The 234,836-nt window shown below is 42.7% G+C and overlaps 4 protein-coding genes, 1 long non-coding RNA gene and 1 other non-coding gene across 8 annotated transcripts in view; 3 read left to right on the top strand and 3 right to left on the bottom strand.

Annotated features, from left to right (window-relative positions):
* Positions 1-44,578, top strand: part of Nfkb1 (nuclear factor kappa B subunit 1) — an 89,864-nt gene extending 45,286 nt beyond the window's left edge. The window contains exons 7-24 of the mRNA XM_051165985.1: positions 6,254-6,417; positions 9,892-10,050; positions 11,239-11,343; positions 14,361-14,452; positions 16,054-16,192; positions 22,310-22,453; positions 24,049-24,138; positions 25,473-25,664; positions 26,634-26,775; positions 28,933-29,047; positions 34,315-34,516; positions 34,934-35,103; positions 35,376-35,478; positions 37,666-37,790; positions 38,508-38,574; positions 38,870-39,042; positions 39,791-39,968; positions 43,740-44,578. Coding sequence (XP_051021942.1) covers positions 6,254-6,417; positions 9,892-10,050; positions 11,239-11,343; positions 14,361-14,452; positions 16,054-16,192; positions 22,310-22,453; positions 24,049-24,138; positions 25,473-25,664; positions 26,634-26,775; positions 28,933-29,047; positions 34,315-34,516; positions 34,934-35,103; positions 35,376-35,478; positions 37,666-37,790; positions 38,508-38,574; positions 38,870-39,042; positions 39,791-39,968; positions 43,740-43,900 — 2,521 coding nt within the window. The 3' untranslated portion in view covers positions 43,901-44,578. The remainder of the gene's footprint in view (positions 1-6,253; positions 6,418-9,891; positions 10,051-11,238; positions 11,344-14,360; positions 14,453-16,053; positions 16,193-22,309; positions 22,454-24,048; positions 24,139-25,472; positions 25,665-26,633; positions 26,776-28,932; positions 29,048-34,314; positions 34,517-34,933; positions 35,104-35,375; positions 35,479-37,665; positions 37,791-38,507; positions 38,575-38,869; positions 39,043-39,790; positions 39,969-43,739) is intronic.
* Positions 44,579-59,720: 15,142 nt separating this feature from the next.
* On the bottom strand, positions 59,721-145,800 carry Manba (mannosidase beta). Its single transcript, XM_051165484.1, has 17 exons — positions 145,553-145,800; positions 126,703-126,797; positions 123,058-123,163; positions 122,143-122,313; positions 114,698-114,821; positions 109,458-109,633; positions 107,643-107,753; positions 93,679-93,830; positions 92,789-92,906; positions 90,860-90,946; positions 89,775-89,942; positions 87,498-87,716; positions 84,618-84,782; positions 67,353-67,497; positions 64,330-64,472; positions 62,676-62,933; positions 59,721-60,011 (listed from the first exon to the last, which is right to left on the bottom strand). The coding sequence occupies exons 1-17, from the start codon at positions 145,727-145,729 to the stop codon at positions 59,787-59,789; spliced, it is 2,640 nt and encodes an 879-aa protein (XP_051021441.1). The 5' UTR covers positions 145,730-145,800; the 3' UTR covers positions 59,721-59,786.
* LOC127206217 (uncharacterized) lies at positions 130,624-141,037 on the top strand. The gene is made up of 3 exons (XR_007832783.1): positions 130,624-130,757; positions 140,150-140,242; positions 140,364-141,037. It is a non-coding gene; the product is annotated as an uncharacterized LOC127206217 (long non-coding RNA).
* Positions 131,524-131,662, bottom strand: LOC127206791 (small nucleolar RNA SNORA71). Its single transcript, XR_007832882.1, has one exon. It is a non-coding gene; the product is annotated as a small nucleolar RNA SNORA71 (small nucleolar RNA).
* Positions 145,801-160,938: 15,138 nt separating the features above from the next.
* Positions 160,939-187,493, bottom strand: Ube2d3 (ubiquitin conjugating enzyme E2 D3). 3 transcript variants are annotated; one of them, XM_051165911.1, is made up of 9 exons: positions 187,318-187,493; positions 186,179-186,330; positions 172,357-172,420; positions 172,232-172,263; positions 168,330-168,407; positions 167,247-167,352; positions 164,221-164,314; positions 163,718-163,767; positions 160,939-162,193 (listed from the first exon to the last, which is right to left on the bottom strand). In XM_051165911.1, the coding sequence occupies exons 2-8, from the start codon at positions 186,200-186,202 to the stop codon at positions 163,719-163,721; spliced, it is 447 nt and encodes a 148-aa protein (XP_051021868.1). In that variant the 5' UTR covers positions 186,203-186,330; positions 187,318-187,493; the 3' UTR covers positions 160,939-162,193; position 163,718. The 3 variants fall into 3 exon arrangements, with proteins under 3 accessions (XP_051021868.1, XP_051021867.1, XP_051021870.1); XM_051165910.1 differs by lacking the exon at positions 187,318-187,493 and having other exon boundaries at positions 186,179-186,901; XM_051165913.1 differs by lacking the exons at positions 163,718-163,767; positions 187,318-187,493 and having other exon boundaries at positions 186,179-186,672.
* A 13,921-nt stretch (positions 187,494-201,414) lies between these two features.
* Positions 201,415-213,958, top strand: Cisd2 (CDGSH iron sulfur domain 2). The gene is made up of 3 exons (XM_051165437.1): positions 201,415-201,549; positions 210,672-210,886; positions 213,155-213,958. The coding sequence occupies exons 1-3, from the start codon at positions 201,447-201,449 to the stop codon at positions 213,242-213,244; spliced, it is 408 nt and encodes a 135-aa protein (XP_051021394.1). The 5' UTR covers positions 201,415-201,446; the 3' UTR covers positions 213,245-213,958.
* Positions 213,959-234,836: the final 20,878 nt, after the last annotated feature.

The following is a 234,836-nucleotide window of genomic DNA, read 5'->3' as shown; positions in this document are numbered from 1 at the left end:
GTGTCTAGCACTGTAGACCAAGCCAGCATTAGCTACTGGTATAAAATAACATGAGTAGACTTGCCACTATCTTTCTGTGGTTTGACATCGATTATTTTATTTAGTTCTGACTTGTAGGCAAGAAGTTTAGGAAGGCAGCCAAAATTATTTCTTAGGCTTGTCAATACTAGAAATAGAACCAAGATAATCTGTTTCCAATAATACAGATTAGGCCGGGAGTGTAGATTCACAAGCAAGGCACCAATCCAGAGCATCGAGATATGTGAAAACGACACCAAGAAGACACACAGCTTTGAACACATCAAAACCAAAATAATCTCCTTTATTTACAGTGCCTTTCATATCTTCTTCTCGGTTTGAATTCTCAATAATATAAGGGTTTTTTTTTTTTAATTTATTCACTTAACATCCCAATTGCAGCCCCCTCCCTCATCTCCTCCCAGCCCTACCCTCCCTATGGTTTTTTTTTTTTTTAACTTTTAGTTAGCTTTTATTGGTCTTCTTGTTTCTTATTCACTTAGACTTCACTGCCTTTCTTGATTTAAAAAAAAAAAATCCTGTTTGGTATTTTTTTTTTACCTAGAATGTTAATTTTTTTTTAAAGCAACATTCTAGTTCTTTGAAATTTTTCACTTGGTGGAAAATGTCTGTGCTTTTCTACTTTGCTGTAGGCCACGTCCACCAACAGTCACCACACCCTATTTATTTCCTGGCAACCTGGGTTGAAAGAGATACACAGTTCTTTATTTTCCCTCTCAACTAATTTATGAAGCATATAGCAGTTGATAGGCACTTAACGCAGTGGTTCTCAACCTGTGGCTCAGGGTTAGGGTTAGGGTTAGGATGGCCTTTTCACAGGGGTCGCCTAAGACCATAGGAAAACACAGAAAATCACATTATGATTCATAACAGTGGCAAAGTTACAATTATGACATAGCTACGAAGATAATTTGGTACTTGGGGACACCACGACATGAGGAATTGTACTAAAGGGTTGCAGCATTAGGAAGGTTGAGGACCAGCGATCTAGAGGATGTACAGATAGAAAATCACAAAGGTGAGTCTCTGGGCTCCCTCCGCAGAGCTGCTACATTGTATCACTGTTGTACAGACTCAAACTAATTGAGATTGGCCATTTCCTGTAGCTAAACATTAGCCGGCAGAAGAGGTGCTGACTGGAGAGGATTGGCCAAATATGGGATTCGGTAAAGGGGTACCGTTCCAAGTTGAGGTGTGCACTGTGAGTCAGGGGCTGCTTTTGAACCCTGTGAAATCAAGATCCAAGTCTTGAAACAACAAAGTCCAAAGAGGGGTCACTTGTGAGCCCCAACCCAGGGTCAGGGACTCAGACACATTAAAACTTCAGCGACACTGACAGCTTCCAGATGGTGGCCACATCTGGCCTATTGCAGCGGTGTCACTTTATGTGAGGCTGATGCCAGCCTCTGTCCCACAGAGTTTGGTTTTGCAGAGCAGTGCAGTCAGGCTCTCCAGCCTCGGGATTCCTCAGCACTAACGGAACGGTTTGTTGAAACAAGAGTTCTGATTCCCTAGGTTTGGATCAAGCCTCCAAAATTTTAGTAAGTTCTAAGCTAATGTTAATGTTGCTGGTCTAAAGACTCCCACGTTGTAATGTGAGAGTAACAAGCAAGGCTGTGGTTCCAGCCCTTTACCAGCGGGTGTGGCCCTTCTGTTTTTAAAATGTTGTTGCTACAGTATTCATCCTCTCAAATTTTCATTTCTGTGAATTTTGATAATCATATGGCTGCTGCTGCCATTAAGTATGCAATGGTTCAGAACCCCCGAATCTCCTTCTGCCTCTCTATAGTCACTTCTTGCCTTCCACTCCACTAAAGGTCCTCACGTATATTGATGAATTTCCTGTAAATATAGTTTTGCCTTTTCAGAATTGTAATCACGCAACCTCTAGCTTTCTAAAGCCTGCCTCCTCCCACTCAGGAGTATGCACATAAAGCCTGCGTGTCGCTGCTACAGGTGCCTGCTCTAGCCTCCCACCAGGTACTCTGTGTGTGCACTGCTCTGATGCCCACCGCCTGTCATCCACTCATCTCGTCAAGGGCACTTGGTTTCTTTCCAGGTGTTGAAGATAATAAGGTGCTTTGTATATGAGCTTAAGCTTTCATTTCTCTTGGGTAACTATTGAGGAACAGAATAACAAGGACACAAGCTGCTAAAATGATATTTACAAAAAAGTGCCAAGTATTCTCTAAAGTGGCTAAAGCATTGCATATATGCCCTATGTACTAATATCTGTAGTGCTAACAATAATCTGCTCTCGTCTTCTTTGATATTTTATTCTAAATTTTCAAACATATTTGAAATACAAGAATATCATAATGAGCTGCTATTGTGCCCATAACTCAGTACCAACAACTAAGTATTACCTCTCCAAACTTGATTAAACACATTCTTACTTAAAAAAAAATTTTTTTTTTTTTTTTTGGCTATTAATATCTAATTCCATTCTGGTAGGAAGATGTTTTATATAATTTTGTATCATTTTCAAGTTATTGATGCCTATTTTATGGTTAAAAACAAACCACTGTTACTTTAAAAGCATGCTTACTCCTGTCTGGTGGAGTAGACAATCTGTAAGTGTCAGTTGGGTCCAGGAGTTAGAGTATTGTTCTAGTCTTATGTCCTTACAACTTTTTGTTCTATCAATTACTAAGAGAGGGATATTAAAAATCACTGGTACATTTATAGGTTATGTCTATTTTTTCCTTTCATTGTTTTAAGATTTTTACTTCCTATAACGTAAAGTTTTCTTGTACCAGGTGCATAAATATTTAGGATTCTTTTTGTAGGAGGTTGGGTTTTTTGTTGTTGTTGTTGTTGTTTTGGTTTATTGGTTTTTGGGGTTTTTTTTTTTGTTTTGTTTTGTTGTTGTTGTTTGATTGGTTTGGTTTGGTTTGGTTTGGTTTTCCGAGACAGAGTTTCTCTGTGTAGCGTTGGCTGTCCTGGACTCGCTTTGTAGACCAGGCTGGCCTCGAACTCATAGAGCTCTGCCTGCCTCCCTGAGTGCTGGGATTACAGGTGTAATATTTAGGGTTCTTAAGCTGTCTTGATGAGTTGATATTTTTGTCACTACAAAATAGTCTTCTTTCATCCTTGGTAACGTTATTTTCTCTAAAAATCTTCCTCGGCTGATAATACTACAGTTAGGATGGTGCCACTGTACGTAAGATGTTATGTGAACCTAAGGGTGGCACACTTTCTCTTCCCTGCTCCAGGCCTGTGCTGTCATGTCATGGACTTTACATCTACTTACATTATAAAATCCACAACACATTTGTTTTGTGGGGCTTTTATTTCCCTAGACAAAACAAACAAAAAACTTTTTAAGTAACTTGTATAAATTCGGGACATGACTCTTACATTTGCACACATTAGAATTTGCACTGCTCTTCACCCTGCTTTATAGGTCAAGATTTCTATCTGGTATGGCCGCCTCCGGCCTGCATCACTTCCTTTAACTTTCCTTGTATTGCTGATCTGATGCTGATGGGGTCTTCTTGTTTTTATGTTTGAAAAGTCTTTCCTTCATCTTTTCTGTCCAAAGGTGTTTTTTGAAGGGCCAAGGATTCTGAGTTGACAGTGTGTTCTTTTGTGTCCTGGTTTTATGTCGATTTACTGTCTTGGGACTTGACCTGTTTCCAGCAAGAGCTCACTGTGTGTCTTGCCTTGGTTCTGCTGTGCGTGACATTTCTCTAGCAGTGTTTTGGACTTGTCTTCATCAGTAGTTGTTAAGCAGTGTGAGTTGTTATAGAACTGACTGTAGTTACGATCTTCTTAAGTCTGAGCTTCTTAGTATTCTCTGGAGTTACATTTTTATTAAATCTTAGAACTTTCAACTGTTAATTTCTGTTCACTGCCTTTTTGTCTGCTCCCCCCTTCTCTCCGTGTGTGTGTGTGTGTGTGTGTGTGTGTGTGTGTGTGTGTGTGTGTGTCTTTCTCTCTGTCTCTGTCTCTGTCTCTGTCTCTGAAACTGGGGTTGAATTGGCCCCATCACTAAGGAAATACCCTCTGAATATTCAATCTGATGCTTCATGTATTTTAAGGCTCCTTAGTCCAGCCCTGTATCGTCTATGAGAACAGTAGCTTTTTTTCTTCAACCTTAATGGGCTTCCTCACAAACATCAGTAACCAGCTGATGTTCCTGTGGCCTTTTGAGTATCCCTGGCGCTTTAGCTATAAATCTTAGTCTCCTTAACCTCGAGTCTTTGCCTGTCTCTGCAGCTGCAGGACCCTGGCTGGCTTCCCGTCTTGCAACCTGGGCATTAAGCCAGGTAATTGTAAGAGTCACTTTACTTCTCTTTTCTTAAGGATCACTGTTCTGTGTCACCTGTTCCCCGGAGCCTGACAACCATTTTCTCATGTGTTTTGGTTATTTAATTCTGGAGGGTCAGTCTAGGTCTGCACTACTGCACTGTGGCCTGTGGCGGACACTGATGTGTGTATTGTTTACTAGGGCAAGTCCTTCCTTCATGACTCACATAGGAAATAAGCATGATGATGACTTACTCCACATGTGAAGTTAGGCTGCCATAGGAATGTGCCGTGGAGAGAATGTGGCGCGCAGCTGAGGTGTTGGTCACTGATGTTCTCAGGAGATGGCCCTGTTCTCCTCATGGGGGGCGGTGTGCACAAGAGTGAGGCCCCAAAGGGTAGACTCGAGAGCTGTTGTTCTTGGAGGCCTGCGTGGACCTCTGAGCACATTGGCAGGCTGGGGCGCACAGCTGTCTGTGCTGCTCCCTCAGGCATTCACTGAGGACCCGCGTGTCAGCCTGTGCTCTAGAGCTGGAAATCTCTGTCCTGAAGGAGCTGTGGAAATACAGCATCCTTACTTCTCGGTGTGTCCATGTGACTCACTCCACATCTGGGCTTCTGTATATGTGTCTTCAGCCTTCAGCTCTTCTCTTTTCTTTCCCCAGCTTATATAACCTTGGCACAGTAGCTTGTTCTTATTTATGCAGCCAAGTTGTCCTATCTCTGATTGTAATTTTGTATTATATTTAGTAAACGTGTGTGTGCGCGTGTGCATGCATATGCGTGTTTCTGTCTGCCTATATCTTTCTGTCTATGTGATTGTCAGGGAGGAGGCTATCTGTCTTTGTGTGTATCTCTGTGTGTGTCAGCATCAGAGGCCAGAGAACAACTTGTGGGAGTTGCTTCCTTCCTCCTACTGTGTGGGTCTGTGTATTGAACTCACATCCTTGAGCTTGGCAGTAAAGTGACCTTACTAACTTAGCCATCTTACTGGCCCACATCTTTTCTTCCTTCTACCAATACCTATTTTCCTTTCCTAGTAAAAGTCCTTACAAACATCTGTATGGCTTTGAGAGACCTGAGCCCTGAACTCTTCCCTTTGAATCCATTTGCCACCTATGACTCTGCTCCTTTCCCTCAGCCCTCATGCTGCCACTGTTGAAAACACCAGAGGGATCCTGCCTTGAGGTCTTCATACTCACCAGAGAGGTCCTGCCTTGGGGTCTTCACACTCACCAGAGGGGTCCTGCCTTGGGGTCTTCACACTCACCAGAGAGGTCCTGCCTTGGGACCATTTCTGCAACTGTGCTATTCACCATTCAAAATCCACTTCCTCCTCTTGCCTCCCTCAGGGCTGGTTCAGCTGTGATCTTTTCAGCATCCTATCAGGGTCCTCCCTGTTCAGCCTCCCCTACCATCTCACCTACCCCATTCCTGGCTCTTTTCCTTTGGTTACATGAAGTTCTATGTAAGCGACACTGTGAAAAGTACTTGCTTGCTGTCTGTCATCGTGATAGCATGCACATTGTGTGAAAGCAGAGTAAAGCCTCATGAACTTTCCTTAGTAACACATATATGCAAATGCACCCCATACCCTTGTGATTTGGCATCGAATATGCTCTGAGACCCAAGGGGCTTCAAGTTCACCACCATCTAATCTACTCACCCGGTTTAACCTGGCCTGACCCACATGTGGCGAGTCTCAGTATAGGGCTCTCTGCAGACATGCTAATGAGCTGAGTACACGGAGCATCACAGCCCTGCCAACAGTGCGGTATGCCGTATATCGCCCTCATAACACAGAATCCCAGATGCTGATACGCATCTAACTTGGGTCTGTGTAAGATGCTGAGTGCATGTGTATTTTTTCAAAGTGCTCTTTTCTGAACTGAAGCCCACTCGCCAGTCATGGCCGCCTAACTTTTTGCTCTTTTTGCTGCTACTCTTTACTGCTTTCCTCCAGCTTTGCAAACCTGGGAATACTTCATGTGACTAAGAAAAAGGTATTTGAAACCCTGGAAGCACGAATGACAGAGGCATGTATACGGGGCTACAACCCTGGACTTCTGGTGCATTCTGACCTTGCCTATCTACAAGCAGAAGGTGGAGGAGACCGGCAGCTCACAGGTGAGCAAACCTTACCAGCCTCGCTTAAGGCCTTCTCTCTTAACGTGCAACTGTGAGCACACCAGTCTGCCGGAGGGAAGGAGCTCGGTGCGATTGAGTCAGTCCTTTTTCACCCGGCACCCTGGAAGAAGAACAGCCTCGCCACAAAGACTTGGCCCACTTCGTTCTCACCTTTCTCCACACAGCAATGATGTATTGTAGGCATATCCACTCTGCTCCCTCGTGTCCTGTGTGTGCTCACGCTCAGTGTGTGCCCACGCTCTGGTGTAACAGAAGTAGGCGAGTAGAATGGGGAGAGGATGGGAGAAGACAGTGTTACAATGCTCCAGAGAAAATGCAAGTTTCCACTATTGGCTTTAATTAAACAATGTAATGGGACTGTTATACAAATTTTTACCAACAGCTTGAAGAATTTCAGGCTAAAATAACCACAAGGAAAAAGAAAAGCCAAATTATTAAAATTAAAGATGAAAATCAGGGGAATGTTTCCAGAGGTGCTGGTAAAATTCAGAGATTCAGTAGGGCATGGTTTGAAAACATATTCCAATAAATTAGAAAATCTTACAGAAATTCACAGATACATTTGACCTGCCAACACTAAATTTTAAAGATATAAACAACTTACACAGACCTAAAACAAGCAATAAAATGGAAGCAGTAACAAAATGTCTCCAAACTAGAAAAGGCTCAGTCCTAAGTGGAACCACAGCTGAATTCTACCAGGTCTTTGAGGAATTAACACGAATTCCCCTTAAACAGTCCCATATACTAGGAAGGAAAGGAACATTACCAAACTTATCTCCTGAAGCCAGCGTTACCTTTTATACCAAACTCGATGAACGTGCAACAGAAAAAGAGAAAAGAACGAGCCAATATTTTTGATGAATGTGGACTCATCAGTTCCCATTAAAATGATATAAACCAAATTCATCAACACATTAAATTGTTGACAGTTACCAAGTTGGCTTCATTTTTAGAATAAAGCATGGTTCCACATATGAAAACCAATAAATGTAAGGCATAAATAGACTTGAGAACAGAAATTACATGTCATCTAAATAAATGCAAAGGCTTTGGACAGAGCACAACATTCCTTTGTGATTTTAAAAAAAATTAGAAATAGGAGAATTATACCTCAATATACTAAAGGCTATATACAATAGACTATAGCCAGTATTACCTGAAAGGGAGAAAACTGAAAATATTTCCTTTGAAAGGAATATTTGAAAGTGGAGTAAGACAAGGTGTCCCTTTGTGCACTCTACTCAACGTGGTGCTTAAAAACTTAGCTAAAGTGATAAGACAGGAGAATGGAATTAAAAAAATCACACAAATAGGAAATGAAGAGGTCAAAATGTCTCTGTTTGCAGACAATATAATTCTATAAGTGAGACCCTCAAAAGTCCACTGGAAAGGCTTAGATATGATAAAATATCAGGGATACCAAATCAATATACAAAACTCCATATTTTCCTTTATCGACAGTGAATGTCCTGAGGAGGAAATCAGCAAAGGTAACAGCCAAGCATAGTCACAGCCGTTCTCAACAGTGTCAAAATAAGTAAATGAAATTCCTGGCACTAAACTAGCCAGGTGAAAAGACCTTCACAATGAAAAATTTAAGACACTGAAAAAAGAAACAGAAGAAGATACATGGTGGAATGGTCTCCCGTGCTCCTGAGTCGACAGAATTAATATCTCAAAAAATATTACCAAGTGTGGTCTATAGATTGAATACAATCCACATCAAATCCCGATGGTGCTCTTCATGGAAATAGAAAAAAAGTATCCTAACATTCATATAGGAGCACAAAAGGCCTCAGGTAGCCAAAGCTGTGGGATAATAAAAAATATTATTAGAAGTATCGCAAGTGCAGAGCCATGGTACCAAACCAGCATGGAACTGGCATTGGACAGACGTGCGAATTGGTGGAATGGGAGACTTGGGAATAAACACAGCTATCACCACCTGATACTTGAGAAAGGTGCCAAGATATGCATTAGAGAAAAGGGAGGCTGTTCCACTAGTGGTGCCAGGAAACTGGATAGAGCCCCGTCCCATCCTGCACGAAATCAATTCAACATGGACCAAAGATCTTACTGTAAGTGTCAGCGGTCTGAAACTGTCAGAGGAAAACATGCAGAAAACATGTCACGGTGTAGGCGAGGGCTTTCCGAAAAGGGTTCCAGCAACTCGGGAAATAAAATCAAGAACTAGCAAATGAAATTAAAACGCTCTGTTCAGCAAAGGAGACAAAGGAGTGAGGAGACAACCTTCAGTATGAGAAAGAGCGTAGCTGTGTAGCTGACAGATCAATATCTAGGTTATAATTAAAAAAAAAAAAAGCTCAGAGTTAAATTCTAGGAAACTGAACAACCCAGTGAATAATAAATGGGCTAAGGAACAAAGGCGGGTTCTCAAACAGCCAACAAACATGAAGAAATGTTTTATATCCTTGGTCATTAAAACTGCTTTGAGATCCCGTCTCCCTCCAGTCGGAGTGGCAGCCATTAAGAAAACAAGCAGTGAGAACTTGGCATACAGTTCAGGTGGTATAGTTCTAGCCTATTGCACAGGAAGTCCTGGGTTTGATTCCCAGTGCTCCTTAAAAGGAGATAGTGTAGCTCACACTTGGAGTTCAAGGTCATCCTCAGCTGGGTATAGCAGATGTCTCAGCAGGTAGTTCACACAGAGCCTGCTGGCCTGAACTCAGCCCCCAGGACCCACATAGTGGAAGGAGAGAACTCCAACTCCCCCCCCAGAACCCTCCCTCCCCCCTCCCCCCTGCCCTGCGCAGGGTGCCCTCTGACCTACACACACGTGTTGTGGCAAACAAATGCAAAAAAAAGTAAGAAAATCAAAGTGGAGATGCAGGGGGAAGGGGAGGGAGGGGAGGGCACGGGGGGGGGGGGGGGTGAACTAAACTAAAAGTGGAACTGCCGCATGGCACAGCTCTACATTCCTACATATGTTTGCAGAACTCTGAAGTCAGCATACTATACATACATGCTTACCTGCACATACATGTTTATTGCAGCTATATTCACATTTAAAGAATCACCCTAGCTCTCCATCAACGGATAATGGATAAAGAAAATATGATATATGTTCATCACGGAGTTTTACCCAGCCATTGAAAAGAAAAAGAAACATCATTTACAGGGCAGTGTGTGCAACTGGAGATCACTGTGTCAAGTAAAATAAGCCAGACCAAAAAGGACAAACATCACATACTGTCTCTCTCATTTCTAGATCCTAGATCTTGTACAGATACGTACGATTATTTGTGTATGAGTGTATATAGTACATGAAAGTAATTTGTTGGTAGGGAGGGGACTAGTGGGTGTGGGGGAGGGGAGAAAGGAGGCTTTGAGGCCATGTTCTTTGTTTGGGCTTCCTGAAAGTACGCGGTGTTAGGTGTTCACACTCTGCCCTGCCCGGGTGTGAACACACTGTCCTGTGTGGGCCCTAAGACAGGGAGAAGGAGCTCATCCGCCAGGCGGCTCTGCAGCAGACGAAGGAGATGGACCTGAGTGTGGTGCGCCTCATGTTCACAGCCTTCCTTCCCGACAGCACCGGCAGCTTCACTCGGAGACTCGAGCCCGTGGTATCAGACGCCATCTACGACAGCAGTAAGTCCCCAGTCCTGAGGCAGGGCAGCTGCACCCCAGCCCCGCCTCGTCACTCACAACCCAGGGTCAAGGCCTGTACACAGTGGCTTAACCACCTTGAGCTTCTAGTTTATTGTCTTCCAAGTGTGGGTACTGCAGTCTAGGGCAAAGGGTTGGTGTCCAGGAAGCATCTTAAGACATGTCAGCCAAGATGACACCATTTCCTCCGAGGGGGCTGTTATATTCCTTACACGCCAGTATATGGCTGCAAGGATAGATTGCTGGTCCTTAAAAACGACCTTAATGTTTGCCCCTGGCAGGCCTGAAGAGAAAGTAATAAATAGACAAATATTATTCTTATCTGCCTTTATCCCTACTTGGTAATAGATCTATTAAAAGAGGAACTTGAAGGTAACTAAATGAGTAAGTAGTATGTCAAAATTCTCTTTCCGTCTATAGATAGATAATTGTGAAGGGTTTTCAGTAGCCTGTAGCATTTACTGTGTAACTCTTTTGTTTGGTATACACTGGGCTTAATAAACAGTTGATTCAGAAACCTCTCAAGTACAGTACATTGAACAGTTATAGAATATGATGCCCTAGGAAACCCCATGTTCCACATCCATCTTCTGGTTGATTTGTCTGATTTAAGCAAGGGTGAAGGGAAGTGAAAAGTGTATTGAATGAGAAAGAGTCTTACCCAACAGAGAGCCTTGAACTGCAGCTGTTGGAGTTTTTAAAGGGGGAAGCTTTGCCCTCCTCACTGGTACAGGCAGCTCTGCCCCAACCACACCGAATGCTAATTTAGTCTGTGGAAAGGAAACAGAGCATCTTCATTTTTCTTTGCAGAATTAAAAAAAAAAAGCAGTTTTAAGAACGTGCTTTTCTGAACTTTTTAAAGCATTCTGTAAGTGGCATAAAGTTAGCATGAAACCAGCCGCTGATCTGGCAATTCTGGAAGGAAAGGAAGCTTTTTCCTTCCATGCCAACCTGTGTTAGAGGGGAGCTATTCCCTCCTCACCTGCTCCCTTCCGCCTCACCTATTTGGGGGATGATGAGTGGCCTAGACCCAAGAAGTGTTCCAAAGACCCTGAAGGCCTTTCTTGCTCTGTGTGTGTCTTTGTGAAAACAGTAGGAGTGAGCTCACCCATCCAAACCGCGCAAAGCTGACCCTAACAATGATGTGCATTGCTTTCTCCCCTTGATCAGAGGCCCCCAATGCGTCCAACCTGAAAATCGTGAGAATGGACAGAACAGCAGGATGTGTGACCGGAGGGGAGGAAATTTATCTTCTCTGTGACAAAGTTCAGAAAGGTACGTGCACACCCTGTCTCCAGATGCGGGGTGTAGTTGTCACGGTCATCTCTGAGTCACGGTCATCTCTGAGTTGCTCACGGTGGACCAGGAGGGTTCTCCTTTTGTTGTGGGACGTCTTAAAAACATTCCCGAGTGTAAAACCTTCTGTAAAGGCTGCCTATGTAGTTCACTCCACCGCAGAAGTAAAGAGCTGTTCAGCATGTGATACACTTACTAAGCTTTGTTCCCTGCACTCAGTTAAAGCAGCTGTTATGATCTGAGTTTTATATGACATAAAATTACAGATTGTTTTTGCTGTGCTGTGTTGTAACGTGGCGCGAGCTTCCCCAGTCCCTTTCTCATGTCACTGTGACGCCAAGTAGAAAAGGGAAGGATGGCACACACAGGGTGCTCGGCAAATTTCCCCCATTTTGTGCTTTGAGAAGTTCTCAACTTTTACCATCGCCCCATACTGCAAGATTGGGAAATTTATAAAAACTGAAGGGGTAGTTACTTTCCCAATCTTTGTTTTAAATAAAAACTATAAGTAAATATTGTTTAGTTTTAAACAAGTTTGCTTAGACTGGTGTCGTCGGGTTTCTGTCACTATGATAAACATTATGATCAGAAGTCACTTGGGGAGGAGAGGGCTCAGCTCTCAGTTTATCATCATAATCCAGGGAAGTCAGCTCAGAACAAGAAGCTGGAGGCAGGATCTGATGCAGAGGCCGTGGAGGAGTACTGCCTACTGGCTTGCTCCTCACGGCTTGCTCTGCCTTGCCTTCACACCCAGGACCCAGAGCCCAGGGGTGGCTCTGCCCATAGTGAGGTGGGCCTTCTCATATTAATTACCAATCAAAAAATGCACTGTGGGCCAGTCTGCTAGGGACATTTTTCTCATTTGAAGTTCCCTTTTCCCAAATGACTCTGGCTTGGGTCAATTTGACATAAAAAAACGAATACCAGCATAATTGGTATCAGTCTACACCCAACCCACTGAACCAAAGTCATACTCCTTTCCAGAGCCTGCACATTCCATGGGCAAAATTATTTGTATTTAATTTTTAATATTTATCATTACACTGAAATATCTTAACATTGGAGCCCTTAGGAGATTGGTTGTTCCATTCTGCTACAGTGGCTTGACCATACCATCCTCTCACTACTGTCCCTAATGAACCTGGGGTATCTGAGGGCCTAGGGGCCCATGCTAGTGTGGCCTGGTTAAAAAGGTGGAGTCAAAACCCACCCTTGGGTGGCAATCTGTGCTCTGCAGACTCTGCCCTGGGAGAAACAACCAGAAATAACAGACCACACTTCAGAGAGATGTGGTGCGACTGTCCTACGACCAGTTCTTACTGTCAGGAGGCTATATCCAGAATGCCACGCTGTCCCCAAACTGAGTGCTCTGGACCTCCTCATGCCCTCCCCTGAATTGGAAGACTTCCTAGCAAAAGATGTCACCAGAAAGTGAATATAACTTGTCACTAAGCTATGGTCTCCTGGCTCTGAGATTTCAGATGCTCTTAGCCTCCTCTGGGAACCATGGTGTTGGTGGTCATGTAGAGGTGCCTGCAAAGGGCAGAAAACCTTGTGAGAAGAGCTACAAATGATCAGCATGTGCAGTGACTTAGAATTTCCTCCACACTGCACTACTAAAATAAAAACATGATAAATTAAATGTTAGTATCATAATACAGCTGCAGTTCCCTGTCACATATGTAAGTAAAATAAAAAGACTGGAGGTGGGAGACAGATGGTCAGACAAGGAAAATGACAGGTGTCCTGTTCTACTAAGTCTGAGATAGAACTACCCAAAGGCAAAGGACTGGACCAGAAAACAATGAAATGGTTTATTCAATCCAACGTGTCTAAAATTATATCCAAATAGAAGTATCTGCTTCCACTAGCCAGCAGTGTGGCCTCTGATATGAGCTGAGTAAAGTCCAGGAAATGCTGTCCTAGACTCCATGTCACAGTTCTGCAGAGCTAGGGCCTATGACTAGAGAGTGGAAAACAATGTCATCTAGTTCCATCACAAGAGGACATGGCCACCAAAGTGTTTAACTCAGATGCTTATTAGGGAGTCCTGACGTAGTATAGGGAGGTAGTACAGTAGAGCATGCAGGAGCTAGGATGCTGCATCTGTGTGTTTACATTCTGGTTCCTTCCTTTATCAGCTACTCCACCTCGGATAAGCTACTTAAGATACTCTCAGGGACTGACAAGATGGCTCAGGAAGTAAAGGCACTTGCTGCCAAGCCTGACAACCTGAGTTCAATCCCCAGTAACCACATGATGGAAGGAGAGGGCCAATGACCTCTTCTGTATGCACTTAGCATACACGTGTACGCCCACGCACGTGCACGGGCACACACCAGTAGACTCCAGATTCTCCACTGCAAAGTGAGGGCAGCATCAGTATACCTACATCCTAGATCTGGTCTGAGGAATAGACGAGCTAATATTTATGCATAAAGCACTTAAGAGAGCATCTGCTGTGTGAGAAGCACCATTTATGTCAAGGGTTATGGTGTACATCTCCACATTGGGCTGAGTCACACCTACGGGATCTGATCTTCCATCAGCCTTCCTATTCGAGAGAAGGTGGATGGCTTAAGAGTGAAGAAGCAGGAAGTTCCTGTGTTGACTGGAACAAAGCTTATTTGAGCGGGTAAATCTAATACTTCGCCACTATGAATAAGTAGTAGCTCTCATTCCTGGGGTAAACAGCGTGTAAAGAGTTGGTGATCTGTGAAAACTTTAAATGGTGCAAATCTCCTGGTATTAATTCTTTTTGAAACATTTACATTTATATGAGGTAGAGCTGTGTGCTAACTGTGCTTGCTGGCATGCTCAGCAGCATTGTTGCACCCAGTGCAAGCACATGCCTGAACATGACTGTTTGTAGATGCCATGCTCAGCAGCATTGTTGCACTCATTGCAATCACATGCCTGAACGTGACTGTAGATGCCATGCTCAGCAGCATTGTTGCACTCATTGCAATCACATGCCTGAATGTGACTGTTTCTAGATGACATCCAGATTCGGTTTTATGAAGAGGAAGAAAACGGTGGCATTTGGGAAGGATTTGGGGACTTTTCCCCCACAGATGTTCATAGACAGGTAGGTGTGTTATTATTGCGGATTATTTTAGTATGTGTTCTGCCTTGGTGAAGTTCCGTGCTTAATTTCCACATATTAAAAAATAAACCATCGTAAGGCTCTTTAACACCCATACAGCAATGCTATTTTTATGGCTCTTCCAGACAAGTACCCTCACATAGAGCTGCGGGCAAGGTGCCGCTAGAATGCTGACTCTGAGAGCCTGGCATGGTGCCTCAGGTCCTCTCCAAGAAAATGTTTAAATATTGAACACATGGCAAAGCCTGTTAAAAAGGAACTGTGCTGAAAAAATGTGAAGGGCTGAGGCTAATGCCATCCTGATGGGCCTGGGTCCCCGGGCTGATTATATGACCAGGGATGATATGAAGATGCTGAGCCACCACAGTAACGGTCACTCTTTGCTAGTGACTGAGAAATGGTGTTCTCAAAAAGTTGGTACCAAACCAAATATTAACCAGTAAGTTTCTAATTAGATAATGGGTGTGCCTACGTGATGGAATATCATGCAGTAACTGGAAAAGGAGGCTCTAAATGAACAGAGACCTCAAAATAGAATGCTAAAATAGTTTATCCTCAAAATAGAATGCTAAGATACTATATGTAAAAACAATTCTGCGTTCACATGCACAGGAAGCCCGAGAAAATAACAGCAGATCCCGCTAGGAATCCACACAAAAGAAGTGCATGAGCGAATGGGAGATACGAAGGAAAGGAGAATTGTCAGTGTATGCTGTTGCAGGATATTTGATCACACTTTGAACCCTGAGATTGTGAACTGGGAAACCCTGTTTCTGGTTGTTGTGTGGCTCAGCACTAGCACACACCTTTAAGGATTAAATAAAGTCAACCCTGGGTCAAGAGGCAGGGCAAGCAACCAGTTGACAGGAAGTGAACATGGGAAATACCATAGAGAGTGAGAGGAAGTCCAGAGGATTGATAGATGTGCAGGAAGTAGTAAGGAGGGACATTGAGTTGAGACTATTTAAGACAGCGTGGAGAAGGAGAAAAGGCTTTTTCCTTCTGGAATGTCAGGTGAGTAGGAAGGTCAGCTGGGTACTTTCTCTGCCTCTCTGCCTCTCTGAGCTAGCAGGCTTTCACCCAACATCCAACTCCTGAGTCTTTATTAGTAAAATCAGATGTTTGGGATTTTGCTTAAAAACAACAGTGTGCCACTGTGTGTTTCTCCTATAGTTTATGAAATCTTGATCCTTATGAATATACACATAGAAAATGAATCTGAGTGTGTACAGTTCCTAGCTATGCCAGCACTACCCCCAAATCAGCATATCACGCCTCCAGCACAACACTACTTTTCTGTTGGCATTGATGGCTGCAGGCTGACAGTGGTACTCTGGGTCCATCAGCTTTCATGCCCAGTCCTTCTTGTGCTGCTGTGAATGAGGCTTGTAGGGCTGATTTGAAAGAGAAATAATGGAAGCAATATCATAAGTATGGGAATAACATTCTGACTGGAACTTTCTCCAGGTGCTGGGTTTTAGCACACTCCATTTAAGCTTAGAATATGAATGTCTGCATTCAGGATGTGCCTGGTACTCACCGCCACGTCCTACACCAATGCTTGGGTCTTTTGTACTCTGCAGTTTGCCATTGTCTTCAAAACACCAAAGTATAAGGATGTCAACATTACAAAACCAGCTTCCGTATTTGTTCAGCTTCGGAGGAAATCGGATTTGGAAACTAGTGAACCGAAACCCTTCCTCTACTATCCTGAAATCAAAGGTACCAGGGGCTGTTTAGACTCTTGTGGTTGTTCTGAAAGATCAGTAGGTTGCCTCCTTCATACAACCTCCTAGAAGTGGCCTGGGCGTGTGGTGCTTATTTTTAGAGACAGAGAAGGTAATATATTGAGGTCATAGAATTAGCCCCAGGCGTTTATGAGACTGTTATTGCTGCCAAACCTGTGTGAGAGTCAGACATTTGACAACTTATCTTGGAATATTAAAATCTAGTATCGAGCCAGCAAGATGGCTCAGTGGGCAAAAGCACTTGCTGCCACCCCCTGATGACCTGACTCTGATCCCCAAGTCTGTGTGGTGAAAGGAGAGATCTAACTGCTAAAAGATGTCCTTGGACCTCCACAGGCATGCTGCAGGATGTGCAGAGTGAGGGAGGGAGGAAGGGAAGGAAATGTGGAGGGAGGGAGGGAGGGAGGAAGACAAAAGTAATGTTTCTTTTGGCTACTCAGCAGCCCTCAAGCATTAAACAGAAAACTCAGCCACCATACAGCACAGAACTATAAAATGAGATAATCACTATACGTTCCTCACAAAGGACACATCAGGGAAGGTGGACTATAGCTAAAGTGCAAATTAAGATATTTTCTGAAGTGCTAGACATCCTATTCTCTGGGCCTTGAAGATGTTAGACAGATGTTCTACCGTTGAGTGGAAACTCTAGTTCTCAAATTATAATACATACCCAAAGCGAAGCATCCACAAACAGTATGAAACTGTGGTAGAGACAGCCCTGCATATCCTTTGCGCTAAAAAGGCCTCTGAAAAAAGTCCTCAATGAGAAGCCATTTGGGATGTTATTGAAGATGAATAGAAGTCAAGGCTCTCTCTGTTTACAAAAGGGCAGAGGTGTGACAGCTGGCATTTGTCCTGGGAGAAATGGTTACTGTGAGTGCTGTATGAACTGAGGGAGGCTTGAGGAGGCGAGGGAGGCCAGGCCCAGGCAGGGGTAGAGTGTTTGGGTGGCAGCTGAAGGATTTCGCATTGACTACACCTGCCTGAGTACTGTCTGGAATGACATTGTCAGAATGATGCAAGAGTCGGGGGGGGGGGGGTCAAGTGGCGAGCAGGGGGTAGGGTTAGAAAAGGTTCCAGTGCCTGGGAGTGAGCAGCCAGCAGACACTGCCACGGTGGAGCTGTGCAGACCTGAGCCTTGGGGGAGGGGAAGGGAGGAGAGTTCCAGCTTGGAAGTTCATGGTACAGTTAGGTGGATAAGAGTGTCAGGGGAGAAAAGTCTGAGGGTGAAAGAGAAGCTCAGTGTAAACCTGTTTCAGTTGGGGTCAAGTGCAGGGAGGAGGCCAATCAGAGGCATGACTCAAGCGGGAGGAGGCTCTGAAAAGAGGCAGCATGGTGCTTGGTACCTCTGTTCTGTGAGCTCTGTGACTTTGGAGGGTACACAAAGGACTAGGCCCCGATAAAGTCAGAGATGTCTGTGTCAGAGGGAGTGAGGCTGGGGAGGAGGCCAGCAGCAGGACTGCCACCAGCAGCAGGGTCCTAGCTAAGGTTGGGAACTACAGAGGTACAGGTGCACCGAGGCCCACAGTGGGCACACGGTGACGATGACCAAGGACCTGATGTGGTGGAACCATTTGGAAAGAATTTCTGAGTGAGTGTCCATGTTTCTTTCTGAGGTATGACCTCCCCTGCTGCTGGATCAGCTGAGTTCCATGGCTGGCCTACTTCCTTCCTCCCCATCCTGAGGTTTTTTTCTAGATCCTTCTGTCCATACAAGGCAATGTGAAATCACTGCCTTACCTGAAGCCCTTGCCCTCTGAAAATAGGAGGGAAAATGGAGTCCATCTCTTGAAATATACCTTTAAAATAGTGTTGTCTTTGCTGGTACAGAATGCTGAGAAGAAGAACATGCAGGCTACCTATGGCAGGATGTGAGCCTAGAAGCAAACTTTGGTTCCCAGGGGGCCTCTCCTGAATCAGAAAAGTTCAATAAGAAAGGCCCAGCTTCCTCAGTACTCCATCCCAGCAGAAAAGGAGCTTGCTAATACCTGAGTGAGAGGATGGTGCTCACTGAAGTCTTCATTTCATCATACACAAACTTTAAGCACACACCCTCTAGGTCACCATGAATACAAATGCAAACAAAGCTCCATAGAAAGCAAAAAAAAATGTAAGGGTTAGAAGTGGCCACTGAGCTCCAATGAAAGCGCGACTGTCATGCATATATTGCAATCAAGTTGTTATATTAGATCTCTTAATTATGGATAATCTTGTTTTATTAACTTTCTGAATTTAAAAAAAAAATCTTTTATTTTTCTAATGTGTAGGCACCAGTGTTTTGCCTGTGTGTATGTCTGTGAACACATGCATGCCAAGGCCTGAAGAGGCTTGGGCGAAGGGGGTCAGATCCCTGAAACTGAGGTTTTAGGGTTATAAGTTACCACGGGGGCGCCAACATAACTAAAAAGGATAACAATACATTAGGTCCCATCAAGTGCAGCATTAGACTGATTCAAAGCCTTGCCCTCTCGTTGCCAGCATCACCCACCCTGACCTCTACCCCTCTAGAGTCCTTCACTGACCACATCTTACAAGTACTTCTTGGGGACAGGAAGGTCAGGGGTGACAGTTAAAATACCCAAGTGAGGGATGGTTGTGCACTAACACAAAGGAAGGCCACAATGAGTTTTCAGTCAGAAAAGCTGGAGGTCAGGACGGAGAAGAACAGTTGCGTTTGACGTTATAAAAGACATGACCAAGCTAAATGTGGGCAGTTTCCAGAGAACCCAGAAATCCAGAATGAGGCGTTTTCAAGGCATGGCACAGGAAAGGTCGGCAGAGGCTGGGCAGATGTCTCTCTGTGCTGCAAAATCCCCAGCTGTTAGCAGTGGCACTATTAATGCAGTGTTCATGTGCAACACTGCTTTTGGACTGTTTTCCCAAAAAGTAGTAGTTGCTGTGATAAAACGTCATTAGACTCTAGGTCTGACCTTTACTTGGCCCAGAGATGACAAAGTCACTTAACCATCCCAGGTTCAGCTTCCCCTTCTATGAAAGGAGATTCCATAGAAGTGGCTATGAGCTTCTTTCTAGCGCACGTATTTATAGTCCACCCTGTGGGACTGCTGGGAAAAGCAGATGGCGAGGCTGAACAAACCGACTGGGAAAATCTCCTCCTTCAGTTCTGTGGAACTGAGACTTGCAAGTTCCTTTACAAGGGCTCTTCTGTGGTATTTTCTTAATTGGTTTCTTGTCCTTGAAGTAATCCTGCCAATGGTATACCTAATATTTTGAAATGCTCTCTTAAAATTCTGGATTTGGAGACTATGGTTGAGCAGTTAACAGTGCTGATTGCTTTCTCAGAGGACCTGAATTCTATTCCCAGCACCTACCTATGCTAATTGTCAGCAGTTTGTCACTAGCTCCTGGAGATACTGCTCCTTCTGGTTTACATGGGCCCTGCTTACATGTGGCACACACGCACACAGGCACAGACACAGAAATAAAAAGAAATTTTACAGTGAACAGTAGGCATCTCTACTTTAAAAGGTAAAGGGAATACACAGGAAAATATGAGGCCTCTTTGCTAGAAACCATGTCAGCAAATAGCATTTGAGCTGGGAAGGCAGCTCCACGGGTAAAGCACTTGCCACACAAGCATCGGGATCTGAGTTCAAATCCCCAAAGCCCACACAGAAGCTAGACATGCAGCCTGAGCGACTGTAACTCCAGCGTTCTCACCCAGATGGGGGTGGAGGCAGGGGTGTCTTCAGAAGCTCGTGAGCCAGCTAGCCTCAATACACATCAACAAAGAGCCAGTCTCAAATGAGGTGGAAGTCGAGGACCAACACCAAGGTTGTCCTCTGCCCTCCAGAAGCAGGCTGGGCAAACCTCACGCCCCCCCTACACATGGAATGGGGCATCTCCTCTAAAGACGCCTGTTGTGTTTCATGTTTCTACAGTGGAATCCTACTCTGTGTGAGATCAGCAGTTTGTAGGCTGACAGATGAATATTGCTGTTAGTTTAGGCATAACTGGTGGGGATGCTTTATATTTCTACAGGCCTTTAGTTATAGGGTAGCCAGAGTCTCTTCATCCCATGTTCACTCCTTTTCTTCCTAATCATGCTGGCCTGTCCAGGCTTGGGTTTTTTGAGACAGGGTTTCTCTGTGTAGCCTTGGCTGTCCTGGGCTCACTTTGTAGACTAGGCTGGCTTCGAACTCACAGCGATCCACCTGCCTCTGCCTTCCAAGTACTGGGATTAAAAGCATGTTCCACCACCGCCGGCCCAGGCTTGGTTTTAAAGGGACTGGCATAGTCCATCCACCATGCTAGTCTCCTTTCCTCTTTGAGATGCAGGCAGTGATCCAAGATAGTACATAACCAGCAGCCTTCTGTCTCACCATGAGTTGACAGAGCATCCACAGAACTAGAAAAGTCGGTATCTTTCTGAACATAAACAATGGTGAAAACTGCCAATGAAAAGTCACACACAGGGCAGTTGCTAAGTATTGGCCTGTTCACTGCATAGAGAATACCACATAGATTGTTTAAGGTAAACAAAAATGCCACCTTCACTTCTCAACCCCAAAGACAAAGAAAACAAAACAAAATGTCTGCTAGGATACACAGACCACAAAGGGAACCGGAACAAAGGAACAGGAACACCATGGCAGATCTCCACACAGTGACAGGACTGAGAGCCTAATGGCTACTGGTCACAGGCCATGATAGAACTGAGGACATTGTGACTGATGATCGCAGGGCAGTAACAGAATTAAGGAGGACATCTGGGCTAGCGACAGTGGGAAACAAAAGAAATGCAGAATCCTAAGAGGAACAGCAGACGGAAGTCTCAAAGCACCTGCATCTGGACAGGCCACTGTCCCAGAGGCAGTCTCTATGTTTGAGTCTGAGCCTCTGGGGGCCAAACCCTCAGTGGCAGGACCTGGAGGCCTGCTGCGTTTCTCTTGTGACAGTAACCAGTAAGGAGTGGGTGTCCATTGCCTCACGTCTGCTCTGCCTTCCTTAGAGCTTGATGCTAGATGCCCTATGTACCGCGACTGGTGGCGCTCCCTAAAATGCTGTCCTCTACACATCAGTCTCCAAGAGCGTCAGTAACTCTCCTCCAAGCAAGTCCCTTGGGCTCATATTCCTGAGCTACCCAATGCGAGTGATCGCCGTCTACCCTACTTCTCAAGAATTTCTTAGACTAACTTTTCACTTCAGTCAAAATATCTGCTTTTATTATCAAAAAGAAACCAACCCATGTTATTCCTTTGAGAAATCCCGACACACCATCCCAGAATAGCCCTGTCCTTCTAACATAGGGTCTTTAGCCTTTACAGAGGCTTGTCATACCAGGAATCTGCACCAATAAGCTTTCACATGCATCCATACCATCATAGTCCTTGCCACTAAATCTCTCTGCGCCTTGGAATTGAGGGTCCTCGACAGCAAAGATGCCATGGCATGCTTCTCTCATTGCCAGCACCTAGTTCAGTGTTATAAATGTTAACTGGCTGATTGTAGTTGTTTTAGGTGAGCAAAGCAACTGTTCAGAATGTTATCTGGGTGTGAGGGGTGCATGCCTCTAATCCTAGCACTCACGAGGCAGTAGGATCTGTGTGTGATCAAAGCCAGGCTGGTCTACACAGTGAGTTCCAGGCAGACAGGACTATATGGCGAGACCCTATCCCAAAATAAATAAATAAAAGTGCTTTTTAAAATATTGTGTCTGGCGGGCGTGGTGGCACATTGCCTATAATCTCAGCACTCAGGGAAGCAGAGGCAGGTGGATCACTGTGAGTTCTAGACCAGCCTGGTTTACAAAACGAGTCCAGGACAGCCAAGGCTACACAGAGAAACCCTGTCTCGAAAAAACAAAAACTGTGTGCCTTTGGGTTACCCAAATCTTCAGAAGCAGGCAGGTCTCTCTCACCACCTTGTTAACCCTGGGAACTCAGAAGATGTTGCCCAGTGAAGCTGGGTGTGTGCCCCACTGGGATAAATACCATGCTTCCTCCTTGGGCACCCTCTATTTCCCTTTAAGGCATTTAAAAATATCTTGAGAATCAATGGTCTCTCTGTGGCTGATGGTGGAACCCAATCAGTCTCTCCCCTTTGGTTTCCCTTCCCGTAAATACAGACAAAGAGGAAGTACAGAGGAAACGCCAGAAGCTCATGCCCAACTTCTCGGACAGTTTCGGTGGCGGCAGTGGAGCCGGAGCCGGTGGTGGAGGAATGTTCGGCAGTGGCGGTGGTGGAGGGAGTACCGGAAGTCCTGGCCCAGGTACAGAAAGATCTCTTCTGTCTAAAGCCTTTTCATGGTGATGGGCGGGGGGAGGGGGTGGGGGAGGGGGGACGGCAGTCTTCCTTTCCCGGGTTTCCTAGCATGTCTGCTGGTTGAGAAGCAGTGGCGTTACTAATTATGAGATTTCAAATTAATTGAAAATATCCTACAAACGTAAAGCTTTTTCAACGAACTGTGTCTTCACCTTGCAGTTTAGTCGCTCCTCCCCCGTGCAGTTTCACTTTTTGTGGTTTCGGTTGCCCGCGGTCAGCTTCAGTCTAAAAATATTACCATTGTCTTGACGGGGGGAACCACACACACAAAACTCTTTACAGTCTATTGTTACAACTGCCCTGTTACTGTGAGTTAGTGTTGCTCGCCTCCTGTCTTTTTATTGTGAACTTTACCCTGGCTCTGTATGAACTGCAGTTTCAGAGGTACGCTGGGGGTCTTGAACTGTATCTCTCAGGATATGTGGATAATCCCCAAAACTTTTAAGAAGAAAAGGTCATCTGAAGCATTTGTCCAGAAGATACCTTTCTCAATAATTTTTGAGTATTTCCCCCTTCCCTTTTTTTCCCCTTGAGGAGTAACTATTATATTATTCTGGGAAAACATTAAAACAAGTATTATACCTGATATGTGGTAGGTATGTATTATATACTGATACGCCATACCACAGATTACAGACACGACATTATTTTTTAAAATTTAAAAAAAAAAACTTGAGTCACAGAAAATTCTTCCGCTGAAGACTTCCCAGGGAAGCATGGTACATGGATGAACTACTTCTAATTTTGCCGTGCATATGTTACCGTATTTATGAGCTCCTGGGCACAGCTGTGATCCCCCTGCGTGGGTTTTCAACCATTTATGTGTGTTAGGTTTTTATTATCTTTGCACCATGATTGGGGATGAAGAGTGATGGCTGCTGCTTTTGCCTCAGGCGTTAGCTCAAGCATTTCCTCATAACAATACAGTTCTTATAGAAGCGTAATTAAGTGCCTAATGAGTCATACTTACAGCCTAACTGACTTGAATGCTGTTTCCTGTTTTTGGTATAATACGCTGTACTGAGCATGGCTTTCCTTTATTGCAGATAACTTGTACGTTTTTTAACGTGTACGTCAGAGGGTGTGCTGTTAAGTACTGGCTGCTCCTCTGAAGAACTTTATCAGTTGATTCTTCCACCAAAAAATAATGAAAATGAACTGAACGTGGTGGCCATTTTTCCACTAAGGCATCAGTATATTATTGTCCGTGGGCTTTACTCACCAGCAGTCCTTTTATTTAACTATTTTAATGTAGGTCTAAGTCTTGGTGTAACTACTTACCACTAGTTCCCCCACCCCCACCCCAACTCCCCACCCCCATCCCTCCCCCCGGGAGGAAAGGCACTCTCAGCAGTGACTCCTCCACACTGCCATTCCAGGCTGTGTTGCCGCAGTGGAATTCAGCTGTCAGTTTCCCACAGTGGATCCTGATAACTCTCGAGCGTAGGCCAGCACCACTGACACCAAGGCCTGCCCCCCTGTGTGTGTACCCACTCTGTTAAAAATCTCCCTGATGTTGTCTTTGTCTCATTGCTGGTTCAGGCTATGGCTTCTCGCACTATGGATTTCCCGCTTACAGCGGAATCACATTCCATCCTGGGGCCACTAAGTCCAATGCTGGGATCACTCACGGTAAGTCAGACCTGACCGCCAAGGAAGGAAAACCACACAGGCAGCAGGATCATCCTTAAAAGGGTTAGAAAATAGCTTTCCAGTAAGTTAATACTTTTGCGTTATGCTAGGAAAGCATAGGGAATATTTTTGACACTTATATATTTACTCGTTACACTGCATGAATGGAAGTTGGATAGAGACACAATGTAAAAAGATAGAGACTTGATTGACCCAAACAGAAAAGCATCACCTTTTCTGTCTGTCTTTTCACCTCAAGTACTATCATTTGAAGCCACACTTCACTTTGTAGGGTTGGCCTTTTCCACTCACCCTCTAAGTGCCTGCGGTTAGAGTCTGCTCCTTTTGTACGGAGGTATGGAATTTATCCTATAGTCTTTTCATATATGGAATTTGTCCTATAGTCTGTTCATATACACTGCCTGTTCATGCCAGCTGTATATGTCACTGCAGTCTTTGTGAAGAGTTCAGTTGACATTGTAGTTTATCCCCTAAAACAGAACTGTTGTTCCCGTTAACTTTGTGACCTCTGTGCAATGAGAATATTAGTCTCAACACTGTCCGGACAGAAATGAGGTTCAGAGACTTGGTTTACTTTCTGAAGATACAGTACCGGTGGTGGCAGAAATGGCTTTTGCACCAGGTCTGCCCAGGAGTTCACACCGTTCACACAACATGGTTCCAACAACAGCGTGGCCAGGCACAAAGCACTAGAGACCTCCCTGGCCAGACTGAATGAAAAGAGCTCTGCACAGCCTCCCTTAGGGAAAGAAACAACTGCTTTTAAGAACTTTACATTTTCAACTTCCAGCATGCAGAACTTTATTTCATTTTCCTCCTTCACAGATAAACAAAATGTGATGTGTGTATTGTCTTTGTTTGAGGGAGAGTATCACTGTGTACCCTTAGCCTTGGGGTGCTTCTCCTGCCTCTGCCCCCCAAGTGCAAGTGAGGACATTGTGGGTGGGAGTCACCACACCTGGCTACAAAATGAGATGTGAGTTTTTGGAAGACAGGCTTTAAAATATTTCCAAAACATTGTTGTGTTGGGGTACACGCCTTTAGTGTCAGCACTCGGGAGGCAGAGGCAGGCAGAGCTCTGTGAGTTCAAGGCCAACCAGAGCTGCAAAGCAAGACCCTATCTCCAAAAATAAATAGATAAATAAATCCAGAACATATTACTTATATTATAGACATTTATATTTTTCCATTTCCAGCAAACCTGCCTTCTTTTTTTTCTTTCTTTCTTTCTTTTCTGCTCTATGTTGAGACAGTGAATTGTAATTTGATTAATAGATTTTACTAAGAAAAAGATGTTTTTTAATTTATCCCAGGAACCATAAACACTGAATCAAAAAATGACCCTAAAGATTGTGGCAAGATTGACGACAGGGAGAATCTAAATCTCTCTGAGAAGGAAACAGAACAAGATGAAGAGCCTGGTGTGTCCGTGTCCAGCACCAAGACTGAAACAATTGCCCTGGCGTCCACTGAGGAAGACAAGGAACAGGGTGTTGGGTTTCAGGGTAGGTGAGCATGCCCACAAGGTTTCCACAGGCAGCTGGGGAGGGTGCAGGTCTAGGCACAGGTAGCTGTCTCCAGAAGACAAGTTTCCTTCTTGTTAAGCTAAAGGTGATGATGGGTCAGCAACTCATTGGAGTGTTCTGCAAGGCGCCATGTGCCTTCCAAGAGGCGTCTTGTCAGAGTTGCCACGTCCTTCACTTACCCTTCCCAGCAATCAGCTCAGCTGCCATATGAAAAAAGTCAGCCTGAAAACAGGACTTTTCTTTGTGTTCTCTTGCCCTCCTTGAAGAAGTGTAATTAAAAGAAAATCTTTCCGTTGATCAGGCCTCCGTAGCGGATGAGTCAGGGTTCTAGGCCAGTATCACCTGGAAAGAGGTAGTAACTACTTAGACACAGGCCATACATGGTTACCACTGTGTCTTATCCTTTTTTCTGTTTTTTTTTTAATACTTCTTTTGAGATGTACAGTGTATGTCTGTGGAGCCATATCAAAGCAAGCTAGATGTGCCCTTTCGTATTGAGGTCACAGTTGGCCATCCCTTGATGTTAAGAGAATAAATTTTCCAAAGCCAATGGGACTTTCTGAGATTATGTCTGGGGCCAGAGGGCATGTTTCTTCACTTTGACTCAGACAGGAGCTCTAAAGAGAATTCATTTATAAAATGATTGGTTATTTAAGATCATGGCAAAATCCAATTGCCGTGAGATTGATTACTCTCTTCATAGACACTGATTGTTCTCCTTAAAATAGCAGGTATTTCTAAATTGTTCCCCACGGCCCACGGACACTTTTAAATCAATCTCCTAGGCATATTATCTGTCAATGAGACAATGCCCAACTGTGCTTTTTCCAGTCAACACAATCCAGAAGCAAGGAAAGGGCGTTCTCAACTAAAATGGTGCTCAGTGCCACACGCATGCATAGGGCGAGCGAATGAGACTCAGCGGTGCTTGTGGCCGTTTTCTTGCAGATAACCTCTTTCTTGAGAAGGCCCTGCAGCTTGCCAAGCGGCATGCCAATGCCCTTTTCGACTACGCTGTGACCGGAGACGTGAAGATGCTGCTGGCCGTGCAGCGCCATCTCACTGCAGTGCAGGATGAGAATGGGGACAGGTGAGTCAAGTCAGGACCGCTGCACGGCAGGCAGGCAGGCAGGCGCTGTTCCAGCGCAGGGCAAAGCAAGGGCTGTGATCGGTGCACACTGGCTAGGCAGCGCACATTCTTGGGAGCTGTAGTTAAAAACGGTGCAGCTCTCATCTCGCAAGTCCTCAAGTATGGTGTCTCTCTATGCAGGAAGACTCGGATGTGTATGTGGCGTGTCCATTTTAAACCCTTGCTTTATGTATTCCAATCATAATTGAATTATTGACAGCCCTAGCAAGGTCCCTGAAGCGTCATTGTCGTAGAATACCCAAGAAAGCACCCGGTAAAGAGTAGCACTGGTACAGAAATAGCTGCTGCCTCCTTCCCTGTGGCCTCCATTTAAGGGTCACTAGTATGTGAGTGGATCTGGCTCTGCCTCAGCTCCAGGCCAGGCGGCGTAGGAGTGTGACATTCCAGATGCCACGCCGGCTGTCTATTCCTGAGATTCCGTTTGCAAAGCCACCTGGCTCCTTTCTAAAACAGTTCTTAGTCCTTTCATTGAGACTTCTGAAATGATCTAAAAGCCTGTAAAAATAACCAGTGACAGCAGACTTGGGGTTCAAGGGCTGTATCTAAATGATGCTAGGATGGCTTTCTGCAGACGCATTCTGGAGTGCTGAGTGTTAAGTCTCAGCTTCAAAACAAAAAGCTTTAGGAGGGTGCCGACCTCAGCAGTTTCATACAGAGACCTTTGTCCTCGTCACTTGCAGTTGTAACCAAGGATGTGGTATACCCACTAGCCTTGCCCTACCAACAGGAACCCAGACAGCCTTCTCCGTGTAAAGCCCTGAATAGCAGAAGGCATCTTTAGGGGGGAGCCATCCAAATAACCACAAAACAGGAGCTAACCAAGGCAGGACACTGGCACTTCAAGTGACATCTTTAAGAACTGGCTGGACTGGGGAGCTCAAAGAGAGGGCAAGCATGTTAGGAAGTGAGATGCTGCCGTCTGAAGGATTGTGGCAAGGGATGCCAGGCACATGCCATCCAGCAAGCGTGTGGAGAGGAGCGGAAGGATGTGTGTAAGGACCCTGGCTGCTCATGGGACAGCTGAGGCAGTGGCCTTCCCTGCCCAAGCAGGATACAAATATGTAGAATCTCCTCCAAGACTTAAACAAGCAGGCTCCCTTGTGAGGCCAGGGGGTGGGTGAGACCTGGGAGACACAGAGGAGCCCCTCAGGAGTGTGGACAAGGGAACACTCTGGCCTCTCATCTTCATTCAGCTTGTCGCAGTTGTCTTATAATCTGGACCCTGTGACCGTTAGTCATCATATTTCTATGATTTCTACAATAAAACAATCTAGACCCCTGGGGTATGGGGGGGGATCCCCACAAGGGTATGAGGAGCTGATGGGGAAGGGATGTGCTTCTCCTGTGAGATGCTGAGCTGCGCTTGGGAATTTTTAGGCAGCTTTGGAAGCACACCCTTTACTCGATGTATGAACATCGTGTCTCCATCACTTTTCAAATACCTTCTGCAAGCATTCCATCAAGAGCAACAGTGAAGCCCTGGGGTGTAGGCTGGGATGCTTCTCATCAAGGCATGCATGACTTACTAGGGGTTCATATTGCCCTAGGGCTGTGTAAGAAGCACACTGTGGTCTTACCCTGAGAAGTATTTCTAAATGAAAATTGTCAGGGCTAAATAACAAGACCTTGTTTAAAAATAAAAGCCACTTCCCATTGTTTTGGAGGAAGAGAGCTAGGCAACTGAGTTTGCTGGAGCTGTTCCTAAGCCTGGGCATGGACTTCTGTTTGCTGTCTGTACATCAGGGAGAGAGAGGGGAGAGCTGCCTGGAGCAGAGGCACAGAGGCAGAGCTGGCTTGGAGCTTAGGGCCATTTGTTCTCCAACCAGGGTAGGCGCCTTTATGCTTTATGTATCTGGTCAGATGTAAACACCCCCAGAGGCAGGCGGGTGCCATCAGTGAACCTGTGGGAGAAGAAGTCCTCCAGAGAAGCGTGTCACCTCAGATCAGTACGTTTGGCAGAATCAAAGCATGGTAGGGCCAAAGAAAGCTATGCCTAACAGCTGGATTCAGTCTTCAATTCTAATCATTGCTTGAAACTTTTTGTTACTGTCTTTTGTTAACCCCCTAGTTAATTATTGGGACTGTGTTTCATTCCAGTGTCTTACATTTAGCCATCATCCACCTTCATGCTCAGCTCGTGAGGGATCTGCTAGAAGTCACATCTGGTTTGATCTCTGATGACATCATCAACATGAGAAATGACCTGTATCAGGTAGGCAAAAATCTCTAGGCAGTCACTGAAGGAAAAGCACTACTCTATAATGTGTGTGTGTGTGTGTGTTGTTTGTCATAACAGGAAAAAGAAAAAGAAAACAAGCCCGTTTTGTATCTTAAAAGTGTCTTTAGTTGGGAATGTTATTTATAAGGAGACACTTTGGATCTTGGGTTTGATGTCAGTCACCCCACACTGAAACTCAGCGCCACTCTAGAAACAGCACTTTAAAGTCTAGGAGTCAGAACTGATACAGTTTTGAGGGGGAACCTAGGGGGAAAAGTCCCAGCTGTCAAGAAAATCAAGTTTGAAAAACCAGTCCTTTATAAGAATTTTGAGGTCTGGAGGAGCAGCCTGGACAACAGCGGGATCGAGCATGTGGCAAGCAGAGATTCTGAGGTCAGAGTGTGGCGAGGTGAAGGGCTGCAAGAACAGGAAGACCGATCTCAGTAAGGAAATCTTTAAGCACCAGTATTCCAATCCGGCTCAGGTCTGAGACGTTAGGAGGGCTGAAATCTCCAGTAGCCTTTAGGATAAAGCCAAAAATGAAAGTCCCCTGGCAGAAACAAGTCTGGGTACAGAGGCTGGCTGAGCCAAGATGGTGCCTGCTTTTGACGACTCCTCTGACTCCTCCCCTCTGCTCTCCTTTCATCCTCTCAGTCCGCATGCCACCCTACCCTTCCTTCCTCTCTCTGGATCTGCTGGCCTTGTTCTTGTTAGCTTGTCTGTGGCACTCACTCGACCACGGCCAGGATGGTGCTGGGACCTCTACTTCCGGCTCACGTTCCTCTTATTGCTAAACCGTGGCCAGCAGCCATGTATAATTTGTGCTTAGAAGAGACAACTGTTCAAGTTCTCATTTGGTTGTGTTGGTCTGTTGCTGTTGGTTTTGGGGTGGGGGGTGTTTTGTTTTTTGTTTAGGTGCTTGGAACTGTACCCAGAGCTGCACGCATACCCTTCTGCCAAATTACAATCACGTCACTCGTGTTTTTAAAACAAATTATTCTAATTGTTTTCACTTTTCTATGTCCCCGGCTCTGTCTCTGGCTGTCTCTTCCCCTCCCCGCCCCCACCCTGACCCCATGTGGCCCAGAATAACATTAAACTATCAGTGTCCTGTCTCTGCATCCTGAATGCTAGGACTGACAGGCATGTGCCGTGTTTTTTGGCATGTGGTCTCATTTCAAAAAATAAGTAAATAAAAACATGTTATTTTTTAAAAAATTGAAAAGAACTGGGGAGGTGGCTCGGTGGATGCAGTGTTTGTTGTGCAGATGTACAGACCAGTCCTCAGATCCCTAGAGCATCAGAGAGCCAGAGTCGGTGACACTGACCTGTCACCGTAGGAGGGGAGCCCCTGCCCCAAAACAAGGTGGAAGGCGAGGACCCGTTCCCACAGTTGTCCCATGACTTCTACATGCACACTGTGCACACATGTGCCTGTACCCACACACCTGAAAAAAAGGAAGGAGGGAGGGAGGAAGAAAGGAAGGAAGGAAGGAAGAAAGGAAGCAAAGAAGGAAGGATAGAAATTAAGTGCACGTACACTAAAACAAAAGATCTAAAAATTCATTTTATTTTAAAGAAAATCATTAAATTACTTCTTATTTTTTAATTCAGCATTCTAAAATTACTTTGAAAATTGTGAACTAGAGGCTGGGAGCAGATCACATATGTAAGGCTTTGGGGTTTGGTCCCCCCACACCAAAGAAAATGCCATCGCTGGCCTATGGCTCTGAGGAGGCTTTCGTCAGAGCAGTCTCTCCTCATAGAGGAGCACATGAGCAGCTGCTGTCCGCGCTGCATTCCACACTTCTCTGTGGGCAGTGTTTGGCATCCAGGGAAAGCCTGGGGCTTTCGCTGAATCATGAAATACCTCGGATAAAGCACTGTTTTACACATGCATGTCAAGATCGTCCTTCCTCAGGCTTTCGTGCCATCTTGGGGTATTGTTGGTATTTGGAAAGTCATTCCAAACTTTTAGGCAGGTTGCATGTTTAACTATCCTAAGAACAAGAATAAATGGAGGAAGAGGAAACTGTTGCTTCCCAGTCCTTTCATAGACTGCTTCCCTCGTCTTCCTGAGGCTGGATTCAGGAAGCCCTGCTGGCTGTCGGTGATAGGGTCTGCAGAAGCAGGCTCTCTGTCGTGTGAGAGCCAGCATTCTGGTCCATGCGCTTGAGCAGAGCCTCTCTAATTTGGAGCCCCTCAGGCCCCCCCACCCCACCCCTATTTTACTGCCCTTGGCACCACTTAGTTCCATGGCATGCCCTTGGCTTCTTGGCCTCAAGCACATACTAATAGGCAACTTTTTTTTTCCTGGTATTGGTTGGGTTTCATTGTTGGCTTTATGGAGTTGTTGTAGGGTTTTGTTTGTTTGTTTTGTTGTGTTGAGAGAGGGTCTTCCTGTGCTCCGGCTGGCCCGGAACTGCTGTGTACTCCAAGTTGTCATAGAGTTGACAATCCTCCTGTGTCTCCTTGGGTGCTGGGATTACAAATGTGTACCCCACATCCCAGACAGATAGCTTTTTTTAATTTTCGGTTTTTGTTTGTTTGCTTAGACAAGATCCTCTAATATAACCCAGACAAGACTGGAACTCACAGTCTAGTCCCCAAACCCACGGCAATCCTCCTGCCTCGGACTCCCCAAAGCTGTAACTTTGCTTTGGTGCACCATCACATATAACTTCATAGCTATTCTTGATGGGAAACTATATAGTTCTCTAAGTGATCTGGATTATTGGTAAATTATCTTAAACATTCTCCTTAAATAGCTGTCACTAATCATAGCGCATTACTGCGACCATCTGTCCTGCTCTAATCCCTGCCCACACCTGTTCTCTAGAGACGCATTCAGAAGAGCCCAAGGGTGGCACAGAAAGGAATTTTATGCCTTGATTCCTTAAGCTACATTCTCTTTTTGCATTCTTGCACTGTTTGACATGTGTTGTTCTATTTATGTAATTTCCCATAAAATATTATGGGGTGTTTTCCACGCACCCATTTTTGTTGTATGTTTTTATTTATTGCCCTATATTTTTATTTTTTGTAAATTCAATATAAACATAATTTTAAATAGCATAAAAGGATATAATTTTGGGAACTCAAACATTACCTTGCCTAGAATCTGACAGGTCCCTGTACCCAAACATAACTGTTTTGGGACGAGTAATTTCCAGGTGTTGGCAACATACATGTGTACTCAAATGACATGTATTCTTTAATATACTTACATACAGTCCACATTGTTTTATACATAATTTCCTGTCTTGCATTAGCCTTTTCCTTTCATTTTCAATTTAAAATAATTTATAGATTCATAGTTGTTGCAAAAATTAATCTGAGAGGGCCTGTATATTTCCTGAGAGTAGACTGGAAGTTCAGTTACTTAGTTTGCCCTGGCAGTTACGTTCTGCTTAACATGGTATTACAAGTGCAACACGTGCAATCTACAGAGCCTAATCAGATTTCACTAATTTTACATGCATGTATCCATCAATAGCTCTGTGGGTTTTTTTTCCCAAGACAAGCACGGTGGTATATGCTTGGGGTTCCTGTTCTTCAGAAGGCTGAGGCAGGAAGAGCCCTTGAACACAGATGTTGAAATTGCAGCCAACAAAGCAAGACTCTGTCTCTAAGATGAACGAACAAATAAATAGTCAGCTCTTGTACTTGTTTTTTTGTTGGTTGGTTGGTTGGTTGGTTTTTCACTATGGGTCTCTCTGTGTAGCCTTGGCTGTCCTGGACTCACTTTCTAGACCAGGCTGGCCTCGAACTCACAGCGATCCACCTGCCTCTGCCTCCCCAGTGCTGGGACTATAGGCATGCACGATCAAGTCTAGCCCAGTTCTTGTACTTGTAAATGTGAAAGTAGCATTATACCGTATCCCTGTCTGGGGTCTTTACAGTGTTTATCCATGCAGTTCCATGTACACACATCTGGTTTGCTGTCGTTGCTCTCAAAGAGAATACTGTAGTGCCCCAGCCAGCTGCTCACTTTCCACCTGGATACAGAGCACTGCAGTGAGCACCTGTACCATGTCCACCTATCTATCTGTGTCAGAAGTGGACTACTAGGACAGTTTGAGTACTAACCCCCCCCATAGATCCTAAGGGTTGCTTGAGCCCCCCACATTTTACAGTTGTTTAAGATATAATCCTAGTGGTTAAGATCCCTAAAATAGGCTGGGTGGCGGTGGCACACGCCTTTAATCCCAGCACTCGGGAGGCAGCGGCAGGTGGATCGCTGTAAGTTCAAGGCCAGCCTGGTCTACAAAGCGAGTCCAAGACAGCCAAGGCTACAGAGAGAAACCCTGTCTCGAAAAAAAAAAAAAAAAAAAACTCTAAAATATCTCCATGGCAACTTGGGTATTTGTGGCCCACCTGCCACTGCTTCTCCAGCAGGGACTATTCTCTGAATGGGCGGTCAGGCAAGTCCTCACGGCACAGGCTAGACTTTATTGTGAAGCTCCTACAGAACGGACTAGCTTGCACCAAAGGAAGGTATTACTGTCTATCAGTGATCTCAGTTCTCTGATGGGCACGTTCATGATTGGGTGAGCCTTGCTCATTTCTGAAAACAGTTTTCTATGCATCCCACTTTGGGTGCACGACTTCATGGTCACTGGAGTCAGAAAGACCTTTCAGTACCTATAGTGCACAGTAACTGGGATTGTTTTCTGCGTGAGATTTCTTAGGGAGACTGTCCGTATCGCCCTAACTGCACCAATGAGAATGCAGTAGCTTGATGACATTAGGGTGTAGCTTGTAATAATGGACCTCTGGAAGCTAGCTGGCAGCAGCGTGTTCTGGTTTAACGTGTATGTATGTATGTCTGTGTGTGTGTGTGTGTGTGTGTGTGTGTGTGTATGCGCATGCCTTTGTAGAAGAATGTTGATTGCTTTCTTTTAATTCTCTATTTACATTTCTTTGTTAAAACCATGACATTGGTTGGATTTACTACTGTACAGAATTACCAGCTATAGATAGATTCCTATCAAAAACTCAACAAAAAAAAAAAAAAAACTAAATTTGCTTCTAGGTGAGTTAAAATATCAACAGTTGAACTGTGACAAAAGCAGAACTACTAAGTGTTTGCAGTGTACCTTGTAACCCTGACTGCTGAATGGGCCCTTCAGCCTACCACGGGAACCGGAAAGCTCCTTGACAAGTGGCAGGAGTGGCTCCACACTGCAGCGGTAGCTCTGGAGCCAGGGGCTGCAGATCTTCACAACCACCCAATGACTCTCTGGCCCTTCTCTGCCTAGACACCTTTGCACTTGGCTGTAATCACCAAGCAGGAAGACGTGGTGGAGGACTTGCTGAGGGTTGGGGCTGACCTGAGCCTTCTGGACCGCTGGGGTAACTCTGCCCTGCACCTCGCCGCCAAAGAAGGGCACGCGAAAATCCTCAGTGTCCTCCTCAAGAGCAGAAAAGCAGCCTTCCTCATTGACCACCCCAACGGGGAAGGTAAGGGGCAGTCGCATTGCTGTGTAAGCTTCCCCACCTAGCTTCTGCATAATTACTCGGCACTTGACCTTCACCCACAAACGTTCTCCTTGGCCAGCTGGAGTTCATCATATCTTGTGGTTATTTCTGCTATTTGCCACAGCAAAGCCCTTTGAAGATGATTTGGGAGAGTCACTTAGTAAGTGGAAAAGCAGGCCCAAGCAAACACTGGTCTTGTACAAAGCATCATTTGTGTGGAGGATGTTTATTTAGTAGCTTGGTGTGTCCTGTGAGCATAATAGGAGCTTGTGGCATCTAAAAGCAGAACAGTGGACCTTCTGAGCCTTTGAAGCATGCTCGGAACAGAAGCCGGAAGTGCTGCAACCTGGTGGTGTCCCCCTTTTCCCACAGTCCATCTGTGTCTCTGCTTGGCCTTAGGTCTAAATGCCATTCACATAGCTGTGATGAGCAATAGCCTGCCTTGTTTGCTGCTGCTTGTCGCTGCTGGGGCGGAAGTCAACGCGCAGGAACAGAAATCTGGGCGCACGGCACTGCACCTGGCTGTGGAGTATGACAACATCTCGCTGGCCGGCTGCCTGCTTCTGGAGGTAAAGAACACACTTGTGATCTCAAACCAAATCCCCAAGGGACTCTTAGGGAAGTCTTTTCAAAGAGTGACGCCAGGACCAGCTGCACTGTCAGTATTCAGCTCTGCTCAGCATCCGTGCAGGAGTTTAGAGAGGCCACTTCCTGCATCCCCAGCGCCAGCCCAGCAAAGCAGTTGGGCAAATGATATATCCCAGAGGGTCAGTGGAGCTGGTGAGATAGACAAGGGGAGAAGAGAGCCTTCTGCTAACGCTGTCTTTGTGGGCGGGTTTAGGGTGATGCTCACGTGGACAGTACCACCTATGATGGCACTACGCCGCTACATATAGCCGCTGGAAGAGGGTCCACCAGGCTGGCAGCCCTTCTCAAAGCAGCAGGTAAGATGGCCTGCCGGTCACTGATGGACACTAACATCAGCAGTGTAAATTCTGCCTGAGAGTGCAACGCTCCCTTTTAAAGCTGCGGTTCTGCTCTTGGACAGTGTGGATAAATGGAAACTATGTGGCCGGTCACACCTCTGCTACAGCAAAGGCTGTGTGGGCTGATGGTCCTGGGCTTACCTGATGGTCATGTCAGTTTCCACCCTGTGATTCGTGTGTCTGTGTTGCATTTGGGCTGTTCACGCTGACTCGGTGACTATAAAAATCTTGTGCTCTATCAGCCTCTGGTCATGTTACAAGTCCCCCCTGAAGAAAATATTTAAAGACTTCCTTCTGCAACTGAAGTCCCTGAGAAGCTGAAGACATAGGAAAAACAAATGAGCCATGTCCTGGTATTATCGTGCATGGGCACTAAAGCTTCCTGACATTCACTGTCTTTCCTACGTTCCAGGCACGGTGCTGACATCCCACATTTAATGCTCAGTAACTCTTTGAGATAAGTCCTGCTGACATGAAACCCACTTTAGCACCAAGAAGACAGACTAGAAAGAAAATCAGGCCCCAGTCCAGTGTCCTGGAGAGCCATGAGTCGCGCCGCCCGCAGCCTGAAGCTGCACACTGGTGTCCTCTGCAGGGTTCCTCTCGGCTCTGATTGGACTTGCCGGCTTCTGCTCAGCTCTCCAGTCCTTTAACGCATAGGGAAATATTTCCCGTTCACCCCGTGCCTCCAGCACCTGGTGCGTTTAGTTGTGCTAACTCACGGTTGGTGACATTGGCACTCCCAGCCTGTTGCGACACACCTGGTTTACTTCAAAGGTCATTGTAGAAAGAGTTGTGGAAGGCACATCCTTCATAGATTCAAGAGACCTGGATTATAGATGAAGCGCCATGGTGAAGGTAGAGCACACAGAAAAGCAAGCAGTAGCCTTTGTGGCCTCCTTAGTCTGCCCAAGAGGCCCCAGTTGGATGGCTGAGAGTCATTTCAGAAGTCACTGATTATATTGAAAAAAGAAAATTGTTGTTTCTTCACCATACATAGTGATGTGTACCACGAATCTCAACACTCAGGAGGCTGAGGCAGGAGAATTGCCACAAGCTTGGGTCACCTTGGTCTGTATAGCTCCAGGCCAACCAAAGGCACATAGTGAGATACTGTCCCAACAGTAAATACAGAAATAGAAATGTAAAAGCTTTTATTTGAATTTGCCATGAAAATAGAGCAGATAATTGCTTATGTTAAAAAAGAAAACCAGACAAAAAGCCTAGCCCTGACTCCCTCAGAGTCATGAAGGGATGTATGGAGCTCTCAGGTCTTCACACCCAGTCCTCTGTTGCGCTCCGGGCCCTGTTACTGCTGCTTACATTATAAAAGAGCAGGCCAGGCTACAGAGGGTGGCAAGATGGCACAGTGTTGGCCCAAGTCAGATGTCCTGCCAACAGAACGGAAACAAATTCTTCATCCCAAAGGGCTGCTCTCATCCTGCCACTGTTCACTAGGCACCGAACTGGGCACCCATAGAATAGCCAGGAAGGCCCTAAGAGGTAACTCACACTAACATTTGAATTGCTTTTTCTGTTTTCTGGCTGGAAGTTGAAGAACAGGCTAGATTCCCAAGATTTGTTAGCACATTCCCCACCCCACCCTCCCATAAAAGCATATCCTATTTAGCACAGGGTTCTTTTGGTGTTTATTTCCCTGAAAGTGTGGAACTCAGTGGTAGAACTGACCAAGCAGATCTGCTGTTTTGAGCAAGCAAGAGAAGGTGCAAAATGCACACTGGCAGATGTAAGTTTGAAGAGTCAGGATGTTGCCCTTGTGAGTGCATCCCTATAAATTGCCACCCACTAGTCCTTAGATTAAAGTGCATCGTCCAATTAAAAACATCTTGCAGGGTTGCAAGTCAGAATATTTGAAGTCTTTTGTGTGTGTGTGTGTGTGTGTGTGTGTGTGTGATAGTGTCCTTGGCTATAGAGGTCTCCCTATGGTACATTTTCAGTAAAAGTAAATTAAATTTTTAAAAGTTGTTTTAAATTTTTACCTAAAAATGAAGTTATCCTGTAGTTGCCTCTATGAGGTAGAGGTAAATTGTCCTTAGAAATGTGACCCCTGTATGCAGTTGGGAGTTGACAAGCATTGCCTTTTACATAACACTGTATTGCCTGCCCCCCCCCCCCCCCCCGTAGGAGCGGACCCCCTGGTGGAGAACTTTGAGCCTCTCTACGACCCGGACGACTCTTGGGAGAAGACTGGAGAAGATGAGGGTGTGGTGCCAGGCACCACACCCCTGGACATGGCTGCCAACTGGCAGGTGAGCCCTGCCCAGCCCGTCTCATGGGTATTGTGCGGGGAGCCAGTGGCTTAGGAATGTAAAAACAGATGGTCTTTTTGGCACTCTCTTCCCTCGAGAACATGCCTTTGTTTTTATGAAGTGTGCTGATGAAGAGGCACATTTATCTTGAAGTGCCTATCCATGAAAGATCTAGGTCAGCTGAGCCTGCATGTGCAACTGTTTGCTTAATCAGATCAGAGTTGAGATGCGAGGGGTAACAAAAGCACAAAACTCACGGAAGAGTTACTGCTCCTGAGCATATGACCAGAGGCCTCGCCATCTCAGTCAGAAGCCAGTTTCCTCAGAACTTGGGTGAAGGGTTTCCAAACATAAAAATAAACTAGGAATTCTCTTGTGGATCTCCACAAGCATTTTTTTTTTTAAACCTTCCTTAAAACTCACCGGAGCTTAGACTTAAAGGAGAAAGCAGTCCCTAACATTTGGGTCAAGAGAAAAGAGCCAGATGGCAAAGTAGGCAGTGTGCAGGTCTGAGGCAGTCAGGTGGGTAAGAATGAACGTAGCTCCTCCTGGGAGCCTGTGTGCTGGCCTGGGTGTCCTGCAGAGACCTGACCCACTGCAGTGACTCCTGTGTGCCATCAGCAGAGACACTTCAGAGAACACCAGGAAAACATCTATAGTTATGAATTTTAAAAAATCATTTCTGTGAGTATTTTCTCATGTGTTTCTGTCCAACAGGTATTTGATATACTGAATGGGAAACCGTATGAGCCAGTGTTCCCATCTGATGACATCCTACCACAAGGTGAGTTGTAGCCGAGTAGCTCCTCCCAGCCAGTGTTGCCCCACACTCTGGTTTATGGGAGGAAAGAAAAAAGCAGCCTGGCCCAGGGTGTGTGAGAGGCCCGTTCTTATTGCAGAATCAAAGAGCCAGGAGGGAGCAAAGGGCAAAGCTTGGTCCTGAGCTGGTGTGAGCACAGGCTGCCGCCGCTGCTCAGCTGAGGCTAGGGACTGTCTGCATGCCATCAGAAGCTGGGCGATGACGTGTCCTCTCAGATGGCCTGTCCCTGGAAGGTTGAAACACTCTGCCTCTTCCTCAGGAGACATGAAGCAGCTGACAGAAGAGACGAGACTGCAGCTTTACAAGCTGCTGGAAATCCCTGATCCGGACAAAAACTGGGCCACGCTGGCGCAGAAGTTAGGTCTGGGCATACTGAATAATGCTTTCCGGCTGAGTCCTGCTCCTTCTAAAACTCTTATGGACAACTATGAGGTAACGAGCCACCTTGCCATTTGTGGTTGTATATGTAACTATTGTAGTTGTCTGTGTTAAGACCACTGACCAGCGCCGTCCCCTCCCCTATGTAGTAATTTTGGAGAAGGAAAGCAGCCATTGCCTGGGGCATGGGAAGGCACAGGAACCCAGGCCAGCATGAAGCCTGCCTTCCTGAGGAGAAGCCCTACCTGCCTCTAGACATTCCCTGTTTTAAAGTCTCAGAGCCTTCCTGAGAAAAATGCTCCTGCCCGCACAACAGGGATCCCTGTAAGCTACGATCCGTGTGCACATCCCATTTCTAAAAGGGTGACCCAGGGCCACGGGTGCATTGTTCTGTGAGGTGACTCCTCTCGGAGCACCAAAATGTAGAAAAACATGGGTGAGATCATTCTGCACGAGGCTGTCACTGTTAGCTGCTGTCTTCCGTGGACTTCTGAGCATAGATGTCACTGTAGGCGGTCTCCCGCCTTGGTGAACTCACAAGCTTTTTCTTCTCCCTTCCCCTCATTTTTCCTTCTCTCCTTTTTTTTTTTTTTTTTTTTTTTTTTCCCCCTCCCTCTCCCTCCTCTTCTCCATTTCCTTTATCTTCCCCATCTCCATCTCACCTGTGATCTCCTCTTCCTGCGATCCCTACCCCTACCCCCGGCTCTCTGGGGCAGACCCAGGGAGGAAGGGATGGATGTTGGTGTCTGCAGCCTGCAAGGTGGGCTGGAACCCACGCACATACTCTCCATTTTCCTCCCAGGTCTCTGGGGGCACCATCAAAGAGCTGATGGAGGCCTTGCGACAGATGGGCTACACAGAGGCCATTGAAGTAATCCAGGCAGCCTTCTGCACCCCGGAAACCACAGCCTCCAGCCCCGTGACCACTGCTCAGGCCCATTTGCTGCCTCTCTCATCTTCCTCCACAAGGCAGCACATAGGTAAAGAGGCTGAGAGATTTCCTTTTGCTCTTGGCAAGGGTCTTCGTGCTCTGTGACATGGCACTACAGTTCTTTTTCCTGGACATATCTTCCTATGTGGCATGGCACCCACTCCCACCATACTCCCATACACATGACAGTTCCCACAGAGACTCACATTGGCATATGGGTCACTTAGATTCACAGTAAACACTGGATATGGGGGGGGGGGGTGGTTAAAGAAACACTATTTCTCAGATTTGTTCAATGTAAAGATGGAGTTCTTGCCCTGGGTTCACAAGGCAAGGGCGCAGACGATAGGCATGCTGTTAGAGCCTTCCTTCCACGGCACCCGTCCTCAGGTCCTCCCCTTCCTCCCACCAGCGAGCCCCTTCCTTCAGTTCCCGTCCCTGCTCATGGTCCTGACTTGTCTTCCCACAGTAGCAGTTCCACCTGTCACCACCCCCAAAACACACATTTGTTGTAGGAAAGGATCTTGGTGCAGACAATGAACTTTTGTTATTCTACTTGGTTTAAACCATCTCATGCTTCCTCTAAACCTCAGCACCCCTTTCTTCTTGCTCATCTTGTACCATAGCCATAAAAGTCCAGCGAAACCAGGCACAGCCAGCAGCCTCCCATCTTTGTAGCAGTGCCCGTGTGGGAGGTCTGCCATCTGCGCTCACTGGGTTGCAGTCTTCCCCTGGGCGCCTCTCTTTTACCTTCAGCAAGTCCTGCTTACCTGACTCTTGCCTCTTTGTCCTGTACGATCTGATCCGTTCCTTCCCCACCCTCTGGGGGTAACCCAGTCATCAGGCTTTAAAATCAGAAATGTAGAGAAAAAGAAAACATCACTTCCTTCTTACACCCTGTTAGCTTCTCAGAAGAACATTTCACGTTGCCGCCCACTGCTCACCCCTGTCCGTTTCCTGACCCCTTGCACCTAGCTCTGTCCCCACCGCTCCTAGGTCCTCTGTCCCCACATGTTGCCAGATTGGCCAACATCCTGCTCATCTTGTTGATGGGTTGGCCATGGCTGACAGCCCCTTGCTCATTAGTGTCCACTCAGGGCTCTGTCACAGCACACTGCTTTGCTTCCTCTTCCTCACTCTTTTCTGTGGGCAGGCCCAAGCCTCAGCTTTGTTCTTTACAGAGAAGTTTGTGTATTTATGTATGTGGGAGGCTCGTATGTTCATGTGTGTGTGCACTGGTTTCCTTGTGGCATTTCTGTACATACTCCTCACCACCACCTCTTCCCCCGCCCCCCACCCCCGTCTCCCAGCTCTGCCCCCACCCCGTGCCCTCACTTGCACCCGTCCTCTCATGTCCTGCTTCCACTTTCACATGTGTTCTATTACCCTCCCTACCCTTTTACTTCCTTTTAAAGCCTCATTCTCCACCCACACACCTCAAAGGCCCCTTTCTTAGTTTCCTGGCCTCTACCCACACTCACCTAAATATGCATATGTGACTGTTGGGAGCTGGGATCCACACATGAGAGAGAGCATGCGCTATTTATCTCTCTAGGTTACCTTGATTAGTGTTTCCCAGTTCCATCCGTTTCCCTGAAAATTACATCTTTCTTTAAGGCCAAATAAGTTTTCATCATCTGCAGAACTCTTTGCTCTTACACAAACTCACACTGGCCACATCTGTCAGAAGTGTAACCATCTCCAGCCTAAGACAACACTCAGAACATTCTCTGACACTCAACCCAGCAGGTTTCCTTCTCTTCGCAGCAGCTGTGCACGCAGGCCAGCCCATCCTCACTTCCTGCCTGAACTCCAACAGTGGCTTCCCAGCCAGACTCTTTGTTTCTTTGCTGAGCCCTCTATCTGTCCTCTGCACCACGGTGATGTGACATGATAGGGCTCCTATTATAATTAAAAAGTAAATACTTAGCAGCTAGGAAGAGGGCAAGTGTGAGAACCTAACTTTGTCTCTCATGTATCTTGGGGAAAGCCATGTAGGGTGACAGATATAATTCCAGCAGCCCAAGCATGGAGGAAGAAGGGAAACCAAGAGGGATGGACTCATGGGACTTGTTGACCAGTCTGAAAACATAAGATGGAGAATAATGAAGGAAGTCCCCAATGTCAACCTCCACACGTGTGCACATGTGCACACACCCCACAAACACAAAGTGACCATCTTACAAGGAGGAAAGATTTGGTGTGGATTACAGCTTATAGGTTCCATGGTCCATTGCCTTCAGGGTATGGCAACGCCCTTCATGGAGAAGAAGCACATGGTGGAGGAATCCTGCTCACCTCATGGTGCTGGAAATTACATAGAGATGAGGAGGAGCCAGACTCCCAGTGTTGCTTTTAAGGCCACACGCCCAATGGCCTAACTTCCTTCTTTGAGGCTCTACCTTCAAAGAGTTGTACTGCCTCCAAATAATGTTGCAGGCTGGAAACCAGACCTTTACTTAACACTCAGCCTTAAGAGGACATTTTGAGATCCAAGCCACTAATAAGCATTAAGCCTTTAAAGTACTCTGCAGTCCCTGTTACACAATAGAGAGCCAAGAAAGACTGTTGATCGGGTGAGTTAGCAGCAGGACAGCGCCGAGGTACTGTCCCTGAGTCTCATGTTCTCACATTGAGAGTCAATGATGAGACTCAACCATTTTGCTTAGTAAGTGTTAGGCTTCTGTTTCCTTAGTCATTCTATTAAAAAAAAAAAAATCAGCGGCTCAGGTCAGATTCTCCAGCAGTGCTTTTCAGTAAATAAAATTTAACTTACACTTTTAGTATAGACACATTTTTTTTAATGTCCTCATTTTCTTATACCAAAAGAAAATGTTTAGGCAATATGCATTATTTAATAGTTCATACAGCCCAGAGAGCCCACAGTTTTAGTTCCTACTTCTGCTATGAATTTATTTTGTCTTGTGTTCAGCTGTTCTCCAAGCTATAAGAGGAGTAATAGAATAGTTAGAAAAACATGCCTCATTCCTAAGGGGAAAACACGGATATTCTGAAGCAAGAGAATTCAGACAGGGTTCTGAAAAACAGAAGGTGGGGTTTTAAAAGCAGGATGTGCTCTTGGACAGCGCCAATAATGCAGCAGTTTTTAATGCTGTTTGCTATCTCCTGCCCTTCCCAGCACTGCAAGCAGCGCTGATGCGTGTGGGTGGCGAGGTGGGATGTGGGAGCCAGCAAGCACAGCCCTCCCCTACAGTGGTCCGCAGCAGAGCCGGGAGGGGAGCCCATTGCTGTCAGGTGTTCTAGTTTTCTCATGGTGCCGTGACAAAGCTCTCTGACCAGAAGCGACTTGAGGAAGAAAGGCTTTATTTCAGCCTCCAGATTACTATCAGTCATTGAAGGAAGACGGGGCAGGAAGTCAGGGAAGAATCGGAATCAAAAGCTGTTGACAACTACTGCTTGCTGCCTCACAAGCTCACGCTTATTTAGCTCTCACACAGTGCAGGACTCTCTCAGGAGTGTGCTGTCTGTAGGAAGTGATGTTGTCTGTAGGAGATGATGTTGTCTGTAGGAAGTGATGACGTCTGTAGGAAGTGATGTCATCTGTAGGAAGTGATGACGTCTGTAGGAAGTGATGATGTCTGTAGAAAGTGATGTCGTCTGTAGGAAGTGATGTCATCTGTAGCAGGCTGGGTCCTCCTACATCAGTTAACTTGTCAAGACAATGCTCCCTCAGATACACACACAGAAAGACCCCCTTCTCAGGTGGTTCTATGTGAGGTTGACAGTTGGCGATAACTAGGGCAGCAGGGCCTTGCCTTGGTCTAGCCGAGTCCCTGATAAACGTGTGCTTTCTCCACAGATGAGCTTCGGGACAGCGACAGTGTCTGTGACAGTGGTGTGGAGACTTCCTTCCGCAAACTCAGCTTCACAGAGTCTTTGACTGGAGATGGCTCACTGCTATCTCTGAACAAACTGCCCCACAGTTATGGACAGGAAGGACCTATAGAAGGCAAGATTTAGCCTGCTGCCAGTTTCCCACACCATGCAAACCAAAGCCCTGAAATTCCATTGCATCATTCCAAAGGAGGAAAACAAAGTACGTCCAAAAGTCCTGGAGGATCACCGGCCTGCTGGGTCATTCCTGGTGGCGGTCAAGGCCTTCTGAATTTGGCTTCCTTTCTTGGGTCTGAAATGAGTTTTAGGGTCACATAAAGATGGTGTCCAGCAGCCACAGCACTGGGCTGCGTTGGAGTGTGGCTTGGGGTATGGTGGCTTGAGCTTGTCCAGATGCTGCTGGATTACACTTGCTTTGTGTTGTTGCTGCTGTCCCTCTGCTGGGTCCCTGCTGTCATTCAAAGGTGTCCCCACCTGGTGTTCTTTCTAGCCATTTAAAGTACAGTTGTGCGTTCAAATTAAGATTATGAAAACAGATATTTTTAAATGAGTAACTTGATGCACAATAAAAAAAATACTGCTTTTTCTACTGTGGTTTATCCGTGACTTTAAAAAAGAAAACATGAACTTAACAATATTTAAAATATGCTATAATCAGTGCTGAAAATAGTATTTTCCCCCTTTTATGCATTTTACTATTGTAAATATGTTTTCTAAATCAAATACTTTAAAAGAAAAAAATGTTGGATTTATAAATGCTATTTTTTATTTTACTTTTATAATAAAAGGACAAGCACATTGTGAACTCATCTTGTCTAATCTCTGCCAATACTTTTTCAGGAGTCCCTGTAACTGGGATCCGTGCATGTTCTCCTTTAGATGCCTCTCTTTAAAGCTAGAAATGCTCAAAAGACAAATATGGAAAGAAAAGTGTCCTGACTCAAGACTGAAGTTGGGTTTAGCCAATTCTGGCCCAGGCCATTTCATCTGGACACGTGGCAGATGTGTGAACATTTTCCATTCCATACATTGTTCCTCTCCAGTGTATTCTTTCGTCTCTATGATGTATAACATATTGAACCTTCAGCATATCGACTTCTCGGTATGGCATGGCCACTGAATTCGTGAACACACGGTAACCAGGGATGACTACATAAAACCTGTACAAGATGTAGCTCTTCAAGGTTTATGGGGAGAGACTCATGAGCCACACACACACATGCATGCACACGCAATGCATGCACACACACCAGCAGGGCATTACTTCTTGTTAGGGAAGTGAGGGGTCATTTCTTCAATGGCATGGACACATAGGGGCTACAGCAGGAGTAGGAAAATGAGGACCATGTGCATATGGTCACAATACATTGTACACATGTTTGAGATTGTAAGACAATATGATTTTAGGACTAAAAACTAAATTTCAGCACACACAAAAGGCCTTCCAGTGCGAAGTTTAGGAAGTCTTCACGCAGAGTTGGAGCTAGAAAGAGGAAACGTTAAGAGCTCTGAACAGGCCTTTGGGCTTGAGAAGTGGCTTGGCAGCTAAGAGCACTAGCTGATCTTCCAAAGGACCAGGCAGCGGGTTCAATTCTCAGAACCCACATCACAGCTCACAACCATCTGTAACTCCAGTCCCAGGGGATCTGATGCCCTCTTCTGGCTTCGGTGGGCACCAGGCATGCATGGGATGATGTTATGAAATAGAAAATGGCAAGGGGGCACCATGGCAGGCCCATGCCAAAGTGTGCCAGTGAGAAATGACATCATTCAACAGATCTGGTATAAATGGGGGGGTTATTTGGGGAAAAGGAGAGGGACGAGGGCCCGGAGAAGGGGTAGAGGCAGACAAGTAGACATGTAGACAGACAGACAAATTGGAGCAGGGCCATGAGGGTGGGGGGCACAGAGAAAAATGGGGGGGGAGAGAGAGAGACCACCACCAGGAACAGACAGAGCCGGGATGTCAGGTTGACCTTTTGGGCCACATATACCTGGTGCACCTGGTGGCAGCAGGTGATGATGTAAGCAATTGCTAGGTCCCTGAGGGCAGGCCAGCAGGATTACCTGTATGCTAACAGGTACACAGATATACATGCAGGCAAAACACCCACACACATAAATAAATAAATTAGAGGAAAAAAGAGAAAACAAAAACCCAAGGCCTTGCCCAGGTCATGTGATCTACCACTGTCCTCAGCTGAGGTACTGGAAACCCACCAGCTATCATCTTTGGGAACAGCCTTCACTGTAAAGATCTAGGACCTCCATTGCCATAGTGGGCATGTGGAAAGCCTGTCTCTCTGTCACCATCTGGGAGATGGTTCTGGGCTCATCTCCCTCTCATAGTTGTCAATCTTGAGGTACCCCAAAGAGACACCTTTTTTTAAAAATTTATTTATTTATTTATTTATTTATTTATTATGTATATAGCAGTGTGTTTGTCTGCATGTGCTCCTGCAGGCCAGAAGAGGGCACCAGATCTCATTATAGATGGTTGTGAGCTGCCATGTGTTGCTGGGAATTGAACTCAGGACCTCTACAACAGCCATCGCTCTTAACCTCTGATCCATCTCTCCAGCCCCCAAAGAGATATCTTCTATGTCAATGTCCACATCAGGGTTGGTATCCCAGAGAACTCCAGCTGTGCAGGTGTTGGTAACCTATTGTGGGGTGTTTGGGGATCCCACTTGAGGTTTAATAAATAAGGCAAGGAGGCAGCTGTGTAAGTTAAGGCTGTTGGCTTTTTCTGGAGCAGTCTCTCAGCTGACCTCTAACATAACCCAACTTTTTGGCCATCAGTGTCTCTCCATGTGGTTCGCATTGCCTACTTCCCAGCTTGGTCTGGCTCCCTGCTGTCCTCCAGGTCTTCTGTCCTACCTCAGTTTCCAGCTCTTGATTATGCAAAAGCCACACTCCTTACTCATACACTTACTATTGGGGACTTTGTGACCTTTGGGCAGATGAGGAAGTGACAAGCATTTACATATCCTGGAAATCTCTGGCGAAGTAGCTAACATCTGAAAATACAGGGATACACTTTCATAACCAGTAATATAATCTCTGTGGCTCATCCCAACAGGAACCAAACAGGTTGAGTTTGCACTATGTTAAGTCACGTGGTCTTAAAAGTAGCCCAATTCTGGGATGATATGGCAAAACACTCCCAATGTACAGAGAAGAAAACTAAGGCTTAGAGAGCTCAACTCAGTTGTGGCTGAGGTGCTTCTGAGTTGACAGCCAGATGTTTAGCTCCCAGGCTCCTGAGTTAATAGGGCAGGACTGCACTGGGACCCGACAATTCACCAGTAGGGATTTGGTATAAGATTAAGTAAAATGTCAGCAACGAAGAGATGCTTATGTAATTATTTAAATAATGTCCTTATATTATTTATACATAATAATAATACTTAAATTATTTAATAAAATAATGTTCCAAATGCCTAATCACCAATTCATCTGAATCCCTCCCTATGGAAATTTCCGTTAAGTATGAAAGCACAAACCATAAGAAATTAGACACACTACCAATTGTGGTTAGATAACCTTGAGATCATGAAAGTCCTTCTAGAGCAAGACTTCATTCTGTGGTGTAAAAACAGACATTTTAGAATGCATCACCACTGAGCATTTTCTATTTTCTATTTTCTATTATATAACCATTTCTCCACCACCCCGACACACCCAAGTTATTCTGAGTTTTTGAAAACTTTAAAACAAAAAGATCTGCTCTGGAGTTCCTTAGTACTTCCTGGAGCAGCTGTGCCTCTTTCCTCAGCCAGCTCCTTCCCATGGCTGTTAGCTACTGTGTCTTGCAAGGTGATGCCAACGCCCCTTCCACTGAGAGAGACGCCCATCTTTTCCTCTGTTTAGGTCCTGAGTCTAGGGCAGGAATGATGCCAAGTGACTTCCAAATTTAGTTTCCAACTTCTTCCAACCCTCCTGGAACTCCATTTTTCTGGAATTCGGCTGCCATGTTCGGAGGGAGCCAAGCAGCCACAAAGAGAACCCTGGTGCAGACAGGTGTTCGGGGCAACAGTCTTAGCCAAGCTCCTAGCCAAACCAATTTATCAGCTGCCATGCCCCTGCTTGGCCTTTAGGCTACCTCAGCAGATGCTGCCCATAATAGGCAGGCTGTTTTGCACTTCTCCTCAAATGACAGATTTAAAGCAAATTAAATACTAGTGAAGGGTTTCGAGCCCTCAGTGCAGAGCGGATGTCACCATTTCCCAGGTTTCTGATGAGACAGTTCCCCTACCAGGAGTTCAGCATAAAAAGATGCTGACTTGAGGGACACCAGAGTGCCGATGCCAATATTAAAAATGGCATTGCTCTTCTTTAATAAGCAATCCTGGCTCTCTTTTGTTCCAGAAACTTCCCCTTCTTACCCTGGTCTCTAGGCTAGTCCACATGAAGGCAGCCTGCCCCGCCTGCCTCTCAATGGAAGAAGAGCCCACCTTCTTGCCAGCAGATGGAGATAAATACCAGAGCCAGTGCAGGCGCTCAGGTGGGAAGCTACAATGGGCCTGAAATAATCTTGCCCTGAGAGCTCGTCTCACAGCAGGCCGCCACTCAAAAATAGCTTCCTCAGAACTTCAGTCATCTTTTGAGGTTTTTGTACTCCGCAGGCATAACCCAGACCTTTTCAGGATCCGCAGCCTTTCTTCTTCTTCAGCAGAAGGAAGCCCTGCTGTTGTTCATTTACCCACCTGGGTCCCCTACGGCAGCTCTCCGAGACACAGACATTGCGGTCACGGCACAGAGTGTAGACCCAAAGCCTGCTAAGCCTTAGCTGAGAGAAACGAAGGGCAAAAGCCCAGCCAGAGTGCCTTGATACACCAGCCCCTCTCAAGCAAGGATTACTAATTCTCCAGACAGTGCTGGGTGGGTACTCAACCCCGGTTTCCAATACAGAAACACAGCTCAAATTTGACCCATCCCAGACTCAAACCCAGATTCACCCAACTCCAAAGACTATCTTTGAGGATGCTCGAAAGTCTTTGATGAAAAACTGCCTTGTTTTATAAAAATGTGAACAGCTCTGTGCAAAGATGGAGTCGTGCTATACGGGCCCAGATGCAAAAGTAAGCCCAGAATATCACTGAAAGGACATAGTGCTGGATTAAACCAATTTCTAACAGGCAATAATGGGTATGCATGAATTACTCATGGGCTAGACTGAACCTTCCTTCTTCCTATTTTCTGCTTTTTAGGAAAGTGCTCTTTCTGATTTATACTTCCCCTGACCATAGATGTGAAGAAACACAGGAGTCAAAACAGAATGAAACAAAAATGTTTATTTCCTTCAGTATCACAGAACTTAAGGTTGGGAAAGATCTTAAAGATTACCTGACGTGTGGTAGAGTTTAGAGCTGTTCCTCCAATGCTGTGTGAGAGGTGTCAGGCTGGCAGGCCTTCTAGATTAACTTCTGCAGGAGGCTATAGCCCACTGGGATCCCACCCAAAGGAAAGGGAAAGTCGGTTGGTCACATGGTGATCAGGAGAGAGCTGGCACAGCCTTGATGGCCATTTTTTCCCCCAGAAGAGTGGAGAAGCAAAGCAGATGCTGCCTCTCAGAGATTCTATGTATTCTGTCCAGGCCAGAAGCATAGCAAAGCAAGGAGCTAGAAAGCCCTTTCCCAGTATTCTACTCAGCACCAGGGAGTAGAGTTGGTGCTGAAAACAAGAAGCCTGGAAGAGTAAGAATAAAACATCTCCAACTGGGGAAGGTTCAGCCTTGGTGCTGGATACCAAGCAACCAGATTCTTGCGTCTAGTCTGTGGGGAAACAGACATTTTCTGTACTTCAAAACTGTTTTGTAAGGCCAGGCTTGTGGCATATGTCTGTAATCCCAGTGCTCAGGAGGCTGAGGCAGGGAGATCACCATCTGTCTGAGGCCAACTTAGACTACATAATGAGACATGCCTCAGAAGCAAATAACAATGGATAATGATGATGATGATGATGATGATGCTGTTGATGACGCTGTTGATGATGATTTTGAAGCAACAGTGTGTAACAGCAGAGGCAGTATGACTCAAAGCCTTGAACTGGAAGCTTCATAGCATGGGTGATTTTGCTCTGCAGCACACCTGTTTATCTCCTAGCCAAATGCAAATGTTCCTCATGCATTTGAAATAAATTTCTTTCTGTGATTTGGAAACAACCATCTTACAAATTAAACAAACAAGTATCTTTAAGCATGAGTGCTTCCACTTGAAAATATTTCTCCATATTTATTTCCATAATACTCAGGTAGAGGTTACACTCCTTACCACATTCTGCAGGACACATATGCTAGGGCCTGGTCCTCCATGAAGAGAGAGGCGGGACCAAAACTCCGTCAACCTTCACAATTCACATCTCTACTTTACTCTGTAGCTAGTCACAAAGTGTATGGCTGCCATGAAGGAACAAATCACACAGTTGTGCCAACAGGAGCAGCTTGCTAGTCAGGGGCATTGAAGGACATTAATCACAGCTGGCCAAACATCTGGAAGACAGCATCCCACCAAACCAACTTGGCTAAGAACACTAAAACTAGTCAGAACTCCCCAGGACAGGACAGGAGGGCCTTTAAAAGTGTATGACAATCTTCCTTCACTCACTCACTCTCCTTCCAAACCACTCCCTGTAGCTTTGGAGTCTGCAGATGTTTCTTAACACTGCCGGGCCTTATTTTCTGGGGTGAACCCCCTTCCCTCAACAAATATCTAACCCCCAAAAGCCCACCCATGTACCCACTGGTGGCAGCACACACCTTTAATCCCAGCATCCAAGAGGCAGAGCAGAAGCAGGTGGATTTCTGAGGTCTCAGCCAGCCTGGTCTACAGAGCAAGTTCTAAGGCAGCCAAGGTTATACAGAGAAACCCTGTCTTAAAAACACCAAAACAAAACAAAACAAAAACAAAAGACCCCTAAAACAACAACAACCCCACCTCTGCTCCACTTACATTAAAGCAGAATCCAGCCTACCAACAGAACACAGGCCGACCCAGAGAGGCCAAAAGGACTACACAGGACACCTCTATAAAGTCCTACTGCAGCCTCGTGACCAGTAACCACCCTTCTTCCTCTCTTTTTGGGGCTCCACAGCCCCTGCACCTGGCCTTCAATCAATCCCTGAGACACAGAAATGCCACCGTCTCCCCAGGTGTGAGCACAGTGTGGACTCACAAAGCATTTGTGTGAACCACTCAAGATCTATGCAAAAGCAGTACTACAGTTCTTCCCGTTCTAGTATGGATCCCTGGAAGGTCACAGGCGTTTGGCTCTGTCTTCCCCACCACCTAGCCTATAGTGAGTGACTGGGGAGCAGCATATGCATGCAGCATGTGGGCCAGCCACCATTGTGGCTCTGAAAGGCACAAGGACTCCTTAAAGCTTCAGAGAGGAGCAGAGTGTCATCCCTTCCCACAGGCCACGCCACATGCTGCTCTGCAGCAGCTGGTGGCCACATCTTTTCTTTTGTTACTGAGGCTCCTTTGTGGTTCATCTAACTTCTCCAAAGATTGGTGTCAGGTTTCCACAGTCACAAGAATTAAATTTCGATTAGAAATCACTCAGGGAGGCAGAGGCAAGGGAATTGCTGTCGAGGCCAGCGTGGTCTACAAAGCGAGTCTAGGTCAGCCAAGGCTACAGAGAAACCCTATCTCGAAAAACCAAAAAACAAACAATAAACAAAAAGAAATCACTCAGGGCCAGCAAGTTGACTCAGACTGTAAAGGTGCTTGCTTCAAAAGCCTGGCAACCTGAGATGGATCCCCAGAACCCACAAAAAGGTGGAAGATGAAAACCGACTCCATAAAGTTGTCCTCTAAACACACACACACACACACACTTTTTGTTTTGGTTTTTGGGGGGAGTTGGGTTTTTGTTGTTGTTGTTGTTTTTATTGTTTTGGTTTTTCAAGACAGGTTTCTCTGCGTAGCACTGGCTGTCCTAGAACTTGATCTGTAGACCAGCCTAGCCTTGAACTCAGTAAGATCCACCTGCCTCTGCCTCCCAAGTTCTGGAATTAACGGTGTGCTCCATCAGGGCCTCAGACACACACTTTAAAAATCACTCAACTGCTGCCTTTTTGCCAGGGTAGCAGGATGTGTAGAAATGAAGTAAACTAAAAGGCGGAACAGGAAGTACCTCTGCTTATTGGAACCTTGTGAGCCAGCATTGCTGTTGCCCATCTCTGTCTGTGAGGAGCCTGGACAGAAGCCAGAGCTCAGCTAAGAGAGCAGCAGTCTCCTTTGCTTCTCTCTCCCCTCCCTCCATCTTCTCTGCCTTCCTCTCTGTCATTTCCTTTACCCACCCCTCTTTCTCTTCTCTCCCTTCCTCTACCTCGTTCTTTCTTCCTCTTTCTCTCCTTTTCCTGTCTCTCACTTTCTCTTTCTCTTTTCCTTTCCTTCTCTCTCTCCCTCTCTGCTCTCTCTCATACTCTTCCTCTTTCCTGTCCTACCAATTATTCTTTTTCCCCTCTTTGTCCCTCCATCTTTTACTCAGCAACCCTCATGGCTTCCTTTCCTTCTTTAGAGCAGGTAGTTGCCTATGCGTGCACTCCAGGGCACTGGCAGCCAGCTCGCACAGGCTCTCCCTCACTGTCCCCTCCCACCTTAGAGGGAAAGAGTGCAGATCCCCCAGGAAGCTTGCTGAAAGCCAGATTTGGCCCAGGCATTGGCCAGCCACCTCCCAGCAGCCTCATTTCCTTTGCTTAGAAGATAGGTAGCCTCTGTAGGAAGACTCGGAGCCCTGCACAGCCACCCAGCAGGGGCCCTGTCTCTAGCAGCTCTTTTGTTTTTCTTTTGATAAAACTGGACAGAGTGATAGCAAAACAAAAGGATGGGAATAGGTTTGAAAAAGATTCATCTTTCTGCTTCTTCACTTAGCCCATGGAGCCTGGATTCACCCTCACCCCCAACTCCTGGTGGAGAGCTTTTAATGCCTCTTTCACTTTGAACAAGAGACTCTCCAGGTCTGGTGGCTCCCACCATCTTTTGTGGAATAATAACCATAGGCAGCATTTACCGTGAGCTTATGCATGCTGGCATTGGACAGGCTGATCCGATCTAATTTTCACAATGATGCTGTGAAATACCCATGATTATTAACCATGTCTGTAAGATAAGGAAATTAAAGCTGGGATGTTATGTAACTGGGGTTATTGGGGTTAAATGAAGTGCATCCACACACGGGAAGTGGGTAACCCAGCATCCTATGGTTGAACAGAAGCCCAAGTGTCCACCGTGCCCTCCTCATGGCCTAGCTGTGTGTGAGAGCTCAAAGCCCAGAGTTCTAATATGAGGGTGATTTGACTGACTATGAGATTACCTGACTATGAGTGCATTCAGCAAACACAGGCTTCGTTTTTTTTTTTTTTTTTTTTTTTCTGGTAGCATGAAGATCCATTGTTCTGCAGGAAATCTCACTTATTAAACATTATCAGATCATTTGATTTTCTAGAGATTTTTTTGGCTCCCATCTGCTAACCACATGACCTCTGTGACCTTTACCCAAACTTCCTATAAGTGTGTCTTCAGGACAGCCAGTCAGGGTAGGATGTTAGAGTGCTCCCTGGATCCCTGGGTGACACTGTTCATAGCCACCATCCAGTGCTTGCTGAGTCTCAGATATATCCACCACTCCAGATCCATCTTGTTGCCTTCATGCGGAAGCAGCAATAATAATAATACTATTAATTATAATAATAATTAATCATAATAACAATTATTTATAATGGCTCACATTTTCAGTATTCATGGCATCATTATCTATCCATTATCATATATATATACATATATATATGTTTTGTATATATATATACACACATATATACATATATACATATATACATGTATACATGTATACATATATACATACATACATATATATATATATATATATATATATATATATATATATATATATATAATAGCTAAAGAAGAGAAGGGCAGGGAAGATGCTCAGTTGGTAAAGTGCCTGGTCCTCAGCATGATGATCTGCATTTGGACCTTCATTACCCTAATGAAAACTAAGCATGGTGGCATATGCCTTTCACCTCAGAGCAGTAAGAGTGGAGGCAGGCAGACGCCCAGACCTCATTGGCCTTGGTAGAGCTCGCTAGCCTTGCAGGATCAGTGAGCACTACGTTCAGAGAGAGACACTGTCTTTAAAAAAGAAAAGAAGGAAGAAAGAAAGAAAGAAAGAAAGAAAGAAAGAAAGAAAGAAAGAAAAAAGAAAGAAAGAAAGAAAGGACGAAAAGAGATCAAGGAAGGCATCTAATATTGACCCTTGGCCTTCACACACAAACACATATACCACACACAAATAGAAAATATAGAAATTATGGCACATAAAACCTCAAAACCTGCTAGGATTAGCCAGGTATTCAAACACAAGCACCAAGTATGTCTGATATTAAACATCATTCCTTTAATTGCCTCAATTAGGATGGTTGTGGTTGTCAAATCAGAAGACCTGACCACAAGTGGTTTAAACAAATGAGACTTTCCTGGCTGTAATCTAAGAAGACCTGAGTTAGAGGGCAGAGGGTTAATTTAGCAGTCCTACATCACTGCTGTCCCTGTCGACACTGTTTCATCAACAGCTCTTAAGTGTCAAGGCCTCAAATAGATGTTTCTCAGTTACACCCAGTAGCAGGATTCACTTCCAGTATCTCTCTTTAAAAAAAAATATGTGTATGAATGTTTTGCCTGCCTGTATGACTGCACACTGCCTGCATGCCCAGTGCCCAAGGTCAGAGTGGGTGTCTGATCCTTTGCAGTTAGAATCACAGATAACTGTGAGCCACCACGTGGGTGGTAGGAGTCAAAAACCCAGGTCCTCTGGAAGAGCAGAAAGTGCTCTCAACCAACTGAACCATCTCTCCAGTCCCTTCAGCATTTCTTTTACCAGTCAGGAAAACTCCTATCAAGGTATCAACTTACGTCACTGCCCCACCGTGCACCATGCCCCTGACACAGGGGAATATGTTTGGTGTTACAAAGCACAATTCACTCCCTGGAGCTGGACACAGCCTCCTTTCAGAGCAGACACCCAGCCAGCTGCTTTAGCTGGTAGGAATGTATGCATTGTCTCTCAGGACCCCATACATTTTTCCAAGGCCATAAGAAGTAATAATAACAGAATAATGTGCTCAAGGCAAAAAAAAAAAAAAAAAAGGTCCCCCGAAGGTGCTGGGTGATATGTGTAGTATCACTTGGAATCTTGCTCACTGCACAGCATGGGATGGCACAGGGAGCATGCTAGATCTTGTCAAGGGGCTGAGGATTCAAACTGCATTGTTATTGCAGTTTCTCTTTATGGTAACCCTTGGCTACAAACACAAGGAAGGAGATATATCAAACATGAGACAATGACACGATGTCCTTATTTTTGCAGGGCCCATTATTGTCTGGCTTCTGCTCAAGGGCTCACAAATGCTTTGGCAGGTTAACTGATCCTCGGCTCACACATCAGAGGCCAGCCTCTCTGACCAGCTCATCTTGTGTTCCCCCTGATGTATGAATTACAGAGAAAGCCTTTAGGGAACCGTTTGAAGTGTTTTTACTTCATCATAAGTTTTCTTCTCTTTTCTAAACATCTTTTCTAAAAGGCTGGATTAGATGGCCTTACTGAAAGATATCAGGAATGAGGTTCAAGGGAGACACTGGAGCAGATTGTCCCTTGGGGTATGAAGCCTGTTAGAATAATGCTTAGTGCCGTGGGCAGACAGCTGGTTGCATGGCTAGGCTCAGAGGAGCCTCAGGCACACAAAGCAGTGTGTGAAGGGACTCTTTTTACAGTGCTCAGAGAAAGTGTGTGTGTGTGCATGTGTGTGTGTATGTGTGTGTGTGTGTGGTGTGTTAGGAGGAGACCCTTGGGTTATTATGGCCACAGGACTAAGACTAAAGAGATGGCTTGGAAGTTAAGAGAACTTTCTGCTCTTCCAGAGTCAGATTGTCAGCACCCATGCTAGGCATCTCTCAGCTGCCTATGACTCCAGGTCAAAGGGATGCGATATCCTCTTCTGGCCTAAAAGAGCTGTGACACCACGCTATTGCAGAGAGCGTCTTCCTCTCCTGCATGCTTCTCTCAGAGCTCTAATACTTATTGCAGAGAAAAATCTTTCCCCACACTTCTGGCTGGACTGCAAATCTGTGGCATGAACCTGGTTCTGCGCCCCACCCTTCCCTGTCCAGATCCCAACGTTCCTGAGGGAAGCAGAACTCGGGACACTCACTTCGTCCTTTTCTGCCGGGAAGACTGATTGCACTTGGACCTTCTGGTGGAAAACTTCACACTTCCTGCTTCATGCCCAGATGCCTCTCCCAGGAATGTGGAACTGCAACTGTGTGACTCTGACTCCATGCAAACAAGGACTAAAATGTACCCATTATATGGACAGTGGGATATGTTCACCACCTGCCACCTGTAGAGGTGTGCAAGCTTCCTTGGGGAAATGAACCTAGTGCCTGTCACTCTCAGACCCCAGCCCCACCTGGGCATCTATTTAAGATTCACTGGCAGGCTCTCAGGAATCTATCTCTTCCTGTAGCAGCAGGAATCTTAAAATTCACTGGGTGCACAATGGCAGCCAGGGCTGACTGCAGATAGGAGCAACTTGGGTACTGTCTGGTGAGCTGAGATTCTTTTTTTTTTTTTTTTTTTTTAAGATGTATTATTTTTATTTTTGCATCTGCTTGTGAGTCATGTGCACACATGTGCCCGTGAAAGCTAGAAGGCCACTGATGGCTCTGGGTACACATGAGGTTCATATAGATACCTGTAGACAGAACATTCGTACACATAAAACAAAAGTAAATAAATCTTTCTTTTAAAGATTTATTTATTTATCATGTAAGCGTGCCAGAAGAGGGCATCATATCCCAGAATAGATGGTTGTGAGCCACCATGTGGTTGCTGGGAGTTGAACTCAGGACCTCTGGAAGAGCAGCCAGTGCTCTTAACCTCTGAGCCATCTCTCCAGTCCAAAAGTAAGTAAATCTTAAAATATGCTTTCTGCCTAAAAGCTTTTGTTTCCCATGCAGATAAGATTACATTCCATAAAAGAACACTCATATTGTGTCAAATGCTCTGACTTTCCCACATAAACAATGCTAATTTGTTTTTCTCCCAAAATCTCCCTAAACTGAGAGCATGCCTCACATACTTAGGTATCCCCAGGGAATAACTGTCCTGTTTAAGAATTTGGTGAACATATCTGTTTCTCCAGTTCACCTTCATTCCTCCAGAGAACAGCATCATCCTACTTAGTTCCCAAGTGTGACCATGTCTCATAATAAAAAGTCAAATAGAGAAGGCCAAGCGTGGTAGTACACGCCTTAAATCCCAGTACTTGGGAGGCAAAGGCTGGTGAATCTCTGTGAATGTAAGGCCAGTCTAGTCTACAGGGCTACACAGAGAAACCCTTTCTCAAAAAAGACAAAAAACATTAGTAGGAAGGAAGAGAGAAAACATATTATAGTGAAAGAAAAGGAGAAAATGACTTGTGTTATTGTACGGGAAGACCCACCCCTGTGAAGTGGGATGTGGCCACACACACTCCCTGGAACACACTTTGCAAGGTTGTATCGAGGAGACCTGGTCTTGCTCTTTCTCCTTGTCAACTGTTTCCACAAAGAGAAAGGACAGCAACAGACCAAGAGTAAGCACATCAGACTGTACATCAGTAAACGTGGCAAAAAACATCTCTCAAATGGCACACAGGCTCTCTAAAGAACAGCTGGCTCCAGCCATTCCCTAACAGTAATACTGTGTTCAGCCAAAAAAAACTGAGCTTCAGCCCAAGGCCCCGCAGTTGAAAAGCCTCCGAGTGTGGGCTTGAATCGTGAGAAGTGTGGCTAGCAGCTCTGATATCTCTGCAGCCACATCTTTGAGTTAAATTGCGCCATTCACTCTACAAAAATAAAACAAGAGGGATTAGCAAGCCCATCTTACCACGAGATGAGAGAATGCCGAGTTAAATCATTTGGGTTGCAGAATTAATTTGGGCATAAACACAATGTAAATGTTACAAGGTGTGGCCAACATTGTGACACAACCGTATCATCTGCAAAACTCACACTGGAGAACCATGCGATGATGAATTCCCCTAAAAAAAAAAAGTCTCATAATTTTTAAAACTATGTGCATGTATGTGTGTGCATGCACATATGTGGGTACACATGCTGTGTGTGTGCAGGTACCCACAGAGGCCAGAAGAGGGTATCGCATCCCCTTGACCTGGAGTCGTAGGCAGTTGAGAAGTGTCTAGCACAGGTGCTAGCAACCTGACTCTGGAAGAGCAGCAGGTTCTCTTGACTTCCAAGCCATTTCTTTAGTCCTAGTCCTGTGGCCACAATAACCACACACTTAATCTTCAGGAGGTAGCATTTCACAGTGCTATTTGCTCAGAACCTCCACATTTGGGTCCACACACTTAAAATGAAGTAACTTTACACTTTTGTGTTAGGTGCATGCCTCCCACAGGATGCAGGTCATATATGGCTGCTAGTCCATCAGCTTCAAAGCCCACTTTCCAGATTTCTCACATGGAAACTGCCCAGTTAATGAAGAGCAAGGTCCTCTCTGGCCCTCACCACCTTTCAAGGTGCAGTCCTTAAGCTGTAGTGCGTGAGAGTGTCTGTAGTGTAGTGTAGTGTGCGTGCGTGTGTCTGTGTGCCTGTGTGTCTCTCTGTGTGTGTACGTGTGTGTGCATGTGTCTCTGTGTGTCTCAGTGTGTGTGTGTGTGTGTGTGTGTGCGCGTGCTCACACACACACACATGTGTAAAATGAGGAGACCCTTGGGTATTAAAGAAAAGGACTGAAAGATAACATTTATCTCTCAGAGTTCCTCAGGCTAGTGTTTCCCAGTTCTAAAAACAAATCCATTCCTTAGTGAGTCTCAGTTTTATGTAAAGCTACTCATCGTCAGTCCATGTCCCAAAGCAATTATGAATGCTTTCTGGTCACCTTTGATTCTATTCTTCAGGTTCTCCCATTGATCAAACAGAAATGAATGCTCAGTGCAGTAGTGCACACATGGAATGTTTATTAAATGATGGAACGGAACACAGATGAAGTATCAGGTTGCCAAAGCAGTTTGCACAGCCTGTGCTTATTATGTCATTTAAAACACATAGAAAAATTACAAAAAGTAGTACAAAAAGATCCCACAAACATGTACCCAAAACAGCTAGTTATTAACATTTTTTGCCACTTCCACACAAGAGCCAACAAATTTAAAAGGCAGCTCATACGTTTGGATTGGAAAGCTTGTCGGAGCTGGTCTAAGCTTAAAGCTCAGGACCAAGAAAGAGGAGGAAAAATTCTACAGTGTAGTTAGGACCATTGAACTTGTGATCCTCCTGCCTCTGCCTCCAGAGTGCTGGGACTACAGGAACATAACCACACAGCCAGCCCAGACTGCTTTGTAAAGAAAGAACACTCTCACAGTCTTTTGAGAAAAAGAGTCATTGCCAAACTATATGAAAAGGGGAATTTTACCTGAGGACAGCAATCAAGTGACACGAGGCCTTCAACTGCCTGCCAACGGGAATCAGTATGGCTGCCATCAAGCAATATCTATCTCAGCATCTGAGGTCCCATTTCCTCTGGCTGTCGTAGCCACACACTACACTGTCACTGGGTATAATGTCATACTGCTATGAAAGGCCTACACTACTTCGGAACCTCCGCATTCGGTTCCTCACACACTCCCAGGTCACAATCTCGTGGCTCCCCAAAATGTCATCTGGCTACATAACTCTTCTGGTTTTGCTTTGCCTGTGGAACAGAGTTCTAAAAATCACAATCCTGCAAGATTCAAGAACACCTGGGCATGACCTTGTCTAAGAACATGGCCTGGGCGAACAGCATCTTTGAAATTATTCAGTGTCCAAACTGGAGGTGATGGCAGTTGGCGGCTCGCCAGCCAGCAGATGTGACATGGCCGATTCAGCTTTCCGCCAGGCCGCCTTCCTCTCCAGCCAGTGCCCACTGAAACACAACCCATGTCCCTTCATTGGATATCTGTCAGGGAGGTCACACTTAAAGCTTGCTGCAGCTTCTTCTTGCTAGTGGCCTTCCAAGGATAAAACAGTACAGAATGCATCTTCTCAAGCATGAGGAAGCCATTATCACTAAATCTCCCTGGTATGCTTCCTACATCCAACCAAACAAAGGGAGCGATGGCTGACGTTTTCAGATAAAAAACAAATACATCACCATTCTTAGAGATGTTGACCTAAAAAATAAATAAATAAATAAATAAGTGAAATGAAGGATGAGAAAGAGCCATGGTCTACATCTGTCAGGCAGACATTTATGTGGGACCAATAAAAATTGCATTTCCCAACACTTTGGTCTGAATTGCCAAAGCCATATATTCTGTGTAGTTATGATACCTGTCAGTATCCAGGAAACGACTTAAGTCTGTGGAAAATTACCAAGGAAATGCATAAATGCCAGTTATTAAGGAAAATATTTCTGAGAAGCTGAAAGCTTTATGTCTTTATATATCTTCATTAGAATATTACCAAGAAAGGGGCACTTGGCATTTTGGTGGCTTAAGGGACTGTTTGGAAGGATTAGGACTGGACCTAGTTGCAGGGAACAAGATAGCTCCTAGATGCAAGTACAAAGATACACCTCGTGTTCTCTCCCGGGGAAGATCAGACACAGGCAGGCGAACCACATGGCTCACCTGACCCAGGCCACAAGGCACGAGGGGAAGCCTTGGCTACTGCTGCTGCAAGGTCAAGGCCGAAAGAGGCACCAGGGCCTACCTTTCTCAGATGCCTGCTTTGGAGAAAAAAATTCACATCTCTGTGCACCTTACAGAGGAGATGGGGATTGGGCTTGAACTCTGGGTTTTACAAATAGGCACAATAAGTATCCCTGAACAATAACTGCTGATAAATATTTTTTAAATACTCTCACTGGGGCTAGAGAGATGGCTCAGAGGTTAAGAGTACTGTCTCTTCTTCCAAAGGCCATGAGTTCAATTCCCAGCAACCACATGGTGGCTCACAACCATCTACAATGAGATCTGGTGCCCTCTTCTGGTGTACAGATGTATATGCAAGCAGAACACTGTATAATAAATACATCTTTTTTAAAAAACTATCACTGATAGGCTAATGAACTAAAACAAATAAAGAAGCCCTCCTCCTACCTGACCCCCAGTTACCATGAAGTAATAAAAGCCTAGCTAAGCAAAAATAAAAATAAATAAATAAAATAACAAAATTTTGAAATTAAGTTTTTTAGGGGGTGTGTTTGTGGCGTGCTCATACACTGAGGCCACAGGTCAGGTCAAGAAGCCTCAAACTGCTTATTCACTTGATTTTTCTAAGACAGGATTTCTCACTGAGCCCAGAGTCCTCTGTTACAGCTAGGCTAGCCCACTGAATCTGCCTCTCTAATACTAGGATTACAAGAATGAACAAGCGGCCACACTTGATTTCGGGGGATCAAACTCAGCTCCTCAAGTTTGGTAGCATTTTAGTGACAGTGCCATCTTGCCAACAACAACAAACCACTTTGATGTCAAAGTCATAAGTTGATAGGTTATGAATGTGTCCGTTATTTAGTTGTCTTAGATACGGCTTCTGTTGCTGTGGCAAAACACCATGGTAACATACAGAAAGGGGTGGTTGATCTCGGACTTGCAGCATGTTTAGATTCCAAGATGGTAGGGCAGAGGCCTGGCAGTGAGCAGCAGGCATGGAAGCCAAGGGCTCATTTCTTGAACCATGGCACAGAGCAGGGAGAGCAAACCAGAAGTGGAGTGGTTTTTTAAACTCTCAAAACCCACCTCCAGTAACACACTTCCATCAATAAGGTGGAACTTCCTAAAAGTCCACAACCAGTATCACGCACTGGGGACCACAAGTCCCAGTACACGAGCTTTTGGGGGACATTTTCTCATTAAAACACCATAAGTTGATTCTTGCTTTGCTGTTTAAAATAAATAAATAAATAATGACATAAACATATGCCAACGTTCTTATTTCTATGCTACCTCGGTTATTCTAGAGAATTTAGACTTGGTCACATAAATATTTCACTATTAATTTGGAAAGAAGATATGATTCCAGTTGTTGTAACTTTTGAAAAATATTAAGTGTTTTTATATTATAGTTTCTAAAGCCAATTTAAAAAACTCAATAAACTATGAACAAGTTTAAATTTGGTTAAACAGAGAGTGAAGCTTCCTAGAAAAATATTGTCAGTTTTTGCTTGGAGGGGGAGACAGAAGGAGAGGTTCTCAATGGACTAGACAGGTGCTGAGTTTACCAGTGGCACCATTTTGCGAAAAGCATGTCCTGATTATTACTTTTTTTCTCACCAATTATAAAAAGACATGGTGATTAAGGAACTATGAAGCAACGAATCAAAAACAGTGAACTGATTAATAAACTGCACTTAAAGAGTCAAAACTAGTGATTCAATCAATGCCCAGCACTTCCCGGGCCATAGATCATGGAGCTCGCTGCCTCACCCTCTGTGTGCTGCTCTCTCACTGCCAAAACAAGATCACAGCCCTTCAGGGATATTTTGGAAGCCAGCACATATGCAATAACGTGCTTAGAACAGAGCCTGGGACCTAGTGGAGATGCCATCTGTGTAGATAGTCTGTGTCATCTCTCATCCCACCATACCAGCCCCACCAGGGAAAGGTAACGGAACAGCACCGTTTGGCAGACACTGATTACAAACAAATCCTGAAAAAAAGAAATAAAGATCACTTAGTCTTAGCATCCAGTAGGAGAACGGGAATGATCCCCAGGCCTCAAGTTTACAGTACTAAGAGGGAACAGTACCAGGACATATCATACATGGCTTGCTTGCCTAAGAAAAGCAACAGCCCACAGGCCTCTGCGACCCCAAAACAAGACACACTTACAGTGATGTTGGCCTTCTTTAGCCCTTTAGCATCCTTCAGGGAGGACAGGAAATGGTAGTTGGTTGGGCTATAGAGTTCACTGTTCGTTGAGAGGTGAAAGGAAACCACACAAGTTTCCCTCATACATCCCTGGCATCTCTTGAGCAGTTTGGGCACCGGCTCCTTGTAGAGGACTGCAGCCTTCCCAGCTTTAATCACAGCTGTTGAAGTCACAAGAGAGCACCGAGGCTTCAGAGAACTCCAGGTATAGAGCCTCACCTAGGGAGCAAAGAGCGACAGAGAGCAGGCTTGCTTACTGCTCTGCTTGTCTCTTTAGAACAGAACATTGGCTGGACATCAGAACAACAGCTCTGATTGGCTGTCAAACTCAGTCTGCGTCGCCGTCCCTCTAGATTTTAGCCATGTAACTAATGACTCAACTTCCCAGGATCCACTTCTTGGTGTATAAAATGAGGAGGTGGGCGACACTGAAACTTTACTGCCTGTCATGAGAATTTAAAATGGCCAACAAGCTATCGTCAGCCCCCTACCTGGCATGTTGCTGATCTTCTATACTCAGGACCTATTTCTATTGTTAATAGTATCATCCAAACTGCAGGCACCCACCAGCTTCTCAGTCTTTCTTTTTACTTTCTTCTATACCTGCTCTGAACAGTTTTACTGATTTCAATCTTACCACCCCTTTAACTACTTCTGCAAAATTTGGACTAGTATCTGTTGGAGGTTGGTCTGATATAATTTGATGCTAATTACTTCTTTCTGTCCTTTAATGTGCCTCAATATTGCTGGGCAACCTTGCCTGAAAACTTATTCCTCTTTCACCAATAAAAAGCTAATACACCTGGGCAGGCAAATGAGATAGGCGTGGCTAAGGTTCACAGGCTTTTGGGACAGAGAGGTTCTTGGGAAAGGAAGCAGTCGGAGACCGGAAGAGGATCTTGGGAAGGAGACGAGAGAGGAAGAGGGAAGGAAGGAGGCCGCCATGGGTTAGGTGGGGTAAGAAGCACATGGCCGGCATGGATGGAGGAGTTGGCCCAGACGAAGAACATTAGCAAACTCGATAGAAATTATTAGAAGCAGATGGCATGGAATTTGGGCAGAGAGATATGGGAGGTAGTTAAAAGGATTAATATCTGCCCTGCCCCAGGTGAACCAAGGCTATTTTAAAATATAACAGCTGTCTATGTTTTTATTGATTGATAGCAGGTTAAAAAAACACCACTGAAGTAATTATAGTAATAATAAACATTTTTAGGCCATACTTTAGAATTAACCACAAGTCCCAGCTTCTCAGGGTTATAATCTTACAGCTACATAGCACTTAGCAGTTTACACGGTTCCTCATGCAATTCTTTTCATATTTCATAGACAATATTAAAGGAGACAGATGAGTATTACTTGACAATTGAAGGAACCAAATCCCCCAGGTGATAACAGCTTTTCTCAGGTTTTATAACATTAGTCGGAATAGTGTATGTCTACACAGTGCAGCTGATGCTACAAGCACTAAAACACTTTGATGTAGATTAACTTCTCCTTTGTTTTTTCCCCCAAAAGAATATAACCAAACAATTAAAGAAGTAACCTGAAAGTTCCTCTTAGCCTTAGAGACAATAAAAATAAACAAGCATAAGTAAAAATCCAAGTAACTCACAGTGAGCCTTGTTTCGTAGTCTTTGTGAAGATCTGACACACCATAGACATAAAATACATCTTTATCTTCAAAACCTACTGGCAACAGTGGAGCGAAGAAACGCCGAGCAAAGTAATGCAGCATTTTCCATTTTCCTCCATACTCTGAAAACAGCCAAGAGAGTCAGGAGACACCAGCAACAGGCAGCTGGGGTAGGGTCCACATGAGAGCTAGTGTGGGTTGTCAGAACTGTTTGGTGCACATGTGTGAGTCTGTCTGTATTAGAGGGGACTCGGTGTGCTAAGGGCTCCGAGCATCAGTTCTGGGGCAGCAAGGCAATTACCTATTTTCCAGATTAAAGAAAGATTTAAGCACTTCACTGAAACATGCTGGGGACAGCATCCTGAGCCCAGATCTTACTCCAAGATGACCCATTTTCAGGGGCAACCTTGCTTCTGGAAGCTCAGTACATCAGTGCTCTTTTGATTTTGTTTGTTTTGTTTTGTTTGAGACAAGATCCAGAGTGGCCTTGAAACCCGGGATCTTCTGATCTCGGCCTCCTGAATGCTAGAATTACAAGAGTACACCAGTGTACTGGCTACCAATATTCTTTTTTACTACACACACATAAAGGAAGAAATTGTTAGAAGTGGGAGTGTATGCTTGTTGTAAATTTTCATTCATAAGAATTATCTAGACTTGATTCTTCTTTTCCCTTGGGTATATAATCTTCTAAGCGAGGCAAAACGGCCACTACACAAAAATTTCTTTCAGAGTCAGATTAAACATCAAATCCATGGCAACTAGTAATACCTCCTCAAATACAATACAAAGTTCTGTTTGAGCTTCATGCCTTGTTCAGATGCCTAGTAGGCTAAACCTCACTTGATTTACTTGAATTGGTTATATTTGAATTGCTATTACAAAATGCCATGATCAAAAGTAACTTACAAAAGAAAGGATTTGTTTTGGCTTAAGGTACCAGAGACAGTCTATAATGCAAAGAAGGCAGGGCATGGTGGTGAACTGACTGATCACATTTTAGCCACACACAGGAAGCAGCAAGAACAACCAGGAAGAGGGGCAGGGCTATAAACCCACAAAGACCCACCTCCTGTCACATAGTTCCTCTACAAGGCTACACCTCCTAAAAGTCCCACAACTTCTCCAAATAGTGCTCCCAACTGGGTGCTACCTGTTTAAAAACATGAGCCTATTGGGGACATTTCCCATTCAAACTACCTCGGTCAACCTTTTAACTTCCTTCCTCAACATTTGTCTGAGAATGAAGATTCTTTCTAATAAAGGGCCACTTCAAGAGCTCAGAAGAACAAGACAAAGGGGGGAAAAAGGTAGAAAAAGATCTCAATGAAGTGGATGTATAAAATAAGTTTTCATTTTGCTAAACACGGAATGAACTTTCTAGAAAATATGGTTAGCTACTAGCTGGAGAAAGGGGAAATGAAACTCTGATTTAATTAACTAAACAGAGAACAATTTTTTCCAGCTGTACAATTTTTAGAAAAACATTCTGATCATCATTTTTTTCATCAATTATAAAGCAATTTGGTGACTAAGCCATTTTGAAGCAATAAATCAAAGGATACAGTGATTAACGGACTGTACTTAAAGAGACAAAACTAGAGTGAGTCAATGAGCCACAGGACATTGAGCTTGCTGCCTAACCTCTGGGGACTGCTTTCTTACTTGCAAAAGCAGATGCCAGCGCCTCAGGGATGCTGTGCAGTAGCAAACATAGGGCAGAGTGGAGCACCGTGGCACGCAGTTGCCTCCACTGAGAAAGAGACAGAGATGGAAAAGTGGTAGCACAATATACAATGCAAGATGTGAAAGAAAGATAAAACTGGGCTGGAAAGATGGCTCAGTGGTTGAGAGCCCTGTCTGCTCTTCCAAAGATCCTGAGTTCAATTCCCAGCAACCACATGGTGGCTCACATGTGGTTGCTGGGAATTGAACTCAGGCCTCTGAAAGAGCAGCCAGTACTCTTAACTGCTGAGTCCCTCTCCAGCCCCTCATTGGATTTCTACTGGGGAAGTTTTCTGTTAGGAGGAGATGGTTTCTGGGGTAATTTATAGTGTCACAAATGACAACCATTAGTGGCAATAGAATACAACGTTGGCCACATCACTCATTCCCCTTATAGGATCACATGATTTCCTTTAGTGGAGGTCAGGGACCCATTATGACTCCTTAATTTAAAGGTACAAAAATAGATGAAACTGTTCAAACTGCAAACTCTACGCTAGCCATCACCTATTACTAGTTGAACTAGCTCAGCTGGCAAACTTTCCTACTTGCAGTTCTGACTCTGCCTCCTTTTCCAAGACACAAACAGAGCATACAATGAGGGATTTATAGTCTTAGGTCAGATTGGGAGAATGAGACACTTTGATATATACATGAACCAATCTTCTACTTGTCAGAATTCTCCCACACAGAACAAGGAAAATGACCTTTAGGCCCTGAGAAGAAACCTCTTAAATAAACTCAAACTCCTAGGCAATGGAAACTGGGGAGATGGTTCAGGTGTAGATTGTTTGCTGTGCAAGTTCAGATGCTCAGTATTCGTGTAAAAAGCTGAGCACATCAGCATGCCCAGCAGTGTGAGAGCAGAGACTGGGGCTCCTTGGGGCTTGCTGGCTGGTCAGCCTTACTGAATCCATGATCTTGAGAGTTCCACGTTATCTTTGGTACATATATACATACATGTACACACACACAGACATACAGACACACACACACACACACACACACACACCACTCCATCCCATACCACACCTGTGATCTCTGTACCTGAACTCACTTCTCACCAGCCTGCTGTGACTTTGCCCAGCAAGCTCAGGCTCATGGAAAGACTATTAGGAGCAGTGGAGTTCACAGAGCAGGTTCCGAGAATAGTCTCTTTGGCCCAGTTCTTCTTGGGGTAACCTGACTCTTCAGGCTCTGTGCTTCCTCCCCCCTCCCCCCACCCCCCACCCCTCTCCACACAGGCATTGATTTCTCTCACACAAAGAAACACTTACCAAGAGAGGCCCAGGAAGGAGCCTGCCAGATATCATTCAGCTGCCAGTAGAGTGCCCCCATGGTATGGCCGGCTCCATCCACTATCTCGCTGCGGCTGCGCATGTAGAATTCGGTTTCTGTTTTGACACACTGGGCCTGCATCACCTGATCAGGGAGGCATTCACACTTAGGTGTTATTGTTTGATGTAGGCTGTTTAGATTTCAAAAATTACAGGCTCCGGGTGGTTGGTTTGTTCGCTTGCTTGCTTGTTTGTTTTTTAGACTAAATTGAATGAACTAAAGAACTGGACTTGCATTAAGGGTACATTATTTTTATTAAATCTGGAGCTAGTTCTTTGGCATGAGAGAAACTCTTGTCTACAACAGGGGTGGGTTGAGGGGCTCGGTGTTTTATTTGTTACACAACAAGTGACAAAGGAAATAAGATGGTATTAAAAAAAAATGAAGGAAAACAAAAGCTCTTATTCCAGAACAAATGCCATATGTAGTTAAACATCAGGTTGTTTTGCAGCAGCAAATTTTGCAAATAAATTCATAGCTTTAAACAACATCAACAAAAAACTTTTATTAGAAAAAAATCTATAAGAAAAGCAGCATTGTTTTGTGAGTAAATCATCTAACCTCCATTTTCTAGTCTAACTTTTTACATCACAGAATTTTTGATAAGTGACCTACGATTTCTTATGGCTGTCACTTCTCCATTAGAGCAGGCAGGTGATATTGTGCAGACAACTGAAGTGCATCTAGTTCTTGCTTGAGAGGCACAGAGAAAGTCCAAGAAGGTCCTTAATTACTGGTGTCACCATTGGAAACCTTTCTGACTTATTGCTGCCTCGGCTGACACTGTGCCTTGTGGTCTTAGCTTGGGGTTCTGCCCAGGAGGGGCTCCTGGATCATCTGAGAACCTGGAGGCATCGTCAGAGCAGCAAGATTTCACTCAGAGAACAGAGTGGCCCAAGAACAGAGTGTGGACCACCTCAGACAGAGAAAAGGAAGCATTCCTGGCCACTCAAAAACTAAGTGCAGATTACTTCTTTCTATAAACAACAAAGCTCAGATGAGGGAAGAGATGTCAAACTGTGGTGGGCTGGATGAGGAAGGAGGAACAATGAGGTTACTGCTTGCATGAGTCAGAGACACACATTTCCGGAAGGGTGAAGTCACAGTCATCAGATAAATAGCAAATATCCACAATCTGTGGTATATGTTCATGGTACTAACCTCTTCTTATCCAACCCAAAATGAAGGTATACTCTACCCTCATGGTATTTGTTGCCTCGTATAAAAGACAGGCCAATGCTATGAGCTCATGTGGTACAACAAAGGGGCTTAGTAGAAAAGTAAGGCTGTCCTAGGAGAATAGAGCAGAACCTTCCAGCCAGAGATAGCAATGGGAGTGGGGTGGGAGGGGGTAAGTGTGTCTGTGTGGTGTAGTATGTGTGTACATGGATGGCTAAGAACAGAGAGCAGAGTAAGATGGCCTGAGCAGAGAAAGCCTGGAACAATGGAAAAATCTGGTAGGCATTCTCATCCTGACTAGGGGAGCGGTGGAAAGTACGGTGGAGTTCAGATGCATGCTAAAAGCAGCTGAAGCCCTGGGACGCTATAAGGGGAAGACTGATCTGGTCAACTTGCATTTCCAAAATGTGGCTAGGATTTCTGAGCAGAGAAGGGGGCTAGGGCAGGCTTGAAGGATCTAGGTAGACATCTTAGAGTCGATGAAGCAAGCTTCTATTAAAGAGGTCTGTGTGCTGGACTGATTAAGAAGACATCGCCTTCTCATTCTGAGCCAGCTTGCTGGGACAAGTGTGCCATAAAACAGCAAAGGCAAATCTCTGAGGCTAGCGGCACTGGTGACAGCTCAGAGTGACCACAATGTATACTTGGAATGTGTTCGTCTAAAAATATCTCAGAGGAGATGAAACAAACAAAAAAAAAAAAATGGACCAAAGAATTTCTCTGTCAGTCAAGCCAATCGGCAGTTTGACTCTAGTCAAGCTCCTTATAAAAATAACAATCTTGAGCCGGGCCTAGTGCCACATTCCTTTAATCCTAGCACTCAAGGAGGTAGAGGCAGGTGGAATCTCTGTGAGTTCTAGGCCAACCTGGTCTACCAAGTGAGTCCAGGACAACCAAGGTTATACAGAGAAACCCTGTCTGGAAACAAACAAACAAAAAATACCATTCTTGTCTGAACTAAATGGGGTAGCATTTATCAACTTTGAGACCTTCATGTTAGTTCACAAGCCTGCCTCTAGGCTGCCTAGCAACCTCTGACATCATCACTTGCCACCAGGTGAGTGCCAGACTATAAAAAGTTTGACCTGCCACTGTTCTCTCTTACTCTCTCTCTAAGGGGCGCCCCATGTCCCCCTCTCCCTCTGTCTCTGTCTCTCCCTACCCTCATGACTCACTCAGGCCCTATTTCCTCTCCCATTCCCCTCCCTCAAATAAATTTCTCCATATCAGACCTGTTGTGTCTCATTCTATTTTTATATCCTAATTGGTGCCAAACCCAGGAAGGCTCTTCCAGGGCTATCTAGACAGACCAGAATCCCTTCTACCGAACCCTCTACCTGCCAGGTGGCCCTCAACGAATTGCCTTCTGTAGCACCCATCACTAACTGACGCTTTCCAAACCGCTGCCCTCAGCTGACTCCCTAGAACTCCCGAATCCATTTGCCATCTACTGCTAAGCAATCTCACACTGCTTGCAGGCCAGCCTCGGCCCCCGACATGCAGACCCACTGTCGCTGCCACCTCGGGTTGCTGGCAAGCCCCACTGGCCCGCACCACCACCCTGCACCTTCCCGCCTGTTTCAGCCCAAGAAAGCGAAACCCAGTCAGCCCTGGCACCCATGGTCATGCCAGATCCGGCCGTGCTCACCCAGCACTATCCCTACAAGAACTCCAGAGCTGTGCCCACTGCCCGGGCAGTAGCTGAAATGGCTCCAGGAGGGCACTGGAGCTGCAGGGCTGGGGGCTTTGGACCGCTGCTGTGTGGCCTTGGCAGAGGCTCTTTCCAGTTTGCAGTTGGGTCATAGGCAGATGTTGCTTCTACACAGCATGACACTGGTCAGGAGCAACAGCAACAACAGTGTCCCCTCTACAGCTACTGCCCTGCCCTAAACTTCTACTACTTTTACAGGTGTGCTTGATTCATTTATCTATTAAATTTAAACCTAAATCCTACTTACAGATTCACCCACGTGGCTCTGGCTTGCCTCTCCACAGCTGGCTCACCCACTTGCCTCTAGTTGCTCTCCCTTCACAGATTCCAAAAGCACATGCTCTTCTCATTAACTGGCTCTCTGTTACAAGAACCTGGTCTCATTAAAAAACAACCTCTGCTCTTACCTCTAAACACTACTTTCCAATTCTCAAAAATTAAAAAAAAAAAAAAAAAATCTTCTCTGATTTCTTTTTCTGCTCTCAAAAAAACCAAAACCAAAACAAAGAAACAAAAACCCCAACACCTTAAGATTACACTGTAAACTCTTATTTAAGAAGTCATAATTTGCTTGTTGGGTATAATGTTTAAAATCTAAGTTCAAACTCTCATTTAGACCATATATAAAACATTTGTAAAACTTCTTTTTCATAATTAACTCTGTTTATTATTTCATTTCTTTTTAGACTAAGAAACAAACAAATCTCATTTTAAATTGCTATAGTTTTTACAATACACTGTATATTTTACCCTGATTCAAAATGTTTTTTATTCCAAAGTTATAAAGGTAAACAAGCTAATTTAAAATCTATGTCTAACCACTTATGTCTTTACTAATTCCTAGATGCATAAATGAATAAATGTTGTTTCTCCTGTCACCAGATGCTCTACGTTCACCTACAGGCTTCCTGGACAATACGTTTAATAAAATAAATCCAAAGACAGTTTTAAAGTTGTTCTGTAATTCTCTCCTATATTACTAGATTAAAATATATTAATTTTAGAGATACTCGTTTGCTTACAATGTTAGAACTTGATCATTATGCCATACCTTCAATCTTGAAAGGTTAAATATCACTGCCTTAAACATGTTTAGTCTTGTCTTTCATAATCTATAATTTAGCTTTTGACTTTATAAGCAATGGACGTCAATAAACTAAATCATACAGGAAAACTGTTATGTTCTCTCTTTATGGACTATGTTTATAAGATTGAGTTTTATTTAGATTCCTATACATATTTTCAAGGTCAAACATAGGATAAGATCATAACATTCTGTTTCATGTTTGCAATGTGTAATTTAGAGCAAATAACTAAATACAGCCTTAACTTGCTTAACTCAGGTATGCTGGCCCTCAAATTTGTCAGAGATCTGCTGAATATGGCATTTAACATATATAAGTTTATTATGAGAAAGAGTCCCCAAATAATAATAGTTGATCCCCATGATCGCCAAGAAGATTTAGGTATGGCAGATGACTTCAACTCTGGATTGTGAACTGTTAACAGCTGGACAAGACTGTCGCCCCTCCCCCAATGCTTCACCTTCTGCTAGGGCCCAGCCTGAACTGTGGCCAAAATAGACATCTGGAGAGTTATTGTCTCACATTGCTGAAAATGAGGTGAGGTCAATCTCTCCCATGCTCTTCTTCCATAGAAAGAGCCTCTCATCCTCTATACCCGATGGCCAGACTGCCTCTGTCCATGGTGCCATGAAAACCAGCACTGATGAGTTGCTGGAACAGATTGCACCATTTTTTTCAGTTAAACCTTGCTCTGGCAATGCCTAGATGGGTCACTGACTTCACCACCCCATGGGTGCAGTCTATTCGCCATTCCTTCAAGCTCTTCTGGGATGCCTTCTGCAAAATTTCAAATCCCTACACCCACAATAAGGGCTGCTAAACTTGTACACCTCTGCAACCAAACTTATGAAGATCCAAAACAAGACCTTTTATTTACTGCCAACAATCAGGTGAACGGAAGGAGGGTCCCTACATCCAAACTTTTCTCTTCGCTCCCAATCTTCTGTCTCTACTTGCTTTCCCAAGAGTTTCAAACGTACACTTTAAAGGGAATTTTCTCCCCCAACTTACTTAACTTTGTTTTTTGCCCAAATATATGTTCCAATATCCTGCCAAGTTTTCTAAATCCAAGATAGCACCAAAGCAGCTATCCATAGGTGCTCCAGTCCAACCTCACAGATCATGTCTACTATGCCTGCATTGTTCCTCCTAGCTGAAGATGTTCTCAGACCCTGAACGGCAAGAACAACAGCCTGCTCTTCCTAGACTTGGCCAACATTTCAGTCTTTTGACCTCCTGTCACTGCCCTACTGTCAACAGGAAACAGCCCAATATGATTAGTTTCTTCATCCTTATCCATTTATTATTGACAAAAGCTGGAATGGTGTGCTTCAGACCCGGGACAAGCATCTCCAGGTTCTCTAAGATCTCCTCAGTCCCTATCTGCTGCAGGCCATGGCTGACATACCCTGCCCTCTACCCTGAACTCTCCAGGGAAAGGGCTTCTCCTTCCCCTTCACCATATAATTTAGACATTTTGTTGCTCATTCCCTCTCCCCTACCCTGACCCCTTGCATGGCAGCCAAGAGCTGCTTCCAATGAGACTACATTTATATACTTTAACTTACCTTGCATGAATAGCAGTCCAAGATCCTCATTTTTTTTTTATTATAGGAAAAGAGAGAAATGGTAGTTCACTAGGCTGCCTAGCAATCTCTGACATCATCACCTGCTGCCAGGTGTGTGCCAGTCTATAAAAGAATCTACCTGCCACTGCACTCACACTCTCTTACACTCCTTCCTCTTTTGTGTTCTCTACTAAGGGTTGCCCCATTTCCCCTTTTCCCTCTCTCTCTCTCTCTCTCTCTCTCTCTCTCTCTCTCTCTCTCTCTCTCTCTCTCTCTCTCTGTGTGTGTGTGTGTGTGTGTGTCACTGTCTCTACCTTCATGGCTCACTCAGGCCCTAACTCCTCTCCCCTTCCCTTCTCTTCCCTCAAATAAATTTCTCCATATCAGATCTGTTTTGTCTCACTCTATTTTTATATCCTAACACTTAATACCTATGCACAGAGAATCTGGGTCCCTGGAGTAAGCATCTGCATGTGTTTTGAGTTTCCATACCTAATCAGTTTAGTAAAGCAATCTCCAGAATGTTCTATGAAAAGAAGCAGCCAAGAATTGAAATCTCAGTGGAGATATGGGGGGTTGGAGGGGGTGAGTTTGGGTCTGGGGTCTACATTAAATTCCAGTCTATATAGTGAGATTTTTGGTTTCTTTTAAAACCCAGTGACATTATGTGAGTATGCTTATGTTTTAACCGCAGCTGTGGGATAAGAGGCTGCCTCACTGTAGATGATTATGATTTGCCTCCTGCACTAGAAGGGTCATGATGTTTGCCAGCTGCAGATAGTTTGATTCTGAGGACTCTGGAGAGGGTATAAATGGGAGAGCCGAGAGGGCCTGTGATGATTGCTGCTCCTCCTGTTGCTGCCCCCATGCTGTATTTGCTGAATATTCTGCTGACATAGATTGGACTTGCCTCAAGGAACTCTATGTCCCGAATCAGCAGGAAGTAGCTTATAGAGGTCTACACCTCCTTCTCTCCCACCTAGTGTTGGAAGGTTGGGAGGATTTAGTGTGGATAAGGGCGGGAAGGGTGTAGGGATAAGAATCCAATAAAATAGTTGTTTTTTTTTTTTTTTTTTTTTTTTGTTTTGTTTTTTTTTAAACACCAACAATTCTATGCCCAATAAATATTTTAACCTCAGGGCTGGGGAGAAGGCTCAACAGATAAACCACTTGCCACACAAGTGTGAAGACTGGAGTTCAGATCCTTAGTGCCCTGGTAAATGCTGCCAGTAATGCTAGCACTTGGGAGTGGAAACAGGGGATCCCCAAAGCAAGCTGAAATTGGTAAGTCCTGGGTTCAGCAAAAGACCTGTCTCAATAAAGTGGAGAGCAGTGGAAGAAGACACCCCATGCCAACTTCAGTCACACACACATACCCATATACACACATGCCCGCCACATGCACAGGAGCACTCAAAAATAGCAATAAAAGGATTTTACCCTTTGTGGTCTGCATGAAAAGTAACCCATTAAGTTTCAAGACTTACTAATAAGAAATTCATCAAAATCACTCTCCAATGTAGCTCACACACCCAATGCCCTGATTGACCAGAAGTCTCTTCTCACCTAGAGATTCATGAATCATTCATTGCTTCATGTGTGAAGGGCTCACCAGAGGTGCAGGAATTCTCCATTATGCCACTAAGAAACAACTCAAGATTCCAGAGCACCCAGGACCCAAAGTATCCTGAAGGCTGGACCATTCCTTACATAGCAGCAAGCTTAAGGAGCACAGGGCACTCTTAGAATAGCCCTGGGACCAGACTCAGCCTTGATTACAGTTACAGTGTGGAAGTGGGCCATTCAGGTGTCTGGGGTAGAAGCTACTTTCCCTAGATTTATAAATTAAGGTGAGTAAAAGAAAAGCAACCCCAGAAGCATGATGTAGGACACAGAGTATGAGCACATGCCAAAGTAAGTAAAGACATCACCATCTCAGGCAGAGATAAAACTTCCAAGACACCTGCCATGCCCATCTTGTTTGCATCAGTATAGGATGTTGGTGCCTCTGGAACTGATGTTTTCTTTACAATATGTGGAAGAATCCAGTTAGTTCTTTTTATAAACTGTATATGTTTGCTTTTTGGATATCTGTTACTAATTTCTTACTACAGGCTCTTTGCCAATCTTCACTGATCACCCATAATGACATAATCTCAGCATTAGTTAAGAGGTACTACAATTTCAGCCATATTTGTTCCTGACAATTGACATAGTCATATTCTACCTTTTACAATTAATTCAGAAATATTTTCTATAAATTTCTTCAGTTTTTTTACTTTGTGTATGAGCTAAGAAAATCCATTCTATAATATTATATTCCCTTTGCATAATGAACCTAGGAGGAGGATAATTGAAGGTAAAATGTCACAATCAAGTTTAAGATCAATTCGATCCACATATGCATCTTGTAGTCTTTGTTCTACGAGAGTTAACTTTCTTTCTGCTTCAGCTCTTAGACATCCTGGATTGTTTCAATCTGAATCTCCTTGTAGTGCTTGAAACAAATCATTTAACTTATAAGTATTTAATCCAATTGTATGCCTCAGCCAGTTAACATCTCCCATTAATTTTTGAAAATCATTAAGAGTTTGTAATTGCTCCATATGGATGTGTATCTATTGTGGTTGAATTTGTTGTTGACTGTTTTTATAACCAAAATAACTAAGTGAATCTTCTCTTTGTATTTTCTAGAGCAATCTGTAATCCTCAGCATGGCAGAATTCTTTGTGTTCCCTTAAACATTTTCACTAGAGTATCTGTGTCAGAATCAGCTATCAAAATATCTATATAATGGTAAATGATAGACTGCGGAAATTGCCTATGACTTATTTCTAATGGTTGTCACACAAAATATTGACATAAAGTTGGACTATTTAACATTCCCTGTGGAAGTATCTTCCAATGGTATCTCTTTATTGGAACGCTCTTGGTCAGAGTAGATACTGAGAAAGCAAACCTTTCTTTATCCTGCTCATGCAATGGTACTGTGAAAAAGCAATCTTTCAAGGCAATTACGATTATAGGCCACGATCTCTCAATAACAAAAATGGTAAAGGAAGTCCAGGCTGTAAAGAACCCATTGGTTGAATTACTCTTTTCACTCCTCCATTTTCCTGATTTCTTTTTCATAACAAACACAGAAGAATTCCATGGGCTGGTGGACTCTCCTATATGTTGAGCCTCTGGCTGCTATTGTACCAGCTGTTCAGTTGCCTGCATTTTTGTTGTTGTTGTTGTTGTTATGGACCCCTGCTCTTGCCACACAGGCCTGTTTGATAACCATTTTAGTGACAAGGCAGTTGGTATGTGTCTGCTGGCCCCTTTTATAAATTTGGAAACTCAATCCCTGTGATGTCTTGTGTTTGGACAATGGTCCCAGGAGCATCTACCTATCACCCCTAATCTCCTCATTTGCTGTCCCTGGAATTGCAGGAATGTTAATTTGAGTACCCCATTGTTGTAAAAGATCCCTTCCCCATAACTTAATGGGTATGTCAGCCACATAAGGTCTCAACTTCCCTGTTTGACGCTCTGGTCCCACACAGTCAATCCATCAGATACTTTCTTATTTGTGATAATTTACCAATTCCTATAAACTGTGTATAAACCTTCTGAAGTTGCCAATCTGGATTCCAAGACTTTGGGGAAAGTATACTAATGTCAGCACCTGTATCCACCAAACCTTCTATTTCAACACCATTTATTTGTATCATTAATTTGGGATTATTAACTACTGTGTTGCAGGATATTTGATCTCAATGTGATCCCTAAGACTGTAAACTGCAAAAACCTGTCTTTGATCCCATTATGATCCCTGAGATTGTGAATTGTAAAAATCTGTTGTTGATTCCATTGTGATCCTTAATATTGAACTGTAAATCCCTGCTTCTTGTAGTTGAGTCCTAACATACTTTTAACCCAAAAACTTTCTGTCTATTGTAAACAGATGGTTAAGGTGTGGTTCAGCCAGCTAGCTCTTTAATCCAGGAGCTATCTGTACATAGGATTTAATAAAGTTAACCCTAGGTCAAGAGGCAGAGCAAGAAAACAGCTGACAGAGATTAAAGGATAGGAGGGACTTTGAGTTGAGGTGTATTTAAGACAGACTGTAGAAGTAGAAGGGGTCTTTGGTACTTTAGCTCTTTAGCTTGGGATTTTAGCTTAGCTCTCTTGCTCTTGAGCTCCTCAGCTCCTTGGCCTTTGGCTTTTTGGGCCTTGGGCTAGCAAGCCTTTGGCCTTGGGTTTCTTAGCCTTTTTTTTCCTGGGCTGTCAGCTTAGCTAGTGAGCCTTTTTGGGCCTTCTCGACTGGGACATGAGCTGAGTAGGAAGTGCAGCTGGGTGTTTTCTCTACCTCTCTGAGCTAGCAGGTTTTTCATCACAGCATCTGGATCCTGAGTCTTCTTTGGTAAAATAGAACAATCAGGGATTTTCAATTAAAACAACACCACTGTTCGCCAGAACACAAACTTTCTAATACTTCCCAAAGCCCTTGTTCTTTCTACTAGAGCAGCCTTGCCCTTGATGTAGGGAAACAGTAACAGCTGAGCAATTTTATCCCCTGCATTAATTTGCATCTTCCTTTTCACCTATGCCATCATTTTCATTTCTTTCTTGCAATCCCCTTCTTGCACAATAAATCCTTGAGAAGATAAGCCACTTCTTCCCAAGGGTATTCCTACTGTCGCTGAAGGTAAAGGACCATAAACACCAGGGGCTAACTTGTAACATTCCATTTTCTGGGATAGTGTAAGAGGTGGATCTATGGCCAGATCCAAAGCCACACTTCCTTCTGTAGCATGTATATGATTAGAAAAACTTAACTTTGATTCTCTTGCCTGCTTGGTACCTCCTAGCTGCCAAAGAAGGACAGCTTGTATTATTTGCTATGGGGCCTCAAGCCGACAGGGCCCTCAGTTCATTTCCCAATAGCAAAGGTTTACCTCATATATTTCTCTTGGACCAATCTTTAGACCAACGTTTGCCCTTTCCACAGCAAGTCTTTGTGTTCCATTGCAGCCAGAACCTGCTTATTCCCTTCTACAATACCATTTTCTCCAGAGTCAATGTCCTCGCTAGTTTGAGCTCTGAATCTTCTGGCCTTACAATTTCTTTGAAAATGGCCAAATTCACCACAATTAAAACATCAGGTATTTTGATTCCTGAGACTTCCAGCCATGGCTTGTCCTATGATATTGAAATGATGCTCCTGAGAGCCGGTATCAGCTGTGTCTCTTGTCCACTCATCTAATGGGGCTCCTCATGCTTTCAATGGTCTAATTACTCTCTTACATTCAGGATTTACATTTCTGAATGCCAAGATCTCTATCAATGACTTTCTGGTTTCAGGGTCTGATCTGGCTCTATTTACAGGTGAACCCGAGCTCTCTAGGAATTTGGTAAAGATTTCTGAGGGCCCTGCATTACCTTAGTAAATGAGATGGTATTTTCCCCTGGATTCTCAATCATATCCAAAGCTCTTAATGCTGCAACAGGACATTGTGCAATTATGATATCATTAGGTTGTATTTGTTCTTGTAGGTCAGCATCACATCCTTCAGCAAGCAGTTGGTCTTTAGCAACATTTATCCTCCTTGCTATATTACTTGTTTTATTTTCGTGGCTTTGTGCCTCCACCACAACCATTGTAATTGTTGACCAGCTTCTAGCACAGCTGACATCAATCTTTTCCATTCTTGAGGAATAACTCTATGCTGTGTAGCCCAGATACTTAACATTTCTTTAACAAATGGAGAATGAAAGCCACATAATACAACAGAACTCTTAAAGTGCTTTAGATCTAGCATTTCTATTGGGTGCCACGCAGACTCATTATAAGCATGACCACCATTGTAACAGGCATATGCTGCACAAAGACTGGGAAGGGTGATGTTGCCTGTGTAGCCCCAGACAACTCTTCTGGTGGCACACTTGGCTCAACACTATCCTGTTTTCCCTGTACAGCCTCTTGCTCTTCCCGGCCCCTTGCCTCATGGAGGTACTCTGGGCACCAGGTAGCAAAAGTGCAGGATGGGGCGGCAGTCTGCCCTTAGCCTAGCTTGCTTCCCTCTTTCATCCCTCAGTAAATTCCCAGTCTCAGACACCAATCCTAAACCCTGTTGTTCTCCACCCACTGACCCTTTTTGCTTTCCAAGCACTTCAACCTCTATCCACAAGCTCTTTAAGTGCCTAGCTAACTGTGCAATCCTTTCTAACACAAGCAGATTGAATGAGTCTGCTGAGTTTTCAGCTTTCCCCCCAATCTTTTTCAACATGATATGTGTGAAGACCAGGAAGCAAAATCAGAAAACCCCCTCCAGGAGCAAGATAGGAGATCACCCAACGGCAGTAGCTGCTACCCTGCCAACCTCCTTAAACAACATCACCAACCCATCAAAACCTGCCAATTCCTCTACCACATTAAAAGAGAAGTTATCCATTATGCCTAGGTCATGGCTGGGCATCACCTGTAGACTTAGATTTTTTTAAAACCTGCTTTACTTAGAGCTCTTAAACACTTCAACCTCACTTCTAACCCACCAACCAGAGGTAGAGGAAAAGAATGTTAACAGGAAAAAGGGGGTGTGGACCTGTTTAGACATAGTCCCTTGGGCCAAATCCACTCAGGGTTGTCAGGATACCAAAAGTTCAGCGCAATAGTCAACACCAAACAGCAACACAAATCTGTAGTGGTGGCATGATCCAAGAGAAACTGCAAGGTTCTGCCAAATGTGCACGAGTCAGTGGAAGTGGCCAGAATTGGCTGGAGTACTACAAAGAGCAGTAAAGTGCTGCATAGTAATGTAACAACGCAAAAGCCTCCTCCCACTCACCGTCCATGGCTCTTCTTATACTCCTTCCAACCACCGCTCGACCTCTCACAGTTTTGCTCCCAGCAAAACATCACATGCTCTTTCACAGCTGTGTTCCAGAAAAACATCACGTGACACAACGGAGTCTTCAAAGAACCCTGAAACTTCCACTTCAGTCATCTGAGAGGGAAGTTTTGATTGAAGAATTGCATAGATCAGATTAGCCTGTCTGTGAGGATTGTCTCTGTTATCTATCGAGGAAGAAGGGCCCAAGCCATTGTGGTGGCACCATCCCTAGGCAGGAGATGATGTCCTATGTAAGAAAGCGGGCTCCCTAAGTCTGAGCCTGTGAGTGAGCTAGAGAGTAAGCCAGGAAGCACCATTATTCCGTGAGTTCTGCTTCAGTTTCCTGCTTGATTCCTTCCCTGGCTTTACTCAGTGACGGATTATAGCCTGGCAGTCCAAGTCCTTTGTTCCCTAAGCTTCTTCTTTTTGTCACAGTGTTTGCCACAGAAACAGAGGGAAACTGAATCCAGTACACTTATTCAATGCTCTACTAGACATCCCAGCCAGAGCATTTCTGAGAACATGAGATGCAGATATCCAGAAGGGAAAAGAAGACATGAAACTCTTGCTATCTGCTGATGACTTGATCTTATATATGGGATACCCTTATGAATAAAGGGAAATCTTGCTGGAACTAAGAAATACAGTTTTCAAGAGTACAGTAAATAAGATCAAAAGTAAAATATCAGGTTTATCTTTATGAAATAGCCGCAAACAACATTCAAGTAAAATTAAATAAACAATACTACTTTTAATAATGTCCCAAAGGATAAAATAAAGATTACCTTTGATTTATGATGATGTTTCATTGAGTGAGCTCATGAAAAATTAAAATGACCTTAAACTAAGTGGGGATGACCCTCACTTGGCTGCTTGTGATAGGTCTATTCAGGTACTCTACTTCTTCTTGAGTCAGTTTTCATAGTTTCACTAGTAATACATCCATTTCTTATAAGTCTCTTGGTGTTACTTCTCACAGTTTTTCATAGTTTTCTCTCACAGTCTTTGCTATTTTTGTAAGGCCAGTGGCATTATTTCCTCTTACATTCCTAATTTGGACTCTTCACTTGCCCAGTCTATCTTAACATCAACCATTTTATTGATTGTTCCAAAGAACTAGCGGTTGGCTTCACCTTCTCTACTCTTCCAATTAGCTCCCCGAGTTATTGAGTCAACCAAATGCCTGGATAGTTGCACAACTTCCCTTTCCTCAACTGTATCACACATGGTTTAAAAACGGAAATTTTGTCATTGGCAAGTTCTTGAGCAAAATATTCCTCTTCTGAACTTCTGTTTCCTAAGGCATTGAATTTAAATAATGGCTATAGCTCAGTAATAGAGGGCTTGCCTAGTGTGCACGAGACCTTGGGTTTAATTCTCTCAATATTGCCAAAATAAAAATATAAACAAAAATCTACTTTACAATATAAATATGATGTCTGGAGATGTTGGAATTCCATGAGAAAGGGCTCAAAACATTTTGTGGCCAAGTATCGGACACTTAGTAGACACTTAGAGGAATGTTGATTGCCTGATTATTAAATTACATGATACCTAGAAAGGATTATAATATATGCCATATACTATGTTAATAATCATTCTTTTTGTTTTGTTTTATTTTTTTGTTTGTTTGTTTTTGTTTTTTCAAGACAGGGTTTCTCTGTACAGTTCTCTGGCTGTCCTGGAACTTGCTCTGTAGACAAGCTGGCCTTGAACTTAAGAGATCTCCCAAGAGCTGGAATCAAAGGCATGTATCACCACTACCTGGATTGTAATCACTCTTTCATTTCCTTTAGTTCAGTACACACACACACACACACACACACACACACACACACTCACACATTTCTTTCCTGTGATACTGGGGATGGAACCCAGAGAATACTGTGTCACTGAAAAGTACTCCTAGCTATAATTCATATATCTATTGAGAGATATCCAAATGTAGGGTGTGGTATACACGTGTAATCCCAGCACTCAGGAAGGCAGAGACAGGCAGATCTCTGTGAATTGGAGGACAGCCTGGTCTACAAAATGAGTCCAGGACAGTCAAGGCTACACAGAGAATCCCTGTCTCAAAAACACAGAGATATCCATAGTTAAGAACTTCTATAAAACAAGTAAGCAGAAACCTTAAATAAACACTTCACTATAAAAGCTACCTAAATAGTTAATAAATATATGAGAATGTGGTACCAGGTGGTGGTGACACACTCTTTTAATCCCAGCACCAGAGAGGCAGAGGCAGGTGGATCTCTGAGTTCAAGGCCAGCCTGGTATAGAGAGTGAATTTCAGGACAGCCAGGAAACCCTGCCTCAGAAAAACAAAACAAAAATAGAAAATAAAATATGCTTAATCACATTCTTTTAAATTTTTATTTGATATGTATGGGTCCTTTGTGTGCATGTACGTCTGTACACCATGTGTACCTGGTACCCACAAAAACCAGAAGAAGGCATTCGATTCACTGGAATTGGAGTTACGAGCTGCCACATGGGTGCTGGAAAATCAAACCTGGTTCCTCCAGAAGAGCAGCCATGGAACCACCTCTCTAGCTCTTTAATCTCATTTTTAACCAAGCAAATGGAAATTAAAGCCATTTAAGATGCATGCCCACCAGAATTCCTATAATTAAGGACTGACACCAGCAGCTGCTGAAGAGAAGGTAAGCCAACTGGAACTGTAAAATAGTCAGACAAAGTGTCAGTTTGTTTAACCACTTTGGGAAAGTTTCTGACAGTTTCTGTCAAAGCTAAATACTTGGCTTCCTTGTAAATCAGCTATATACCCAAGCAAGTACCTTCGCCTACTAATAGTCATCTCAAATACTGCTCATAGCAGCATTACTCATAACAGCCTCCAGCTGGAAACAACATAGTGTCCTTCAGTAGGAAAACTATTTGCAGTGTGATTTGTTCCCACGGTAAAATAATCCAGCGCAATACAAAAGAATACACACTCATTGTATTACGAACTTAGGCAACCCTCCCAGAGTATGTTGAGTAAGCAAGCAGAGATAGTTTAAGTTGAAATGTAAGTGTGGGGAGCACTAATCAATGCAGGAGGAGGCAGACTGGGCACCCATGGAAATGCTCTGCTTGTGGGATTTAGTAGTGATGAGGTTATGTGAGCCTTGGCTCAGAATTGGTCTTGCTCTCTCAGACTTTGGCACTGCCTTGATGCTTTCTAAGTGTAAACTAGATGGGAGCTCAATGGCATTAATCTTTTATTTTTCTCTTTGCCCTCCTAGCTCCACTTTTCACTCCCCACCCCGTCTCTCTACCCACAGGAGCAGCAAGGTGGTCATCACCAGGCTAAAGCCAAACAAAAACTGCACATGAATGAGTTAGTTCATTGAAACTTTCTGGAACTGAAAGCCAGGCCTTGCCATGTAAGAAAGGAACAGGGAAAACACAAGGAGGCACCAACAGGAAGGTGCAGGAATTGAGTGACCTTAAATACAATTTCCATTAAAATTTAAATGATGGGAAGGGAGGGAGGGAGGGGATAAAGATTAGTTCTTTGTTTGGCTCATCCTCTCTAATCTCACCCCCACCCTTTGTTCTTTTCTGGTTAGTCATTCACACGGTTCTGAAGAACAGGAAATGGGCCTACTTGCTAAGACGCTATTACTTGACCAAAATTTGCAACTGTCAAAAACAGTTTGAACCAAGGAGGCCTTGCAGCAAGCTTCTTCATGAACATGGAAGGCCTTCCCTGACTTTGCCTTACAGTCACAGCAGACTCTTCTGTCTCTTCAACTCTCCCACTATTCCTATGCGTCCCCGCCCCTCCCTCCCCCTCCCCCGCCTTTCTTATCTGATCATATCTGTTCCAAATACTAGCTGTATGCCCAGCCTGTTCTCTTAGTCTGTGATTCACACTACCACTCCTGAACCCTGACTAAGGATTCACCAGCACGGCCTCTTCCACAGGAAGTTACCTCAGTCTTCGCCAACCCCTGAGCTTAGAGCCCCCCCTGCTGCCTTCATTTGTTCCTGGCATATTTGTTGGACATCTGGTGACAGCCAGGTGGTGAAATATGATTTATCAACATTTTCTTTCGTGGCTAGTGCTCTCAAGCCTTCTCTCTCTCTCTCTCTCTCTCTCTCTCTCTCTCTCTCTCTCTCTCTCTCTCTCTCTCTCTCTCTCTCCCTGAGTCAAACTCATGAAGCTATTGCCTCGTGTTCTCTCCAAGAAGTTTATTGTGTTCCCTCCGTATTTCAGGGTTTTGGTTTTCTTTGTCTCGGGGATCAAATCCAAGGCCTGGAGCATGTAATTGTGGCTCTGCTCCAAACATTTGACTCTCAGGTCTGTGGTGAAATTAATTTGTATACACGAAGGACTTTCATTTTCCTATAAAGCTATCCCCTTGGAGTGGCACACGTCATTGACGACTTTACCCTTTTCCACCCCAATTGCCAGGCCGCAGAGTCAGAGGCCATCTCACTGCCTCATGTGTGAGTCCAGTTCTGCCTTCTTGAGAAATTCTATTAGTGCCTTCACTGCTGAACCTTTAAACGAACGCTGAACTAACAGGTTTTTTGTTTTGTTTTTTAACACACAACTGCTTTTAGAATTTCATAAGCTGTTCTTCTGGGAGAAATAAAGCCAAAAATTAGTTGTGGTCTTATGGATTGTCACATCTGTATTGTGAAGAAAACAGAAGCCTTAACAGGAGAATGCAAGCCCGAACATTTTCCACTGTGCAAAGGCTGCAAAATCTGCACTTTGCGTATGTGCAGTGTAGAAAGCTGTCAGCTCCAGATGAAAACAGCTTACCTGAGTAAGGTAGATAGTATCCATAAAGTTGCGTAATGGGTCTGTCCTCTGGGGGAGCCTGAAATGAAGCTCGGCCTGCTGAAGCATCTCGTCATTGCCATTTACATGATGTTGCCGATGAAGGGAAAAGTGGCTACTGTACGACCAATCCTCTTTAGATGAGACCTTTTGAATAAAGAAGAGCTACAGATCTCAGCAGTGGAGCCACCTTCCTTGCACGGTCCTGACAAATCTGGGAAGTGCTCTGCACATCAGGAAAGAACTCAAGGTTGGTTCTATAGTGTTAATTTCATACATTTAAAAAAAAAAATTCATCCATAGCCGGACGTGGTGGCGCACGCCTGTAGTCCCAGCACTCGGGAGGCAGAGGCAGGCGGGTCGCTGTGAGTTTGAGGCCAGTCTGGTCTACAAAGTGAGTCCAGGATGGCCAAGGCAACACAGAGAAACCCTATCTTGAAAAACTTAAAAAAACAAAAACAACAACAACAAAATCATCCTTTTTATTACTGGTCAAGGACCAGCCTTGTACAAGGCAGGATCCAATTTCAAAACAATGTTCTGCTTTCATAACTAGAACATTATAATTTAGTATTTCTCTTAAAAGCCTGGCCTAGAAAAACATAGTTCTGTCTATTAAACTACTTGTCATATCTTCTTGTTGATGTTGTCATCCTTTGGTTTTCTGAGAGAGGAACCCAGGTAACGCCCATGTCCTCTCACATGGATGGGTGCTCAACTGATTCTCCTGCCTCCTGAGTGCTGAACTTATAAGCCAGTATCACCAAACTGGCTTCACTGTATCTTGCAATCCCATTTCACTTATTTAGGTAAGTTCTTTTTTTGGGTTTTTAAAACTAAGTAATGGACTATAATTGATATTCTGCCTAAAATGTCATAGTTTTAAATAATAATCAAATACTGCTATTACAATAGTAAATGTTTTAGAATTTGCTCATATTCCTTATCCTAAAACTGCCTGGACCAGCAGTTCTCAACCTGTGGGTCATGACCCCTTTGAGGGTCAAAGGGCCCTTTCACAGGAGGTCACTAAGACCATCAGAATAGACATTACATTACAATTCATAACATGAGGAACAGTATTAAAGGGTAACAGTGTTAGAAAGATTGAGAACTACTGGCCTAGTCTGTAGAATGAGTTTCAGGCCAACCTAGTCCTGGGCAACTGGCAAAACTGTGCCTAAAACAATAAATAAGATTGAATAAAGGATATGAATATACATTTCTCAAAGGAAGATATACAATTATAATAAGGCCATGAGGATATGTTCCAAATAGTCAGGGATAAAAGAAATGCAATTTTTTAAAACTATAATTCCACAAAAAATGTTTTTAAAAGTGAAAAAAAAAAGTGTTGGAAAGGATGCAGAAAAGGCTAGAAGGAAAACTAAGGGGTGCAGTCACTACAGAAAACAATTCCGAGCAGTGAGAGAGTCATCTGATGACTCATCAGCTGCATTCACAGGTTCACACCCAGGAGGTCTAAAACAGTGTTCATTCAAAAACAGGCACACTAGTGTTCACAACAACTTTCTTCATGACAGCTAAGGCACGGAAATGACACATCTGTCCATCAACAGACAAAATGATCGGCAAATGTGGAAAATGCATCCAATAGAACACAGTCATCCATAAGGGGTAATGACCCTCTAAGGCAGCAAGTTATGCCAACCTCATGACACCACACAATGTGTGATTCTAATCACACGAATTGAGAAGAGTACACAAACACGTAGACATAGACACAGGGCAGCGGTGCCTACGGCTGGTGGGGAGGGTCAGAAGAGAGCAGGAAGTGACTGCTAAGGGGACCAGAGTTTCTACTGAGTGATGAAAATGTCCCAACATCAGAGTGTGGGGATGAGTGTACATGTCTTCAAGTACACCAAGGACTACCTTGAGTTGTGTGCATTAAATAAGCAAGTTCTTTATTAAGATAACTACTTCTCATTAAAGGGCTTTTAAAAATATCACACACAACTCTAAAATGAAATCTTTGGGTATAGAGTGTATATCTATACAGAAAACCAGATATGCCGACATGAAGAAAAAGCAGCAAGAAAAATAAAGACAGCCATGAAGAAGGAGGAAATAAAACTGGGTAGCACAGACTGGGACTTGCTTGTCCTATTCATCTCTTCTAATGTGGTTGAATATCCAATTTTGAATAGCTATAAATGATTCAGCTGTATAGAAAGTATCCATTCAGGGTCAACAAGATGGTCCAGCTGGGAAAGGCACTCGCTGCTCAGCTTGACTGTTGGATTCCCCAGAACTCCAGGTGTAAGAGAGAACCAGCTCCTGCAGATGACTTCTCACCACCACACGCATGGGGCAAGAATAAACACACACACACACACACACACACACACACAAATAAATAAGTAAATAAGCTGGGTGGAGTGACACATGCCTTTCATCCCAGCACTCAGGAGGCAGAAGCAGGCAGATCTCTGTGAGCTCGAGGCCAGCTCTGTGTAACAGAGAAACCCTGTCTCGAAAACCAAAATAGATAGATAGATAGATAGATAGATAGATAGATAGATAGATAGATAGATAGATAGATAAATGTTTGTAGCAACTAGAGTTGTTTTTGTGTAAAATTAAAAGTCAAACTTAAGCTTCCACAGGCTTCTATCTAACTTTTAAGTGTTCCTGAATGCACACCAATTAAAAGCACACTGGAAAGTTATCCACTCAAAATGGCAATCATGACATTTTTAGCTCCTCAGACGTTAAGCCAGAACTCTTTTCTTTCATTCTCTTACTCAACTATCAAATAAGGAGTGGCTCTCCTCTGACTCCCTGAACCTACCACCTAATGTTCTAAATCAGGGGAAAGTGGAGAGCCCAGTGGCTTACCTTTTCTAGTGTGCTAAAGGAAGGCCAGGACTGGTAGCCATATTCAGACACTAATCGAGCTTTTGGGAAGACCTCCCAATTCCAGCAGTCATTGAAATAGTCATAAAAATGTACATCTCCATAATGGATGCTGTCAGGGTCAGTAGAGATCCAGCCTTCTGCCATGGTTTTGACCCCATTGGTAGGGCTGGATGCAATAAAAGGGCGGCTCTTGTCTTCCTGGACATAGAAATAAGATGCTTTTAAGGATAATATGTTGATTTGGTAAGTGTTTGCAGACAGTAAAGTATTTTAAAAAGACAAACAAACAAACAAACCATGAATTCCTAGAGATGCCAAATAGCTGAAAGTTAACGGGATGGTCACCGCTCTCCCTGTCAACACTACCCTGTTCATATTTGCTATCCTTTCTCCTGTGATGAGCACCCGAGCTCATGCCCCAGGGCACCTCTTCCCAGTGTTCTCAGCCATGCTTTGACCTCAAGTCAGATACACTTGGGTTTACAACTCAACTCAGAATCTTACTAGTATAGGGCAGGTTTTAATGTCAGGGTCTTATCTGTAAAGTGAAGGAAATTCTAGATCATGACCTTAGATGCTTGTTTAGAGCAAGATGAACCACTAGGAATTAATTATAACGAGTAGCCTTGATGGCAACAACTGCAGTAATTATGACATAGCAGTTAACATATCCATTTTCAAGGAACTCTGTAAACATCTTCATGACCCAGAATGAAGACATCTGTAGAGGTTGAGACAAAAACCCATAGAGCTCCTAAGAGTTAGTACCTATTTCTAATTCAATCTTATCAGTAGAAAAGCGGACATTAAGCAAATTGCCAAAGGCGACATAGACAGGATTGTGAATCATGAGCACTTCATCGCTATACTGTTAAAAAAACAATCCCTAGGCATTAAAGTCAAATTGTTACATTGATCAAATATGAAAATCACATATTCTTGACTGATGAGCCATTTCTCCAACACCGCATGGCAGCTCACAACCACCTGTAACTCTAGTTCCAGAGGACCCAGTGCCCTTCGCAGCAGCAGCTATGCACACTGCACACAAAGACATGCAGGCAAACACTCATAAAGTAAAAACAAATAAGTCTCCTAAACAAATATACACATAAAGTCATTAACTAGGCATACATTGGTGTTACCTATAACACACTGTTTTTAATACGTTCCTGGGGCTGGAGAGATGGCTCAGCGGTTAAGAGCACTGTCTGCTCTTCCAGATGTCCTGAGTTCAATTCCCAGCAACCACATGGTGGCTCACAACCACCTATACCCTCTAATGCCCTCCTCTGGTGTGCAGGCGTACATGCAGATAGAACGTTCATATAAATAAATAAAAATTTAAAAAATACATTCCTTTTCAGAGTTTTTCAGAATAAACCAAATGTATGATTACAGACGTAAAATTGTAAAGACAGCCAGATCACTAAATCAGGCAGTAGAATATTAGTCTTTTAAAACAATCTTTTGAAAGTGTTACTGAAAAAAAAAATACCACTGTCCTCTCACCACAAAAAAGGCCAATGTATATTATTAGCACAGAGTATTCAATATGCCTAGTTCAAAATAGTGATACAAAGAATATCACCATAGGAGAACCCAGGATACACTGTAACCAGAACTGTGACCCTCACACCAAAGACCAAGATAGTCATGTATGATACACACCAACATAAACATCAGAGAATACAAGTACATCTGCATCTGCATTTACATACATAGTTCCAGAACTATAGAGGTGGCATACCTTAAAAATCGCCTAATCTAGACTCAGTAGACATTTGAGGATCTACACATGAACTCCAGAGTGTGTGCAACAGTAAGTACTGAATCCATGTGCAAAATCCCAAAGACAGTTCATCTTCTAAGAAATCCACACGCAACCCACGTGGGTCAGATCGTACGCTATAGAATTATCCTTAAATATTCTGAATTCAAATGATGTTTCAAAGACTGCCTTTAAAAGAGGCACACAATTTAAAAAAAAAAAAAAAAGATCTGGTGGTAGTGGTGGTGGTGGTGGCAGTGAGGGCAGTACACACCTTTAATCCCAGCACTCAGGAGACAGAGGCAGACAAACCTCAGTGAGTTTGAGGCCAGCTTAGTCTACAAAGCAAGTTCCAGGATAGCCATAGCCACACAGAGAAACTGTCTGAGGGGGAAGAAATGCATACAATATACTATACCATTATTGAGACCTACACATTTTAGAAGCACATTCTTAAATCCTGCTGCACCAACGCCAGTACTTACTGATAAGACAGCCTCTCTGATGTTTTTCACATAGAGGGTCACATAGTCTTCAATATAAGTTCCCAAGTCCTTGGGATCTATATGAAACCAGTTCACCCTCAGAGCTACTTCATTCTCATTGTTACCGCTCCATATGATGATGGATGGGTGAGACTTTAGCCTCCTGACCTGAAATTTAAGAAAACATGAAATAATTTCCATACCTAACATAGAAGAACCCAGGGCTATAGTGATTAATAAAATTACAATCACTGCATTTCCACATAGGAATGCTTGCCTACCTGTTACCTCACAAAACGGCCACTCACGCACTATGGCAATGCAATTTTAATAGCTCTCTGAACAAGTAGGGGAGACAGCTCAGTCATTTAAGTGCTTTCTACTCTAGTGTGGAAACCTGGGTTCTATCCCCAGCACTCATGTCCAAAACTGGGCAGGGCTGAGCACATCTGTAATTGTGGTGCTAGGGAGGCAGAGAGACAGGAGAGTCTCAGGGCTCACTGGCTGGCCAGCCTAGATTAATCCACGATTCCCAGGTTCCAGTGAGTGGAATAAATAAATAAATAAATAAATAAATAAATAAATAAATAAGCAAACAAATCAATAAATCTTTTAAATAAAATAAACATATAAAAATCACTGACGAGGCATGTGTGAAATGCACAGACAATTCACGGACTTAAGAGTCACATGAAATCTTTGTCCTGAGTGAGACTTGTATTTATTAGCTGAGGAAAGCTATAGGAGTAGCAGGATTGGGGAAGTGATGGGTGTGTGGTTTGGATATGTCACATGCCTGGAGATGCCTACTAAGCCTTTGACCACACCACCAAGCGGGAGGGGATACAAGAAAGAGGGATTTGTCAGAGACTGGAAGATTGGGCGAAAGTCTGGGAGCTCTCAGCAAGCAGATGATGCTTAAGCCATGACACTGGGTGAATGACTCAGGAAATCAATAACCAGACTGCAATTTTTCTTAGGATTTAATAGGAAACACCAAAGAGAAATAGGTGATTTAACAAAAGGAGGGGGAAAAAAGGGATGTATTCGTTTTATCTCTTCTTGGAGGCGTAATAACAACAAACCTGGTATGCAGCTTCCCTTCTCACTGAGGCCAGGAAGTCCTGCTCAGCCGGATAAAGGGCACTGGCAAACATAAAATCCTGCCATACCTATTGAGTGAAAGAAAAGGCAGTGTCATCATGCAGAAAGCAAGACTTCATTCTCCCTTAGGGGTTATCTTTCGACTAAAGGAAAAGCAAGTTCTCCTGAAAAGGCGCTCACCTGAGCATCTCTGCACAGAGGACAGATGATACCCACACTGAACGACTTTCCGGGGTTGCAGAAAAATGTTTAGAAACCTGAGAGAACTTTACTAATCAGGGAAGATGAGGAAAGAAAGAGGATTCAGAAGAGGAAATAATGAGATAATTTTCTTTTTTTGTTTTTGTTTTTGTTTTTTTTCCGAGACAGGGTTTCTCTGTGTAGCCTTGGCCATCCTGGACTCACTTTGTAGACCAGGCTGGCCTCGAACTCACAGTGATCAGCCTGCCTCTGCCTCTGCCTCCCGAGTGCTGGGATTAAAGGCGTGCGCCACCACGCCTAGCTGAGATAATTTTTTTGTTCCTCCTCATTTCACCAGGCATTGAGTACTAAGAAATATACCAGAATGTAAACATTACAGTATGTTTAGAAAGGATTTAACTTTTTTGGTTTTTTTGCAGACAGAAACATTACTTGATGCACACTTTAATAATGAGGCCATGAAGTCCTCTCCTAGGAGGCCTGTGTGGAACACCTGACCAAAGCACGGCCCCCAAGCAGCCTGCCTTCCTGCTAGTTGTGATTCTACCGTGTACATCTGTGAACAACTGGGCAAGGCACAGACCCTCTGCAGGGGTCAGTTTAACTCTCTGTAAACGGGAGCAGAGAACAAGGGTAACCATGTCATGAAGGCATGAAAATAGTAAAACAAAACGAAAATGTATAGCACTGAGGAAAACACCTATCATTCAATAAACAGTATAGAATGTGGTTGCCACTATGATGGTGGCACTCTGTATTTCTAGAACTAGTGTGTGTGTGTGTGTGTGTGTGTGTGTGTGTGTGTGTGTGTGTGTGTTTGTATGTGTGATATGGAGGTTCAGATATGTATGTATGTATGTGTGTGTATGTATGTATGTATGTTTATACAAAATATTCATATCCATGAGTTTTGCCTCTAAAGGTTCAACAATATCCTGGAAAAAACAAAATCTCTCTCTCTCTCCCTCTCCCTCTCTCTCACACACACACCTCTCTATCTATCTATCTATCTATCTATCTATCTATCTATCTATCTCACACACACACACACACACACACACACACACACACACACACACTCACTCACATCTCTCTTTTTCATAGGGCTGGAAAGATGGCTCAGGGGTTAAGCTCACTTGCGACTCTCACAGTCCCTAGCACCCACATGGTAGCTCACACCCACCTTTAACTCCATATGGATATAGATATGAGTATGTTTGTGCAAACATTCCATTTCTTTATGTGAGGACACTGATTAGGAGCTGCATGCCCGCAGGGCTCCTTAAATCAGTTTTCCAGACATGAGACATGGCGGCATGTCCTCAACAGCAAAACATGCATACTAAGAACATCTTTTCTTTGGGTAATTTTTCTCCCTTTCCAGAGTTCATCAGTGCTCCATGAGTTACTTAACATTCCATTTTTTATGTATGCCTGTGTATCACAGGAGAAATTATGAAGAAAGTATAGAGACATTTGATTGGATATAGCTCCCACATGATGACTGTAATTGTAAAATGGAGGAGAACTATGGTTTTTGTTAGCAGCAATAGTTCATTTATTCCTTGGCCAAAATTAATAAATAAATAAACAAGGGAACAAGACCCCCCCTGCTCTAAGAGAGGTAGTAAGGGAAAATAATATCAGGCCAGAGCATGAGAGTGAGGACAGGGCAGCTACGGAACACGAAGGCTGTGCCGCGTACTCACCATGATTCCAAGTTCATCGCAGAGCTTATAGAATTCGTCCTGCTCATAGATGCCTCCACCCCACACCCGCAGAATGTTCATGTTAGCATCCACGGCAGACTGCAAAAGGAGCTTCAACCTGGAGAAGGAATTCCAAAAGCAAATACTAATGCAGAAGTTGGGGAACATGACAAAATTTTTCAAATCTGTTAAGGGAAAAAGCCACTTTTAAGCCAAAATGATTTTGGGTTTTTTTTGTTGTTGTTGTTGTTGTCGTTGTTTGTTTGTTTGTTTGTTTTTTAATCAATGCCAAAGAAACTGAGGCAGAATAACACAGAAGCTAGTTGTAACCACAGTAAGCAAATAAAAAAGCACGCGTGATTTCTTCATTGTGTAAGTTGTTGCTGATCTTCTTCTAGCTCCTAAGTTTATTTTCTGTTTTACATTTTGACCTGTAAAAAATGCAGCACCGGGCCAGGAAGATGGCTCAGCAAGCAAAGTACTCGACCCAGAAGCATGCTCAAAATTATTTAATTTATTCCTTAAAAAAACAACAAGAAGCTGGATTTATTTTCTCCCCTCACCCCAGGTAGATAAGTGTAAATATCAAATGTGTCACTTTCTTTTTTTCTCCCAGAGAAAACATATAATGCTTTTCTAAAAAGTAGATGCGATATCTTTAACAGCCTCAACCTCGCTAGCTGTCAGAGTATATCTCGAGAGAGAATGGATGAATTTAAACACTCTTCTTCATCCTGAAGTCTCCATCACTCTATCCTTCTGTGCTAGCCTCAGGGCTTTCTGCTGAGATTAAAGACACAGAGTTCGTCACTTCAAACCTTGAGTTTAGTAGCACTGCAGAGAGAGTGGGGTAGGCGGGTAGGGGTGACAGGGAAAAAGCCAACACTTACAGTGTGGAAGTGACTTTGTCTTGGAACGAATCCGCTGGGATCCAGTTCGAGCCTTTCAGAAATATAGGAAGTCCGTTAATTTTGAAGTAGAAGCTTAGGCCAGGAGACCCTTCAATGGGCTCTTCTATGAGTTGCACTGTCCTGAAACAAACCTGCCATGAAAAGAAGTAAATATTGAATATAAACCTAACAGCATAGGCAAACTGGTTTTTTATAAAGGAAAGTGGGGGGTTTGGGACGATAGCTCTCACAAGCTTGAGAACCCGAATTCAGCTCCCCAGCATCCAGCTAGATGTAGCCACACCCTCCGGTAGTCCCAGTAATGAGTGGAGACGAAGCGGTGGGGTGGGGTCTCTGGGGCTGCTTTCCAGCCCACCCAGCAGAAGAAGCAGTGAGCTCCAAGGCACATGAGTGATTCTGTCTCATGGGAACAAAATAAAGAGCAACAGAGGAACACACGTGACTTCCTCCCTGACCTCCACATATGCATGCATGGGTGTGCACACCTGCACACATACCTGTGCACAAACACATTACACATGCATACACAATTTTTTAAAAGGGGAAGTATAATTATTTTTAAAAGATTTGTTTACCATATTTTTCAGACTATAAGACACACCTGACCCTAAGACGCACCCAGCTTTTAAACCAGTAAAACAAGAAAAACAGTAAAAACGGCAATCGGACCATAAGGTGCACCCTAATTTCCCCCTTGCTTTTGAGGGGGAAGTGCATCTTATGGTCCAAAAAATAAGGTATTGTGTGTATGTGTGTGCATGCAAGCCTGTGTATACACAGGAACCTGTATATGTGTGTATCTATGTGCAGTGTCCTCACACCCAGAGAGAGCATAGCATTTGATGGAAGCCATGAGAGAAAAGCAGGTATTTCCAAGCTATCCGTGCTGCACTGGAAGCTAACACTGCTTCTGGGTCAGCCTATGCAGGCTGCCCCATGGGGAAGCCTGGACAGCAAGGCCCCAGAACACCTCACCAAAATCTGCAACCTTGGGGCACCAAGAGGACTCAGTGGGTAAAAGGCACTTGTCCACCAGCCTGAAGACCCAAGTTTGAACCTGGGGCCCTACATTGTAGGAGGAGAAAACTAAGTCCCACAAACTGTCCCCTCCCTGGCATGTATGCTCACACTCATACATACTAAATAAATGTAACTTTTTAAATAAAATATATGCATTCTTGCCAGCCATAAACTGGACCAAGGACTAGATGATACAGTTCCATGCCAATAAAACCTCATCCTGAAGCAGAATGAAACTTCTCAAATTTTAAAAATAATTAATAAATTAGTCAACCTATCTCATGAGCAGCTAGCATGTTCCACTTTCTTCCCCTTTCTTGCCTTTACATTGACAACATGAGAAAGGGCACCCGAGCTAACGTCATAAGAGGACAGAATCCCTGGATGACGACAGTCAGACATCTCCACAAAATCCATACTTCTGCTGTAGGGGTAAAAAAAGTCACTTAAAGCAGGGCGTGGTGGCGCACGCCTTTAATCCTAGCACTCAGGAGGGAGGCGGAGACAGGTGGATCTCTGAGTTCAAGGCCAGCCTGGTCTATAGAGTGAGTCCAGGACAACCAGGGCTACACAGAGAAACCCTGTCTCGAAAAAAAAAAAGAAAAAAGAAAAAGAAAGAAAGAAAAGAAAAGAAAGAAGTCACTTAATATATTTTTAATTAATTAATGTATGTGTTTGGTTTGCATGTTTGTATGTCTATGTACCATGTGTGTACCTGGTGCCCATAGAGTCCAGAAGAGGGCATCAGCTCAATGGTTGTGCACTACCTTGTGAATGCTGGAAATGGAACAAGGGTCTTCTGAAAGAACACCCAATGCTCTTAACTGCAGAACCATCCCTCCAATCCCCAGAGGCCACTTTATAATGAAATCTAGGACAGAGGTATCTCAAGGCACCAAACTGTTGTCAAAGTAAAACCGAGACAACATTTGCCTCTTCCCTCTTACTACCTGGAAAGATAGTGGAAGTTTCTAGAGACGTGTGACTATGATGACGTCATCAATGGCAGATAATAGATACTGTCTGCGTGCTCTGGATGATCTTCTTCTAAGGTAGAGGAATGAAAGTATTAAAAAGTGTGCTTATTGTTATTGGAGATTATTTTTTTGTTTGTTTGTTGTTTATCTCACTGGTTGATGGTTGGTTTTTTGAAACAAAGACTCACTAGGTAGCTCTGGCTGTCTTGGAAGTCACTGTGTAGACCAGGCTGGCCTCAAACTCAGAGATCTGCCTGCCTCTACCTCCCAAGTGCTGGGATTAAAGGCATGTGCCACCACTGCCTAGCTGAAAAACATGTTCTTAATAGGCTAATTTAGGTAGGGCCTGGTGGCATACACCTTAGCCCTGGTAGTACTGTAGAGTAGAGTACTGGGAGACAGAGGCAGGTAGATTTCTATGAGCTTTGGTTTGGTTTGGGGTTTTTTTTTTTTTTTTCAAGACAAGGTTTCTCTGTGTAACATTTGTCTATCCTGGATTTGATTCGTGGCCCAGTCTGGTCTCAAACTTGGAATGTAAGTAAGGATGTCCTTTAACTCCTGTTCTCACTGCCTCTAGCTCCTGAGCTGTAGATGTGTGCCCACCTCACCTAGCTTTAGGAGATAGAGGAATCCAACCCAGGGTCCTGTGTGTGCTAGGCAGGCAGGCCTTCAATGGAGCCACATCCTGAGCCTGACAACAACCAACCAGTTCTAATAAACAGAACACTTCAATTCTCAGCCTACTGCTGTGTAGCCTGTACCCAAAACCACAGCACTTGGAGCTGATGAGAAACTGGGTGTAAGTATAAATAAGAAATGGAATTTTGATGAAAGGCATCCTTCCCTTGAGTTTTCAGAAGTCAATAACTTATTATACCCAATAAAAATGTAAATCCTTAAAAATATACTTACAGGGTATTCTTCCTTTGGGAGTTCTTTCTCAGTTTTCCCTTATAAATCTACTTTCACTGTTTATAAGTAAATAAATAAGTTGACAGGTAGGTAGATGAGGTAGATGATAGATAGATAGATAGATAGATAGATAGATAGATAGATAGACAGACAGATAAAATTCTTATGGGGGGTGGGGAGATGGTTCAGTGGGTTATGTGCTTGCCATACTGTTATGAAGATCTGAACTTGGGTCCCCAGAATCTATGTAAAGAAAATCAGTATGGCAGTGCCCCACCTCCCCGCAGTTCCAGCAGGTGCCTGTAATCCCAGCATTGGGAAAGTAGAGGTAGGAGGATCCCTGGGCCTAGCTGGCTTTCCAAATAACTAAGCTCTGGGTTTAATGAGAGACTCTGTATGAGAGGCATCAATAGTGAAAAACACCTTTCATCAACCTCTGGCCTCTACACACATATTAATGTGTGCAGTGGCACGAGCACACATGCATACATGCATGTATTTATACATACACCTCACGTGCACAAAAACGTAATGGTACAGCTGGGTCATACTAGAGCCAGTTATCATGGTATAAAGAAAAATAAATCAAATATTTCAAACCTAGACAGATAAGCTCTTTAAAAGTCAAGGACTAATTAACTTTTACAAACCAAAGACCACGAATGCATCAGTTTCTACAGGGTGGACATGCTGTTCTGTTTGGCAAAATGAATATATTAGCTGAGAAACAAGCAAGCAGTTGGCATTGCCACACACCTACAGGAAGAATGACACAGCAACCCAGCTAATTAAAATATTTAGCTGCAAGAGACAGAGCAGGTAGACAGGTCATCCGAAGATACTGTGCTTTATAAATAAGTGGCTCTCTGGGCTCTGACAGACCTGTACTTTGCTGTATTTCCTTGTTATCAGCTTAATACATTAAGGACAATCTACTATGTAAATTTTTGGCACCAAAATATAGGAAGTATTGAACTATTCTAAGTACAGGTGATTTTTGACCCTCAGAGTAACCCTTCCAGGAAAGTAGGACAGAGGGGAGGACATCCTATTGGGACTCTAGATGAGAGGAGCATGGGAGAATAGCAAAGTAGAAGGGTCCAGAGGGTCCTAGAAACCTACAAGAAGAACATTATGATAGGCAGATTTGGGCCCAGGGGTCCCGCTCAAACTAAGCACCAGCCAAGGACAATACAGGCGGTAAACTTTAAACCCCTATCCAGATCTAGCCAATGGGCAGGACATTCTCCACAGTTGAGTGGAGAATGGGGTCTGACTTTCACACGTACTCTGGTGCCTCATATTTGACCACGTCCCCTGGATGGGGAGACCTGAGGGCACTGAGAAGAAGGATAGCAGGCTACCAAGAAGAGACTCGATAGCCTATGAGCATATACAGGGGGAGGAGGTCCCCCTCAGTCACAGTCATAGGGGAGGGGAGTAAGGGGAAAATGGGAGAGAGGGAGGAATGGGAGGACACAAGGGATGGGATAACCATTGAGATGTAATAAGAATAAATTAATAAAATTAAATTAAAAAATAAAGTAAAATAAATAAGTTTGAGAAGCACTAATGAAGAGGAAAGGAATTATTTATGCCTTACTATCTATTAACATTACAGATAGTATTAACTATATCACCCAATACCTTTTGATGTTTTTCTTATGAAAAAGTGTCTCTTCCCATCCCGCAAGCAAAAGTGAAAAGAAACCTCCAAGTGCCCCAGTGCTAAGGAAGAGGTTCTCAACCTGTCTGGTGGGCTGAACGGTCTGTTCACAGGGGTCCTCTGAGACCGCTGGAAAGCACAGATATTTACACTACAATTCATAACAGTAGCAAAATCAGTTATGAAGTAGCAATGATAATGCATGAGGAACCGTACTAAAGGGTTGCAGCACTAGGAAGATTGAGACGCCCCAGTTCCTGGCCACCTTGCCAGTGCATTCAGGACGAGTGTCAGCGTTCCTATGTCCTCTGGCCATCTTGGTGGGGAGCACAAAAGCCTTCTGCAACAGTGTTCTATTTCCCAGAATACAATGGCCTTTGAAAAACAGCTTTTGAAAAAGATCCCTGAGCAAATACACATTTGCACCCAGAGTGAACATATCATCTGCTGACGGTACAAAGAATGTTAAACAGCCCGACAAAGTGAATTACTATTTAAAAGTGGTGGAGAGGTATTTGAAGAGATGTAACATCAAGCAGTTTGGATTTTAAAAGTACATTTTTTTTAAGATCTATTTTACTTGTGTTCCTGAGGGGAGAGGGGTGGCATTGTGTGAGCGCCAGCAAAGGCCAGAATAGGGCATCTGATGCTCTGAGAGTGGAGTTGCAGGGGCCTCTGAGCTGCCCATTGTGGGTCCTGGTAACCAAACTCGGGTCCTCTGGAAGAGGGGCAAGTGCATCTTAGCCGAGGAGCCAAGCCCCGATTTTTAAAGTCCTTAGCATTCAGATCTTTCTATCTCTTCTCAATGGTTCTATAAACTCATCCCTTGGTCAATTTTTTAGCTGCTTCATAAAATTTTCAAGTCATGAGCTGGGCGTGGTCACGCATGCTTTTAATTCCAGCACTCGGGAGGCAGAGGCAGGTGGATCACTGTGAGTTCAAAGCCAGCCTAGTCTACAAAGTGAGTCTAGGACAGCCAAGGCTACACAGAGAAACCCTTTCTAAAAAAAAAAAAAAAAAAAAAAAAAAAAAAAAAAATTCAAGCCATAAAAATTGCTTTTATTTTTGCCTTGTTTTATCTTTTGAGGTATGGTTTCCCAAAGCCCCAGGTTGGCCCTTGATCTCACTCTGAAGCCAAAGCTGGTCCTGATCTCACTATGAAGCCAAGGCTAGCCCTTGATCTCACTATGAAGCCAAGGCTGGCCTTGATCTCTTCTCCTTGATCTCTCCGCCCCAGCATTCCAAGTGCTGGGACGTACAAGTATGTACCATCATGCCAGCTATGGTATCATTTTTTAAGATAGAAGAGCTAGATTCAGACATGCAGAAAGCTCGAGGCACTCTTGCACATAGAGCTCTGGACTCTAACCAAGGCCCAGAAGAGCTTATGGCTGAGAAGTAAGTACCATATACTCCTTGAATTCCTTTCCCTTTCTGATCAGACAGATTGTGATTCCCAAGCTCTGAGCCACTTCTCAGCTGTGTGTAATCAGATACTTTAAAAACTGTCCATAATTTTCTCCTTAACAACAAAGCTTTGACAAGCTTGTACTTTCCAGGCTCACTTCAGACTCACTACCATGAATGTTACAGATAAAGGCCATGCTGTTTGCACCAAAAAGGACAACAAAAGTGGGGGGGGGGGGTGCAGGGGGCGGAACTTGCCTGGTCTCCACAAATAGTTCCAGCCTTCTCCTCGCTGCACCCTTGCTAACAGCACAGACAGAAGTCACCAGGTCAGCCTTCGCACAGCAGCACAGTCGTCTGATCACTGTTCAGCCAGATGTGTATCGTAGGTGTCTGATGCCAAACAATCATTTTGACACCTCCCTTTTCCTATGTGACAACGCTGGATTTGTTTGTAAAAATCAAATGGCATATATCATGGCCAAAACGACATGCAGATAGTAACAATAATCTCTTAGAGGCCTTTATTCGGATAATTATACCATTTCATTTTGTTTGGGGCAAACTAATATACTTAATGAGGGTTACTTACAGTGGCATAAGCAAAAGGCTATTTACAGGAATATAGACACTTTGCCAATGGATACACCACTGAAGAAAATCTCTCCCCTACGTCCAAAACGATTATCTATTGGCCTTCTGGCATGGTGGCGGGAACAGAGAGCTGAGAGCTCATGTCTTTTGTTTCAACCACAAAAAAAAAAAAAAGAGAGAGAGAGAGAGAGAGAGAGAGAGAGAGAGAGAGAACTGGAAATGGCATGAGTGTGTCTCGTCTCCAGTGACAGATAGGTCCTCCCTCCCAGACCCCAGAGCTCGCTCTACCTCCCACAGCTCACAGCCTCCTAAAAGAGCATTGGCAGCTGGAGAGCAAGTGGATAAAACATGAGCCTGAGAGGATGATAAGATTCAAACCACAGTACTGATCTTTGGGGTATGTATCCAGGTTTGCCAATCGACCTTGTCACAGCCAAGAGATGGTCTTATTTTAAAGATGTTCTCTCAAGTAAAGTGAAAGACAGGTAAATAATTTGAAAAGGCACTAAACACAAAGGTAAGTTTGGCATAGACAAACAGTTTGGCAAGCTTTTTGTTTCCTTTTGAGCTATTCCAACTACTTGATAATGCCTCTGAAATTAAAATAAACAAATAAATTCTTCTCAAGTATTTCTACTACAAAATCAGAGAAGAGCTGAACATGAGCAAACAGACATTTTTCTGGTCTGCTGACGCGGTAGAAATGTCTGTTTCCTGGTGATGGCCAGAGAGTTCTCCAATCCTATCTGGACCTGACAGCACAAAGCTGCATTGCTTATTACTTCTGAGTTCACTCTTATGAGCATCTATTTCTTTTCATTTTCTTGTGATACAGTAAGTTCTTTTTACCAAATTTCTTGTGTATTTATTGTCAAAAAAGTGGCTTAAACCTTGAGGTTTCACTGAATAGTGTTCAAGACAAAATTACCAAGTATACTGTATCTGATGGCCTCTGGAAACTACAAGAAAAAAGATAATTCCAAAGAAAATAATTCGTGCAGACGAGTGCAAAGTCTAAGCTAAGTTGCAATGTCTATTTTTTTTAAATCACAGAGTACTTCCGTATCAGAGTTCACTTTATGCTCCTCTTCTGCCCTATACCCACAGTAAACACTTCACTTAGGGTGGAACCTCTAGACTTTATCAGGCTTTTGCCACTGATGAGACAGTTAAAAAGAATGAAGCATTTCTAAAGTTCTGAAGATGTCACATCTGAAGAAACGCTTCCAAAAGAACACATTCCACAAGGTTCACAGACTGAGCTTCAGGCAGCAGAGGTCAGTTTAGGGTTCACCTCTTGGACTTCCACAGTAATTGTTGGTCATACTCGCATTTTTATCTTGGAAAATGGCAGAGAATTAAGAAACGTGGAAGCAGTTGCTTGAAGTTATCTGGTCTCTGCCTCCCATCTTAAGGAGGTGCTGGCAGTCAAAGTCAGTCCTCATCCATGATGCCTGGCCAGCACTTTAACCAACTGAGCCATCTCCCCAATCCCTTCATTTCAGTGCAATGATACAATTCAGAAAGCAACAGCTAGAGAAACAAATTGTGTTGAAAGCAAACTCAAGCAGTTTAACTGCTCTGAAAAGAACTATGTGGGGCTGGAGAGATTAAGAGCACTCCTTGTGTGGGATTGGCAGAGGAAGGGTTGAGGCAGCGTCAACCCCAGATACCTCAGGTAAGGGTGGCAGGAATTGGCTTCCTCCCCTATCCTCCAACCTGGCACCAAAATCAGCTGCCAGATTATCAACATTAGTAAGAATTTGCTACCCTGACAGTTATCAGGCTTCACTTCCTGTTTGACCTTAGAAGATTTTCCCCTTGGACCCCCTAGTCTCTGGGTACGCAGATAAAGTATCTCCCCATAGCCCTGTCCTAGCCAATTGTACATGGCTACACAGACCTTGCCACAGAGACTCTGCCCTCCTCCCTAGGGGTGTAAGTACCCCCCCGTTGCACCTCCCCCAATAAACTGCACTAGTTCTCTGAAGCTGTTCCTGGGTATGTGTGTGTGTGTGTGTGTGTGTTCTTTACCCAAGTACTCACTGCTGAACAAGGTCCTGTCTTAAGTTTCCCTCTCTCCAGCCCAGGCCCGCAGGCTGCCTATCCAGAGGGGGAGAAGCCAACATGGAGCTGCATCCTTGCTCTTATGGAGAATCCAAGTTTGATTCCTAGCAACCACGTGGTGGCTCACAACCATCCGTAACCCCAGGTCCAGGTGACAGGATGCCTTCTTCTAACCCCCCGCAGCACATACACAACTACAAACACTCACAAATAAAATAAAACTAACAAATCTAGTTTTAGAAACTAAAAAAAAGGGGATATACACAAGACCAAGGACACTATATAACTAGAGTTCTCCAAAGAAACTTTCATGCATGATGCAATATTTACCAAAGGCTCAATAATAAGAATGAGCCGGATCCAATTCTCTACACATATTATCAGAATTCAAGAAAAACTAAGCCCAACAACAGATGTGGAAGAAACAGTATTTTATCACTGACATTTCCTAGAACTCCCAAAACATAGTAATAATGAAAACTTGACAGCAAAGCCAGGCCAGTCTGCACCCATTCACTGCATGTCCTTGGGCGAACTCTCGCGGCTCCCTGAGGAAGCCACTGACAGCAGCCATTTTGTAAATTTTTAACTAAGTTTTTGACAAGGAGAATGAAGGGAGGTGGACTGGCTTAAATATTGTGTCCCCCAAATTCAGGTCTACCCCAAACCTCAAGAAGTGACCTTATTTGGAAATAGTGCTTTAAAGATATCAGTCGTTGACCAGGCATGGTGGTGCACGCCTTTACTCCCAGCACTCTGCAGGCAGAGGCAGGTGGATCTCTGTGAGTTTGAGGCCAGCCTGGTCTACAAAGAGAGTCCAGGACAGCCAAGGTTACACTGAGAAACTCTGTTTCGAAAAACCAAAAAGAAAAAAAAAATCAGTCATTGGGCTTGAATGAAGTCATACCAAGCTCTAACCCAGTGCATAAGAAGGTGGGTGTTGTGATGGATGCCTATGACCTCAGCATTTGAGGAGGCAGAGAGGGGGAGAAATAATATGTTTCCAAGCAGCCTGGACCAAATAGTGAGACCTTGTCTCAAAAACACACAAAGTTAGAAAGAGAGAGTGGGAGCCGGGAAAGGGAGGGGAAAGGGGTTACATGGCGACGGAGACAGAAATCGGAGTCTGGCGTGTGCAAAGCAAAAAAAAAAGAGGATTTCTGGCAGTGACAGGAAAGAGGCAAGGAAGGGCCTTCCCAAGTCTGTGACAAAGGAAGCCTAGCTCTAGGCACACCTTGGTTTGGACTTGCAGCATCTGCAGTTGTGAGAGAACACGTTCTCAGTATTTTGAGCAACCTAGTTGGTCAGAATGTGCTCTGACAACACAGGAGAAATGAACACATAAGAAAACACTGCGCAGCCTCCAGGGGGAACTCTATATGGAAACACACCTCCATTGTTCTGATTTTCACACTGCCTGCCTGGGAGCTAGTGAGGTCTTCAGAGAGTTCTGAGTAGCACTTAGAAAAGACAAAGCAACAACTCGGATGGGTGTCATGTGCCCTTTCTGCCCTAGGAAACTGCAAAGATGAAAATGGGGATTTAAAAATCAAAGAAAGGAGCTGGAGCGGCTTTTAGATTTAAAAGCTGAAGAAGTCCCGATTGCTTTTCTGATTCGAACAGCTGCTGGTGATCTTGTGCACCCAGCTTGGGAATATGAGATACAAGTTTTAATTGATGGTTTACATTGTCTTATAGCCTTCCGAAAATAACTGAATAATCGACGCCAGGGACAATATGAATAGCCTTCAGCAAAATCAGTTACCTTCCACAGAGAGGGCTGTGAGGTAGCTATGCTAAAGAGAAGTGGCGACTTAAGTGCCTTTCTATGCCAAAAAAGCAAACTATGATTAGCATTCCAAAATATTCACTGGGTCACCTACTGCACACAGCTGATGAACAGGTTTGGTTTTCCAGGCCCCACACGGTGGACCTTTGAGTACCATACACAGGCCTTTCCATCTCTCAATCTTTCTCTCAGGTACTTACTTGGTCACAGAGATCCGGAAGTTACTATCACACTATGTACAGCAACCATCTTGCCAACTCTGGTTCCTTGTACATAAGTCCATCCACTTATATGCTCAAATGCCTATGTGTGGACAAGTTCCTGATCCACAGCTGGACACCGTTACACTGTGGCAAAGACAGACACGGTAGTGTCAGGAGCTGCCATAGCCACCATCTTGGCTGCAGTCGTTGCTAGAAACTTTGCAGTTTGGTTTCCATTCTGGTCAAAGAAACCAGTGGCCTCCTCACGGACAAAGCCACAGGACCCTTCTCAGTGCCTTCCTATCACAAGCACCTTTGCATGAGTTGATGCATGTGAGCGCTGTCTGCTCCTAGGATACAGTCTCCCTCTGGCTCCGCACTCCTCCACTCAACCTGGGTGACTCTCCACCTCTGGCCATCCCTTCTTAGATTTCTCTACAGACTTTTCTCTTGCCACCTCTTCCTTTATTATAATTCCTCAGAGTTCTGTCCCCTTTTGTGTCACCCCCCGGCCATAGCTACAATTCTCTATACTCTCCTGGTTTACACATCCACATCCCTAACCCAGTTTAAATCCTTATTTTGTTTTGTTTTTCTGTTTTCTTTAGAGAATGGTGATCTTATAGATAGCCCAGGCTGGCCTCAAACTCTGACTCTTTGTCTCGGTCTACCAAGTGCTAGGATTACAGGCACGTGCCATCATGCTTGGCTTGCCCCCCACCAAAGTTCCTATTTCTCTAGCGTGTTCGTTAACAGCTATTGGCATCTGAGCAAATAAATGGATGGACTGATGTACATGGAATCCGAGTTGGCACGAAAGTTGGTATAGTATATAGTGTGATAGCTCCTTCAGAATCTCTGTGACCAAGTAAGTACCCAAGAGAAAGATTCAGTTGGTTGACGCAGTCACCTCCCAGACAAGTTATTAGCCTCATTAAGGTCTCAGAAAGAACCGAACATAGTGCATTATCCCAGTTTTATCACACACACAGCAGCCAAACCACAATGGCTCTCAAGAGGCAGCTGAGTGAATAAGCTTGACAATCATGAACTCCACAGAAGCCACAGAGACAGGGGACACTCCACAGCCACACATGAATGCAGGGAGGGGACAGCACGTCACCACTCCCTTCAGTGGTCAAAGACTGGACTCTTCATGCAGAGTCTAAAGGAAAAGAAATGCTGTACTGTTGAGAGACAGTTTTCTGGTGCAGCCATCTCAGGAGCAAGTTCCATCTTGCTCGCAGGGTCAAGACCGAGTTCATATTCCCAGGTCCCCTCCCCCACCCAGCGGAACCCAACTCCTATCTTGCTTCTTCGGGTGTTTCATGTGTGTCAGTTAATCAGTAAAGGACGTAAAGAAGTTGCCATTGTCTGTTATCTAAACTAAGGCTCACGGGTTGTAAATGTGTTGCCCGTCTTGACCTAAAGCTTGCCCACTCCTTTGTTCCCGGATTATTCTAAACTCCAGGCCAAAGTCCAAGAGACGATGTGACTGGAAAAAGCTGAGTTGAGGATCTTGAAACTAGGTGACCCGGAAAGGTCCAGTCACCCATGTTTACTTCCTTGCTCAACCCTTTGTGTCAAAATATGGTTGGTCAATCCAACACCTCACCATACTCCTGTTCCCATTCTTTAAAGATGTTGTACAATCTCTCTTTGAGGGCGCCATTAAGATTCCGAACACATCCTGCTTCCCTGCACATGAAGAAAATAAAGCTTGCATTTTAAGCTTCTGTCTCTAAAGTAAGTTTTCTCGGCTTCCACGTCAAACCCAACAGCACTACTAATAGTTCTTTTTGCTCTGTAGTAAGCTTAAATGACTCATTATTTTTCACATTTTTTTATGAAGACAACACCCAATAAACCAGTATATGGGAGGCTGGAGAGATGGCTCAGATACTCTTCCAAAGGACCTGTGTTCAATTCCCAGCACTCACATGGCAGCTCACAACTATATGTAACTCCAGTTCCAGGGGTTCTGACACCCTCACACCTATGCACATAAAACTAAATAAATTTTAAAAATCAGTAGGTGGGGCAGGAGAGATGGCTCAGAGGTTAAGAGTACTGACTTCCCTTCCAAAGGTCCTGAGTTCAATTCCCAGCAGCCACACGGTGGCTTATAGCCATCTATAATGTGATCTGATGCCCTCTTTTGGCCTACAGGTATACATACAAGCAGAGCACTGTATACATAATAATAAATAAATCTTAAAAAAGAAAATCAGTAGGTGGGAGACATATATCCCCTGCCAAGAGGATAAAGAAAAGAAAAGAAAAAAAAAAAAAAAAAGAATTGTCCTTGAACATGCTATGCATGCATACATAGAACACTTAAACAAAAGACAATGCAAATGAACTGTACTTGGGCTGCCATCTGAGCCCATTGTGAGGGCTGGCACCACGGGGAATCCTCCATTGACTATAGACAAGAAGATCCATGTCATAGGAAGGAACACTCTAGGAAAGGACTGTTGATACCGCTGTTTGTATACTGTGGCTGTAATAGGCTGTAATAAGCTGCCTCATTCTGACTGCCCCATTTTAACATAAGGAAATGGCACTTGAAGGGTTGTGTTAAGCCATATAGCTCATAAGCAAGGAAGTGCAGATCTTTGCATTTCTAAGTGCTAGATCCTGACCAGGAAGGAAAGTTAGAAAGCATGCTGAGAGGCTTGTGAATTTGGAAAGTGAAGTAAATAGAAGGGTTTTGTTCTGTTTTCTTTTGCTTTGCTTTGCTTTTTTTGGCTTGGTTTGGTTTGGGGTTTTTTTGTTGTTGTTGTTGTTTTGGTTTTTTTGTTTTGTTTTGTTTTGTTTTTGCGAGGGAGGGGGTTGGTTTTTTTGAGACAGGGTTTCTCAGTCTAGCCTTGGCTGTCCTAGACTCACTTTTCAGATGAGGCTGGCCTTGAACTCACAAAGATCCACCTGCCTCTGCTGGGATTAAAGGCATGTGGGATTATTTTTGTTGTCATTATTCTGAGTATTAGAAGTTAGAAGAGAAAGGGTTGAGCACACAGGAGAAGGCTGAGGCTGTGGCATGTAGTGAGAGATGTGGTCTGAGTTCCTGGCTCAAAGGAAAGAAAGAAAACAAGGGAAAAGTGTGAAACACAGGAGGCCATGGCCAAAATAGAAGTCCAATTCATTTGCAAACACAAACCCACAGCAACATACCCAGAAAATTTGAAAACTATCACTCTTGATGGTAGAATTCTAAATTTTGCTAATTTCTTCTTTTCTTTCAAATCTCAGTGTTTCTATTTTGTCAAGGAGTAACTGCCTTTTCACAAAATGGTTTCTTTATTTACCTTGGCTGATTTTTCAATACTTAAATCTCCATCCAGCACAAAGAGAACTGTCATATTATACCCAGTCTGGCTTCCATGTCCATGAGGCCACCAGGTCTCCACGGCAATCTCCTTTTAAGAAACAAATCACTGTAAGTCACGCAGCATATTTTCAGAAAGACAGTACCACCCAAGCATTATATAAATTTCTCAGTAGTAAAGTACAAACTGTGTCCTGAAGTAGCATTAATCTTCATGCCTACACTTACGCCAAAGCCTAGGCACTGAATCACTGTTTTAAATTTTTATATATTTGTTTCTTTGCCCAAGTTGGCTTCAAACTCTGTATATCACAGAAGATGACCATGACCTACAGGTCCTCCTGGTCCACACCTCCTGAATCAGAGGGTTTATGGGGGTGCCGAGGCTCGAACTCAGGACTTCTTGCCTACTAGGGAAGGACTCTACCGACTGAGCTATGCTCCCAGCCCCACCAATGAGAATATTTAAAAACTCAACACAGATAAGCATGCAGAGCACCATGCAGGTATGAAAAAGCAGCTGTTCCCGGCTCTCCCTCTCCACACTGCGCTTATTCTACAGTTTCAACCCTTGGAATTGGATGTGGACGTTGGTTCTTCCTCTAAAGCCAGGACTAGAGCTCTTGTGGAGTCTTGCTTCCTTCCCCATTGCTGTTACTCTTCTCTGTCCTTGCCAGTTCACAGTCACCAAACGGGTTAATAGAAACAAAGCGAGCTAAACCTACCCCATCTTGCCATGAAAAGACCTTGAGTCCAGGTTTAGAGTTTTACAGAAGGAAAAAAATACCAATATTCAGAGCAAATGAAAAGAAAGGAGAAGATCCGCCACCAGGAGGGCAAGGACACTGCCAGTGACACAGGAAAAAAAGTTATAAAGATATAGCCGACTTCTTAGAAGAAATATTGGCAAATGAGTCACATATTCATTATATTAATCTTACGTGTAAGAAGAAAAACCACTCATTAGTAATACACAAAATACACCAGAAGTTAAAGGCAAAGCTTAAGTGCCATGTGTGGTGATACACATCTGTAAACCTTACGAGAGCCGGAAGCAAGAGGACCACGGAGCTACATATTGGGTTTTAGGCCAGCCTGGACTACAGTGTAAGACCCTATGACAAAGCTGTAATCCCAGCACTTGGGAGGCAGAGGCAAGCGAATCTTTGTGAGTTCGAGGCCAGCCTGGCCTACAAAGTGAGTCCAGGACAGCCAAGGCTACACAGAGAAACCCTGTCTCAAAAAACAAAACAAAGCAAACAAACAAGACCCTATGTCAAACAAACAAAAGGAAGCCACCCTGGACTGCATAGTAAATTCTACTTTGTGCCACAGTGTGCAGTCTTACCTCAAAAACAAAAATAAAAACAAAGAAACAAAACCTAAATAAATAAAACCCCTGAAAATGAAAGAGAGAGAGAGAGAGAGAGAGAGAGAGAGAGAGAGGGAGAGAGAGGGAGAGAGAGAGAGAATTTGGTCTCTAAGAAATGCAAGGAGTGGGCTGGAGAGATGGCTCAGTGGTTAAGAGTAGGGGCTGCTCTTCTAGAGGTCCTGAGTTCAGTTCCCGGCACCTACATGGCAGCTCACACCTGTCTGTAACTCTAGTTCCAGAGGATCCGACACCCTCTCTCAGACATACATGCAGGCAAAACACCAATGCAAAATAAATTATTTCAAAAAGAAAGAAAAAAAAAAACCCACAAGGAGGAAGTAGGTAGCCACTCCCACTCTATCGTGTCCTCCTTGCCGGGCAAGTGCATTCATCCAGCACTCCCCAGGAAGTGACATCACTCACCTTGTTAACTTTCACATGGAGTTTAATAATGCTTTGCCCGTGATGAAGCTCAATGTTGAACGTTTGCTGTGTTTGCAGTTTAGGGATGGCTACGGTCACCTGACCACCAACCGGCTTTGAGCTTACAACATCAAAAGAAGCCTCTATTTCAATAGCCCACTCCTGGGAAGTGTTATCTACAACACGGAAGAAGAAAACCTCATCATCACCATCCCTGCATGACTCAGGGGTAGCTAAAACTAAGACGAGAGCAGCTTAGCCTAGTCTAGTGCTGTCCTCCGTCTTGTGGGGTGGGACCTTTGTCTAGAACACAGCTTCCTGGGGCATCTCTTCAGGAGTCTAGAAGTCACCAGTTCCTACATCAACCTACAGTCCTCACCTCTCTCATGTGCAAGATACTTTTCGAAGTAGAGCTGGGAGGCAGGAACAAAAGAACAGGGCAAGCCAGGGTGGTGGTGGTGCATGCCTTTAATCCCAGCACTCGGAGACAGAGGCAGGTGGATCCCCGTGAGTTCGAGGCCAGCCTGGTCTACAATGTGAGTCCAGAAAAGCCAAGGCTACACGGAGAAACCCTGTCTAGAAACGCCCCCCAAGAAAAGAACAGGGCAGATGGACCCCAGAATCCTATATAGCACCCCCTCCCAACCCAATTATTGTCTGGGCCCAGACAAGAAACAAACTCTCGAAGGAACAGGTGCACAAGCGAGGCTGCCTGCCCTCTTTGAGAGGCCTGGGCCTGGCGCCTCCTTCCTCACCGATGCCCTGTGCCCATGCAGGAGAGGTTGCAATTTCTTTTGGTCTTATGACCTCAACCAGGAAGCTGATCCAGAGGAGGGCAAAGATTATGGTTCTAAACGATGACTCACTTCAGGGTTTTCCCAGGGCCAGTTCATGCAAGTTCTTGAAAGGAGGAGGGAAGAGAAGAAAAAGCAAAAGTATGGAAGGAAGGGTGGACCACGTGTCTGACCCGGATGGGAATTCACAGTGATGCTAACCAGATACACCCCTGTTCAAAGGATCAAGGAGTCATTAAGGCTTCTCTGACGCATGTGCTGCACGTTTGACTGAAAAAGTCCTCTAAAGGAAGGCTGAGGGTGTGACTACCTGGAGGAGTGCTGGCCTAGTATGTGTGAACTCCTGCGCTTCTCAAGAAATAGGGTAAAGAAATTCTCCATTGGTTAGGTATAGTGGTGCAAGAGAGAGGGGCAGGGGAGAGAAAGAGGGAGGGGGTGAGGGTGGGGAGAAGAGAAAGAAAACAAACAAAACAAAGAAAAAAATTCTAGCTTTTATATTATAATAGATTTATCAGTATGTGGCTGACAAAAAAGAAAAGAGGGCTAAGAGAGTTGGCTCAGTAGGTAAAGGAAACTGTCGCCCAGGCTCACCATCTGAGTTCTACCCTCAGGCCCCACATGGTAGGAGGAAAGAATTGATTCCCATAACCCGTTCCTCTGACCCATGCAAGCATGCAAGCACATGCATGTGCACACACACACACACACACACACACACACACACACACATTAAATGAACAAATAAAATGTAATTTTTTTAAAAGAAAGAAAAAGTTTTATTCAGCTGAGTAAGTTTAAAAAAAAAGTGTAAAAAAAGAAATGGAGAGCTAGGTGTGTTAGCGCACACCTGTAATCCTAGCATTTGGGCAGTAGAGGCAGGAACTCCTGGAGTTCATAGGGTCATCTTCTGCTATCTAGTAAGTGAAAGGGCAGCCTGAACTATGTGACACCCAGTCTCAAAAAACATACAAAACATAAATGGGGGGGTGGGTGAGTTCGTTAAGTCTGGCAATGTGTTCCTGGAGGACGCACTTTCAAACCATACCCTACAGGGCTGACGAGATGGCTCAGCAGTTAAAAGTGTCTGCTGCTCTTCCAGGGGACTAGGGTTATATCCCAACCCCCATGTCAGCCAGTTCACAACTAACTGTTACTCCGGGTCCACGGATTTTACACCTCCTGGCCTCCTTGGGCACCTGAATTCATGTGCACATACCCACACAGAGACTCAGAAAGGTAAAATAAATATATTTTTTAATCCTGTCTTGCTTTAGCTTGTGCCTACTATAATAAAGTCTCAGGCATCGATGTCTCCATCTGCCATATACTGTGAGAAGAAACTGAGTTCTTCCAGGACTCTCACAAGGTAGTAATGGGATGTCTAACTTGCAAAGGAAAGGAAAGACCTATGGGACATTAGAGGCAGAAGGAGCTTGGCGGTCTCCAGTTCCAGGGCATCTGATACTTTCCTCTGAAGTCCCTAGGCACCAGGAACACATATGGTCCGTATACACATATCCAAGCTAAAAACTCACACATGTAAAACAAAATATAAATCATTTTTTAAAATGTTAGTCTAAAAATAACAGGGTCTTGGAAGGAGGAACACTGTATTCCATGGAAAATGGTGTTTGACCCTCCACTGTGGTGATACGGTGCTAAGCTTAGCACCTCCACTTCTCAGATGCCCAAGCTACCTGAGAAGTGCAAGGTAACTAACAGTCACGTGGGCATCTTGCAAAAACAAGTTAAAGGCTTTCCTGAGTAACCGGACAGGTCTATAAACTATAGCCAAAACTCTTCTCTACCTGGATAAAACTAACTACATGAGTCATGGATGGGCTGGAGAGATGGCTCTGTTGTGAAAAATACTGACTGCTATCCTAGAAGACTGGCTTCCAGTCCTAGCACTCCCATCAGATCACTCAAAACTCCTATAATTCCAATCCCAGGAGACTGCTTTCAAGATGCCCACACTCACACACATGATGCACATGCAGACTGACTCCTCACACATATACACATGTTTTAAAATCTTAGAAAAAGAAAGAAGGAGAGCGACAGAGTTTGGTGGTATAGGCCTTTAATCCCAGCACTCAAGGCAGAGGCAGAGGCGGGCAGATCTCTGGGCATTCAATGACAACCTGGGTACATGGTGAGTGTTAGATGGGGCTGCTGTGATGGCTCAGCAGGCAGAGTGCTTGCCATCAAGTGTGAGGGATGGTTGAGATTCCTGAATTCTTGTAAAGGTGAGTGCTACAGCACATGCCTGTAACCTCCGGGGAGACTGGAGGAGGAGAGGAGAGGCTCCTCAGCAGCTCGTGGCTAGATACCCTGACAGATAAGACAACAAACTAGAGACTGAAACAGAATGCAAAGCAAGGACAGACACCCAGGGCTGTCTTCAGGCCTCCATGTCTGTGCCCCAGTGAGAGAGGCCAGATGGCATCCAGGGTTTAAGGACTAGGAGGGAGACAGGAACATTCAGGTAGGCACGGGATGGTCTGCCAGCACTGTGGTCTGCCGTCAGTGATCAGTGCCTGTGCAAGAGGAGGGCATTTCATCTCACTGGAGGAAAAGGCTGCTCCAGGGCAGCTGCCTTAACTGTCTTTCTCCTGCTGGGTCCCTCACTAGCATCCTCCTGCACCCTGCCCTCCTGAACCATTATTAGAAAATGAGAGTCTAGTGGGAAACCGTGGTCCTGTGCATTGAAGGAAGGCGTGATGACACCACTCCGCCGTCTCTGAGTCAAGCAATGTGTAAACTCCAACACCACTCCACGTTACCACATTGTGAAATGTGTAAACTCAGATGCAATACACTTTCCCAGACTCACATTAGGGCAGATTCAAGCAGCTGTTTTTCAGGAAGCTGCCAGCTAAACTGACCAGACAGGCAGCCTCATAATTGATTGACACAGCCCTGTGCTCTCCTTCACCAACCAGCGGAGCTCCTTGCCTACTTAGAGGAAACTCTCAAAACTGAACTGAAAAAACAAACAAACAAACAAAAACACCAAGGGCAGAAGCCACTCAAAATAAGGACAAGCCAATGAGACGGCAACATACCTGAGTGACCAGATGGCAACACAGGAGACTAGTCGTGCAGCCTAATATAAATGAATCTATTTTAAGAAAGGATACTGCCATTTTAAGGAGAAATTAACTAAAAAAAAAAAAAAAAAAGAACAGAAAAGAGAAGCCAGAGAAATAGACAGATAATGTCAACGACTGCGTGCCAATTAGATACTCAGCAAGTCTGACCAATTTTTGCCATGTTTTTACATTGCATTTTTTAAATGAAGGCATAATAAAGAATGGCTGTACACAGAGTAGGGCACTGTCTAGCTGAGAGGACAGCCAATTCCTCTACTCATGGCCAGGTCATCCTGAATGAAGGAGGCTGCTGAGGCTGAGGCAAACACCTAGGTGTGGACAGGACACGAGCAGAGAGCCTCTGAGTTGGTGGCCGTGTCTTAAACACTAGTCAGAGACCATCAGCCTCGCTCAGCTCAGTAAGTCCAAAAGCAGGCTGGAGAGATGGCTCAGTGGGTCAGAGCGCTTGCTGTGTAAACACAAGGACCGGAGTCCAGGACCTCGCATCTATGGAAAAAGCTGGATGTGAGCATACACAGGCTTGTAACTGCAGTGCTAGGGGCCAGGTGGAGACAGGCAGATGGCTACAGCTTGCTGGCTCCCAGCACAGCAGCAGCTACACTGAGAGATCCAGAGGTCCTCTCTGGCTTCCATGACATATTCATACACGATATACATACTTACATAAGATACACTTAGAAACAAATAAATACATATCATAAACACAACATTAAGAAGAAAATAAGTGTGACAGCAAGGAAACTGACCGCAGGAAAGCCGGGTTGAGAGGACTGCAATCCCAGCATGGGGTGGGAGTGAGGGGTGGGCAACGGTGGCTAAGGCAGAAGGGTGCCTCAAATGTGAGGCAGCCTGAGCCACAGAGTGAGGGCAAGCAAACCAAGCAACCTTCCCTTCCTCCCTCTTTCCTTCCTTTCCTGTTTTTGTTTTCCTCCCCCAAAATATTTTAGCCGTTTTATCTACCTACAGGCCTAGTTTATACTGTAAATTTTCATGATAAATCATTAGTATGTATTTCACACTTTTATAAACTGGATATGCTGAATTATTTTAAGAAGTCCCTGAAAATACCCATATCCTAAATTATAAACACAATTTTTATAATAATAAGGAGAAGACTCAAAAAATTTTTTTAACAAATCACAATTCTTTTTTTTTCAGCAGTTTAAACCCATCTTTATTATAATTTATTTCAGATTACATCCTGATTGTTATCCCCTCACTTGTATCTTCCCATTTACCTTACCTCCCTCTTTTGCCCTACTCCCCTCCCCTAGATCTCTGACAGAAGGAGACCTCCTCCCCCACCAAGAAATCACACTTCTTAACTTACCATAAACTGGCAAAAATGTGAAGTAATTCAGATGACTAATGTTATAGGCTTCAATTCTAACATCTTTCCAGATTCCTTGAGAGGGAAAGGCAGGCCCCCAGTCCCAGCTGAAGGAGCACTGTGCCTGCAATTTCAAGACAAGAAAAAGAGAAGTACATTCTGGTTACTTGAAAAACTAAATATTATAAAGAAGAAACTTTTTCAGGGGGAGTGGTCTATAAGAACAAAGGATAAGAGGTATGTGTACAAAAAATGTCATGATGCATGCTACACATGCTAAATAAAAGAAATTAGTAAAAAAAAAAAAAAGGAAAGATGCTGTCTTTAAAATATTACACAATGCATGTGCATATCAACTTACTAATGATGCCATAGCAAAACACATGGACTGGAGGGGGCAGGACTGAGATGTGTTTACAGATGGCTACCTTCCTCATCTGTCTTTTCTTGTGCAACAGCATTCTTGTGCCTCTTCCTCCCTCCCACCCTCCCCAACCGCTGTTGCTGTCCAAATTTCCTCACCCTAACCACCCTGGTAAATGTGCTCACCAAATACAATGACGGCCACATTCTGAGATACTTGAGTAGAAAGTGTGTTACAACCTTGAGCACTTGAGTTTGGGGAACATAGTCTCCCTCCTGGTGTCCCCGGCCTCCTATGCTCACCTCCCTTGCGCATGTGCTAGATCAAAAGAACCACTTCCTATGAATAGAATATAGCAGAGATGGTGTCATCTCCAAACTTAGATTACAGAAGACTGGCCCTTCTGTTTTGGGCCCTGTCCCATGCTCTCTCTTGGCCAAGAGGGAAGGCAGCTGCTGTGGCCTGGAGCAGCACTGTGGGAGGCCTGCATGAGAGATCTGGGAAGTCGATCTGAAACTTCCCAATAGCCCCAGTGATCTCAGAACTCTTGTCAGCCCCAATCAGGCCTGAGGTAAAAGCTTGATTAAAAGACCTGGAGCTCCAAGTGTCCAGCCAAGCTGCACTTAGGTTCTCAGTGACAGAACAAGTATAGTTTAGGCTGAGAAATGCAGGTTTAGTTTGCAATACATTGCTATACAGATTATTATTAGTAATATTAGTATTAGTATTAGTATTATAACCAAAACGTCAAGCTAAGTGCTATTGTTAAATTTATCAGGAACATACTATCTAATTATGAATGATTTTACATGCATGCTTCAAAAGCCTATTATTATATTGGAGCAACATTATTTACTTATTTTGATTTTTGCTTTTTAAAGCAAAAAAAGCACTATGAGGTCTGGGCTAGCCCTGCTCCTATGCTTCTCCTAGCTGGGCCTAAAAGTGCTAGGACTACAAGCAGTGGCCACCACACCCAGCTCAGCCTAAGCAGTATTTAGCCTAAGCACTCTCGTATTAAACGTAGCAATGAGAAGAATGAATAACCTCATTGAAAGATAAAGATAAAGATAAATGTGTTTAAAAACAAAACAAAACAAAAACAAAAAACAAACTAGTCTTATTGCTTACCTCCTTAAGTTCAAACTCAAAACTCCTTGTTTAGAGACACCAAGCGCAAGCCGGGCAGCAGTGGTGGTGGCACATGCCTGTGATCCCAGCACTTGGGAGGCAGAGGCGAGCTCTATGAGTTCAAGGCCAGCCTGGTCTAGATAATGAGTTCCAGGACAACCAAGGCAACACAGAGAAACCCTGTCTAGAAAAGAAACAAAAACCAAAACCAAAAGCCAGAGGTGGAGAAGAGGAGGAGAGAAGAAGGGAGGGAAGAAGAAGAAAAGAATAAGGAAAAAGAAAAAAGAAAAAAAGAAATACTCAGGCACAAAAACAATCACTTTAGACTTCAGACTCTGACCCAGGTGGCTCCCTGACGGAGAGATCTAATCTTATCTGCCTGGCTACCTGTCTGAGAGCCATGACACTAAAAAATTCCGATTATGAAGTTACAAAGGTTCAGATTCAAAGAGTAGGAAATGATGCTTTTAAGATAACTTCTCAAGGGAGTAAAGAGAGGATAATGGAATCCAAGTGATAAGAAAAAAGAAGGGAAGACACTGTCCGAGGGCAGGAGGAGCCAGCCAGAACCGGCAGGGAGAGCAGTGGGGGAGGGGAGCACCTGAGAACAAAGCAGAAGAAAGCCACACGGGTATGGAGTGCCATAAAGAAGCCTATTACTTTGTGTGCTAACCTAAAATTTTAACTTGAATAAATAAATATATAAATAATATATTCCTGCCAAGCAGGATTTTTTTTTCTTTTTACTTTATTTTATTATTTTCAAAATAATGAAATCTATGACACTCTGAGTTCAGCTTTGAGAAGTGAGGCCTAAAGGGGGCAGTCTGAATTTGGGGAAAGAAGGGATTTGTACATTGGGAGGATCTGCCCAAACTGTTCTTATTAAAGCATTTTAACTCTGTATTTTTGTCAGGTAAAGATAAATATGTTCCCACTACAGAGAAAAACAACTTCCCTTTGCAGCAGACAGAGACCATCTCAGAAAACTACAACTAGGCAAAGCACACGAAAACTGATGGAAGGGCCCAGTCACAACACAGCTCCTGCACCTGCGGCTCAGGGACTACTGAGGAAGATGTGGAGAGACAATTGCTTGTAAGATCTAGAGGATCTGCGAGTCTGTTGGGACCCTATACATGACAGTGACAATATGGCTGCCTAGACAAGAGAGACGTGAAAGGGGAACTTTTCACAGGGCCCCACCCTGAAACAAAGAACAGCAGGTTACAGATGAGTGCTGAAACACGGAGAATTTGTCTACCCCAGGAATGAGATCCCTAATTGGTTGAATGATACCAAGTGGTCAGCCTTGAAATCATGTACATATAAGCAACATTAAACAGACTCAGCAGGTGGCATTTATATATTTATGCATTTTATGTACATACATACAATAATAATCAAGGAAAAAGAGGCCATATAATTTAAAGAGAGTACGAGGGAAAACAGTGTAGGGACTGGAGGGAGAGAACACAGCAAAGGGAAATGATGTAATTCTATTTTAACCAAAATAAACAAATATTAAGCAACAGCAAAACAACTAGAGTTGCTTCCTGGCACCTATGTCTGTCTAAACTCACCACTTAAGTATCAGATTTGAATTTGAAATGAAAACCATCTTGAGAATCTTTGTAAGTACGTAAATAGGTTTAAATCTTCTGTTGGCCTTGGTGGCATGTGCTGCCTAATTTAATGTCAACTTGGCATAAACTACAGTCATCTGAGAGCAGGGAACCCCAATTGAAAATGCTTTCTTAAATCTGAGCTATACAGGCAAAACAGTAGGGTGTTGTTGTTGTTGTTTTGTTTTCCAAGACAGAGTTTCTCTGTTAACCTTGGCTGTCCTAGAATTTGCTCTGTAGACCAAGCTGACCTGGAATTAACAGAGATCCACCTGCCTCTGCGTTCCTAAGTGCTGGGATTAAAGGAGTGGGCTACTAGCTATAGAGGGTGGGATTCCTCCCCCATTCCCCAGTTTTGGAACTCCCCTCCCCCAACTATCAAGACCAGGGATCTAAAACTTTCAAAATGTAAACACCTAAACTTTATCTTCCATATCTAACATATATATGTTCCAGTATATCGCCAGGGGCGGCATTCAGCACGAAGGTGCTCCGGCCTAAACCTTACAGACTACATCAGCTACACCTGCAGCTTCTTAGCCACAGACGTCTCACAGAACCGGAACAGCAAGTACAATAGCCTGCTCTTCCCGGACTTAGCCAACACTTCAACCTTTTGATGCCCTGTCACTGCCCTACTGTCAACCTGAAGCAGTCAAAAACAAAAACAAAAACAAAAACAAAAAAAAACAGATTTATGCTCCCCCTTGTCCATATATTATCAACAAAAGGCTAGGTAGGATGTTAGGTCCTGCTGCAGGGCGTGGTTGACATGGCCTGCCCTCTACCTGGGGGCGGGGCTTCCCCTCTCCCAGAGATTGAGTATATAAGCCAGACATTTTGATTCCAGGGCCCCTTTATTCCCTATTTCCCTACCTTCCCTTACCCCTACTCCAGTACGTGCTTCCCCTACCCCCCCTCGCGCCCCCATGCCACTTCCAGTAAACCTGCATTTATGTTATAGCTTCGTCACCAACTAGCTCTTTCTGTTTGTTTATTTAATTAATCACCCACCAAGCAGCCTCTCCCAATGAGAATTCTCACTGACTCAGAAACTATCTGTGACACATTGTGTCTCAGGCTGAAGTACATTAATACACAGCGCTGTCATGGGTCCTACTTGTAAGGCTTAAAGATGAGCAAGGAAGTCAGGCACTCAATAAATAATATACATGCATAGTGAGGAATTTCTTTTATAATGAATTTAATTTAATTTATTTATTTATTTATTTATTTTTGGTTTTTAGAGACAGGGTCTCTCTGTAGCCTTGGCTGTCCTGGACTTGCTTTGTAGATTAGGCTGGCCTCGAGCTCACAGCAATTCACCTGCCCCTGCCTCTGTCTTGAGTGCTGGGATTAACAGTGTGCACCACCACACCCGGCTTAATTTTATTTTATATGCATTTATATGAGGGTGTCAGATCCCCTGGAACTGGAGTTGTTAGCTGACATGTGGATGCAGGAAACTGAACCTGGGTCTTCTAGAAGAATAGCCAGTGCCCCCAACCAGTGAGCCATCTCTCCAGCCCAAGGATTTTGTTTTTGTTTTTGTTTTTTGTCTGTTTGTTTATTTTTTGGTTTGGTTGCTTGGTTGGTTTTTCAAGACAGGGTTTCTCTGTGTAGCGTTGGCTGTCCTAGAACTTGTTCTGTAGACTAGGCTGGCCTCGAACTCACAAAGATCTGCCTGCTTCTGCCTCTGAAGTGCTGGGACTAACGGCATGTGCCACCACTGCGCAGCTTCATGGTGAATTTGATAAAGGAAATAGGAAGCTAGGTTGGGAGGCAGGGTCAACTATCTACATGGGCTTCCTGAAGAGAAGAAAGGAAGAAAAAAAAAAACTTTTTACGCTGAGGATGTGGCTCTGTGGTGGAGCACAAGGCCCTGAGTTCTATTCACAGGACAAAACAATAAGATGTTTTTGGTTTTTTTGCTTTGTTTTGTTTTGTTTTGCAGGGCAGCTGGCTTCCTTCTACATCGAGTTAGAGAAAGCGAAGTGGAAATGTGTCAAAGGAAATGTGTGTGCAAATGTCAGCAGGATGTAGTCCCAACAGGAGGAGGTGGGGCAGAGACAGAGCTAAGAGCTTTGGACTTTAGCCTACTGCTGGGGCAAAGCTGTTGAAAGACAAAATAATAAACAACTTTTAAAAATATAGCTAGTCTTCCAGGGCTTGGTGTTGCACGCCTTTAATCCCAGCTCTCAGGAGGCAGAGGCAGGTGGATCTCTGTGAGTTCAACGCCAGCCTGGTCTACAAACTGAGTCTAGGACAGCCGGTGCTACACAGAGAAAGCCTGTCTCAAAAAAACAAAAACCAAAACAACAAATAAACAACAAGTGTGTGTGTGTGTGTGTGTGTGTGTGTGTGTGTGTGTGTGTGTGTGTGTGTGTAGTCTTATCGGCCCCTACTCAGTAAGTATGAACTCAGAAGTCCTTGCTTCTATTTTACATAAAGGAATGCTGTGGTCATTTTTTGTCTGAAGAGACCATGCCAGCTACTCCATGAATAATGAATTAAAAGGTGACAAATGACATTGTGCGAATGTCAGTCAGGTGACCAGGGCAGCAAGCTATGCAAGAAAGTAACTGGATCCAGAGTCTTGGCAAATGGCAGGGACTAGAATGTGGGGCCCAGCTGTGGTGAACAGATCACTGATGGCGTACCCTTGAGGGTACACTCCCTTTCAGTTGCTCCTTCAGTCTCTCTGCTTCCCAGACACCATAAAGTAAGCTGCTTTGTTCTGTTTCCCCTTCTACCTCACCACAGGCGAAGAGCCAGAGAGCATGGACTGGATGAAACCTTGAAATTGAAAACCAGAAGAAGTGCTGTCCCCCGCTCCCCCCCCCCCATCTGTTTATCTCAACGCGGTGTCGCGGTGATGAAAAGTGACTAACACAATGCTAGGAGGGGACTGGAAAGATGGAGGCAACGGCCTATGCTAAACAGAGAAGGAAGCAGAGACAAGAGAGACTTATGTTGACATGAAAAATGTAGAAGGGTCAAACAGTGGATAAAGAAGGGTAACTTTCTCTTGTTAAAAACTAAAATGTCTTCCAGATCTGTGGAAGCGAAGGCAGGAGGGTCTCTGGGAGTTCAAAGCCAGCCTGGTCCACATGATAAGTTCTAGGCTAGCCAGGACTGTATGGTAAGAGGCTGTCACAAAACAAAACAAAATAAAACCCCCAAAACAAAACCAAACCCTAAATGTTATATACAATTATAAAGCAATGATCACACATTAGAATAAATTCAAGTCCTGTAGAACAGAACACACCTTTCCATCCTGTTTTGTAAAATCATAGCAGTAAAATATGAGAACATCTCAGAAAATATATTTTTATTTTCTTTTTGTTTGTTTATTTGGTTGGTTGGTTGGGTTTTGGGGGTTTTATTGTTGTTATTTGTTTGTTTTCTTGAGACAGGGTTTCTTTGTGTAGCCTTGGCTGTCCTGAAACTCACTTTGTAGACCAGGCTGGCTTTGAACTCATGTAGCTCTACTGCCTCTGTGCACACCACACCCAGCTGAAATATATTTCTTTCCAACAGGTTGGTAGTCACAAGAATCACTAATAGGTTGTCACATCTGGTAACAAGTTTGCTAGATATAAATAGGAAAAAATAACTTATAAGCTGGTTATGGTAGCACATACCTTTAATTCCAACACTCAGGGAGGCAAAGGCAAGAGGATCCCTAAGAGATCGAGGCCAGCCTGGTATACAAAGTGAGTCCAGGACAACCAAGGTTACACAGAGAAACCCTGTATCAAAAAACCCAAAAAAAAGGGGGGGGAGGTAGATGAGGACATAACTCAGTTGTTAGAGTGAGCTTGGGGGTCAGCCTAACATGCACAGAGCCTTAGGTTTTATCCTCAGGACCTCACAAAACCAGGCATGATTGTGCACCACTTAAGCTCAGCATTCGACAGAGAGAGATAGGAGGATGGATTGGTAATTGGAGGTCATCCTTGGCTACACTGCAAGTTTGAAACCTGCCAGGGGTAGATGAGTCCCTGCCTGAAATAATAACATCATGATATATAAACCTCTGTTACTAGCCAGCCATGTTGGTTCATGCCAGTAATCCGAAGACTTGTGAGATTAAGGCAGACGAACTGCCTCTTTCAGCAACATATTAAGTTCTGTTGGATATAACATCAAGTTATATAGGATATAACATCAAGTTCTGTTATCCATGGGGTGTGTCGGCCGTGTGTGTGTGTGTGTGTGTGTGTGTGTGTGTGTGTGTGTGTGTGTGTGTGTTTTGTTTTCAGATCTACAAGTCCCAACAGCCCCAAAGCTACAGTCCAGGCATTTGAAAAAAACATTACCTTCCGGATAAAGTTAACATGGCATTCACCCTTCTGCACCATTGGGGGGCAGTCTGGGGGCACGGAGTAACGAGTGTGAGCTTTGCTCTGAAGCTCAGCATACCGCACTGCTGACTGGAACTTCAGCGTCAAGGAGTTGACATCTTTGACCACATTGGAGACATCAAAGCTCTGAAGTAAAGAAGAAGGGCGTACAAATCCATGTGGAAGTAGTCTGAAGGTAGCCTACACGTGATAACCAAATCGAGATGCACCCAGCAATTAAATCCAGAGCTAGCCCCAGTAAGAGAAAGCACCCTCCTGAAATAGCCTACCTTTAGTTTTAATTCCAATCTCCTATCCAAGCACAGGTTTCAAGGCTTCTCATGTTTTTACTGAAATAATTATGGTCCCAGAGAAATATGCAGAACAGAAAGTACCTTTGTCCCTGGAATGTCTGCTCAGTCTTGTGCACATGGCCTTGAGCCACCAAGGATTCCTAGACACTCATTTTATAACAACCTGACTCTCTGGAACACATAACACCTATTTCTAAGTCATAAGTTATTTTTGTTTTGGAAAGCACATGCTTAAAACAAAAGGGAAATAAGGATACAATTTTGGAAGGTATTTCTTTTTCAAAATTGTCTGTTGCTTATCATTTCCCATGAAACTTTGGGTCACCAGACCACAGAGAAGTGAACAGCAAGGTTGAAGATGTATTTTACTTTGTCAAGGCCCGCAGAGCCACCATGGGATTTGCACTGCTCCTAACATTCTTCAAATGGGCCACCGGAGAAGCACAGTCATTTAGCCAGTGTTTCAAAAAGCCTTGGACTTGACCCATGCTAAGTTATGTGACCGGCCTTCACTATTCATACCAGGAACACAAAGGCACACTCATACTCTTTAATCTGGAGTCATCACGTCACTTACATATCCAGTGAACATGTTGTCAGTCTTCCCAATAGAGACATTATTGAACAGGATTTCTGCAACCGTATCAACGCCTTCAAAAATCAACTTTACTTTCTGCTGTTTACTAGGAGACAACAAAAGATTAAAAAAAAAAAAAAAAAACATGGGATATGAAACAGGAATTTATGTAAGTCTGTTTAGAATCAGTTAAGAACTAATGAAGACTTCACAGGAAAATATACACCCTTAACTGGCAGCTTCCATCAACTCTCAGGAGGATGCGTTTGATGCCACTGTCATTTCTCTGAGTGAAGCCAACTCCTTTGTTCATATGATGTGTCAGTCAAATCATTGCCATAAAACCAGGAGCACAAAAAGTATAATCTCCAAATGAGTTGATTCTCCCAGTTACTTCAGAGTTCTTACATAACACAGAAAACATTTGTCAGAGCTATTGAATTTACCAAACACAGGAAGACAACACATTAGCCATCCCCTCGTACCAATGGCAGAGACTCATGTGGTCATTACTCAGCTCAGCCTTACAAGGAAGAACCTGGAGATTTGAATGGTCTGTAATTTGGATGGAATTCAAACCTAAAACACACAGGAATGGAAAAGAAACTTCTTGATCTATTGGACAAAGGCTGATAGAGGCTTATCACAGAAGGGCTTCACAAAGAAAATAAGAGCTCAAAGAAGTAAATAGTTTTCATCAATTAAGAAGGAATGAGGTGACAATGACTGTTACAACACTGATGCTCTTTGACTACGTTAAGCAAAGGAAGTCCTTGACAAAGGACCAGTGTCTCTAGAGTGCTACAGCAGGTAAGTCTAGAGAGAGGGAAAGTGAGTTAGTCACTGGCTGTCCAGGCTGGGATGGGGACAGCGGATAGGAATAGGAAATGACAGCCAGTGAATAATGGACTATGGTTGTCTTAATTAGGGTTTCTACTGCTGAGAAAAAAAAACAAAACAAAACACCATGGCTAACTTGGGGGATGGAAAGGGTTGATCTCAGCTTACAACTCAGGTCACACTCCATCACTGAGGGAAGGCAAGGAACCTCCAGGCAGGAGGTAAAGCAGACAGAGGAGAGCAGCTCACTGACTTTTTCCCCAAGGCTTGCTCAGTTTACTTTCTTCTACAATGCAGGACCACCTGGGGTACCACCCGCAGTCAGCTGAGTTCTCCCACAGTAACTATTAATTAAGAAAATGCCCTACAGGCTGGCTTACTGGCCAATCCTGTGGAGGCGGTTTCTCAACTGTGGTTCCCTCTTAGATAACAACTCTAGATGCTTTGCATCAAGTTGAAAGCAAAAAACAACAGGTTAGTGATGATGGCTGCAGAACTCTGTAAATACACTAAAAAAAAAAAAAATCATTGGATTCTTGTTTAAATTAAGCAAATTTCATGTTATACAGCTCAGAGTTCAGTAAAGCTGCTTTTGTCAAGATACATAGAAATGCCTGGGTCTAGGAGAACCACCTCACGAAGTCCTAATATCATCAATTAGTTTAAAGAGAAAGATTTTTAATTCGTATACATCATTTGGGCTGAGGAACTGGGCAGGAGAAATTGAACAAGTTGAGGGTGCACGGTAGGGCCAGAGGTGGTGTGAGCAGTGTCACAGCCACCAGCAGTCTTCACCGGTACCCAGTCAAGTCAGGGCTTTATGTATGAAGCCTGGAACAGACATTTTATTCCTAAGAAAAAGCACTTGCAGAAGAAAACGAAATATCCCCTCACACTCTCAGAGACTGAAGAGTAAACCCAAGACACTGGATTCGGTAGTTTCCAGGCAAACTCAAACCAGGAACTGAGGAGGCTCTACTAAGAGAAACGTCGGGCAAACGCTAACAGACGTAGAGATGGCAGAGTGTAAGGTGATGGAGAAAAAGCGCAGAGGCAGGCAGACCCATGTCCCTCGGCACAAGCGTGGGAAGACGTGCCTTGGTGTTGCATGGAGGACAGTATGAGGCTGTGGGAATGCAAAGCTAATTTCAGTACGGGAAGTCAGCTGGCTGGGCTTGGGATGTGCTGTGTTCAAAATGAAATGGGACTTTGGGCTTTTTGTGGGGTTTGTTATTTGAGGAAGAGTCTCAGGGAGCCCAGAGTGACCTGTAGCTCGCTTATGTAGTAGAGACAGGATTCCTGTGAGAAACATTTTAAGCACTATCTGCAAGGAAAAGCATGACAAACAGCAGCTCTATAATAATGATCATAATATTCTGGCTTCTTTTTTCTGCACTGAGAATTGAACCCAGGGCCTTATGCGCACTAGACAGGCTCTTCTCCTCAGCCTGTAATAAGTAATAACAAAAACTATCATATGCAGGATAATTTTTAAAATTTAGTAAGAATGGTGGCTTGAACACACTTGCTTACATCCTGCCTCACCGAGCAATGTTTTCTTATGATAGCAGAGCATTAATTAAAGTAATATTTGCCACATGATGTAGCATAAAATCAAGGTCATAGTACTGTAATACCCAAAATTATCCTGTAAACCCACTTCCCCAAGGACCAGGTACCCTCTTGGGATTCTGGGAGTTGTAGTTCTTGGTTGGAATATAACAAAAGCCTCATGGGAAAGTACAGTGGCCTATAGATTAGTCTTTATAAATACATGCTATATGTGTCTCAGGGCCAGTTAGCTTGGAAATTCCAAGTCCATTTGTTGGTCAGTGTTTACTATTTAATAAAGTTTGCTTCAAATTTGGCCCAAAATGGTGGGATTGTTTTTTCTCTGGTGAATCTTGGGATTAACAGTGTCAAAGGTTGTTTAGCATCACACAGAAAACATGATACATCTCTGATCTTACTAACAATACTATAGAGCTGAGGACGTACTTCAATTCATAAGGCTCTGGGCTCAAATCCAACTACCATCCCTATACACACAGAGACACTAACACAGAGAGAGAGGAGGAGGGAGGGAGGGAGGTAAGAAGGAAGGGAGGGAGGGAGGGAGGAATGGAGAGGAAGAAGGAAATAGAAGGGAGAGGGAGGGAGAGGGAAGGGAAGCTGTGGAGACAGCTTAGTCAAAGTACTTGCCATGCAAGCATGAGAAGCCAAGTTTGAGTTACAGACCCACATAAAAGGCGAGCACAGCAGCACTTGCCTGCAATCCCAGAACTGGGGAGGCAGAGCCAGGAGGATCCTTGTGACTCATGGGTGGCCAGTCTGGCCAAATCAGAGAGCATAAGCTTCAGAGAGAGACCCTGCCTCAAAAAGCAGAGCAGAAAGCAATTGAGTAGGACATCTACTTTTGGCTGTATGTATGGGCATACATATGTGTATGTTCACCCTTAACACACAGAGAGAGAGAAACTTCACAAAAACACTACCAATCAATACATTCTAGATGCTGGGGAGCGGAAAGGAGGGGATGTATATAAGAGAACTGACAGGGCGTAGGTGACCTCAGAAACCAGTGTAGTTATTCCCTAAGACACCATGCTATGACTGATGATCAGTGGCACCATCCTCACACATAAAACAAACACAAATTGCACGGTCACTTCAACGACACAAAAATTTAATCTGATTTAACTCTGATATGCAACTTAAGCAGACAAACATAAAAAAAAAAAAAACCTTGTCATAATGTCTATGTGTATAGGCTGGATAGCATAGTATATATAAACATATACACACCTGAGATTAAAGGGGATTTTAAATTCCGTGCTGTAGGTCCAGTTATCTAAGGAAATCCATCTGTAGCTAATGTCATTAAATCTGTAGTAAGGATCCTGTTGGTACAAGATAAACATTAGGGTAGATAGCTAAATATGCTAAAAATAAATGAGTAAAATGTAACAAACAGAGCTATTGATTATGGTAGATAGCTAAATATGCTAAAAAAAAAAATGAGTAAAATGGGTAACAAACACAGTTATTGATGACCTAAAAATTAATGAGCTTTTAGCCTGGGAGAGTCCGATCATTAGCACTAAGAATGTGGGCTACAGACTAGAGGCTGCAGGTTCAGCCCAGTGGTAGAATGTCCAAGGCCCTGAATGCGATGGCCAGCACTGTAAAATAACAAGAATGCGGGAGAAATTTTCCAACAATATATCTGAAATGAAAGAGCTCTGAATACAAATAATGTAAGTTCATTATCAGAGAGCATGAGAGAGATACCGGCCCCCTTTGTATTGGTTGTTTTTTATTAAATATGTAGGCATATGTGTGTGTGGGGGGGTGTGCATGCACCACAATACACACATGGAGGTCAAAGGACACTGTGGGAGAGTCAGTTCTTCAGTTCTGTATTTCCACCATGTGGATTCCAAGGATTGAACACAGCCATCAGGCTTGGCAGCAAGCACCCTCACCCACTGAACTGTTGTCAGTGGCCTTGGTTGCCTCTTTTAAACCGAAACACAGCACCTCCAAAGTACTGGCAGCAAATGAAAACTGAAAGTGATGGGGCACATAGCCTTTTTCTGTCCATGGCCCAGTTCTTTCCTCATTGTTGCCACTACCCAACATGTCCTCTATGAGCCAGCAGTGGTGGCACACCCCTTTAATCCCAGCACTCCAGAGGCAGAGGCAGGTGGATCACTGTGAGTCTGAGGCCAGCCTGGTCTACAGAGTGAGTCCAGGACAGCCAAGGCTACACAAAGAGAAACCCTGTCTTGAAAAAGCAAAAGCAAAAACCAAAACAAACAAAACAAAACAGATGTCCCCTATGAGGGGGAACACATCTCCTCTGCTGCTCAAAGCTCAGCAAAACTCCCATTCCTTGGCATCCTTAAGCGTTTCCAACTTTTCACTATGCTTTCTACCGAAAAGAGCCCGAGTAGAGAACACACAGGTAGTCATTCACTGCCAGACTCACAAGATTCAGCTTTCCTGTATTGTCTACACTAGCAAACTGTAGCCCGCGAGTTTGATTTCATGTGGCAAACAGGCAAGCGCCATGTGCTGACAGACGACTTTCTGGGGGTTGTGGAGACGGATCAGGAGGCAAAGTACTTGTTGCAAAGGCATGAAGATGCTCAGTTGGTTTCCCCAGAACCCCATTAAAATCTGATTGGAGGTGCTGGAGACATAGCCCAGCAGTTAAGAGCCACTTGTGGAAGCTGGGCATGGTGGCTTCTCTGTGAAGCCCTGGCTGTCTGGGAATTTGCTTTGTAGACCAGGCTGGCTTTGGTAGCTTTCTGTGTAGCCCTAGCTATCCTGGAATTAGCTCTGTAGACCAAGCTGGCTTCGAACTCACAGATCTATCTGCCTCTGCCTCCCAAGTGCTGGTATTAAAAACATGTGCCACCACTGCCTGATCTTTTCTTCTTCTTCTTTTTTTTTTTTAAACAAGATTTATTATGTATACAGTGTTCTACTTGCATATACATCTACACACCAGAAGAGAGCACCAGATCTCATTTAGATGGTTGTGAGCCACCGTGTGATTTACTGGGAATTGAACTCAGGACCTTTGGAAGAACACCCAGTGCTCTTAACCTCTGAGCCATCTCTCCAGCTCCCGCCCCCCCCTGCTTTTTTTATTCTTAATAAACTACTTATCGTCCATGACTGCCTTAAATGACTTCGCATTTTCTTTATCTCTCCCCCCTGGTAGCTGCCAAGATTTTCCCCTAACCTGTACCAACTTTTTCTGTTAAACTTGAATACAATTGTTCTTAAACCTCAAATAATAGTAAGGTGGAGAGTGATAGAAGAACACCCTATATCAGCACACAGGAGCACACATAAACACATACACTTACACACACCACACACGCAAAGAAAGCCTTACTGAGCTCAGGCCACACCCATGCTTTATGCATTATGCATGTCTGCTCCATGCTGCTGTGGCAGCGGTGAGTAGTTGGACAGAGACCAAATGGGCCCCCAAACCTGGTATGTTCAGGCTCTAATCCTTTCCTAGAACACCAGCCACCCCCTGCCCAAGGTGAGGGACTATTCACGTGATCACAGAGTTTGTTCCTTTTGAGCATCTAGCCCTAAGTACTCCCTAGCATCATCCGTAGGTCCTTCCTTCCTGTCCATTTCCCACCTTCCCTTTCTTGGAAGGGCTGTCCCTCAGGAGTCAGAAACAGCAGCAGTAGATGACCTCAAAGGTGTCCTGGGCGCATAATCACAGCTACAGAGAAGGAAGTGGGGGACGCCTCCAGCAGGCAGAGGACTCGTGATGCTTTGGGTTTGTCAGCTAGCCATATCTTGGAAGAGGGAATTTTAATGAGAAAATGCCTCCATCAGACTGGCCTGGAAGTAGGTCTGTGGGGTATTGTCTTGGTGACTGATGTGAAAGGGCCCAGCTCCCCCCCCTGCCACTGTGGGCGATGCTATGCCCGGGCAGGTGGTCCTTCTTGACTGAGAAAGCAGGCTGAGCAAGACATGAGGAGCAAGCCAGTGTGCAGCCTTCCTCCAGCATCTCTGCTTCAGTTCTAGCCTTGGCTTCCCTCGATGGATTGTGACCCAGGATGGGTATGCTGTCTCCTTTTATGTCAGCTTGACACAAACTAGGGTGGTCAGCCAGGTGTGATGGCACACACCTTTAATCCCAGCACTTGGGAGGCAGATAGATGCAGGTGGATCTCTGTGACTTTGAGGACAGCCTGGTCTACAGGAGTTCCAGGACAGTTTGAGATACATCGTGAGACCCTGTCTCAAAAAAACAAACAAAAAATAAACAAACAAAACAAACAAAAAGGAAGGCGCCTCAGTGGAGAAAATGCCTCCATAAGATCCAGCAGTAAGGCATTTTCTCAATTAGTGATCAATAGGGAAGGGCCCAGCCCATTGTGGATGGAAACACTCCTGGGCTGTTGGTCCTGGATTCTATAACAAAGCAGGCTGAGTACGCTACAAGGAGCAAGCCCGTAAGCAGTACCCCACCATGGCCTCTGCATCAGTGACTACCTCCAGGTTCCTGCCTTGCTTGAGTTCATGTCCTGACTTCCTTTGAGGATGAGCTGTTATGTGGAAGCATAGACCAAAAAATAAACCCTTTCTTCCCCAGGGTGTTTTTGGCCATGGTGTTTCATCTCAGCAACAGAAATTCTTAACTGGGACAGAGCTGGGTGTTAGTTCCTCAGTGGCTGCAACTGCAGGGGTAGAAGAAAAGGCCAGTGTTGTCTCTGTGCCATGGAGATGAGAGCTGAATGGCCATGCTTGACTGGTAGTGGCCATCTGGGCAGCTGCCTCGGGTCCCCACCCATAGAGAAGTACCATAGTGTCTCCAGGGCAGTACACTGTGATCAACAGCCGTGTCTGCCACACACTGCTCCTAAACCTGATAGTTTGATAAGCTGCCATGGGAGACTGTAACAAGTGAGCTTTAATGCTACAAAACAGACCTTTGTTTTAAGTTGTGTTAATGGTTGAGGCTCTGCTAAATGGTGAAACTCCCAACTGACTTGCCTCCTTTTTCACTCTTCCTGGATACAGGATTGAGCCTCTTTGGTGAGTAAGCACAGGTTAAATATTTAAGAACGTAGGCTGCAAGAGAAGCTTAATTATTAGTTTGTCCAAGTGCCTTCACTCGGCCCTATTTATAACTCTGCCCTGTGGACTTAAACCAAGATGGTTAAAAATATCATGAGGGGGAAAAAAAAATACCAGGGAACTGTGAGGTCAGCTCAACCAAGCACTTCAACATGCTGAGCCCCAGGGCTAGCTGGGCATCTGGCTAGCAGGGCTTGGATCTCCTTCCTGTGTCTTCACTACTTGTAGGAAGCTGCATGGTAAGCACCCAAAAGCAATCATGCTAGATGCACTTTCTCTACGTGAACAGAATTTACAGGTTGATTTCTTGCCCCACTTATACAATTCCAGCCTTTTACTGGTGTGTGTGTGGGGGGATGGGCACAGGCGCCATGGAAGTCAGAGGGTGACTTGCAGCGGTTGGTTCTTTCCTTCCACTATATGGATCTCAGGGATTGAACTCAGGTCTTTAGCTATGGAGGAAAACATGTTTACTCACTGATTCATCTTACCAGCTCTATTCCAACCTTTTAAACAAAAACAAAAACAAAAAACCAGTCTATAAGGCTTATTAGACAGTTGGGGAGGTGGCAGAAGTTAGCTACAAATTCAATGGAAAAGCTCTTATCCTTCCACTAGTAGATGGACATGGAGTCAGGATAAGGCTCTCTGAGGTGTTAGGGTCAAGAGTTTGAATGCCAGAATGTCCCATGCCTGAACCACTTACTAGAACAGGTAAAAAGTTGTTCTGAGATGGTCTGAGAGGACAGTGTCTCCAGTTTCACTCTGTGTGGTGGTCTTGCTGTCTACGCCCTGGCTTTCTGGCATCAATAAATACCTTGCAAGCACTGTATTCTAGCCTCTTGAAATGTGAGGGCTGCTGAACACACATGGCAGAGGCCAGCTGAGTTTCTGGAAACTGGACACCAGGCTATAGAGCTCTGGTCACGACATGGTCTGCTTTTAACATGTGCAGCTTTCAGAATATGCTTCCTTGCTGTGCCAGCTGCCAGGGAGAAACTGGAATGTAGGAAAGCTCGAGGCTTTGAAAGGGTCAGGACAGAACCCCCCCAAAACCCAGAGAACACATCTTTCAGCATCCTTTCCCTGGACTGCTAATGACCAGGATGGATGTAGGTAGCCAAGATCACTTTCAGATGTAGGAATATTTGAATCTTTTGAGATTGCAACATAATGTAATCTACAAAGTTCACATTCAAAAACTGTGCAATCAAATCATACACACACACACACACACACACACACACACACACACACACAAGAAGTCACACAGAAATGCCTCAATGTGTTTTAAGTAAATTTTCAATTTTGTGTTAGGCCATACTCACCATTATCCTGTGGTAAATGTACCCCAAGGCCCATAGCCCTAGACATATCTAGATGGTTGGCAAAAATTATGGGAGGCCAGAGACCCTCAAAACAATACAAGAAATTGCCATTGCCTTGGAAATCTACTGTAAGGCAGAGGCAGGCAGATCTCTGAGTTCAAGGTTGGCCTAGTCTACAAAGTGAGTCCAGGACAGCCAAGGCTACACAGAGAAACCCTGTTTTGAAAAACCAAAAACAAACAACAACAACAAAAATGTGAAGCCAGCCACACTGGTACACCTCATCCAACATGGTGACACCTCCTAATTCATTTCAAACAGTTCTACCAACGGGGGACTAAGTATTCAACATATGGGCCTATGGGGGTGCTTCTGAATCAAACCACCACAAATCTTTTCCTCAAAGGATCAATAAACATTTCAGAAGAAGAAATAGAATGTAAGGGGGCAGGGGAGGATGCTGTGAAATTCTGTCTTCTGGGCACATCATGGCCATTGTACTTAACCATAAACCCACGGCAGTAATAGTTACCTGCAAAACTCGTGCTGGTCAAAATTCCAGCATGGATCACTGAAGAGTGCACAAGGCCCCAGGGATGACTGAGGCGCCAATGGTAGTTAAAGGCTTCTGAGAGAACGGGAGTCATTTTTCTCTTAGGGTGTGACTACAGTGGATGCCCCACACTTCTCTGTGGATAAGCAGCACTAATTGGACTGAGTGGGTTATTTACAAAAGAGGAGAAAAGGATGACATTGAAAGGGGGACATATTGAGGAGAATATCTGGGGGGAATTGGAGAGTGAAGGAGGAAACAGATATGACCAAATGTGTTCTCAATGAATACATCAAAATCATATTACGAAAAATTAGAGCCAGGTGTGGTAGCGCACACCTGTAATCCCAGCACTCTGGGAGAAAGAAGCAAGAGGAGGATCTCTGTGAGTTCAAGGCCCGCCTGATTCAAAAAATGAGTCCAGGACAGCCAAGGATACACAGAGAAACCATGTCTGAAAGAAAGAAAGAAAGGAAAAGAAGAAGAAAGAAAAAGAAAAGAAAGCAGAAAGAGAAAAGAAAAAGAAACGAAAGAAAAAAAGAAAGAAAGAAAGAAAGAAAGAAAGAAAGAGAGAGAGAGAAAGAAAGAAAGAAAGAATTAGAAAGGCCATTGTTTTGGATGGAGCCCAACAGACCAGACAAACAATCACTCCGTGACAAATACACATAATCAGAAAACTCAGGGGCACAGATAGATACCCAAATAGATGAGTTTCCCCAAAGATAAAAGATTCTAGACAACCTGAGTCAGTACAATAATGATGAATTTTTGACTGTCAACTTGATTGAACTATTGAAACACTAGTGACATCAGGGAAGCATGCTGTGAAAGAGACTACAAACAGGACCAGTTCATAATGGAAGACCTACCCTGGTTGTGAACAGCACCCCACCATGGTCTGGGAGTCCAGCCTGAATGAAAAGAGGAAAAGGAGAAAGACAACCAACCACCAGGGTTCCCTACTCTCTGCATCCTGGTCAGCCCACGTAAGAGGAGGCTCAGCCACACACTTCTGTCCCATAAAGTCTCCACACCCAGTCTGCACCTAACCCGTGGACTCTACTCTCACAAGACGTAATACAAAATAAATCCCCCTAAGTTGCTTTGTGTCAGGTTCCTGGTCAGAACAAGCAGAAAAGTCCCTGCTACAAAGTCCTCTCTGCTTGAATTTTTGCATGTAAGCTGGGGTTAACCAATCCGTTCTTGACAAACAGTACTACACAAATTAAAAGGCTTATGCACAGCAAAGGAAGAGAATGAGCAGACAACATAAGAACAAAAGAAAACCTTTGTTAGCTGTAATTCAGTGTGTGTGTGGGGAGGGCAAAATAGCTGAATATATAAAGAACTACAAAAATTAAATAACCAAAAATCAAAACTTCTAGTCCCCAATGAGTGCTCAAAAGAAGAAATATAAATGGCTAACAAAATACTTTTAGAAGTGTTGGACCTCCTTAGTAATCATGGAGATACGGATAAGAAGTTCTTTGAGGTAAGATGGCTCAGTGGGTGAAAGAACTTGTCTGTTCGAACTGCAAAACCCAAGTTCAATTCCCGGGTTCCATAGTAGAAAAGAACTGACCTCTGACCTCCACAGGCATGCTGCACCTATAGCATGGGTAGGCACATAAATGCACAAACTCTCCTCTCTGTCTCTCTCTCTCTCTCTCTCTGTCTCTCTCTGTCTCTCTGTCTTCTCTCTCTGTCTCTCTCTCTCTCTCTCTCTCTGTCTCTCTCTCGTCTCTCTCTCTCTCCCCCTCCCTCCCTCTAAATAAATAAATATTTAAAAATTAAAATTTTAATTTAAAAAATCATCAGTATAACTATCATAAAAAAAAAAATGCTGGTGAGCACTTGCGGAAAAAGGAACCTTCAATTATTGCTGGTGAGGATATGAGCTGTGGGAACCACTGAGGAATAATCTCAGAATGCTAAACAAACACGGCTTGCCGTATGCTAAACACAGCTTGCCGTATGCCCTAGTGCACCACGCTTCAGTCCATCTATGTTTATTGCTGCTTTATTCACAAAATCAAGGAGATTCAATCAGCCTAGATGTCCATCAATAGAGGATTGATCATTACATATACACAATAGAATTTTGTTCAACTGCAAAGAAAAACTAAGCTTGCAGCAAAAAAGAATGGAACTGGAAAATATTACATCAGGTGACATAAGCCAGGCTCAGAAGCCAAGCCCTGCAGGCTCTCTTTCAAGTGCAGATCCTAGCACCTAAAGTTTACATATGTATATGCATGTGGGAGAAAACATGGAGAAGCCAGGACTCTGGAAAGGGGCCTATGAGGGAAAAGAGGCTTCAGGGAAGGGAAAGGAAGGGAAGTAGAATACATGAGACCTGCCAAGTGGAGGGAGGGGAAGAAGGGGTGTGGGAAGAAATGCCCGAACCAAACATGCTTGAACATGCCACAGCACACCTGTTACTTCATGTGCTAGTTAAAAATAAAGCACGGCAGGGGGGTGGCCCAGCTGGCAAAGGCACCCGATGTCAAACCTAGCCACCTGAGTCTAATCTCCCAGAACCCACAAGGTGCCCTGTGACCCCCACACATGCCCCACAGGCACACAAATACGTTCACACGAGATAAATACATAATGTGTAATTTAAAGCCTTAATAAAGTAAGAAGATACTTTTTTAAATGTACAGACTTAAATCCCCCACACCAAATGTGACCACATGCTAAAATAAAATAGTAAAGAAAAAGAAAACTTTTGGGTTTTTTTTAGGGGGGGGTGGGCTTCCAGACAGGGTTTCTCTATGTAATGGCCCTGGCTGTCCTGGAACTCTCTTTGTAGACCAGGCTGGCTTCGAACTCACAGTGATCTGCCTGCCTCTGCCACCGAGCGCTGGGATTAAAGGTGTGCGCCACCACCCCTGGCACACTTTTGGTTCTTAATAAGAGAATGTTATTCCCTTTTTAAGAGAATGCAGGGCGAAAAGTTTCAGAAGCTTAGATTATATTTATAGTAGTTATTCTAAACACTAATCAAGCAACTTAATTTGGCTCCAGATTGGCTGATTCATCCTGGTTAAAGTGAACAGCAGTTCAGGGTCACCCCTCATAACCAAGCAGAGTCGTGCAAGCTGCTGAGTTGCTCAGCAAGCCTTCAAGTCCTCAGGCCAATGTGCTCCAGCCTTTAAGGTAGGCACTCATATCTACACAATCACACACAGCACTGCTGACTACCGGCTTATAGCAGAGGAACCCGAAACTCCAAAAGGTGAGGTGAGTGTCTCAGGTCTTACACTTTTGTGCCAGAAGAAATCTACAGCAACAGCAATAGCAGCTAGAAGATGCTGCCTGTGACCCTACTGGGCAGGTCCTGTTATTTCTCCCATTCCCTAACACAGAACTCACAGTCACACAGCTGTTAAACAGTGGGACAGGCACTCACACCCCCCCCCCTGGGAAATTTGGCTCAGCATCGTACGCTTAGTCATGACCCAGAACATAGGCTAGTGTCACAGACACCATTGAAAATTACAGTGTCAGTGTAAATTGAGAGCCACGAGACAACTACATCATAGCGTGTGCCTGAGTAGGTTATTTGTAATTCATATTTATCGTACTTGCATCATCCAACCACGTGAGCAGCTCGTGGTGCTACGTGTCGGCAGTCTCAGCACTTAGGAAGCTGAAGCGGGAAAAATCACAGCAAGTTCAAAGCTACACAGTGAGCGCTAGGCTTGCCTGAACTGCAGAATAAGATTCTACTTAAAAAAAAAAAAAAAGAAAAGAAAAGACAAAAACAAAGCTGGGTACTGTGACACATGCCTATAATCCTGGCACTAGAGAAACTAAAACAGAAGGATTGCCATGAGTAAAAGACCAGGCGGAGCTACATAATGAGTTCAAGACCAGGTTGCACTACAGAGCAAAACACTGTCAGAGAGAAGAAGAAGAAAGAGAGAGGACCTCACCCTCCCTTTTTCTCCTTTTAGCCTCCTCATCATGCGTGACCATGCTGTGGGCCACCGCAGGCCAAAACTAGCAAAGCTGAGTTAACCGAACTGAGACCTCCAAAACCAGGAGCCAAATGATCCTTCTGTGTTTCCAAGATTAGTTGCTCCAGTGACGAACTGCCAGAGGGCACAGAGAAGAAGCAGGAAATGGAACAGGGGAGTGGGCTCGTGACTGCACAGAGCACTGTAGACTCAGAGAGTCTGGATAGTGGGCACAGGGGTGTTCATGCAATTGTTAGGGTTTAAAGTTATAAACCTGGGGAGGGGGGCATGCTACAGAGGTGGCTGGGCAGTTAAGAGCACTTGCTGCTCTTACAGAGGACCCAAGTTTGGTTCTCAGAACCTACACCAGGCAGCTCACAACTACATGTAACTCCAGCTCCAGGGGGTCCAATGGTCTCTTCTGGCTTTCATGGGTACCACACACAGAGGCAGCACATACATAGACACCTAAAAAGATATTTAAGCCTGGTGGTGGTGGTGGTGGTGGTGGCACATACCTTTAATTCCAGCACTCAGGAAGCAGAGGCAGAGGTAGGTGGAGTTCTGCCAGTTTGAGTCTGGTCTACAGAGTGAGTTCCACAACAGGCGGGAGTACACAGAGAAGCCTTGTCTCAAAAAACAAAAACCAACAAACAAACAAATAAAAACAAAGCAAAACCCCAAAAAATCAAAACACAAAACAAAACAAAACCCAAAAACAAATAAGTAATAAATATGTAGAACTAAAAGATATTAAAAATCTCAGATAGATGCTTACATATACCTTTCATGTGCTAAGTCCTCTACAATGAAAACTAGCCTCAATGGGATGCTAAGCTGATGTAAACCACATGAAGGTATTGATGAGGTCTATTCAGAAAATGCCATGTTCTCCAAACTTCAGTTGTTCCATTATCAACAATCAACTCCACCTATAGGCCTTACTTCAAGGACTTACTTACTTATCTTTACCCAAGGAAGCATGGGCCTAGCCCATGAGTCAATCTGAACACCATTTTTCTAAAATCCTCCTATTTGTAAATAGTGCTTCCAGTGGCCACAGCTCTAGATAAAAAGCAATTGAAATTTTTAAAAAAGACCCATTATTTTTCTGACCAAAGTGTGTTCATTTTAACAGGGAAAATACCACAAACCATTTTGTAAATGTTTTTTTTTTTTTTTTTTTTTGCCTGATTTAATTTAATTGTCATCTCTGAGGATTACTGCTTTCATCTACTATCCTATCCCTAGTCCTGGAAGCTTCTAGCCTCCGTACAGTCTTATCTAGGCCTAGGATGTTTTCAGCCTCTGAGCCTTACTGCTGAATAAGCTCACCTTTCTAGTTCTTTCTGAACTGTGCCTGGCTGGTTCAACTCAGCTGTTGTGGCTCAAACTCCTCTCCAAGCTGACTGATTCAACCTGACCCGCCCCCCTTCTCTCTCTCTCTCTCTCTCTCTCTATCTATCTCTTTCAACCTCTGACTGAATTGCTCCTGTTGGCCTTATACTAACTTTGGCAATCTGTTCTAACCTTCTGGCTCCTTCTCATTCTCTGGCTCATTCTGTCTTCACCTGTGTCTAGCTTGTTCTCTCTTCAACCTCTCTGTAAAACTCTCCCAGGAAAAACTGCTTCTGAATTCTACAAACTGAACTGCCACAAACTCAACTCCATGGCACTGCCTCTCAATGGCCTGACTCAACTGAACTGCCTGAACAGCACTGACTAGAACTCAGAGAGCTGCATGCCTCTGGATCCGGAGTGCTGGGATTAAAGGCATGTACCACCACACCTGGACCTAAGCTTTTCTTTACTTGAAACTTGCTCTATAGCACGCTAGCCTTGAACTCAGAGATCTGCTTGCCTGTTTCCTGGGATTAAAGGTGATTCTGCAATGCAGCCAGATCACACAGACCTAGAAGGTCTTTAGATGTGATCTCTTGCCAGAGCAGTCATGTTCTGAACTAAAATTCCTCTACATCATTTTCTTAGCCCACTGTTGTACGCCAAGGGTTCTGCAAGGGGTTACAGGAGACATGGATATAAGGGTTCAGACCCTTGACTGTAGTGCAGAAGTGAGTTCTGGTGCCAGAGCTCATGAAAAGTTAGGGCAAATGTTAACTGGTAGAAGTCTCAGAGCCGGACTGTGCTAGGCCCAGGAGGTTCCCGAGGCCTCTGCGGCTTCTGGGGATGGGTGTATAAAGCTAACAGGTGGAAGAGGTAGTGCGCTAGTCAGTTTTAAATGGTCTGACTCCTATCTTAACCAGACTGCCTGTGAGAGCCAGGTGAAAGGCAGAAAACACATGTCCAGGGCCACCAAGATGGCTCAGTGGATAAAGGCTGATGCCCTGAGTTCAGTCCTCAGGACCTATGTGGTAGAAGGAGAGAACTGACTCCTTCAAGTTGTCTTCTGACTTCCATTCCTGCCCATGGTACCTCATCCGCATCCCTACAATAAATACAAGCACACTCCATTTTTCCTAGAAACAAAGAAAGCATCTGTGCAGGCTGTCTGCCTCCCTATCCCAGATCCCCACCCCCTACTCCCTGCCACCACCATCCTGCTCTGGAACGGATAAAGTAATTGCTTCTCACAGATCACAAAGACTAGAGAGGTAAAAATGTTCGGAGCTGTTGTTGGCACAAAGTGAGCAATCTGGTCACAATGAGTGAGCATTTCTATTTGCATAATGATCTGAAAAGCTTTCTAAAGTTTACCAAGTTTGACATGTGAGTATAAAATAATGGTTACTGGATGTTATTGTTTGTGGGAGGGGGGAGTCAGACAAGTCTATAGAAGGTATCGCCCTACATATGTCTACAAAGAGGAATTCACAGGAAATTGTTGATTGTGGTCGTTCCTGAAGAAGGAAAGTGGTAAGCTAAAAGACAGGCATAGAAAAACTGCACTGGGTCTAGGAGATGGCTTAATGGGGAAAGAGAGGTGTTGCCTATGCTAGCCTGAACCAGAGTTCCTTCCCAGAACCACAGAACAAGGATAGCACCAGCTCCATGGAGCCAGATCGCCAGCCCCATCAGTCTTTATTTTGATTTAATAAAAAAGTTTCTTTATTCTTATACACCTAGGGATTGGAGGGTCTGCTGCAAGACAGCCAAGGATAGTCACAGAGCCGCTCTGTAAAAACCAGTTCTGTTTAGCCACCAGCTCAGGTAGAAATTACTGGTGTTCCTTTAGGCTCCCCTTTGTCCTACTCTTCCCGTCCAGTCTGTAAACAAACCCAACCGTCAGGTTCTACACGTAATATGTACACCCACAACGGCTCAAGCCAAGTGTGCTGGCACACACCTGGAGTCCTAGCTCTTGAGAACCTAAAGCAAGAGGCTCACCACAAATTCAAGGCCACCCTGGCCTACAGAGTGACACCCTGCTTTGACAGACAGGCCAGAGCTGGGCATGTAATCCCAGCACTCACAGAGGCGGGTGGATCTCTGTGAGTTTGAGGCCAGCCTGGTCTACCAAGCAAGTCCAGGACAGCCAAGGCTACACAGAGAAACCTTGTGTCAAAAAAAAAAAAAAAAGATAAAATAAAGGTACTGGCCACTGAGCTGGATCCCTGGAATCCATGTGGGAAGGAGGAAACCCATTTCTGTAAGTTGTTTTAAACTCCACACGTGTACCTTTTGTGAGTGTACATGTTTATTCATGCACACACATGCACATGCGTACGCACACACAAACACAAACACACACACACACGCTGAAAAAATAAACAAGAAAAGAACAAAACCCACAAAACTATTATCTTCATTTCCTTGCTCCAATACAGAAATCTCCCAGCCCCAAGACCACAAGTGTCTCATAGGGGACACGGCACTTCCATCACTGTGCATAGCAGTCAGAAGAGTGACCTTTTTACAAGGTAAAACCACCCTGGAGAACTGTCTTCATTAGAGGGTTTGTTTGGTTGGTTAGTTGGTTGAGGTTTTTTGTTTTGTTTTGTTTTGTTTTTGGTATTTAAAGATGTTTTTATTATTTCAAAGATACATTTACAATGAGACAGGTTAACTCCTGGCAACTCTCAGCCTACCTCAAAGGAGATGATAAGCATCAAGAACATTCTCATGGAGATGGCTTCAAATGTGGCAAACCAGGCACTGGGCAAAATGTCCTCATTTCTACAACAGACAGAAATCTGACTAAAAATAGGCAAGCCTTAGATGCAGGCAGAGTCAGTGGCCAAACTCTGCCAAGACAGGACAAGCAAGTCCTCAATAGCTCCCACCTCACAAATATGTCTGTCAGATACATTGGGACAGAAGGCCGAAGATGATGCTCCAATGTCACAAAGAACTTTGGGTGGCTGTTCAGAAGAGACACCATGACCACGGCAACTCTCAAAGGAAAAGGTTTATTGGGGCTGGCATACAATTCCGTTTATTAGCCCTTTATCATCATAGTGGGAATCACGGCAGCACACAGGCAGACATGGCTGGAGAGGAGGAGCTGAGAGTCCTACATCTGGATCAGCAGGCAGAAGCAGGAGATTGTGCCATACTTGGCATAGCTTGAGCATATAAGACCTCAAAGCCCTCCTCCTCAGTGACATACTTCCTCCACCAAGGCCACACCCACTCCACCAAGGCCACACCCACTCCACCAAGGCCACACCTCCTCATAGTGCTACTCCTTATACCTAAGAGCCAAGTATTCAAATACATGAGTCTATGGGGGCCATTCCTGTTTAAATCACCACAAGAACCATGCATCTCCAAGCCAAAAAAAAAAAAACCAAAAAACCTCAGCAGTTTCTCATCTTGTGTAGAATAAAGTGTCCCATTTGCGGTCATGCCTTGGTGACCTTTGAACTCATCTTCCTCCCAGGGCCCCAGGTCACTTTGACCTGCTTATTTGACCGGCTGACTACTGTCGCGGAGCCTGGAAGGCATGTCAGTGTTCTTTCTCGCCCACACCTGTTCTTTTCTCTACTTGGCCAATGATGTATATCTTCTCTACAATGAAAGAGTTCTCTGATAAGAAAAATCCATATTAAAATGGCTTTTTAAAATAAATCACCACCAACAACAAACTAGCAACCTTTCCAGCCTCTCTTCTGTTAATCTTCTATTAAACAGTGTACCCCCTGAACTGAAACTTATTAACTTGGTAACTGACTACCTCGCCAAAATGGTCATCAGAGCAAGACTTGGTTCTTTTGTTTGTTTTTAGAGACAGGGTTTCTCTGTGTAGCCCTGGCTGTCCTGGACTCACTTTGTAGACCAGGCTGGCCTTGAACTCACAGAGATTCTCCTGCCTCTGCCTCCCGAGTGCTGGGACTAAAGGTGTGCGTCAACATGCCTGGCAAGTCTTTGTTTTCTTTACTGTTGGATTTCAAGGACTTAGAACAGAGCCTGCTACAATTAGAGGAACCAAATTAATACAGGATAGTTAATTAGACAAATGGATAAACAAACAAACAAAAAATTACTTTCCCAAGATAGGTTTCAAGTTCATATCTGGTCCAGTACCTGTGTCAAACAGTAGAATGATTCTCAAGGTCAACACCAACATGAAGGGGTGGGATAATAAGGTAGGGTAGCAATGTCTCCTTACTCAGTTTGGATGGAATCTTCTTCCCAGATTCACTAACTGCTCTTCTCCCATCAGGCTATCACCAAGGACTGCAATCCGCTTTATTTGAATTTAGCTTTTCTAAGAATTTGTGAAGAGGTTGAAAGGTCTTGTCAATCACTCCCATCAAGAAGTATTTGTTAGTTATTTCTGCAACCCAAGCAAACTCCTAAATCAGAAGTAAAGAAGCTTCTTCTTGGTATGTAGCCCGACAGCACAGGACAATAATCTGGTTCGCTAAAGTTATGATTCCCTTTTGACCTAACTCAGTAACAGGAGGCAAAAGGAGGCTCTGCAGGTGAAGTGGGCTGTGGCGTGCCACATGCTCCAGTGTGCACCTGATATTTTTTTATCATTTGCATACAAAGAGTTAGGTTTCATTCTGGCACTTTTTTTTTTTTTTTTTTTGCTTTGTTTTTTGTTTTTTTTTGTTTTTTTTTTTTTTCGAGACAGGGTTTCTCTGTGTAGCCTTGACTGTCCTAGACTCACTTTGTAGACCAGGCTGGCCTCGAACTCACAGTGATCCGCCTGCCTCTGCCTCCCTGGTGCTGGGATTAAAGACATGCGCCACCACGCCCAGCTCCATTCTGGCACTTTTAAACAGTATGCTTTAGTTGTTTCTCTTCCCCTCCTCCCGTCCCATAGTCTCTCCCTCTCTTCCCCTGTACCTCCCCCTTCTCTCCCCTGTACCTCGCCCTCCCCTTCCCTGTCTCCCATCCTCCTTCCTCCCCTTCCAGTCACTCCTTTTCCTGTTACATGTCACCTTTTACCTTCCCTTGTATAATTTGTTAACCAAGAACACACTACTTACGTTTCAGAAAGATTTTTTTTTTCTAAAACCTACACTGTAATTGTATTGCAAGTCATTCTGTTTTATAACAATGTAAGGTTATTTTAAGTTATAACATTTACTTTCTTCTGATATTTGGGATGGGAAAACAAAAACAAAAACAACAAGAAAGACAGACAGACATGAATACCAGAACAGAAATTCTACATGGTCCTAGTTTGATTACTTTAGCATCAAGGGAAACTACAAATGTTATCCTAATAGTCAAAGACAGGTGGGGGTGGGGCGGTGGGGGTGGGGGAGAAAAGGAATAGTTCAGTGGTAGGGTAACTTGTGTGGCGTGTGTAAGGTCCTGGGTTTATTCTCTAGACCTTATGTATACACACACACACACACACACACACATACACACACACACACACACACACTTGATTTCTGAGCTAGACATGGTAACACAGGCCTGTAATCCCAGCTACTAAGAAGGCTAAGGTAAAAAAACAAATTACAGGTCACCCTAGGCTACCTTATGAATTCAGGACCAGCCTGGGCAATTTCATAAGACACCAACTCAGACTTTTAAAAATAAACAAAAAGTTGAAAATAAAAAGGTTATGATTATCAAAATGCCCCAATTCTATCACATAGTACAGACTCTGGGCTATGGAGTGAAGGGCAGCCTCAGTTAGAATTTTATCTCTGAGCAGGCAGTGGTGGCACACACCATTAGCCCCAGCACAAAGGAGGCATCGGCAGGCGAATCTCTGAGAGTTTGAGGCCAGCTTGCTCTATGGAGAGAGTTCTGGGACAGTCAGGGCTACACAGAGAAACCCTGTCACAAAAACCAAAAACCAAACCAAACCAAACAAAAAAAGAATTCCAGCTCTGCCAGCTGGCTGCTGGCTGTGTGATACTGTGTATGTTCTTTAATGCTCCTGGAAAGGAATATCACATTTACTCATCTCCTAGCAAGCCTTAAAAATTATTCAGGCAAGGCGCCTGGGACATGGTTCATCTGGTAACATGCTTGTCCCACAAGGAGGACCTCATTTCAGATCGCACCTGTAATCCTGGCATTGGAAAATAGATTCTGCAGCTAATGAGTCTTGGTAATCTATGAGCTCTGTCTTAAAACCTAACATAAATATGACTAATGACAGCATCAATCTGTGGTTTGTACACACACACACACACACACACACACACACACACACAAATTTAGCCATAAGGAAAATGTAATTAGGCTGTGCTTGGTGGTATACACTTGTGTCTCCAGCACTTGGGAGGCAGGGGCAGGAGGTTCGTGTTATCTTCAATTACATTGGGAGTTTAAGGCCAGCCTGAACTACAAGAGACTGTCTCAAAAAGCAAAAAAAAAAAAAAAAAAAAAAAATTAAGAATAGCTTTCCGATGAGCCATCTGCGGTGGAGCCGCTGCCAAGATGCAGATTTTTGTGAAGACCATCACACTCCTCAAGGTTGAACCCTCCGACACTATAGAAAATGTAAAGGCCAAGCTCCAGGAATTCCTCCTGACCGGCAGAGGCTGATCCTTGCTGGGAAGCAGCTGGGAGATGGCCACACTTTGACCAAAAGCAGTCCACCCTTCATCTTGTGTGGATGCTGAGAAAGGGAAGAGGAAGTCTTACACCACTCCCAAGAGGAATAAGCATAAGAGGAAGGGAGGTGAAGTTGGCTGAGCTGAAATACTATAAGGTGGATGAAAACGGCAACATTAGTCAATTTCCACGAAAGTTTCCTTCTGATGAGTGTGGTGCTGGAGTGTTCGTGGCTGGCCACTTTGACAGACATTACTGTGGCAAGTGTTGTCTGACTTACTGCTTCAACAAATCAGAAGACAAGTAGTTGTGTATGAGTTAGTAAGAAGAAGGAACTGATATTTAGTATTGAGTTGCATTTTAAATACTAATTTAAAAAAGAAGTTAAGAATAACAAAGACAGTGAAATTTGGTTAAAAAAATAAAGTTTACAAGAATAGAATCATGTGAGGTAAAATAAATCAGACTTAAAACCACAAATAAGATACAGCATGTCTTTACTCATGTTGAATCTAAATTTAATAGATGTATGCATGTGTGCAGGACACAGTAGTGGAAAGAAACTACTTGGAAGGAGGGAGGGATCAGGCGGAGGCAAGGCAGAGGAAAAAGAAGCAGACTACACGGTGCACTCAACTGAGAATGTCATAATGAAACCCTATTACATCTAAATTAAATTAGAGTGAATATACCCCTATTTAAAAAAAAAAATCAGCACGTTATTTAGGCTTTACACCTGGGGGGTGGTTCGTCAGTACAATGTGTGCTTAGCATGTTCATGGCTCTGGGTTTATTCCCTAAACACGCACACACACACACCCAAATATTTAGGATTTTTAGGAGCACCAACAACCGAACTTTACTAGTGCACCCCTCAGTCCCTTGGGTTTATCTCAAGCCTGACTCCTTGAGGCTTCAAAGCGAAAATGAAAAACCAAGACACTGCAGTCGGTGAACTATGGTTAACTAAGAGTTCCTGCAAGCATCCAGATGGTTGAAACAGTTACCATGTCCTTAGAAAGACAAGCTCTCTCGTATCAAATACTTGAGCAGAGAATCACCCCAGTAAGTAGACAGCAGACATAATGTTCGTTTTTTTACAGGCAACTTCCGCCTCCCAGGGTCGCCGATGACCTAGCAAGGGTGAGTCAGTATTCACAACTAGCCTGAACTCCCACTGTCAGGCCATTTCCCCAAATGCCCACAGCAACACAGACCGACCTGGACCCGCACGGAGGGGTGGCAGTGCGCCCTACCTGGATCAGCCCTCGCTGCTGCAGGGCGCTGTGCACGCAGCCAGGGACAGTCCCCGGTAGCTTCAGTGAGCCGTTGCCGTTGCTCACCCGCCAGCTCCCCCTCAGGCTGTAGCTGGGACCCGCCACCACGCAGGTTGCCCTGCACAGCGCCAACAGCAAGAGCAGGTAGAGATGCATGCTGACCTCCCGCAGCTGGGACCTGGCAGTGGCACCTCAGCCTCTCCAAGGCCTAGCCGCTCTGTCCCCGCCCAGAGCCCAGACCCGCCCCCAGGTCAGACGAGCGCTTCCAGCAGCCCTGCTGGGAAGGGGTGTAGCCAGGACCCGCCACCGGAACGGCTCAAGGCTAGAGACACTGCAGCGTGCGTGCTCCTGCAGGCCGACTCCGCGCTTCAGCAAGCCCCTGTAAGTGGGACGCACATCCGCAGGGTGCAAAGCGACAGAAAGGCCTGGAAAGCCGAGTCTGATTATTTAGAAGACCACAGGTGTGCGTCCATAATAGTGCACAGGCTGGGCACGGGGAGACCTCCCGCCACGTCCGGACAGCAGATTGCACAGACCTGGTCCCTGGCCGCAGAGTCTGCCAGACTGAACGCCCCCTCATTGTGTGACCTGCTAGGACTAAACCGTGCTAACTATAAACCTGTAGGGTTGCTTCAGTGGTTAATTGAGAGGCGCCATGGGCTTCCCTGTTAAACTGCATCGTGCCCTAAGCCTTGTGGAGTTGCTTCTGGGGTTCCTAGGAAGCTGCGTTAGTGCTACAGGTGAGTCTGAAATCCTCTCCTCACAGCCGTGGTACCGCGCAAGCAACAAAATTCCCATTCCTTGAATTAAAAAAACAAAAAGCAGACGCTGTTTCTGAGATGCAGCTTGGGTTCTTCTTTAAAACAAACAAAACATCCCTCACTTATTTACTTCTTAATTTCATAGAGGGATGGGAGGGGGTTCCTGTCACAGCCTGCACGTGGAAGTCAGAGGACAGCCAGTCGGAGGAACTTACTGGAGTTCTCATCTCCCCCCACGAGTACCCCAGGGATAGAAGTCAGGGTGTCAGGCTTGGAGGCATTCTCCTTTAACTTCTGCGCTGTCTCCTTAGCCCCTGGGTTCTTTCCAGAGACCCCACCCCCCACGCCGGTGAAGGCAGGACTTACACCACACAGAAAAGAATTTCAGACACAGTCAGTATGAAGCAAAGCTAGACATGACCAAGAAATATCTTCTACACCTTAAGCAAGGACGATGGGACGTTGGGAGAAGCTTAAGAAAGGATGGAGTGCCTGGTTGACGAGGTTCAGACTTCTCAAGACAGAAGAACAAGCATAGGTTTTGAAGCTGGTGTTTTCTGTGGTTTTGAAGCTCACACCCGTAACCCCAACAATCAGTACGTCTAAACAAATTGTGGCTGGCTGGAACCTATAATCTCAGCACTTGGGAGATAGGAGGATCAGGAATTCAAGATCATCCTTATCCACAAATGGATCTTGAAGCCAGCCTGTGCTAATGAGCCAGCCCGGTCTCCAAACAGTAATAATAGCTGGACTGCAGAGGTAGCTCAGTAGTTAGGAGCACTGGTTTTTTTTTGTTTGTTTGTTTGTTTTGCTTGAATTTTAGAAGTCACCTTTATTTGGCATTCTGAACACTGTTGTTAGATTTTTTTTGACTGTGCTATCAGGCTCATAAGTTATCAAAGTGTGGGGCTTGTTTGCTGAGTCCTCATCCTCATTTCATTCTCTGGACAAATGAACACACATGCACTATGGGATACTCCTTCTTTGCCCTTATTGAGCGTGATATCGATGTGCACCTCTGGAGTTCCCATCTCCTGCATGGCTAATGTCCAGTTTCCTCTTGAAGCCCACTTCCATGGATGCGCTTGTGAATGTTGATGGTGTTATTCTCGGGTCACCACCTTATTGATGGCAGAATGCCTCTTCTTGCCATCCTTCCTAGTGAGATCCATTCTGCCAGGCCCAAGTCCAGGAGCACTTGTTCTTGCAGGGGACCTGTGTTCAATTCCCACCACCTACATGGTGCCTCACAACCATCTGTAACTCCAGTCCCAGGGGATCCAAGGCCCTCTTCAGACCTCTGAGGATGCCAGACATGGTTGTCATGCACATACATATACACAGACAAAACAAATCTACATTAAATAATAACATAAAATTTAACATAAGAATAGCAGGGAAGACTAACTCTGTAGAGTTAGTTAAGAAATGCTCACAGAGAATTGGAACACAGAAAAAGAGCCTGGCAAATCATTCCCCAGCCAGAAGCTGCAAGTGTGGAAATTCCTAAAACCATCAAGAATGAGAAGGGGGAGGGGTGGGAAGGAGGAAAGAGAGAGAGAGCCAGCCTAGTGAAACAATGTTTGTGAAAGCTTGACACTTGCTACAGTCATCGACTCCTCAAATATCATAAGGAATAAAAGTAGTAGGGCCTGTGCTCACCACTAGGACACAGTGTGTCAAGTATGCATAAACTGTGGCAAGCCAAGATGACAGATGACCAGGACTGCAGTTACGGAGGATCATGGCATCAATGGCTGAGTGGATCTTCATAAGGACCTTTGGACTGTTAAATGTGTGGGATTGATAATTGATTCTATTGTAAAAGTTAAACTGTAAACAATTTTTAGCTAAAGCAGAAAGGATTTTAATTCAGAGCATGCTGCTCTGGCAAGAAGAGATCAATCACACTCAAAGACTTCCCAGGTCTGTGTGATCCAGCTGAAACACCAACACACCTTTCATCCAGGAGGGAGGGGCCAGCCTTGAACTCAGGTATAGAGCAAGTTTCAGGTAAGAAAAGCTTAGGTCCAGGCATGATGGTACACACCTTTAATCCCAAACAGTGAAGATAAAAGTAGTTTGTAGAAGGAAGCATCTATATTTGAAAGTGATGTTTAATTGAGTGGCAGACAAAGTGCCAAATCAGAGGAAGATTTGACAGAATAGGATATGAAAAGTAAGGAAAGCTACTTAAGGGGCAATGCAGAGAGAGAGAGAGAGAGAGAGAGAGAGAGAGAGAGAGAGAGAGAGAGAGAGAGAGACTTTTACCAGGACAGGTTGCAGAGAGAGAGAGAACTCAGGTGAAGATTGAATGAGCCAGAGAATGAGAAGGAGCCAGGAGATTAGAGCAGACAGCTAAAGGTTGTTTGAGGCCAAGCACAGCAGAGCAATTCAGAGGCTGAGAGAAAAGCCAGATTGAATAAGTCAACTGGGAGAGGAGTTTGAGCCAGAACAGCTGAGCCAGCCAGCCCAGAGCTCAGTAAGAACAAGAAAGGGTGAGCTCATTAAGCAGTAAGTCTCAGGGGCTAACAACATTCTATGCCTAGGTTAGATTGTAGGGAGGCTAGAAACTTCCAGGACTAGGCCTGTGTTAGCAGGAGGTAAGCCTCCCAGACAACAATTGAAACAGGTGAATAAAAGTTCTTTTTATTCCTAGCACTCGGGAGGCAGAGGCAGGTGGATCTCTGTGAGTTTGAGGCCAGCCTGGTCTACAAAGGAGTCCAGGACAGCCAAGGCTACACAGAGAAACCCTGTCTCAAAAAACCATAAAAAAAAAAAATTCCTTGTGTTGCTTAGCCTTTAATACTTCACATATCATATAACACCAGAATATTAATCAAATCTAAGAGTTAATATTGATAGAATACTGTCAAGTAATCTATACTCAGACTTTCACTTTCCATCAACATTGTCTGGGGTGGGACATTCAACCCAAAATTTGCATTCCATATAGTTATCGTGTTCCTGCGTCCTTTCAATCTATGAGATATCCATTTTTAACTCAACCTTTTGAGGAGTGCTGGGAGTTATTTTGCAGAATGTCCTTCACAGCTGCGCTTGTCTGAGATTTGCATAATTAGATCGACCCCTTACGTGAATTGAAAGGGCACCACAAGTGGTGAGATGCCCTTCTCAATACAGAACACTGTATAGATGTGCATCACCCATAGTGCCCTTGCTTATGTGTTTAAGGTAGCATCGGCCAGGTTTCTCCAGAGGAAGCTGCAGTTCCCTGCTTTGTAAGTAACAAACATTGGGTGTGGGATGACAGTTTGATGCTATGTGAGTGTCCTGGTGCTATTGGTAGTTCAGCCATGAATTTCACTTTCATTGGCAGGTCTTTCCGGCAGCCAGTGTTGCGTTTTAGAGAGAAGTCTGCCACGTCCGTCATCCGTCAGGTACTTATTCACTGGCATTCCCAGAGAAGGTGTAACCTGTCCCTGAACTAGTTCCTCCTCTTCAGCACTAGGGATCTACCAAAGACCATAATGCACATCTGGTAAACATCTGTCTTCAATCTACATGCCGAGTTATAACACGATGCATTTGAACATGCCTACCTACCTTACTGGAGTCTAACCCCTCCCAAATGGCCCTAAAACTCTTGTATTGTTGTTATTGATTTCTCCCCCCTCCACCACTACCCCCCCTAACACACACCGGAGACAGGGTTTCTCTGTGTAGCCTTGGCTGTCCTGGACTCACTTTGTAGACCAGGCTAGCCTTGAACTCAGAGCAATACACTGGCCTCTGCCTCTCTGAGTGCTGGGATTAAAGGTGTGCATGACTGAGTTTGGCTGCCTTAAAACTCTTAATCACTATCTTATGCCTCTCCTCCGTTTATACCTTTTTGCTTAGTTCTAGCATGTAAAAAAGTGCAAGAGAAGCAGCTACATAACAGGCAGAGGTGCAGCTGCACATCACCCTCAGCCGTTTGAGTTTTTGTTTTGTTTTGAGTTTTACACACACACACACACAGACACACACAGACACACACACACACACACACACATCTTGCCCACATATGTATATCAGTATACAAGGTTCCACTGAGTTCAGAAACCAGAATACCCTGAAACTGAAGTTACAGGTGCTTGTGAGCTGCCATGTGGGTGCTGGGAATTGAACCTGGGTCCTCTGGAAGAGCAGCCAGTGTTCTTAATTTCTTTTTGTTTCTTTTCCTATTTCTCGTTGTGAGCTTAGCCTTTACTTGCTGAGCCTTCTCTCCAGCCCTGTTTGTTTTTATTTTTCTGAGACAGGGTTCCTCTGTGTAATAACCCTGGCTATCCTAGACCAGCCTGACCTTGAATTTACAGAGATCCGCCTGCCTCTGCCTCCTGAATGCTGGGAGTAAAGGTGAGTGCCACCATGCCTGGCCATGTTCTTAACTGTTGAGCCATCTCTCCAGCCTTCAGTTTGATTACACAAATTTCTACTTCATTTAGGATTTATTTGGGTACTTGTACTGCCTTTATTTGCCAAACCAGTCTCCAAATCTTTTGCTTTTGCTCATAAGTGGATGTCCCTACCTTTTTTTTTTTTTTTCTTCTTTCTTTGTAGATAATTTACTAGTTTTTGTCTACTTGCTTTAAATTGCTTTTTTCCTATTCAGCACAATGTCTCAAGGTGGTGGGTTTTGTTTTGTTTCCCCTCGTTTCTACTTGACCTTTAACTGGGTTCACTTAATCTGTAATTTATATAAATTCTATTTTAGAAAATAATTAGCATTTTCTCTAAATTTTCAAAACTTGCTTTTGCTCTAGTCCCACATTTTTATTTTTGTTTTGTTTTGTTTTTAAGACCTAAGTGCAATCAGTAAAGAATCACACAGTGGGTTAACTTGAAGTCTAATATAAAAATTTACTAAGATAATACATGATAATAAAAGGAAACTATATGGGACCTCAGGCTGAGGGAGAGTATCCAAGAATGCAAACTTGAAAACAGAGTTACTGTTACTATAAGATGCACCTGACCATAAGATGCATCCAGTTTTTAGAGCAGTAAAACAGTAAAAAGATCAATTGGGCCATAAGACACACACTAATTCCCCTACACAGATACTTTGGAAGGAGAGGAGTGCGTCTTATGGTCTGAAAAATACAATAGATCCTTTAAAAGCTTTATGGGTGTAGCCAGGCTTAAATGAGTGTGGAGTTACTAGACCAGGGACAGACCACCCGGTAGATTATAAGCAAGGAAGCAGGCGAAGCAGCCTATTGTAACTGGCAATGTAGGTCTGCTGCAGGAGTCCAGAGGCTCAGCCAGCCCTTGTTAAGATCATTCAGCCTGCACAGACACTTGCAGGGGGGCAGATCTTCTAGACCCTTTGGGCACAGTTAGTATACATGTGTTCACTGATGTTCACAGATGACTTAAGGCTGGTGGGTGCCCGGGCAATAGGCAGCTCTGTGAAGGCCATCCAAGAATTTGTTAAAGAGGTGCAGAGAGGTTATCCTATGGCCAGGGCTGCCAGGGCTTGTACATAGACAGACCCTGGCTTTGTACTCCTGCCAGCTAGCCTTCAGCCCTATGCCAGAAGTTTCAAGAGAAATCTGCACCTGCAGGATCCCTCCAATAACTTTTATTGAGGAAGTCTAACAACACTCCAACTTTAAAAATAAGCTCTTAAAAGAATTCAGTACTCATATTATATTGGGAGATATCCTTGTAGGCTGCAGGTGGTAAAGTGAACCCAAGGTTAAAAGTGTTAAAGCCAGCACTCTGAGTTCAAGGCCAGCCTGATGTACACAGTGACTTATAGGATAGCTGAGGCTACATAGATAGATCCTATCTCAATACAAAAAGCTGGTAGAATCATTATTTCTATCTTCATGTTTCTTAAAGCCTTTCTTCATTTCTTGTACTAAACTCAGGATTACTTCTTTATATATTTAAGTTCTTTTTTTTTTTTTTTTTTTTCTGAGACAGGGTTTCTCTGTGTAGCCTTGGCTGTTCTGGACTCACTTTGTAGACCAGGATGGCCTCGAACTCACAGAGATCTGCCTGGCTCTGCCTCCCAAGTACTGGGATCAAAGGTGCCACCACCACGCCCTGCTAAATTCTAACTCTTCAGTGAATTATGCCTACTAGGCCATTAAACCTATTTTCCAAGATTACTCAATGTAAAAAAAAAAAAGATTTATTTATTATTCTGTATACAGTGCTCTACCTGCATGTACACCTGTATGCCAGAGGAGGGCATCAGATCACATTATAGATGGTTGTGAGCCACCATGTGGTTGCTGGGAATTGGATTTATGACCTCTGGAAGAGCAGTCAGTGCTCTTAACTGTTGAGCCATCTCTCCAGACCTGATTATTCAACTTTTTAACCTCTAGAAGTAGTTTGTTGTTTTTATTGGCATTTTACTAGTATTTTGTTCATTTCTTCTATATTTGTGTTGAGAGTGCAGGTGAGTGTGCATGGGCATAGAGGCACTTGTACACAAATACACATGCATGTGTGTAAAGAGGCCACAGGACAGCCTCAGGTGTCCTTCACTCTCAGGAGCTATCCACCTCTATTAAGAAAGGGACCAGGGCACTAGCAAGGCCCAGGGACCCACCAGTCTCCAAGTCCCCAGCACTGAGATTACAGGCTTGTACCACCACATGAGGCTTTTTATATGTGTGCTGGGAAGTGAACTCAGATTTTCATGTTTTTGTGGCAAGCACTTGACTGATCTATCTCCCCAGTGCTCTGGTGATAGTTTAAGTTCCTCTCATATATACTATAATGTTAGGTGCTAAGATTAGTGAATATTTAAATGTTAATCTCTGCCATTAGATGAGTATTAGCCTCTTTTCTCTGAAGTGTTTACATCTAAAATATAGGGACAGTTATATAAATCACATGAATAATGAAAGTAAAAGTTTACTAGATTTTAAAGTTTATCGGTCAGGCTGCAGAGATGTTGCTCTTACATGGGACCTGGATTCAGTTCCAAGCATCCATGTGGTACGCTCACAAGCATCTTATTTCCAGTTCCAAGGGATCTGACCATCTTTTCTGACCTGGGTACCAGGCACGTATGTGGTGTATATACCTATATGCAAACACTCATATACATAAATCTAAATATTGTTAAAGTGAAAATTTAAAATGTTTACATATATAAAAATTCATAACAGAATCTGGAAACTAAAATGTTATCCATCCTTTGAGCTTATACATTTTTAAAGAGATTGATACAAAATTAACCATTCAGCTGGGTGCAGTGGCATTCGCTTGTAATCCCAGCACTCAGGGAAGCCGAGGCAGGTGGATCTCTGAGTTCCAGGCCAGCCTGGTCTACAAAGGAATCCAGGACAGCAAAGGCTACACAGAGAAACTCTGTCTTAAAAAAAACCAAACCAAGCCAACCAACCAAAAATTAACCATTCATGATTATACAGGTAATTATTTAGCGTATCTAAAATGTTCCATAGCCATTATTTAGGACATTTTCATTATGCACAAAGGAGACCCTGGTCCTCAGTAGGAATCACTTCTGATTCTTCTTTCTTGCTGCTGGACACAGATTCCTCTGCGGTTTCTGTAGACTTAGCTACTTTGTTGTTTATGTAATATGGCATCTTTATGTTTAGTTTTGTTCTCTTAATGATCTAGCCACATTCTAGCATATATCATATGACTGAATGATTTTTCAAAAATAAGAACCCAAATTTGTTCATTCGTTCCTACCTTTCAGTAATTATGAAAAAATGCACACACAGGCATACATTCCCATTTGTTTAAATGCTTGTTTTCATTACTCATACTTAGGAATGGACTCCTGAGCTGCTCAGAGCTGGTGTATGTGAGGTAGGTGTTTTACGACTTAAGCTGCATCATGAGTGTGCCAGGTTCTGAGGAACTTCCAAAACTCCTCTCACAAGTGCCAAAAAAAAAAAAAAAATTTTTTTTTTTTTTTTTTGGTTTTTCTTTTTCTTTTTCTTTTTTTTTTTTTGGTTTTTCAAGAGTTTCTCTGTGTAGCCTTGACTGTCCTGGACTTGCTTGCAGACCAGGCTGGCCTCGAACACAGAGATCCTCCTGCCTATGCCTCCCAAGTGCTGGGATTAAAGGTGTGCACCGCCACTGCCCAGTTTAGGTGCCAAACTTTTTTTGGTCTTAGTTTTTCGAGACAGGGGTTCTCTGTGTTGCCTTGGCTGTCCTGGACTCACTTTGTAGACCAGACTGGCCTTGAACTCACAGCCATCTGCCTGCCTCTGCCTCCCGAGTGCTGGGATTAAAAGGTGTGCGCCACCACCGCCCAGTTTAGGTGCCGAATTTAAGTCCAATATTTCTTCAAATCTGTAGCAAAAATATTCTCCATTAAAAATGTGTATGGATGTTATGTCTGTGTATCACATGAGTTAGGGTTAGAGTCCAGAAGGCATCATATCCCCTGGGACTCTCTAGTACTCTCTAGTTATAGGCTACTGTGTGCTGCCACGTGGGTCCAGGGAATTAAACCCGACTCCTCAGCAAGAGCAGGCAAAGCTCTTTACTGCTGAGGAATCTCTCCAACCCTACAATTAGTCATCTTAATCAGTATAAAGTAACACATCATTGTGACTTTTTCTTTTTTCACTGTGACTTGTTATCATTCACATCCTGTTTCATGTGCTTGCTGGCCATTTGCTTAGAGAAATGTTTCTTGGTTTTTTTGACTATTGTTTAATAGGGTTTTAAGAAATTCTTTGTATTTTTGGACTTTAGATCCTTAACATAAAAATTTTCAATTGCTTTCCATTCTGTACGCTTTTCAGAGGTCCAAGGATACTTTTACGTGTTTACCTGGCTATCTCAGAACTTAGATGAGACTGCTTTCCCAGTTGAATAGTTTTGCTTCATGTGAAATGTGAATTGACCAAACATGCATAGGCCTATTCTTTTCTCCCTCAATACACCATTTGGGTTACTGTAGCTTTGTTAGTTTATATTAAGTCTAGAAAGTGCTAAATTTGAATCTTTTGCCTTTATTCTTTGTAATTTCATATAAAAATTTAAATCTACTACAGAAAACTACTACTCTGACAGAAGTAGCAATCGAATCTTGATTGCTCTGAGCATATTCCTTCAATGGCATAAATCTAATACATAAATTTAAGATTTCCACCCTTGGATTTACCAGAACTCAGAAAACGTTTTCACTTTCAGCATGCAAATTTTGCACACCTGACAACTTACTCTCAAATAAAATTTAAAAAGCCATTATAATCCCTAAAAAAAAAAAAAAAAGTTTTGTATCCTTTAACAAATGGTTTGTGTAAATCCTCTAGGAGCTCCAGATCATTTGGGACACTTCTTCCCACTTGAAAGACTTTTTTGTCTTTTGTTTTCGAGATAGGGTTTCTCTGTGTTATCTTCGCTGTCTTGGACTCATTTTGTAGACCAGGCTGGCACTGAGCTCACAACGATCCGCCTGCCTCTGCTGGGATTAAAGGCATGTGCCACGACACTGGGCACTTTTTGTTTATAAATAGATGTTTTGTGTATATGCTACAGCTGCTCAAGGCCAGGAGAGGGGTCAAAGCCCTTAGCTGCTCAGTGTGGTGTTGGGTCTAACTCTGGGGTCCTCTAGAAAAGCACATGCTCTTAAGTGCTAAGCTCTCTCTCTGGTCTGGTATCTTTACTGCGCTTTCCTCACTTATAGGCTACTCCTGTATTTTTAAGTCTGTTGGCCACCACATTCCTGCAAGGTACTCTTATTTTGGATGTTCCACTGATTTGGAACCACTTAAGAAATTCTAGGATCATCTATTTTGGCTACAAATCTTTTCCCTCTTTTTGTTTTAAGACAGGGTTTCTCTTTGTAGTCAGGCTGGTCTTGAACTCAGACATCTGCCTGCCTCTGCCTCCCAAGTGCTGGGATTAAAGGGATGTGCTATCATACCTAGTTTGGCTATGCATCTTTACCTAAGCCTTATTACAAACTCCTATTTTTCTCTTGGAGCTTTGACCATCATAGAAAAGTTGAAAGTATTGAATCCCAATTGTATCCAGGATGAGTTCACAGGAGACAGTATGACAGCACTTTGGTGTCAAGACCCTGAAGATGAATAGTACACTTACCTGGGACTTGAAAGAGCTTGAAAAATCCTGTTTGATTTTTCTGTTTTCAATTTTGTTTTGAGAATATTTCCAGTCATTGCACTGTAAACAAAGCTGGCTTCCAATTTGTGATGCTCCCCTCTTAGCCTCCCAACTGGCAATATTTGCAAGTGTGCACAATTGACTCCTTTCTTTCAGAAGTGAGTGATATTTTAAAGTTCTTCTAAAAAATGCTTTACAGAAATGTCCAGTTAGTAATCATCAGTACTAATAAAATGTAGTTTATGCTGTGACTTCATCTGTAGAACTCTAGAGCTGGGACTCAAACTGAGTCACGTGCCCACAAAGCAAGCAAATATGGGGGCCAAAAACAATAGTAAACATTTATGAAAATGCAGCTCTCCTCTCTCTGTCTCTCTCTCTCTCCCCCTCCCACCAAAGGCAATCCAGAGCCAAGCCTGTAAGGAAGTGTTTTGGCAGAGTACTCCTGAATCACTGCATATAGCAGCAGGCCACACAAACAGCAATACCTGTATAAACTTTATCTACTATAGTTTTCTATTCTTACAGAACAAGGTAACCTAGAAAACCATCTCAAACAGCATCATAGCATATGGGAATCAATTCATTTGAATGTTATAATAACTTGTTTAAAGCTACTAAGGAAATTTAATTTGGGATTAGGGCAAAAATTTCAAGTTCTGACTCCAAATATACTTATGCCACTTTTATCTTGTATTTGTTAATATTCTTAACATTGATTGGAAAAGCTAGAAACTTCAACTCTTAACACTGAATATGCTTTACATACTGTAATCTCAAAACACAAGACTTTAAATACATTCAAAATGAACACACCCACTTCAAAACATTTAAAACATGTACACCCACATACTCAGAATTAAGGAAAAAAAAAAAACTGGGGTGAAAATAAGACCTGTTCTAGATAGTAAGTTAGAAATTTAAAGACTAACCATAAACTGTGATCTCTGTCTGAAACTATTACCTAAGAAAAAAAGTCAATACAAGGGTAAAACATTCCTTCGAAACAAAAGTATGCACTACACCACAGGAATAGACCCAATGCACTCTACAGTTGGTAAGTGTATAAAATAAAATGCTCAAGAAACGACACTGTCCCTAGAGACGTTAATATAGCAATACAGCACGTGGTATAAAACTGTATCAGCTGTCTGAAGGAAGCTCCATTATGTGTCTGCAAGCACCTGGGTGAACTCAAAGATAATAGTGATAGAGGTGGAACAAAGGTACAGATCAGAACACCAGGACAACGGTGAGCATGGGGGTAGGCCTTTAACTATACAACAGGCAGTTATGTGCATAAGCCAGCCTGGTAAGTGAACGCCAGGCTACACTGTGAAACTGTCTCAAAACAAAACTATGGCATGGCAGTCAAAACTGTGCATTAAACGGGTTGCAGTAATCCAAAATCTGAAGTAGCACTTTGTATCTCATTGTTAGAGTGATTTATGGCAGAACCTAGAACAAGAATCATTTTGATTAGAAAGTAAAGATGCATGCCAGGCCATGGTGGCAGAGGCAGGTGGACTGTTTAAGAATTTGAGGCCAGCCTGGTCTACAATGTGAGTCTAGGAGAGCCAAGACTACACAGAGAAACCCTATCTCAAAAAAACACATGCAGCCAAGTGCACACCTTTAATCCCAGCACCTGGGAGGCAGAAGCAGGCTGATCTCGGAGTTTGATGCCAGCCTGGTCAAAAAGCCAGAGCTATTACAGAGAAACCCTGTGCCAAAACCCAAAAACTCAAGATGCCTGTTTTGGGTCAGTGCACTGAGTACTTATTTGAGGTTAATTAAGAGGGTGAGTTTTGTCTCCAGAGAAATTTGAAATATTCTAAAGATGCTCTCCAGAGGGCCAGGTGTATGAGAACAGGAAGGCAAGAGATAGAAACTGCTTTTTGCTTGACCTAAGCACAAATCCAAGTTGGTTAGGGTAAATTAGAAATTTAAACAATTGAAGCCAGGTGGTGGCGGTACACACCTTTAATCTTAGCACTTGGGAGGCAAAGGCAGGTGGATCTGAGTTCAAGGCCAGCCTGGTCTACAGCAAGTTCCAGAACTGGCTAAGGATACACAGAGAAACTCTTAACAGGGTGTGTGAATACAAAACAGAAACTGCATTTGAGCTATTCCTTAAAAGAAAAAAAGGCTAAGACCCAGAGAGCAAGAAATAGGGCAAGTAACAGCTAACCTCCCATTTTCCTTGTCTAAGAAATACTGCACTCTGTAGAGCATTTGTTGCTGCCAAAAGCTGTTTCCAAATGTTTACAATTAATTTTCTCACTTCATCAGGGAAACTGTTGTCTTACAGTACAAATCCCTCATACACTCAACTACTACAAGCATTCTTCAAATCTTACCTTCACCGTGAGAAGTCAGATAACAAGTTTAACTAGGAGTAGGTAACATGTTCTCTAGTTACAAGTATCTATATAGCCAGTCACAAGACAATGTTTAGGTCAGTCTTTGAATCACATGTTGCTCTTTATAAGCTATTAGGCTCCACTTTTAAATCAGAAGCCAGGGCAGGATCCTTTGACTTGTATTCTAAAACATCCCAAATGACTCTGGTTCTGAATCACTTTGAAAATCAATATACTAATCCTCCCTACACCAGTTTCTTTATAATAGCTGCTTCAATGTTATGTTCAAAACTCAAGCTCATGCAATTATTAAATTCAAGTGCAGATTTCAATGTTAGCTGGAATTACTGAGTAAGACCAAAAGTGTGTTTAAACACAGACTTTAATGGTAACAATTCCTTTAAGCTCAATTAACTTTAGCTATTACAAGTCTTATGCAGATGTCACTATTAGACAACATTTAGTGACTTGCACTGGGTTCCTCATAAAATAGAAGACAAATCCACTTAAAAAGTGTAACCAACAGTCATTGAACAGTTTTGTTATGTCAACACAGAACATGACTAATTTTAGTATTCCCCACCCCCGAATCACAAACACAGCATGATCAGTGTCTTAAGTATACTTCAACTAACCCATTAAAATAAAAAGTGAGTGTTTCACTACCCCTGAGACCACTAGTTAACCGTGGTTCATACTTTTAAATGTGAGTACACCCACACAAGGAAACAAACTATTCAGTTAAAAAAAAAAATCTGATTATCTCATTGCAATCCTGCCCAAGGAAAAAACAGTCAAAAAGAAATTTACCATTTACAGGCCAACTGGACTCTAAAGACAAAATTTTTAAAAATTTATGCATTAAAAGGCATAGGACACACAAATAGTCTACAATATTCAACCTAATAACTCATACAGTCCTAGACCTGGCACTAGTGATGCCACACACTACTGGGTATGGTAGAGGAAAGCATATTTTTGGATTCTTTTGAAAATCTCATCATAGGTGATCCCAATGTGTCCAGTGTCTATACATTCAGAATGTTGGTTTTCCAGGTACTTTACTGTTCTCTTAAACCTGGAGAAGCCTCTATGGCTTATTCCCTTAGAAGCAACATATGAAATGTTGTATAAAGCATCAAAGTCAGTTAAGAACTGGACATACCCATTGATTCTAAAAATCAATGGTTTAAGGGAGTTATTTCTGTAAATGCCAAAAGGAGGAAAATCATCAGTTTGAAAGCCAATTAGGGATCCACTGCTCTATAAAAAAGTTCTTGTCATACTTGGCTTTCAAGACACAGGCCTACTAAAGCTGTTTTGAGTACAAGTCTCAGAAAGAATCATTTTCTTAACAGAGCCAAAGAATACTGTTCTTAGCCTTGTGGGAACACTTGATTTGAAGCCAAAAGTTTTAATTTAGCATGACAAATACTACCCCAAGAACCCACAATTTAAGCAAAAGGCAAAATGGGGGATGGGAGTGAGAAGAAACTCACTGGAAAAATTGTATAGATGAATTGGTATTTCCCAGTGTAAATACTTGTTACAGAATAAAGCCAGAACATCTTCAGAAGGCATGCACTTCACTTCCAGTTTAAAGAACCTTAAGTCAACAAATCATGTTCAAATTACATACTTAAATGTTTATAAAAAATTAAGCTGTTGCATTTATTTCTAGATTTCCATATCTGTGTGCAGACAAGGGATAAGATTGCACATAAATATAAGCAGTGCAAAAATGTGGAAGTGGAGACATCACATGTGCTAGAAATTAAATACAAAACTAAAAAAATAAAGCAATGGATAAATTAAAGCTAGAAAAAGGTTGAAACTACAGGTTCAGAATTAGGGTGAAGAATGGTAATGCCCTTACTACTACAGAAGATTTAATGGCACAGATAGCACTTGTCAAACAAACAATCCAATAGCATTGACTTTTATTCATTCATGTTAAGTCACCTGAAATGATATCTGTTGCATTTAAATGCTCATTAATGTAAATGGCTGAACAAGTCCATCTCAATGGATAGTCAATATCCCACAGCTAAGTCACTTCAGCACAGCCTCATGACAACTCCCACACCAAAACAGTACTTTATTTTGTAAATTTTGACCCATTATTACTCCCAAGTTATATATATATATATATATATTTTCAGCTGTTAAGTGTACAAGATGAAGAAAATTTTAGTTAGAAGGGGATGCACCTGGAAAATAATTTTCTTGAACTCCATATACACGTTTCAAAACTGCTGAGTCCCAAGTCCACTTATGAACTCTAGGACTGCCATAATCATGTGCAGCATATTAAAGCTACACTTTTGAATAGCTTATTAATTCTGCATAAATCAGGTCAAGCAATGTGTCAACCTGTAACAGACTGTGCACTTTAACTGAACATGGCAATATATTCACTCTTTTGAACTTTACATCATCATTTGATGTCAAACAATGAAGCAAATCCCAACAGTATATACAAAAACAGCTTTGCATTTACAAAGGATTGTTTCCCATACTGATTAATCCAGGCAGCTAACTCATTGGTTTATGCAACTTTATTGAAGAAAAATAAATCAATTACTAGGAGAGCTATTAGTTGATCACTCATCCATTGACAACTCGCATCATTTATTCAGTGCTATATTAAACAGTATTGGAAGATAGATTAACTAATAGCTCCAAGCCTCCTAACAATTTAAATGAAAATTACAAAATGTTTTGAGACCCTATTTTGGAATACAAAGGGTGTTTGACTTCAAATTTCCATTCTCTGTAGAACAAGAACAGGTCATTCCTTTATTGACATGCATAAAATACATCACATTTTTCTGTTCTGCTGATGCTATAATTCAGTACCAATTCTCCAGCCACATCAGTTATGAGCATAAAGTATATCATGTAACCTCACATCTCTAACAGTGGAAGGCTGAAACAAGAACGGATGCTGCTAGAATAATGCTGCTTCCTTTGATGTGATAGCTGAGCATCCATCTCCCTCCCCCTCAGATGGCTTCTTCAGCATGTTAGAGCAGTGAGGATTGGTTTAGTCTCATAACCAAGTTAGAGTGAAGACATTGGCCACATAATACACATGCTCCAGTTTTTAAAAAAATTTCTGAATCTTGGGCAACTGTTCTCTTGTAACTACTTTACAGTTTCTAAAAGCAGTTATTGTCCAAAGCTGGAAGAACTTAAGTCTTCTCAGATGAGCATGTGAATGAATGGAGGGAGGTAAACAAAAAATAAAATTAAAAAAGATGAGGTCTGATAGGGGAGCAGCCGGATAAGAAAATCAAAAAAGGAACAGTAATTTAAAGTTTATTCCAGCTATAATGCAGGTTATTCTGACTTTAAGGTAGCATCACATGGCATACTTCTGAGTCCATTCCCGAGATATTCTGTTGTACCTGTAAATAAACAAATAAGCTATTTAAAAAAACAAAGAATTACTAGTATAATAATATACTATAGTAGTATATTATTACCGTATACTAATGTAAGGCAATGAAAATATTTCTATTGTACCTGAGGGTTCATCTTACATCACCTGTAATGGCTATGAATAGAATAAAAGTCAACAAGGGGTACCAAGCAGCAGCACTAGCATTTAAAGCAGTGTGGGAAATGAGAGCCATGAAAGTGTTACCTAATAAACTAATAAATACAAGTGGCCCTGAGATTAGGAGCCTTAACCCACCATCAATAAGGTAGTATATATTCTACCAAACTTTCAAGCTGGTTGTACATTCTGACAAATTTTTTTTTTACATAAAATAACCCCAATTGTACAGTTTACTATTGACTGTCCGAATAGTATGAATATATATGTTGCACATCAATAGAAATTTTGGCCAATGCTAGAATTATGCATACAGTGTTACTGAGAAACTGAATCTGAAACCTAGATTGAGAAATTAGTTGGGTAGTGAAACTGCCTTTGAAACTTAGGCAGAGGAATAAGGCATTGGAAAGGATGATTAAAAAAAAAAAAAACAAAAAACAAAAAAACAAAACCAGTAGTTTTCAAGGAGTAGGCTTGAGTGGTTGCTATTTTAAATAAAAGTTTAGTAGCAGCGACTGCTGCTAATTTCCACTGAGGCTTGCTGAAGAATGGCATCTCTAGGAATGCAACCACATTTCTGTTATAAAGATCAACAGATAACTTGTCAGAGAGCCAGGTTATTATTGAGGAATATCACCAATACTAACAAATACCATTTATCCCATATAGTATATTCCTACCATACAGGCTACTTTACTTACCCCAACCAAAAAAGGTGACAATACCTTAAGAAATTAGTATATAATAAATAGCGGAAAACTTAACAGGAAAAATATAACTAGTTTCATCTCAAACCAGTTTCATTTCAAACCAAGTGTATAGAGTTCAACTATTTCTTCTAAAGCTCAACGTATTAAAAACTCTAACAATTCAGAGTTATGGCATAGAAAACCTTCTTCAAACAGCCAACACTTTAAAACAAACATTTCACTTAGCATACAAAGAGCCACAAAACAAAGCTTAAATGCATGCTTGTCAGTCAGTAATGAACATTTAGTTTGGATGCTGAGGTTTAAATAAGTGTTTTCCTTTATATTACTACTACCTTCCTGATAAAACCATCACATTCCACAGTATTGACACAAAATTTTTTAAACACCATGGTAATATTAATAAAGGATAAAGATACTCTTTCATTTTGACTTTCTACTAAAGCTATATAACTGCTCTGCCATGCAAAAATAATCTCAAGCAGTAGTGAAGACTGAGCATGTATTTTCACACTAAACAGAGATCAAGCAGTTAAATAGTTTTCAGAAAACTGCCATATCTGTTACTTTTGGTTAGTTTATACAGTGCTTTAAAGCATGCAGCACTCAGTGCTGGCAGTACCATAAATAAGTGCACCATAGAGTGCAGATCCTCTTACCCTACAACATAGCGTATTTCTCTGTCCACTCTCTTGCTAACCTATTGTACCTAATTGAACAAGCACACTTAGCATTAATTATAACGTACGAAAGTTAAATGGTTAAGCTGAACATAAAGATAATTCAAATATTTGATAGATTTATATCAAATGTTTACATTAATACTATTAAAAAATATTCTTGGATTTTCCCAAACTGAATAATTAAGGAAGTGTTTTAACATATTAGAAAACAAACATTTCAAAGGAGCTAGTTACTGTTATATATGCTAAAATCATTTATTTAACTGGCATGGTCTCATTCAGTAGCCCAGACCAGCTAAAAACTTCTAATGTTCCAGCCTCAACCATTATGCTGGCCCTTATTGCTTTTCTTATTGTGTTTTAGTGACTCACTTACCAGAAACACAAAAAGGTGCTGTAACAAAATTTAGCCACAATAAGCTCAACTCATTAAATAAAACCGCTGTTTATAGTCATTCACTAAATAATTGCATACTTACTTATCTCTGTCTGTTTTATAGATCCGTGCAATCTCTGGCACTAGGGGGTCATCTGAGTTTGGATCACATAGCAGTGAACAAATGGATAAAAGAACTACAAGAAAAAAGGAAACCCATCCAATTTCAGGTGTTTTGATAAGCAAATATTAAACTTAAAAACGTATACTAGACCTCATCATAATTTTCTTACTCAGCTACCTCTGCATCATCTCAAGAGAGTTCTACAGAAAACAAGTTTCTACTAAAAGAGAAAAAGGAATATTAGAAATAAAAGCTCTGTTGGCACCAAAGTCAGTAATGTTAGGCCAAATGTAAGTTTTTGAAGTCAAATATGTCCTGCAAGTTTAGTTCTTTAAAGAAGAAATAAAGAAAATCAAAGACAGTGTAAGAAAGAGGCATCAGAATTTAAAGATTTTCTTGGCATGTTAAGGGACTATAAAAGCTCTAGTACTAATTAAGGGTCAAGACTCAGACAAAATAAACAAAACAAGAAAGCAAATAAAAAACCCAAAGATTTTTTGTTCTGCACTAAAAAAGGTTTCTCACAAAAACTTGAGAGCTTTTTCACTAAAAGCTTTATTTTCATGAGTCGGAAGTAAAAATAACTGTCTAAAGAGACTGGTAAAAATGACAGTATTTCTATAGTCCTCGGTAATCTTCAGCTCTCTTACTCTGGTCTGTTCTACACATAGACGTTAAAAATGCCAAGTATCACACAATATAGTTACACTCTAAGCATACATCAACACAAGACTATACTGCACCTAAAAGACTGAAGTGGTTTGAATAAGCACTGGATGAAGGAAAACAAAACCAGCATAAGACAGCGTTGACTGCCACATAAGCCAAATATGTTAACAGCAGCAAACGCAACGTCAAGTCAAATGAATGCACATAAATTGTAGAATACAGTAACTCAGAAAAACACCAAAGTTTCTAATTCTGACTTGCTTAAAAACTTGTCAAAAAGCAGGTTAACTTTTAAGAGGGAAACAGAACACCTATCAACTCAGCCTGCTTTTGTAGAAATACAATTCAAAAAAGCGAGTACATGCCAACAGGGAGAAAAACTAGAAACACTGTTAGAAAAGAAATTAAAAATTCAGAGGTTAAAAAAATTAGTCCCCTTAAACGAATAAAAATAGGAAAACATGACAAAAATCCCTCTAGAGATTCAAATGCATTTTAACAAGCATATGGAGAAATGCCTGTGTGGTATGGTGCCTGTAAACAGAGCATACCAATTTCACTCTGCACTTACCAAACTCACACATTATAAAACATTTTGGTAAAAAAAACAAAACAAAACAAACAAACTAAACAAACAAAAAAACTAACAACTATTCCAAGTTTTAAAAATGCTGCACACTTCAGCATTGAGCCTGAAAATAACAATGGTTACTATATCAAATACCCGTAAGATTCTAATTACTAGCATTTAAAACATGACAAACATAATATTAAACTAATGCCTGAACTTGTAAATTACTAAAAGGTAGAGTATCATCATTAAAACATTGCTGGAGCTGGGCATGGTGGCACACCCCTTTAATCCCAGCACTTGGGAGGCAGAGGCAGGTGGATCATTGTGAGTTCAAGGCCAGCCTGGTCTACAAAGCAAGTCCAGGACAGCCGAAGGCTAACACAGAGAAAACCTCATCTTGAAAAAAACAAACAATAAAACCAGAAAACATTGCTGGAATTTAATTTGAAGAATGGAATGTCAAAGCCTATTTGTCATTCAGAAACCAGAAGCTGACAAGGAGAAACTACTTCCATCTGGGGTGTCCCTGGAGATCTGAGGAGCTTGTTAGGCCTAATAGACTATTTAAACTATAAGATCAGACTTTATATAGCAATCTTCTTCAAATTATAGAGAATCTAATTATAATCTTCTAATTACAGAGACTCATTATTAGACATAGCTAAGTAACACCTAACTAAAGACATGTTCAAAAAGAGATACAGAAAATCTACACCACATGTTTGCTGGAGTAGAAAGATTTAAAGATATAAATGCTGGTATCATGCCTGCCTATATGATTCTATTCTCACTAAAAGGCAACTAGTAGGGGCTAAAGAGATGGCCCAAAGAGGGGGACATACTGTTCTAGAGGACAGTTTTGGTTTCACAGCACCCATTCTTCTTGTCCTCTTAAGTGCCTGTTAACTGCAGCTCCTGGGGATTTGGCATTCTCTTCTGGACTCCAGGATAACCTGCATTCATGTGCCTATCAACCCCCACACAAGTGAACAGTTTAGTATCAAAAGAACAAGTTTATTAAAACTAACTTGGGGGCTGAGGCTCAGGACCACGGCAATAGCTCAATAGGTAAGAGCTCTGGCCACATAGCATCAAGACCTGAACTCAAACCCCCAGCACTCACGTAAAACGCGGGAAGCAGCTAGCTGTGTATGCTTGCACCCTATCATTGGTGAGTGGAGACAGGTGGACACAGAGCTATTGTGAACTTCTGGTCCAATGACAGAACCTGTCCTAATGAAACAGAAGCAGAGAAGAGTTGGGCACCTCTGGCTTCTGTATGCACTATGAACATACTAAAAATAACCTTTGCTATTATGTGAAAAGAACTTATTAGGCAAATGCCCTCCCAACATAATTTTTACTTCTGACAAAAATCCCCTTACAGTTTATGTTTACTGATGAAAATAACCCCCAAACACACTAATTTGTGTTTTTAAGATCCAAGTCTGGCCACAGATTCTCTATCCAGCCAAGGATGACCTTGATTTCAGATCCTCCTGCCCTACTCCTAAACCTGTTATTGTTCAGGCATGTGCCACGCCTGGTTTATAAAACACTGGGAGGGAAAAAAAAGTGGGACTTGTACATGCTAGGCAAGATCTCTATACCAAGTGAGCTACATTCCCAACCTTGCATGCAACTTTATTAACAATGTTGTTACAATAAAAATATTTATCCAAGCAGAAATCAAGAATAAAGCCCCTTAATTGTTAGGAAATCAGAGTAGCTGAAGACGATTGCACTGAAACTGTTATTTTACCTTTAGAAATAGTTAAAGCAGGAGACCACTGTGATCTTAGAATATCAAGACAAATGCTGCCATTACTGTTAATATTTGGATGATAAATTCTTGTTGTAAATGCAACCTACAAAAACAAACCACAAACACAGTCTTTAGATAGCTTTTCCAAATAAAACAAGTACCCTAGAGTTTAAAAAGCAAGGCTTAAATTACAACGCCTCATTATTGGTGATGAGAGGATCTATAAAGAGAGGGAGGATGTGATCAAAGTGCATTATATATTTTTATATCTACATAGATGTATGAAAATTTAAACAAAACCAATTATTTTAAATAAAGGCTAATTTGAAAAAGTCAGCATCTGCCTCAGGAAAAAGTCACTGTAGATTAACCCTGATAGTACAGTTTAACTATCAAAAGGCAATCTGTAAGAGGACATTTAGGATACTTAAAATTATACAGGTATATATTCAAATTGTATTTTCACTGCAGATACAACAAATAAGAGTATAAACTATATTCCAAAAGGAACTATTACAATGCACTTTTAACATGACTCAAGATGGCTAGAAAAATAAATTTTAATAATGCAATTATTTTCTAGTTATTCATACAGCATGAATTTGAGCTAATAGTTATGAAAAACCAAGGACCATATGCTCTGAACTCATTCTTCGGCTTTAGGCTACAGAGCACCAGGACCAAAGGTGTTGTGTCATGGATCCAGCAACTTAGTCTTTAACACTATAAACCAGGCACCCAGCGCATTAAGCAACTGTAAATTTTGGTTTACTATAGTTTACTAGGTTCCCACTTATCGTAGCACAGAAATACTTGAGCCTTGCAACTGACTACCTACCTGTGTCTAATTTTTAGAAGTTATGAATCAGTAATAGGTCAGTATGATGGCATACTGTTAATGGAAAAGTTCCAGAATAGTCTAACAGGAATCATTATCTATACAAATGCAGGTCAATTCCCTATGTATTATTTTTATTCAATATATACAAGTTTAAGCCTTGATTACACAGAAACCTCAAGTTCTAGGAACACTCTTTTTCTAAAATAATCCATAACAGATTTTGGAGGGACAATACTCACCTTAGGTGGTTTGAAGGGGTAGTCTGTAGGAAAATGAATTGTCAAAAAGAATACACCACCTTGATATGGGCTGTCATTCTGTGAGGAGAAAAATAGGCTTAATATGTCAATATGATTCTTTAAAAAGAAAAAATATCCACTTTTTTTAATGAACCAAATTACTTGCTACATTTCAATGAAGAAACTGAAATTCCAACCCTGCCCAATTCAGTTCATACTAATGTAGAAACGAAGTTTAAGTAATAAACCCCAATTATTTACAGAGATCCAATTTTACACATTACCTAAGAATTCTGAGGGGGAAATGATATAAACCCCAGAAATCTGGAGTCCCAAATCCAAATCTCAAAATGAAAAGGGGACTAATGAGATGGCTAAACCAGTAACGGCACTTGCCCCACAAGCCTGGTAACCTGAGTTTAATCCTTAGAGCCCATGTAAAAGGTGTCAGGAAAGAACTGACTTCAATGTTCAGAATGTCTGTGACTTCCATTCACATTTCTTAACAAGCGTGCGCATGCACACACACAATTTTAGGAAAAATACATTCAGCTATAAATTTAAAAAGCAAAGCATTATATATACATAGAAGTATTTCTAACAAAGGCTATATAACTATATCTATTTTAAGCACTATTAAAGGTACCTCTAGAGGCAGAAATATTTGACAAAATTTACTTTTCATTTGGCACCACAAAATTCTTGCATAAAATCATGAAAACTTCTCTTCAAAACTTAACACAATGTATCATCTATTCTACTCTTGAAAGTCAATTTCTAATTACCAGTGTCCTTTTCTTTGTTCACCACAATGTGATCATAAATATTTAACCACGCTAATATGAAGATTTAAGGATGATAAAGTTCGAACAATAATCCTTAAAAACTGATTTTATCTGACTTCCCTCTTTATAGCTGATCATACTCAGTCCATTACTGACAATTCATCATTCTTCTACAGTTATACCACAGATTAAGGCAGAAGTTATTGTTCCCAAAATTTGCTGCTGATTACATTTCATATTAAAGAATACTTAAAGCCAGGCGCAGTGATGTATGCCTTTAATCCCAGCAGGCGGGAGGCAGAGGCAGATGGATCGGTATGAGTTCAAGGCCTGCCTGGTCTAACAAGTGAGCCCAGGACTGCTTGGACCTTTTCCCCCTGTATGGGGGGCGGAGGGGAGTGTAAGGCCCCTCCGGCCCTTTCCAACATTTAAGTTCAATAACTAGCAACCTTCTACCAATTCTTTCTGGTTCCAATTACTTCCAGAAAGAATAGGAGCTACTTCAAACATTTGCGTGAAATTTCACGGACTCCGAAGAATTTCTTGAGTATAACTCACTAAAATTCAAGTTTCTCTTTATTGAAACTTAAGTAAAAAACTTTAAAAGGTCCAACTATGTTTTCAAATGCTAATTTCAGTGCCTTGAGATCTGGTTATCACCCTGCCATGGGCACTGTTATGAATGTTGAACTATCTCCTGTAACCATGTGATGATAAGGAATGTTCCCCAATTATCCCTAATTGGCTAAATAAATATGCCAAAGCCTATGACTGGGTAAAAGAGAGGGGGCTGAGTTTTAGGTGCTCAGGCTTGGGTTCCAAGGTGAAAGATCAGCAGGAGAAAAGGCAAGATGGTGATGACTACAGGCTATAGGAACAAACTAATGAACAGAAGCCACCCTGGGAGCCATCAGGTTGGTGAATGATTGGTTTTTATTTGGGTTTTCAAGGCACTAGAATTAGACTAGCTCAGAATCTGCTCAACATAGTCTAAAAATAAGTAAGTCTCTCTGTGTCAGTCATTGGGAAGCTACTGCCACAATAATTTCCTCTATTAATACATATAAATCATTCTACAACATTTTGGCACCCAAAGTGGGGTGTCAAAAATGTTAGGGTTATTTTTATGTAATTGTTTGTTTCTCTGTTTCTCTCTTCATGTGGCTAAGACATAAATAATTGAGACTGAGCAGTTACCTCTCTATTCTTGGCTCTCTAAACTAACTTTGTTTCCTCCCAGCGTACTTGTACTTTGTAACTTTCTGTTCAGCTCCTTGATGCCTCCCAGACCTCTTCAGAGGCTGAATCCCCTTCTTCATCTAACTCCTCCTCCCCTGGCTGGCAGAAGTCTAGCCCTATTTTCTCCCTGCTCAGCAATTTGCTGAGAACTGTTTTATTGGCCTATCAGGGGACAACTGGGAAGCAGTGTTTATAAAACACTGAGATAGAAGATTCTCAGAACAAGGACCGAACCAGATATGGGTGGCGGTGGGGGCCACAGAAATTAGATTTCAATTACCCAATAACCTTATGCCTATACAAAAGACCAAAAATAAAGTCCCGTGGCCTTGGCAGTTAAGATAAACCAATTATTATTCTAATTGCAATACCAGCCGATGTTCCCAACATTTCTTTAGTCTACTTTTCTAACATTTTACAAGTACTCTTGAACTCCCATCATCCCTGTCATGAATGTCTCCTACTAGCCTTTTATTATTTACTGGACTATCTTACTTTATTCTAACATGTCTCAGGCTACTGTTTACCCACACTTACTCCTCAACACATAGCAGGTTAGAAAATGAGTAAGGTTATTAAAACCAGGTATGGTGACTCATGCCTACTAATTCTAGCTTTCAGAGTCTTGAGGTAGGAGGACAGATGAAAATGAGAACACCGTAGCTGTGGATTATTTAAACAAAGCATACCCCAAATAAGTTGGTAACCTTAACAAACAAGCAAACAAACAGAAGTTAAACCTGGTTAAGTGCTTGTTGATCTAACCCATCTACTAGGGGAACTCTTCCAAAAACATTTTTTCTTTTATAATTGTATTAGATACCCAATGGCTAATGTTTCCCTATCTAGCATATTATTTACATTTACATTACTGCTGCACCCTCAAAATTTGATAAGATATACATGTAACTTGAAATTCTAAAATACCCTCTAAATTAAAAAAAAAAAAAACCATTAAAGGTTAAATGTGCAAGATACAATCTTTGGTTGTTTTTTTTTTCTTGTTTTTTTTGAGACAGGGTTTCTCTGTGTAGCCTTGGCTATCCTGAACTCACTTTGTAGACCAGGCTGGCCTGAACTCACAGTGATCCACCTGCCTCTGCCTCCCGAGTGCTGGGATTAAAGGCATACGCCACCACGCCCAACTGCAAGATACAATTTTACTCAAGGATGTTTTTAAGCAGACTAATTCGCTGAAACTTAGATAGTAATCCAAAATTCTGAATATTCAATTATCCAGCAGTTTACCCAAGATAAATTTTGATATATTCAAAATATCAAGCTCTGCCTATTTTGTATAAATTTCTAGGTCTATATATATTTTTTTAAAAAAACTAACCGAAGAACACACCATTGTGCTAGATTTATTCCTGGCAGTTCCCATGCTTTGAAGAACAACCTATGGTGGACCCTCCCTTCAAGAGAAGCTCAATGACTGCTTGCCTCTGCCATACAAAAACCAGGACTAAGCCAATACAAGGGATTCTGTGGTCCATAGTTGGTACCCCAGAGAACAGAAATGTGTAATCAGAGATACACATTTAGAACAGTGTTAACTGTGACATATCAGAAATAGTATTAACTGGCCAGGCATGGTGGCACACACCTGTAATCCCAGCACTTAGGGAGGCAGAGGCATGCAGACCTGTGAGTTCGAGGCTAGCCTGGTCTATAAAGCAAGTTCAGGACAGATAGGGCTACACAGAGAAACCCTGTCTCAAAAAAACCAAAAACCAAATAAACAACCACCACCACAACAAAACCCCAAACAACAACAAAAATACCATTAACTATACATTAAGGCCAAAAGACTAAAACTGTAATAAAGAGAATGCTGGATTTTCAATGAAAAGGAAAGTTGAAAAAAAGAATACTTACAGGTCCCATAATTGTGGCTTGCCAGTGAAACACTAGAAAGGGAAGGAGGGAGAACAAAAAAGCCTCATTATCCAAAAAACACAATCTTCTGAAGTTAGTCATTACAAAGAAACTAAGTTACTTACTGTCATCTCCAACTGGACCTGCAGAACATTGTGCTGGAGGGTCACGGGCCAAATCACTAAGTTCCTAAACCAAGACAGAAAATGGTAGGTTATGTAATCTAAATTTAAGAAAAGATATGCAGTTAAATAAACTTTTTTTTTTTCTTTTTTCTTTTTTGGTTTTTGAGACAGGGTTTCTCTGTGTAGCCTTGGCTGTCCTGGACTCACTTTGTAGATCAGGCTGGCCTCGAACTCACAGCGATCCGCCTGCCTCTGCCTCCCGAGTGCTGGGATTAAAGGCGTGCGCCACCACTGCCCGGCCTAAATAAACTTTCTTATTCCATTTCAAGGGACACAAAACCATGGTAAAACAATACATCCCAGTAGGAGAGAAATAAACTTTTAAGTAAGCTTAAATCCACTCCTGAAATATGCTAGGTATGTTTAACAGACACATGCTGAAATAATCATCTTGGCTAGTGTATGAGTGTCATTTGAAAAACTATTTAGACCATCTCAACTGGTCCCTTTATTCTTGTCTTAAATTTTTTCTCCCCTAAAAGTCTCACTATTTTCCATGTGAAACACCTCTTGTAGAGCTAAATGCCCTTCCATATTTAAATTTCCTGATTAATGTAAGCTGCTCATTTTTAGCTATTTTAAAAAGTATTTGGAAGACCCAACTTTTCTAAGTAGAAAGATGCAATTTTCACAATTTCATTAAGAACGCACCTTCAGGGGGCTGGAGAGATGGCTCAGGGGTTAAAGAGCCCTGTCTGTTCCTCCAAAGGTCCTGAGTTCAATTCCCAGCAACCACATGGTGGGTGACAACCATCTATGAGGTCTGGTGCCCGCTTCTGTCATGCAGGCACACATTTAAACAGAATACTGTACACACGTACACACACACACACAGAATGTGCCCCCAAAACATGCACGCACGTGCCTAACCCTTCAATAGCCTACGATGTATGTAATCAAGTACGTAATACTTTGTATAAAAGTAGTTTCCTTTATTAGACTTACAGGAAAAAAGATACAGATTTGATGATGGTATCGGTTTTACCTTACCAGGGTTAGTTATCAAGTAGATAGACTCACTCTAATGTTACGACCCACCTCCCTTCAATACCTTAGCCCGGACAAATGCAGGTGTAGCTGTAAGTTCTTTATAGGTATCATGCCGAAGTATATTAGCAGTCATTAAAAAGCAAATAACAAAAACCAAACCAACTAGCTACATTTCCAAAGCCAAAGCAATTCTGCCTGTTTTGGGCTCAATCTTCCAACATTAGCCTAGTTATCCTGCCCTCTTTTCCTTGCAAGTAGCCCAATCATAAGTGTAACATGTTTTGTTTAATTACTGATTCTTAAAAGACACAACAAAGGACCCTGTGGCCAATATCAACATATGACATCAATTCATTTAATTGAACATAATAACTCTCAATGACTTTACTAAGCAAATGACAAAGCACAGAATATTCTGAATAAGCCCACTTCCCTCAATAATAGAGAATGGAAGAGAAGCTTTTAATTTAAATCCCTGAAAAACAACTACCTTGGTCAAAGAACACACAGAATTTCACAGCTCTTAAGAGCATACAAAAGAACCTCAATGTATAGTAACAAATTCAAGAAGCTAGTAAAAATGCAGTTTTTATTAATGTATTTCCAGATACACTGGTTCCATCTATTAAATAAAAAGCATATGCAGTAAACAGCATTCTCAAACATATGATTAACTCTAAGATTAGCAAGTCTCATTTCCTGGTCCTTTTCAGACAAACACCTCTTTTTTGAGAGTATTAGCCAAGCTTATCCTCCAATCTTTATGAACAGAAATAGCATTTGCTGTTTCTGCTGTGTGGTATGTACCAACCGGGCATGCTATGGCAATAGCCTTCAGACTAAGAAACTAGAAATGAGATGTGTAAACCAGGAGTGGGTGTATGGCTTAAGGTAAGAGTCAACGCTCTTAGATGGCATGATGGTACAATTTCATCTCTTTTCATACTACTAGTGGTTCCATTATTTCTCTTTAACTGTTAAAGATTTTTGTGATTGTATGAAAAACTAATGGCTGATATGTCAAACACATCAGCAAAATGAGAACTTTACAAATACATTAATGCCAGCTTGTATTAGATGGATGAAAACAAGTCCTGGACACAGAACCTACAACTGCCTCAACACAGCAAGGCAAAAACTCTTTTAAGCATTTACCATGGGCTATAATCTCATTCCAAACACAAGACTTTTCTGAGACTATTCAGTAGAGTATGAAATACCTGATGTTATTTCTGTGCATATATGTATGCCTACATGAGTTTATGCGTACTATGTTCACCTAGGTTTCCACAGAAGACAGAGGTCATCAGACCTTCTGGAATTGCAGGTACAGGTTGTTGTGAGACACCTCATATGGGGGTTGGGAATGGAACCTATTATCTACTCTTATAGAGGACCCAGGTTCAGCTCCAGCACCTGACAACCTCTTCTGGTCTGTAAGGGCACACACACACCTTAAAACCACAGTGATTGTCAAAAATTTACAATAATAAAAGAAAAGCATATACAGAACAATGCAGTATGAAAATGTTTTCTCTGTCCTAATGCTGGGAAAAACACAAAATATCCCACCAAAAATCCACAATCAACACTCTTTATTGCCCTAGTGTTTCAAGAGCTTATGTGTAAAAGACACAAAGTTCCATTCTGACATAGATTCAGTCCATTGGAAATCTTTAAAACTGTCACTCAATTGGTATAGAAAAATGTTTATGTACATGTACGCTCTATGTAAACACACAAGACCTGAGTTTGTGAGCCACCATATGGATACTGGATAGCAAACAATTCTTATGCAAGAGCAGTGAGTACTCTTAACCACTGAGCATCTCCAGCCTCCATCTGCTAACTAATGAACTGTTCTTATATTGTGTTTTGAAAAAGCAACAACATCAAAAGCCTTTCTTTCCTCTATTACCCAGATTGGTCTTCTCATGAGTTCAACTAATCCTCCACCTCAGGATCCTGAACAGCCACGACTACAGTTGTTGAGTCCATTAAAAAAAATTAAGTTATAGGGGGCTAAAGAGATTGGCTCAGCTCTGTTCAGCCCAGTTTGCTCTTCCAGAGGTTCTGAGCTCAATTCCCAGCAACCATATGGTGGCTCACAACCATCTTTAATGTATGGTATGATGCCTTCTTCTAGCATGTAGGTGTACATTCAAGTAAGACCACTCATATATAAGTCAACAAATCTTTTCTTTTTAAAAGGGGAATGTAGCTTTTAAAAAGTTTGAAATATAGATTTTTAATAATGCCATTAATATGTCTCTAATTTGCTGTTTAATAAATGTATTGTAAAAATACTAATAAGCAACAGTTGGGTGTGGTGGCATCTGTGATCTCAGTATTAAGAAGGTTAAAGCAAGAAAAAAAAAATCACTGGAAGTCGAAAGCAAGCACCACTCTGTATCAAGACCTGGTTCATGAATGAATGGATAATTAATTCAACAATAAGATTTTTATAGACTAGACTTGATATGGAAAGTTAATGCTAAGAAGATTTTTGATTTAAGAAATGAACGGTTGGAGAGATGGCTCAGCAGTTAAGAGCATGTCTGCTCTTCCAGAGGTCCTGAGTTCAATTCCTGGCAACAATATGATGGCTCACAACTATCTACACTAGCATCAGATGTCCTCTTCTGGCACACAGGTGTACATGCAGATAGCACTCATATACATAAAATAAATAAAACTTAAAAAAAAAAAAAAGCCGGACATGGTGGCACACACCTTTAATCCCAGCACATGGGAGGCAGAGACAGGTGGATCACTGTGAGCTCGAGGCCAGCCTGGTCTACAAGTGTGTCTAGGACACTGAGGAAACCCTGTCTTGAAAAACCAACAGCCCCTCCCCCCAAAACCTAAAAGAGAAGAAACGAAGCACGCAGGTAGATAGAGCCACCCAATTCAGTTAATAATATGAAAAGTCTAGGTTGGGGAAGACAGCCTAAGAATCAGATATTGACTCTTTATAGACATTATGATTGGTTGACATATACTCTTGATGAAGGGATTGTGTACCCTGAAAATGACTTTAAAAGAACAAAGCGGGAAGCAATAGATCCTCAAATGCAAGCATCAATTAAGTAATACTTAACCTCATACAATAATGCAAAAGACAAACACTGTTTTACTGAAATCTTGTATTGAAAACAACACAACAACCACCACCAACCCTAGGGGCTAGAAAAGTGCCCCAGTAGTTCCAGCACCCACCACCAGGCAGCTCATAACTACCTCTATCTAACTCCAGATTCAGGGAACCCAATGCCCTTTTCTGGCCTTGGAAGGCACTGTGTGTGGCATGTGCCCAAACATGCATATACATAACACATACTAGGTAAAAATAACATGCTAATTACCTCAAGCAATTCAGTTATGGAACTGTTTGAGACAAGAAGTGTCTTAGATTTCATCATACACATAAAATTCTGAAACAACTACATATACAGAAGATATTATGCGGCCCAAGTCTAAACAAAGAACTCAGTTGTATTTTATATATACCAGCTATGCCAAAGGCATTTACTTAAGTCATCAAGTCTCACAGACATAGCTTGTCAATACCAAGAAAACACAAACTTTCATTAATTGTAATGGCAAACTCCATTACCACTACTGGAATACTCACTGTACTTAATCAAGGTGGTAAAAAACAAAATTTGTGTATTACTACTTCCAAACTCTATGCTCCTGTCCCAAAAAGTAAATATTCAATTAAAATCCAAGCATCTTACCTATGCAATACAAACGGCAAAAGCAACTTAAAAATAAGGCTAGGAGCATGTACTTTCTCTAATGTTATCAGTTTGGAATCTTTTAAACTACCTACCTACACTTAATATTTTCTATTTTGTTTCCTCAATTCTAAAACAGGAACATCTTTTTTAGTGTGAATTTTGAGAGATAAGTAAGACTTAGAAGTGTTATAACACAACACAGCAGGTAGATAACAGACTTCTTTTTTAAAGACAGGGTTTCTCTGTGTAGCCTTGGCTGTCTTAGACTTTGTAGACCAGGCTGGCCTCGAACTCACAGCGATCCACCTGCCTCTGCCTCCCAAGTGCTGGGATTAAAGACTTGCGTCACCACGCCTGGCCCATGCTATTCTTTTTTTTTTTTTTTTTTTTAATATTTATTTATTATTATGTACGCAATGTTCTGCCTGCATGTACACCTGTAGGCCAGAAGAGGGCATCAGATCACATTACAAGTGGTTGTGAACCACCATGTGGTTGCTGGGAATTGAACTCAGGACCTTTGGAAGAGCAGGCGGTGCTCTTAACCACTGAGCCATCTCTCCAGCCCCTGCCCATAGTATTCTTTTTTTTTTTTTTTTTTTGGGGGGGGGGGCGTTTCAAGACAGGGTTTTTATGTGTAGTCTTGGCTGTCCTGGACTTGCTTTGTAGACCAGGCTGGCCTCGAACTCAAAGTGACCCACCTGCCTCTGCCTCCCGAGTGCTGGGATTAAAGGCGTGTGCCACCACTGCAGACCATTTGCAAACCAACCATCTTGAAGTCAGGCCTTGACGTCTAGGCTTGGTAGTAACCACAGCCTTAAGATAGGGAAAATATTTCCAGACCTTGCTGGTCAGCCCACCTAACATAAAAGCAGTGAGATCCAAATTCCCCCAAGACTTGTCTCAAAATATATGATGGGGACACAAGAGAATAAATGTTGACCTCTGGTCTCTTAACAGGCATGTACACACATGAAAACTCACACAAAACATTTCAATAATTGTTGGCCCAAACAAGTATCTAACCAACGATTTAAAATGATTTTACTTATAAAGATGATCAGAAAATTGTAAATGTTAACTATTATACATCAAGGTACTACCTTGGTAAATCTTATGAAGAATAAGAAAACTGGTTTTCTACATGCTATTTCTGAACCAGTAAGCCTTTAAATGCTAGTATTACCATTCCTTTAGAATAAAGGAATACTTTCAGCTTTTTATTTTCTTTAACCTCAGGCTCTTGTTACTTAAGTCATTTTCTTATTTCCCTTTTAAATAAGTTCTAAATATCTTATTTCCCAAATTTCCACGACCAGGACATCCCTGCAGCAATAATCCAAGATTTTAAAGTAAAGCCAGTCAAAGGAAAATCATTAAGTTCATACACTAAAATCTACTTTATATTCAATACAAAGTTAGGCTGAGGTCTGTTAAGAGTATGTTATGTAGCCAGGCGTAGCGGCACACGCCTTTAATGCCAGCACATAGGAGGCAGAGGCAGGTGGATGGCTGTGAGTTCAAGGCCAGTCTGGTCTACAAAGTGAGTGCAGGTCAGCCAAGGCAGGTTACAAAGAGAAACCCTGTCTTGAAAAACTTAAAGAGTATGTTATGTGCCTGCTGTGTCATGATGCTTTAAGTCTTGTTCATCTCAAAATTCATATTAAGAAAGACATTACCTATTTTAGAATTGAGGAAACAAAGTAGATTTAAGAAGCCAGGGAGGCTTTTCCAATCAAGAAAAACAAAATCCTGAAAGCTCTCACATGGTCTAATTCACCTAATTAGGTTAAAAATCTCACAGAAGTACTTAAGATTGCAATAAACACTACATCCCCGATCTATTATTTCCTGAAGACTTTGTAAGCAGCATAGCAAAACTTTGTATCTATATACTAAGCAAAACAATCAGTGGCTAGATTACTGTAAAGTAAATTAGTACACAACCACTACATTCTTAAAAATCATTTTTATTTTATGTGTTTGAGTATTTGCCTAAAATTCACATGCATATGTGTTTGCCCAAGGAGGCCAGAAGAGGAAGTTAGATACCCTGGAGCTGAATCCTGGTCTTCTAAAGAGTAGCCAGCGCATGCTGGAGAGGCGGCTCAGTGGGTAACAGTACTGGCTGCTCTTCCAGAGGTCCTGAGTTCAATTCCCAGCAATCACATGGTAGCTCTCAACCATCTGTAATGGGAACTGATGTGTGAAGACAGATTATTCATATAAATTAAAATAAATATTTGCTGGGCATGGTGGTGTACGCCTTTAATCCCAGCACTCAGGAGGCAGACCCAGGCAGATCACTGTGAGTTTGAAGACAACCTGGCCCACAAAGTTAGTGTAGGACAGCCAAGGCTACACAGAGAAACCCTGTCTTGGAAAAACCAGAGTAGTTATCACTCCAAACTCCGAGAGCCATCTCCCCAGGCCCCAAATTTTTATTCTGAGGTATTTCTAAGAGAAAGCCCACAGAGTTTAAGGGGATCTTTACTCCAATCATCATCATAAAATAGAGGATCTCTTTGATTCTTCATAGTTGAAAATATGAAATGGCTGCCAGCAAGACCTACACCTAAACATAATACTATAGGTTTTTTGTTTTGTTTTGCATGTTTGTACCTCTACTGTCTTGGTATCTTAGTGATGGGCTGTAGTAGCAGTAAAGTAACCAAAGACTACAAAAATGGCTGACCAAAATATTGAAAACAAAGACTTAAAGTAATCATGGTGGAAAAAATACAAAATTATCTCATCTGTGCATCCAGAATGCTTAGTAAATTGAAATGTAATAACTGTGAATAATAAAGCTGTACACTACATTAGATAAGCCGCAAGAAGATTCCATGTCTCTATCACAATTTATCTCAGACCCATGACAAACATTACTTGTATGTCATCAGCACAGCCAGAAGGAGTGTTTATGAAAGGGAAAACTCTACTAGTAACCCTGCCATTAAGGCCTAACTCCATAAACCTGTTCAACTTTGTAGATTTCTGTTACAATCTGAGAGGCCTGTCAAATTTTAATTCAATACAGGGGCAAGGCCAAGCCATGGATTATACCCCCTATATATAGTATATTACTACTACGCTACCATGTTCTAGTATCAGTTCCAATCTGACACCAACCTTGTATTTTAGCACATAACTAATAGTAGGTAATAAGACTTTAAGAATCTTTATTGTTTTTTTAAAAGTTAACTTCCTGTATTTTACTTAGGAGTCCACTTTTTCAGAGACAGCCCTTGCTGCACACCTATCTTAACACTACTTCTGAGATAAAATAAAGGCAGGTAGCAGGAATTAAAGAAACCTCCAAAAAGTGTTTTGAGATTATATATCACCCTTAGCTGTCCATTACAACAATACAATTGCTGCAATTTTAAAGACTTTCTTACATAAGTTAATTAAAATGTCAAATAAAAAAGCTTCTCAGAAATGTGTGGTTACTAGCAATTATTTCCAGAAGATACCTGGCAAAAAATTATGTGAACACACTTGACAGAAGTGTAGACATTAACAATCAAACGGAATTGCCATTTAGCTAGCGTAGTCCAGGCAGGAGGATAAAGTCTGAGCAAGCCCAGAAAATACTATATTTCATTTCAAAAAGCCAAAACTCAAACCACAACAAAATTTATGCCCCTTTAAAATCAGTTTGTTTGTAACCTTTCCTGTGGAAACCTTAGTTTCTTTTTATCCGAAGGATTAAAAGATATGTCTTGTGCACTACCCTGCCTTACATCACTGACAAGGCATTAGCTTCCTGTTTAGTTCTAATTATAGGTGAGACGAGTATGCTTGTTTATTAGACAAGGCACTAAGAATGGCCTGAGTGAATAATACTACAGTCTTCTTTCTTTAGATCACCCTTGAAGGTGAGTCACGTAAGATTCCTCGAATCTAGGCCTGGTGACAACCAAATGTAGCCCTACTAAGGCCCTATTCTCAGAAAAATCTTTGTGTAAGCAGTTTTGGAAAAGAAAGAAAAGAAAGCTTTTAATCCATGAAAGCAAATCAGGCATTTCACAGATAGGAAACTTAGCAGCACTGGTTAGGATTAATGTAAATGAATATTTCCATCCTGAAACATCTAATCAAGAAATACTAAATCACAATTGAGAAAGCTCAAAATAAGGTGCCTAGATGATAAATATCATGTCCAAACAAGGTGTAAAATACAAACTTTTGCCCTTCCTTCCCTCACATGAACAGGCCTGAGGATAATCTGTTGTTTTGTGTTGAGACAGTGTATATAGCTACATTCCCAGGATGACCTCCAATTTATATTGCCATACCTTAGTCTCCAGAGTGTAGACTATAGGTATATATTACCTTAGCTGCCAGAGGAGTTTTAAGAATACAACAGTATTGAACAAATTGGCCATACACTAAGATATTTAGTCCACTCATTAACACTAGTGAATTTCGAATTAAGATCACTGCCATGTAGGAAGCTTATAATACCCTTATTACAATACAGAATAGCAAAGGAGCTTGACAAACCTTTGAAAATAAGTAGCACAAAGTGACAAATATACAAATGTGTGTAATGACTTTTCCCACCAAAGTACAAATTCTCATGACTGATATGGGGTTGTATCAATTACAACCCCAATGAAATACCCATGAAACTAACCCCAAGCTAATTAGCAAGTTCAGACTCCCCAATGAACATTTCAAAATAATGTATTTCTAGAAATGATTTATAAGACCTCACAGTGTTGTATTCATAAAAAGCCAGAATCTTCCAAAATAATAATGTAATAATGTCAAAACCTACCTGAAAAATAGCTCTTATATACAGCAATAGAAGAAATTTCTATTAAGGCTCACAATGCACCTGGGTTTGGTGGCAGACAACTGTAATCCCAGATGGGAGGCAGAGAGGGAGGATGGCTCTAAGTTCGAGGCTAATACAGTCAATCCCCACCTCAAAACAAAAAACAAGAAACAAACAAAAAACAACAACAAAAAAACCCAACAACAAAACAAAAAACCAACCAAACAAAAAGAAAACCCTGCAAAAATAAACTGAACAAATAGATAAATAAATAAAAGCACAATCACGAAGTGGGCAACAAGCCCAGTCCTGTAATCGTCATTATTGAGCAGTCAGGATGCTCCAAGCTAGCCTTTGTGTGACACACTGCCTCAAAATTTAATTCGAACCCCCTCTCAATCAATAGAACCCCCCACCCCGGCCAAGAGCCCCATAAAGAAAATTTGAGAATCAGGAATTGATTTAGGAGGTGCTCAAACCTTGGAAGCAAAATGTAAAGTTTGTCACCGTAGTTATACAAGTTGCTTTGGGGTATCCAACTTAACCTTTCTGTGCATACACTGGGTTTAACACAGCAGATAAGCAGATGATGAAAGACAAGGATAGTGTGTCACAACTGCGTTTATCAAATTCAACCCTAACCCTGAGACACTGGATGACCAGGATTCCCCCACTCACCTAAGTATTTTTTTACAATATAAATCAGCCTTAGAGATTAAAAAAACAAAACAAAACAAAAAACTAAAAACAAGCGTGGTGGCGGCTGCTTTTAATCCCAGAGGCAGGAGTTCGAGGTCAGCCTGGTCTACAATGAGAGAAAGCCTGTCTTGAAAAACCAACCAACCAGCTGGGCGGTGGTGGCGTACCCCTTTAATCCCAACATTCGGGAGGCAGAGGCAGGCGGATCGCTGTGAGTTCGAGGCCACCTGGTCTACAACAAAATGAGTCCAGGTCAGCCAAGACTACACAGAGAAGCCCTGTCTCAAAAACAAAACAAAACAAAACAAAAACAAAAACACCAACCAAACATAAAACAAAAAACCAAAATCCCCAGCACAGGACAAGCCTATTAGCCTACAAAACTTGAAGCACTATTTTAAGAGTCTAGCACTTAACACAGCAGTTTCTAGCCATAAACTAGCCAAGAATTAAATATATTACATTCTAGCCTTAAATTTACAAATTAGTTGTAACATAAAACCCAGCCTAAATCCTCACTATTTATATGAGGTAGAAGACAGCATATCTCAGCAAAAACAAAACAAAACAAAACCACATTCATTTAATAGGAATTTAAATGGTCCAAAAGACAGTTTAGAAACCTATTCTAGTTGTGTGCCTGAACAAGTCAAAAGTCAACTTGTGGGTCTGTTGCTTCATCCATAAAATGGAGTATCTCACATGGCTGTCTTGAGGCCCACTACACACTAGAGCTCCTATGCTAGGTCTTAGCTATTACAGAAACCTGAAAAATGGTTACCAGAACAATGTAGAATTAGATAGAAGGCCTGGGTTCTAGCCCCAACTCTGCTACATCATAAACCCCTGGGCGAGTTTTGTTTTTTCTTGAAAGTGAAGCTGTCAACTGTACCCACTTTTCCACATTTGTTTTAAGAAAATTAGAAATTGTTTGAAAGAGTTATGAAATATTGCAAATACTTTGAATTCAGTTTCTAAAATGTCCATTTAATAACAGTACCACATTACAATTTAGTCCAAATAGCAAACAGTAAAGCAAACACACACACACAAAAATTTTTAAAAATTATCTTTATGAAAGATTTTAAAAGTCAAAAATAAAAAAAGCTGGGAGTGGTGGTGCACACCTGTGACCCAGCACTTGGAGAGGCAGAAGCAGGCGGATCTCTGAGTTCCAGGCCAGTCTGGTTTTCAAAGTGAGTACAGGACAGCCAAAGCTACACAGAAAAACCCTGTCTCGAAAAAACAAAAACCTTAACAATAACTTATACTAATTTATCACTAAAGCTTACAGTGGTCTACACATTTTAATAAAATATTAATGAGAACTACAGGCATGTTTGTAGCGGATGTAAACATGTTAATACTTGTTTAGGGAAACCAGAAGAATTCAAAGTAGGGAATTAAAAAAAAAAAAAACCTCATGGCCATGGCTAATTGTCCCCTTATTTTTAGAGAAATGATGCTTTAAGAAAAAGGCATCCTTTTCCTGAACTTTCATAAACTATGGCTCTATCTGGGTGTCATTTTTTAAAACTAGCCTCATGATTCTAACAATGGGGGTGGGGGTGGGGGGAGATAATCAACAGATTCACTAGGATATTTATATAGGTTCAACCAGCCATTTGGCATATAGTTTCCTGATATAGAACTTTTACATTATTAAGTATCAATACATAATTATTTAAACTTAAATATCTGTTTTCTGTCACTCTAGTATCTAGAAAAATCCCTGGTACTGACTAGAGAAATGGATAAATTTGTTTAGAGCATGACTCTAATCTGTGTATTTTTTACTACAAATGTTCACACTTAATTATTTCTGCCTCACTAGGGCTCTAAGTCATTAAAATGGTGCCAGAACAACTGAGTATCACCTAAAAGTACCAAGACCTTCCTTCAAAATGTTGTTTTACACTCATAAAAGTAATGGAGCTGAATTGATGGTCACTGAACATATTAAGTATGTTGTCACACCAGGTGGTTATTTTAAAGCTATCTTCTAAAGTTATCCAAAGCCTTGAATCCTAAGGGTTCCCTCTCACTGTTGCACATCTTCAAGAATACAAGCTGCTCAGTTACTGTTTTGCATAGAACTACGATGATGATGATTACAGAGTGATGGTCTTGGAATTTAAGGTTTCAGCATCAACATATTCAGATAAGACTTTTACTTTCACTAAACTACAGCTTTGCCAATCAAACTTAACAAGTCATATGCATTAAATAACTACAAACAAATGTCAATCCATGTCCTTGCCTTTCCTTCCAGGCAACTTAAAAAAAAAAAAAAAAACCTGTTCTAGAGTCAAAGTTTCTAACACGAACCTTCCCATTTTGTCTTTTCTATTAGGACTGAGTTTATTCCACATTTTTTTCAAGTTAGCTGTAAATACTCCACCCTCTCGATTGTGCAAGAACCAAATACACCACACACACACACACACACACAAAGACAAACTGAGAGTTTGAATTTAGGTTATGTCTTGGGGGTAGAGGATCTGAGAGCTCCCTACAACCTGATTTTAAAAAACAAAACCAAAAAACGGTTAATGCTTAACAGAAAACACTGTTTTGTATTATTAGAAAAGGAGACGCCGGAAAGAACCTGAGCCAGTTAAAGCAGCCGCCATCTTAAAATGCAAGATAGAAGTTAGAGCAAAGAAAATGAGACTAAACCACCGGAGAGGTGGTTCCACTCACAACACATCTGAAAGCTCCTAGTTCTTTCCAACTTACACCGGCAACTTATCACATTATATTCAACTACTGAAACAAGCCTCCTTACGAAAAGGTTCTAAGCAAAACCAGTCTGTCCATCCAGTCTTCCTGCAGTGTTAACACCCCTACCCCCTCCCAAAGGGATCCTTCAGAAGGCATTTATCAGTTGCCAGTGCCTCAGAAAAACAGCTTCGGGTGAAAGCCGCGACCACACAACACAGGAAGTGGCACCAGTGTCAGTCTACCTCCTCCCAACCTCACTTACTCTTGTGTAACTGCCCAGATTGGGTTAAGCTTCCGAATACTCTTCATCACTACATTTTGACAAACTGAGGTGTGTTTATACCATCCCGACCAGCAGTAAAGTTCTGAACAAAACATGTTCCCCCGCCCATGTTTCAGCGCTTTCTTCCTTAGAATGTCTACAGCCTTACTCATACTGCTAAAGTAAGTTCTGAAGAACCAAGCGTAGGAAGCAGCATCCCGACATCTGCCCGAAGGCCTCTACACAACTCCACTTCCCAAACCGGGCTAAATCTTCGTTAGGCTGAAAACGGAGGAGCCTAAAAGCCGCACTACCTCACCCGTAACTGCAGAGTCTGGTCAGACAAACTTATGTCTAACATTTCGCTTGCCAAAAGCATTCTGTTTCCTATCTTAAAGCTCGTTTCATCAACAAGTACACCCACGTTCTCTAACTCAAGTGATGGTCAAAGAAAAGGCATTTTTCAGAATTGTGTCCCACCCCCCACGCTTTTCTCCGGACCCGAGCCTTCCTTTCTTCCCCTGACCCCGTCCGTACCATGTAGTTCCAACAACTTACCTTATTAATCCGTTTCAGCGCCATAGTCTGTGCTATTCGCCGGGCTCCTCACTATCTCGATGTGTACTCAAAGGTCCGGCCAAAACTCTTGATTATCCCGGCAGCAGGGAAGTCTTGTCTCTTCTCACACCGGCTCTTGCAGACACAGGCGCCTTTTGCAAAAATGGAGCAGATCAGCCACTCGCAAAGGCCTCGGAGAAACCCTGCTGACTCCAGAACCCTGAAAACCGTCGCGATCCGGGCAGGGTGGGGTGGCAAAAGCCACCAACTACTTCTATCCGCGGTTCGCCCAAAGGAGAGGGCGAGGGTGACGGGAAGAGCCGAGAGGTGATTACAAGTTTAACTTCCCGGCCTCTTGAAAGGAAGAGCCCCGGGTGGGAGAGGAAGAGGCGGAGGAGAAAGGGGTGGGTGCGGGGCAGGGTCCAGAGCCGGGCAGAGGAGGAGCCGGGGCCTAGTCGGCGCTAGGCCGGCGTCATTAGGGCAGAGAAAGGCAGGGGTGTAGGGAGGGAGGGAGGAAGGGGGGAGGGCTGGCGGCTCCGGGCCGACGCCGGGCTCCTTTCGGTTTCTGCTCCGAGGGTCGGCGGGCTAGCAGAAGGCGACGGGACTTCTGTGTGCCGCCGTCCCCACAGCTAGAGCTGTTCCATGTCGCCCCTGACACCACCGTAACTCTCCGCCTCACAGCGCGCTCCTGCGTGCGCGCGCCCAGCAGCCACCACCACCACCACCACCTCCTCCACCTCCACCACCACGCGCCCGGCGGCCGCGAAGCTCCGGCGCGAGGACGCGCCCATGCCCCCTCCCCCTTCGGCGGGGCCCCGGCCTCGCCGGCCTTCCCACCGCACCCCACCCAACCCCGAGGGCTGCCCACTCGGGCCGCCCACAGCCCGGGGCGCCGCGCTGGCCCCGGCCGGCCTCCCTCCTTCTCCCACCCCTTCCCGAGCTGTCCACACCCACGCGTACAGAGGGGCCGGGGCCTCCCTCGAGCTGCGGCCTCGGCCTCCTCCCCGCGCGGCAGCTGGTGCCTCCCCGGCCCTACGGGGCTCACGCGCACGGCACAGCTACAAGATGTCCGCTCTGACGGAACTACTGCCAGCTGCCACGCTCCGCCCCTCCCCCCGCCCTCCCCCCCCTCTTCTCGCCTATTCACCGCCGCGTATCCGTCCGCCAACGCCGCCGTCGCGAGCGCAGGGCGAGCCGAGGGTTGAACGGGAGCGGTTTGCTTCCCTCGTCCAGTCCGAGTGGACGCGCCACCCTCTTGCCGTCTCCCTGTCGGAACAGCACCTTCTTACTAAACTGATCGGAGGTCGGGCCGGGAGGGCGGGGGACGGAGGCGGGTCATGGGCTGAGGGGGAGGGTAGACGAGTGGCGGAAACCCTTAGACTCAGAGAAGCATCGAGAACCGGAAGGAGACCTTAGGAGGAAGGTAATGGAAGCGGCAGCTGCGCGGTTGAGGCCCCACGCCCCTCCCTACAGTGGCCCCAGTTTCCTCACTTGGTATGGAGGCGACGGATCTCGCGAGAACCTCGTGGCCGGCTAACCGGAGCTCGGGGTCTGCAATGACTTAAGGGCAGTTTTGTGCTCTCTTCCTGGCTTGGGGCCCGCCCCCAAGTCTGCAAGTTATCGCGAGATGCGCCGGCACCAACAACCCCCGCCCCGCGCCCTCTTGCTGGGCGGACCTTGGACAGGAAGCACCGCCCCTGAGTGCTTATGCTGGTGGGCGGGAGAGGAAGTGGAATTCCCCAGGCTGGCCGGCGCGCGCGCTGACAGTGCCCTCTCTCGGGCGTCCAATCGGGAATGTGCTGTGGGAGGGGCCGCGGGGCGACTGGCTGCCTTAGTCAAGGTGGAGCGGGGTCCTGGCTTCCGGTGGCCCAGGTGATGGAGATTTGTGCCCGTGCTCCACTTCGGATAGGGTAAAGCAGTGGGAGGAGGCTCCCCTCAACTTAGGGACGGAAATGTAGGAGAGATCCAGGCCGACTGCTAACAGCACCGCCACGTGCGGAATGGTGTGCGTTGTGAACCCTGAGAGCGGCGGCCTCGAGGGTTCTGCGTTAAGCGTAGCCTTAACAATGCAGCTTAATTGTGATCGGATTGGATACAGCCTTGGTCCCCCGACCTCAGGCATTTAGCTGTGGAACAAGAGGAATACCTTAAAATCTTCTTCTTTCCTGCTGCTATTTCAGTTTTTGAGCCCCAAAGTGGCAAATCATGAGGGAATCTGGATTAAATTCTGTGGGTGAGATCTGTAAGTGCACAACTGCCCTGTTTTAATCTGCCACTTGTAAAGTATAGAAGGGCCGATTGTCTCTAGTGTACTTTGGGGATAAAAAGTAAGACTTTATTTTTAATTTTTTACGAGACATGGTTTCTCTGTGTAGCCTTGACAGTGCTGGCCTCGAACTCACCGCCTCCCTCTACCTCCCGAGTGCTAGGATTAAAGGCAAGAGCCGCCATGCCTGGCTAGAACCTTCTTTTTGAAAGGCATTTAAAAACAGAAAGGATCAATCTTAGGGTTTTCTAGCGCCCGTGAATGACCCAACTTAAAGTGTTAGTCCTGCAGGACTACTTGGAAATAAGTTGAATTTTCAGAACCTGTTGCAGACTATATTCCCCAATTAAAATGACAAAAATCAGTGGTAAGGGATCTAATGTAAACTGGGTGTGGTGGCGCACTCCATTCCAGCACTCAGGAGGCACAGACAAGGCGGACTGGATCGCTGTGAGTTTGAGGCTAGGCTGGTCTACAAAGCAAGTCCAGGACAGCAGAGGCTCCACAGAGAAACCCTGTCTTGAAAAACAAAACAAGACAAAAACCCAGCAAAGGATCTAACGTATATCCTAAGAGTGACGGTACGTGCCATATATAATGTCACTCAGCAGTTCGTGGGCCGCAGCTGCTTCTATACTGTCCATATGCATCACCTGTAGCTAGTTTAAGATGCTGATTTTGGTTGAGTAGGAGCCTGAGAGCACACATTTACAACTAGCTCCCAAGTGATAGAGATTGCCTTGTCAGAACCATTCTCCCTGCGTTAGTAAAGCCCTGAGTACTTACCTCGTGGCCTACTGGACACCCCTGACATGGCTTCCTCCTCCCCCCCCCCCCCCCACCAACCCATTGCTCTCCCCTGGCTAACCAGTTAACATTGAAGGAAAGAATTAGCCTCGGGGTGGAGGAGGAACCCGGCTCTGAGTTCTTGCTTACTGCTTTCTGTTTGCTACTAGTGTGGCTCCACATCATACGGGTTTCTTCATCACCAAGCTAGATGTAATAATGGCTGCCCTTCCTCACATAGTTGCTGTGTTTTTTTGGTTTTTTGTTTTTATGGTTTTTCGAGACAGTGTTTCTCTGTGTAGCCTTGGCCATCCTGGACTCACTTTGTAGACCAGGCTGGCCTCGAACTCACAGCGATCCGCCTGCCTCTGCCTCCCGAGTGGAGTTGCCGTGTTTTAAATGTCATAATGTGAAAGGACACAGTGGACTGTAAAGTTTACATCAGCGTTTACTGTCTTAGGTTAGCCTACAATGATGGTCCCTGTGACAGGGTCACATATAGGTCACGCTTTGTTGCTACTCACTGCACACGGCTGCTCCTCCTTGCTATCAGTCACAACTCAGGGATCCAACTTGCCCGTGTGAATGGGAAATATTTTGAATAGTATATATAGGTTATAATATATTGATTATATTTATGAAAATAATGTACCATGGACTTTTTAAAAAATAAGCGGACACAGATTGTTGTATCAAGGGAAACAGAGCTATTAAGTGGCAGAAGTGGAATCTGAATGCTGGTATTTGACTTCAGAGTATTTATTGCAGTTTTACAGAACAAGATGTTTTATATTTGTGTTTTAAATTGACATCTGAATCTAATTTGTTTGACTTTTTTTTCCCTTTATTTTGTATTTTCAGAAGCCAGGGTGCAGTGATTAGTGGGGATCACTGGAACCTACCAATCATAAACTTTTAACATATAGGGAGGACAATGAAGAAAAGTTTCAAAGAAAACAATTCCTGTCGCCCTAATCTAACTAGTTTCAACATTAAAATACACTGAAACTTCGCTGCTATGCAAGATAGCACCGCAAACTAGGACAGATTTTCAGTCAGAGTTCATATGTCTAAAAATATGTGGGCAGTTCAGTAAGGCTGTTGACTCTGCTCAAAGTAATGTTTCACAAATACACATATTTATATATACATATATTGAAATTCATACTATAAAGGAAGACATTTGAAGTAAAGTTATCAATTTTAAGGACAAGCAAACATAGCTCAGTTGGTACAGTGTGTGTCTAGCATACATCAAGCCCTAGGTTCAACTCCTTAGCACCTATAAACTGGTATGGTAGCAGCATATATGTAATCCCAGCCCTTGGTGGAACATACAGGTGGTTGTTTATCCTCGCCTTGTATGGGCTCAAGGTCTATTGTAAGACCCTAACTCAAAAGAAATAAAAAATTAACAAAAGGGTCTAGTAGGTTTATAAAGACTCAAAACTTGAAATAATGATGAAAATAAATGGTATGTCCAGTATTTATTAGAACTGCAATGTGGTGATACAAAGTTAAGACACTTTGAGAAGTAGGTTTGGCTAACACTACTGCTTATCTCCTACCTCATTAGTTGAAGAAATGTAAGGTTTATTTTTAGTCGTTAGTAAAAAATAAGATAAAGTGCTTTAGTTGAGCATGGTATGGAAAGCCTGTAATTCCAGCCTTGGGAGGTAGAAGCAGAAGGATCAGGAAAGAGAGTTTGATGCCAGGGCCTGGAGAGATGGGATAGGCGTTAGGAGCTCTTGTTGCTCTTCCACAGGAGCAGGTTCGGTACCCAGTATCTTCATCCGTGACTCCAGTTCTGGTGGAGCTGATGCCTTCTGGCCTCCATGAGCACCAGGCATGCGTAGAATACATGTAGGCAAAACACTCACACCCATAAAATAAGTACTTTTTAAAGGTTGAGCCCAGCATATATATTATGAAACAATGTCTCCCCTCCAAAAAAAGGTGTGCTCTCAATACCTATATGTATATATACACACATACAATAAAGTATTTACAAGAGTTTATATTCAAAGCTTATTTGCATATTCTGCAAAAAGGTGATTTGGAGCCCAAGTGAAACAAATATATTGCTCCCATAAAAATCCAAATCATGCCGGACGTGGTGGCACATGCCTTTAATCCCAGCACTCGGGAGACAGAGGCAGGCGGATCGCTGTGAGTTCGAGGCCAGCCTGGTCTACAAAACGAGTCCAGGACAGCCAGGACTACACAGAGAAACCCTGTCTCAAATAACAACAACAACAAATCCAAATCATTTTATACTGTCTTGTTTACAATATCATTTTTATATGGTTAATTTAATATTGTTTGAGGAAATGGTATTTTAGCTGGACATGTTATCAAACTCCTGTAAGCCCAGCACTGGGCAGCTAGAGGAAGGAGAGCTCTGGTTGGAGGCCGACCTGGGTTACACAGTAAAACTTAAAACAAAAGCTGTGCTTTCATATTGAAAACCTCATTTTGACATTAAATTTGATAGGGTTTGGGCCTTAATAAGCCATGCACAAATCTTTTCAATAAAAAGGAATTGGTGTGTATGTGTGTATTTCTTTGTTTTACACAAAACACATACACATGTTCATAGTATTATTAGTCATGGCATTCAAAAACAAGCCACCCAGACATGATTTAAGTGGTATGCCTATAACACAGAATTGCACTAAAAACAATACTAGCATGTGGTGGCAGATAGCTGTGATCCCGGAAGCAAAGCAGGAAGATCATGAGTTTAGTTTAGCCTGGGTACTGCTGAGTTCTAGGCCAGGCTAGATGAGGTATACAGAAACAAGTGGGAAGAAAAATGTTAAAAGCCAATTTAAACTTTTCTTGAAGTAATCCCTGAAAAATGTAAGCAAGAGAGCTCTTTTTCGTCCTTGGCATGGGTATATTATGAATACATGTGTGTGCACATACACACTTTTTGTCAAGAATTACCTTCCTTACTCTGATGTTATACAATATGCATTAATGCTTGATCAGCAGTTTAAGTATTGCTAATTTTATATCATAGTATTCAAGTTAGAAGAAAAGTAATTATCATTCAGGGACCTCTTCTGGCTAAGAGACAGAGTCCCCAAAGCTATGTGAAAAATATTTGAGATGGCTAATTTTGATAGTGCACTCAGATGTGTTCCGTGCCGGCCTGATGGGGGGAGGGCTGCCCACATGGTTGATAGACGTTATCTCTGGCACATCCATGGTGTGTTCTTGGAAGAGATCACCCTTTGAGTCAGTGAACTGAGACCAAAGAAGACTGTGTCTTAAATGCAAACAAGTTTTCAATCCATTGAGATTTTGAATAAAATAAAATGATGGAGGAAGGGAAATTTGCTGCTTCTATACATCGTCTGCGGCCCTCAGAAGGACATCAATACTTCTGGTGGTCTGACCTTTGGACTCAAAATGAAGCTTTTATAGCATTATCCCTTCTCCCCTCCAGACCTTCACTGGACTGAAGTACACCACTGTATTTACTCAGTCGTCATGATATAAGTAGCATATTTTGGTACTTTGTGGCCTCCATGATAGTGTCAGAGCCAAGTCTAATTTTCTTTAGAAAACTAATGCATTCCTCTTTGCTCAAGCGTAGCAGGGCTCTTGCCTTAGAACACAATTCAGTTTAATACTATAGTCAACTGGATTTCACATAACTAGCCATTTTGTATTTGTTAGCTTGAAATACAGTTACTGTAACATGTTCCTATGTTTGGAAAGCATTCTGCCTTTCAACAAATATTTACTTACAGTGTTTAAAAAGCCCAAAGGCTTGAGAGATGGTTCAGTAGTTAAGCGCACTGGCCTGTCTTGCAGAGGAATGGGGTTCTATTCCCAGCACCCACATTGTGGTTCACAGTCACTGTAATTCCAGACCCAAGGGAGCAAATGCCCCCGTGGCTACCACAAACATCAAAATGCCTGTAGCACACAGACATACATGTAAGCAAAATACACGCCCCACCAAATCCACCTATAATGCAACACTGCTTTTGATGTGGGATCCAATAGGTTAAGTGACTATCCATAATGGCCATTCAGTGACCTTTACACAGTTAAATAGGTTGCATGGGTCTTTTCAGGAATGTTATTTTTGGGTCTTTTTGTTTCCTTTGTGTTTAGGTCTTACTATGTAGCTCAAGCTGATCTCAAAGTCATTATGTAGTCAGTCTTGCCTAGTTACAAAGTTGTGATTTTTCTGTCTCAGCTTCTGGAGTACGGAGATCACAGAGGTGTATTGCCATGTTTGGTTTAGACCAAATGTTAAAATAATACATATCTAGCTCCCCCCCCCCCTTTCTTTCCTTTTTTTTTTTTTTTTAAAGACAAGGTCTCTCTACAAAGCCCTGGCTGTCGTGTAACTCACTATATAAACGAACCTGGTCGCAAAATCACAAAGATCTGCCTGCCTTTACCTCCCTAGCATTAGGATTAAAGATGTGCATCACTATGCTGGTCTTAACTCAAGGAGGTTGATCAGAGATTATATCTGAGGGGGGAAAAGATATTAACTGAGAAATTGAGAGAAAGCTGGAAAAAAGAAAGCTTATAGGAGATAGAAACAACATTAAAAGTCTCAAGATTACCTAGAAAATTTGAGAGTCAAGTATTTTGGCTGTGTGTTCCCATGTATGCACACGTGCACTTGTGTTACAGAGACAAGACTGAAATATGTGACTAAATCTTGAGATCTTCTTACTCTGAAGTTGGTGGGATGGAACAAATTTTTTTTTTTAAACACAAAAAGGCTTGATAGGATTTCATTCACAAAAAGTACCTATGATAGCCACATGGAAAATTTATCAATGTGTGGTGGGAGTCTTTGAGAAGCCCACACCGTGCTTTCAGGTATGTCTTATAAGTACCTTTCTTTTAACCCATATGTTTACAAAGCTAAATATAACCTGGACTTTTCTTCTTTAAGTTGCTTTTTGTCAAGATATCAGCAATGAAACCTTGATAGTTCTAGTAAGGGAAAATTTAAAAAATAGATATACTTATTTCAGAAGAAAGGAATTATCGTTTCCTTATCTCCCCAAATATGCCACAACTTTATGGAAACGTAACTGACATATAACAAATTACTGTGTGCTTAAAGCATAGAATTTAGTAACTTAAATTTGTTCGTACCAATGAAAATCCTACCCAAAGCTAGTCGTGTTAGGGCACGCCTTTAATCCCAATACTCAGCAGGCAGAGGCAGGTGGATCACTGTGAGTTTGCCCCCAGCCTGGTATACTAAGTGAGTCCAGGACAGCCAGGGCTGTTACACAGAGAAACCTTGTTGCGGGGGTGGGGGATACCACCCGAATAAAGTAAGTTACTTTATGCTTTTCCCCCCATTTCCTTTTTCAGAGAAAACCACTGACCTGTGTTCTCTTTCTGTACATTAGTTTGCATTTTAAAAATTTTCTTTCATGTCTTTTTGTGTTTTCGAGATAGGGTTGCTCAGTGTAGCCTTAGCTGTACTGGACTTGCTTTGTATACTAGGCTGGCTTTGAACTCAGAGAGATCTGCCTTCCTCACCTCTGAGTGCTGAGATTAAAGGAGTGCGCTACCATGCCTGGCTCTTTCATGCCTTAAAATACTTTTGTGTCTTATCTGTGTGAGCATGTGTGGCACAATCAGAAAACAATTTTCAGGAGTCAGTTCTCTATTTACCATGGTAGGTTCTGGGATTTTGTTTAAGTTGTTAGATTAGTAGCAATCACTTTTACCCGCTGAGTCATCTGGTCAGCATTTTTTTAGAATTTTATTTGAGCTATCCAGTATTCGTTCTTGTTTTCACATAGCATAATTTTGAGATTTATCTATGATAACAGAGCTCTCCAAACTTCACTGACTTACAGGAACTAAAGCTGAGTACTGGAGAATTCAATGTCATAAAACTTTTTGCTACAGAATAAAGTTTACACTGTTGACTTTTGCTTCTCAATTCAGGCCCTAAGGTTGAGAAACTCAAGCCTTACTACTTAAATAAGAGGAAATGCTAACTCATTTCTGGGAACTGAAGTAAAAGCATAAAATTCTTAATTTTTAGGGTAGAACTAGAACAGATGTTATCATAAGCTTGTGCTGAGTTTGAAAACAAAATAGGAAAATATCTCTGTGCAACCAACTTCTACTCATATAAAGGGAATTAGAATAAAACGACAGGGCAAAGCTGGGCCTGGTGATGCATGACTAGTCCCAGTGCTTGGGAGGCAGAAGAAGATCAGGAAGTCAAAGCCAGTTTTGGTACATAGTTACAAGTTAGTCTGGACTCCAAGAGATCCTGTGTCAAACCAACATGACTAGAGGCAAAAGATACCCAAGGAAAATTTGCTCTGACCCCCAAGCTGGCTTTTTAATGGATGAAGTGCTGCGGCCCTTTTTACCAGCGACCACTCAGTGAAATGCTATGGCAACCTAGATATAACCACACGGACTTACTGTAAAGACATAGCTAGGGTTAAGGTGGCTTGTCCATCGTGAGTTTTGAAAATACCAAGAGGAACTTTTTATAGAGGAACAGAAACTATCTTACATTTTTCTGTCTAAATGTATATGCATTTAAAATAAAGGCACCATGCATATAGTTTTTTAACTTATAAACAAGTTTATTCAAATAGGTCATGTTTCCTAAAGATAGGAAGCCTAAGACTAAGGGCCACATCTCGTGAAGATCTTCCTTCTTTATCATAACATGGTTGAAAGACCAGCAAGCACATTGAAGGCAAAGAGACATATCAGAGGAGTACAAACAGACTACAAACTCCTTTTGGGTACCAACCTACTCACTGGATGATATTAATCTATTCTTGAAGGCAAAGTCTTCACCTGTTATTACACCCTATTTTCAGTGCCTGGTGCATTGGGGATTGTTTTCAACACAAGAACTTTAGAGGACATATTCAAACATGCAGGCATAAGAGAACTATGATTCTAAGAAATAAGGCAGAGACACAGTGACTGGCTTTCAGGAGATCCTTCAGGTATAGATGCCAAGGGTGGCAGGAGTACAGTAAAGACCTTCACTAAACAGATTATTCAAATTGAAACAGAACTCTGAAGCCCCTCCTCTCAAAATGAAAGAAAACAAGTTTGTTTTTTTTCTATTTCTCAAGGGGGTCTATGCTTCCCCTCTGAGTTGAGATAGGCTCTGTAATGACTGTGACCAGTAGAGTATAGTAAAAATGATGGTTCTCCATGCCCACAAACAAGACGTTGAAGAGCTACTAGCTCCTACTTCCTGCACCTTAGGCAGGGAGGCCAGGGTAGTGACACCACGCTAGAGAGACTGACATACCAGACAGGTGAATGAAGCCAGCTTGAGGTCTCAATCATAGGCTATCCTTGAGCACCACTAGAGAGCCCCAAACAATGGCACAAAGAACAGAAGTCATCCATGTGAGTCCTACCTAAATTCCAGACCAAACTTCTGAGATATAAACACCCTGAGTTATTAGTGGTGACAATTAACATGATGCACATGAAAAGTAGCCACCTAGTGTTAACCTAGAAAGTGCTTTTTCCAAAACGTTTCTGACAACTCGAACATGTATCTAACTTATGTTGATATATACACTCCTCTTCAGACCACTCACATCCTCTTCTTGCCTTCATCTTTTCCTAGCAAATGTTTATTAGTTAATGCCCTATATAATCACTTTATCAGTCAGTTTTACAAAACAGATGGACCTGAGTAATTACAGTGTGTGTGACTTTTTGTTGCTTTTAAGTGAGACTATAGAACTTATTAGAGATAACATCTTTTTAAGAACCTAAAATTTTCTGAACATTAAATAATCTGACATTAAAAATTCTGAGGAAAATGATTCATTTGTTATTTGCTGAAATTTCTACAATTAAAATTAAACTACTTGGTTTTCAAAAATCAGTTCCTATCCTGACTGGCCTGTTCAGGGTAAATACATTTTTCTAGTCACTAAAGCTCAATGGATTAATGGGTTTCCCATATTTTTCCTTCATCAGTCCCCGTACACACTGCATTTAAAAAAATTTTTTTTCAGAGACAGTGTTCCTCTGGGTGTCCTGGACTCGCTTTGTTGACCAGGCTGGCCTAGATCCCACAGAGGTCTGCCTTCCTCTGCTTCCCTGAGAGCTGGATTACAGGTGCCCAGCTCTGCAGTTTAAATTTTATAATGTATTTTCGTTACTAATATGATAATTCCATATTATCCATATTTACAAGTGATTAATATTTCATCCAAATACTTATTGAGGACCTATGAGGTGACTAGCTGTAAATAAGGAAGCAGCATCTGACAGACTAAATGACTTACAAGAGGTGACAGGATCAGTATAATTATTGGCCTTGTGACTCTAACATCAGCATTCTTTTTATACTCTATGACGACTCTGAACTCATATTTGGTCCATTACTGTAGATGCCTCTTGGCATAGTTTTCATTTCAATTTTACACAATCAAAAGTTTTCTTTTTTTTATTTTTTTCTAGACCAAGCTGGCCTTGAACTCACAGAGATCCACCTGCCTCTACATCCAGAGTGCTGGGATTAAAGGCCTGTGCCATCACTGCCTGGCTACTCAAAGTTGTGTTATTATACAGAAAATAATCAGAAGCCAGCATGGTGTGTATTTTCTGCACTCCAGAGGCATGAGCAGGGTATTGCCAATGAGTGAGAGAGCAAAAGACTGACAGGAGGTTCTTTAGGTTCTACTTTTGATAATGAAGAACTGGTGTTTTGCTGCAAACAAGAAGAAAAGCTAAACCCTAATAAAATAACCATACCTATTTTAAAGGCATTGGGAAGCTACCAAATTAGAGAAGACAGCAAAGGTTCAAGTAATACAAACACAAAGGAAAAAGAATCAGAACTGTGCCCCTGCATTTGAGGCTTTTCCCAGAAAGCCATCTGGCTCTTCCAAAAGCTAAAAACAGTTTGCTGTAAGTCCGCAGGACTGAATGTGCAATATAGAATTCATCAACCTGAAGCTTTGAGTTAATATGTGTAGCCTAAGAACTAGAGTGAAATAAAAACAGATCAGATCTTGTAGGGCCTGAATCATCTTAGGCCTCAAAATTCTAGTGGGCTTAGTGTGCTAATGGCCTTAGTCTAGTCTTACACATGGTAAGAAAAAAAAAATAATAACAAAATTATCTCCGTTTTCTTTCTTTCTTTTTTTTTTTTTTTTTGAGATGGTTTCTCTCTGTATCTCTGGCTGTCCTGGAACTTGCTTGCTTTGTAGATCAGGCAAGCTTTGATCTTAGTGTCAAGAGCATCTGTAAATTAAAAAAAAAAAAAAAAAAACAAGTGTATGAATGTTTTGCATTCGTGTATGTCTGTGTACCACATGCATCATGCACAGGCCATACCTGATCACTTGTGATTGAAGCTATGGATGGCTGTCAACTGTCATGTGGATTCTAGGAACCGAACCAGGGTCCTCTTCAAGAGCAGCAAGTACTCTTAACTGCTAAGCCATCTTTCTAGCCCTAGGGCTACCTTCTAGCATAGCTCTGGCCATTCAACAAAAACAGCTAATATATGATCCATACTTTTCTAAATTTCAAGACAGTTTTAGCCATATACATGTCCATCAAAAATACAAACCAGCATTTACAAATAGTGTTAAGGGAAGCTAATCACACAAATGGAATTCTTTTTATATTAAGTTAAAAACCATACAAAGCAAAACGATTGCAGTGATGGCATCGCCAAGCATGGTAGAAGACTACAAAGAGCCTCTCTGCGTATTAGACAAATGCTCTATGTTGACAAGGGCACTGTGCATACTGAATTGCAATCTGGCATTTGAACATCTTACTAAGAGAGGTGTCTACTTTTTATCCTAAATGAAAAACTGTAGAGGTCTTGTCATTCAACATAACATAGTTTACTCTTCTCAAAATGAATTAAAAGAAACAACTATCCAATGTCTTTTCTCAATCATTCTGCAATATACTCTACTTCCAACTTACCCCCTACCTCAACCATTTCCATAAAAATGGTATACCTGACCAATGGAGGTTAAAGATAATAGACAGTCCAGAACAGTTCAGAGGGCAAGAATGCTTAAATTTCACCCGTTTTGAGGCAAACAACTTCAGGTCCTTTTTTCTTTCATATATCAAACAAACAAAAAAACAACAAAAACAGAACCAAGCTCCGAAAAGGAATGGAAATCCTAATGGAAATCCTAATCTTTTAAATCACCACTTTTTTAAAAATATCATTTATACTGCTATACCACAGCTCATGAGTGCAATGGCTATCCCATTCCAACTGCTATACCACAGCTCATGAGTGCAATGGCTATCCCATTCCAACTGCTATACCACAGCTCATGAGTGCAATGGCTATCCCATTCCAACTGCTATACCACAGCTCATGAATGCAATGGCTATCCCATTCCAACTGCTATACCACAGCTCATGAGTGCAATGGCTATCCCATTCCAACTGCTATACCACAGCTCATGAGTGCAATGGCTATCCCATTCCAACTGCTATACCACAGCTCATGAGTCCAACTCCTATAGCATACCTGTGATTCCAGTTGTACTTGGACAATTTGATAATTAAAAATGATAGTAATTTTTCAAGATTTTCATTACTTGCTACTTTTCTTCCTTTTATATTTTTAGTGAAAGATGAGATTAAATTTAAACAGTTCAAAGGACCGTTTATTTTTACCCACTTTAAAATATCAACTAAAAGAAAATAAAACCAATTACAGCTTGATGTTACATTGGCATACCAAATACTGTATGTTATAGAACACTGATATGAAGTTTCTCAGATACACTGACCTCCCCTCAGCTCTAGTTCTTGTAGTCTGTCAAAAAAAATTTAGACAAGACACAATATAGTGAAGACAGTGTTTATTAAACGGTAAAGTAGGGTACTCACAAAAGGTGAAAATGGGTAGTAACAAAGGGAGCACTGCAGAAGTGACAGGGGACAACAGCCCAATAAACTATGATGTTGTTCTGTGTTTTAAGTGGGCTTTGTACTATTTAAGTTTCTACGGCTCTTGAACAGACGACTTTCCTGTTTTCTTGACAGTCCCATTTACATGGTTATGTCTTTCGCCAAGGCCAGAGATGTGATTTAGATCTCATTAAAAAAAAAATATTTATCTCAGTGTTCTAATTGCATGTATAACAGAAGAGGGCATCAAATCCCATTATAGATGGCTGTGAGCCCCCCTGTGGTTGCTGGGAATTGAACTCAGGTCCTCTGGAAGAACAGACAATGCTCTTAACCACTGAGCCATTTGTGACCAGTAATCAGAGTTGCAGTTTCTAGTATTGTAAGCCGAAGACTGTTGAGGGGTCCTTCCTCAGTGACCTTCAAGCCTGCTGACCTGACTAGCTTCCTACCAGTAGGCTTCTTGGGCTAACATAGCCTTTAACAATTACTCTGGCTATTCTAACTTCAGCCAAAACGAGGAAAACTTCACAAATCCTTCTAAGTTTACGAAGTACGCCCTTGTAACAAACAAACTCCACAAGAAAAGTATGGCGATCCCAGTATTTGGACGATGAAGAAGATACTCAGTTATCAGCCTCCTGAAAGTGAAGGCAGCCTGGGTGACATGACTGTCTAAAAAACAAAACAAAAAAACTTTTTTTAACATTAAAAACAAAACAAAATTTCCTGAAGCGTTTTTGGTTAGTTGACCAGCAGAAGAGATTGAAAAAAAAAATCTAACCATGGATTATTCTAATTTCTCAGTGGAGGGGAGGGGGGGGGGGCAGGAATTTAGGATACTTGAGCAGAACTGACAAAAGTTGCGGAGAAAGAAAACAGTGGGTAAGCGTTGGGTTTCTTGAAGTCCGGCTTACAGGGAAGGTGACGCGGCGGACCTGGACACTGCGCAGCACAGCGCCGGGGTCGGGGCCGGGGCACGCAACCTCCCGAGAAGCGGCCGGAAACCGAGAGAAACTCACTTGCGAAAGGCGGCTTCCGGTGAGAGAGCGCTCACTCGCTTCAGCCCCGCGCGGTGCGTGGCCGGCCGCCGGCTTCCGCAGACGTCAAGGGCCTAAAAGCGAGCGCCCACCCCCGCACCGGAGGCCACGCTCCGCACGCGCTCCGCTCCGTTCCGCAGCGCGCACGTCACTCGCCGCGCGCCAATCGCGGCCTGGCGGGGCCACCTCCCGCCCGAGCCCGCGAGCCCGCCGGCCGCTTCCGCTCCCACGCAAGCGCAGCAGCGGGGCAGCGGACGCCGCCGCCGGCAGGATGGTCCTGGACAGCGTGGCCCGCATCGTGAAGGTGCAGCTGCCCGCCTACCTCAAGCAGCTCCCGGTCCCCGAGAGCATTACCGGCTTCGCCCGCCTCACAGGTAACCCTCCCGCCGCCACCCCATCCTCGCGCGCCGCCCCGCGAGGGCGCGGGGGAGGGAGGAGAGGAAGCTGCGGAGAACCGGGCGGGGCGGGGCGGGGCGGGGCGCCTAGCCGGGCCTTGGCACGTGACCCGGGACGCATGTGCGCCTGCGCGGAGCGGGGCTTCGGGAAGGGGTACCTTTCCTAGGCGACCCGCCCGGGTTAATACAGAAGGGAAGGTGCTGAGCTAAGCGTGGCAGGTCTCATTCGTTTTTGCTCACCACAGCGTGCGTGTTTGAAGCACTTTAAGTCTCTTGTTCTCTGAGGCGCCCAGCGCTTGATACTGTCTCCACGTAAGGCGTGTACGATGCCTTCATTAACGAAATCACGAGTGACCTCCGTTCCCGACGGCACGGGTCAACCTATCATGGAGGCATTTGAGGTCACCTCCATAACTACAGTTCCTGGAGCAAGTTCCTGGTAAAGAAAAAAGTAGCCAGAAGTATTCCATGACTTCAGAATATGAAATTTAAGGAATTAAGGTCCTGCCTGTATGAAAACCTTCCCTCAACTCAGTACTTAACATCTTGACAATAAAAGTCTGCCGAATGCAGTCAATACTTGAAAGATGGCGTTGGGTTTGGAGCATTACAGTGTGAGGTAGACCTTTCTAAACTGGATCTCCAGACCGTGGAGGATGGTGACAAATTAGCAAAGCTCGAGGTCCTGGGTGATCACGAATGCAAACCCCAGTTGAGATAATTCTGAGGCGAGGGGGCTCGGAGTCCAGGACGGTGAAGGCTACACAGAGAAACTCTGTCTCGAAAAAAGAAAGAAAGAAAAGAAAAAGAAATGCAGTAGAGTGTATGAAATAGATTAGAAAGCAAGTAGCTAATTAACAAGCACTAAAGAAACATGTAGACACTCAAAGTGACTTGGAGTTGAGCTCTTTATAAACATTAAAATCTCTTAGTCCTACTCCCATATTTTAAACTTTGTGACAAGTACGTAAAACATTGACTTTCCCTCCTTTACCATTTCTTTCCTTAAGCACACTATTTTAATGGAACCCTCCTACCCTCCTGCAGTGTCCTATCAGTTACTAATCTTGTACTTTGCCTTCACATCCCCTTAAAGCTTGAAATGTTTAATTCTTCATTTTGAAAAAGTGTGAGCCGTAGTAGTTTAAAGTTAGGAATGCATAAGCCGGTTGGTTTTCCCCTTTGAATTATATCCTTTTGAGGGTAGTCACTAAACCAGGGTGCAGTCATTTTGAGGCATTGTTCTGCTTTCCCAGTTTATTCTAATAATGCCCCCCTTTTTTCCCTTTCTTCTGGACTCGATTTGTAGGCCAGGCTGGCCTCGAACTCACAGCAATCCACCTGCCTCTGCCTCCCATTAATTAGGCTCTTAATAGTCAAATAAAGGAAACCAATTTTTCTCACTCTGATGTAGGGCAACTTGCATTCTTTGTGTTGGGTACCCCTGTGGATACATTCATGTTAGTTTCCATTTTTTATGGATGGAATGTGCTTGAAGCAGATTAGATGGCATGGCTCCGAGTTCAGCGGAGACTTTTACAAGCATGGCTTTGTACAGGTTCCTTCTGTCAATACATAGTTAATCCTTGTTAAAGACACTGAGGAAACTCAGCTGTAGCTTTTCCCCTCCTAAATCAATAGTGTGTAGTAGCTTTCAGTTAAAATGATGAAATGTTTAATGTCAGGACTGGACCACTCTGGTGACTGTTTTGTCTTGTTTTCCAGTCAGGGTCTCCAGTGACTCAGGCTGGCTTCAAACTCTGGCTGAGGACAGTCTTCAATTCCTGATCCTGCCATTGCCTCCGTGTTCCAGGCCTGGTTAAGTGTGTGTGGCATCTTAGTAGTAGCTGTTTAAGACCCAAATCTACATATCTAGGTATCATAATCTGTACTGTCAAATTATCCAACAACCATGAACTTTGTAGCAGCAGCTGCATCGGAAGGCATTCTGTTTGGAATATAACAGTAACAATTATAGGGTCTGATTTGGAGGATTAGAAAAAACCTTCAAGCTACTTTTTACTCAGTCTTCCCATCATAGTATATTGCAGTAGTAATGGCGTTTTGTTTTCCTGGGTGAGCTATTTGCAGGATCTATAATATCGATTTTCATTGAAATGAAAACTTAGAAGACAGCATTTCTTTTTCTTTTCTTTTCCTTTCTTTTTTGAGACAGGGTTTCTCTGTGTAACAGGCCTGGCTGTCCTGGATGTGCTTTGTAGACTTAGGCTAGCCTTGAACACAGATCTACCTGCCACTGCCGGCCAAGTGCTAGGATTAAAGGTGTGTGCCACCTTTAAGAGGTTCATTTATATGTTTAGAAGACCTAAAGTGTCATCATTTTCTTCTCTGAAAATTAGTCCACAAGGTTGTGGCTCACATTATCTCTCTCCATATTTAGATTTGGCTAGCTCCCCATCCTGCAGTTCTCACATGGTGAGTCTGCATTCTTAGAAAACATGGAAATTCTAAATTACCACACAGGATTTAAGTACTGATAATTCTGATCTGTCAGGAACCATCTTTCTTTCTGTTAAATTCTCAAGAATAAGGCCTTTAAGATAAATTAGTGTATTTCTGCCCTTTGAAAACATAATACATGGACTTTTAGGAGACATTTTCTATCATCTTACAAAGCTTTAAATATCGAACTAGGAAGAAAAATATTCAAAAGTCAGAAAACAGTTTAGTTCTAGATTTATACACTATCCATGATATTTTGCCCACATGAATTAGTTTACTTCGGTGAAACTTGACAAAAACAAAACAAAACACACAAAAAAACCCATCATCCATTAGAGACCTCCTTTCATATATAAAGTAAAACCAGAAGTCTAAAATCAAGAAGGCGCTTCACTCCTTACAGCGTGTGTTCTGTAACTAATCAACCCCCAAACCTGCTGACCTCACTATATAAGCTGCTGGTTCTTAAGTTTCCAGAGACTGAGCCAGGTCTAGGGCATGGCCATGTCACAGCCACTCAGGAGGCTGAGGCAGGAAGGTCATGATGCCAGCCTGGGCTACAGAGCAAGTTTTAGCCTGGCCTCGATCTAATAGTGAGTCCCTGGTCAGATCACGTTTTTTATTTTTATAAGAGCGTGGGAGTTATTCACAGACCTGCTCTGAGTCTGGACACTCCTCAGAAATGTCCAGATTTACAGAACCTCAGTACAGAGTATTTCTCACAGTTTTCTCTTCCTCTGTTTTAGATCCAGGTGGATTCATTTCCTCTGGACTAGTCTCTGTGGGTGTTTGGCTTATTTTGTGTTTTTGAGACATGGTCTGTAACATAGGTTGGTCAGATTCTACCTCAGTCCCCTGAGCGCTGGCTTCTGAGCTCGCACCACCACAGCAGGTTCTGTATATTTCCAGTAGAACTCTCTAAGCCTCATTCTTCTCTGCTCTTCCTCACAACCCTCCCTCAGTCCATCTTCATCAGATCCTAGCTTGACTTTGCAACTAGGTAATTTTTTTTTTTTTAAAGATTATTTATTATTCTGCCTGCATGCCAGAAGAGGGTACCAGATCTGACTAAATATGGTTGTGAGCCACCATGTGGTTGCTAGGAATTGAACTCAGGACCTTTGGCAAAGCAGCCTGTGCTCCTAACCTCTGAGCAACTGGGTAATTTCTTAAGTACACTTACATACTCAGTGCGTTCCTATTCCTCCCTACCTGCTGCATATCGGAACTTCTCATCCTGTGACACCTGCGCGTAGCCTAATTACTTGTCTTCTTCCACTTTCCTGAGTGCCCTGCTGGCACTTGGCCCGCAGTTAACCCTGCTCGGGATGCAGCGCCTCCCTTTGTCTATGAACTGTTCCTACTTTTCATTTAGAAAGGCCCAAATAGGTGTTAGAGCTGAAACAATGAATCATCACGTCCTTTCTACATGGCTGATTCTAATTGCCTGTATTTTACAGCATTGCAATGCTTCTTTGTGCCTCTGTATTCCAAACAGATGGAAGGTTCTTTTGTGGCAGTTCACTTGTCTATAATTTTGGTATCTTCAAAACCCATCACTACACTAACACGTTAATGAGGGTTTGTTAATTTTAGAGGTTCTAGAAGCTTTTTTCTTAAACACCTTAAGTCCTTTCTCTATCTTAACTTTGTAAGCTGTGGAGAAAGGTAGACAAATCCAATAGGAACGATCTAAATGCCGTTGTGATGAAGAATGAACTCAATTTAACTAAAATTCATTGTAGTGCTAGTTCATGCAAGTATCGTACCGGGAGATGCTCATTTACATGACTATCTTCATGACTAAATGTGTCAATAGCTCTCTTTCAAATAATGTCCTACACTTCTTCCTGCATGACAGACAGGCTGGAAGGTTTTACAAGTTCTTTGCGTCTTGAAGATTCTTGAATCTTTGAGCCTTTCACTTCCCACTTTTCAGGTCTCTGCCTAGTTTCTCTTTTCAGAAACCTTTCCTGACTCTCTTACCTCAAGTCCAGTCAACTCACAGCTGTGCCGCCAGGTTTTCTGCTTGACTGGTTGGTTGGTTTTGTTCATTTGATGTCACCTTGTTTGTTTCTTCATGGCTCTTAGTACAGCCTGAACTATACTGTTTGTGTTCTGCTTCCTGTTGTCTTCCCACTCCTCTCATTATCCGTCAGCGAGCATCCCCACTCCCAATGCAGTAGCTAGAGTATAGGGTACCTAGTAAATAGTGCTGATTAAGTGAATGAATGATTGTTATTTCTGTTTTACAGACAAATGAAACCTGGACTTAGACTAAAGATAAACAGTAATTACGCTGTTTGCTGCGTTCCTGTTCTGCCCCAGGCATTGCATGTAGAGAAACAGCAAGCAGCTGCTGTTTTTGTACTGCACAGTGTCTCCACAAAGTGGATACTAAGTAGTGTATAAATACACAGTAAAAATCTGAAAACAAGCTAATTTACAAAAGGAAATCATAAGATTTTATTCAGAAAGTATTTACTATGCACTTAAATTTTTTATATATGTGTAAGCATGCTCATGTGTCTGTGTGCTATGCCCGGTATGCACATGTATGTGGAGGCCTGATGATAAACTTCGTGTGTCATCCTCAGAATGCTGTCCGCCTACACTGAGACACATTGTCTCACGGCTCTGGAACTCACCTCTGAGGCTGGACTGGTTAGCCATTGAGCCTTAGGGATTCTCTTGTCTCTGCTTAACAAAGGGATTACAAGCACATGCCACCATGCCTGGGGCTTAGTAATGGGGCTTCTGGATGTCAGACTCAGGTCTTTGTGATTATAAGGCAAACACTTTAGTAGACTGGCCATGCCCTAAGCTCTCTGGCCTTAAATCAGTAACCTAAAACAGAACGGGCTGGTGAGCTCATTCATGGGGTAACCCTGGCTGCACGGACCTGAGCACCTGAGCTACATCTGATTATTTCACACTGCAGGAAGAGAACTAAGTCCAAAAACTTGTTCCCTGATTTTATGCGTGTCTCGTAGCAAACTCCAAACATCATACACACTAATAATAATAAGTCAGAAAGGGGAGGTTGTCAGGTGTAAAAGCAAATGGTCAAGAATATTAGAAGTTACCTGTAGATAGAAACAGCAAGCTTTGCTTTAAGGGATGTCTTCACATCTATATAATTTCAAAACTCATTGTTCTGAACCTTAGGTACAAAGCTAAAGAAATTGAAGTATGAATTATGTATGTCTTAATAAAAAGTAAATTAGCATATTTAGCTAAGCACTTTTTAGGTACCGAGGATACAGTGGTAAACCAGATAAATAAGACCCATGCTCTTGAACATCTTAATTGTGAGTGGGACATGTGGAAGGTGAGAGAAGCCATTAAAACTCATGTTTCCATGGCCTGGAGAGATGGCTCAGCAGTTAAGAGCATTAGCTGCTTTTCCAGAGGACCTACATTGAGGCTCACAACCACCTGTAACTCTAGTCCCTGGACATCTGTTATCCTCTTCTGGCTGCCATAAGCACCAGACATGTGCATCGTGCAAAAACATACATGTAGACAAAACACCCATATACACAAATAAGTTTTTAAAGATTTTTTTTGTTTGTTTGTTTTTTGTTTGTTTGTTTGTTTTTTCTTTTGGGGGGGCAGGGTTTCTCTGTGTAACAGCCCTGGCTGTTCTGGGCTCACTTTGTAGACCAGGCTGGCCTCGAACTCACAGCGATCCGCCTGCCTCTGCCTCCCAAGAACTGGGATTAAAGGCATGTGCCACCATGCCTGGCTTTAAGTTCTTTTTTTTTTTTTTTTTTTTTAAGATTTACTTATTTTATTTATTGCATATGAGTGCTTTATCTGCAGAAGAGGGTATCAGATCACATTACATATGGTTGTGAGCCACCATGTGGTTGCTGGGAATTGAACTCAGGACCTCTGGAAGAGCAGGCGACACTCTTAACCACTGAGCCATCTCTCTAGCCCCTAAGTTCTTAGCAGAAACTTTTCCAAATGTTACTATGGAGTTGGAAAAATAAAATACTCTTATATATTAAAATGTAGGATGTGGACTGTATAGATAATAAATTTATCAAAGTATTATCAATTCTTGCTATGATTTTTGAATAACTTTATTTTTTTATTTTCTAAATTAAAATTTTATCCTATCCACATTTTGTAATTTTAAAACAATTTTAATTTTAAGATAAGCATTATGAAGAGTACATTTCTTCAAATTTGTATACTATGTATAATTAGTGATGACCTCCCTGTCCCCAGAGTAACTAATATACATTAAAAAACATCCAAAGCAAGTAGCTTATCTTACAGGATTTTTATTTGTTTGAGTCTTCTATACCTTATATTCTTCAAGAAACATCATCTTAGCTGGACAGTGGTGCCTCACACCTTTAATCTCAGCACTTGGGAGGCAGAGGCAGGTGTATCTCTGCGTTAGAAGCCAACTTGCTCTACAAAGTGAGGTCCAGGATAGTCGGGGCTACACAGAAAAACCCTGTCTCAAAAATTTAGAGGAGGTGGGGTCAAGGAGAGGAAGAGAATTCCATCTTATTAAATATACTTAAAGCACTTTAAATTGAGCTATATGCTGTATTGTTCTCACTTTATAAAGTTTTGACTTAATACAAATTAAAAAATAGACTGTACTTGGTGTTTTTTTTTTAATTACTTTATTACAGGAGATAATAACTCATATAAAAGTTTTATTATTTTAGAGCGATGGATTGCCAAGAAATTAATTGTTCATAAGGAAGTTTCTTTTTCTTTTTCTTTTTCCTTTTTTTTTTTTTTTTTTTTTTTTTTTGGTTTGTTTGTTTTTGAGAGAGAGTTTCTGTGTGTAGCCTTGGCTGTCCAGGACTCACTTTGTAGACCAGGCTGGCCTTGAACTCACAGAGATCTGCCTACCTTCCTAAGTGTTGGGATTACAGGTGTGTGCCACCGTGTCCGGCCTTAAGGACAGTTTCTGAAGGACTGGGAATGTAGCTCAGTTGGCAGAGGGCTTGACTAGCACATAGTGTCTAGTGCTGCATGAATCAGGCTTGGTCATGTACACCTGTAATCTTATCAACAGAAGGTAGACGCATTTATTCCCTGGTGAGGTTAATTTATGAAACAATAACAATAAGAAAAATAAAGGATACATAGTCAAGAACGTAGGGACCCGCTAGCTGGGAGGTGGATGAGTGCTCCCTCTGCAAGCATGCGAACCTAAGTTTGAGCCCCAGCACACATCTGAAAAGCCTTAGGAGCGGGGCCAAGCCTAGCAAAAAAGGGTGAGTTTCTAGTTGAGCGAGAGACCCTGTCTCAAGGCAGTAAGTCAGCAATAGGGGAAGACACCCAGCTTCTTAGTTTGCTTTTGTGTGCACTAACTATGCACATACCACAGAAACACAGGTGCTGGGGTTGTAGGAGCATGCGTCCTTGTCTGTCTAGTCATTTAAAAATACTGCATTGAATAATAATTAATATTTTTGTATTCAGCAATTATTTGCTTATAGGTTATTTGAAATAAGTTGTTTCATTTCCATCTCTGGCAGTGTGTTGAATCAAAATGATTTTCTTTTCATTTGGGCAGGCCCATACTCTACCACTGAGCTATATCCCCAGCCCTTTCATGTTGGAGGAAAAATTAGTAAGCAACTGTGCTTTAGTGGTTAAATAGTGTACCTCTTCTAAATAGTTTTGTTAAGAGAAAACCATTTAATTTTAGATCTGTGGAATTTGAGTCGTGGGACAAGAACAGGCTTTGGATTTAGGCTGATGAACTCACCCTGCTTAAGCTACATCTTACCTACATGTAATGTGAGCATAATGTTAAAATGGCGCGGTTGTCAAAGCTAACTTAGATGAGTTGGTTCGCTGCACTCTGAAGCAGAGCCCATCGCCTGTCATCAACACTTGTTAGCATCCTTCCGCAGCCTTTTCTTAGCTAGGCTGTAGTGCAGGGTGTAGGGTAGGTCAGTGAGGGTATCCAGAGGTAACTGGGAGGCGCACTCTCAGACCTGAGAGCCATTTCATTTCCATTGTTTGTATTTCATCTGTCCTAAAGACTGGATACTCTAAGAAGTATTTAATAAGCATCTTAAGATGAGAATATTCAGTATGTATGGGTTTCAATTCATTAAGTCCCTTAAAATTTTTTTTTAAACTTGAAAAGTAACTTGGCTGTGGTCAGGATATATTGCACGAGAGAAGAATCTGTTTTCAATTTTTAAAAAGTAAGTTAAAACATTTAAGGTTATGTTTTGTCTGAAATTATAAATCACTACTTAAATTTTTTGTGAAAATTCCCTTGTATGGTTTTAGATGTGGCATTATGGAGAAAAGGAGTGAAAATGTTTCTAAACTTAATGACATTTTGTTCATAATTATGTTGGTTATAATTCCAGATAAAAGTAAATATAAGAACAAATATACTTAGCAGGTAAAATGAGATAGGATATTTAAAATAGTATCTGTTCCAAAAATTTCAGTTTTACAAATCGAGTTAGCCTACAAATACTAAAGGGAACCCTCATCGGGCTGGGTCTGTTGTGTCTGTGCAGCTTACAGGTAAGGTAGGTCGAGTAGGAAGGTCAGGTACAGCACACTCCGAACTAGACAGTCATTGTGCTCCGTCCAAGAGCGTTGTAGAGTCTCACAACTCTGCACATGTTCAGTTTCAGAATGGCTCCGCTTGCTGCCCTTCCTTGGTGTACTTGCACTTCTTGGCTACCTTGCAGTCCGTCCATTCTTCCCGAAGAAGAAACAACAGAAGGATAGCTTGATTAATCTTAAAATACAAAAAGAGAATCCCAAAGTGGTGAACGAAATAAACATTGAAGATCTGTGTCTTACTAAAGCAGCTTATTGTAGGTGTTGGCGTTCCAAGACGGTAAGATACCCATTTACACATACGATAAAATTGTGTGGAGTTTGGATGGTTTTGCTCCTTCAGTGCCCAATTTTGAAATTCTGTGAGGTTAGGGATTTTTCCATACTGTTGAGCATTCAAAGCTGATATGTATGCCCAAGTCGAAGGTTGTCTGGTTTTACTTGATAGTGCCTGTGTTAGAAGGGATCAGTGAACTGATGCTCTTACAGCACTATTCTGTCTGCATTTGTCTAAAGCAGTATGCTTTAAACAGGTGTGTGTGTGTGTGTGTGTGTGTGTGTGTGTGTGAGAGAGAGAGAGAGAGAGAGAGAGAGAAAGAGAGAGAGAGAGAGAAAGAGCGCGATTGATTTACGATTTAATGAAAAGGAGCCTAAACTTTAATGTTATAATAAATAATTACTAATATTTGATGCCAGCCTATCACTTGGGCAGGTTAAGCAAGTTACTAACTTGGTTTGGATTGGGCTGGTTTGTTCGTTCGTTCTTTGTTTCTCCCCGTGCTCTCCCCCCATCCCTCCTTCTCTCTCACACAACAGGGTCTCTTGTGGCACTAAATGGGCTATAATTGGTGGTTTTAACCAGGCTAGCCTGGAACTCAGAGGCTCTGACTGCTTTTGCCTTCTGGTTACTGGTATTAAAAAGCATAGGCCAGTGTACATACCCTGTGTTACTTAATGGTTTGGTTTGGTTTGGTTTGGTTTGAGACAGGGTTTTTCATTGTAGCCCTAGTTAGCCTGTAATTCACTCTGTAAACCAGGCTGGCCTCAAACTCACAGAGATCCCCCAGCTTCCACCTGGGGTTAAAGACATGTGCCACCACACCTGGCTGAGTTTCTTAACTTAAAAAAATACATATTTATTTATTCATATCACATCCTGGTCATACCCACCCCCCTCCAAGTTTCTTCACTTTTAATCTCTGGTTTATAGTTTTTTGGTTTTGTTTTGTTTTTTCAATCTTCTCTATAAGTAATGCAGATATTTTTGAAGATTTAGTGAAATGATACATGTAAAATAACTTACATAGTATAACCTAGTAAATGCTAGCCATAATATAAGTTTTAATGAGGAAAATGAATTCTAGTCAATAAAGTCTATTGTTGGTTGGTTTTTTTTGTTTTGTTTTGTTTGGTTTGGTATTTGATGACGGTTATTTGAAACTAAGAACTATGTTTGAATTACCTGCCTTGTAACAGCAGAGTTTAGAAACAGTGTAATTGGCCTCAGTTAAAGTGTAGGAGATCACAACTGATGGGGAACTGGGAAGTCAATACAAATCATGTTTTAAAGAGATGTTTAATGGACAAGCTTTGTAGACCAGGCTGGCCTTGAACTCAACATTGATTAGAGAAACCCTGTCTCAAAAAACCAAAAAGAAGAAGAAGGAAAAAAAGAGAAATATTTAATGGGAACGTGGTTCTGTGGATTAAGGTTTTGCTGCACAGGCATAAGGACCTGAGTTCTGATCTCAAAACCCATAAAAGTCCAGCATGGTGGTGTGCTTTGCAGTTGGGGTACTCCCCAGCCAGCCAACAGTGACATCACAGGTTCAATGAGAAGTCCTGTCTCAAAAATTAAGATGGAGAAGCAATTGAAGACATTGCTATGTCAGTCTCTGGCCTCTACATGCATCCTCACAGGCAAGTGCATACCCTATACACAGACACCCAAACATGTAATGACATAAAGTCATGCTTTAATACAAGAAAAGCATATTACAATAGGATCGCAATTTTGCTTTTAAAATATGAATGCCACAATAAATTCAGAGTAAAACCTAAAATAAAATACTAGTTATAACTATAATCAGATGGATTGAGCATTTAATAATATATCTTTAATATTTCAGAAACTTTATAGTATGAGTTTTATAAGAAAACATTATAAAATTTACTTTGAATGAACATTTCATTTTTAAAATTTAAATGAGAAATTAGTTCAAATGTAGAGCTGTATAGAGACCAAGAGCTAATGTTGATACCTTTTTTAAACTTTTGTACTCAACTGAGACACAAAAGACTCTTCCTTTTTTTTTTTCCAAAGACAGTTTCTCTATATCCCTGGCTGTCCTGGATCTTGGTCTGTAGACCAGGCTGGCTTCAAATTCAGAGATCTGCCTGCTGCTTGGAGGGTGGAGTGGTGGATGGTGGTCTGGCCTGTCAGGAAGCGCTCTGGTGAACTGCATATGTGTTTCACACATGTCTACTTCATGAGTCCTGCTGTAAAATAAAATAACATTTACAATTCTTTTTTTTTTTTTCCTTTTAGTTTCCTGCCTGTGATGGGTCCCATAATAAGCACAATGAATTAACAGGCGATAACGTGGGTCCACTCATACTGAAGAAGAAAGAAGTGTAACAGTAGCCACTAAGATTAAAACTCTTACAGTAACATTTCCTCGTTTGTTGTGCATAGGAAAACCTTTGGGAATTTTAACTATCAGTACTGGTTGAATAATTATTTCTGCCAGTTATTTTCTTGCTACACTACTGCTTATATTTGGTACTTTATGTATCTAGGCATTTATATAGAAATCAAATTGTCAAGTATTATTCTGAAATCAACAATTAATGTGTCTTTCAACAATAAAGTCAACACTTCAGATTTTAATTAACTGGGAATTTAAAGTTTGGCCATGGGCCAAAAGTTATTTTTTGCATATCAGTATTTCAAAAGAATGTATATTTTTTAAAAAGTTCTCCCTTGTATTTTCATATTGTTTTGCTCATTTGAAGTAGTTTGCCATTCTTTGGCCTTTTGTGGAACTCTTATGTTTTTAGATGAATTATGAAATATATTGCCATCAAGAATTATTTTGAGGCAATAAAACTCCTTGTTTTATAGAGATTTTGTCTCATTACCATGATTATCTCAATTTCTAAAAAGTAAATCAGATATAAAAAGTTCCAATGACAAAATTATTTGCATCATAAAAAATTGCCTCACCTTACCAAAGGCTTGTTCTTGCTCTGTGTGTGTGCGTGCGTTGTTTAACTTGGTGACAGCTAGGTGGCAAGAGCACTTAATGCTAAGTTACACTTATGAGCTACAGTTTGAAGGTCAACTCAATATCAATATAAAGCACATCTGAATTTGCATTGAAATGAAAACAGTTCATTGCTCAAGATTGTTTTATCTTTTTTGTAGTTCACTTTAGAGAAATGAAGCAACAGGATATTAAGTCACTTGCAATCTAATGGGTTGAATTTGTACATACTGAGAAGATATGTTGATCTTTTTTAAAGAGATAACTCCTTGTATTTTTTTAACTTGACAAAATATAGATAAAACACTTGTGTGTGCATAATGACAAAAAGGAGTCTGCAAGGATTACAGGGTAATCTGCTAAGGATGATGACTTGGAAAGGAAGGGTTGTTACGTGACTTTCTATTTCTTTCTTTATTTCCCCACAAACATTTATATACTTTAAGTTGTTTTTTTTTAAAATCAGACTTTTGAATAAAATTATCAAAACACAAATAAGCTCTGTAGGCCCATATGATAAGACCTTTGATTGCTTGTCTCAAGATAGGTAGGATGGAGTCAGCACTTCAGGGAACATAACAAATGTGTGGATTAGACACTGGCTGTGCAAAGAAGTCAACCACGCAAGGGTTACTGGCAAATACTGAAAAAAAAGAAACAAAAACCAAATAGACAAAAACCATTTGTTTCATTTCCTGGCTCATAAGTGCAATGATATACCATTAAGGGTAAAATAGGGTATACAACAAAGGGTAGACTGTAGGTGAGTGCTTGGTTCTGCGATAAAACCTCATTACCTCCAGACACAGGGAAGAAAGCAAGACAGTTAAATTTGGGGCCACTCATTTGTCAAGTCTGTTGGATTGCATGGATTATCTCTAGGACTTTTTCTTTATTAATGAGCACATAGTAAGCCTGGTGCAACATATGTAATGTGTTCTCTTTCTTTAGCTAGCAGTTTGAGAAAGACTAGTGATGGCGAGCCAAGCCTCCAAACTAAAAGGGAAATGCCAAGTCAGCCTGTCACATAAATTACAGACACACATTTTATAGTCTTATGTCGACATATTGTAAAATGTGAATAATGTTAAAGCAAATAGACATGTTTTAGAAACTTATTTTTATTATTTTATGTGTATGAGTGCTTGTATGTATGTATGTATGTATGTATGTGTACCACGCATATGCCTGGTGCCCAAGGAAGCCAGAAGAGAATGTTGGGTCCCCTGGAACTGGAATTAACAGACAGCTGTGAGCCACTGTGTTGGTGCTGGGAACTGAACCTTGGTCTTCTGCAAGAACATCTAGTGCTATTAATAACTGAGCCATCTTTCTAGCCCCTTAAAATTTTAAATAAAATGAACACATTTAAACAAAGAGGTTGTGATTGTTTTGAACTAGCCATCAAGAACTGAAATGTGAAAGGAGTCATAATATTATTAAGAAAATCAAAAGTGGTACAAATTTGTGTTTGCTCACTTACTTTTGTGGTACTAAGGGTGGAACCCAGGGCCTCACAAATTCTGGCAAGTTTTCTCCACACTGAGCTCCATTTTGTGTTGTATCTTTTTAATAGTATAAACAACTGAAGCAAAATACAAGAAAGCTTTCAGTATAGATTTATTGGAAGTTTTGAGTTATTTGTAATTTTAACCTACTATCAGGAGTCTCTTTAGTTTTACTTTACAATTCTCATGTAATTGCCAACCCTAAACTATTAAAGATACAATCCACTCAGTTCATGACGCTGTTTTTATTTGCGCATGTGTTTATACACCTGTGTTTGCAGATGTGTGTACCCATGGGCATGGAGGCCAGAGGCTGGCCTCTCACCAAATCTGGAGGTCATAGAGTGAGCAAGGGTGGCCATCCTGGTGAGCCCCAGAGCTGCTCCTGTCCCCACCTCCCCAGCACTCAGGTTGCAACGGTTATGTACCATGCCTCTGTGGCCGGCATCTTACTGAGCCATCTCCTGAGTCGGTTTTCTTTTTCTGTGGAGGTACAGGAGACAGATAGTCAGTCTTGGTGGCAATAAAGCTAAGAATTACTGGGTATCTGTGGATATCAGCCATTACATTGAGTGTGGTGCTCAGATCATAAATGTATCTCATGTAATGTGGTGAGTCCCACTGTGTGATCTTACCTTTCTCATGGCCAAGGTCCTCAAATCAGAGTTGGAAATACCTATCCTTGGGAGCTCTACAAGGTTTGCTCCCCAAACCTGTACCTCTTCTTCCTGCTATAGCTGGGGAGCACTAGGGTATTGCACCTCTGTGGCTGTGGGGTTTTTGGCTAGCTGGTAGGTCTTGTTTGTTTTTTTCTGAGACCATTTATTTAGTGCCCCTAAGTACCTTCACTGACAGAGTAACCAGTTATTTTCCCACAGTTGGCCAAGTCCTCAGCAGAAGTTTGGATACCTTGTCTGTGGTCATTCTGCTTCTGTCTGTAAAACCATTGCTTCAACTCACAGCAACATTCTTTGAAAAAACATGGTCTAGTTGCCATACTTTCGGCTTTACAGAAGGAACATTTATTGGAACTTGGTAGGCCGAAATGATTGACTTAATTTTATGAAATAAGAATAGTGAGAAAAGTGAAAATTGTCCCAGAAGGGGACATGAAGTGCCATGAGAGGAAAATGGTTCCCCCTCCCACATTTTCTACCTTAAAATGTTAAGTTGTTTACTGTGCCCAGAAATCCAGTCTGGTAGCAGGCTGGTGTTTTAATAAGCTTTCAAGTGAGGATTAGAGTTGTCATCTTCTGTAAATTCACAGAATGCTGTCATGTGTGGTGTCATGGTATGTATCATGTACACCTTACATAAGTATTGAATAACCAAAGACATGTGAATTGACAAACCACTTAGTTCTTAAAGTATGTCTTGAGTGTTCCAGAACCTTCGAGAAACAGCTTTGTTACATTACTCATGATTGTGAGAGCTGCCTGTCCTGCTGACTTAGAGAACTACTCTTTCCTTACTCAGCCCTTACAGAATACCAGGTAGCTGAGAGTATTAGCAGGCTTGAGGTACCCGTGACTCACCTGTGCGGATAGTTAAACGAGCTGTGTTTGGAAAGCACGTTACAACTCAGCTTTGAGTTTGCTGCCTCCTGATGATTCACTGAAGTGCTTTTATATTTTGTAACCTAATTTGTTAATAAGTTTATAGGAAGCCAATTAAGCCAGCTGCTGATATTTTCATAGTCTTTGATTAGAAATGTCAGACTGTATTCCTGAACAATTTTAAAGCGCCACTCTAAAAAAAACAAAACAAAAACAGGTGGCTGTTTTCTTTGACACCCACCCAACATGTTTAACTAATTGCATCCCTCTTGGTTAGATTCATCCCGGGCTGCCTCACCAATATGAAAACACCTGGAGGTTTGTAATATGCTCACAATGTTCCGAGGCCAGTGCCTGAGCCCTCTCCCATCTCCAGTCCACTTATTTTTCCTTCACAGCAAATCCCAATAAGTTTGGTTATTCCCAAACATAGCACCAGTATCAAGAACATCCTGTCCAGAGGTAGGTAAGCAATAAAATACAACTAGGAGAGAGAATTAAAAAACAAATGTAATTTGGAAATGAAAGGCTAGCAGCTTGAGAAGATTTAATAGAGACCCACGCACCTCAGTCCCTGAGGACATCTCTGTGATCAGATTGTACAAGTAGTGTTTCATGATAAATTTGCATCAAGTAGTGTGTGACAGTTGAGAAGGCAGGATGTTACATTCACTGACACCAGTGCCCACTTTAAAAGCTTCCGTGTTTAACATGGTATATCCAGGTGGAAAATGTATCCAGATAGTCTTGACAGGTTAGGGCTTTATTGCAGGAAGTTTCCCCATTCGGTTGAAACATTTTCAAACTCAACTACTAATTCACTGCACTATTTTATTTCCTATAACAGGGCAAGAGCTCAATAAGGGCAGGACACGTTTAAATCATATAAGTGGTGATAGAGTTTGTCCACTGCAGGGACAATTGAAAGTCCTGTTGCAAAGCCATGCACACAGCTGTTGTGGGATTGCCTCGGTGTCTCTGCTGCACACAGGGTTAGGGAGGACACCTGTAGCTGCTTTGTTGGTTTAACTGTTGGCATCTGGCCCTGTGCTTTAGTCATAATGGGCTTTGACTGGAAGCTCACTTTGTTTTACTCAGCAAGTCAACTAGTTGTCTTTTGCAGAAGTCTAGTCGAGTGAAGCCATGAAGCAGGCATCCAATCTAGTGCATACACCAGGAAGCATATATGAACTATTAGCAAGTACACATTTGTGTGCTGTCTGGTTAGGACATTGAAAATATGTTCAGAAAGGCAACAGTGAGTTTTCAGTTAAGGGTGGCATCATTCTAACTTTGCAGGGACTTAAATGCTCAGATTCATTACTTACTAAAACGCAAAAACTGCTTTAAGCAATCGTGGTGAAATATTTGTGACTGTTTTTTTGAGACACTGGTCCATTGAATGAGCGATGATGACCATTCTTAACACCATAATGTTGCAACTTCCACAAACTGTAAGAAAGGGAGGAAGTTGGTGAGCTGCAGAATTGCAAAGATAAACTTTACACTAGTAAGAAAAGAATCTGAAAACAATTCAGTAAAATCTCCATCTGTGGCATCTTCTGTTCAGCTTCCTTCGTGGACACACTGGAGGAACAAATCAGTCACAGCCATGACCAGATTTAAGAACAAAGCCTACAAGTGCAGAACTCTGAAGAAAATGCTCCCAAGAAAGGAGACAAAGTTAGATAACTTTGAAGTAGGTAGCAAAGCACTGGGAAATGTAGAAGAAAACAGACAATACTTAAACAAACTGATTTGTACTAACCCCAGAAGGAAAAGAAGTCATTTGACAAATTACCAAACAGAGAATGGAAGGCGCTTTTGTAAAATCCACAAAGGTTCTGGGCTCTAGCTCAAAGCACAAGCCCAGCTTTGCAAGGACAAGGTCTAGCCCAGCACTGAGGAAAGCCTAATTAAGCTTGCAAAAAGAGGAGTAAGTCAGTATTCCTTAGCTTTTTCTTTTCTTTTCTATTCTATTCTATTCTTTTTTTCCCCCTGAGACAGGGTTTCTCCGTGTAGCCTTGGCTGTCCTAGACTCACTTTGTAGACCAGGCTGGGTTCAAATTCATACAGATCCACCTGCCTCTGCCTCCTAAGTGCTGGGATTATGGCGTGAGCTTCCTTATCTTTTTTAATTTCTAGAGAAGGTCTGACGTGTTTATGATCCTTCTGCCTCGGGCTCCTTAGTGCAGATATTACAGGTGGTGCCACCACATCTGGCTTATCCTCCAAAATTTAAAGGAACACTCCACCATTTATTTCATTGATATAGCTGGTATAGACTTACATGAAAACCTGCAAAAGACATACAGGTAAAAGCCCTGAACAGAAGTAAGCCAATTTTATGAATATGAGTGAAAGAAGTGAAACAGAATTAAAACACTTGTCAAAAGGCTTGTATTTTATGGGCTAGAGAGATGGCTCAGTGGTTAAGAGCACTGGCTGTTTGTCCAAAAGGATGTGGGTTCAATTCTCAGCACCCACATGGCAGCTTACAACTGTCTATAACTCCAGTTCCAGGGAATCTGACACCCTCTCTCACACCAATGCACATAAAAATTTTAAAACTGTTTAAAGGCTTGTATTTAAAAATGTTTCACTATCAGCTGATGTATTAACCATCATACAAGTCAATGAAAGAGGAGAAAATCCAGCCACAGTAATAGATGCTGAGATGGGTACTGAGAAGAGCTGACAGCCATGCCTGCCTCGTGAAGATTCGTAATGGGGATTAGATATATTAATTAAAATTCTGTAGTATCCATTTTCTATCACAAAATACTCCACTTACCATCAGAAACAAATATGAATGTCTACTGCCATTTTTTTATATTTATTTTTTTATTTTTTATAGGAGCCCACAGTTGAGAGACTGAATTTTTAATTAATTAATTAATTAATTAATTTAGTGTATGTGAATGCTCTGTCTGCATGTACACCTGCAGGCCAGAAGAGGGCACCAGATCACATTGTAGATGGTTGTGAGCCACCATGTGGTTGCTGGGAATTAAACTCTGGACCTCTAGAAGCACAGACAGTGCTATTTAACCACTGAGCCATCTCTCCAGCCCCTTACTGCCATTTTTAATGCCAGTGACTTTTTGATATATAACAAGTTATTAAAATGAACTAATCATTACAAATATGGGAAAATAGAAACTTTGACATCATTACATGTCTAAAATATAGCAATTGAATAAAACATGTAAGAGAAATTTTGGTTAGTGACCGGAAACCATAATTATACAAAATGTATTTATTAGCACTTCAAGATTGTAACCACAAGACAGTTGATCACAGTAGTAAAAGTAATAGATTTACTTGGAGAAAGTATAAAGCCTGTTTTTAAAATGCCAAAAACAATTAAGACTTAAACACACAAAAACATTTAGTATTCTTAGAATATAAATCTAAAATTACATGTAAGTTCAATAAAGTGCACACTAGACTCCCAAGCTCATTTAAACCTGATTAAGTAGTTTTGTATAGAAGACAAAGTTGTAGGAAAAAAGATTAAAGTTCTTTGCTGATATCAATACATGCTAGGAAGCTGTTGAGATCAAATCAATTTACTTAGGAAAATAATTGTGTTAAGAAGACAAAGCAAGCCAGGTAGTTGGAGCACACCTTTAATCCCAGTACTCAGGAGGCAGAGGCAGGTGGATTGATGTGAGTTCGAGGCCAGCCTGTTCTACAAAGGAGTCCAGGACAGCCAAGGCTCCACAGCGAAACTCTGTCCCCAAAAAAATGAAAACCAAAAAACAAACAAACAACAACAACAAAAAAAGGAGGAGGAGGAGGAGGAGGAGGAGAAGCAGCAGCAAACAGCAAACTATGGGAAGGGTCCTATAGGTGATAGTTAGGGGGAAGTGAGTACAAACAAAAATGCATTGCTGCATGTATTAAATTATCAAAGAATAAATTTAAAATACTACATTGCTTTTCTTTAGAAAAGAATAAGAAAGCCAGGTGTGGTGGCTTATGCCTGTAATTCCAGCACCTGGGAGGTAGAGACAGAGGCTTTGCGGGTTCAAGCCCAGCCTGGTCTACACGAGACTTGGTCTAAAGGAAAAAGCCGAAACTCAAACTACTCATTAGGAGGAGGGAGGCGCGTGGATTTCTTGAGTGAGTCCTCAAGTTGACACCAGCTTGAGCAAGAGCAAAACCTCAAACGAAGAGGAGAGGGGAGAAAACATGGATGGCAGAAAAGAACTGATAATTTAGATATAAATTTAGATAAATATAGATATAAATTTATATATAAAAAACTGGGGCAAATGAACTATTTGAATCAGAGAAAGTGAACAATGAAACTATAACATGAAATGATTAATTGTCAAAACCTTATTTTCTTGTGGTAGGGCACATGCCATGGTACACATGTGGAGATGAGAGGACCACTGTTTTTTCTTTCCACCAAGTCCTAGGAATTGACTTGGTTCTCAGGTTCTCAGCCATGGCACCAAGCACCTCCACCCACTACGATATTTTACCAGTCCTAAAATTATTTTTTTAATGATGTGAATATATGGAAAGAGCAAAGGAGAGAGAAAATGAGATTGAAAAGGGAAAAGCTTTGTAGCAAATGATAACAATAAATAAAATCAGTAACATATAATAACGGGGGATTGCAATATGGGACAACAGTAAGTGAATATATAATTTTAAGTAATTGACACAAAATTGTCTCTTGCTGTGCAAATAAAAGATTTTTGTGATTCAGCTGGTCTGTATTTTTCAATTCTTTCACATTCAGAAATCTATTGACACTAAGGAAAGTTGCTGAATGAATCATTAGTTTGCTACATTGTATGCTTTATTTACTTAAAGACCTTTTCTCCATTCATTTACTGATTTACTTTGTTTTCAGTGGGAGGTTGAGACTTGGTGCACGTATGGAGGTCACAGAACAATTGTGGGAGTCAGTTCCCACTCTCCACCGGATTCATAGAATCAGATTCAGGGCTCAGCAACAAGCATCTCCACCCTTCTTGACAGCCTAGTATGCTTTTGTTCTTAAGAAAAGTCTGTCACCAGGTGTGGTGCCTTTAATCCCAGCACTCCTCGAGAGGCAGAGGCAGGTGAAGCTGAGTTTGAGGTCAGCCTGGCCTACAGAGCAAGTTCCAGGACAAAGAAGGGGGAAGGTGGGGGCGGAGAGGGGGCGAGAGAAAGAAAAAACCAAAAACAAAACCCTGCCAGTTCTTTTCAACCTCTAAATAATCCCCAAGCGAGGTTTACTTAATCCCTGTTTTTTATCTCTCCTTAGCAATAGGTTATGCTAATGAAAGGCTAGTGCAGCTGAAAGTCCTCATTGTTTAAAGGAACCTGGTAAATACGTTCAAAATTTTGCAGAAATGGACTCTTTGAATGACGTTAAGGCTAGGGGTTTTTTTTTTTTTTTAATTCCAAAAATAATCTTATTTACTAGATATTAAATAACGTACGGAATGAAAAGAAAGCTGTGTCGTTCAGTCCATTTGTCATTCTGTCTAGCCCAGCTCTTCTCTTGCATACTTTTTTGAGCATCTGGATCTATAGGCGGAAGCACTTCCTTAAACCACCCAATCTGCAGGGCCAGCCCGCTGATACTCTGAAGCCTTGCTACAGGGTGGGACCGTGAGAGACTCCATTCCTGTGCGAGAGCTGTAGCTCTTCTGTTTGCAAAACCCTGGCTCCAGTACGCAAACGATGCCCTTGATGGAGAGCCATGTTTTGACTATGTTTGTTGCCACAACCACCTGTCGGGCCCCAAGGGGCGTGGGCTGGAAGATTAGAGCCTTCATGTCTGAGGGCAAGTTGGTGTAAGTGGGCAGCACCAGGAGCTCCCGGATTTTGTAAATCGGCGGCAGCGGTCCAGTCGGCAGCAGCGGTCCTGGCGCATCTCACAAGCAGCCTCCATCTCCTCCTGTATTGTCAGGAACACCAATATAGCCCCCAAGGTGCTGGGTCACGTGGATCTGCAGCACAGACACCACACAGGCTTCCAGGTAATCAGTCTCTGGGGCCTTGGTATAGAAAATGTCACCTGGAAACTTGCATCCGGGGATTGGGAAGGCAGGGGCGTCATCAAAGAAGGTGGAGAAACGAGCAGTATCCAGTGTGGCTGAAGCTACCAGGACCTTGAGCTCAGGTTGGAATCTAGCAACATCCTTTGGTTAACACAAAGAGAATGTCTGTGTGCAGGGTTCCTTCATGAGCTTCATCCACTGTCACCACACTGTGACTTGCAAGGTCAAGCTGAGAGAGGAACTCCCGCCGTAGCATTCCATCTGTCATGTAGCAGAGAACGGTCCGCTCTGACGTCAGTCCTCAAACCGGATGCTGTAGTCAACTTCATTCCCAAGCTTTACACCCATCTCCCTGGCCACTCGGGCAGCCACGTTCATGGCTGCCATGGGTGCTGGGTGCAAGCAATATTTATACGCTTCTTTTGCGTAACCCCCCTCAAAGAGGGACTGTGGGATCTGTGTGGTACTCCCGGAGCCAGCCTCACCTTCAATGATGAGGTTCTCTCTCTCTCTCTCTCTCTCTCTCTCTCTCTCTCTCTCTCTCTCTCTCTCTCTCTCTCTCTCTCTCTCTCTCTCTCTCTCTCTCTCTCTCTCTCTCTCTCTCTCTCTCTCTCTGTCTGTGTGTGTGTATATATGTGTGTAGTGTACCTGGAGTGCAGGGAGGCATACATTCTATGGTGCTTGCAGGAGTCAGCTCCTTCTCTTCATCTGCCATATTGAATCTGGAGACTGAACTTAGGATGCCTTGGTGGCAAGCTTGTTTAACTGCTGAGCCATCTGGCCAACCCTAAGCTATTTTAAAATATTTTACTTTGTGTGTTTTTCTGCATATGGTCTGTACACCATGTCCCTGCCTGGTGCCCATGGAGGCTCCTGGACTTGGAGTATAGACTGCTGTGCTCCTCTGGAAGAGCAGACAGTCCTCTAACCTCTGACCATTGCCCCAGCATCTTGGCTGTCATAGGCTTTGTCAGGCATGCTCCAGGGAAGGCAAGGCTCCTGTCCAGCACCAAACCAGAAATACACTCTCCTCCACTGGAAGGTCAGGGCAACATTGTTTCCAGGTACAAAAGGATGAAATGCAGGGAGGGTCACAAGAGCTCAGGGCTCTGAAACTCCCGCCAGGCAGCAATGAGGGCCCAGTGTGACTTGGGTGAGTTGGTGGCTCTGAGCTCTGAAACCAAGAGGCAGTGGTGGGAGCCTGGTTTGATTCAGGCAAACACAATGGCTGCTTGTAAAACAGCTGCCTGCTTGCCTTTGCAGATGGGCACTGCAGTGAGTAGAGAGGCTACAGAAAGATGGCTGTCTGCACTGACACTCTGGGGAATGGTGGAAGCCGTTGATACCTCAGTGTTACAGCCAATCCCAGGAATCCAAGGGCAAATTCTTCAAGGAAGATGGGAGTCCTTCCTTTCACAGAATAAATGGTGAAATCGATGGTGGTGGGCCCCTTTATTTCATGTAGAACAAGGACTTATAAACCTTGAGCAGTGGAAGGGGTTTTGGGGGTGAATATTTTCATTCACTGGGGTTAGGGGTGCCAGGGACACTTCATTTACATGTAGCAGCACAGCCCTATTATAAGAAGGGAACTCAGGGCTGGGGAGATGGCTCAGAGGTTAAGGGCACTGGCTGTTCTTCCAAAGGTCCTGGCTTAAATTCCCAGCAACTATATGATGGCTCACAACCATCTATGATGAGATCTGATGCCCTCTTCTGCCCCACAGGCACATATTCAGGCAGAACACTATATATAATAAATACATCTTTTAGAAGAAGAAGAAGGAGAAGGAGAAGAACGGGGAAGACAGTACTTAATTATCTTATGGGCTGAGGGGGAAAGAGTTCGGGGAACTCCAGGTATAGCTAGAGGTATGGGACTAGGCCATTGGGTATTTCCAGGAATCCCCAGGTGCACACTGAATGGGTTTCTTATCGGGGAAGGGTTGAGCCTGTCATCTCCTTGAGGGCTATGTGACACTCCTTAGAGCATCTGGGGTTTTCCCAGATCAGGTGGAGAGGAGAGAACCCAGCTGAGGAAGGGAGTCCATTATGATAGCACTGAGCTTAGGGCCGATCCAATAATGCCACACACACACACACACACACACACACACACACACACAAACACACACACACGAAATAAATGTAAACCAAACAAGTTTTAACCTTAACAGCAGGGTCCAACACCCCCCAACTCCACATCAATTTTTAAAGATGTTACTTATGAACAGGAAGAGAATTTGAAGCAGATTACTATGCTTTCTATGACTACATCTGTTTTATTATGGCAACACACATGTTAAAAGTGCACCGTTTGGTAGCATTAAATATATTCACACTTCTGGCCAACCATCACTACCAATCCAGAAGCTCCACATCACTAACGAGTAACTCCCCATCCCTCACCCACAACCTAACAAGCATCATTCTGCTGTCTGTGTGTTCGCAGAGCATACTGTCCTCAAGGGCCATGTACATTATAGCATCTGCCAATGCATCAAGCTTTATTAATGGTAAATAATGTCCCCAGGTACATACACAGCCCACTTTATTTTCCCCTTCACCTGTGATTGACATTGGTCTTTGTGCTGTTATGATAATGACACTATGAATTCACACAAGTATCTCTTGAGAACCTTGTTTTTATTTATTTTGTCTTTTTTTTTTTTTTTTTTGGTTTTTCAAGACAGGGTTTCTCTGTGTAGCCTTGGCCATCCTGGACTCACTTTGTAGACCAGGCTGGCCTCGAACTCACAGCGATCTGCCTGCCTCTGCCTCCCGAGTGCTGGGATTAAAGGCGTGCACCACTTATCTGTTCGGTGGTACATGCCTTTAATCCCAGCACTCGGGAGGCAGAGGCAGGTGGATCGCTGTGAGTTCGAGGCCAGCCTGGTTTACAAAGTGAGTCCAGGACAGCCAGGGCTACACAGAGAAACCCTGTCTCAAACCTCCCCTGCCCCCCAAAACCACCCCCCAAAAACCCAAAAACAAAACAGAAATACTAGATCACATGGAAATTTTAATGGTTTGAGTGTATGTGAGATAGAAAAAGTTTGTGTGTGTGTGTGTGTGTGAGAGAGAGAGAGAGAGAGAGAGAGAGAGAGAGAGAGAGAGAGAGAGAGAGAGAGAGAGAGAGAGAGAGAGAGAGAGAGAGAGAGAGAGAGAGAGAGAGAGAGAGAGAGAGAGAGAGAGAGAGATGTTATCTGTGTGTAGGCCAGAGCTGTCAACCGTGGATGTCACTCTTCACTCGCCTTGTTTTTTTGATAGACTCTCACTAGCTAGAGGTCATAAAAATAAACAAGGATGGCTGTCCAGAGAGCCCCAGGAATTTGCCTGTGCCTCCTCAGTATTGGGATTACGAAAGAGCCCCACCATAGCTGGGTTTTGCTTGAGGTCCTCATACTTTTACAGCAAGCCTCCCCAACTATTTTCTGGAGACATATAGCCTGGGACTGCCTCCCACTCCCTGTGTTTCCAAGAGAGACCTAGAACTTGGGACTCATCTGGCTCCATTTCCTAGGTGTTGGGATAAGTATGTGCCACCATGATAGGTTTTATGAAGGGCTAGGAATCAAATTCACGTATTTATGCATGCTAGATAAGCACTCCACCAACTGAGCCCCAGCCCTAGCACTCATAAAAGTTCCTTTAAAATGTGTATATGTGCCTGCATGTGTATGAACCTGTATGCACATCACATGTATTCAGGTATCTATGAAGGGCAGAGAGCACTGGATCTACTGGAACTGGAGTTACGTTTAGTTGTGAACCACTATATGGATGGTGGGAACCGAACCTGGGTCTTCTCCATGAGCAGTAAGTGCTCTTTTTATTTTTACTTTTTTCGATTATGCATTTTATTTTATTTTGCTTGTCTTTTTAAAAAGTAATTTATTCAGATTACATCTCAATTGTTATCCCCTCACTTGTATCTTCCCATTCCGCCCTCCCTTTCTCTTTCACTCTATTCCCCTCCCCTAGGCCTGTGACAGAGGGGACCTCCTCCCCCTCTATATGATCACAGCCTCTCAGGTCTCATCCGGGTAGCCTGCTTCCCCTTCCTCTGAGTGCCACCAGGCCTCCCCACCAAGGGGGAAATGATCAAATAGGGGGAACTTTAGTTTATATCAGAATCAGTCCCCGCTCTCCACACAACTGTGGAGAATCCACTGTCCATTGGCTAGATCTGAATAGGGGTGTCTAGGTTTACTGCATGTGTTGTCCTTGATTGGTACAGTAGTTTGAGCAGACACCCCTGGGTTCAGATCCTCCACCCTTGATGGTGTTCTTGTAGGGTTCCAGGACATTCTGGGTCCTTCCATTTCCCCATTCTCCCATACCTTTCTCATCTCAAGGCCCAATAGGAAGTGACAGGATCTCTCCTAATCCCTCGCTAAATGAAGACTCTCAGAGGACATCCCTGTTGGGCTAGTGCTCAATTATAAGTGAGTATATATCATGTGTATCTTTCTGGGTCTGGGTTAACTTGCTCAGGATGATCATTTTTAGTTTCATCCATTTGCTTGCAATTTTCAAGATTTCCTTGTTTTTAATAGCTGAGTAGAATTCCATAGTGTAAATGTACCACAGTTTCTTTATCCATTTTTCGACTAAGGGACATTTAAGTTGTTTCCAGATTTTGCTATGAACATAGTTGAGCAAATGTCCTTATTGTGTGATGGAGCATCATTTGAGTATATTCCAAGGAGTGGGATAGCTGGGTCTTGAGGAAACCCTACTCTGAGTTTTCTGAGAAAGCACCAGATTGATTTCCAAAGTGGTTGTATCAGTTTGTACTCCCACTAGCAATGAAGGAGTGTTCTCCTTTCTCCACATCCTCGCCAGCATGTGCTGTCACTTGAGGTTTTGATCTTAGCCATTCTGATGGGTGTAAGATGGAATCTCAGAGTCATTTTGATTTTCATTTCTCTGATGACTAAAGATGTTGAGCATTTCTTTAAGTGTTTCTCAGCCAGTCGATATTCCTTTGTTGAGAATTCTCTGTTTAGTTCTGAGCCCCATTTCTTAATTGGGTTATTTGGTTTGGTGGTGTTTAATTTCTTAAGTTCTTTATAAATTTTGGATATTAGATCTTTGTCAGATGTAGGGTCGGTGAAGATCTCTTCCCAATCTATAGGCTTTCGCTTTGTTCTGTTGACAGTGTCTTCTGCCTTACAGAACCTTCTCAGCCTCATGAGGTCCCATTTATTAATTGTTGACCTTAGAGCCTGGGCTGTTGAATTTCTGTTCAGTAAATAGTCTCCTGTGCCAATGAATTCGAAGCTCTTCCCCACTTTTTCTTGTAGCAGATTTAGTGTCCCTGATTTTATGTTGAAGTCTTTAATCCACTTGGACTTGAGTTTTGTCCATGGTGACAAATATGGGTCTACTTGCATTTTTCTACATGTAGACATCCAGTTAGACCAGCACCATTTGTTGAAGATGTTATCCTTTTTCCATTGAATAGATTTGGTTTCTTTGTCAAAACTCAAGTTTCCATATGTGTGTAGATTTATTTCTGGGTCTTCAATTCGATTCCATTGATCAACGATCCTATTGCTATGATAGTACCATGCTGTTTTAATTACTGTTGTGCTATAGTACAGCTTGAGATCAGGTATGGAGATTCCTCCAGAGGATCTTTTATTGTACAGGATTGTTTCAGCTATTCTGGATTTTTGGTTTTCCATATGAAGTTGAGAATTTATCTTTCAATGTCTTTAAAAATGTCTTAAATTTTTTTGATAGGAATTGCATTCAATCTGTAAAGTGCTTTTGGTAAGATGGCCATTTTTACTATGTTAATTCTCCCAATCCATGAACAAGAGAGATCTTTCCATCTTCTGGTGTCATCTTCAATTTCCTTCTTCAGAGATTTGAAGTTTTTTTTTTTTCATATAAGTCTTTTACTTGCTTGGTTAGAGTTACATCTAGATACTTTATATTACTTGTGGCTATCATAAAGGGTGTAGTTTCCCTAATTTCTTTCTCAGCACGATTCTCATTTGTATACAGGAGGGCTACTTTTTTGAGTTAATTTTGTATCCACCCACTTTGCTGAAGGTATTTGTCAGCTGTAGGAGTTCTCTGGTGGAATTTAGGGTGTCACTTATGTACACTATCATATCATCTATGAATAGGGATAATTTGACTTCCTCCTTTCCCATTTGGATCCCCGTGATCTCCTTTTGTTGTCTCCTTGCTCTAGCTAGAACTTCAAGAATTATATTGAAGAGATATGGAGAGAGTGGGCAGGCTTGTCTAGTCCCTGATTTTAGTGGAATTTCCTTGAGTTTCTCTCCATTTAATTTCATATTGGCCATTGGCTTGCTGTATATAGCCTTTATTATGTTTAGGTTTGTGCCTTGTATCCCTGATCACTCCAAAGCTGTAAACATGAACTGGTGTTGGATTTTGTCAAATGCTTTTTCTGCATCTAAGGAGATGATCATATGATTTTTTTTCTTCCAGTTTATTTATATGGTGGATTGCATTGATGGATTTCCATATATTGAACCATCCCTGCATGCCTGGAACAAAGCCTATTTGGTCATTGTGAATATCTTTGATGTACTCTTGAATTAGTTTTGGGAGTATTTTATTGAGTATTTTTGCATCAATGTTCATAAGAGAAATTGGTCTGAAATTCTCTTTCTTTGCTGGGTCTTTGTGAGGTTTAGGTATCAAACTCATAGAATGAGTTTGGAAATGTTCCACTCATTTCTATTTTGTGGAGTAGCTTAAAGAGTATCAGTATTAGCTCTTCTTTGAAGGTCTGGTAGAATTCTGTGCTGAAACCATCTGGCCCTGGCCTCTTTTTCGTTGGGAGACTTTTAATGGCTGCTTCTATTTTTGTAGGAGAAATAGGACTATTTAATTTGTTTTTCTGATTTTGATTCAACTTTGGCAAGTGGAATTGATCAAGAAAATTGTCCCTTTCCTTTAGATTTTCAAATTTTGTGTCATATAAGCCTTTGAAGTAGGACCTAATGATTCTTTGTATTTCTTCAGTGTCTGTTGTTAATGTCTCCCATTTCATTTCTGATTTTGTTGATTTGGATAGTGTCTCTCTGCCTTTTGATTAATTTGGCTAACGATTTATCTATCTTGTTGTTTTTCTCAGAGAATCAGCTCTTGGTTTTGTTGATTCTGTGAATTGTTCTCTTTGTTTCTAATTTATTTATTTTAGCCCTGAGTTTGATTATTTCCAGCTGTCTACTCCTCTTGGGTGTTTCTGTTTCTTCTTTTTTTTTTTTCTAGGGCTTCCAGATGTATTGTTAAGTTGCCTATATGAATGTTTCCGGTTTCTTTATGAAGGCACTTTGTGCTATGAATTTTCCTCTTAGCACTGCTTTCAAGGTGTCCCATAAATTTGGGTATGCTGTACCTTCATTTTCATTGAATTTTAGGAAGTCCTTAATTTCTTTATTTCTTCCCTGACTCAGTTGTCATTGAGTTGAGAGTTGTTTAGTTTCCATGTGTGTAGGCTTTTTGCTAGTTCTGTTGTTGAAGTCCAACTTTAGTCCATAGTGATGTAATAGGATACAAGGTATTATTTCAACCTTCTTGTATTTGTTGAGGCTTGCTTTGTGACCTACTATATGATCAATTTTGGAGAAGGTTCCATGAGGTACAGGGAAGAAGATATAATCTTTTGTGTTTGGGTGAAAAGTTCTGTATATATCTGTTAGGTCCCTTTGATTTATGACATCAATTAGTATCATTATTTCTCAGTTTAGTGTCTGTTTTGTTGACCTATTCTTTGATCAAAATAGAGTGTTGAAGTCTTCCACTATTAATGTGTGGGATCAATGTGTGGTTTAAGCTTTGTTAATATTTCTTTTACAAATATGGGTGCTCTTGCATTGGGGGCATAGATGTTCAGAATTGTGATGACATCTTGGCTGGATTTTCCTTTGATGAGTATAAAGTGTCCTTCTTCATGTCTTTTGATTAATTTTTGTTAAAAGTCTATTTTATTAGATATTAAAATGATTACATCAGCTTCTTTCTTGTGTCCATTTGCTTGGAATACCTTTTTCCAACCTTTTACCCTGAAGTAATGTCTATCATTGTAGCTGAGATGTGTTTCTTGAATGCTGAAGAATGTTGGGTCTTATTTGTGTATCGATTCAGTTAGTCTGTGTCTTTTTACTGGAGAATTAAGACAATTGATGTTGAGATGACCAGCGACTGTTAAGTCCCTTGATTTTGATCTTGGTTACAATAGAGTGTTTGTGTGGTTATGTTTCGCAACAGTGAAGTTATCTATTTCCTGTGTTATCTTGGTTGTCGTTCATCATTTTGGGTTGGAGTTTTCCTTCTAGTAACTTCTGTAGGGCCGGGTTTGTGGATAAATAGTTTGAATTTGTTTTTGTCATGGAATATCTTGGTTTCTCCATCTGTGGTTATTGAAGGTTTTGCTGGGTATAGTAGTACAGGCTGGCATCTGTTGTCTCTTAGGGTTTCTAGGATCTCTGCTGAAAAGTCGGGCATAATTCTGATGGGTTTGCCATTATATGTTACTTGGTCTTTTCCCTTTGCTGCTTTTAATATTTTTTCTTTGTTCTGTACATTTTGTGTTTTGATTATTATGTGGTGGGAGGATTTTCTTTTCTAGTCTATTCTATCTGGTATTCTGTAGGCCTCTTGTATGTTTATATGCATCTCTTTCTTTAAATTGGGGAATTTTTCTTCTTTGATTTTGCTGAAAATATTTTCTGGGCCTTGGAGCTAGGTGTCTTCTCTTTCCTCCAGTCCTATTATCCTTAGGTTTTGTCTTTTCGTGGTGTCCTTGATTTCTTGGATGTTTTGTGTCAAGAATTTTTCACATTTTCTTTGCATCAAACTCTTCTATTGTATCTTCTATCCCCGAGATTCTCTCTTCCATCTCTTGAATTCTGTTGGCAAAGCTTACCTCTACATTTCCTGTTTTCTCCTCTAAGTTCTCTTGTTGTAGGCTTTCTTCTCTCTGTGCTTTTATTAGTTTCTATTTTCATCTTCAGATTTTGACCTGTTTTATTGATTTCCTTCATCTGATTGTTTGTATTTTCCTGAATTCTTCCAGCGATTTCTTCATTTCCTCTCTATAGGTTTCTGCCATGGCCTCTCTAATGTCCTCAATTGTTTGGCTGCATCTTCCTATATTTGTTTATGGATTTTATTCATTTCCTCCATTATCATGTTTATTACTAAGAATTTGAGGTCATTTTCTTGTGCTTCAGTTGTGTTTGAGTTCCTAGGGTTGAATTCTTTGAGATAACAAGGTTCTGGATATGCCATATTGTTTTGGTTTTGCTGTTTGTGTTTTAATACTGGCCTTTAGTAATCTTGCTGTCTCTGATGTTGGGAGGTAGATTTTGGTATTCTTCACTGGTTATTGAAAGCAGTTCGTTGGTGAGTGTTTATAGGTCAAGAACCTCCACCTGTAGGGATCAAGGAACCCTTCTCTTGATCAGGCAGATGACCTTGTTTCAGTTCCAGGGGACTTTACTCCACACCCTGGGCTCCCCACTTGGCCAGCAGCGGCCAGTGCTCGTGCTCTGCAGCCCAAGGTTCAATTCAAGGTAGTGTAGGTACTGGCCTTTGGAAACCTTGCCCTTGGGCACTGGGGCTTGGAGGCCTAGGTTCAGTCTGCCCAAGTGTGTGGGGACCCCTGCTTCCTTGTGGTGGTTGTCTAGGCTTCCACCTGGTCTTTCCAGGCCATGAGGCCAGGGGTTCAATGCCGCCTAAGAGGGCAGATACTGCCTTCCTGCTTGTGGATGTTGGCTAGGCTTCAGCCTATTCATTCAGGCAGGGTTTAGTCCTGCCTGAGAGACTGTGGGACTAGTCCACTGGGTTGAGGTAGCTGGCTAGGTTTCTGCTTGATCCATCAGGCCATGCCACCTTACATCATTCAGCCCGAGTGCAGCTATAGATCTGTAGCTGGAGAGCATGTCCACAGCTGCCTGGACCCCCTGTGAGGGTCAGTCTCTCTGTGGACTGACAGGATGATCTGAGCTCAGATCTATGCCAGATCCACACTCTGGGATTCCCCTGGGTAGCAGACACTGAAGCTGTTTCTCTGTAGCCCACAGTTCAGTCAGAGAGGGAGAGAGAAAGAGTGTAGGCATGGCACAATAGGCTGCACTGTGCTTTGGGTACCATGCTCTTGTGGCTGCTGGCCCCTGGGGCTTTCTGTGGACTGGCAGGGCAGTCTGAGGTCAGATCCACCCATTTTCCTGGGTTCTCCCCAGGTCAGCAGATCCAGACTCTGTTGCTTCGCTGCCCACAGTTCAGTCCCAGATACCGAGTCCCTGATATAGAGCAAGGCTGCAGCTTGCAGGTGGGCATGGGTCCAGACTCTGGGACTGGGCACCCATCCTCTGTGGGCCAGTTGGATGGCCTGAGGCTGGACACACCTGTGCTCTGCACTGTGTGGACCCCTCTCACCTAAGGCTCCAGGACTTGTGGTCTGTAGCTCCTGGTTGGGTTCCTAGTCTCCCAGTAAGTGCTCTTAATTGCTGATTTATATATAGCTCCTGCCCCAGTAAAAGTATTTTTATAAATAAATTATATTTTATGATACAATGCTATGTCAGGCTGGCCTTGAATTCCCTCTATAGCTGAGAATGCCCTTGAGCTTTGAACCCTCCGGAGTGTTGGCATTAGAAGCATGTTTAACTATTCCTGGTTTGTTCTGTGGTATTGGGAGTAAATCCCTGCATCCACTAGACACACATTTTACTAACTGAGCTTTGTTTCTCACCTGACAAAAACAGTTCTAAAAGGTAAGTTGAAAGCACTAGACGCTGACATTTAAAACAGGGGTCTCCTATTGTTGATATTATTTTAAGATAGAGATGGATTATATAACCCAGACTGGCTCTTTATGTGTGATCTTCTTTCCTTGACCTCCTGACTGCTGGGATTATAGAAATCTATCACCACTCCTGGCTTCATAATTTTATTGAACATTTTCTTATTATTATGTGTATGGATGTTTTGCCTTAACATATATATCTTAGTTTGAGGCCATCCTGGTCTATATAATAAATTGCAGGCCACCCAGGGCTACATAGTGAGACCTTGTCTAAATAATAACAACAACAACAACAATAATAATACATATATTATATAACAGATATAATTATATCATTAATAATTTGTGTTATTTAAAGTAGAAAGCTGATTTGTTTGGGGGCAGAGTCTTAGCTGTATAGTCTTGACTCTCCTGGAACTTGCTGTGTGCACCAGGCTAGCTCTGACTTTTAGCATTTCTGCCTCAGCCTTGTGACTATTAGGATTTAGCTGTGTGGGACAGGATCTTACTGGCCTGGAACCCAGTGTGTGCTCAGAGTTATAAAGTCTGAGCTATATTATAAAGATGCAACCATTGCAGCTACTGTTTTTCCCAGAGAGATCTGAATTTTTGCTGGATCTGGTTATATTTTTCTCAAAATGCCTAAGTCTTAATAGGAATAACACAGTTGGTTGCCTTGAATTTTAGTTGCATCCCTAGCACGTTCTGTGTAATTCTCGCTACATTCTGTGCTACTTCAATATGTTGCTCATGCCAAAGAGGAAAAAAAGGAACTGCATTAATGTTAAACTCTGCACTGGAACTTTGCACAATTTTTAAGAGGTTGTTTAGTAGGGTAATTTGAGAAGCTTTTATTTTTAAAAATCATATGTGTATGTGTGAGAGTACATGGGGCACAGCACACACATAGAGGTCAAAGAATGACTTTATGCTGCCAGCCTTCTCCATCCACTTTTACACAGGTCTGGGAAGGGAACTCAGATCCTCCATCTTGCACTCAAATGCTCTTACAGAACCCTGAGCCATCTAGCTGGCCTCTTCTAAGCAGGTGTTACACCACTATTCTTACTTTACAGAGCCTTGAA

This window comes from Acomys russatus, chromosome 23, assembly GCF_903995435.1.
Source record: "Acomys russatus chromosome 23, mAcoRus1.1, whole genome shotgun sequence".
NCBI classification, from domain to species: domain Eukaryota; kingdom Metazoa; phylum Chordata; class Mammalia; order Rodentia; family Muridae; genus Acomys; species Acomys russatus.
The sequence above is the reverse complement of the archived record's forward strand: the minus strand, read 5'-3'. Positions and strand labels throughout refer to the sequence as shown.

Excerpts from the sequence above, each read along its gene's own strand:
- Ube2d3 (XM_051165911.1), bottom strand. The coding sequence starts at position 186,202 with ATGGCGCTGAAACGGATTAATAAG. Across the intron at positions 172,264-172,356 it reads AGGTCCAGTTGGAGATGACA|TGTTTCACTGGCAAGCCACA; the intron begins GTAAGTAACTTA and ends TTCCCTTTCTAG. Across the intron at positions 168,408-172,231 it reads AAGCCACAATTATGGGACCT|AATGACAGCCCATATCAAGG; the intron begins GTAAGTATTCTT and ends TTCTCCTCACAG.
- Cisd2 (XM_051165437.1), top strand. The coding sequence starts at position 201,447 with ATGGTCCTGGACAGCGTGGCCCGCATCGTGAAGGTGCAGCTGCCCGCC. Across the intron at positions 201,550-210,671 it reads CGGCTTCGCCCGCCTCACAG|TTTCAGAATGGCTCCGCTTG; the intron begins GTAACCCTCCCG and ends GCACATGTTCAG. Across the intron at positions 210,887-213,154 it reads GGTGTTGGCGTTCCAAGACG|TTTCCTGCCTGTGATGGGTC; the intron begins GTAAGATACCCA and ends TTTTCCTTTTAG.
- Manba (XM_051165484.1), bottom strand. The coding sequence starts at position 145,729 with ATGCATCTCTACCTGCTCTTGCTGTTGGCGCTGTGCAGGGCAACCTGC. Across the intron at positions 114,822-122,142 it reads ATGTTAACTTTATCCGGAAG|GCACAGTGCTCCTTCAGCTG; the intron begins GTAATGTTTTTT and ends TTGAAATTGCAG. Across the intron at positions 67,498-84,617 it reads ATACTATCTACCTTACTCAG|GTGATGCAGGCCCAGTGTGT; the intron begins GTAAGCTGTTTT and ends CTCCCTGATCAG.